This window comes from Ranitomeya imitator, chromosome 3 (genome assembly GCF_032444005.1).
Source record: "Ranitomeya imitator isolate aRanImi1 chromosome 3, aRanImi1.pri, whole genome shotgun sequence".
NCBI classification, from domain to species: domain Eukaryota; kingdom Metazoa; phylum Chordata; class Amphibia; order Anura; family Dendrobatidae; genus Ranitomeya; species Ranitomeya imitator.
Window position 1 is genome coordinate 285,662,105 of NC_091284.1, and position 218,928 is coordinate 285,881,032.

The following is a 218,928-nucleotide window of genomic DNA, read 5'->3' on the forward strand; positions in this document are numbered from 1 at the left end:
ACGATTAGTGCCGAATGTATTCACTCATCACTTTGGCATCAAAGACCTCGCCCTATCCTGGATCGCCTCGTACCTTTCCAACCGCACATTCAGCGTCTCCCACTCCCATACTACCTCCTCACCCCACCCGCTCTCTGTTGGAGTCCCCCAAGGCTCTGTTCTAGGACCCCTACTCTTCTCAATCTACACACTTGGCTTGGGACAACTCATAAAATCCCATGGATTCCAGTACCACCTCTATGCTGATGACACTCAGATCTACCTCTCTGGCCCTGACGTCACTGCTCTGCTGTCCAGAATCCCAGAGTGCCTATCAGCCATATCCTCCTTCTTCTCCTCTCGCTTCCTCAAACTCAATGTGGACAAATCTGAACTCATCATCTTTCCTCCATCCCACAAATCTTCCTTACCTGACCGATCTATCGCAGTCAATGACATCATGCTTTCCCCCGTACCTGAAGTCCGCTGCCTCGGAGTAACCTTCGACTCTGCCTTGTCCTTCAATCCACACATCCAAGCTCTTTCCACCTCCTGTCACCTCCAGCTCAAAAATATCTCCAGGATCCGTCCTTTCCTCAACCCCCAATCTAAAATGCTTGTGCACGCCCTCATTATCTCCCGCCTTGACTACTGCAACATCCTTTTCTGTGGCCTCCCTGCTAACACCCTTGCACCTCTCCAGTCCATCCTTAACTCTGCTGCCCGACTAATCCATCTCTCTCCTCGCTATTCCTCCGCTTCCCCCCTCTGCAAATCTCTTCACTGGCTCCCATTCCCTCAGCGTATCCAGTTCAAATTACTAATACTGACCTACAAAGCCATCCACAACCTGTCTCCTCCATATATCTCTGAACTAATCTCCCGATATCTTCCCTCACGTGATCTCCGGTCCTCCCAAGACCTCCTTCTCTCCTCCACACTTATTCGCTCCTCATCCAATCGCCTCCAAGACTTCTCCCGAATATCCCCCATCCTCTGGAACTCTCTGCCCCAACACATCCGACTATCAACCACAGTCGGATCCTTCAGACGGAACCTGAAAACTCATCTCTTCAGGAAAGCCTACAGCCTGCACTGACACCACTGCCGCCTCATCACTATCGAAGCTACCTCCTCACCAACACCGGAGCTCCTGCAACCCTCAACCTACTGTCTCCTCCCCCATAATCCTGTAGAATTTAAGCCAGCAAGGGCAGGGTCCTCGCCCCTCTGTATCAGTCCGTAATTGTTAGTTTGTTTACTGTATGTGATATCTGTAACTTTTATGTAACCCCTTCTCATGTACAGCACCATGGAATCAATGGTGCTATATAAATAAATAATAATAATAATGATAATAATCACTGCAGGTGATCTAATACAACCTATCACGTATGCCATTCTTCACCTTTTAAAAACTCTCATACAATGAGGTATCCATAATTAAAAATAAGAAACACAGAGCACAATACTATATTAATCAATATGAACTTTCCACAATCAAATTACATAAAGTTAAATCAATATATGCAAATTCATCAAACAAAGCAATATGTGAGATCTTGCTTAATGTTCATCCCAAAAGGGGCTCTTGTTTGTAAAAACATAGATACACCAAGATTCCCTACTTATTAATTTTCTATGGTTGTCACCACCTCTCAATGGTTTGGAGACTCTTTTGCAGCGCCCCAGGGTCCTGGTCATTGCAGTAATGTCATTTTCCTCTAGGGGAGAGTGGTGTTACTTTTGGAGGCAAAGAAGGATAACTGCATCCAGGTATCACAAACATGCAACACATTTCACACTCCAGGCCACCAGGGGGAGCTGTTGCTCCTATTTATTGGGTAATTCCCCACATTGGTAAAACTGGTGACCTGTAAGGAAAGTTAGTTAGTTGCTCGCTGAGCTCTGCTCAGTGAGTTGGTCCCTGACAGGGGTGGGATCCTGTCAGAGAATGAAGGAGAAGGACACTGAGCTGTGCATGCCCTCAGAGCTGCAGCTCCCAGAAAGAGACATTGAAGGCAGAACTGTATTGCAGCGAGTGTGCAAAGAAGTTGTAGCAAAGAAGTGGATATCAGAAGGGGACCAGCCCTACACAGGCTGCCTCCTCCTGAGGCACAGAATCCCGATAGCCGGAACACCGAGGAAGTAACGACCTTTATGCCTTGCTCCAGAGACCGGCAGGACAGCTAATTTCTCGTTACCTGTCCGCCCTACACCCAGGAGGCACGGTGGCACCCCTTAGACCCCGGGGGACAGAGAGAAAGAGACATAACATCTACAACAGTTGTGAGGACTTTATGTGAAACCTTAGGGCTTAAGGAACTAAAGCACTGCAGTGCAAGAGAAGGCTACTGATTTCCACCTGGACAAAGGGGACTCTGGACTTGCCTTCAAACCGGCCGGACTCTGCCTGCCTGGTGATCTGGTGCTCTGGACTGTGGATTCTGAAGTCTTCAGTAAAGGTAAAGAGACTGCAACCTTGTGTCCTCGCTCTTCACTTCGCCTCTCACCATCCACCATCTACATACTGGGAAGCCCTGGGGACATACTTCACCTGTGGGAAGGTATACCATCTATCTGCCAAAACATCACCCCAGCGGACCCCTTAAAGCAGCGTTGGTCACCCTGCCCGAATACCACAGGTGGCGTCATGAGCACAAAATTTATCCCTTTAAAGACCTTTCCCTTTTACACAGACATCCCAGGGTCATGGACCGGGTCAGCCACCGTGACATTCCCCTGTGAACTGCAGGACCCGGTACCGAGTACCCCGCTGCCCATGGGGGCGCTCCAAACTTTGGCGTCACGAACAGGATCTACTAAAGCCTGAAAATCGGGTCATGTGCGCCTAGAGACTGTACTAGAATTGTGCTTGAACTGTAATATATTGAAGGACTGTGTATTGCTAAAGACCGCTAAAATTCCTGCCAAAACCGCTGCCATTACAGCGCCACGTGTTGTGAATTCTGTGGCTGAGTTCATTTCTGTGGTCACAAGTGGTATTGCAGTCTCTGGGCTTCCTCCCTCAGGTGTTTTGGTGAGCTCGTTGGCTGCCTTGCTATTTAGCTCCACCTGAGTCTGTCTTCCTTGCTCCTTGTCAATGTTCCAGTGTTGGATCTGAGCTACTGCATCTTTCCTTGGGCCTGCTGCTCTGCTAGATAAGTGCTTCTAGTTTGTTTTCTGTTTTTTCTGTCCAGCTTGCTATTAACTTTTGCTGGAAGCTCTGAGAAGCAAAGGGGTGCACCGCCGTGCTGTTAGTTCGGCACGGTGGGTCTTTTTGCCCCTTTGCGTGGTTTTCGTTTTAGGGTTTTTTGTAGACTGCATAGTTCTCTTTGCTATCCTCGCTCTGTCTAGAATATCGGGCCTCACTTTGCTGAATCTATTTCATTCCTACGTTTGTCTTTTCATCTTGCTAACAGTCATTATATGTGGGGGGCTGCCTATTCCTTTGGGGTATTTCTCTGAGGTAAGTCAGGCTTGTATTTCTATCTTCAGGCTAGTCAGCTCCTCAGGCAGTGCCGAGTTGCATAGGTAGTTATAGGCGCAATCCACTGCTGCTTATAGTTGTGTGAGGATAGATCAGGTACTGCAGTCTACAGAGATTCCACGTCTCAGAGCTCGTCCTATTGTTTTTGGTTATTGCCAGATCTCTGTATGTGCACTGATTACTGCACGCTGTGTTGCCTGTTTGCCAGCCATAACAGTACAAGGAGACCCACCAATGATTCCCAATAGAGGGAAAAAAGAAATCCTGACATCATTTTTTTTTCTTAGCTCTGTCTTCAGTCTTTTTTTTCCCCTAGACATTAGAGTGCTTCAGGACACAGCTGTGGACATGGATATTCAGGCTCTGTGCTCCTCAATGGATAATCTCGTTGTAAATGTACAAAAGATTCAAGATACTATTGATCAGAAATCGATGCTAGAACCAAGAATTCCGATTCCTGATTTGTTTTTTGGTGATAGAACTAAGTTCCTGAGCTTCAGAAATAATTGTAAGCTATTTTTGGCCTTGAAACCTCATTCTTCTGGTAATCCTATTCAACAGGTTTTGATTATTATTTCTTTTTTGCGCGGCGACCCACAGGACTGGGCGTTTTCCCTTGCACCAGGAGATTCTGCATTGAGTAATGTTGATGCATTTTTCCAGGCGCTGGGATTGCTTTACGATGAGCCTAATTCAGTGGATCAGGCTGAGAAAAATCTGCTGGCTTTATGCCAGGGTCAGGATGATGTAGAAGTATATTGTCAGAAATTTAGGAAGTGGTCAGTACTCACTCTGTGGAATGAATCTGCACTAGCGGCTTTGTTCAGAAAGGGTCTCTCTGAAGCTCTTAAGGATGTAATGGTGGGATTTCCTATGCCTGCTGGTTTGAATGAGTCTATGTCCTTGGCCATTCAGATCGGTCGTCGCTTGCGCGAGCGTAAATCTGTGCACCATCTGGCGGTATTGTCTGAGAGTAAACCTGAGCCTATGCAGTGCAACAGGACTATGACTAAAGTAGAACGGCAAGAACACAGACGTCTGAACAGACTGTGTTTCTATTGTGGTGATTCTACTCATGCTATTTCTAATTGTCCTAAACGCACTAGGCGGTTCGATAGCTCTGCCGTTATTGGTACTGTACAGTCCAAATTCCTTTTGTCCATTACCTTAATGTGCTCTTTGTCATCGTATTCTGTCATGGCGTTTGTGGATTCAGGCGCTGCCCTGAATCTGATGGATTTGGATTATGCTAAACGTTGTGGATTTTTCTTGGAGCCTTTGCGGTGTCTTATTCCGTTGAGAGGAATTGATGCTACACCTTTGGCCAAGAATAAGCCTCAGTACTGGGCCCAGCTGACCATGTGCATGGCTCCTGCACATCAGGAAGTTATTCGCTTTCTGGTACTGCATAATTTGCATGATGTGGTCGTGTTGGGGTTGCCATGGCTACAAACCCATAATCCAGTATTGGATTGGAATTCCATGTCGGTATCCAGCTGGGGTTGTCAGGGGGTACATGGTGATGTTCCATTTTTGTCTATTTCGTCATCCATTCCTTCTGACATCCCAGAGTTCTTGTCGGACTTTCAGGATGTATTTGAAGAGTCCAAGTCTGATGCCCTACCTCCGCATAGGAATTGTGATTGTGCTATCGATTTGATTCCTGGTAGTAAATTCCCTAAGGGTCGTTTATTTAATTTGTCCGTACCTGAACACACCGCTATGCGCAGTTATGTGAAGGAGTCCCTGGAGAAGGGACATATTCGCCCATCGTCGTCACCATTGGGAGCAGGGTTCTTTTTTGTAGCCAAGAAGGATGGTTCGCTAAGACCGTGTATTGATTACCGCCTTCTTAATAAGATCACTGTTAAGTTTCAGTATCCCTTGCCATTGATTTCTGACTTGTTTGCTCGGATTAAGGGGGCTAGTTGGTTTACTAAGATTGATCTTCGTGGTGCGTATAATCTGGTGAGAATCAGGCAGGGAGATGAATGGAAAACGGCATTTAATACGCCCGAGGGTCATTTTGAGTATATGGTGATGCCGTTCGGACTTGCCAATGCTCCATCTGTTTTTCAGTCTTTTATGCATGACATTTTCCGTGAGTATCTGGATAAATTCTTGATTGTTTACTTGGATGACATTTTGATCTTCTCAGATGATTGGGAGTCTCATGTGAAGCAAGTCAGAATGGTTTTCCAGGTACTGCGTGCTAATTCCTTGTTCGTGAAGGGATCAAAGTGTCTCTTCGGTGTGCAGAAAGTTTCATTTTTGGGGTTCATCTTTTCCCCTTCTACTATCGAGATGGATCCGGTTAAGGTTCAGGCCATCCAGGATTGGACTCAGCCGACATCTCTAAAAAGTCTGCAGAAATTCCTGGGCTTTGCTAATTTTTATCGTCGCTTCATCTGTAATTTTTCTAGCATTGCCAGACCATTGACCGATTTGACCAAGAAGGGTGCTGATTTGGTTAATTGGTCTTCTGCTGCCGTGGAAGCTTTTCAGGAGTTGAAGCGTCGTTTTTGCTGTGCCCCTGTGTTGTGTCAACCTGATGTTTCTCTTCCGTTCCAGGTCGAGGTTGATGCTTCTGAGATTGGTGCAGGGGCGGTTTTGTCACAGAGAGGTTCTGGTTGCTCAGTGTTCAAACCATGTGCTTTCTTTTCCAGGAAATTTTCTGCTGCTGAGCGTAATTATGATGTGGGCAACCGAGAGTTGCTGGCCATGAAGTGGGCATTCGAGGAGTGGCGTCATTGGCTTGAGGGTGCTAAGCATCGCGTGGTGGTATTGACTGATCATAAGAACCTTACTTATCTTGAGTCTGCCAAGCGCTTGAATCCTAGACAGGCCCGTTGGTCGTTATTTTTTGCTCGTTTTGATTTTGTGATTTCATACCTTCCGGGCTCTAAAAATGTGAAGGCGGATGCTCTGTCTAGGAGTTTTGTGCCCGACTCTCCGGGGTTATCTGAGCTGGCGAGTATCCTCAAGGAAGGAGTCATTGTGTCTGCCATCTCCCCTGATTTGCGGAGAGTGTTGCAGAAATTTCAGGCTAATAAACCTGATCGTTGTCCGGCCGAGAAACTGTTCGTCCCTGATAGGTGGACTAGTAAAGTTATCTCTGAACTTCATTGTTCGGTGCTGGCCGGTCATCCAGGAATCTTTGGTACCAGGGAGTTGGTTGCTAGATCCTTCTGGTGGCCATCTCTGTCACGGGATGTGCGTGCTTTTGTGCAGTCCTGTGGAATTTGTGCTAGGGCTAAGCCCTGCTGTTCACGTGCCAGTGGGTTGCTTTTGCCCTTGCCGGTCCCGAAGAGGCCTTGGACACATATTTCGATGGATTTCATTTCTGACCTTCCCGTTTCTCAAAAAATGTCGGTCATTTGGGTGGTCTGTGATCGCTTTTCTAAAATGGTCCATCTGGTGCCCTTGGTTAAATTGCCTTCCTCCTCTGATTTGGTGCCTTTGTTCTTCCAGCATGTGGTTCGTTTACATGGCATTCCTGAGAATATTGTTTCTGACAGAGGTTCCCAGTTTGTCTCGAGGTTCTGGCGAGCCTTTTGTGGTAGGATGGGCATTGACCTATCTTTCTCCTCGGCCTTCCATCCTCAGACTAATGGCCAGACCGAACGAACCAATCAGACCTTGGAAACATATCTGAGATGTTTTGTTTCCGCTGACCAGGATGATTGGGTGTCATTTTTGCCGTTGGCTGAGTTCGCCCTTAATAATCGGGCCAGCTCGGCTACCTTGGTCTCTCCATTTTTCTGCAATTCTGGGTTCCATCCTCGTTTCTCTTCAGGACAGGTTGAGTCTTCGGACTGTCCTGGTGTGGATTCTGTGGTGGACAGGTTGCAGCAGATCTGGACTCAGGTAGTGGACAATTTGACCTTGTCCCAGGAGAAGGCTCAGCTTTTCGCTAATCGCAGACGCCGTGTGGGACCCCGACTTCGTGTTGGGGATCTGGTTTGGTTATCTTCTCGTCATATTCCTATGAAGGTTTCCTCTCCTAAATTTAAACCTCGTTTTATTGGTCCGTATAGGATTTCTGAGATTCTCAATCCGGTGTCTTTTCGTCTGACCCTCCCAGACTCCTTTTCCATACATAATGTATTCCATAGGTCGTTGTTGAGGAGATACGTGGCACCTATGGTTCCATCTGTGGAGCCTCCTGCCCCTGTTTTGGTGGAGGGGGAATTGGAGTATATTGTGGAGAAGATTTTGGATTCTCGTGTCTCTAGACGGAAACTCCAGTATCTGGTCAAATGGAAGGGTTATGCTCAGGAAGATAATTCCTGGGTTTTTGCCTCTGATGTCCATGCCCCAGATCTTGTTCGTGCCTTTCATGTGGCTCATCCTGGTCGGCCTGGGGGTTCTGGTGAGGGTTCGGTGACCCCTCCTCAAGGGGGGGGTACTGTTGTGAATTCTGTGGCTGAGTTCATTTCTGTGGTCACAAGTGGTATTGCAGTCTCTGGGCTTCCTCCCTCAGGTGTTTTGGTGAGCTCGTTGGCTGCCTTGCTATTTAGCTCCACCTGAGTCTGTCTTCCTTGCTCCTTGTCAATGTTCCAGTGTTGGATCTGAGCTACTGCATCTTTCCTTGGGCCTGCTGCTCTGCTAGATAAGTGCTTCTAGTTTGTTTTCTGTTTTTTCTGTCCAGCTTGCTATTAACTTTTGCTGGAAGCTCTGAGAAGCAAAGGGGTGCACCGCCGTGCTGTTAGTTCGGCACGGTGGGTCTTTTTGCCCCTTTGCGTGGTTTTCGTTTTAGGGTTTTTTGTAGACTGCATAGTTCTCTTTGCTATCCTCGCTCTGTCTAGAATATCGGGCCTCACTTTGCTGAATCTATTTCATTCCTACGTTTGTCTTTTCATCTTGCTAACAGTCATTATATGTGGGGGGCTGCCTATTCCTTTGGGGTATTTCTCTGAGGTAAGTCAGGCTTGTATTTCTATCTTCAGGCTAGTCAGCTCCTCAGGCAGTGCCGAGTTGCATAGGTAGTTATAGGCGCAATCCACTGCTGCTTATAGTTGTGTGAGGATAGATCAGGTACTGCAGTCTACAGAGATTCCACGTCTCAGAGCTCGTCCTATTGTTTTTGGTTATTGCCAGATCTCTGTATGTGCACTGATTACTGCACGCTGTGTTGCCTGTTTGCCAGCCATAACAGCCACGAGGAGCGCCGGAGAAGAAGGGCGTGCCATCGTGGGTGTGAACTAACCGAGAAGCGTGAAAGAAAATGGCTGCCCAGTCCAAATACTTCTGTACCTTGAGGACGTGTCCGTCAGCAGCCGGGATCCACCTCCTGATCCTAAATGGTGGGAGGAGACAAAGAAAAAAGAACCGCCCTCGGAGGAGAGAGCGGAATAGACCAGGAAGGAATAAGCCATGAGGAGGACGTCATGGTCAGCCACCTGGCACCAGAACGTGGGGTGGAAGCAGAGGACTCCCCAGCCACCTGGAAAGACACCACGGCCAGGCATCACCCGTGGGCCCTGACTTCCTGCAGGCCGGAGTGGAAGAGCTCATAGACCAGCTCCTGCGGATGCAGCTGGGCGCCAAGGCCACGTGTTGGGCGGCGCCCGCAGAAGACACACCAGCACAGCTTCCAGTACCGCTTCCAGAGCCGCTGCAGATTCCACCACGGACGGAACCGACTGGCACTGAAGACACCGCTGCAGCAGGTAAGAACACCAACCCTGCCTGACGAACTGTTAATAGGCCCCATAGCAGCGCCACCTCCCCGTGGGTCTAGCCGGCTCCAACATCAGGGATCATGGGACCAGGCCATGGGGATGGAACAGTTCATGAAGGCCCTGATTACACCAACCACCCTGCCGGGTGAAGTATACGCTGAAAAGACAGTGTACCGTTGGGTCAATCCTGAACCTGGTCTCATGGGATTCCCTGGTAGGAAGGAGAGCGAGAAAAAAAACATGGATGTCCTGAGTTGGGACGACTACCAGTGCCAGTTCACTCGTAAATGGGAGGAAAAAGAGGAGGAGCATCATGCCCAGCGCAGAGCCTTTTATAAGAGAGATCTGCAGGTAAAGGCCCGCAAGGACAGCACCGATAACCAGGCCCCGCGTAAGCAGGGCACCGTAGTAGTCTTCAAACTAAAAGGAGGCTGGGGCTTTATCAAGGAACAGGGACTGTACACGGAGATTTTCATAAACAGGAGGGACGTGGAGTCTCACTTGTGGGAAGGACACTCGGACAGGGACTTGTATCCAGGTGATAGCGTCAGTTACACCTGACACTTTGGCACAAAAGGGTGGTTTGATCTCAACGTCCATAAATACAGAGACACCATCACCAGAGTACCTAGCTCCAAGACATCAGCCATGCCTCCTCATGTAGTAAGAGCACCACCATGTGCCAAAGCAGCTATCACTACCACTACTTCTACAGTCACTCCTGCCTGCACCCTTATAAAGACCACAGTGTGCACTATTGCTACACCAGAAACTGCAGTAGCTACAGGACCATCTGTCACCTGCACCAAAGCTGCTATTGTGGAACAGAACTCAGTGGGCACTTAGACCCCCGTCTGGAGTGAGGGAGCCCCATATGTAGCACCTCGTAGCTGCCAGTACCCTATAAAGGGCTACCGCCACCAGTGCTACCTCCAGAACTGCAATAAGGAACTAAAACTTGAACCACGATTGTACATAGTTCATTTCCATCTTTTTTTGCTGCTAAAGTTTATTGTACCCGGCCAGGGTTATTTCTTAAAGGGGTCCTCAGTTCCAGGAGGATCCTATATTTGCACAAGTTTTGCACCTGTTTGCACAAGTAGCTTGAAAGGAACTGTGAATCATGTACTGTGCATGATCGGAACTTGCTTGTACATAGTTTGCACCTTCCTAAGGTTGCTTCCTACAGGTTTTACAACGGAAGTTTTTACAGAGACTGCTTCTAAAAGAGACTCTTTCTAATCTTATTATGAGTACTGCTTTGTTTCTCAGAGACCTAAAGAAAAACCCATTGGTGTGGCAGAATTCCGGGTCGGGATACACGCCTTGTTGCCCACCCAAGCTCAACGTTGGGGGTTAATGACGGGTCCCTCGCATCGTTCCTGCTGTTACTAAGTTGTTGATTGACTTGAATATTAATGTGATTGATACATTTGCACTACCTCGGTATTAAAATGAAAGGACTTAAATATTGTTGGAACCCTTAAAGGGGATGTTTAATCGTTGCACTTTTACAGAGTATATTAAAGAGTTAATATAGTAGTGAAAGCTAACATTTGAATCTAGTTAAAATGATGTTTCAATATAGCTGATAATGAGTATTGATATCTTGATACACTTTTGAATAAAATAAAGAGAGAATAAATTGAAGGGAAATGCAGTGAGCCCGTGGTGGTTGATAGACTGTTCTGCACTTGAAAAAAGGAAAATGCTTGATTTGTACTTTAAGGTTTAAAGATAGTATACCCGTGAGGGTCGTGGTATTTTATAGCTAGTTTATAGTTATATTGTTTAATTACCAAATAGTGTGCGCACAATGTAAATATGTTTTTGTTGTGCAACATTCAAGAGTCCTCACCTCCCATAAAGGGAAGAACCAGTTATATTAATTTGTTTCATGGCATTTCAAAAATTTGTATGTCTTTTGCTAATGTATTGTTGTTCTTCTTTTCCCAGTCCGGGAGTACTGGATTTAACGGGGGGAGTGCAGCTCCCCAGGGTCCTTGTCGTTGCAGTAATGTCATTTTCCTCTAGGGGAGGGTGGTGTTATGTTTGGGGGCAAAGAAGGATAGCTGCATCCAGGTATCACAAACTTGCAACACATTTCACACTCCAGGCCACCAGGGGGAGCTGTTGCTCCTATTTAATAGGTCACTCCCCACATTGGTAAAACTGGTGACCTGTAGGGAAAGTTAGTTAGTTGCTGGCTGAGCTCCGCTCAGTGAGTTGGTCCCTGACAGGGGTGGGATCCTGTCAGAGAACGAAGGAGAAGGACACTGAGCTGTGCATGCCCTCAGAGCTGCAGCTCCCGGAAAGAGACATTGAAGGCAGAACTGTATTGCAGCGAGCGTGCAAAGAAGTCATAGCAAAGAAGTGGATATCAGAAGGGGACCAGCCCTACACAGGCTGCCTCCTTCTGAGGCACAGAACCCTGGTAGCCGGAACACCGAGAGAGTAATGACCTTTATGCCTTGCTCCAGAGATGGGCAGGACTGCTAATTTCACTTTACCTGTCTGCCCTACACCCAGGAGGCACGGTGGCACACCTTAGAGCCTGGGGCATGATAGAGTCCCTATAAACCGCCTCAAGCCACCAGTCATACGTGTTCGTCCTATCTGGGGGACAGAGAGAGAGACATAACATCTACTACAGTTGTGAGGACCTTATGTGAAGCCTTAGGCCGTAAAGAACTACAACACTGCAGTGCAAGGGAAGGCTACAGATTTCCACCTGGACAATGGGGACTCTGGACTTGCCTCAAAACCGGCCGGACTCTGCCTGCCTGGTGATCTGGTGCTCTGGACTGTGGATGCTGAAGTCTTCAGTAAAGGTAAAGAGACTGCAACCTTGTGTCCTCGCTCTTCACTGCACCTTTCACCATCCACCATGTACATACTGGGAAGCCCTGGAGACATGCTTCACCTGTGGGAAGGTATACCATCTAGCTGCTATAACATCACCCCATCCCAGTGGACCCCTTAAAGCAGCGTTGGTCACCCTGCCCGAATACCACAGGTGGCATCACAAACACAAACTTTATCCCTTTAAAGACCTTTCCCTTTTACACGGACATCCCAGGGCCACGGAACGAGTCAGCCACGTTGACACCCCCTTGTGAACCGCAGGACCCAGTACCGAGTACCCCGCTGCCCATGGGGGCGCTCCACTTTCAATTCCAATAACCCTACACATAGAGGTATCTCCATTATGTTGTAATGAACAATGTCTCGAAGCTGCTTAACATTTAAAAACCTATTTGATTGTAGCATCTGATAGATGGTGTCCACGCTCAGATTGACCATCTATCAAGGCGAGCAGATACCCAGTGGAATGGCAGGTCTCCACCACAAAGTGGCCTGCCTGCCCTTTAAATCTTCTGTGTGAAGGCCTTGTCTGCACGTGCTATCTAGTTGCATGCATTGACAAGAGCTGTGGCCATAGACATGCTCGCGCACAGACGCGGGCCTCCACGGCCCTTGTCAGCACGTGCAACTTGACAGCGTGCGCACACAGAAGATTTAAAGGGCCAATGGCCCACTTTGTGGTGGAGACTTGCGTCATTGCGTGATCACGGCTGCGGCCGTGGCCCTCGTTCATGCGTGCGCACAGCTGCTGCCCTTGTCAGTGCGGGCAAGGAGGAGATCACGAGCGCCCACAGGGCAAAGTTAAAAATTTGAAAAGGCCGCGGTGCGTACTGGATGCCTCTATCTGTGTCTGACACTGGCCTGCCTGTACCAGTATCAGAGAATACTCACCAATTCCAGCACGATCCTCTCCTCTTCACCGCCAGCGCTGGTCAATGGACTCACCTCAGCTCTTCATCCTCCCCCCCATCTCAGGGACCTGGGTGAGTCCCAAGATGAAAACTTTTTTGATGTATATACAGCAATTATTATTATTTATTATTATAGCACCATTTATTCCATGCCGCTTTACATGTGAGGAGGGTTATACATAATAAAAACACAAATACAAGTCACGACTGGTACAGAAGGAGAGAGGGCCCTAACCGCAAGAGCTCACAATCTACAAGGGATGGGTGAGGATACAATAGGTGAAGTTGCACCTATATAATGTATATAGACTGCTGTATATAAATAATATGTGATACTGCTGTATATAATTGCAGTATCACCTATATAATGTATGTACAGCAGTCTATATACATTATATAGGCAATACTGCTACTGATGTGTCCCCGTTATATATAAGTGACACTACTGTGTATATATGTCTGTGTGTGTGTGTATATATATATATATGTATATATAAACACACACCACAGTGTCACCTATATATAAAACGTACATGGAGCGCCCCCATGGGGCCGTGGGGTACTCGGTACCGGGTCCTTCGGTTCACAGGGGGATGTCACGGTGGCTGACCTGGTCCGTGGCCCTGGGACGTCCGTTTTAAAAGGGAAAGGTCTTTAAAGGGGAAATGTTTGTGACGCCACCTGTGGTATTCGGTCAGGGTGACTGACGCTGCTTTAAGGGATCCGCTGGGGTGATGTTATGGCAGCTAGATGGTATACCTTCCCACAGGTGAAGTGTATCCCCAGGGCTTCCCAGTGTGTAGATGGTGGATGGCGAGAGGGGCAGTGAAGAATAAGGACACAAAGTTGCAGTCTTTTTACCTTTACTGGTGACTTCAGCATCCACAGTCCAGAGCACCAGATCACAGGGCAGGCAGAGTCTGGCCAGTTTAGAGGCAAGTCCAGAGTCCCCTTTGTCCAGGTGGAAATCAGTAGTCTTCCTCTAGCGCTGCAGTGTTGTAGTCCCTTACTGCTAAGCTTCTCATAAGGTCCTCACAGATGTTATAGATGTTATGTCTCTCTCTCTCTCTGACCCCCTGTTAGGAGAGGACAAACCCATATGATTACTACCAAACTTTCCTTCCTCGCCATCACCGAAACCTGGCTCACCCCTTCTGACACAGTCTCCCCTGCTGCACTCTCTTACGGTGGCTTCCACCTTTCCCACACACCCCGCCCCAGCAGCAAACATGGCGGAGGAGTTGGTTTTCTCCTGTCAGATAACTGCTCCTTCACCCCAATCCCACTGCCACCCTCTGTTACCCTCCCTTCCTTTGAGGTGCACTCTATGCGCATCTATTCCCCCACCAACCTCCAACTGGCTGTCATTTACCGCCCCCCAGGGCCAGCCACCACCTTCTTTGACCACTTCACCACCTGGCTACTTCATTTCCTTTCTGCGGACATCCCCACTATCATGGGCGACTTCAACATCCCCATTGACACTTCCCTCTCAGCTGCCACTAAACTTCTAACTCTCACTTCCTCCTTCGGCCTCACTCAATGGTCTTCTGCAGCCACTCACAAAGACGGTCACACACTGGACCTCATCTTCACCCGCCTCGGCTCTCTATCTAACCTCTCTAACTCACCTCTTCCACTCTCTGACCACAACTTTCTCACATTCTCATCTCTCTCCACTCCATGTCTACAATCCCCACCCCACAAACTTTCACACCCTCGCAGAAATCTTAAACATCTTGACCTACATTCATTCTCTGAATCCCTCCTCCCCCTCACAGGCATAAGTTCCAAACACAATGCGGATGACGCTGCCGCTCTATATAACACCACAATAGCTGTAGCCTTGGAATCTGCTGCCCCACTTACACATACCAAAGCTCGCAAAATCAACAGACAGCCCTGGCACACCAGCCTGACCAAAGAACTGAGGCGAGCTTCCAGGGCTGCTGAGCGCAGATGGAAAAGATCTCACTCTAACGAGCACTTCATCGCATTCAAACAGTCCCTCACTATTTTCAAGACCACACTCGCCACAGCTAAACAAACCTACTTCTCATCTCTCATATCCTCTCTCTCTCACAACCCTAAACAGTTATTCAACACCTTCAATTCTCTCCTCCGTCCCCCAGCACCTCCTCCCTCCCCACTTATCTCCGCTGAAGACTTTGCCTCATTTTTCAAGCAGAAGATTGATAGCATTAGAGACAGTTTTGGTCAACAACCCCCAGAGCCCTTCCTCCCAATTTCCCAGCCCTCCACCTCCACAACCAACTTCTCCACCATTACAGAAGATCAACTCTCCACTCTACTCTCAAGATCGCATCTCACCACCTGTGCACTTGACCTGCTCCCATCGCACCTCATCCCAAACCTCAACACAATCTTCATCCCAACCCTAACCCATCTCTTCAACCTATCACTAACAACTGGTGTTTTCCCCTCAAGCTTTAAACATGCCTCCATCACACCTATCCTCAAAAAGCCCTCTCTTGACCCATCCTCTGTATCTAGCTATCGCCCTATATCACTTCTCCCCTATGCCTCCAAACTACTGGAACAACACGTTTACCTTGAACTGTCCTCCCATCTCTCTTCTTGCTCCCTCTTTGACCGCCTACAATCTGGCTTCAGGTCACACCATTCCACCGAAACTGCCCTAACTAAAGTCACCAATGACCTCTTAACCGCCAAGAGCAAGCGACACTACTCTGTCCTCCTCCTCCTCGACCTGTCGGCTGCCTTTGACACAGTGGACCATTCCCTATTATTACAGACCCTCTCATCCCTTGGCATCGCAGACTTGGCCCTATCCTGGATCTCATCATACCTAACAGACCGGACATTCAGCGTCTCCCACTCACACACCACCTCCTCACCTCGCCCTCTATCTGTCGGAGTCCCACAAGGTTCAGTCCTTGGGCCCATGCTCTTCTCCATTTACACCTTTGGCCTGGGACAGCTCATAGAATCTCATGGCTTTCAGTATCACCTCTATGCTGACGACACACAGATCTACATCTCTGGACCAAATATCACCTCCCTTCTAACCAGAATCCCTCAATGTCTGTCCACTATTTCATCCTTCTTCTCCGCTAGATTTCTGAAACTTAACATGGACAAAACAGAATTCATCATCTTTCCCCCATCTCACGCGACCCCCCCCAACGAACCTATCCATTACAGTAAATGGCTGCCCACTCTCCCCAGTCCCACAAGCTCGCTGCCTCGGTGTAATCCTTGACGCTGATCTCTCCTTTAAACCACATATCCAAGCCCTTTCCACTTCCTGCCGACTTCAACTCAAAAATATTTCACGAATCCGTTCATTCCTCAACCATGAATCTGCAAAAACCCTAGTCCATGCCCTCATCATATCTCGCCTTGACTACTGCAAACTCCTGCTCTGTGGCCTCCCCTCTAACACTCTCGCACCCCTCCAATCTATTCTAAACTCTGCTGCCCGACTAATCCACCTGTCCCCACGCTATTCCCCGGCCTCTCCCCTCTGTCAATCCCTTCACTGGCTCCCCATTGCCCAGAGACTCCACTACAAAACCCTAACCATGACGTACAAAGCCATCCACAACCTGTCTCCTCCATACATCTGTGACCTCGTCTCCCGGTACTTACCGACCCGCAACCTCCGATCCTCACAAGATCTCCTACTCTACTCCCCGCTTATCTCCTCTTCCCACAATCGTATACAAGATTTCTCTCGCGTATCACCCCTACTCTGGAACCCTCTACCACAACACATCAGACTCTCACCTACCATCGAAACCTTCAAAAAGACCCTGAAGACCCACCTCTTCAGACAAGCCTACAACCTGCAGTAACCACCGATCGACCAAACCGCTGCATGACCATCTCTACCCTCACCTACTGTATTCTCACCCATCCCTTGTAGATTGTGAGCCTTCGCGGGCAGGGTCCTCATTCCTCCTGTACCAGTTATGACTTGTATTGTTTAAGATTATTGTACTTGTTTTTATTATGTATACCCCTCCTCACATGTAAAGCGCCATGGAATAAATGGCGCTATAACAATAAATAATAATAATAATATGACCGGTGGCTTGAGGTGGTTTATAGGGACTCTATCATGCCCCAGCCTCTGAGGGGTGCCACCTTGCCTCCTGGGTGTAGGGTGGGCAGGTAACGTGAAATTAGCTGTCCTGCCCATCTCTGGAGCAAAGTAAATAAGGCAGCACACTGCAGCGCTAGAACATACAAACTTGAAAAACAAAATTTGAACTGCCTTATTGCACTAGAAATATGAAAAATGAGAGTGTTTAGCGCATAAAAATGGCCAATTTTATGTGTACCTGGTAGCCCCTTTACCGCATCTCTCTTATACCAGGTCCTACACTTGCCTCACCTCGCTGAGAATAAACGTCTCCATCTGAATGGGTACGTGTGAAACCTCTTCCTAGACTAAAATTCTCTCTCTCTATGGAGGGGTATTGGACCTGCTGTAATTAAAACACCTGTGGCTAGGAGGCGAAGTGCACGATTAGAGGGCTAGAGAATACATTTCAAAAACCTGACCGGCACATCCAAACATAGACTCAGTGTGAACAGGTGCTGAACCTAGAGTCGCCAACTCTTATATAGTTAAGTAAATAAGGCAGCACACTGCAGCGCTAGATCATACAAACTTGAAAAACAAAATTTGAACTGCATTACTGCACTAGAAATATGAAAAATGAGAGCGTTTAGCACATAAAAATGGCCAATTTTATGTGTACCTGGTAGCCCATTTACGGCATCTCTCTTATACCAGGTCCTACACTTGCCTTACCTCGCTGAGAATAAACGTTTCCATCTGAATGGGTACATGTGAAACCTCTTCCTAGACTAAAATTCTCTCTCTCTATGGAGGGGTATTGGACCTGCTGTAATTAAAACACCCGTGGCTAGGAGGCGGAGTGCACGATCAGAAGGCTAGAGAATACATTTCAAAAACCTGACCGGCACATCCAAACATAGACTCAGTGTGAACAGGTGCTGAACCTAGAGTCGCCAACTCTTATATAGTTAAGTAAATAAGGCAGCACATTACAGCGCTAGAACATACAAACTTGAAAAACGAAATTTGAACTGCATTACTGCACTAGAAATATGAAAAATGAGAGCGTTTAGCGCATAAAAATGGCCAATTTTATGTGTACCTGGTAGCCCCTTTACGGCATCTCTCTTATACCAGGTCCTACACTTGCCTTACCTCATCAAAAATAACGGGCACAGCGACGATGATGTCATAATGGTTGCCATGGCGACGATGATGTCATAAAGGTTGCCTCGACCAATCAACGACGGGCACAGTCTGCCGCGAATTCTGGAATCATCATTGTCCATATATTACAGGGACATGCATATTCTAGAATACCCGATGCGTTAGAATCGGGCCACAATCTAGTAATATATATAATTTTTTTTGGGAGGGCGATGATGAGGGTCTACGCTGTTTGATGTCCAAATTGAATAACAACAACTTAAATATCAAACTTACCTTTGTCTCTGGTAGGCATATCGACTTTTTGGATATCAAGATTGACACTGACAGCAGTGGCAGGATTCAGACTGATATATACAGAAAACCGACTGCTATCAATTTACTTCTGATGGCTGACTCATCGCATCCCAAAACAACGATACGAGGAATTCCTATTGGACAATTTCTGAGAGCAAAAAGAATCTGCTCAAATGAACAAAATTTTGAGAAACAATCCATGGACTTAATAGAAAGATTCTCCCGAAGAGGCTATAGCAAAAAAATGATCAAGAGAGGATATATGAGAGCCAAAAGAACTCCTCGGGATCAGCTATTATATGGACCCCATAAGCAACGAGATATTGATGAGAAAAAAGATCAGGTACGTTTCATCTCCACATTCAATAATAGGTGGCATGAACTAACTCAAATCGTCCTGAAACACTGGGGAGTTCTAAAAAGTGATCCCACTTTGAAGGCTATTTTACCGGAGAAGCCTTCTTTTGTGGCAAAAAGGGCAGCCAATTTGAAAGACATCTTAGTGCATAGCCACTATGATCCCATTAAGAATACTGTGAGAATGAGGAAGGACAAAAGTAGATTTGGGTTCTTCCCATGTGGTTTATGCAAGGGATGTCTTAACCATGAAAAAACCACTACCTTTACTAACCACAATGGGACTCGTTGTTATGACATACGTAGCCATTTGGATTGTTCATCGAAAGGAGTGATATATCAGGGTAAATGTACCTGTGGTAAGATTTACGTGGGGTTAACAACGAGAGAACTTAAAATCAGGACCCGGGAACATGTAAGAGACATCCAAAAAGCCAGAACCACAGAGGACACCAGTACCCTTAAGTCTCTCCCCAGACATTTCAAGCAATATCATGGGTGCTCTAGCAATGATCTTTCAATTAGGGCTATAGATCAAATTGATTTGGGGATTAGAGGAGGAGATTTGGGTCGGTGTTTGGCTCAATTAGAGAGCAAGTGGATTTTTCGGCTGGGAGCCATGAGTCCACAGGGGCTAAATGAAAGCCTAGGCTTTGCAGCATTTCTGTAATTATGTTTTAATAAGGGCATCTTTTTAGTTTGGGGTGAGAGTACTAAGATTCTTATCTTTTAATGTATATTAACAAGTTAATTTTAATCATGTGTTTATTATGTTGTTACTAATATATTTTCCTTTCTTATTAGATGGTCTCTTATGGGTTACTGGAATGGGGGTCATATAGGAGATTGTGTTATAGCGGTGAAGTTTATTCCATCATCCTACTCCGTCATAAGCGTTCTACTATTATTGACAAGCAATATCTAATGGATGGAGAAGACAAACGGGAAGAAGACATAAGAATTCGAATCCATACGACAGGAGGAACCAAGAATTAGTTTCACCTACATGATATTGCATCATATTGATTATAGTCTTTCCATATCTCTCTTGTCTTCTCTTCTTCTCTTTACGAATCAATAATTAGAACTTATGGATATCTGTATGAGATAGTATTTTAGGGTTGCTTTAGTGGATAAAGGGGTTGTGCAATATTGGGGATTTTTGGGGCCCATTAGTGAACTTACTGGGATAGATGGATAGTATGAGGGGGTAGTATTTCCTTTGGGGGGTATTACTAGGTATTTAGTGTATTATAGAATGGCGTACAGATATTCTAGTGCAGTATATGTACTCAGTTTTAGGAATGAACGAGTGACAATAATTGTTGTATTAGAGCACCCTGTCACTTTTTTAATAATTTAAATGTAATGATAAAGAATATATGACTGAAGGCACTTTTAAATAATGCACATGCACTTTGGTATATATATATATATATATATTATATCAGGAATCATTAGTTCAGTACTGATATAATCACTTTTTTGACGCCTCTATTGGGGTATCAAAAATAAAAATAAGTTCACGGTTATCACTACTAAGTACTTATTTATATCACAGTAATGATGATGTATATCACAGTAATGATTATTTTAATAAATTTACACCTTGCACTTGTTTATTGTTTATTTATTTGTATATTTCTATCCTATTTTGAATATATGCCTATATTATATTAGGCATTGTACAGATCACTATTAATTAATTATTTATTATTAATATTTATTTTATTATTAGTCACTATTAACTTTTTATTTAGTTATATTTGGGCACAGTTTCGCATTTGGGATACTAGGTATAAAAGTTATGGTCCACATGGAGTCATTTTCCTTTACTCTATTGCGCCGTCCATGGGTGATATGGTTTTCAGTGTCCGCCTGGTAGTGCGCATGCGCGGTAAATCCCAAGTCCCAGCGCACTTAGATGCGCTCTGTTCTGGTTACGCTTGCGGTTCACGCAGCGTTCCAGTGAGCGCAGTCTCAGTAGCGCCTTTTGGCACAGGAATGGGATTGGAACGCTATGCGCCAAGACACCTGACGGACACGCACCATGGATCCGCCCCCTATGACGTACCGCTACTCCATTGGTGATGCCAGATATAAGAGGCCGTCTTCTCTCTCACTGGGTTACGCCCCCGGAAGAAGCTTGCGGGCGAAACGTGCGTCGGGGCGCACCTGGAGGGTTTGGTGGGCTCCTACCTTTTGGTCTCTATCTCCTTGGGAATACTCTCGGTATGTAAGTAAGCACCTTGCTATATTATGTTGTACTATAGCGGATGATGTTAATGCAGGACGGCTAGTCTGTAAACACTCTAGAGAAATAAGGTTTACTTATGTATCTTTGGTTTCCCGATATTAGTGGATTGATAGGTATGATGGACAGATAGGATTTACTCTAATAGGTGACTTGTCGCCATTGGGACTATGAATATTAGATCCACCACCTGTCGTCATGATATAGGCTGATAGAGTAATATATGATTATTGTGAACTACTAATATATGGGTATATTGGTTAGAGCTCCACAGTTTCTATTCCTGTAGACACTCTTTTGTTTATATATGTTTCATCTGTCGGTGTATATTTTTTATAGTTTGTGTTAATAAAGTATACTTTGGTTTTATATGTGCATATGGATCTCTTCTTGCGGCAGTTTTTTATATAAGTCCGCTTTCGTTAGAATTATTGTTGGAAGTGCCATAATTAATTTGATTAGTGGACTATTGAGGTAGTTTAATATATAAGTGACACTGGCTGCCACTGCTGAACATAATCAGATTGTCACCTATATAATGCAAGTATAACAGTCTATATACATTATATAGGTGATACTGCTACTGATGTGTATATACAATATGTATAGGTGATACTGCTGTATACCGTATTTTTCTGACTATAAGATGCATTTTTGTTCCCCCAAAATTTGGGGGAAAGTGGGGGGTGCGTCTTATAATCCGAATCTGTGTGCTGTGCTATAGAGCAGGGGTCCCCAACTCCAGTCCTCAAGGCCCACCAACAGGTCATGTTTTCAGGATTTCCTTTGCATTGCACAGGTGATGCAATTATTACGTGGGCAAGACTAAGGAAATCCTGAAAACATGACATGTTGGTGGGCCTTGAGGACTGGAGTTGGGGACCCCTGCTATAGAGGAAGGGGAGCAGCTCTGAAGTGGTGTCAGGGGGGCTGGAGGCTGCTGCAGAGACAGCAGGAAGTCCTGTGCTCCCGCTCATTAGCCTCATGTAATATTCACTGCACCTGCTGTCCATCACCTCGGTGCTGAACCTGTGCCCAGTTGATTCACAAGGGAGCAGGGAATATTACATGTGCCTGCATCTCCCCCCTCCCATCATGGATATGGCCCCCATCACTCTTATATGCCCCCACTGTACTGCTGGCAGGCACATGCCCCCCCCCCCCGTGCTCCTGGAAGACACATGCCCCCCTGTGCTGCTAGCAGACACATGCCCCTCCCCCCCCTGTGCTGCTAGCAGACACATGCCCCCCCCCTGTGCTGCTAGCAGACACATGCCCCCCCTGTGCTGCTAGCAGACACATGCCCCCCCCCCTGTGCTGCTAGCAGACACATGCCCCCCCCTGTGCTGCTGGCAGGCACATGATACAATAACAAACACTTAACTCGCCTTCTGATGATTGGATCCGTGCTCATAACTCCTCGGTTGCTTCCTGTGTCTGTGCTGTCATCTGATCGTGTGATTGGCACAGCACAGTGATGACATCACTGTGTGCCCAGGTCACATGATCCGATGCCTGAGAAACAGGAAGCACAACCGTGGATCGCCCCCAGACGCAGGACCACGCGTTTTGGTACCGGGCCTCTCTGGTTCGGTTCTTAGGCTGTCACGGTGGCTAGACCCGGTCCGCGACCCTGCTAAGGGGCGTCCAATGAAAGTAGTGGAACAGTCTGTCAGGGGTTCGTGACGCCACCTGTGGTGTTCGGTCAGGGTGACCGACGCTGCTATGGGGTCCACTGGGGTGATGGAATGGCAGCTGGATGGCATACCTTCCCACAGGTGAAGTATGTCCCCAGGGCTTCCCAGCTAAGTGGATGGTGATGGTGCGAGGTACAGACAATGAGGACACAAGGTTGCAGTCTCTTTACCTCTTTACTGAAGGCTCCAGGATCCTCTATCCAGAGTACGTTTAACAGGGCTCTCAGAGACCGGCCGGTCCGATGGGCACATCCAGAGTTTCCTTCACAGGTGGAAATCGTTGCCTACCAATAGCGCCTGTGTGTTGTAGTCCTATCCTGCTGAGCATTCGGAATAGTCCTCACAACTGCTGTTCTCGTTCGTTCGTTCTCTACAGCTCTCTCTCTCGTTCTTTGGTTCCAGATGTTACTAGTTTCTAACGTCCCCCAGGTATGTTATGGCTAGGACGCCACCCGTATGACGGGAAGGCTTGGAGGTCTTCTGGGACCCTAGAGACGCCCCTCTCCCAATGTTGCCCCCTATGTCTTCGTAGGTGTAGTAAGGTAGACAGCCAACCTATGACTAACTGTCCAGCGGAGTTTGAAGTAAGGCCTGAAGTCAGTTACTCCTACGGTGTTCCGGCCACCGACTACGCGCCTCAGTAAGATGTTGCCTCTCTCTCTCTCGGCACGACTCTTACTGGCTCTCCTTTGTGCTTGATCTCGTTTACACGGTTCCACAATATCCTTCCCTTCGTGTCTCTTTCTTAGGATACTGCCGCAGGGTGTGCAGGCGCGGTTCTGTTACGTTCTGCTCTGTTCGTTAGGCACCTGCCAGGTTCCTGCCTTCTCCCTGCAACACCCCCTGCCACGGGATGTTGCCTGGTTCCAACCCAGTCAGCTTCTGACTAACTTCCTCCCCAGCCCCTAGTTTTACCAGTGGGAGGAGTGGCCCAATAAATAAAGCTTTTTTCTCCCCCTAGTGGCCGGAGTGTGAAGTGTAATGTGTTCTGGTGATACCTGGTCAGGAGAACTCCTTAGTGCCATCAGACTTCCCTTAGCGGCAGAGTGCCATACTACAACGACCAGGTCTCTGGGGTGCTGCACATGTGTCTTCCAGCAGCACGGGGGGGCATGTGTCTGTCAGCAGCACAGGGGGGCATGTGTCTTCCAGCAGCACAGGGGGGCATGAGTCTTCCAGCAGCACAGGGGGGGGAGCATGTGCCTGCCAGCAGCACAGGGGAACATGTGTCTGCCAGCAGCACAGGGGGGCATGTGTCTGCAAGCAGCACAGGGGGCATGTGTCTGCCAGCAGCACAGGGGGGAATATGTCTTCCAGCAGCACGGGGGGTATGTGTCTTCCAGCAGCACAGGGGGGATGTGTCTGCCAGCAGCACAGGGGGGGCATGTGTCTGCCAGCAGCACAGGGGGGGCATGTGTCTTCCAGCAGCACAGGGGGGATGTGTCTTCCAGCAGCACGAGGGGCATGTGTCTGCCAGCAGCACAGGGGGGCATGTGGCTTCCAGCAGCACAGGGGGGGAGCATGTGCCTGCCAGCAGCACAGGGGGGCATGTGTCTGCCAGCAGCACAGGGGGGCGTGTGTCTGCCAGCAGCACAGGGGGGCGTGTGTCTGCCAGCAGCACAGGGGGGCATATGTCTGCCAGCAGCACTGGGGAACATGTGTCTGCCAGCAGCACAGGGGGGCATGTGTCTGCAAGCAGCACAGGGGGGCATGTGTCTGCCAGCAGCACAGGGGGGAATATGTCTTCCAGCAGCACGGGGGGTATGTGTCTTCCAGCAGCACGGGGAGGGGGGGGGGCATGTGTCTGCCAGCAGCACAGGGGGGCATGTGTCTTCCAGCAGCACAGGGGGGATGTGTCTTCCAGCAGCACGGGGGGCATGTGTCTGCCAGCAGCACAGGGGGGCATGTGGCTTCCAGCAGCACAGGGGGGAGCATGTCCCTGCCAGCAGCACAGGGGGGCATGTGTCTGCCAGCAGCACAGGGGGCATGTGTCTGCCAGCAGCACAGGGGGGCATGTCCCTGCCAGCAGCACAAGGGGACATATTGTGATCAGGGGGGCATGTGCCTGCCAGCACAGGGGAGCATATAGTGACCGGGGGGGCATGTGCCTGCCAGCAGCACAAGGGGACACATAGTGACCCGTGGGGGCCATCATCCGAAGGTTAGTTAAGTGTTTGTTATTTTATCATGTGTCTTCCAGCAGCACAGTGGGGCATGTGTCTTCCAGCAGCATGGGGGGGGGCATGTGTCTGCCAGATGCACGGGGGGGCATGTGTCTGCCAGATGCACGGGGGGCATGTGTCTGCCAGCAGCACAGGGGGGCATGTGTCTGCCAGCAGCACAGGGAAACATGTTTCTGCCAGCAGCACAGGGGGCATGTGTCTTCCAGCAGCACAGGGGGGGCATGTGTCTGCCAGATGCACGGGGGGCATGTGTCTGCCAGCAGCACAGGGGGGCATGTGTCTGCCAGCAGCACAGGAGAACATGTGTCTGCCAGCAGCACAGGGGGGCATGTGTCTGCCAGCAGCACAGTGGGGCATGTGTCTGCCAGCAGCACAGGGGGGCATGTGTCTTTGTTCTGTCTCCGCCATCTAATATTGTTACCCTGATTATCTGTTTGCGTAATTTCAGGTTTCTCAGTATGGATATTCATATCTTTATTTGTTTTTAGTGCTTTGGCTCCCTCTAGCGGTCAGAGTTATGTTGGCAGTTCAATCTTGTTTTTGTATTATCCATGTCTGATTCTCCTCCTCCTTTGCAATGCATTATGGTAGCTCAGCTGTTGTGAATTCTGTGGCAGAGCTCCCTCCTGTGGTCACAAGTGGTACTTCGGCTGATTCTCTCTATGAGCTTCCGTTGGTGGAGGAGAGTGGTACTGCGGCTTCTGAGTTTCCTTCCTCAGGTGATGTGGTGAAGTCGTTAGGTGCTGCTCTATTTAACTCCACCTAGTGCTTTGATCCTGGCCTCCAGTCAATGTTCTAGTATTGGACTTGTTTCCTCCTGGATCGTTCCTGTGGCCTGCTGCTCTGCATAGCTAAGTTCCGCTTGTTATTTTGTTTGCTGTTTTTTTCTGTCCAGCTTGCTCATTTGTTTTTTTTCTTGCTTGCTGGAAGCTCTGGGACGCAAAGGGTGTACCTCCGTGCCGTTAGTCGGTACGGAGGGTCTTTTTGCCCCCTTTGCGTGGTTGTTTGTAGGGTTTTGTGTTGACCGCAAAGTTACCTTTCCTATCCTCACTCTGTTCAGAAAGTCGGGCCTCACTTTGCTAAATCTATTTCATCTCTACGTTTGTCTTTTCATCTTATCTCACAGTCATTATATGTAGGGGCTGCCTTTTCCTTTGGGGTATTTCTCTGAGGCAAGGTAGGCTTATTTTCTATCTTCAGGCTAGCTAGTTTCTCAGGCTGTGCCGAGTTGCATAGGGAGCGTTAGGCGCAATCCACGGCTGCCTCTAGTGTGGTTGGAGAGGATTAGGGATTGCGGTCAGCAGAGTTTCCACGTCTCAGAGCTCGTTCTATGTCTTTGGGTTATTGTCAGGTCACTGTGTGTGCTCTGACTTCTATGTCCATTGTGGTACTGAATTACCTAAGCATAACACTCAGCCTCCATTTCCCTCCATTTTTCCTTTCACTTTCTTCGGTTTGCCTTCAAGGAAAGACGCTTCACTTCATCCCCCTTGCGATTGCATTGCCGGTATGTCTTTATGCTTCCTATAGATATTTCTGCTCTATATTAGCTTAGTTTAACCAGTTGTACTCCTAGTTTAGTCACTAGCTTTCTAAATGTTATGCATAATGTATATCATGTGTATTATGTATCTGTTCTATGCCATGCACTGATTCTATGTATATCATTGTTCACAGTTTCACCGCATCAATATACCACTACGTTTAATAAAGCACAGACTCAACCACAGTCTCCTTATTGGACCTCCGGTATAGCGGTTTAGCTGACTGTATAACTAAGTATGAGCCTGCCTCATTTAGTGAGGACAGAACAGTGAAACGGCAGCCATCCAACTAGTGGTATTCAAGTCACCGGCTACTCAGAGACTAAATACAGCTACAGCAATCTCTGCACAGCCAAGCACTTTCCCAAGACACCATGTCTCACAAATCGCATAGGACAAGATCTGTTACTTCCGTCTCCTCAAAGACAACATCCATCAGCAGCGCTGTCGCCATTGCCTGCGCAAATGCTGAAGCTGCCAAAATACGAGCGAGCTTTGCTGACCAAGAGATGCAACTTAAAGTAGAAAAAGCACGCCTAGACGACGAAGAGAGAAGGTCGCGCTTAGAGAGAGCCAATCAAGAGAGAAGGTTGTAATTAGAAAAAGCACGCATAGATGATGAGAGAGCCGATCAAGAGAGAAGGTCGCAGTTAGAGAAGGCACGTGTGGATGCCGCCTTAGAAAGCCTAGCAGCAAAAAAGGAAGCTGACGCAGCCCTCGCCGAAGCAGAATCGCTAGAAGCCGCGCAAAATCCCAAGCTGCATAGCCAAAGCAGTACGTCGAGTCTGGAGTTTCCACTGCAAGACTCACCACAACGCACATCTCAGTATGTTAATGACCTTCCTGATCCAAACTATAACCCTGAACCAGTACAAAAACCAGAATACGACACCTCTAGCGAAGTGAGCGAGAGTCGTCACGAGGCTCAGGACAGAAACAAACTCGAAAATGTGAGGCAAAACAACTCTGCTAATGACTACTTCACCCCTCATCAGGTAACCAACGTGGATCACCCTGCTGACGCACCGTACATCAGGTCAAAGCAATACGACACCGGCTGGCGCCACCATGAGGACACTAACAGGTACGAACGCACCTCACATCACTATCAGGGCGACCCATCACCAGTATACTCTGCTGACAACCGGTTCACGACAGAATATGCCAAGTTCTTCACACGACGTGAACTGGTTGCCAAGGGACTCATGAAATTCACTGACCGAGCTGAAGGTTACAGAGCTTGGAAAGCTTCCTTCCAAAATGTCATTAGAGACTTGGGGCTGCAACACAGGGAAGAGATAGACCTGTTAGTCAAATACCTGGGAGAAGAGTCAGTCAAACACGCAGTAAGAATCAGAGACATTAATATAAACCGCCCTGAGACTGGCCTCAAAGAGATCTGGAAAAGGCTGGATGAGTGTTACGGCTCAGCAGAAGTAATAGAAAGAGCCTTGTTCAAAAGAATCGATGACTTTCCTAAAATATCTAACAAAGGTCTCCAGAAACTTAGAGAGCTAAGCGACTTGCTAAAGGAAGTCCAAGTTGCCAAATACGAGGACGACCTACAGGGACTTGCATTTCTCGACACAGCCAGAGGTGTTAACCCTATAGTCCAGAAGTTGCCCTACAATCTACAGGAGAGGTGGCTCACACATGGTTCCACGTACAAATACAAACACAGCGTTCCATTCCCTCCCTTCTCCGTTTTTGTAGACTTCATACACCAACAAGCGAGAATTAGAAACGATCCCAGCTTTGACTTTGCAATACCATATGCCACACCGTCACCACCTGCAAATCCATGCAGAACATCTGTGGCAGTACACAAGACTTATGTTTCTTCTTCAGGTTCTAATTACAGGTCTGCTGGCTGCTCCCAATCAGAGACAAAGGTGCAGGACCCTGACAAGCAGTGCCCACTTCATCAGAAGCCTCATCCTCTCCTGAAATGCAAAGCCTTCAGAGGAAAATCTATGCCAGATCGCAGAAGCTTCCTGAAAGAAAACGGTATCTGCTACAAGTGCTGCTCGTCCACAGCTCATCTCGCCAAGGATTGCAAGGTCAGTGTAAAATGCACAGAATGTGGCACCACAGACCATAACACCGCTCTACACCCTGACCCAGCTCCATGGAGTACACAAAACACGCCTGCTGACAGTGAGCATGGAGGGGAGGAAAGGAACACTGATACAGCTACGCCAGAGATCACTTCACAATGCACCGAGGTCTGCAAAGGGACAATAGACAGTAGGTCCTGTTCAAAAATATGCCTCGTCAAAGTATACCCGAAGGGCCATAGAGACCAAGCTGTAAGACTGTATGCCATCTTGGATGATCAAGGTAATCGATCCTTGGCTAGATCAACGTTCTTTGACCTATTCAACATCAAAGGGCCAAGCACTCCCTACTCCTTAAAGACGTGTGCAGGTACTGTGACAACAGCAGGCAGGAAAGCTACTGACTACCAGATCGAGTCTTTAGACGGACAATTCTGCCTACCACTACCTACGATCATCGAATGTAACCAGATCCCAGACAATAGATCTGAAATCCCTACACCAGATGTAGCAATCCATCACGCTCACTTAAAACGAATAGCACACCTTATACCAGAACTCGACCATCAGGCCCAGATAATTCTGCTGTTGGGGAGAGATATCCTGCAGGTTCATAAAGTGAGACGTCATATCAATGAACTCCACAATGCTCCCTATGCCCAAAGGCTAGACCTAGGATGGGTCATAATTGGCAACGTATGCTTGGGACGCATGCACGCCCCATCTTCTGTGACAAGCATGCTGACAAATAAATTGGAGAAAGGACGTCCATCTCTGTTTCAACCTTGTAACAATGAGTTCCATGTCAGGGAACTGCCACACAGCATCCAACTGCCCAACCATTTAATAGACTTTACTCACGACAGCAGTATAGTGTCGGGAAGCTATGAGGATCAGTTAGGGTGCACAGTCTTCCAGAGAACTAAGCAGGACAACCAAGTGGCAATGTCGGTAGAGGACAAGTTGTTCTTAGAGGTAATGGACAAGGGACTCGTTAAAGATGAGACCAACAGCTGGGTCGCACCTCTTCCCTTCAAAACCCACAGACCACGTCTACCGAACAACAGAAATCAGGCATTACAACGTTTCTCCTCTCTCATTCGTAATCTGCAAAAGAAACCAGAGATGAAAGATCACTTTTTCTCCTTCATGTCAAAGATTTTTGAAAACCGTCACGCAGAACTAGCTCCCACTCTCAAAGACTCTGAAGAATGCTGGTTCCTACCCATGTTCGGAGTATACCACCCTAAGAAACCAGGCCAGATCAGAGTCGTGTTTGATTCCAGTGCTAAATTTAATGATGTCTCCCTGAATGACGTTCTGCTGACAGGACCAGACCTCAATAACAAACTACTGGGTGTACTTATGCGCTTCCGTAAGGATTCCATTGCCTTCATCGCTGACATCCAGCAAATGTTCCATTGTTTCCTTGTGAGAGAGAGAGACAGGAACTTCTTAAGATTCTTCTGGTACAGAGACAATGATCCTACTAAAGAAGTCACAGAGTATCGCATGAGAGTGCACATCTTTGGCAACAGTCCTTCACCTGCAGTCGCCATTTACGGACTCAAAAGGTCGGCTCAGGAAGGAGAAGCAGAATACGGAGCAGATGTCAGACAATTCATAGAAAAGGACTTTTATGTCGACGACTGTCTAAAAGCCATGCCTTCAAATGAGACTGCCATCAGTCTTCTCAGGAGAGCTCAGGACATGCTTGCCTGCTCGAACCTTAGGCTTCATAAAATAGCCTCAAATAGCCAAGAACTCATGGAAGCATTCCCTTCTCAGGACCTATGTAATGGTCTCAGAGACCTGGACCTGGGGTCAGACCCCGCACCAATGCAACGCAGCCTCGGGCTTCTCTGGAATCTACAATCAGACACTTTCACCTTTCAGGTCAGCCAGGAAGAAAGGCCTTTCACACGTAGAGGCGTCCTGTCTACCATCAACAGTCTGTACGACCCCTTGGGTTTCGCAGCTCCTGTTACTATACAAGGCAAGGCCCTACTAAGAGACTTAACTAGGGAAACATCTGACTGGGATGCACCTCTGCCACCTGATAAGAGGATCCAGTGGGAAGAGTGGAAGAACTCATTAGCGGCACTCTCCAACTTGCATATGCCAAGACCATACACCCCTGTGCCATCTACTGAGATACAGAGCCAAAGACTGTACGTATTTGCAGATGCTTCTGTCAAAGCAATTGCCGCTGTTGCCTACCTCAAAACTGTAGACTCCAAGTGTCAGTGCCACATTGGTTTCGTCATGGGAAAGGCCAAACTCGCACCACAACCAGAGCACACTACACCCAGGTTAGAGCTTTGTGCCGCAGTCTTAGCCGTTGAGTTAGCAGAGTTCATCGCATCCGAAATGGATATCGACCTGACACAGGCCAAGTTCTACTCAGACAGCAAAGTAGTCCTGGGATATATCCACAACGAAACCAGGCGATTCTACGTTTATGTCAATAACAGAGTGCTACGAATCAGGAGATCAGTTCATCCAAAGCAGTGGCATTACATACCCACAGACCAGAATCCCGCAGATCATGCAACTAGAGCAGTTGACGCAAGTCGACTAGGAAGCACAACGTGGCTCTCTGGACCAAAACTATTGTACATTGAGGAATGTTTTCCAGACACCTTTGAACTAGTAGCAGAGGACTCAGATGCTGAAATCCGCCCTCAGGTGTCTACACCACATACAATGACCTCTGTTATCCAGCTTGGATCTTGCAGGTTCGACAAATTATCAAGTTGGAAGTCACTTACTCGAGCCATTACCTGCCTGACTCATATAGCTCGCTCATTCAGGACCACCAGAACTTGTGGCACAGAAAAATGTAAAGGTTGGCATCTTTGTAAAAATACCTACGTTACCTCCGACTTAGAGTTCTCTAGAAATCACATCATCCTCACTGTTCAAAGAGAAACCTACTTTGCAGAAATCCAATGTCTTATTAACAAAGCTCCAATACCAGAGAGCAGCATATTGAGAAAACTCGACCCATTCATCGACAACAGCGGCCTGCTGAGAGTAGGAGGCCGACTCAAAGAAGCTGAGATGGAGTTTGTGGAGAAATTCCCTCTTATACTTCCTGGAAAATGTCATGTTGCCTACCCAATCGTACAACATTACCACAATCTGGTCAAGCACCAAGGAAGACTATTTACAGAAGGAGCAGCGAGGCTTACCCACGAAAGCCTAATCACCTTCATGGCTGAAGCTGCAGCTATAATCAACGCAAGACCCCTGGTTCCAGTTCCTAACGACCCTGAGGAACCTTTGTTATTGACTCCAGCTACTTTACTTACCCAGAAAACAGGACTGTCCAGTGCCCCTCCAGGAGGATTCGACGCAAAGGACCTCTACAAGCGCCAATGGAGACAGGTGCAGTCTTGCAAATACTTTCTGGGACAGGTGGCGCAAACAATATTTGTCTACCCTGCAGCCACGTACAAAGTGGCAATCTACTAAACCTAATCTGAACATAGGTGACCTTGTTCTTGTGAAAGACTGTCAAATTCATCGGAACCAGTGGCCACTTGGTCTAGTTACCGCAACGTTCCCGAGCAAGGATGGCAACGTCCGCAAAGTTGAGCTAAGGATGACCAAAGGGAATGAACCTAAGACATTTTCCAGACCGGTATCTGAACTGGTCCTATTGTTGCCTTCGGAAGAAAGGAGTAGTGACATCCGTTGATGCCAGACGGGGAGTGTTCTGTCTCCGCCATCTAATATTGTTACCCTGATTATCTGTTTGCGTAATTGCAGGTTTCTCAGTATGGATGTTCATATCTTTATTTGTTTTTAGTGCTTTGGCTCCCTCTAGCGGTCAGAGTTATGTTGGCAGTTCAATCTTGTTTTTGTATTATCCATGTCTGATTCTCCTCCTCCTTTGCAATGCATTATGGTAGCTCAGCCTCCATTTCCCTCCATTTTTCCTTTCACTTTCTTCGGTTTGCCTTCAAGGAAAGACGCTTCACTTCATCCCCCTTGCGATTGCATTGCCGGTATGTCTTTATGCTTCCTATAAATATTTCTGCTCTATATTAGCTTAGTTTAACCAGTTGTACTCCTAGTTTAGTCACTAGCTTTCTAAATGTTATGCATAATGTATATCATGTGTATTATGTATCTGTTCTATGCCATGCACTGATTCTATGTATATCATTGTTCACAGTTTCACCGCATCAATATACCACTACGTTTAATAAAGCACAGACTCAACCACAGTCTCCTTATTGGACCTCCGGTATAGCGGTTTGGCTGACTGTATAACTAAATATGAGCCTGCCTCATTTAGTGAGGACAGAACAGTCTTCTAGCAGCATTGGAGATGTCTTCCAGTAGCACGGGGGGGCAGGTGTCTGCCAGCAGCACAGGGGGGCATGTGTCTTCCAGCAGCACAGGGGGGGCATGTGTCTGCCAGCAGCATAGGAGGGGCATGTGTCTTCCAGTAGCACAGGGGGGCTTGTGTCTGCCAGCAGCACAGAGGGGCATGTGTCTGCCAGCAGCACAGGGGGGCATGTGTCTGCCAGCAGCACAGGGGGGCATGTGTCTGCCAGCAGCACAGGGGGGCATGTGTCTGCCAGCAGCACAGGGGGGCATGTGTCTGCCAGCAGCACAGGGGGGCATGTGTCTGCCAGCAGCACAGGGGGGCATGTGTCTGCCAGCAGCACAGGGGGGCATGTGTCTGCCAGCAGCACAGGGGGGCATGTGTCTGCCAGCAGCACAGGGGGGCATGTGTCTGCCAGCAGCACAGGGGGGCATGTGTCTGCCAGCAGCACAGGGGGGCATGTGTCTGCCAGCAGCACAGGGGGGCATGTGTCTGCCAGCAGCACAGGGGGGCATGTGTCTGCCAGCAGCACAGGGGGGCATGTGTCTGCCAGCAGCACAGGGGGGCATGTGTCTGCCAGCAGCACACGGGGGCATGTGTCTTCCAGCAGCACGGGAGGGGTATGTGTCTTCCAGCAGCACACGGGGGGCATGTGTCTTCCAGCAGCACGGGGGGGGGGGCATGTGTCTTCCAGCAGCACGGGGGGGGGGCATGTGTCTGCCAGCAGCACAGGGGGAATGTGTCTTCCAGCAGCACAGGGGGGAGCATGTGCCTGCCAGCAGCACAGGGGGGCATGTGTCTGCCAGCAGCACAGTGGGGCATGTGTCTGCCAGCAGCACAGGGGGGCATGTGTCTGCCAGCAGCACAGGGGGGCATGTGTCTGCCAGCAGCACAGGGGGGCATGTGTCTGCCAGCAGCACAGGGGGGCATGTGTCTGCCAGCAGCACAGGGGGGCATGTGTCTGCCAGCAGCACAGGGGGGCATGTGTCTGCCAGCAGCACCGGGGGGCATGAGTCTTCCAGCAGCACAGAGGGGGGCATGTGTCTGCCAGCAGCACAGGGGGGGCATGTGTCTTCCAGCAGCACGGGGGGCATGTGTCTGCCAGCAGCACAGGGGGGGGGGGGCCTGTGTCTTCCAGCAGCACAGGGGGAATGTGTCTTCCAGCAGCACAGGGGGATGTGCCTGCCAGAAGCACAGGGGGGGGCATGTGTCTTCCAGCAGCACAGGGGGGCATGTGTCTTCCAGCAGCACAGGGGGGCATGTGTCTTCCAGCAGCACAGGGGGGGCATGTGTCTTCCAGCAGCACAGGGGGGGGCATGTGTCTGCCAGCAGCACAGGGGGGCATGTGTCTTCCAGCAGCACAGGGGGACATGTGTCTTCCAGCAGCACGGGGGGGCATGTGTCTTCAAGCAGCACAGGGGGGGCATGTGTCTTCCAGCAGCACAGGGGGGCATATGTCTGCCAGCAGCCCAGGGGTGCATATAGTGACCGGGGGGCCTGTACCTGCCAGCAGCACTGGGGGGCATATTGTGACCGGGGGGCATGTCCCTGCCAGCAGCACAAGGGGACATATTGTGATCAGGGGGGCATGTGCCTGCCAGCACAGGGGAGCATATAGTGACCAGGGGGCATGTGCCTGCCAGCAGCACAAGGGGACATATAGTGACCCGTGGGGGCCATCATCCGAAGGTTAGTTAAGTGTTTGTTATTTTATCATGTGTCTTCCAGCAGCACAGGGGGGCATGTGTCTTCCAGCAGCATGGGGGGGGTATGTGACTGCCAGATGCACGGGGGGGCATGTGTCTGCCAGATGCTTGGGGGGCATGTGTCTGCCAGCAGCACAGTAGAACATGTGTCTGCCAGCAGCACAGTGGGGCATGTGTCTGCCAGCAGCACAGGGGGGCATGTGTCTTCCAGTAGCACGGGGGGGGGGGGCATGTGTCTGCCAGCAGCACGGGGGGGGCATGTGTCTGCCAGCAGCACGGGGGGGGCATGTGTCTGCCAGCAGCACGGGGGGGCATGTGTCTGCCAGCAGCACGGGGGGGCATGTGTCTGCCAGCAGCACGGGGGGGGCATGTGTCTGCCAGCAGCACGGGGGGGGGCATGTGTCTGCCAGCAGCACGGGGGGGGCATGTGTCTGCCAGCAGCACGGGGGGGGCATGTGTCTGCCAGCAGCACGGGGGGGGCATGTGTCTGCCAGCAGCACGGGGGGGGCATGTGTCTGCCAGCAGCACGGGGGGGGGGCATGTGTCTGCCAGCAGCACCGGGGGGGCATGTGTCTGCCAGCAGCACCGGGGGGGCATGTGTCTGCCAGCAGCTCAGGGGGGGCATGTGTCTGCCAGCAGCTCAGGGGGGGCATGTGTCTGCCAGCAGCACAGGGGGGGCATGTGTCTGCCAGCAGCACAGGGGGGGCATGTGTCTGCCAGCAGCACAGGGGGGGCATGTGTCTGCCAGCAGCACAGGGGGGGCATGTGTCTGCCAGCAGCACAGGGGGGGCATGTGTCTGCCAGCAGCACAGGGGGGGCATGTGTCTGCCAGCAGCACAGGGGGGGCATGTGTCTGCCAGCAGCACAGGGGGGGCATGTGTCTGCCAGCAGCACAGGGGGGGCATGTGTCTGCCAGCAGCACAGGGGGGGCATGTGTCTGCCAGCAGCACAGGGGGGGCATGTGTCTGCCAGCAGCACAGGGGGGGCATGTGTCTGCCAGCAGCACAGGGGGGGCATGTGTCTGCCAGCAGCACAGGGGGGGCATGTGTCTGCCAGCAGCACAGGGGGGGCATGTGTCTGCCAGCAGCACAGGGGGGGCATGTGTCTGCCAGCAGCACAGGGGGGGCATGTGTCTGCCAGCAGCACAGGGGGGGCATGTGTCTGCCAGCAGCACAGGGGGGGCATGTGTCTGCCAGCAGCACAGGGGGGGCATGTGTCTGCCAGCAGCACAGGGGGGGCATGTGTCTGCCAGCAGCACAGGGGGGGCATGTGTCTGCCAGCAGCACAGGGGGGGCATGTGTCTGCCAGCAGCACAGGGGGGGCATGTGTCTGCCAGCAGCACAGGGGGGGCATGTGTCTGCCAGCAGCACAGGGGGGGCATGTGTCTGCCAGCAGCACAGGGGGGGCATGTGTCTGCCAGCAGCACAGGGGGGGCATGTGTCTGCCAGCAGCACAGGGGGGGCATGTGTCTGCCAGCAGCACAGGGGGGGCATGTGTCTGCCAGCAGCACAGGGGGGGCATGTGTCTGCCAGCAGCACAGGGGGGGCATGTGTCTGCCAGCAGCACAGGGGGGGCATGTGTCTGCCAGCAGCACAGGGGGGGCATGTGTCTGCCAGCAGCACAGGGGGGGCATGTGTCTGCCAGCAGCACAGGGGGGGCATGTGTCTGCCAGCAGCACAGGGGGGGCATGTGTCTGCCAGCAGCACAGGGGGGGCATGTGTCTGCCAGCAGCACAGGGGGGGCATGTGTCTGCCAGCAGCACAGGGGGGGCATGTGTCTGCCAGCAGCACAGGGGGGGCATGTGTCTGCCAGCAGCACAGGGGGGGCATGTGTCTGCCAGCAGCACAGGGGGGGCATGTGTCTGCCAGCAGCACAGGGGGGGCATGTGTCTGCCAGCAGCACAGGGGGGGCATGTGTCTGCCAGCAGCACAGGGGGGGCATGTGTCTGCCAGCAGCACAGGGGGGGCATGTGTCTGCCAGCAGCACAGGGGGGGCATGTGTCTGCCAGCAGCACAGGGGGGGCATGTGTCTGCCAGCAGCACAGGGGGGGCATGTGTCTGCCAGCAGCACAGGGGGGGCATGTGTCTGCCAGCAGCACAGGGGGGGCATGTGTCTGCCAGCAGCACAGGGGGGGCATGTGTCTGCCAGCAGCACAGGGGGGGCATGTGTCTGCCAGCAGCACAGGGGGGGCATGTGTCTGCCAGCAGCACAGGGGGGGCATGTGTCTGCCAGCAGCACAGGGGGGGCATGTGTCTGCCAGCAGCACAGGGGGGGCATGTGTCTGCCAGCAGCACAGGGGGGGCATGTGTCTGCCAGCAGCACAGGGGGGGCATGTGTCTGCCAGCAGCACAGGGGGGGCATGTGTCTGCCAGCAGCACAGGGGGGGCATGTGTCTGCCAGCAGCACAGGGGGGGCATGTGTCTGCCAGCAGCACAGGGGGGGCATGTGTCTGCCAGCAGCACAGGGGGGGCATGTGTCTGCCAGCAGCACAGGGGGGGCATGTGTCTGCCAGCAGCACAGGGGGGGCATGTGTCTGCCAGCAGCACAGGGGGGGCATGTGTCTGCCAGCAGCACAGGGGGGGCATGTGTCTGCCAGCAGCACAGGGGGGGCATGTGTCTGCCAGCAGCACAGGGGGGGCATGTGTCTGCCAGCAGCACAGGGGGGGCATGTGTCTGCCAGCAGCACAGGGGGGGCATGTGTCTGCCAGCAGCACAGGGGGGGCATGTGTCTGCCAGCAGCACAGGGGGGGCATGTGTCTGCCAGCAGCACAGGGGGGGCATGTGTCTGCCAGCAGCACAGGGGGGGCATGTGTCTGCCAGCAGCACAGGGGGGGCATGTGTCTGCCAGCAGCACAGGGGGGGCATGTGTCTGCCAGCAGCACAGGGGGGGCATGTGTCTGCCAGCAGCACAGGGGGGGCATGTGTCTGCCAGCAGCACAGGGGGGCATGTGTCTGCCAGCAGCACAGGGGGGCATGTGTCTTCCAGCAGCACAGGGGGGCATATGTCTGCCAGCAGCACAGGGGTGCATATAGTGACCGGGGGGCCTGTACCTGCCAGCAGCACTGGGGGGCATATTGTGACCGGGGGGGCATGTGCCTGCCAGCAGCACAAGGGGACATATAGTGACCCGTGGGGGCCATCATCCATAGGTTAGTTAAGTGTTTGTTATTTTATCATGTGTCTTCCAGCAGCACAGGGGGGCATGTGTCTTCCAGCAGCATGGGGGGGTATGTGTCTGCCAGATGCACGGGGGGGGGGGGGGGGGAGCATGTGTCTGCCAGATGCTTGGGGGGCATGTGTCTGCCAGCAGCACAGGGGGGCATGTGTCTGCCGGCAGCACAGGGGAACATGTGTCTGCCAGCAGCACAGGGGGACATGTGTCTGCCAGCAGCACAGGGGGACATGTGTCTGCCAGCAGCACAGGGGGACATGTGTCTGCCAGCAGCACAGGGGGGGCATGTGTCTGCCAGATGCACGGGGGGCATGTGTCTGCCAGCAGCACAGGGGGTCATGTGTCTGCCAGCAGCACAGGAGAACATGTGCCTGCCAGCAGCACAGGGGGGCATGTGTCTTCCAGCAGCACGGGGGGCATGTGTCTGCCAGCAGCACGGGGGAATTTGTGTCTTCCAGCAGCACGGGGGGCATGTGTCTGCCAGCAGCACAGGGGGGCATGTGTCTTCCAGCAGCACAGGGGGGGCATGTGTCTTCCAGCAGCACAGGGGGGGCATGTGTCTTCCAGCAGCACAGGGGGGGCATGTGTCTTCCAGCAGCACAGGGGGGGGCATGTGTCTTCCAGCAGCACGGGGGGGCATGTGTCTGCCAGCAGCACAGGGGGGGCATGTGTCTTCCAGCAGCACGGGGGGCATGTGTCTGCCAGCAGTACAGGGGGGGGCATGTGTCTTCCAGCAGCACAGGCATACCTCCCAACTTTTGAAGACAGGAAAGAGGGACGAATTAGCGGCGCGTAAAGCGCGCCGCGGCAAATTTTAGGCCACGCCTCTGACCACACCCATTCATAATTAGTCACACCCATATCCACGTCCCAACCACACCCTTTTAGCACTGCTGATCACACTGTTTCATATACAATAATTATAAACAAAAAAATATGGCCACACAGTGCTCCATACTGTATAATGACCGCATATGATGCTCCATACTGTATAACGACCGCACATGATGCTCCATACTGTATAACGGCCACACATGATGCTCCATAGTGTATAACGACCGCACATGATGCTCCATACTGTATAACGACCGCACATGATGCTCCATACTGTATAACGGCCACACATGATGCTCAATACTGTATAACGACCGCACATGATGCTCCATACTGTATAACGGCCGCACATGATGCTCCATACTGTATAACGGCCACACATGATGCTCCATACTGTATAACGGCCACACATGATGCTCAATACTGTATAACGACCGCACATGATGCTCCATACTGTATAACGGCCACACATGATGCTCCATAGTGTATAACGACCGCACATGATGCTCCATACTGTATAACGGCCGCACATGATGCTCCATACTGTATAATGGCCACACATGATGCTCCATACTGTATAATGACTGCACATAATGCTCCATACTGTATAATGACCGCACATGATGCTCCATACTGTATATTGGCCGCACGATACTTCGTACCATATAATGGCCACACATAGCTACTCCTACACACGCGGCTGCGCTCCGTACACTTTGCACACGGCTCCGCTCCGTACACACGCGCTCTGCTCCATACACCTCGCACACACACTTTGCTCCGCTCCATACACCTCGCACACACACGTGGCTCCGCTCCATACACCTCGCACACACACGTGGCTCCGCTCCATACACCTCGCACACACACGTGGCTCCGCTCCATACACCTCGCACACACACGTGGCTCCGCTCCATACACCTCGCACACACACGTGGCTCCGCTCCATACACCTCGCACACACACGTGGCTCCGCTCCATACACCTTATACACACACGGCTCCGCTCCATACATCTCGTACACACACGGCTCTGCTACATGCACACTGTAAACACCTCCTGACCCCACACAAGGCATTACACGCCTTGTCAGCTCTACAGCACTGTATAGGGACCCCGCACATGTCACTGGCTGCAGTAATGTCGCAGCGATTGTTTCTCTCTAGTTGTGAATATCACCATTGATTTCGGTCTCTCTGTCCATTCCTGAGAGTTCAGGGCACACAGCCTGTCCATCCATCCACCACCTGCTCTGCTGCTCTGTGTTACCAGCACATAGGAATTACAGCAATGGAAAATGTCTCTGAACTTCACCTATTTGTTGCTGTGTACGGACAGTGCTTTCTAGATTATTCAGCAATAATAAAGTGATTGTATTGATCGGCAGCACATTACCTCCTGCAGGACCATGTGGAAAGGTGGCAGCAACCAGCACAGCGAGCTGAGCCTGCCTTCTGCGAGTGTGCACAGGACCTGTGATGAGGTCACAGGAGGGGAGGAGTCAGGGGTCACATGATCGGCAGATCGGGACCTCCGTGGATTGCAGGACTGAGGCAGCCATATGGAAGGGTAAGGGCCTGGGGCATGGCTTAACTACACAAGGGGGCGTGTCGGTCCTGCTGTCTGCGGGATCAGAGCGTCCCGTGCGGGAGTGCGGGGCAAAGGCTGAAAACCGGGACAATCCCGCACAATGAGGGACGGTTGGGAGCTATGGCACAGGGGGCATGTGTCTTCCAGCAGCACAGGGGGATGTGCCTGCCAGAAGCACAGGGATGGGCATGTGTCTTCCAGCAGCACAGGGGGGCATGTGTCTGCCAGCAGCACAGGGGGGGCATGTGTCTTCCAGCAGCACACGGGGGCATGTGTCTGCCAGCAGCACAGGGGGGGCATGTGTCTGCCAGCAGCACAGGGGGGGCATGTATCTTCCAGCAGCGCAGGGGGGCATGTGTCTGCCAGCAGCACAGGGGGGGCATGTGTCTGCCAGCAGCACAGGGGGGGCATGTATCTTCCAGCAGCGCAGGGGGGCATGTGTCTGCCAGCAGCACAGGGGGGGCATGTGTCTTCCAGCAGCACAGGGGGGGCATGTGTCTTCCAGCAGCACGGGGGGCATGTGTCTGCCAGCAGCACAGGGGGGGCATGTGTCTTCCAGCAGCACGGGGGGCATGTGTCTGCCAGCAGCACAGGGGGGAGCATGTGTCTTCCAGCAGCACAGGGGGATGTGCCTGCCAGAAGCACAGGGGGGGCATGTGTCTTCCAGCAGCACAGGGGGCATGTGTCTTCCAGCAGCACAGGGGACATGTGTCTTCCAGCAGCACAGGGGGGGGCATGTGTCTTCCAGCAGCACAGGGGGCATGTGTCTGCCAGCAGCACAGGGGGGGGGCATGTGTCTTCCAGCAGCACAGGGGGCATGTGTCTTCCAGCAGCACAAGGGGGCATGTGTCTGCCAGCAGCACAGGGGTGCATATAGTGACCGGGGGGCCTGTACCTGCCAGCAGCACTGGGGGGCATATTGTGACCGGGGGGGCATGTCCCTGCCAGCAGCACAAGGGGACATATTGTGATCAGGGGGGCATGTGCCTGCCAGCACAGGGGAGCATATAGTGACCGGGGGGGGGGCATGTGCCTGCCAGCAGCACAAGGGGACATATAGTGACCCGTGGGGGCCATCATCCGAAGGTTAGTTAAGTGTTTGTTATTTTATCATGCGTCTTCCAGCAGCACAGGGGGGCATGTGTCTTCCAGCAGCATGGGGGGGTATGTGTCTGCCTGATGCACGGGGGGGCATGTGTCTGCCAGCAGCACAGGGGGGCATGTGTCTGCCAGCAGCACAGGGGAACATGTGTCTGCCAGCAGCACAGGGGGGCATGTGTCTTCCAGCAGCACAGGGGGGGCATGTGTCTGCCAGATGCACGGGGGGCATGTGTCTGCCAGCAGCACAGGGGGGCATGTGTCTGCCCGCAGCACAGGAGAACATGTGTCTGCCAGCAGCACAGTGGGGCATGTGTCTGCCAGCAGCACAGTGGGGCATGTGCCTGCCAGCAGCACAGGGGGGCATGTGTCTTCCAGCAGCACAGGGGGGGCATGTCTCTTCCAGCAGCACAGGGGGGCATGTGTCTGCCAGCAGCACAGGGGGGGGGCATGTGTCTGCCAGCAGCACAGGGGGGCATGTGTCTGCCAGCAGCACAGGGGGGCATGTGTCTGCCAGCAGCACAGGGGGGGCATGTGTCTGCCAGCAGCACAGGGGGGGCATGTCTCTTCCAGCAGCACAGGGGGGCATGTGTCTGCCAGCAGCACAGGGGGGGGGGCATGTGTCTGCCAGCAGCACAGGGGGGCATGTGTCTGCCAGCAGCACAGGGGGGCATGTGTCTGCAAGCAGCACAGGGCGTATGTGTCTTCCAGCAGCACGGGAGGGGTATGTGTCTTCCAGCAGCACGGGGGGGGGGGGAGGGGGCATGTGTCTGCCAGCAGCACAGGGGGGCATGTGTCTTCCAGCAGCACAGGGGGGGCATGTGTCTTCCAGCAGCACAGGGGGGGCATGTGTCTGCCAGCAGCACAGGGGGGCATGTGTCTGCCAGCAGCACAGGGGGGCATGTGTCTTCCAGCAGCACGAGGGGCATGTGTCTTGCAGCAGCACAGGGGGGCAAGTGTCTTCCAGCAGCACAGGGGGACATGTGTCTTCCAGCAGCACAGGGGGGCATGTGTCTGCCAGCAGCACAGGGGGGCATGTGTCTGCCAGCAGCACAGGGGGGCATATAGTGACCGGGGGCCTGTACCTGCCAGCAGCACTGGGGGGCATATTGTGACCGGGGGGGCATGTCCCTGCCAGCAGCACAAGGGGACATATTGTGATCAGGGGGGCATGTGCCTGCCAGCACAGGGGAGCATATAGTGTAGTGACTTGGGGGGGGGGGGGGGCATGTGCCTGCCAGCAGCACAAGGGGACATATAGTGACCCGGGGGGCATGTGTCTGCCAGCAGCACAGGGGGGCATGTGCCAGCACAAGGATATAGATACGAGGATGAGGGACTTATGATTTGTAAGATGGACACTGGTATTATAAGACAGACCCCCATTTAACATAAAAAAATATTTTTTTCTCTTTTTCTTCACCAAATTTGTGGGTGCGTCTTATGGTCCGGTGCGTCTCATAGTCCGAAAAATACGGTATATCTATATATACACATATATAATGAGTATACAGCAGTTGCAGTTTCACCTATATAATGTATATAGACTGCTGCATATACAATGTATGTGATACTGTTATGGCAGCTGATTAGCCTGGCACCCACAGCATACACAGCAATGCAAGTCGTCCATGGTAACAGGCCTCAGATGTGGACAATCCTGTGCCCAGTGGTGCCGGAGGTGGATGTCCTGTGCCCGAAAGAGTCGGATGTGTACAATCTTGTGCCCGGAGGTGTATCAGAGGTGGATGTCCTGTGCCCGAAAGAGGACTGGCATGTGTAACGATTACAAACAGGTGGATATGGTGCCCGGCTGCTATCCGGAGGATATGCTGGGCTGTGTATGGCTTTGTGAGTAAAGAGTCTGTGATACAGTGGTGCAGGACACTCACGGGAACTAGTTAGAGGAGTACAACTGGCATTGTGTAGTGTCTGCAACATGTGAAGCTGTGTTTGGAGACTGTAATATGGCGTGCGGTCGCCCCATGGATACTGGACAAGGAGAGGTGCGGCGTGATTAAGGACTGTAATCTAAAAACCATATGATTATGTAGTGCTATGAAACAGGCCCTGAGACGAGATGCAACTGTGTGTATTGAACTTTGATGACGTGTACTATAAAATGATATGCGCCTTTATGTGTGAAGTATCACATTAAAGAGACTTTTGTGTTTGCACTTTGTGGGTCCCTGCCTCTTCACTGCATATGGTGCTGCCGCAGCATTACAATACATTATATAGGCAATACTGCTACTGATGTGTATATACGTTATATATGCGGCGCCCCAGGGTCCTGGTCATCGCAGTAGTATTGCTTTCCTCTCGGGGAGAGTGATGCTACGTTTGGAGGCAAAGAAGGATAACTGTATCCAGGTATCACAAACATGCAACACATTTCACACTCCAGGCCACCAGGGGGAGCTCTTGCTCTCTTGCTCCTATTTATTAGGTCACTCCCCACATAGGTAAAACTGGTCGCCTGTCGGGAAAGTTAGTTAGTTGCTGGCTGAGCTCAGCTCAGTTAGATGGTCCCTGATAGGGGTGGGATCCTGTCAGAGAATGAAGGAGAAGGACACGGAGCTGTGCATGCCCTCAGAACTGCAGCTCCCAGAAAGAGACACTCAGAAGGCAGAACTGTATTGCAGCGAGTGTGAAGGAAGTCATAGCAAAGGAGAGGATACCAGAATGGGACCAGCCCTGCACAGGCTGCCTCCTTCTGAGGCGCAGAATCCCGGTAGCCAGAACGCTGAGGGAGTAACACCCTTTATGCCTTGCTCCAGAGACTGGCAGGACAACTAATTTCACGTTACCTGTCCGCCCTACACCCAGGAGGCACGGTGGCACCCCTTAGAGGCTGGGGCATGATAGAGTCCCTATAAACTGCTTCAAGTCACCAGTCATGCGGGTTTGTCATATCCTATATGGGGGACAGAAAGAGAGACATTACATCTGTGAGGACCTTATGTGAAGCCTTAGGCAGTAAGGAACTACAACACTGCAGCGCAAGGGAAGGCTACTGATTTCCACCTGGACAAAGGGGACTCTGGACTTGCCTCCAAACCGGACGGATTCTGCCTGCCCTGTGATCTGGTGCCCTGGACTGTGGATGCTGAAGTTTTCAGTAAAGATAATGAGACTGCAACCTTGTGTTCTCGCTCTGCACTGCGCCTCTCACCATCCACCATCTACACACCGGGAAGCCCTGGGGACACACTTCACCTGTGGGAAGGTATACCATCTAGCTTCCATAACATCACCCCAGTGGACCTCTTAAAGCAGCGTCAGTCATCCTGACCGAATACCACAGGTGGCGTCACAAACGTTTTCCCTTTAAAGACCTTTCCCTTTCACAAGGACGTCCCAGGGCCACGGACCGGGTCAGCCACCGTGACATCCCCCTGTGAACCAAAGGATCCAGTACCGAGTATCCAACGGCCCCAAGGGGGCCCTCTATATATAGGTGATACTGCTGTGTATTTATATATGTATATACACACACAGCAGTAACAACTATATAACCTGTGTAAAGCATTTGCAGTATCACCTATTATAATCTATAGACTACTGTATATATGTTATATAGGTGATACAGCTGTGCATAGTCTGAGTATACACACCCTGTGTGTGGATATATATATATATATATATATATATATATATATATATATATTGTAAGGGTTTTACTTGCTCAGGTGCGATGGCTGACACTCAGGAGGCACGTTCCATTAAAAGTTCAGAGGGTTTATTGCTCCATAAACCACATAGCAGATAACAGAAATCAAATAGCCTTTAGCTCAAGAACAGAAAATGCAAGTGTCCAGTCCTTCAGGCTCAGTCCTGGAGCCTTAACACACTCTGGAGGATTTCACCTCCACACACATCTGCTGTGTTAAACATTAGCCTTTCCTTTATAGGACTAACCACACCCAGGAACCAATCACATGATTAGACATGTGGTTATGACATCACCACAGGTCCTGAAACACTCATAGATAGGCAGGGTTATGTTAAAGCGACAAGCCACCTATGTGACACATATCTCCCGTCGACTATACAACCTTTAGCAACGCTACAATATATATATATATATATATACACACTGCAACTATACACAGCAGTATCACCTATATAACGTTTATACACTCGCCTATACAACATACAGGTGATACTGCAAATGCTGTATACACAGTATATAGGCGAAACTTGTATATATATTTTATATATGTGTGTGTATATACAGTATATCCTACAATCATCTACAGTGTCTCCTACTTGGTACTATTTGAATGTACCCTACTGTGATTCTTCTACCCTGCTCTCCTAGGTCCTACACTACCCCATAATGTCTCCTTTGCCTAGCTTCATGTCTCCTCCATTTGTTCTCTTATTATGTTTATATGTATTGTATTTAGTCTGATTTTGTATATGATTTTCTAATAAAATGTTTTTGCTTATTCATTTTTCGGTGGTCTTTTACTGCTCCGTTTAGTCTTGAGTTTTGATATAACTGATGAGGTTGATTTATTCTTCGGGTCGGTGCGATTATAGCGATACCAGATTTATATACGGTAGTTATTTTTAGGTTTTGCTGCTATCACACATTAAAAATGCTTTTTTTATAAAAACTGTTTTTTTACGACATGTTCTGAGAGGTGTAACTTTTTTATTCTGTGCCTTACAGAGCTGTACGAGGGCTTAGTTTTTGAGGGAGGGGTTGCAGATTTTTTTGGTATTAGATTGGGGTATATAATATTTTTGATCGCTTTTTATTCATATTTTTCAGACACAGAATGACAAAAAAAAGCAATTCAGTTATTGTTTTCATTTTATTTTTTTGTGTCATTCACCGTGTGGTAAAAGTGATGACTGATTTGTTCGTTGGGTCGGTACAACTACAGCGATATTGGATTTATATAGTTTTTTTGATTTGCTATTTTTACACATTAAAAATAATATTTGCTTTTTCATTGTTCTATTCTGAGAGCTGTAACTTTTTTACTGAATGAGCCATATTAGTGACTGTTTTTGCGGGACAGTTTGGCATTTTCATTTCTTTCATATATTTTTTACATATGACTTTTTGATCGCTTTTTATTCACTTTTTTGTGAATGATGAAAAAACAACATTTATGTCATGTTTTTTATTATTTTTTTCATGGTGTTTGCTAAACAGAATAAATAAGAAGCCAGTTTTATAGAGCGGGTCATTATGGATGCAGCGATACCAAAATTTGTGTATTTTTGTTTATTATTGTTTTATTACAAATGCTGCGTTTTGAGTGGCAAAAACTGGTTTTAGTGATTTATGGGTACATGTGTGCTTATTTTTACTCTTTTACAATTTTTATTTAACCTTTTTACACTTTTTCACTGTGAAACATGTATAATTTTTACTTTGATCACTGGTCTCATACACTGCTGTACTCATGTCCTTGACTCTGTAAGGCTCAGCGTATTGCTTGCTCTCACAGGCTACTGTACCCTGTGGTTATCACATGACCTCAGGGTACCATGGAAACCACCGGGACCCGCGATTCTCTTCATGGGGGTCAGATGGTTACAAAGGTGGTCTTGTGACCCCCTTGTAACAACTTAAATGCCTCTGTCATGAATGACAGCGGTATTTTAGAGGTTAGTCAGCCCAGAATGGTAGCAAACCAGTTGGATCCGATACTGCAGGGTGACAGCTGTCACATGCAGCTGACACCCGCAGGAATCGCCGCTGTTCGGCAGTGCTATTCCCTTTTTTCGCAGCGCCATTAAAAAGCAGTTATGAGTCATAAGTACCTTTAATCACCACCGTTAAAAGGTGTATCGGCGGTAAGCAAGGGGATAAGGGCATACAAATTTAAACTTTGCAAAATGTAAACATTTTCAATTTTCTAATTTTTTATATAATTTGCATTTATTTATGAAACTATCGACCAAAATTTACCACTAATATAAAGTACAATGTACCACGGAAAAAACAGTCTCAGAATCACTGGTATATGTTAAAGCATTCTATGGTTATTACCAAATAAAATGACACTGGTCAGATTTGGAAAATGACGCTCGACGATTTAACTACAAAGTGGCTGGGTCCTTAAGGGGTTAAGCATAAAATATATAATAATATATATAATAATAATAATATAATATTAATATATATTAATATATATAATAATATATAAAAATAAGTTGCAGTGACATACATAACAATAACACAGATACAAACCTTTGCTTAAGTGCTTAGCCCACACAGGGTCACAGTGTGCTCATAGGAAATGTAGACTTTCCACATCACAGGCTTCTTGCTGCAGGGCCGCCCATGTATGCTTTATAAAGGTTCAGAGTTACTAGAGAAGCAAAGAAGCAGAAGTGGCTCCAGAAGAGACTGAAGAGGTCAGTGAATGCATAGTTACTGAGCATACATTCTATACCGAGGCATAAGAGGGTTTTACGTGAAGATGGTAACACAGTAATAACCTAGTGACATAAATTATAACCTAAACTTTACTAGCCAATATCTCTGCAACGGTGAGGAGGAATTAGAGATGGAAATTACACTTTATTCAGATCATCAGCAACTTTTTTATGATGCGGCCAGTCTAATCTGCTCCTCGGGACCCACATGATGCTCTTTTTTAAGTGGCTAAGGAGTTTAATTATTTTACTTCCTTATACAGCGCAATTAATTCCACAAACATTAGCAACATTGTCCCCATTGGGGCTCACAATCTACATTACCTATCAGTATGTGTTTGGCGTATGGTAGTAAACTGGAATAATCAGGCTTCAAAAATACAGAGTCTCCTCTAGCATTGCCAGAGGGCAAGAGCCGCAGTAACCGCATTACCCTGATTCCATATTCCTTATTCCAGGAGAATCCAGAATTATAGAAGTCTGTCCAATCAGCAGATATCAGATGTTGCCAGAAGAGTCATGCAATTTATCTTAATGGTTGGATTAATCAGGCCATTAGATTTATATTGCTCAAATCTCTTATTCTTCTACAGCCCACTCTAGCGTAGTGTCCACTGTTGAACCAATTCTGATCCCGCAGTAGCATATTTTCTGTACAGTTCGTGTTCACAAAATATTTATCAACAAGTATAGGCTGAAGTTGTATTTTCAGTAAAGATAGCTTTTTGTGGTCAATTTGAAGTTCCTGGATAGTGGTGTAATAATTATATTTATATAAAGAATTATAATTCAACATGATACCCTTGATGTAAAAAATGATGTCATTAGCTCCCGGACAATCTTACCATGGATGCCAATTGTCTGGGGGCAGCTTTATGGGTTTATTAGGAAGGTGCACATGTACCCTGTTGTGCTCTCTGCAGGGGATGAAATGGCGGAATTACAGGCGGGCCTTGAAACTCATCAAGGACTCGTCAACTGCAACATTTTGCTGTGTGGTATATGAATTTAGAAATTAATATTTTAGGAGGGAAACTACCGGTCTAAATTTGTTAAGGCGATCATAGTTGGGGTCATTTCTTGGGGAGGGTTTGGGAATTATCACAAAAATAAAGGAATCTCATTAGGGTTTCATAATGGGCGAGGGACATAACAGCGGCATATATAGGAGTACTGTGTACAGATTTTGTTTCCCAGTAGGAGCGTAGAGTGGGTTCACTACAGTGGACGGGGGACTGCGGAACTTGGCCTGCCTCAGATGTTTGACTAGTGACTACTGACTTCACTACCATGGGGATGTGAAATTCCATGGTGGAAGAGGAGTTATCAATGGCTGACCACTGTCATCCTTCAGAAGCAGATTCTGTATCAGCGCTGAAACTGCTGCAGCAGCTTGCTCTACAGTGAACATTCTGCAAGCCATTACTGTATTTTATCCCTTCCTAACAAAAAAGCCCCAAATCTAATCTAACACTAGTATTTTTTTATTTTATTGTATTTTTTTTTTACAACTCTTGAAAAAACCTAACCCTATCCCTAGCCCTTAATGGTAAAAAATGAAAGAAGTAAAATTTATAAAATAGCAAACACTTTTTTTCATCTGACTACAGGGATGACACGAGGAAGGAGGCAGATGATAATGGAGGTGATTATGAGATTGGGGAAGGATTTATTGGAAATGATCTACAAACTAGATTTTATTCTTCACTGACAAGACAGCACTTGAGTATAGTGTATCTCTCTTCTCTCCCAGAACAACTACATGGGGAGCAGAGAGAGGCCCAGCCCAAGTGCTGCCATATTTACCAAATATAGGGGGTTTTGCTCACTGTGATAGGGTCTATCACAGCTAAAAATTGTCAGGAACCATTGCCGGCTGGAAGATCTCGGATCACAGTGCATGCGCCCTATTTTGCTTCATGAAGAGGAGGAGGGGGACTTGAGGGACACAATTTTCCCCATATTAGATCATGGCAGAGGAAAGAAAAATTATTTTTAATTCTGATTGCACTATTTTATATGTGATCGCCAGTATTTTGTTGAATAATGGCAATAACGTGATCGGGGATCGTAAAAGCCAGATAAAATCATGTTCTCCAGGACCTCAGCTATCCCCTGTAACTCCAGAGATTTTCCAACTCTTGGGATCACTGGGTTTTCCATCTGGAAATTATCCCCTACTCAGTGAATAGGGAATAACTAAAAAAACTTGACACAACCACTTTAACCCCTTCACCACTCTGTAATTTTCAGGGTTTTTTGTTTTATTTTTTCCTCCCCTTCTTTCAAGAGCCATACCTTTTTATTTTCCCATTAATATAGCAGTATGAGGGCTTGGATTTTGTGGATGTGTTGTACTTTAAATTACACCATTCATTCTACTACAAAGTGTACTGGAAAACCGGAAAAATTAAAAGTGCTAGAGAATATGGTAAAATCGAATCATATATCCAGTTCAGTTTTACCATAAAACTGACCTGGATATATGATTTTCTATAGTTTTTTTCCTTTAAGTGGTGAAAAAAATTCGGAAGTTTGCAGGAAAATTTTTGTGTGGTTTCTAGTATGCATAGCAGTGATGATTTTCAGCTATGTATAGAACAAGTAATTGGTTGACCAGAGCTTCAAAGTTTAAAAAAGTAGGAAAGACACAAAAGTTAAAATCACTCCCCTTTTGCGCCATAAAACAATTAAAAAAAATACAGATATTTGTTGTCGCTAAGAAATGTTTGATTTATCAAAATATATAATAAATTTATCCGATTGGTAAACAGCGAAACAAAAAAAAAATCAAAATTCCAGAATTACGCTTATTTTGGCCACCGCAACATTGCAATAAAATGCAAAAAGAAGCTATCAAATATTGTATGTATCCCAGAATAATATCCATAAAAATGCCAGCTCAGGTAGCAAAAAATAATCCCACAGCAAGCTCCAGATCCCGAAAAATGAAAACGTATGGGTCTCGGAAAATGGTGACAAAATCCCAATCTCCTATAAATGTTTGGCCATGCAGGATCTTAAATGACAGGCATGGGGTCATCAGCAGAGCCCTTGCTGTCATGAAAACTCATTGGCACCCTGTAATCACATCATGGGCATGCCGGTGGGAGAGTGGAATTACGCCCTCCACTCGTGGCTTTTAAAGCCACATGATAACGAGCCCGCATCAAAGGCAGGGACATATCACACGACGTACATATACTTCATATGCCGAGAAGGGGTTAAATGGAACCTGTCAGCTGATTCATGCCGTCTAAACTGCAGGCAGCATGAATCAGGTCCTGAATGCGCGATTACAGCCTGGTATGGATTTTAGTGATGAGCGAACGTGCTCGCCACTGCTCGTTACTCGCCCAGTATAACTATGCTCGGTGTACTCGGCGAGCACCGAGCATTTCCGGGATTATTCGGCGGTAACTGGTGTCTCCACCCAGCGTTTTTGGCGGACTTTAGAGACCCAATCACGGTGCAGGGATTGTCTGCCAGGCCATGAAACGCCGCAGCCATCTTTGTTTTGGTTTGTGCAGTGATTGGCTTGGCCGCACAGCATCATCCTGAGTATAAGAGACCTGGCGCCGCCCTGCTCGCTGTATTCTGTTCCTGATTCAGCGAGAGTAGGCAGAGCTGCTGCCGAGAGAGGTTCAGAATTGTGGTTAGTTAGTTTAGGTCTGCAACTCTGACATCCACAACTCCTCAGAAACCAAAAGTCCTTTTTAGGGCAGTCTCACACGTCCAGATAATTCCGGTACCGGAATTATCCGTGTCCATGTGCCCGTGCGTTTCTGTGGCACACGTGCGGCACACGTGTACAACACATGTGCCCACTGGGTACCACACGCACCGTGCAGGAGACAGCGCTAGAGATAAGCGCTGTCCCCCCACGTGGTGCTGAAGCCACCATTCATATCTTCTCTGCAGCAGCGTTTGCTGTAGAGAAGATATGAATAATCCTGTTTAAAATAAAGATCCATGTAGCCACCCCCTCCCACCCCCTGTGCGCTGTTATTAAAATACTCACCCGGCTCCCTCGCAGTGCCCTGTCCTGGCCGCACCTTCTACTGTATGAGCGGTCACGTGGGGCCGCTCATTTACAGTAATGAATATGCAGCTCCACCCCTATGACTTTAATGGGTCCGTGTAATCCGTGCGCTCCCACGAACACTGACATGTCTCCGTGTTTGGCACACGGAGACACGGTCCGCAAAAAATCAATGACATCTGCACAGATGCATTGATTTCAATGTGTCTACGTGTGTCAGTGGCTCCGGTGCGTGAGGAAACTGTCACCTCACGTACCAGAGCCACTGACGTGTGAAACCAGCCTTAGGGCTAATTCGTGGGTCCCGATATTACTTCGCTAGGTAGACAGGACACAGCATATCCACATCAGTGCAAGGCCTGCAGGCACTGTATGTGCGTCCATTGCTCTCACTGTATCCTTCCCAAAGCTCCATAACTGTCTGCTGCTGCAGCTTATTTACTATATACCTAGTTCGATTTTTTTTCCCAAAAATTCACCCATAAAAAACAAAAATGTACAGTCTGTTCTGTCAGACTGAGGCCTGTTGAAAAATCATAGTTTATCAGGCATACGTAGAATAGTTGTATGTGCTAGCCTTGTGCCACTTTTTTTGTGTTTTAAATTAACAGAAAAAGGCCTCATATATCTGCGTGCTCCAAGTTTTTGCATTGTAGGCAGTTTTGCCACTGTTTTTACTGTCTGTTACTCTAATTATATACAGCACTATTTGGCATTTACAAAAAAAAACAGTCCACATATTTGCCAGTGTGGTATTTCTGTGACAGCCCTCATATATCTGCATGGTCCAAGCTTGGTCATTGTAGGCCAGTGTACCCCTTTTTTTACTGTCTGATACTCTAATTCTATACAGCACTATTTAGCTTCAAAAAATATAAAAAGGGCACATATTTGCCTGTGTGGTATTTCCGTGACAGCCCGCATATATCTGCGTCCTCCAAGTTTGGTCATTGTAGGCCGTGTACCCCTTTTTTTGCTGTCTGATACTCTAATTCTATGCAGCACTATTTTGCAAAAATTTACTTCACAAAAAAGCTCCCCAAAATTGAATACAGTCTGTTATGTCAGGCTGAGACCTGCCTGCTGTTTGGGTTTTAAAAATCGGAGATTTGCAGGCATACTGATCAGATATTATTTCGCTACTAATAAATATATTTGTGTTGAGCATTTGAAATAGTGCAGTAGTCCATTTAAAATGGGCAAAGCAAGAGACGGGGAATTGGACGTGATGATGATGGTGCATGCAGAGCACGAGACCCTGGCCAAGGTGAAAGTGGGCAACAACAAAGACCCACATCTTCTCTCTCGACTTTCCTGTCCCAGTTTCTAGGGGACCGCAGCACACCACTATTGAAGCCAGAGCAGTGTGAAACGGTTGTTCGTTGGATAGCGGATAATGCTTCCAGTCACTTAGCCACCACCACCACCATATCTTCCACATGGTCAAGTCTGAGTAGCCGTGAGTGTGGCCCGGATATTCCTCACTCTGATGCTCCTTCCTCCCACCATGCCGAGTGCCCTGAGATCCCACACTTGGACACTCTGAAGAACGGTTCTGTTTTCCATTTCAAGATTCTGAACTCTCGGCCGGTCAACTTGAAGTGGGGACAGATGAGATCGCATGTATAGATTCCCAAAGTTTTGACTAGCCCCGGTCACGCGAAGGCGATGGTAGGAAAGCGTCAGAGGTGGACGATGATGAGACACAATTGCCAGAAAGTCAGGAGGAGGAGCAAGGCGCGGATTTGGAAGATGAGGTGGTGGATGACACAGCGACTGACCCAACCTGGCAGGAGGACATGCAGAGAGAGGGCAGCAGCACACGTGGGGAAGGAGACATATCACCACAACAGGCAGGAAGAAGCAGTGTGGTGGCCACAAACAGAAGGCGTACAACCGTTTCCCATAACACCAATATGAGGGAAGTATCCATTCCAACTGTTAGATCTTCCCGAGTCTGGTTATTTTTTAAAAACTCTGCCGATAACCCCAAACAGGCCTTTTGCAGCACCTGCCATGCGCTGTTATGGTCTGGTGATTAAGGAGCGACATGCGACTAGCTCTGAGCAGGTGGTAACTATACTGACCGCAGTCCCTAAGCTCGACACAACACTAGAAGTAGCCGTGGAATGCTCCAACTCTGCCTAGGCATCTCGCCTAAGAGCTAACTACCCCTAAAGACAGAAGCAGGAAAACTATCTTGCCTCAGAGAAAATCCCCAAAGGATAGATTAGCCCCCCACAAGTAATGACTGTGAGAGGAGAAGGAAATGACATACGTAGTATGAAACAAGATTAAGCACAGGAGGCCACTTCTAGCTAGATAGAAATAAAGGACAGAACGCTGTGCGGTCAGTAATAAAAACTAGAAAAAATCCACCGCAGAGGAATGCAAAAAATCTCCACACCTGACTAAAGGTGTGGAGGGCAAACTCTGCTGCCCAGAGCTTCCAGCCTAGCTGAATAGATCCATACTGATAAGCTGGACAAATGAACAAAACATAGAAAGTGCTGAACAACAAAGTCCACAACAAGTGAACTGCAAAAGGACAAGCAAGGACTTAGCTTTTGCTGAACTGGTCAGAGTGTCAGGAAAATCCTAAGAGCAATGACTCCAGGCAGGAACAATTGACAACTGGCATTAAATGAGGGATAAGGCCAGACTAATATAGCTGAGCCAGAAAGACGATCAGTGAAAACAGCTGCTGAAGCTAAATCCAAGAAGCAGCCATACCACTCAAAACCACAGGAGGGAGCCCAAGAGCAGAACTCACAAAAATGCTACTTACAACCATCGGAGGGAGCCCAAGAGCGGAATTTACAACAGTACCCCCCCCTTGAGGAGGGGTCACCGAACCCTCACCAGAGCCCCCAGGCCGATCAGGACGAGCCAAATGAAAAGCACGAACCAAATCGGTGGCATGAACATCGGAGGCAACAACCCAAGAATTATCCTCCTGGCCATAACCCTTCCACTTGACAAGATACTGAAGCTTCCGCCTCGAAAAACGAGAATCCAAAATTTTCTCAACCACATATTCCAACTTCCCTCAACCAACACCGGGGCAGGAGGATCAACAGATGGAACAACGGGCACCACATATCTCCGCAACAAAGATCTATGGAAAACATTGTGGATGGCAAAAGAGGCTGGAAGGGCCAAACGAAAAGACACAGGATTGATAATCTCAGAAATCTTATAAGGACCAATAAACCGAGGCTTGAACTTAGGGGAAGAAACCTTCATAGGAACATGACAAGAGGACAACCAGACCAAATCCCCCACACGAAGCCGAGGACCAACACACCGACGGCGGTTAGCAAAACGCTGAGCCTTTTCCTGGGACAACGTCAAATTGTCCACCACATGAGTCCAAATCTGCTGCAACCTGTCCATCACAGAATCTACACCAGGACAATCAGAAGACTCAACCTGCCCTGAAGAAAAACGAGGATGGAAACCAAAATTACAAAAGAAAGGCGAAACCAAAGTAGCCGAACTGGCCCGATTATTAAGGGCAAACTCGGCCAACTGCAAGAAAGTAGCCCAATCATCCTGATCAGCAGACACAAAGCATCTCAAATAGGTCTCCAAGGTCTGATTAGTTCGCTCAGTTTGACTATTTGTCTGAGGATGGAACGCCGAAGAAAAAGACAAATCAATACCCATCCTAGCACAAAAGGTCCGCCAAAACCTGGAAACAAACTGGGAACCTCTGTCAGACACAATATTCTCCGGAATGCCATGCAAACGAACCACATGTTGAAAAAACAATGGAACCAAATCAGAGGAGGTAGGCAATTTAGGCAAAGGTACCAAATGGACCATTTTAGAGAACCGATCACAAACCTCCCAGATAACAGACATCCTCTTGGACACAGGAAGATCCGAAATAAAATCCATGGAAATATGCGTCCAAGGCCTCTCTGGGACGGGCAAAGGCAAAAGCAACCCACTAGCGCAGGAACAGCAAGGCTTAGCCCGGGCACAAGTCCCACAGGACTGCACAAAAGAACGCACATCCCGCGACAAGGAAGGCCACCAAAAGGACCTAGCAACCAAATCTCTGGTACCAAAAATCCCAGGATGACCGGCCAACACAGAACAATGGACCTCAGAAATTACCTTACTTGTCCATCTTTCAGGAACAAACAGCTTCCCCACAGGACAGGTTTATCAGCCTGAAACTCCCGAAGCGCCCGCCGCAAATCAGGGGAGATGACAGACAGAATCACCCCTTCCCTAAGAATGCCAACCGGCTCAAGAACTCCAGGAGAATCCGGCAAAAAACTCCTAGAGAGGTCATCCGCTTTAACATTCTTAGATCCTGGAAGATACGAGACCACAAAATCAAAACGGGAGAAAAACAGGGACCACCGAGCCTGTCTAGGGTTCAGCCGCTTGGCCGACTCAAGGTAAATCAGATTCTTATGATCGGTCAAGACCACAATGCGATGCTTGGCTCCCTCAAGCCAATGTCGCCACTCCTCAAATGCCCACTTCATAGCCAACAACTCCCGATTGCCAACATCATAATTGCGTTCCGCAGGCGAAAACTTTCGGGAAAAGAAGACACATGGCTTCATCAAGGAACCATCAGAATTCCTCTGTGACAAAACGGCCCCTGCCCCAATCTCAGAAGCGTCAACCTCAACCTGAAAGGGAAGAGAAATATCCGGCTGACGCAAGACAGGGGCAGAAGTAAATCGGCGTTTAAAGGGAATCTGTCACCTGAATTTGGAGGGACTGGTTTTGGGTCATATGGGCGGAGTTTTGGGGTGTTTGATTCACCCTTTCCTTACCCGCTGGCTGCATGCTGGCTGCAATATTGGATTGAAGTTCATTCTCTGTCCTCCATAGTACACGCCTGCACAAGGCAAAGAAAAACCACAGCGCCTAGCAAATTCTAAGTCCATTAAGTTCAGAGCAGCGCCCGAATCCACAAATGCCATGACAGAAAAAGATGACAATGAGCAAATCAGGGTCACAGACAGGAGAAACTTAGGATGCACAGTACTAATGGTAACAGATCTAGCGAACCACTTAATACGCTTAGGGCAATCAGAAATAGCATGAGCAGAATCACCACAGTAAAAACACAGCCCATTCCGACGTCTGTATCCCCTCTGTTCCGCTCTAGTCAAAATCCTATCACATTGCATGGCCTCAGGACTCTGCTCAGAGGACACTGCCATATGGTGCACCACTTTGCGTTCGCGCAGGCGCCGATCAATCTGAATGGCCAGAGACATAGATTCGCTCAAACCAACAGGTGTGGGAAAACCCACCATAACATCTTTAAGGGCTTCAGAAAGACCCTTTCTGAAAATTGCTGCCAGAGCGTCCTCATTCCATTTAGTGAGCACAGACCATTTTCTAAATTTCTGGCAGTATATTTCTGCCGCTTCCTGGCCCTGACACAGGGCCAATAGTGTTTTCTCAGCATGCTCTACAGAGTTAGGTTCGTCATACAATAATCCGAGCGATTGAAAGAATGCATCTACAGTTAGGGCCAGAAATATTTGGACAGTGACACAATTTTCGTAAGTTCGGCTCTGCATGCCACCACATTGGATTTGAAATGAAACCTCTACAACAGAATTCAAGTGCAGATTGTAATGTTTAATTTGAAGGGTTGAACAAAAATATCTGATAGAAAATGTAGGAATTGTACACATTTCTTTACAAACACTCCACATTTTAGGAGGTCAAAAGTAATTGGACAAATAAACATAACCCAAACAAAATATTTTTATTTTCAATATTTTGTTGCAAATCCTTTGGAGGCAATCACTGCCTTAAGTCTGGAACCCATGGACATCACCAAACGCTGGGTTTCCTCCTTCTTAATGCTTTGCCAGGCCTTTACAGCCGCAGCCTTCAGGTCTTGCTTGTTTGTGGGTCTTTCCGTCTTAAGTCTGGATTTGAGCAAGTGAAATGCATGCTCAATTGGGTTTAGATCTGGAGATTGACTTGGCCATTGCAGAATGTTCCACTTTTTGGCACTCATGAACTCCTGGGTAGCTTTGGCTGTATGCTTGGGGTCATTGTCCATCTGTACTATGAAGCGCCGTCCAATCAACTTTGCAGCATTTGGCTGAATCTGGGCTGAAAGTATATCCCGGTACACTTCAGAATTCATCCGGCTACTCTTGTCTGCTCTTATGTCATCAATAAACACAAGTGACCCAGTGCCATTGAAAGACATGCATGCCCATGCCATCACGTTGCCTCCACCATGTTTTACAGAGGATGTGGTGTGCCTTGGATCATGTGCCGTTCCCTTTCTTCTCCAAACTTTTTTCTTCCCATCATTCTGGTACAGGTTGATCTTTGTCTCATCTGTCCATAGAATACTTTTCCAGAACTGAGCTTGCTTCTTGAGGTGTTTTCCTGCAAATTTAACTCTGGCCTGTCTATTTTTGGTATTGATGAATGGTTTGCATCTAGATGTGAACCCTTTGTATTTACTGTCATGGAGTCTTCTCTTTACTGTTGACTTAGAGACAGATACACCTACTTCACTGAGAGTGTTCTGGACTTCAGTTGATGTTGTGAACGGGTTCTTCTTCACCAAATTAAGTATGCGGCGATCATCCACCACTGTTGTCATCCGTGGACGCCCAGGCCTTTTTGAGTTCCCAAGCTCACCAGTCAATTCCTTTTTTCTCAGAATGTACCCAACTGTTGATTTTGCTACTCCAAGCATGTCTGCTATCTCTCTGATGGTTTTTTTCTTTTTTTTCAGCCTCAGGATGTTCTGCTTCACCTCAATTGAGAGTTCCTTTGACCGCAAGGTGTCTGCTCACAGCAACAGCTTCCAAATGCAAAACCACACACCTGGAATCCACCCCTGACCTTTTAACTACTTCATTGATTACAGGTTAACGAGGGAGACGCCTTCAGAGTTACTTGCAGCCCTTAGAGTCCATTGTCCAATTACTTTTGGTCCCTTGAAAAAGAGGACGCTATGCATTACAGAGCTATGATTCCTAAACCCTTTCTCCGATTTGGATGTGGAAACTATAATATTGCAGCTGGGAGTGTGCACTTTCAGCCCATATTATATATATAATTGTATTTCTGAACATGTTTTTGTAAACAGCTAAAATAACAAAACTTGTGTCACTGTCCAAATATTTCTGGCCCTAACTGTATATTGAGCAATGCCGGATCCCCTGACTCAGGAGAGAATGCCCAGTCCTGAGGGTCGCCACGCAGCAGAGAAATTACTATCTTTACTTGCTGAGTGGGGTCACCAGAAGAACGGGGTTTCAGAGCAAAAAACAATTTGCAGTTATTTTTAAAGTTCAAATACTTAGATCTATCCCCGTAAAACAAATCCGGAGTGGGAATTCTAGGCTCTAAGGCCGGAGTCTGAACAACATAATCTTGAATACTCTGTACTCTTGCAGCAAGCTGATCCACACGAGAAAACAACCCCTGAACATCGATGCCTGCATCCAAATCCTGAATCACCCAGAGATAAGAGGAAGGAAAAAGACAAAGCAAACTAAAGAAAAAAAAATGGCTCAGAACTCTTTTTCTTTTCCTTCTTTTGAGATGTATTCAGCTCATTTTTGGCCAGTTGTACTGTTATGGTCTGGTGATTAAGGAGCGACATGCGACTAGCTCTGAGCAGGTGGTAACTATTCTGACCGCAGTCCCTAAGCTCGACACAACACTAGAAGTAGCCGTGGAATGCTCCTAACTCTGCCTAGGCATCTCGTCACAGCTTAAGAGCTAACTTCCCCTAAAGACAGAAGCAGGAAAACTATCTTGCCTCAGAGAAAATCCCCAAAGGATAGATTAGTCCCCCACAAGTAATGACTGTGAGAGGAGAAGGAAATGACATACGTAGTATGAAACAAGATTAAGCACAGGAGGCCACTTCTAGCTAAATAGAAATAGTACAGGACAGAACGCTGTGCGGTCAGTAATAAAAACTAGAAAAAATCCACCGCAGAGGAATGCAAAAAATCTCCACACCTGACTAAAGGTGTGGAGGGCAAACTCTGCTGCCCAGAGCTTCCAGCCTAGCTGAATAGATCCATACTGATAAGCTGGACAAATGAACAAAACATAGAAAGTGCTGAACAACAAAGTCCACAACAAGTGAACTGCAAAAGGACAAGCAAGGACTTAGCTTTTGCTGAACTGGTCAGAGTGTCAGGAAAATCCTAAGAGCAATGACTCCAGGCAGGAACAATTGACAACTGGCATTGAATGAGGGATAAGGCCAGACTAATATAGCTGAGCCAGAAAGACGATCAGTGAAAACAGCTGCTGAAGCTAACTCCAAGAAGCAGCCATACCACTCAAAACCACAGGAGGGAGCCCAACAGCAGAACTCACAAAAATGCTACTTACAACCACCGGAGGGAGCCCAAGAGCGGAATTCACAACAATGCGCGCACCTGACTTTGTGGGCCAAACCACAGGCTCCAGGACCACTGCCTGCTGGTCACACCACTGCTTCTTTGCCTGTTTTGCGGAGAAGCAAATCCCCAGTACACCGTGCATGTGAAGATGCCTCTAGCCGTGCACCTGTTGTGGCCCACAGTCAAGCAGCACCATCATCAAGTGTCACTGAGGATTAAGAACATGCTAGTTGTTCGAAATGCGTTCAGTGGGTGTTGGTTGTTCTCTTAATGAGACATTTCGGTCATCTTCTAGCAGCTTTTTAATATGTTTAAATAAAAGTTTTTTCATTTTATTGCGGAGCTGGAGCCCTTTTCCATTTTTACTACATGTCCACCTAACCACGGACATGTGGACAAGTGCTTGTGGGCAGGGATGGTACATCTCACTAACGGCACACTGGGTTAACATAGTGGAAGCCGGGACCCAGTCGGACCTTGGGATGGAACACATCCTCCCCAAGCCAAGGATTGCTGGCCCTACGTCAGTCAGAGTTGCCCCCACAGTATACAGCTCCTGCACCTCCTCCTCCTCTTCATCCTACATGTCTGAAATCAACACATCAGTCAGAAGCTGGAAGCACTGCAGCACTGCCTCAGCCAAGCAGCAACAGGCTGTGCTGAAGCTAATCTGCATAGGTGACAAACCGCACAATGCAGAAGAGTTGTAGACAGCGCTGAAAGAGCAGTCAGATGTTTGGATGACACCGCTGAACCTACAGCCAGGCATGGTCATGGTGACAATGGCCATAACCTGGTGGCTGCTCTGAGGCAAGATGAACTCACACACGTACCTTGCTTGGCCCATGTGCTTAACCTTGTGGTTCAACATTTTCTGAAAAGCTACCCGGAGCTGCCGGATCTGCTAGTGAAAGTACGCCGACTGTCTGCCCATTTTAGAAAGTCAGCTACAGCTTCAGCCGCCCTTGCCATGCTTCAGCAGCGTTTGCAGCTTCCAGCTCAGGTGTGTGATGTCCCCACGCGCTGGAACTCTATGCTGCTTATGTTGGAAAGGCTTTGTGAGCAGAAGAGGGCAGTTTTTGACTACCAACATTAAAAAGGCCATCGATATTCAGTTCAGATTCCACACATAAGACCTCAGGAGTGGACATGGATGTCCAACACATGTAACATCCTCCAAACCTTTGAGGAGTTCACCAAGATGGTGAGCGGTGATGACGCCATAATTAGCATCACCCACTTCTCAGCATTCTGAAAACCTCTCTGCTTACAATTAAAGAGGATGCATTGCAGGCAGAGCACGAGGACATGGAGTAAGGAACCATACAGAGGGATTACACTTAGCCCAGCTTCATGTCTTCTCATCGTGGATTGGCAGTCAATGAGGAGGAGGAGGAAGAACAGGAGCTACTTTCATGCACTATAGACGGTACTACATACACAGCTCTCATACCATCTGTTCAGCGGGGATGGCCTGAGGACAGGGAGAAGGAGGAGGATGAGGAGGAGGACAGCATGGTCAGTTGTCCTGTTGGTGAGGACATGGAAGTGTTGCCTGTTAGCAGTCTGGCACGCATGGCTGACTTTATGTTGCGCTGCGTTTCACGTGACCTTCGCATTATAAAAATTATGGGTGACACTCATTACTGGTTGGTGACACTTCAAGACCCACACTACAAGGAGGACTTTCAATCTCTTTTACCAGAGGCAGAGAGGTGTTCTAAAATGTTGTAGCGGAATTACTTAGAAATCTCCCATGTGAGAACGCTGGCAGCAGATGTCAGAGTTTGTTGAACAACCAAGGAGTCCAAGCGAGAGAGACAGAAGTTCAATCCAGCTCAGGCAGGGGAACAATGGCAAAGTTCTGGGACAGTTTTCTCAGACCCTCCCGTCGTGAAGGCACAGAGGCAAGGGGTGCTATCGCAAGAAGTACAATGTTTGTGAAGATGGTGAGGGAGTACCTTGCAGATCGTACAAACGTCCTCCGTGATTCCTCTGTGCCTTTTAAATACTGGGTATCCAAGCTGGACACGTGGCATGAACTGTCTCTCTACGACTTGGAGGTCCTGGTCTGCCCTGCTGCTAGCGTTCTGTCAGAGCAGGTTTTTTGTGCTACTGGTGCAATTATAACAGATAAGCGCATCCGCCTGTCAACTGAAAATGCTGTCAGGCTGACTCTTATAAAAATGAACAAGGGCTGGATTGGGAAAGACTTCTGTACACCACCAAGTGAAAACAGCAAAACATAACCTCAAATACATTCTCTCTTTTAGGGAAGTGTATTCTCATGCACCTCTTCATGACCACACATGGGTATACGCTTCCAGATTTGGTCTGTATGTTGTTATCCTCCTCTTTATCCCATTCCTCATCATCTAGAACCACTAGATGACCAGGGTGAACGTGCTCTGTACTGTTATAGGCAGGTGAATTTTGGGCACGGGGGCTGTGAAGGCACTATTTAATTTAGTAAAAACAGACCCCACATTGGGAATTGGGCATTACAATGCATTGGGTCTACATCTTAACTCTGTCTCCTGCAATGTGTCCGTTAACTGACATTAAATCACCAGAGTGAACGTGCTCTGTATGGTGAATTTTTTCCACAGGAGCTGTGATGACACTAGTTTAGTTAGCAAAAACAGGACCCCACATTGGGGAGTTGGGCATTACATTACATTGGGCCTACTTATTAAGTCTGTCTCCAGTAATGTGTCCTTTAACTGCCACTAGCTGACCAGGGTGAACGTGCTCAGTACTGTTATAGGCCGGTGAATTTTGGGCAAGGGGCCTGGGATGGCACTAGTCTATTTTTAAAAAAGGTACCCCCATTGGGGAATTGTTTGGCAGCTCATGCACTCCATTTTAAGTCTCAGTAACCCACAGCACTACATTGGGCTTACTTCTTAACTATGTCTCAGGGGTTCTCTGTCTTGGTGTTGCTTCTCTGATATTCCAGACGGATCATGTTTAAAAGCCTCTTAGTGATGATCTAAGTATACTGTATGTAGTTAATCTTCATATATACGTAATCACTATATTTATTTAATCCTTATATGTACTTATTAACCTTTGTATGTTAACATATACAAAAGTGTGCACACTCACACTATTCAATCATACTATTCCTTGAACTTTGCAGTTTGCAATAAAATTGTGTTGTATTTACAAGTATTATCCTTTTTTAAAGCAGTATCTGAACCTTAGTGTTAAAAACATGGCAAATAAAATTGCCAAATTTTCCTGTAAATAATTCTGCAAAGATGGAACCATCATACCATTAAAAAATACAAGTGAATTTTCATGGGCCCATCCAGTATGTGGGTTCCAAGGCCTAATGGGGTGCATATGACTGACTATGCAGCAGGGTTGGCCTTGCTGCCAATGTGTAAAACAAATGAGTACAGAATTGCAAAATGCATATTGTGAAGTGGATTTTCCTGGGCCCATCCAGTATGTGAGCTCAAAGGCGTAATGGGGTGCATATGAATTGCTAGCAGAGCAGGCCTTGAATTCAATACAACACTATTTCTGGAGTCCCCCAGGATATCTTATGAAAGGGGTATTGTGGTGCGTTGTAATTCTTGGTAGCCCATCCACTCACAGCATAGGCTACAACAGCTTAGGAGACCCACAGTTTAATAATGGCCCTTTAAGAAGATTAATGCAGCCTGATGCACCAGTAAAAATAGGCTCTGTGACTTTAAGAGTCCCTCCTACGTAAATGAAACCAGATGGGTCTGCTTATGTGTCACATACCACATGGCCAGCTAGGGGTGTTAAATGTTACAGTGACATTTCCCAGAGAATGCATTTGTAGTGGTTGAAAGCAATGTTAAAGTTGAAAAACGCTTCAAAAACACTGCGCCTGAACTAAGCCTAAGTGAGGGAGTACATTTTCGGTTTGGGGTGAAATATTTGGCCTTACAGGCAAGTCATTAACCTGCAAAGGATGCACCTTGACATATTTCCCAGCAAAACCCGCTTTGGTTACGTTTTAATGTGTTTTTTGTGGCACCGGGAGAAATGGCATGAATCTCTTAAAAAATTGACTAAAGCTGTGAACTAGGAGTCAGGAATGCTTCCAGTGTTTCCATCATTTTCAGACGTTTTTAGACATTAAAATGACCCCCGGGGGGAACGCGGTAAAAATACTCGGTTCTCGCATAGACTTACATTGGGCTCGTTGTTCTGGACGAGTACCCGTGTATTCCAATCAGCTCGACCCGAGAAATGAGCACCCGAGCATTTTAGTGCTCGCTCATCACTAATGTTTTTCCTTTACAGGCCGCCGTCACACATGTGAGTTTTACGGACGTAAGAGCGCAGAATCTACGTCCGTAAAACTCGCAAAAAATACGGCACAATTATTCTCTATGCCCCTGCTCCTATTTGCCGTATTTTACTGATCAGTATTATACGGCTTTCTACGGCCGTACAAAATCGCAGCATGCTGCGTTTGTCACCGTACTGCGCAAGAAATACGCCAATGAAAGTCTATGGAAGCGTGAAAAATACGGATTACACACGGACAAGCAGTGTGACTTGCGAGAAATACGCAGCGCTGTTAGAGAGAAAAGCCGGTAATTCAGTGCGGTGTACAGTAAAATCACACTGACAGCTTACAGTAGAATAGGTAGAATAAATGTGTACACATAGAATAGGTATATATATATATATATATGTCAGTGAGACACATATATGTATATATATTAATATTTATTCCAGCGCTAGACAGCTTGAAAGCCGGTAATTCAATTACCGGCTTTTTCCTTCTCCTTCCTAAAACCCGACATGATTTGAGACATGGTTTACATACAGTAAACCATGTCTTCTCTCCATTTTTTTTGCAGATTCCACACTACTAATGTCAGTAGTGTGTATCTGCAAAATTTGGCCGTTCTAGCTCTTAAAATAAAGGGTTAAATGGCGGAAAAAATTGGCGTGGGCTCCCGCGCAATTTTCTCCGCCAGAGTAGTAAAGCCAGTGACTGAGGGCAGATATTAATAGCCTGGAGAGGGTCCACGGTTATTGGCCCCCCCCTGGCTAAAAATATCTGCCCCCAGCCACCCCAGAAAAGGCACATCTGGAAGATGCGCCTATTCTGGCACTTGGCCACTCTCTTCCCATTCCCGTGTAGCGGTGGGATATGGGGTAATGAAGGGTTAATGCCACCTTGCTATTGTAAGGTGACATTAAGCCTAATTAATAATGGAGAGGCGTCAATTATGACACCTATCCATTATTAATCCAATACTAGTAAAGGGTTAAATAAAACACAAACACATTTTTTTAAATTATTTTAATGAAATAAAAACAATGGTTGTTGCAGTATTTTATTCAACGCCCAATCCAGTCACTGAAGACCCTCGTTCTGTGAGTAAAAAAACATAATAAACCAACAATATACTTACCCTCCGCAGATCTGTAACGTCCAACGATGTAAATCCTTCTGAAGGGGTTAAAACATTTTGCAGCAAGGAGCTGTGCTAATGCAGGCTGCTCCTCGCTGCAAAACCCCAGGGAATGAGGCTAAAAATAGATCAATGATCTATATTTAGCTTCATTTGCGGTGAGGCGCCCTCTGCTGGCTGTTCATAGATCGTGGGCTCCCTGGCTTTCTAGGTAATTTCCCACGATCTATGAACAGCCAGCAGAGGGCGCCTCACCGCAAATGAAGCTAAATATAGATCATTGATCTATTTTTAGCCTCATTCCCTGGGGTTTTGCAGCGAGGAGCAGCCTGCATTAGCACAGCTCCTTGCTGCAAAATGTTTTAACCCCTTCAGAAGGATTTACATCGTTGGACGTTACAGATCTGCGGAGGGTAAGTATATTGTTGGTTTATTATGTTTTTTTACTCACAGAACGAGGGTCTTCAGTGACTGGATTGGGCGTTGAATAAAATACTGCAACAACCATTGTTTTTATTTCATTAAAATAATTTAAAAAAATGTGTTTGTGTTTTATTTAACCCTTTACTAGTATTGGATTAATAATGGATAGGTGTCATAATTGACGCCTCTCCATTATTAATTAGGCTTAATGTCACCTTACAATAGCAAGGTGGCATTAACCCTTCATTACCCCATATCCCACCGCTACACGGGAATGGGAAGAGAGTGGCCAAGTGCCAGAATAGGCGCATCTTCCAGATGTGCCTTTTCTGGGGTGGCTGGGGGCAGATATTTTTAGCCAGGGGGGGGGCCAATAACCGTGGACCCTCTCCAGGCTATTAATATCTGCCCTCAGTCACTGGCTTTACTACTCTGGCGGAGAAAATTGCGCGGGAGCCCACGCCAATTTTTTCCGCCATTTAACCCTTTATTTTAAGAGCTAGAACGGCCAAATTTTGCAGATACACACTACTGACATTAGTAGTGTGGAATCTGCAAACAAAATGGAGAGAAGACATGGTTTACTGTATGTAAACCATGTCTCAAATCATGTCGGGTTTTAGGAAGGAGAAGGAAAAAGCCGGTAATTGAATTACCGGCTTTCAAGCTGTCTAGCGCTGGAATAAATATTAATATATATACATATATGTGTCTCACTGACATATATATATATATATATATATATATATATATATATATATATATATATATATATATATACAGTATATATATATTTTCTTTTCTTTTTGGGACACATGGATCACTTCTATAGCGGTATGTTGGTCTTGCTAGCCTGCGAGAAAACCACGCAGTACGGATGCCATACGGATTACATACGGAGGATGCCATGCGCAAAAAACGCTGACACACCCTGCCTACGGAGGAGCTACGGACCACTTTTTTCGGGACTTTTCAGCGTATTACGGCCGTAATATACGGACCGTATTGTTTTACGCTGTGTGTGACGCCGGCCACATAGTTAGAAGATCTGACTGAGACAACAGAGAGAGATGAGAATACATGGATATATAAGCTACTGCAATGCCCTGCACATGGGTTAAGTGACATAGGTAATCACAAGAACTATACTACTAAATGGAGGTATTTGCTAATATTACTATTAGAACACCTACTACATATTGGGATAGGATCTTGGAGACGGGAATACTCCTTTAAGCTTAAAATCCTAAAGTGGCTACTGCTTGCTCTGTCCTCATCTTTTATACTCCATGTAATAATCCCTTGATTAGTTATGCTAGTCCATGTCATATGATAGCTGCAAAGCATAAAAGGAAAGCCCACATGATGTTGCCTGAGGTCATGAGCCTTGTCTCTGGTTGATGCAATCTTCATTAGTATGGCAATGTGCATTTTTTTCTACTATCCTCGCAAATTGAATCGCAATTTCAAGAAGTTCAACTCAGTCAATTCACAGATGAGCAATTCACTCCTCTCTAGTTGAGAGCCTTTAAAATATCTTCTCAAGAGACCACAGAGGGTAAAAGGCAAAAGAAGCAACCAAGATTGTACATTTGTCTTAATTTCAGCAGCTTTCCTTCTCAAATTCTCTTTCCTTGTGAGCACTGAACTTTAGTGTTTCAAAGGGAACCTGTCACTTAAATAAAACGCTAATAACGTACAGATATGCGATTAATCTGCATGTTAAGGCCAGAGTCACATTAGCATATCACATCGGATGCGAGACCATCAGATGCAAAGACACTCGGCTCCAGTTCTGCTGTGAGTAGAAACCGAGTGTTGTGCTACCAATCTCGCTCATGAGAGGATCACAGCTCAGCTACAGAGGAGAAGGATAAAGTAATTTCTCCTCTGTTGCCAGCATCTGCAAGAATTGCACTGTAGGTTCAGGCCATTACATGAGCTTGATCAACAATATTGAAATCGTTTTGCTTTTTCACACAGGCTGACGAAGAATAATAAGCATAGAATGATCACTAGAAGATCAATCTGTCCCCATACAGTATCATATGATCAGCAGCACATCAGCAGTTTGCATTGGTCGATGTGCTGCTGAGAACAATGATTTAGAATCCGGTGTAACAGGCCAGATTACCCCCCCCCTGTCCAGAATATACCCGGGGTTAAAGTGGCCTAGGCCAGATTATACCCCGGGTATATTCTGGCCTAGCCGTAACTATACCCCGGGGTACAGCACCTGGGGCCCCAGGCAGCACACAGGGCACCAGGCAGCACACAGGGGTCCCTGGCAGCACACAGGGCACCAGGCAGCACACAGGGCACCAGGCAGCACACAGGGGTCCCTGGCAGCACACAGGGCACCAGGCAGCACACAGGGCACCAGGCAGCACACAGAGGCCCCAGGCAGCACACAGGGCACCAGGCAGCACACAGGGCACCAGGCAGCACACAGAGGCCCCAGGCAGCACGCAGAGTGGCAGAGACAGTGCACAAGGGAGGGGGAAGTGACAGTGTGCAAGGGGGGAAGAGCGCAGGGCCCCTGTGCGCTGTCTCTGCCCCCTGTGCGCTGTCTGGTATCCCATGTGCGCTGTTTGGGACCCCTGTGTGATGTCTGTGGCCCCGTTCTTGAGTATATTAAAGATTAAAGCATATTAAAGATCAGATTTTTCATGTTTATGAGCACCATTGAGTGATATACTCAAGAATTACATAATTTATCAACATTTTATTGTTTAAAACTCTAAACACACAGACTTTTTTTTTTACTTCAACCTGAAAACCTTGACTGTTCATAAAAAAACTGTTCAGGATACAATAAAAGTTATAACATTCTGAAACTTATAAAGGTACTTTTACATGGGGCGATTATTGGTTCCAGAGAGGCTTTCGGCTGATAATCGTACACATGGCTGGTGACAGGACACTACTAGGGTTGAGCGAAACGAATCGGACAAAAATCGCCGACTTTCACGAAACCCGACCCGATCCTAGTGTGGGATCGGCCATGAGGTCGGCGATCTTCGCGCCAAAATCGCATTTCGTATGACGCTTTCAGCGCCGTTTTTGAGCCAATGATGGAGGACGCAGGGTGTGGGCAGCGTGATGACATAGGTCTCGGTCTCCACCATCTTAGAGAAGGGCATGACAGTGATTGGCTTGCTTTCTGCGGCGTCACAGGGGCTATAAAGGGGCTTACACGCCGACCACCATCTTACTTCTGCCGATCGTAGCATAAGGAGAGGTTGCTGCAGCTGCATCAGAAGAAGGGATATAGTTAGGGAGGGAAGATTAAGCCCCGAAACTGCGTGTGCTGTAGCGATTTCCACTGTTCAACACCACCATTTCTTTGCAGGGACAGTGGAGGCTACAGTTAGGGCCAGAAATATTTGGACAGTGACACAAGTTTTGTTATTTTAGCTGTTTACAAAAACATGTTCAGAAATACAATTATATATATAATATGGGCTGAAAGTGCACACTCCCAGCTGCAATGTGATAGTTACCACATCCAAATCGGAGAAAGGGTTTAGGAATCATAGCTCTGTAATGCATAGCGTCCTCTTTTTCAAGGGACCAAAAGTAATTGGACAATGGACTCTAAGGGCTGCAATTAACTCTGAAGGCGTCTCCCTCGTTAACCTGTAATCAATGAAGTAGTTAAAAGGTCAGGGGTGGATTCCAGGTGTGTGGTTTTGCATTTGGAAGCTGTTGCTGTGAGCAGACAACATGCGGTCAAAGGAACTCTCAATTGAGGTGAAGCAGAACATCCTGAGGCTGAAAAAAAAGAAAAAAACCATCAGAGAGATAGCAGACATGCTTGGAGTAGCAAAATCAACAGTTGGGTACATTCTGAGAAAAAAGGAATTGACTGGTGAGCTTGGGAACTCAAAAAGGCCTGGGCGTCCACGGATGACAACAGTGGTGGATGATCACCGCATACTTAATTTGGTGAAGAAGAACCCGTTCACAACATCAACTGAAGTCCAGAACACTCTCAGTGAAGTAGGTGTATCTGTCTCTAAGTCAACAGTAAAGAGAAGACTCCATGACAGTAAATACAAAGGGTTCACATCTAGATGCAAACCATTCATCAATACCAAAAATAGACAGGCCAGAGTTAAATTTGCAGAAAAACACCTCAAGAAGCCAGCTCAGTTCTGGAAAAGTATTCTATGGACAGATGAGACAAAGATCAACCTGTACCAGAATGATGGGAAGAAAAAAGTTTGGAGAAGAAAGGGAACGGCACATGATCCAAGGCACACCACATCCTCTGTAAAACATGGTGGAGGCAACGTGATGGCATGGGCATGCATGTCTTTCAATGGCACTGGGTCACTTGTGTTTATTGATGACATAAGAGCAGGCAAGAGTAGCCGGATGAATTCTGAAGTGTACCGGGATATACTTTCAGCCCAGATTCAGCCAAATGCTGCAAAGTTGATTGGACGGCGCTTCATAGTACAGATGGACAATGACCCCAAGCATACAGCCAAAGCTACCCAGGAGTTCATGAGTGCCAAAAAGTGGAACATTCTGCAATGGCCAAGTCAATCTCCAGATCTAAACCCAATTGAGCATGCATTTCACTTGCTCAAATCCAGACTTAAGACGGAAAGACCCACAAACAAGCAAGACCTGAAGGCTGCGGCTGTAAAGGCCTGGCAAAGCATTAAGAAGGAGGAAACCCAGCGTTTGGTGATGTCCATGGGTTCCAGACTTAAGGCAGTGATTGCCTCCAAAGGATTTGCAACAAAATATTGAAAATAAAAATATTTAGTTTGGGTTATGTTTATTTGTCCAATTACTTTTGACCTCCTAAAATGTGGAGTGTTTGTAAAGAAATGTGTACAATTCCTACATTTTCTATCAGATATTTTTGTTCAACCCTTCAAATTAAACGTTACAATCTGCACTTGAATTCTGTTGTAGAGGTTTCATTTCAAATCCAATGTGGTGGCATGCAGAGCCCAACTCGCGAAAATTGTGTCACTGTCCAAATATTTCTGGCCCTAACTGTATATTTTTGTGCATCAGCTCTGTAGATTATTAGGCTGCCTCATAAGGCTCCCTGATAGCTGCATTGCTGTTTGCACGCCACTGTGCAAACCAACTGCTTTTTTAAAAGCAAAAATCCTGTTGCTCCTTTCTGCACAGTTATTTTGTTTATTTGTCCACACTTTTGTGTGCAGCAGTCCTTTTTATTACTGCCGTACTTGTCCTGAGATCATTGTAGGGAGATTGAAATTGTACTACAGTCCTTGTATTTTTTCATATATCTTCCTGCCACATTCTGCCACTTACATTGTTTAGTTTTATACACTGGGCCTGAGTTTTGGTGCAGTCTCCCCCCCAAAAAAGGGAGATTCAAATTGTCACAAAGTGGATCTACGTCAGTTCTGTTAGTTTGTCGTATATCAGCCAGCCACGTTCTGCCACTTACATTGCGTAGTGTTATACACTGGGCCTGAGTTTTGGTGCAGTCTCCCCCCCAAAAAAGGGATACTTAAATTGGCACTAAGTGGATCTACATCAGTTCTGTTAGATTGTCATACATCAGCCAGCCACGTTCTGCCACTTACATTGTGTAGTGTTATACACTGGGCCTGAGTTTTGGTGCAGTCTCCCCCCCAAAAAAGGGAGATTTAAATTGTCACAAAGTGGATCTCCGTCAGTTCTGTTAGTTTGTCGTACATCAGCCAGCCACCTTCTGCCACTTACATTGTGTAGTGTTATACACTGGGCCTGAGTTTTGGATCAGTCTCCCCCCCCAAAAAGGGAGATTTAAATTCTCAACAAGTTTATATACACCTTCTACCTTGCTTTACAGCACCATATAATGGTTGTTATTTTGCTTACATTTTCCCAAAAATGAGCAAGTCTGGTGGAAGAGGCCGTGGGCGGTCGTTGCCAGCTGGTAATGATGGTGGTGGTGGTGGTGGAGCATCTGGTGGTAGTGGGAAAAGCAAAATAGCACCTAAGGCTCGAGGTATTGGGCCAGCGTCATCGTCTGGCTACACAAGGCCTTGAAGGCTCCCTTATCTGGGAGTAGGAAAACCGCTTGTAAAGCCGGAGCAGCAGGAAAAAGTTTTGGCTTTCATTGCTGACTCAGCCTCTAGCTCTTTCGCCTCCTCTTCAGAAAGTTCCAAATATAAAAGCAGCGAGTCGTCAATGGATGCTCCCGGTCAGGAACAAGTCGCTTCCTTGTGTCCTTCACCCAAACCAAAAGTGAAGGATGCGTTAGGCGACACTACAGTTTACTCCATGGAGCTCTTTACACATACCGTGCCTGGGTTAGAAAGGGAAATTGTTAACTGCCCATTACAAGATGAATCGGACATGGAGTGCACTGATGCACAGCCACAGCTAGATTATTATGCTGTTCCATTGACTCAGATCACTATATTGCCCTCGCCGTGTACTGAGCCAGAATCTGACCCTGATGAGACTATGGTGCCCCATCCCGAACGCTATAGCACCTTACACGGTGACACAGAGGAAGGTGCACATGACATTGAAGAGGAGGTGATAGATGACCCAGTTGTTGACCCAGATTGGCAGCCATTGGGGGAAGAGGGTGCCGCTGCCAGTAGCTCAGAAGCGGAGGAGGATGGATGATCTGCAGCAGCCATCTACATCACAACAGCTTTCATCTGGCAGGCCCGTATCTAGCCAAAAATGTTTGCCAAAAACAAAAACAGTTTTAGGACAGCGTGGCCATCCGGTGAAAGTAGCACAGCATGCAATGCCTGAAAAGGTATTCCATAGTAGGAAGAGTGCAGTGCGGGAATTTTTTAACCAAGATCCGAATGATCAGTGCAAAGTTATCTGTGAGAAATGTTCAAAGACCTTTAGCAGAGGGAAGAATCTTCAAAATTTAAATACAACGTGCATGCGTAGACATTTAACCAGCATGCACTTGCAAGCCTGGACTAACTACCAAACATCCCGCACCGTTGGTGCACCTGCTCAGAATGAAGGTAGCCAGTAACGCTACATTGCTTTCCTCACTGTAAGCCCACCGGTTAGGACACCAACAGCAGCAAATGTGGAGGTATCGTCGCAAGGCCAAAGCAGTCAGGGAATCACAAGGTTCTTGTTAGGAAACACTGTATGTAGGCCAACATCAAGAATACCATCACCAGCCCTCTCTCAATCTGTCATGTCCACCACCACCCCCGCTAGTTCCACCATATGCAGCTCTCCAGTCCAGCTCACCCTACAAGAGAATCTCATTAGGAAAAGAAAGTACTCATCCTCTCATCCGTGTACACAGGGTTTGAACGCCCACACTGCTAGACTATTCTCGTTAGAGATGATGACCTACCGGTTGGTTGAAAGTGAAGCTTTCAAAGCCCTGACGGCCTATGCAGTACCACGCTATGACGTACCCAGTCAACACTTCTTTGCAAAAAAAGCCATCCCAGCCCTCCACCAGCATGTCAAAGACTGCATTGTCCATGCACTGAGGCAATCAGTCAGTAGAAAGGTGCACCTCACAACAGATGCATGGACCAGTAGGCATGGCCAGGGACGTTACGTGTCCATCACGGCACACTGGGTTAATGTGGTGGATGCAGGGTCCACAGGGGACAGCCATAGTCGGACAGTTCTGCCTAGCCCACGGTCTAGGAAACAGTTGGCTGTAGGCGTTCGCCACCCCTCCTCCTACTCCAGAAGCGAAAGCACGTCCACAGAGCGCAGTCGCACGACCACTCCATCCACAGCTGCCAGAGTTGCACATGAGGTGTCCCATTATGGAACAGCAGGCTGTGTTAAAAATGAAGTATTTGGGCGACAACAGACACACCGCGAAAGTACTGGCCAAGTACTTGCAGCAAGAAACTCAGTCATGGCTGGGCAGTGTACATCTTGAGGCAGGCAAGGTAGTCAGTGATAACGGAAGGAATTTTATGGCTGCCATAGCCCTTTCAGAACTGAAACACATACCTTGCCAGGCTCAAACCTTGAACTTGGTGGTGCAGTCTTCCTGAAAAATTATCCGGAGTTACCAGCCCTGCTCCTGAAGGTGCGAAGACTTTGCTCGCACATCCGCCGGTCGCCCGTACACTCCAGCCGTATGCTGAACCATCAGCGATCGCTGAATCTTCCCCAGCACCGCCTAATAATCGACATTGCAACAAGGTGGAACTCCACACTGCACATGCTTCAGAGGCTGTGCGAACAGAGGCGTGCTGTAATTTATTTGTGGGAGGATACACATACACAAGCAGGCAGTTCGATGGCAGACATGGAGTTGTCTGGTGTGCAGTTTTCGAAGCTTCAAGACCTCTGTCAAGTCCTTCAGTGTTTTGAGGAATGCACATGGCTGGTAAGTGCAGACGACGCCATCATAAGCATGAGCATCCAACTAATGCGTCTGCTGATGCAAAGTTTGATGCACATTAAGGAGCAGGCGTCTGCAGCCGAGGAGGAGGGAAGCCTTGATGACAGTCAGCCATTGTCTGCTCAGGGAGCTCTCCTGGCCAAGGTGGTGGAAGAAGAGGAGGAGGAGGAGGACGATGGGGATGAATATTTATGGGAGGAGGATAGTTCTCAGGGGGCAATAGAAACTGGTGGCGTTGCAAGGTCAGGTACAGGGTTTTTGCGGGACACAAGTGATGTTGATTTGCAAGAAAGTGCTCCTCAACCCAGCACAAGCAGTGAACTGACACCTGGAACATTGGCCCACATGGCAGAGTATGCCTTGTGTATCCTAAAAAGGGACCCCCGCATTATCAAAATGATGACCGATGATGATTACTGGTTGGCCTGCCTCCTGGATCCACGATATAAAGTAAAATGACAAAATATCATGCCACATGAGAACCTTGAGCATATGCTGCCTACCAAACAAGCAACTCTTGTAGACCGTTTTGTTCAGGCATTCCCAGCACACAGCGGCAGTGATGGTTCTCACACGAGCTGTAGGGGGCAACATGGCAGAGGTGTTAGAGGTGCACAAATGCGAAGTGGCGTTGGACAGAGGGGTATTATGACCAAGTTGTGGAGTGATTTTGCAATGACCGCAGACACGACAGGTACTGCTGCATCAATTCAAAGTGACAGGAGACAGCATTTGTCCAGTATGGCTACGAACTATTTTTCCTCCCTTATCGATGTTCTCCCTCACAAGTCATTCCCCTTTGATTATTGGGCATCTAAAATAGACACCTGGCCTGAATTGGCAGAATATGCATTGCAGGAGCTTGCTTGCCCAGCAGCTAGTGTGCTATCAGAAAGAGTCTTCAGTGCTGCTGGTTCAATACTGACCGAAAAAAGGACACGTCTGGCTACCCGAAATGTTGATGAACTAGCCTTCATTAAAATGAACCAATCATTAATGTCAAATTATTTTGCCCCACCTTCCCCTGCTGACACGTAGCTTGCCTGAAAAATGTCTTGCTTTTGGCTTCCTCTTACTGACTGCTCTAATTCCTCCATTTGAAGCTGCTGAATGTCCACCATAGGCCATTTTTATACCTCCCTAAATGGGCTGACTCCCCCCACAGGGCCGTGGTCACCACTTGGCGCAAGCACCCGTGTAAGTGCCATTTGCTTGGACAAGTGGGTGCGCCCACTCTTGGGCGACGGCACTGGCACAGGGTCCCTCATAGTACAATGAGGTGTCTCTGACGGTGGTGGTGCACAACCAACGTCAGACACACCGTCGTAATATGAGGAGCCCTGTGCCAGTACCGCCGCCCACGAGAGAGTGTTCCCCCCCAGCTCGAACAGTGCTCTACCACTTGCAATACTTACCTCAACCTGCTCCACCACTGTGTAGTCTGTGCTGTTAAATCCTTCAATGGCATTGCCAATGCAAATTTGTTGAAATGATAGGTGATAGTTAAAATATACAGGGGCCCTGGCCTCCATTTAGACCAGTTAATACTTTGCGCCAACTACCACTGTCTGCTACTCGGCAGAGAAGCCCACCCCTGTACCTAGCTATGCCACCTGTTTATTTATGAACAATTGTTTGGCAGACATTTAGCCCACTTTATTATTTGGTCAAACTAACTGTGTCAGCCACTCATTACAGTTGTCCTCCACTGATTAAATCAATGCCGCCTTTTTAGTCCTGTTACCAATTTTGAACTGCATTTAGCCTACTTACTTTTTTGGGCCTACTAACTATGTCAGCCTCTCATTACAGTTGTCCTCCACTGAACAAAGCAATGTTGCCTTTTTAGTCCTGTTACCAATTTTGAACTGCATTTAGCCTACTTACTTATTTGGGCCTAGTAACTGTGTCAGCCACTTCTTACAGCTGTCCTCCGCTGAACAAAGCAATGCCGCCAGTTTAGTCCTGTTACCAATTTTGAACTGCATTTAGCCTACTTACTTTTTTTGGCCTATTAACTGTGTCTGCCACTTCTTAGTTGTCCTCCGCTGAACAAAGCTATGCCGCCTGTGTACTCCTGTTACCAATTTTGAACTGCATTTAGCCTACTTTATCATTTGGGCCTACTACCTGTGTCTGGCTGTCAGCCACTCATTACAGTTGTCCTCCTCCACTGAACAAAGCATTGCCGCCTGTGTACTCCTGTTACCAATTTTGAACTGTATTTAGCTCACTTTTTTATTTTGGGCCTACTAAGTCTGTCTGCGCCACTCATTACAGTTGTCCTCCACTGAACAAAGCTATGCCGCCTGTGTACTCCTGTTACCAATTTTGAACTGCATTTAGCCTACTTTATCATTTGGTCCTACTACCTGTGTCTGGCTGTCAGCCACTCATTACAGTTGTCCTCCTCCAGTGAACAAAGCAATGCCGCCTGTGTACTCCTGTTACCAATTTTGAACTGCATTTAGCCTACTTTTTTATTTTGGGCCTACTAAGTCTGTCTGCGCCACTCATTACAGTTGTCCTCCACTGAACAATGCTATGCCGCCTGTGTACTCCTGTTATCAATTTTGAACTGCAGTTAGCCTACTTTATCATTTGGGCCTACTACCTGTGTCTGGCTGTCAGCCACTCAATACAGTTGTCCTCCTCCAGTGAACAAAGCAATGCCGCCTGTGTACTCCTGTTACCAATTTTGAACTGCATTTAGCCTACTTTTGTATTTTGGGCCTACTACCTGTGTCTGCGCCATTTATTACAATTGTCCTTCACTTAACAAAGCTATGCCGCCTGTTTAGTCCTGTTACCAGTTTTGAACTTCATTTAGCCTACTTTTTTATTTTGGGCCTACTAACTGTGTCTGCGCCACTTGTTACAATTGTCCTCCACTGAACAAAGCAATGCCGCCTGTTTAGTCCTGTTACCAATTTTGAACTGCTTTTAGCCTACTTTTTTATTTTGGGCCTATATCTGTGTTTCCTCCTCATCTTGCCCATTGGCCAGCCACTTCTAGATGAGTCTGCTGGTACATTGACCCAGACCACTACATTCCCCTTGCACTCTACACAGCCAGAATCTGACCCTGCTGAAAGTCAGGTTCCCCTTCCCGCTTACTATACCAACTTACACGGGGACAAAGAGGAAGGTGCAGATGAAAGTGCAGGTTCCTTCATCAGGTGGGGGAGCATTCTCGTTGGCACTGGCACAGGGCCCCTCATAGTACGCAAAAGTGTCTCTGGCAGTGGGAGTCGCCACCCGCCATCAAACACACCGCCGTACTATGAGGGGCCCTGTGCCAGTGCCAACTAGTGGGCCCCCCTGCTTGCTCAGGATCACAGTACTTGCAAAGTTGAAATACTTACCTCTCCCTGCTCCACCGCCGTGACGTATTCCGCGTTTCCTGGGCCCACGAAAATCTTGAGTCAGCCCTACCCCCCTCATCTTTAGCCAAAAGACCCCCTGTTTTCAATGCCTAACTATTATTATAAAGTAAATTAAGATTGATAAGCTTAAGAAATAAGAATTGAATTTTGGCATTAAAATGGGCATTAAAATGGGCACTGTAGGTGTTTTCCTGTCCTCCAGTCACTGCCGACTTTGATTCCCCATTGACTTGCATTGGGTTTCTGTTGGCCCCCGACTTTTCGCAATAATCGGCCGATTTCAACTGACTCAACATTTCACACAAAGTCGGGTTTCATGAAACCTGACTCGATCCTAAAAAAGTAAAAGTCGCTCAACTCTAGACACTACAATATAAACGTTCAAAGGTAATCACTGACAACAACATTAAAATGATTAGTAAATACTGATAACAACATTAAAATGATCATGATTGTTTTCAAGATAAAGTGCATGTTCTGTTGTTGACTGCAGATTGTAGCTTGCGGGATAGGTCAACCAATCGACGGTATCACCAACTTTGGTGTGGATGACTGTTGTGAATTCCGCTCTTGGGCTCCCTCCCTAGAATTCCTACTCCTGATTTGTTTTTTGGGGACAGATCCAAGTTTTTGAACTTTAAAAATAACTGCAAATTGTTTTTTGCTTTGAAACCCCGTTCTTCTGGTGATCCCATTCAGCAATCATCATATCCTTTTCTCTTGAAACAGGGGATCCGGCATTATTGAATGTAGATGCATTTTTTCAAGCGCTCGGATTATTGTATGACGAACCTAATTCTGTGGATCATGCAGAAAAAACCCTGTTGGTCTTGTGTCAAGGTCAGGAAGCGGCAGAATTATACTGCCAGAAATTTAGAAAATGGTCTGTGCTCACTAAATGGAGTGAGGAGGCTCTGGCTGCTATTTTCAGAAAAGGTCTTTCTGAAGCCCTTAAAGATGTTATGGTGGGCTTTCCTACGCCTGCCGGTTTGAGCGAATCTATGTCTCTAGCTATTCAGATTGATCGGCGTCTGCACGAGCGCAAAGCTGTGCACCATATGGCAGTGTCCTCTGAGCAGAGTCCTGAACCTATGCAATGTGATTTTGACTAGAAAAGAACGGCAGGAATTCAGACGTCAGAAGAGGCTGTGTTTTTACTGTGGTGATTCTGCTCATGTTATCTCTGATTGCCCTAAGCGTACTAAGAGAGTCGCTAGGTCTGTTACCATTAGTACTATACAGCCTAAATTTCTCTTATCTGTGACCCTGATTTGCTCATTGTCGTCCTTTTCTGTTATGGCATTTGTGGATTCAGGCGCTGCCCTGAACTTAATGGACTTAGAATTCGCCAGGAGCTGTGGTTTTTCCTTGCAGCCTTTGCAGAGCCCTATTCCTTTGAGGGGTATTGATGCTACACCCTTGGCCAAGGATAAACCTCAGTACTGGACGCAGATGACTGTGTACATGGCTCCTGCACATCAGGAAGATTGCCGTTTTCTGGTGTTGCATAACCTGCATGATGTTGTTGTACTGGGTTTTCCATGGTTACAGGAACATAATCCGGTGCTGGATTGGAAAACTATGTCGGTGACTAGTTGGGGTTGTCAAGGGGTACATAGTGACGTTCCTTTGATGTCAATTTCCTCTTCCCCCTCTTCTGAGGTCCCTGAGTTTTTGTCGGATTTCCAGGATGTATTTGATGAGCCCAAGTCCAGTTCCCTTCCACCGCACAGGGACTGTGATTGTGCTATTAACTTGATTCCTGGTTGCAAGTTCCCTAAGGGCCGACTTTTCAATCTGTCTGTGCCAGAGCATGCCGCCATGCGGAGTTATGTTAAGGAGTCTTTGGAGAAGGGGCATATTCGGCCCTCTTCGTCACCATTGGGAGCGGGTTTCTTTTTTGTTGCTAAGAAGGATGGCTCCTTGAGACCCTGTATTGATTATCGTCTTCTTAATAAGATCACGGTCAAATTCCAATACCCCTTGCCTTTGCTTACTGATTTGTTTGCTCAGATTAAGGGGGCTAGTTGGTTTACTAAGATTGACCTCCGAGGGGCATATAATCTTGTTTGTATTAAACAGGGTGACGAATGGAAAACTGCATTTAATACGCCCAAAGGCCATTTTGAATACCTTGTGATGCCATTTGGGCTCTCTAATGCTCCATCTGTGTTCCAGTCTTTCATGCATGATATTTTCCGCAATTATCTTGATAAATTCATGGTCGTATATTTGGATGATATTTTGATTTTTTCCGATGATTGGGAGTCTCATGTGAAGCAGGTCAGGATGGTGTTCCAGATCCTTCGTGATAATGCTTTGTTTGTGAAGGGCTCTAAGTGCCTATTCGGAGTTCAGAAGGTCTCTTTTTTGGGTTTTATTTTTTCCCCCTCGTCTATAGAAATGGATCCTGTTAAGGTCCAAGCTATTCATGACTGGATCCAACCCACATCTGTGAAGGGCCTTCAAAAATTTTTGGGGTTTGCTAATTTCTATCGCCGTTTCATTTCCAACTTTTCCAGTGTGGTTAAGCCCCTTACTGATTTGACGAAGAAAGGCGCTGTTGTGATGAATTGGTCCTCTGAGGCTGTTGAGGCCTTTCAGGAGCTTAAACGCCGATTTACTTCTGCCCCTGTGTTGCGTCAGCTGGATGTTTCTCTTCCTTTTCAGGTTGAGGTCGACGCTTCTGAGATTGGGGCAGGGGCCGTTTTGTCTCAGAGGGAGTCTGATGGTTCTTTGATGAAACCGTGTGCTTTTTTTTCCAGAAAGTTTTCGCCTGTGGAACGCAATTATGATGTCGGCAATCGGGAGTTGTTGGCTATGAAGTGGGCGTTTGAGGAGTGGCGACATTGGCTTGAGGGAGCTAAGCACAGCGTTGTGGTCCTGACCAATCATAAGAATCTGATTTACCTCGAGTCGGCCAAGCGGCTGAATCCTAGACATGCTAAATGGTCCCTGTTTTTCTCCCGTTTTGATTTTGTGGTCTCGTATCTTCCAGGATCTAAGAATGTTAAGGCTGATGCCCTCTCTAGGAGTTTTTCGCCTGATTCTCCTGGAGTCCTTGAGCCGGTTGGCATTCTTAAGGAAGGGGTGATTCTTTCTGCCATCTCCCCTGATTTGCGGCGGGTGCTTCAGGAATTTCAGGCTGATAGGCCTGACCGCTGTCCTGTGGGGAAGCTGTTTGTTCCTGATGGATGGACAAGTAAGGTGATTTCTGAGGTTCATTGTTCAGTGTTGGCTGGTCATCCTGGGATTTTTGGTACCAGAGATTTGTTGCTAAGTCCTTTTGGTGGCCTTGCTTGTCGCGTGATGTCCGTGCTTTTGTGCAGTCCTGTGGGACTTGCGCCCGAGTCAAGCCTTGCTGTTCCCGCGCTAGTGGGTTGCTTTTGCCTTTGCCGATCCCTGAGAGGCCCTGGACACATATTTCCATGGATTTTATTTCGGATCTTCCTGTTTCCCAGAAGATGTCTGTTATCTGGCTTGTTTGTGACCGGTTCTCTAAAATGGTCCATCTGGTACCTTTACCTAAGTTGCCTTCCTCCTCAGATCTGGTTCCATTGTTTTTTCAGCATGTGGTTCGTTTGCATGGCATTCCGGAGAATATTGTGTCTGACAGAGTTTCTCAGTTTGTCTCTAGATTTTGGCGGGCCTTTTGTGCTAGGATGGGCATTGATTTGTCTTTTTCTTCGGCGTTTCATCCTCAAACTAATGGCCAAACTGAGCGAACTAATCAGACCTTGGAGACCTATTTGAGATGCTTTGTGTCTGCTGATCAGGATGATTGGGTGGCTTTCTTGCCGTTGGCCGAGTTTGCCCTTAATAATCGGGCTAGTTCGGCTACTTTGGTTTCACCTTTCTTTTGTAATTTTGGTTTTCATCCTCGTTTTTCTTCCGGGCAGGTTGAGCCTTCTGATTGTCCTGGTGTTGATTCTGTGGTGGACAGGCTGCAGCAGATTTGGACTCATGTGGTGGACAATTTGACGTCTCAGGAAAGGGCTCAACGTTTTGCTAACCGCCGTCGGTGTGTTGGTCCCCGGCTTCGTGTGGGGGATTTGGTTTGGTTGTCTTCTCGTCATGTTCCTATGAAGGTTTCTTCCCCTAAGTTTAAGCCTCGGTTTATTGGTCCTTATAAAATTTCTGAAATTATTAATCCGGTGTCTTTTCGTTTGGCTCTTCCAGCCTCTTTTGCCATTCATAATGTTTTCCATAGATCTTTGTTGCGGAGATATGTGGTGCCCGTTGTTCCCTCTGTTGACCCTCCTGCCCCAGTGTTGGTTGAGGGAGAGTTGGAATATGAGGTTGAGAAGATTTTGGATTCTCGTTTTTAGAGGCGGAGGCTTCAGTATCTTGTCAAGTGGAAGGGTTATGGCCAGGAGGATAATTCTTGGGTTGTTGCCTCCGATGTCCATGCCACCGATTTGGTTCATGCTTTTCACTTGGCTTGTCCTGATTGGCCTGGGGGCTCTGGTGAGGGTTCGGTGACCCCTCCTCAAGGGGGTGGGTACTGTTGTGAATTCCGCTCTTGGGCTCCCTCTGGTGGTTGTAAGTGGCACTTTTGTGAGTTCTGCTCTTGGGTTCCCTCTTGTGGTTTCTAGTGGTATGGCTGCTCCTTGGATTTAGCTGTCTTCAGCTGCTTCCACTGATCGTCTTTTCTGCTTGGCTATTTATGCCTGGCTCTTTCCTTCAGCCAGTGCCACTTGTAAATGGTTTCTGGTTGGATTCGCATCTCTTTGGATTTCCCTGTTATCCTGACCAGTTCAGCAAAGCTAAGTTTTTGCTTGCTCTTTTCTGTCCATAGATTGTGGACTTATCCGTTCTGTGCTTTCTATGTTTGTCCAGCTTATCAGTATGAATTAATTCTGTCTTGCTGGAAGCTCTGGGAAGCAGATTTACCCTCCACACCTTTAGTCAGGTGTGGAGATTTTTTGTAAACTCTGCGTGGATTTATTGTAGTGTTTTATACTGACCGCACAGTATTCCATCATGTCCTATCTATTTAGCTAGACTGGCCTCCTGTGCTCATCCTGGTTTCATTCTGTGTATGTCTTTTCCCTCTCCACTCACAGTCATTATTTGTGGGGGGCTAATCTATCCTTTGGGGATTTTCTCTGAGGCAAGATAGTTTTCCTGCTTCTCTCTTTAGGGGTAGTTAGCTCTTAGGCTGTGACGAGATGCCTAGGGAGAGTTAGGAGCATTCCACGGCTACTTCTAGTGTTGTCTTGAGCTTAGGGACTGTGGTCAGTACAGTTACCACTTCCTTCAGAGCTCGTTCCATGTTGCTCCTAGACCACCGTATCATAACAGATGACGATGTCACAACTCAACAGATTTGCTGTGGCCATGATTTCAGCATCAGTTGCCCAGACTCCATCATGAGAGATGCCAGAGGTATTCACATATTCATTCACATCTTGATTACAGTAGCCCTGTAGATTTTTGGACAAGTCAGTTTTCATGTGGTGGATGACTTTAGCTCTGAGAAGGGAGTAGATGTCCTCTGTTCCTGTCAGGATATAGCTGATGGCCCGAAAATAGCAGTTCCCATCACCTTTGGTTTTATACTGTATGTATGCCGTGGTTGTCCAAGATCTTTTGTGCCTCCAAAGTACACAACCCTATTAAACGTAAGGTCAAGAGTGGTGGTAAGAAACTTCCTTCCTGAACTTGGTAGTGGGTTGAAAGTCTTGGTTTGCTGGTGTTTCTGTGTGGCAGAGTCACTGGGACAGTCATCAGGGGACTGGGGTGGTAGAAAAATCTCTTCATCCTGTAAATCTTAAGGTTGCTGGCATGGTAGGTGTTGCTTAGTATCTTGCCAGTCTTATTGTTCTGAAGTTTTACTCATCCCTTGGTTAAGGATTCCACAACTAAGTAGTGTCCAACCCAGCCTGATGCCATCTTTTAACCCATGCGATGAATACGACATTGATTCTTGATATAAACAATGGTGCCAGCAGTGATTTCTTTGTTGCTCTTGTGTCGGCGATCAAAGGCACTCTTTTGGTGTTCCTGAGCAGAATGGATGTTGGTACTTACAGTTGAGAGGATCCTGTTATGAATGGTTGTGAGTGTATTTAGCACATCAGGGTTGGCATCATCTGAAAGAGACATGACATCCACAGTGTCATTTGCTGATGGATTGAGGTCAATAGGAAGCTTAGCCTTTCCTCCATATATGACCTCAAATGGAGTGCACTTGGTTGGGGCATGCACAGATGTGTGATAGGCAAACAAAACACCAGGGATGAACTGGTCCTAGTTGGTTCCTTGGTCATTGACAAGCTTGCAAAGAGATTCTTTGAGTGTTCGATTGTCATGTTTCCGCTGGCCATTTGTTTGTGGGTGGTAGGCAGATGAAATGCGGTGATCTGTTTTAAAATGATCCATCAGGTTGTCGATGCTTGAGTTCACAAACTCTCTTCCCTGGTCGCTAATCAGAGTGTCCATACAGCCTAAGCGGCAAATAATGGTGTACAAAAATTTTGCTACTGACATGGCACTCTTGTCTGGAACAGCTGTTGCTTCAGTCCACTTCGAGAAATGATCAATGACAGCAACTATATATTTGTTGCCGCTTGATGTTTCCTGAAGAGGACCGATCATATCAATCCCAACTAAACTCCATACTTTTCCAGGCACTGGTATACTGCTGAGTGGTGGAGCTTCTTTGCTGATTTTGGAACATGTGACAAAACATTTTTGACAGGCTTTGACATGTTAGTAAACATAATTTTTCATTCCCTTCCAGTAATAATGGTCAGAAATTTTGGCGAATGTTTTATTTCTGCCAAAATGGCTACCAGAAGTTGGATTGTTGTGACAGGCCTTCAGGATATTTGGCAGTCGGCTTTTAGTGAGCACCTCCTTTTTTCCATAGTAAATTATCCCTTTCTCTGCTTGATATGGCTTAGATGTTTGTCTAAACTGGGACTTGGCATTTGAACGTTTCTCTGGAGGTAGATCGTAGATCCACTGGGGGTACATTTGTTCTGTTGCAGTGTAGAATCTCAAAAGCTGATCATATAGTTGGTCTTCCATTGTTGTCAAAATTGGAAAACTTTTTTTTTGTTTGTTGGAGGTGTTCCAAGTTCACTTTATATACCTTATCAGGAGAGAATAGGAACTCACACTGGAGAACTTAAGGTGCATATCATAGAGAGCAGGGAGAAACATACATAAGGCTACTTTCACACTTGCGCTGTGTGATGTACATCGCAATGCATCGTTTTGGGGAAATAACACATCCTGCAAAGTTGCCCGCAGGATGCGTTTTTTCTCCATAGACTTGAATTAGCGACGCATTGCGACTTAGATCCACACGTCGCATCCATCGTGCGACGGATGCGTCATGTTTTGGCAGACCGTCGGCACAAAAAAAATTACATGAAACTTTTTTTGTGCATCGCGTCCGCCATTTTCGATCGCGCATGTGCGGCCGAAACTCCGCCCCCTCCTCCCCGGACATTACAATGGGGCAGCGGATGCGTTGAAAAACTGCAACCGCTGGCTCCGTTGTTCATTTATTTCACAACGTGCGTCGGTACCTCGGCCTGACGGATAGCCATGGGCCCGTACCGACGCAAATGTGAATGTAGCCTAACAAGTTACAACACATAAAATTAACTATGCTGTGTACGGTCTTAGTGAAGCCCTGACCACTGCCGCGCCCACCAGTTAAACTCCGCCCGGGCACACATGCGGCCGCATGCGGCCTGCGTACCCTATCTTTATCATTGTGTACCCAGGCCCTGCGGATGTTTGCGTTTGCGTCCACATGCGTTGTTTTGACAATTCGGTGAACACAAGAAAATCCAACTTGTTGCCTTCACCGCGGGTTGCAGCACCATCAAAAGAACGTGGGCAGAGCTTAACCGGTGGAGCGCAGCAGTGGTCAAGGCTTCACTGAGAGCGTACGCATGCGCACGGCTGTACACAAATGTGAAACTAGCCTTACAGGATTGAGTGATATACTCAAGAGTAGGGCCCCAGACATTGCAAAGGGGGTCCCAGACAGCGTACAGTGGGTCCCAGGTAGCGCACAGGGGGTCCCAGACAGCGCACAGGGAACATGCGCTCTGTCTATTCCCCCCTTGTGCGCTATCTCTTACCCCCTTGCTCACTCTCTCTGCCCCCTGTGCGCTATCTAGGACCCCCTGTGGGCTGCCTGGGGCTCCTGTGGGCTGCCTGGAGCCCTGTGAACTGCCTGGGGTCCCTGTGGGCTGCCTGGGGTCCTGTGCTCTTCCTGGGGCCCCGTGCGCTTCCTGTGGCCCCTGTGCTCTTCCTGGGGCCCTGTGCACTGCCTGGGCCTCTCTATGCTGCCTGGTGCGCCTGTGTGCTGCTTGGGGCCCTGTGTTCTGCCAGCGCCCCCGTGTGCTGCCTGAGGCCCCTGTGTGCTGCCTGGAGCCCTGTGTGCTGCCTGGGGCCCTATGGGCTGCCTGGGGCTCCTGTGGGCTGCCTGGAGCCCTGTGTGCTGCCTGGGGCCCTATGGGCTGCCTGGGGTCCTTGTGGGCTGCCTGGGCTCCTGTGCGCTGCCTGGGGCCCCGTGCGCTTCCTGTGGCCCATGTGCTCTGCCTGGGGCCCCGTGCACTGCCTGGGGCCTCTCTGTGCTGCCTAGGGCCCTGTGCTCTGCCTGGGGCCCCTGTGCACTGCCTGGGGCCCCTGTGTGCTGCCTGGGGCCCTGTGCACTACCTGGGGCCCTGTGTTCTGCCTAGGGCCCTGTGTGCTACCTGGTGCCCATGTGTGCTGCCTGGGGCCCTGTGTGCTACCTGGGGCCCCTGTGCGCTGCCTGGGGCCCTGTGCGCTGCCTGGGGCCCTGTGTTCTGCCTGGGGCCCTGTATGCTACCTGGGGCCCCTGTGCGCTGCCTGGGGCCCTGCGGGCTGCCTGGGGCCCCTGTGTGCTGCCTGGGGCCCTGTGCGCTGCCTGGGGCCCTGTGTGCTACCTGGGGCCCCTGTGCACTGCCTGGGGCCCTGCGGGCTGCCTGGGGCCCCTGTGGGCTGCCTGAGGCCCCTGTACGCTGCCTGGAGCCCTGTGGGCTGCCTGGGGCCCCGTGCACTGCCTGGGGCCCTATGCACTCCCTGGGGCCCCTGTGTGCTGCCTGGGGCCCTGTACTCTGCCTGGGGCGACTGTGTGCTGCCTGGGGCCCTGTGCGCTGCCTGGGGCCCTGTGCGCTGCCTGGGGCCTTGGGCGCTGCCTTGGCCCTGTGCGCTGCCTGGGGCCCCGTTTGCTGCCTGGGGCTCCGTTATTGATTTATATCACTCAATGGTTCTCAAAAGGCTGAAAAATCTGATCTACAGCAGCTGGGGTATATTCTGACCTGGAGGGGTATAATCTGTACTAGTCCAATTTGTACCCCGGGGTTTAGTTTGGGCTAGGCCAGAATATACCTACAAACCGAACAACATCTAAATAGGACCATGGTATCTTCCAGTTGTTGGGGTAGGAGCTGTTCCACTTGTCGCAGTCGAGTCGCCTCCAAGGAGGAAACAGGAAGAAGAGATACATAGAGCTGCCTGAAGACCCTCTCTTCGCTTGTAGAGTCTGGTGAACACAATCACACATGAAATAGGACCACAGGAGGGAGTGAATATCCTGAACGCCCCTGTGAGGATCCTTGTACATGTCCCTCTGTGTATCTTAGATCACCAGAAAAAGTGAAACACCGTACTGGTAAAGGTCCTGCACACAGTGACATGGGGGGCCAGGTGAGGGCCGTGTACTGCAGCACAGGCAGTACTTCATTACATTACACAGGACAATAGCCTTACCCTCACAAGTGAGGCATCTGAGGCTCTAGAGACTGATGCATTGGGTAACCTTGGCCAAGCATTTGGAGCGCCCCCAGACGCAGGGCCGTGGGTTACTCGGTACCGGTCCTCTCTGTCTCAGTTTTGGGGTTGTCACGGTGGCTGTACCCGGTCCGTGACCCTGCTAAGGGGCGTCCAATAAAAGGGGTGATGAAAGTCGGCTAAGGTTTTGTGACGCCACCTGTGGTATTCGGTCAGGTCGACCAACGCTGCTCGGGGTCCACTCGGGCGATGTGATGGCAGCTAGATGGTATACCTTCCCACAGGTGAAGTGAGTCCCCAGGGCTTCCCAGTGGTGTAGGTGGCGATGGTGTGAGGTGCAGTCAATAACGAGGACACAGGGTTGCAATCTCTTTACCTCTTTACTGGTGACTTCAGAATCCTCAATCCAGAGCAACAGGGCTGTCTGAGACCGGCCGGTCTGAAGGCACAACCAGAGTTCCCTTTGCAGGTGGAAATTGTTGCCTACCACTAGCGCCTGTGTGTTGTAGTGCTTCCCTGCTGAGCATTCGGGATAGTCCTCACAACTTCTGTTCTCGTTCTTTATCGTTCTTTCTCGTTCTTTCTATTCTCCGTCCCCCAAGTTTATTATGGCTAGGACGCACCCGTTTGACGGGAAGGCTCAGAGCTATTCTGGGACCCTAGAGACGCCCCTCTCCACGCTTGCCCCTTATGTTTGCTTAGGTGATGTATGGTAGACAGCCAACCTATAATTAACTGTCCTGCGGTATTTGAAGTAAGGCATAGAGTCAGTTACTTCCTCGGTGTTCCGGTCACCGGCTATGCGCCTCAGTAGGATGTTGCCGTTCTCGGGGCACTACTCATACTGACTCTCCTTTGTGCTTGATCTCGTTTCTCACTGTCCACAATATCCTTCGCTTCGTGTCCTTTCTTTAGATGCCGCCGCAAGGTAGTGCAGGCGCGGCTCTGTAACGATCTGTCCTTGTCGCTAAGTCACTGCCAGGTTCCCACGCCAGGTTCACCCCTCTGAATCTTCCCCGCAACACCCCCTGCCACGGGATGTTGCCTGGGCAAAACCCAGCCAGCTTCTAACTAACTTCCTATCCAACCCCTAGTTTTACCAGTGTGAGGAGTTGCCTAATAAATAAAACCTTTTGCTCCCCCTAGTGGCCGGAGTGTGAAGTGTAATGTGTGCTGGTGATACCTGGTGTGGTGAACTCCTTTAGTGCCATCAGATGTACCAACACTCCCCTTAGTGGCAGAGTGACACTACTGCAACGACCAGGTCTCTGGGGCGCTGCACATTCCTACCAAGACTTGAGGGCTGCTCCTTTCTTCCCGAACCAGACTTAAGAACTTTGATAAAATTCAGCTGGATGTTGAAGCGGAATGGGCAGAGGAGGTAAGTTGCCAATCCCCAAAGAGCATGGCTTCCGACTTCCCACAGTTTATTGAACTTGCACCTCTCCTTTTTGCTGGTAGAGGATTGTGACAATTCCTACCCTCAATGATGGAGGCATTGTACCTTCCATCACCATCTCCTTGTACAGGTTTGGGAAGATGAGGTCTTCTATCGCTACATACAGCTCTGCTGTAAGGTCATCACTTCCTGGGGTCCTGCTGGTCCTAAAGGATTTAGCGGCAGAGAGCAATTCACCTACCATCAGAGGTTTGTTCATGGCTACCGCACCGGCTGGTTCAAGATGGTTATTGATAGCTGACAGTAACTTATCGGCGGCGTTGGGTCGGTAGTCTCGGGGTAGTAGAGATCGCTCTAAAAGTCTCTGACAACCCTCATCACGTCTTCCTCCCAAGTCGCATGTTTCTGCTCTCATCTCACAGTTCATTCAGGGCTGTGTGGTCAGTGTGGAGTTTTCTAAAAGAAGAAGGAGTTACATTTATCACCATTCTCAAGGTTCTGGATATATGAATTTCATGTCAGCCTGAGCAACGCTCCGATGGGTGTAGTTTTGGGCCTCTCCATCCCTCCTGCACACAGAAATTGCAGCACATGTCTATACACTATGCTTTGCCCTACTGAGGGCGCTTGCTCATTTATGTTTCGGGCTCTGCCCGCAGTAAGGCAAAGCATAGTGCAAAGGCATGGGCCGTGATTTCTGGATACCTAATCTGCTGCAATACCTGCACATGAGGTAAGTGACATAGCTAAGCAGAAGAACTATACTTCATTTCTAATTATAGGTATTTGCTAATATTACTACACCTACTGCATTTTGAGATAGGATCTTGGAGATGGGAATACACTATGTATGGCGACGTGCTTTACTTTGTAGCATCCTTTCTAGCTATGTATGTCTCCATCCTTTATTATGCAGCATCCTTTCTAGCTATGTATGGTGCCGTCTAGGGTTGAGCGACTTTTCCTTTTTTTGGGTTTCGCAAAACCCGACTATCTCAAAAGTCGAGTCGAGTGAAATCGGCCGATTTTCTCGAAAAGTCGGGGATCGACCGAAACACGAAACCCAATGCAAGTCAATGGGGAAGCATAGTCGGCAGTGAGTGGGGGCCAGGAAAACACCTACAGTGCCCATTTTAATGGCAAAAACATCCATTCTTGTTACTGAAGCTTGCCAATCTTAATTGACTTTATAATAATAGTAAGGCATTGGAAATTGGGGGTCATTTGGCTAAAGTTGTGGGGGGTAGGGCTGGTTCAAGTATTTAGTGGGCCCAGGAAATGTGGACCACGTCACGGCAGTGGAGCAGGGAGAGGTAATTATTTCAACTTTGCAAGTGCTGTGATCCTGAGCAAGCAGGGGGGGCCCACTCGTTGGCATTGGCACTGGCACAGGGCCCCTCAAACTACGGCAGTATGTTTGCACGGCGGGGCGCCTCCCACCGGCAGCGACACTTTTGCGTACTATGAGGGGCCCTGTGCCAGTGACGTCGCCAACGAGTATTGCCGCCCCACCTGATGAAGGAACCTGCACTTTCATCTGCACCTTACTCTTTGTCCCTGTGTAAGGTGGTATAGTATGAAGGAAGGGGAACCTGACTTTCAGCAGGGTCACATTCTGGCTGTGTAGCGTACAAGGGGAATGCAGCGTTTTGGGTCAATGTACCAGCAGACTCATCTATCACTGGCTGGGCAATTGGCAGGATGAGGAGGAAACACAGATATAGGCCCAAATGATAAAGTGGGCTAAATGCAGTTCAAAATTGGTAACAGGACTAACCAGGGGGCATTGCTTTGTTCAGTGGAGTACAACTGTAATGAGAGACTGACACAGTGAGTAGGCCCAAATCAGTAAGTAGGCTAAATGCAGTTCAAAATTGGTAACAGAAGTAAACAGGCGGCACTGGTTTGTTCAGTGGAGGAGAACAGCAAGGAGCGGCAGACACTGTTAGTAGGGCCAACAAAACAAGTAGGCCAAATGCAGTGTTATATTAAAAACAATTTAACAAGAGCCTGAAGATAGAAGGTACGGAAAGGCAACCTGGAGAACACCTTGAAGTGGAAGACACCGTTTGTAGAACCCAGACCCAACTTGTAGGCCTAATGCAGTGTTGTTTCAACAACTACTTAACAAGAGCATGAAGATAGAAGCAAGGGAGAGGCAACCTGGAGAACACCTTGGAGTGGCAGACACCGTCTCTGCAACCCAGACCCAACTTGTAGGCCTAATGCAGTGTTGTTTCAACAACTACTTAACAAGAGCATGAAGATAGAAGCCATGGAGAGGCAACCTGGAGAACACCTTGTAGCGGCAGACACCGTCTCTACAACCTAGACCCAACTTGTAGGCCTAATGCAGTGTTGTTTCAACAACTACTTAACAAGAGCATGAAGATAGAAGCTATGGAGAGGCAACCTGGAGAACACCTTGGAGAGGCAACCTGGAGAACACCTTGGAGCGGCAGACACCGTCTCTACAACCCAGACCCAACTTGTAGGCCTAATGCAGTGTTGTTTCAACAACTACTTAACAAGAGCATGAAGATAGAAGCTATGGAGAGGCAACCTGGAGAACACCTTGGAGAGGTAACCTGGAGAACACATTGGAGCAGCAGACACCATCTCTACAACCCAGAACCAACTTGTAGGCCTAATGCAGTGTTGTTTCAACAACTACTTAACAAGAGCATGAAGATAGAAGCAAGGGAGAGGCAACCTGGAGAACACCTTGGAGCGGCAGACACCGTCTCTACAACCCAGACCCAACTTGTAGGCCTAATGCAGTGTTGTTTCAACAACTACTTAACAAGAGCATGAAGATAGAAGCTATGGAGAAGCAACCTGGAGAACACCATGGAGCGGCAGACACCGTCTCTACAACCCAGACCCAACTTGTAGGCCTAATGCAGTGTTGTTTCAACAACTACTTAACAAGAGCATGAAGATAGAAGCTAGGGAGAGGCAACCTGGAGAACACCTTGGAGGTGCAGACACAGTTTGTAGAACCCAATGAAACTTGTGGCCCCAATGCAGTATTAAAATTCCGACAGGCTGAAAACCAGACAATTGCAGCTCATTTTTTTTTTAAAGAGGAGGACAGCTGTATTGAGTGGTGCAGCCAGACACACTGTTAGTAGGCCTTACACCACAAAGTTGGCTCGCTGCAGGTTTAAAAAAGGTTACATGGGTACACAGGCAGCATAGGTGTGGTCAGCGGAGGACAATTGGAAGGAGGGACCGCAGACAGACTTAGTAGGCCTAAAATAAATAAATTAGGCTCAATGCAGCTTTGATTATGTGGTAGGGGTACACAGGCAGCATTGGTGTGGTCAGCGCAGGACAATTTGAAGGAGGGACCGCAGACAGACTTATTAGGCCTAAAATAAATAAATTAGGCTCAATGCAGCTTCGATTATGTGGTAGGGGTACACAGGCAACATTGGTGTGGTCAGCGGAGGACAATTGGAAGGAGGGACCGCAGACAGACTTAGTAGGCCTAAAATAAATAAATTAGGCTCAATGCAGCTTCGATTATGTGGTAGGGGTACACAGGCAGCATTGGTGTGGTCAGCGGAGGACAGTTGGAAGGAGGGACCACAGACAGACTTAGTAGGCCTAAAAAAAATAAATTAGGCTAATTGCAGCTTCGATTATGTGGTAGGGGTACACAGGCAGCATTGGTGTGGTCAGCGGAGGACAATTGGAAGGAGGGACTGCAGACGGACTTAGTAGGCCTAAAATAAATAAATTAGGCTCAATGCAGCTTCGATTATGTGGTAGTGGTACACAGGCAGCATTGGTGTGGTCAGCGGAGGACAATTGGAAGGAGTGTCTGACACAGTTAGTACGCCCAAAAAATAAATAGATGTTAATGTCTCGCAAAACAACAAAACAAAGAAAAAAAGGTTGGCATACTTAGGTACAGGGGTGGGCTCCTCTGCTGACTTTCAGACATAGTAATTTGGCACAAAGTATTTACTGGTGTAAATATAGGACACGGCCCCCGACTATTTTAACTAGCATCATACATGTCAACAAATTGGTATTGTCAGTGCCAGGCATTGAAAGATTTCAGCACATAGACTAAACACTGGTGGAGCTGTGAGAGATAATTTTGCAAGTGGTAGAGCACTGTTTGAGCTGGGGGGGACACTCTCTTGTGGCCGGCGGTACAGGCCCAGGGCCCCTCATGTTACAATGGTGTGTCTGATGTTGGGTGCGCGCCACCACCGCCAGAGACACTTCATTGTACTATGAGCGACCCAGTGGCAGTGCCGTCGACCAAAAGTGGGCACATTCACCTCTTCAGACAAACGGCACTCTCACGTTTGCTTGCACCAAGTTGCGAGACCACGGCCCCGTGAGGGGAGTTAGCCCATTTAGGGAGGTGTAAACATGTCATATGCTGGACAAAAAGCAGCTGCTAATTAAGAGATTGGAGCAGTCAGTAAGACCAGTCCACAATCAAGACCTTTTTATAGGGAAGCTAGGTGTCAGCCGGGAAAGGTGGGGCAAAATAATTAGAAATCCATGAGTGGTTCGTTTTAATGAAGGTTAGATCATCAACATTTTGGGTAGCCAGACGAGTCCTTTTTTCGGTCAATATTGAACCAGCAGCACTGAATACTCTTTCTGATAGCACACTAGCTGCTGGGCAAGCAAGTTCCTGCAATGCATATTCTGCCAATTCAGGCCAGGTGTCTATTTTGGATGCCCAGTAATCAAATGGGAATGACGGTTGAGGGAGAACATCGATAAGGGATGAAAAATAGTTAGTAACCATACTGGACAAATGTTGTCTCCTGTCACTTTGAATTAATGCTGCAGTACCTGTCCTGTCTGCGGTCATTGTGAAATCACTCCACAACCTGGTCAGAAAACCCCTCTGTCCAATGCCACTTCTGATTTGTGCACCTCTAACACCTCTGCCCTGTTGCCCCCTGCAGCTCGTGTGAGAACCATCACCGGTGCTGTGTGCAGGAAATGCCTGAATCAAACGGTCTACAAGACTTGCTTGTTTGGTTGCCAATATTTGTTCGAGGTTCTCATGTGGCATGATATTTTGGAATTTGCCTTTATAGCGAGGATCAAGAAGCCAGGCCAACCAGTAATCATCATCGGTCATCATTTTTATAATGCATGGGTCCCTTTTGAGGATACGCAAGGCATAATCCGCCATGTGGGCCAATGTTCCAGTTGTCAAATCTGCGCTTGTGCTGGGTTGAGGGGCAGTTTCTGGCAAATCAATGTCACTTGTCTTCCTCAAAAACCCTGAATCCGGCCTTGCAACGCCACCAGTTTCTATTGCCCCCTGAGAAGCTTCCTCATCCAAAAAATACTCATCCCCATCATCCTCCTCGTCCTCCTCCTCTTCGCCCGCCACCTCGTCCTGTAGACTGCCCTGAACAGACAATGGCTGACTGTCATCAAGGCTTCCATCGTCCTCGGCTGCAGACGCCTGCTCCTTTATGTTCGTCAAACTTTGCATCAGCAGACGCATGAGGGGGATGCTCATGCTTATTATGGCGTTGTCTGCATTAACCAACCGTGTGCATTCCTCAAAACACTGAAGGACTTGACACAGGTCTTGTAGCTTCGACCACTGCACACCTGACAACTCCATGTCTGCCATCCAACTGCCTGCCCGTGTATGTGTATCCTCCCACAAATACATAACAGCATGCCTCTGTTCACACAGTCTCTGAAGCATGTGCAGTGTGAAGTTCCACCTTGTTGCAACGTTGATGATTATGCAATGTTGGGGAAGGTTCAAATACCGCTGATGGTTCTGCATACGGCTGGAGTGTATGGGCGAACGGCGGATATGCGAGCAAAATCTGCGCACTTTGACGAGCAGGTTGGGTAACCCCGGATAACTTTTCAGGAAGCACTGCAACACCAAGTTTAAGGTGTGAGTCAGGCAAGGAATGTGTTTCAGTTGTGAAAGGGCTATGGCAGCCATAAAATTCCTTCCGCTATCACTCACTACCTCGCCTGCCTCAAGATGTACAGTGCCCAGCCATGACTGAGTTTCTTTCTGCAAGAACTCGGACAGAACTTCCGCGGTGTGTCTGTTGTCGCCCAAACACTTCATTGCCAATACAGCCTGCTGACGCTTGCCACTAGCTGTTCCATAATGGGACACCTCGTGTGCAAAAGTGGCAGCTGCGGATGGAATGGTCGTGCGACTGCAGTCTGTGGACGAGCTCTCGCTTCTGCAGGAGGACGAGGAGGAGGGGGGGCGAACGCCTACAGCCAGCTGTTTCCTAGACCATGGGCCAGGCAGAACTGTCCCAATATTGCTGTCCCCTGTGGACCTGCATCCACCACATTAATCCAGTGTGCCGTGATGGAGATGTAACGTCTTGTGAAAGGCAATTCCGTATCACAATGGACCTGGAGGTCAGAGCACATACAGTGATCTGACAATAACCCAAAATAATAGAACGAGCTCTGAGACGTGGGAACTCTGCAGACCGCAATCCCTGATCCTCTCCAAACACAACTAGAGGCAGCCGTGGATTGCGCCTAACGCTACCTATGCAACTCGGCACAGCCTGAGAAACTAACTAGCCTGAAGATAGAAAAAATAAGCCTACCTTGCTTCAGAGAAATACCCCAAAGGAAAAGGCAGCCCTCCACATATAATGACTGTGAGTAAGATGAAAAGACAAACGTAGGGATGAAATAGATTCAGCAAAGTGAGGCCCGATATTCTAGACAGAACGAGGATAGGAAAGATAACTTTGCGGTCTACACAAAACCCTAAAGAAAACCACGCAAAGGGGCAAAAAGACCCTCCGTACCGAACTAACGGCATGGAGGTACACCCTTTGCGTCCCAGAGCTTCCAGCAAAACAAATAGACAAGCTGGACAGAAAAAATAGCAAAGAAGCACTTAGCTATGCAGAGCAACAGGCCACAGGAATGATCCAGAGAAACACAAGTCCAACACTGGAACATTGACAGGAAGCATGAATCAAAGCATTAGGTGGGGTTAAGTAGAGAAGCACCTAACGACCTCACCAGATCACCTGAGGGAGGAAACTCAGAAGCAGCAGTACCAGTTTCCTCCACAAACGGAAGCTCCCAGAGAGAATCAGCCGAAGTACCACTTGTGACCACAGGAGGGAGCTCTGCCACAGAATTCACAACAGTAACGGCCCTGGCCATGCCTACTGGTCCATGCATCTGTTGTCAGGTGCACCTTTGTACTCACAGATTGCCTGAGTGCATGGACGATGCGGTCTTTTACATGCTGGTGGAGGGCTGGGATGGCTTTTCTTGAAAAGAAGTGTCGACTGGGTAGCTCGTAGCGTGGTACAGCGTAGTCCATCAGGGCTTTGAAAGCTTTGCTTTCAACTAACCGGTAGGGCATCATCTCTAACGAGATTAGTCTAGCAATGTGGGCATTCAAACCCTGTGTACACGGATGCGAGGATGAGTACTTCCTTTTCCTAACGAGAGTCTCATGTAGGGTGAGCTGGACTGGAGAGCTGCAGATGGTGGAACTAGCAGGGGTGCCGGTGGACATGGCAGACTGAGAGAGGGTTGGAGATTTTATTCTTGCTGGTGCCCTACATACAGTGTTTCCTGCCACAAACCTGGTGATTCCCTGACGGCTTTGGCCTTGCGACAAAACCTCCACATTTACTGCAGGTGGTGCGGTAAACGGTGGGCTTACAGTGAGGGAAGGGATGTAGCGTTGCTGACTAGCTTCATTGTGAGAGGGTGCTACAACATTAAGGGACGTTTGGTAGTTAGTCCAGGCTTGCAAGTGCATGGTGGCTAAATGTCTACGCGTGCAATTTGTATTTAGATTTTTAACATTCTGACCTCTGCTGAAGCTCCTTGAACATTTTTACAGATGACTATGCGCTGATCATTTGGATCTTGTTTTAAAAAATGCCAGACTGCACTCTTCCTCCTCTCAGATACTTTTCAGGCATTGCACACTGAGTTTCTTTAACCGGGTGGCCACGCTGTCTTACAACTGGTTTTGGTTTTGCCACACGTTTTTGGCCAGATACGGGCCTTCCAGATGGAACCTGTTGCAATGTTGATGCCTGCTGCAGCTCCTCCTCCTCCTCCGCTTCACAGCTACTGCCACCTGCACCCTGTTCCCCCAATGGCTGCCAATCGGGGTCAACAACTTGGTCATCTATGACCTCCTCTTCTATGTCGTGTGCAACTTCCTCTGTGTCACCGTGTAAGCCGGTGCTATAGCGTTCGTGACGGGGCTCCATAGTTTCATCATGGTCAGATTCTAGATCAGTACACTGCGAGGGCAATGTTCTGATCTGAGTCAAAGGAACAGCATAGTAATCTGGCTGTGGCTGTGCATCTGTGCACTCCATGTCCGATTCATCTGGTAATGGGCATGGCCTGTTAACAATTTCCCTTTCTAACCCAGGAATGGTATGTGTAAAGATCTCCATGGAATAACCCATTGTGTCGCCTGACGCATCCTTCTCTGTTGTTCTTGGTGAAGAAGTCAAGGAAGCGACTTGTCCCTGACCGTGAACATCCACTGACAACGCGTTGCTCTTACATTTAGCAGTTTCCGAAGAGGAGGCGGAAGAGCTAGAGGCAGAGTCAGCAAGGAAAGCCAAAACTTGTTCCTGCTGCTCCGGCTTTAAAAGCGGTTTTCCTACTCCCAGAAAAGGGAGCGTTCGAGGCCTTGTGTAGCCAGACGATGACGCTGGCTCAACAACTCGAGACTTAGGTGCTATATTGCTTTTCCCATGACCACCTGATGCTCCACCACCACTACCATCATTACCAGCTGGCAATGACCGCCCACGGCCACGACCTCTTCCACCAGACTTCCTCATTGTTTGAAAAACGTAACCAAACAAACAAACAAACGGTATTTGTTACTGTAAAACCAGTTACAAGGTGTACTCAAACTTGTGGTGAATTTATATCTCCCTTTATAGGTGGGTGAGACTGCAGGGAAAATCAGGTCCACTGCATAACAGTACACAGCTTAGTGGCAGACAGATATGCCACTAACAGAAATGACAGAGATGCACACACTACCAATAAAATCTCCCCCTTTTTATTTTTTCTGGGAGAATATTGAAGAAATCAGGCCCACTGTAATACAGTATATTTTCGGTGGCAGAAAATGAAAGACAGATGCCACACACAGGACTGGCAGTGATGCAGATTTGCCAATCTTAATCTCCCACTTGTTTTTTTTTTCTGGGAGAATTGTGAAGAAATCAGGCCCACTGTAATACAGTATATTTTCTGTGGCAGAAAATGAAAGACAGATGCCACACACAGGACTGGCAGTGATGTAGATTTGCCAATCTTAATCTCCCACTTGTTTTATTTTTTCTGGGAAAATTGTGAAGAAATCAGGTCCACTGTAATACAGTATATTTTCTATGGCAGAAAATGAAAGACCGATGCCACACACAGGACTAGCAGTGATGCAGATTTGCCAATTTTAATCTCCCACTTGTTTTATTTTTTCTGGGAGAATTGTGATGAAATCAGGCCCACTGTAATACAGTATATTTTCTATGGCAGAAAATGAAAGACAGATGCCACACACAGGACTGGCAGTGATGCAGATTTGCCAATCTTAATCTCCCTTTTGTTTTATTTTTTTCTGCGAGAATTGTGAAGAAATCAGGCCCACTGTAATACAGTATACTTTCTATGGCTGAAAATGAAAGACAGATGCCACACACAGAACTGGCAGTGATGCAGATTTGCCAATCTTAATCTCCCTTTTGTTTTATTTTTTTCTGGGAGAATTGTGAAGAAATCAGGTCCACTGTAATACAGTATATTTTCTGTGGCAGAAAATGAAAGACAGATGCCCCACACAGGACTGCCAGGGATGCAGATTTGCCAATCTTAATCTCCCACTTGTTTTTTTTTCTGGGAGAATTGTGATGAAATCAGGCCCACTGTAATACAGTATATTTTCTATGGCAGAAAATGAAAGACAGATGCCACACACAGGACTGGAAGTGATGCAGATTTGCCAATCTTAATCTCCCATTTGTTTTATTTTTTTCTGGGAGAATTGTGAAGAAATCAGGCCCACTGTAATACAGTATATTTTCTGTGGCAGAAAATGAAAGACAGATGCCACACACAGGACTGGCAGTGATGTAGATTTGCTAATCTTAATCTCCCACTTGTCTTATTTTTTCTGGGAGAACTGTGAAGAAATCAGGCCCACTGTGTTAGGGGTCGAGTTCCCACCTCTGCACAGGGGGAATCTCGGGCCATTTCCACTGCAGTCTCCCATTCTTCTCCTGCCGCAGTGGAGTCTGCTCAGCGGAGAAGTCAGTCCCAGCCTCTTGCTCAGTCCCACTCTGTACAAAGAGTTACTGCTGCTTTTCCTGCTTCTGCCATTGAAGTCAGTGTTGGGCAGTGGCGAGCAGATGCTTTTGGGACTAAGTCCTACTTTTCTCTTTCTGAGCATGCCCAGGGCAAGATCTCCCGTTGGAGATCGAGGATCACATGCTCAGGTTCTGCAGCACATCCCATTGGTCCTCCAGGGAGGTCCTGAAAGTGCAAAACTTTGGTAGCAGCTTCCCATTGGTCCTTTATTGGAAGGTCCTGAATGTGCTGCAACTATATAAGCTGCGCATGACCGCACGGCCATGTGCTAGTATTGACTTGATATAATGTGTGTGTGTAGATGGATGTATGTCGATGGATGAAAGCTCCTAAATCATTCCCATTCCTAGAGTTGTTGACTGTTCGCGAATGATGGTAGCTATCTAGCGCCCGACTAAGCCATCAGCGTGAAACACACATTACAGCGTCTAGTTGCTGTGACCGCCAGTGCAGCGCCGTGCGCTTTCTCAGCACTTTCCTGACCCAAGTCTGGGTGGATAGTGGCGTCCGCTAGTGTGGCACAGCATACACTTCTGTGCATAATAGTTACCTCTGATACTCCAATTGTGGTGTCGATCGCAAGAGGTCTACACTAACTCTAATCCTGTGTCCTGGGATAGAGTTATGTGGTTCCTTGCTTGTGCTCTCTGTGCGGTACCGCGACCCTGTGACTTAACAGGGATCGCTTCCTTCACACAAGGTGAAGTTAACCCGTGTGTGTAATCACATTGTACCGCCATATAGTGCCGCCATTCACTTAGCAGCAGGTTTTCACCTGCACGGTGGACCTCGGACTGCGAACGCACCTAATACCATTACATCTTTAACTTGGTGCATTCCACCAGTCCTAACACACTGTAATAAAGTATATTTTCTATGGCAGAACATGAAAGACAGATGCCACACACAGGACTGGCAGTGTTGCAGATTTGCCAATCTTAATCTCCCACTTGTTTTATTTTTTCTGGGAGAATTGTGAAGAAATCAGGCCCACTGTAATACAGTATATTTTCTATGGCTGAAAATGAAAGACAGATGCCACACACAGGACTGGCAGTGATGCAGATTTGCCAATCTTAATCTCCCACTTGTTTTTTTTTCTGGGAGAATTGTGATGAAATCAGGCCCACTGTAATACAGTATATTTTCTGTGGCAAAAAATGAAAGACAGATGCCACACACAGGACTGGCAGTGATGTAGATTTGCCAATCTTAATCTCCCACTTGTTTTTTTTCTGGGAGAATTGTGAAGAAATCAGGCCCACTGTAATACAGTATATTTTCTATGGCAGAAAATGAAAGACAGATGCCATACACAGGACTGGCAGTGATGCAGATTTGCCAATCTTAATCTCCCACTTGTTTTTTTTTCTGGGAGAATTGTGATGAAATCAGGCCCACTGTAATACAGTATATTTTCTATGGCAGAAAATGAAAGACAGATGCCACACACAGGACTGGCAGTGATGCAGACTTGCCAATCTTAATCTCCCATTTGTTTTATTTTTTTCTGGGAGAATTGTGAAGAAATCAGGCCCACTGTAATACAGTATATTTTCTGTGGCAAAAAATGAAAGACAGATGCCACACACAGGACTGGCAGTGATGTAGATTTGCCAATCTTAATCTCCCACTTGTTTTTTTTCTGGGAGAATTGTGAAGAAATCAGGCCCACTGTAATACAGTATATTTTCTATGGCAGAAAATGAAAGACAGATGCCATACACAGGACTGGCAGTGATGCAGATTTGCCAATCTTAATCTCTCATTTCTTTTATTTTTTCTGGGAGAATTGTGAAGAAATCAGGCCCACTGTAATACAGTATACTTTCTATGGCTGAAAATGAAAGACAGATGCCACACACAGAACTGGCAGTGATGCAGATTTGCCAATCTTAATCTCCCACTTGTTTTATTTTTTCTGGGAGAATTGTGAAGAAATCAGGCCCACTGTAATACAGTATATTTTCTGTGGCAAAAAAATGAAAGACAGATGCCACACACAGGACTGGCAGTGATGCAGATTTGCCAATCCTAATCTCCCAATTGTTTTTTTTCTGGGAGAATTGTGATGAAATCAGGCCCACTGTAATACAGTATATTTTCTATGGCAGAAAATGAAAGACAGATGCCACACACAGGACTGGCAGTGATGCAGATTTGCCAATCTTAATCTCCCATTTGTTTTATTTTTTCTGGGAGAATTGTGAAGAAATCAGGCCCACTGTAATACAGTATATTTTCTGTGGCAAAAAATGAAAGACAGATGCCACACACAGGACTGGCAGTGATGTAGATTTGCCAATCTTAATCTCCCACTTGTTTTTTTTCTGGGAGAATTGTGATGAAATCAGGCCCACTGTAATACAGTATATTTTCTGTGGCAGAAAATGAAAGACAGATGCCATACACAGGACTGGCAGTGATGCAGATTTCCCAATCTTAATCTCTCATTTGTTTTATTTTTTTCTGGGAGAATTGTGAAGAAATCAGGCCCACTGTAATACAGTATATTTTCTATGGCTGAAAATGAAAGACAGATGCCACACGCAGAACTGGCAGTGATGCAGATTTGCCAATCTTAATCTCCCACTTCTTTTATTTTTTTCTGGGAGAATTGTGAAGAAATCAGGCCCACTGTAATACAGTATATTTTCTGTGGCAAAAAAATGAAAGACAGATGCCACACACAGGACTGGCAGTGATGCAGATTTGCCAATCTTAATCTCCCACTTGTTTTTTTTTCTGGGAGAATTGTGATGAAATCAGGCCCACTGTAATACAGTATATTTTCTATGGCAGAAAATGAAAGACAGATGCCACACACAGGACTGGCAGTGATGCAGATTTGCCAATCTTAATCTCCCACTTGTTTTTTTTTCTGGGAGAATTGTGATGAAATCAGGCCCACTGTAATACAGTATATTTTCGGTGGCAGAAAATGAAAGACAGATGCCACACACAGGACTGGCAGTGATGCAGATTTGCCAATCTTAATCTCCCATTTGTTTTATTTTTTTCTGGGAGAATTGTGAAGAAATCAGGCCCACTGTAATACAGTATATTTTCTGTGGCAAAAAATGAAAGACAGATGCCACACACAGGACTGACAGTGATGTAGATTTGCCAATCTTAATCTCCCACTTGTTTTATTTTTTCTGGGAGAATTGTGAAGAAATCAGGCCCACTGTGTTAGGGGTCGAGTTCCCGCCTCTGCACAGGGGGAATCTCGGGCCGTCTCCACTGCAGTCTCCCATTCTTCTCCTGCCGCAGTGGAGTCTGCTCAGCGTAGACGTCAGTCCCAGCCTCTTGCTCAGTCCCACTCTGTACAAGGAGTTACTGCTGCTTTTCCTGCTTCTGCCATTGAAGTCAGTGTTGGGCAGTGGCGAGCAGATGCTTTTGGGACTAAGTCCTACTTTTCTCTTTCTGAGCATGCCCAGGGCAAGATCTCCCGTTGGAGATCGAGGATCACATGCTCAGGTTCTGCAGCACATCCCATTGGTCCTCCAGGCAGGTCCTGAAAGTGCAAAACTTTGGTAGCAGCTTCCCATTGGTCCTTTATTGGAAGGTCCTGAATGTGCTGCAACTATATAAGCTGCGCATGACCGCACGGCCATGTGCTAGTATTGACTTGATATAATGTGTGTGTGTAGATGGATGTATGTCGATGGATGAAAGCTTCTAAATCATTCCCATTCCTAGTGTTGTTGACTGTTCGCGAATGATGGTAGCTATCTAGCGCCCGACTAAGCCATCAGCATGAAACACACATTACAGCGTCTAGTTGCTGTGACCGCCAGTGCAGCGCCGTGCGCTTTCTCAGCGCTTTCCTGACCCAAGTCTGGGTGGATAGTGGCGTCCGCTAGTGTGGCACAGCATACACTTCTGTGCATAATAGTTACCTCTGATACTCCAATTGTGGTGTCGATCGCAAGAGGTCTACACTAACTCTAATCCTGTGTCCTGGGATAGAGTTCTGTGGTTCCTTGCTTGTGCTCTCTGTGCGGTGCCGCGACCCTGTGACTTAACAGGGATCGCTTCCTTCACACAAGGTGAAGTTAACCCGTGTGTGTAATCACATTGTACCGCCATATAGTGCCGCCATTCACTTAGCAGCAGGTTTTCACCTGCACGGTGGACCTCGGACTGCGAACGCACCTAATACCATTACATCTTTAACTTGGTGCATTCCACCAGTCCTAACACACTGTAATAAAGTATATTTTCTATGGCAGAACATGAAAGACAGATGCCACACACAGGACTGGCAGTGTTGCAGATTTGCCAATCTTAATCTCCCACTTGTTTTATTTTTTCTGGGAGAATTGTGAAGAAATCAGGCCCACTGTAATACAGTATATTTTCTATGGCTGAAAATGAAAGACAGATGCCACACACAGAACTGGCAGTGATGCAGATTTGCCAATCTTAATCTCCCACTTGTTTTTTTTCTGGGAGAATTGTGAAGAAATCAGGCCCACTGTAATACAGTATATTTTCTGTGGCAGAAAATGAAAGACAGATGCCACACACAGGACTGGCAGTGTTGCAGATTTGCCAATCTTAATCTCCCACTTGTTTTTTTTTTTTCTGGGAGAATTGTGAAGAAATCAGGCCCACTGTAATACAGTATATTTTCTATGGCTGAAAATGAAAGACAGATGCCACACACAGAACTGGCAGTGATGCAGATTTGCCAATCTTAATCTCCCACTTGTTTTATTTTTTCTGGGAGAATTGTGAAGAAATCAGGCCCACTGTAATACAGTATATTTTCTGTGGCAAAAAAATGAAAGACAGATGCCACACACAGGACTGGCAGTGATGCAGATTTCCCAATCTTAATCTCCCACTTGTTTTTTTTCTGGGAGAATTGTGAAGAAATCAGGCCCACTGTAATACAGTATATTTTCTATGGCAGAAAATGAAAGACATATGCCACACACAGGACTGGCAGTGATGCAGATTTGTCAATCTTAATCTCCCACTTGTTTTTTTTTTCTGGGAGAATTGTGAAGAAATCAGGCCCACTGTAATACAGCATATTTTCTGCGGCAGAAAATGAAAGACAGATGCCACAGTCAGGACTGGCACTGATGCAGATTTGCCAATTTTAATCTGCCCCTTTTTTTTTTCAGGGAGACTAGTAAATAAATCTGGGCCACTGTATTAGATTATATTTTCTGTGGCAGAAAGTGGCTTGAAGAGATATAACAAAAAAAAAAAGGGACTGTACTACAATTACTATCTCCCTACAGCAATCTCAGAAAAGTATGCCAGGCAGCAATAAAAAGGACTGCTGCACACAAAAGTCAAAAGTGTGGACAAACAAACAAGATAGCTGTGCAGAAAGGAAGGAACAACAGGATTTGTGCTTTGAAAAAAGCAGTTGGTTTGCACAGCGGCGTACACACAGCAATGCAGCTATCAGGGAGCCTTCTAGGGCAGCCCAATGAGCTACAGCGCTGAGGAAAAAAAAATGTAGCCTCCACTGTCCCTGCCCTTCTCTAAGATGGTGGGGACTAAGACCTATGTCATCACGCTGCCCACACTCTGCGTCCTCCTTCATTGGCAGAGAAATGGCGCTGAACGCGTCATAGAAACGCGACTTTCACCGACCGTGTGGCCGACCCCACGCTGGGATCGGATCGGGTTTCATGAAACCCGACTTTGCCAAAAGTCGGCGACTTATGAAAATGACCGATCCGTTTCGCTCAACCCTAGTGCCGTCCCTTATTGTGTAGCATCTTCTCTAGCCATGTATGGGGCTGTCACTTTTGATGTAGCATCCTCTCTATTTACAGATGCTTCTCACAAAATTAGAATATCATCAGAAAGTTAATTTATTTCAGTTCTTCAATACAAGTGAAACTCATATATTATATAGTCATTACAAACAGACTGATCTATTCCAAGTGTTTATTTCTGGTAATGTTGATGATTATGGCTAAGGCTGGTTTCACACTTGTGTTTTCATCTGCAGCGTTTTTACCGTAAAAAAAACATGCGTTTTTTTCCCTATCTTTAACATTAAAAACGCATGCGTTTTTTTGTATACGCGTTTGGTCGCGTTTATAAACGCATGCGTTTTTTTTCTGAATGCGTTCATTTGCAGAAATGCAACATGTAGTAATTTTTGCGGCGTTTTTTTGCCGCAAAAAAACGCATGCGTTTTTTCGCGGCAAAAAAACCTATTGATGTCTATGTCAACGCATGCGTTTTTAAACACATGCGTTTGCGTTAAAAACGCATACGTTTTTATTAAAAAAAAACAGAAAACACACTAATATGCCACCCCCCACCATAAAGGTGATAAAGGGATCCTAACCCTAAAGGGATCCTAACCCTAACCCTAAAGGGATCCTAATCCTATCCCTAACCCTATCCCTAACCCTACCCCTAACCTTAACCCTACCCCTAACCCTAAAGGGATCCTAACCCTAACCCTATCCCTACCCCTAAGCCTAACCCTAATCCCTTTAGGGTTAGGGTTAGGGTCCCTTTAGGCTTAAGGCTAGGGGTAGGGTTAGGGTTAGGATCCCTTTAGGGTTAGGGTTAGGGTTATGATCCCTACCCCTAACCCTAACCCTAACTATTTCTGTTTATAGTGGGTTTTTTACTTTATTTTGATGATTGGCAGCTGTCACACATTTCTCAGCATGCGTTTAAAAAACGCAAACGCATGAAAAAACGCATGTAAACGCGTCAAAACGCCGCGTTTTTTTACCACATGCAAAAACACAGCGTTTGCACGCGTTTACATGCGTTTTTTCACCATGCGTTTTTTTTTAAAACGCATGCGTTTTGAAACGCAAGTGTGAAACCAGCCTTACAGCCAATAAAACCCAAAAGTCATTATCTCAGTAAATTGGAATGCTTTATAACACCAGCTTTAAAAATGATTTTAACCCCTTAATGACCAGAGCTTTTTTCGGTTTTGTGTTTCAGTTTTTCGCTCCCTTCCATCCCAGAGCCATAACTTTTTTATTTTTCCATCAATATGGCCGTGTGAGGGCTTATTTTTTGCGGGATGAGTTGCACTTTTGAACGACAACATTGGTTTTACCATGTCATGTACTAGGAAATGGCAAGTACGGTGAAATTGCAAAAGAAGTGCAATGCCAAACTTGCTAAAACTGACCTGGTATTATGATTCTCCAGGTCATTACGAGTTTATAGACACAAAACATGTCTAGGTCCTTTTTTATCTAAGTGTAAAAAAAATTCCAAACTTTGCTAAAGAAAAAAAAAAAATTTCCGTTACCCTTAGCGTCTCCATTTTTCGTGATCTGGGGTTGAGTGAAGGCTTATTTTTTGCGTGCTGAGATGACGTTTGTAATGATTTCAATATGGTGCAGATATGTTCTATTGATCACCCTTTATTGCATTTTAATGCAATATCACGGCGACAAAAAAAAAAGTAATTCTGCCGTTTTGATTTTTTTCTCGCTACACCGTTTGGCGATGAGGTTAATCCTTTTTTTTATTGATCGGGCGATTCTGAACACGGCGATATCAAACATGTGTATGTTTGATTTTTTTTAATTGTTTTATATTGAATGGAGCGAAAGGGGGGTGATTTAAACTTTTATATTTTTTTATCTTTTTCAAATTTTAAAAACATTTTTTTTGGCATGCTTCAGTAGCCTACATGGGAGGCTAGAAGCTGCCACAACTCGATCACCTCTGCTACTACTGTACATAGAGGCAATGCTCAGATTGCCCCTATGTAGTGGAATTGCAGCATTTCTATGAGCACCGACCACAGGGTGGCACTCATAGCAATCCAGCATCAACAACCATAGAGGTCTGCAGGAGACCTATGGTTTTTATGCCAAAGCATCAATGACCCCCGATCATGTGACGGGAGTCACCAGAGGACACATTTCCAGCCAGGCGGACTATTCCGTCCGATGGCAGAAAGGGGTTTAAATCTGAAATGTTATCCTACTGAAATTTATGTTCAGTAAATGTACTCAATACTTGGTCGGGGCTCCTTTTGCATCAATTACTACATCAATGTGGTATGGCATGGAGGTGATTAGCCTGTCCCACTGCTGAGATGTTATGGAAGCCCAGGTTGCTTTGATAGCAGCCTTCAGCTCATCTGCATTGTTGGGTCTGGTGTCTCTCATCTTCCTCTTGACAATACCCCATTGATTCTCTATGGGGTTAAATCAGGCGAGTTTGCTGGCAAATCAAACACAGTGATACTGTTGTTTTTAAACCAGGTATTGGTACTTTTGGCATTGTGGATTGGTGCCAAGTCCTGCTGCAGAATTAAATTTCCATCTCCAAAAAGCTTGTCAGCAGAGGGAAGCATGAAGTGCTCTAAAATTTCCTGGTAGACGGCTGCGCTGACTTTGGTCTTGATAAAACACAAAGGACCTGCACCACCAGATGACATGGATTGCCAAACCATCACTGATTGTGTAAACTTCACAACAGACCTCAAGCATCTTGGATTGTGTTTCTCCCCACTCTTCCTCCAGGCTCTGGGATAGTGCAAAATTTACTTTCATCTGAAAAAAAAACACCTTGGACCACTGAGCAACAGTCCAGTTCTTTTTCTTCTTGGCCCAGCAAAGACGTTTCTGGCATTGGCTATTGGTCATGAGTGGCTTGACACAAGGAATGCGACACTTGTAGCCCATGTCCTAGATACGTCTGTGTGTAGTGGCTCTTGAATCAATGACTCCAGCAGCAGTCCACTCCTTGTGAATGCATTTCAAAAAACTGACCGTCACATCCAAACATAGACTAAGTGTGAACAGGTGCTGAACCTAGAGTCACCAACTCGTATACAGTCAAGTAAATAAGGCAGCACACTGCAGCGCTGAAACATGCAAACATGAGACACGAAAATTGAACTGCATTACTGCACTAGAAATATGAAAAATGAGAGCGTTTAGCACATAAAAATGTATTCTTTAGCCTTCTGACAGGAAATTCGCATGCGCTTTTCTCGTTTTTTCCTCGCGTTTTTTGTGCGTTTTATGTGCGCATTTTTCACGTTTTTTTCTGGAGCTTCCCAATGCATTAAATAGCTGGAAATCCGCGAAAAATCCGCAAAATTAATGAACATGCTGCATTTTTTCCACAAGGCGTTTTATTTGTGGAAAAAAACGCAACATATGCACAAAAATTGCGAATTGCCTTCTATTTAATAGGATGCTTAATGGGTGCATTTTTTTTGTGGTTTTATCGCGTCTTTATAGCAAAAAAACGCGGAAAAAACGTGAAACATCTGGAACGTGTGCACACAGCCTTAGGAAGCTTTTGCAGGTGTGTTTTGTTAATTATTCTAATTTACTCAAATTGTGACTTTTCGGTTTTCATTGGCTGTAAGCATAATCATCAACATTACCAGAAATAAACATTTGAAATAGATCACTCTGTTTGTAATGACTATATAATGCATGAATTTCACTTTTTGTATTGAATAACTGAAATAACTTAACTTTTTGATGACCTACTAATTTTGTGAGAAGCACCTGTATATTAGCGTTGTGCCTTATTAGCTACAGATGGCACTGTCCCATGTTACATAGCATCCTCTCTAGCTATGTATGGCTCTGTCCAATATTATGCAGCATCCTCTCTAGCCATGTATGGTGCCATCCCTTTTTTTGTAGCATCATCTCTAGTTATGTACCGCATCGTGCCTTATTATGTAGTGTCCTTTCTAGCTACATATTGTCATGATTCATTTTTGAATTCTTGACAGCTTTGGTTCTGCTGTCATTTAAATGTAACTTTTTTACTTTCAGGCCAGCAAGAGTTAATGTCTGTTTCCTTGCAGGCAGCAGCTTTGTTGCTAGTCAGCTGATGTGGGTGGTGACCACTTCCACCTTCCTTTAAAAAGTCACATGACCCATCAGCTGACTGTTGGTGATAGAGTAATTTATGATGACCAGCCTGGAGTAAAGAGATCTCTGGTTTCAGTGGTGAATCTGTTGTTTCCGTGGAGTTCGTAGAACTGGTCTCTAATCCTCTGCTGTGTGGAGCTTTACAGCGGGGCCATTGTTAAATACTAATTCCCCTTTTTCTGTCTGTCTCCCTGTGTTGTTCACCATCTGCATTGGTGAGACTAGCATCCTCACTGGCCAGTGCAGTAGCCAGGGAATAGTGAGGTGACAATCAGGGACTAGACATATGACGGCGGTGAGGGGAAAGACCTGTTTAGGGCGTTAGGGGAGTTTAAGGAAAAGGCACAGGTTGGAGCTCAGGAAGTGCCCCATCCCTCACTCCCTATGGTTAGGGCCTTCCTCACTCCGTTCCATCCCATTGTTGGTATATATTGTGTCATCCACTGGACTTAATCGTGCCGATCGTGACAATTTCACTGACACGTTCTTTTTCCCGGTGAACTCATGGCTCAAGCTGAAGCTTTTGCTCACCTGATCCAGACCCTCACAGATGAAGTTACCGAGTTGCAGACTCAAGTGGTGCTGTAGCTTCAGCAGGTGACAGAGTTCTTGGTCTCGACTCAAGTCCTGGCTCGACCGGAACCCAAAATATCTCTCCCTGACAGATTTTCTGGAGGGAGAGATAAATTTATGGTCTTCAAAGAAGCCTGTAAATCGTATTTCAGGTTTTACCTTCGTTCTTCAGGGAGTGAGGAACAGTGTGGGGATTATAGTCTTCTTTCTCAAGGGTGATACCCAATCTTGGACATTCTCCCTGCCGACCGATTCACCAGATTTGCGGTCTGTGGACGAGTTTTTCATGGCATTGGCGCTGGTGTATGGTAATCCTGATGGCGTCTAACTGGCTGAGTCTAGACTCCATAAAATCAAGCAGGGGGCTGAGGAGTACTTATCAGAGTTTCAGAGATGGGCCACTGACGTGCAATGGAATGACCCTGCTCTTAGGAGCCATTTCTGTCAGGATCTGTCAGCTAGGCTTCAGAATACTCTGGTGCAGTATGCTACTCCTGGGTCATTAGATGCCACCATGGCTCTTGGTATCTGGGTGGATAGATGCCTCAGGGAGAGACATACACCAAATCTACCCCCTGTTGTGTTTTCTAGGGAGAAGGACACACTGGTGCAGATGGACGAACTCATGCAGGTGGGAGGAGCCTGTTCTCATACTAGGTTGCCTGAAGTTTGCCGTGGATGAGTTGAATAATAGTAGGTTGAGACATCATTTCCAGTGAAGTCCGGTGTTGAGGGTCCAGAGGCCCCTTCGTTGAAAAGGGGCACTGTCATGATTCATTTTTAGATTCCTGGCAGCTCTGGTTCTGCTTTAATTTAAATGTAGCTTTTCTTCTTTCAGGCCAGCAAGGGTTAATGTCAGGTTCCTTGCAGACAGCAGCTTTGTTGTTAGTCAGCTGATGTGGGTGGTGACCACTTCCACCATCCTTTAAAAAGTCACATGACCCATCAGCTGACTGTCGGTGATAGAGTAATCTATGATGACCAGCCTGGAATAAAGAGATCTCTGGTTTCAGTTGTGAATCTGCTGTTTTCATAGCGTTTGTGGTTCTGGTCCCTAATCCTCTGCTGTGTGGAGCTTTACAGCGGGGCCAGTGTTAAGTACTAATTCCCCTTTTTTTGTCTGTCTTGTTGTTGTCCCTCTCCCTGTGTTGTTCACCATCTGCAGTGGTAAGGCTAGCATCCCGGCGATCATGGACTTGGCACATGACAGCGGCGGGGAAGAACCCACTTAGGGCATTAGGGGAGTTTAGGTACAGACACAGGTTGGAGTTTAGGAGGTGCCCCATCCCTTATTCCTTACTTTTAGAGCCTTCCTCACCCAACTTCATCCCGTTTTTGGTATATGTTGTGTGGTCCGCTGGACTAAACCATGTCAATCGTGACACATACAGTGTATGACACTGTCCCTTATTACATAGCACCCTCTATATCTATGTATGGTGCAGTCCCTTATTATGTTGCATCCTCTCTAGGTATGTCAGACTGGCTGGCTTGTCTCAGTGCCGCTGCAGGTGATTGACAGGTCTCTCGCATAGCAAAATATCTCTCAATCAGCTCTAGCAGCACTGGGAAGATTCAGTCTGGAGTAACGCTGGACAATTCTGGTCTCTAACTGTGGTACCCAGCCAGAACTTTATGCATATCTAAGTGGAAAAAAATCAAAACCTACAGAGTCCTATGTGAAAAAGTGATTGCCCCCTTGCAATGAGTCTTTTAGAATGCTCAGGAGGAATTTTGGCCTACTCATCTTAGCAGAATTGTTGTAATTCATCCACATTGGAGGGTTTCTAAGCATAAACCGCCTTTTTAAAGTCATGCCACTGCATCGCAATCAGATTAAGGTCAGGACTTTGATGAGACCACTCCAAAGTCTTAATTTTGTTTTTCTTAAGTCATTCAGAGGTGGACTTGATGGTGTATTTTGGATCATTGTCCTGCTGCCTAGCCCAAATGTGCTTCAGCTTCATGTCACAAACAGATTTCATAAAATTCTCCTTCAGGATTTTTTGGTAGAGAGCAGAATTCATGGTTCCATTTACCACAGCAATTATTCCAGGTCCTGAAGCAGCAAAACAATCCCAGACCATATTTTACTGTTGGCATGATGTTCCTTTTCATAAATGCTGTGTTACTTTTAGGCCAGATGCAATGGGACATACACCTTCCAAAAAGTTCAACTTTTGCGTCGTCAGGCCACAGAATTTTTTCCCCAAAGTCTTGGGGATTATGAAGAGGTCTTCTGGCAAAACTGAGATGAGCCTTTATGTTTTTATTGCTCAGCAGTGGTTTTCATCTTGAAACTCTGTCATGCATGCCTTGACTTATAGGATTGCTACCTTCCAATAGGTGGCACTAGAGTTCTATCTCTCTTCCTCTCTGAAGAGACAATTTGAATAATTACCATATTACCCAGCGAGCATTGTGGCTTTAAGTCTCCTTATCAAGCGATACTTTTTGGATAACGGTCTGACGCATCTCACACAGCCAAACCAGATCTCTGCTTTGCACTGACGAGGGGCAGTACCCCGAAACACAGTGTCTGCAAATTGAGATTCTGGTTAGGCTATTATCCTAAGTCATGTGACAAGGCTCGTTAAAGGGTCAACATTGAGTTATAGGATTGCTACCTTCCAATAGGTGGCACTAGAGTTCTAGCTCTCTTCCTCTCTGAAGAGACAATTTGCATAATTAGCATATTACCCAGAGGAGCATTGCGGCTTTAAGTCTCCTCATCTCGGCATGCTTAGCATGTCGCTCTCCGCAAGGAGAAACATTACTTTTTAAATAACGGTCTGACGCCTCTCACACAGTCCAACCAGAACTCCGCTTTGCACTGATGAGTGGCAGTACCCCAAAACACAGTGTCTACAAATTGAGATTCTGGTTTGACTATTATCCTAAGTCATGTGACAAGGCTTGTTAAGAAGTCAACATTGATTTGTAGGATTGCTTCCTTCCAATAGGTGGCACTAGAGTTCTAGCTTTCTTCCTCTCTGAAGAGACAATTTGCATAATTAGCATTTTTTGCCCAGTCGCTTTCCTATGGTGAGTCATGATAACTAACCTTAACTGAGGCAAGTGAGGCCTGTAGTTGTTTAGAAGTTGTTGTGGAGTCTTTTGTGACCTCTTGGATGAGTCAAGACTGTACTCTTGGGGTATTTATTGGTCAGCAGGCCACTTTTAAGACTGTTCCATGTTTTCACCATTTGTGGATAATGGCTCTCACTATGGTTTGCTGGTGTCCAAAAGCTTGAAAAATGGCTTTATAACATTCCAGATTTATAGATCTCAATTGCTTTGTTTCTCAATTGTCCCAGAATTTCTTTGGATCACAACATGGTGTCTAGATTTTGAGGATCTTTTGGTCTACTTCACTTTGTCATTTAAATTATTTTTTGATTGAGAACCGGTGTAGCAGTAATCAGGCCTGTGTATTGCTAGAGAATTTGAAAGAAGCTTCCCTAAGATGTGATAAACCACAGTTAATTTATGTTCTTTAAGATTGAGAGGGGATCACTTTTTCACACAAGGCCCTGTAGGTTTTTATTTCTTTTTCCCTTAATAATAAAGACCTTAATTTAAAACATGCATTTTGTGTTTATTTGTGTTATCTTCCTTTAATATTTACATTTGTTTGATGATCTGAAACATTTAAAGGGACTCTGTCACCTGAATTTGGAGGGAACAATCTTCAGCCATAGGGGCGGGGTTTTCGGGTGTTTGATTCACCCTTTCCTTACCCGCTGGCTGCATGCTGGCTGCAATATTGGATTGAAGTTCATTCTCTGTCCTCCATAGTACATGCCTGCACAAGGCAAGATTGCACCTTGTACAGGCATGTACTACGGAGGACAGAGAATGAACTTCAATCCAATATTGCAGCCAGCATGCAGCCAGCGGGTAAGGAAAGGGTGAATCAAACACCCGAAAACCCCGCCCCTATGGCTGAAGATTGTTCCTTCCAAATTCAGGTGACAGAGTCCCTTTATGTGTGACAAACATGCAAAAGAATATAGGAAATCAGGAAGGAGGCAAACACTTTTTCACACAACTGTACAATGTGTACATGGCTGATTTATTCTCGCCATGGTTTGGGCATCAGGGATCAAATGAAAGGTTCCTTTAAATAGGGTTTTGCAATGAAATTGGTATTCTTCTGCTAAGATGTTCACCTATTAGGAAAAAGTATGTAACCCATTGCGTTTAGAAGACTACAAATGGAAGGAGAAGCATGTGCGAATTGACTTCACATATATGTGAGTCTCTTCATTACTGTCTGTTGGAGTCAAGTTAAGCCCTATTATTATTTAATATTATAGCGCCATTTATTCTATGGTGCTTAACATGCGAAAAAGGTATACATAATAAAAACAAGTACAATAATCTTAAACAATAGAAGTCACAACTGTTAGAGGAGGAAAGAGGACCTTGCTTGAGAGGCTCATTTTGAGAGGCTCAAAATCTATAAGCAATGGGTGTGGATACAGTGGGTGAGAGTAGAGCTGGTCTTGCAGCAGTTTGGTGGATCAAGGGCTATTGCAGGTTGTAGGCTTGTTGGAAGAGTTGGGTCTTCAGATTCCTTTTGAAGGTTTCGATGGTAGGCGAGATCTGATGTGTTGGGGTAGAGAGTTCCAGTGTAGGGGGGATGTGCAGGAGAAATCTTGTATGCGATTGTGGGAAGAGGAGATAAGAGGGGAGTAGAGAAGGAGATCTTCTGAGGATCGGAAGTTGTGTGCAGGTAAGTATCGGGAGACTAGGTCACAGATGTATGGAGGAGACAGGTTGTGGATGGCTTTGTACGCCATAGTTAGGGTTTTGAACTGGAGTCTCTGGGTAAAGGAGAGCCAGAGAAAGGATTGATAGAGAGGAGAGGCTTGGGAATAGCAGGGGGATAAGTGTATTAGTCGGGCAGCAGAGTTTAAAATAGATTGGAGGGGTGCAAGAGTTTTAGAAGGGAGGCCACAGAGCAGGAGGTTGCAGTAGTCAAGTAGTCAAGGCAGGAAATAATGAGTGCATGCACTAGGATTTTTGCAGATTCTTGGATGAGGAATGTATGGATCCGGGAAATATTTTTGTTTTGAATTTGGCAAGAAGTGGAAAGGGCTTGGATATGTAGTTTGAAGGAAAGATCAGAGTCAAGGATTACCCCAAAGCCACAAGCTTGTGGGACTGGGGAGAGTGAGCAGTCATTTACTTTAATGGATAGGACTGTTCGGGGGGGGGGGGGGAGATGCGGGAAATAGCAAACAGACATTGTGGGATTCTCGTAAGTAGTTAGGTGATATCGGGTCCAGAGAGGTAGATCTGTGTGTCATCAGCATAGAGGTGATACTGAAAGGTGTGAGATTCTATGAGCTGTCCCAAGCCGAAGGTGTAAATGGAGAAGAGCAGGGGACCTAGGATTGAACCTTATGGGACACCGACAGATAGAGGGCGAGGTGAGGAGGTGTTGTGTGAGTGGGAGACGCTGAATGTACGGTTTGTTAGGTATGACGAGATCCAAGATAGGGCCAAGTCTGTAATGCCAAGAGATTAGAGGGTCATTAGTAATAGGGAATGGTCCACTGTGTCAAAAGCACAGTGGTCAGTAGGTCATTGGTGACTTTAGTCAGGGCGGATTCAGTGGAGTGATGCGGTCAGAAGCCAGATTGTATGCAGTCCAAAAGGGAGCAAGAAGAGAAGTGGGAGGACAGTTTTAGATGGATGTGTTATTCCATTAATTTTGAGGAATAGGGGAAAAGTGAAATGATACAGATACAGAGGATGGGTCAAGAGAGGGCTTTTTGAGGATAAGTGTGATTGAGGCATGTTTGAAGCATGAGTCCAATTCAATCTCCTCTTTTTTCTTACTACGTGGTAGTATATTGGGTATGACAATTTTTTTTAAAGGTGTAGCACTTTAGAATCTTAAGCCAAAAAAGCCTATATTTAGAATCTCTCTTTGTGACATACAGTACAATCATTTTTATATAAAATGTATTACTATATAATTTTAGATTTAATGTCCTTGATTGTAGCCTTGAACTGTGTTTTTGTAATGGTTGACCTTGCATATTCAATATCACCCTACCTTTACCAGATTTTATAGTTTCAACATGTTTTCCAGTGTTTCCTATCCAATATCCAGGTGCATTTATTTTTATGCCAAAATTATGTTTTTATTTTTTATCACTGTATTCACTTGTACAGTTTTCACACTGATAGCTGGAATTCCTACTCTATAAACTGCTATCGCAATCGCTGGACATTACTGAGACAGACGGAGACATGAGGAAGATGCTGCTTTGGGCGGGTAAGAACCATAAATAATGTTAGTTGAATGTCCATTGATTGTTTACACATCAGGTTCGTAACATTAATGCATACCATACTTATTCTCCAGCATCTCTGCAATTATGCATAATATGAGTTTTGAGGATTTATGATTGATTTCATGGTGTAATTTGTTGCCATTATATGAAATGAAGTTTATGTGTTTTCTGTGATACAGGTCTATTCCTGCTGCTGCATGTTCAGCTGGGTAAGATATTAACTTATTTGCTCTACATATCAAATCGTAAAGAAAAAGGCCAAACCAAAAAGTAAATAAGCAACATAATATAGTGGAAGAACAAGAAAACAGGATTAGCAAGAAATTGTAGGAGGAAACAGGATTTTGATCTGTATTTTATATATATTACTGCTGATGAAGGAATTTGTAATTCAGCCATTCTTGACACATGACGAGCTGGTACATCATTTGTCCAGTCTTTATTTTTGATGCAGGCTCAGTAGTTGGTCCCAGCAGCTAGTGGCTGTGTCATACAGCCATAATCTGTCTCTAACATCAGTGAGAACAGTGGACTTCTGTCCACCTATAACTTTATTATTATAATTATTTATTGTTATAGCGCCATTTATTCCATGGCGCTTTACATGTAAGGAGGGGTATACATAATAAAAACAAGTACAATAATCTTAAACAATACAAGTCATAACTGGTACAGGTCGAGGAGAGAGGACCCTGCCCGTGAAGGCTCACAATCTACAATATTACTTGCAGATTATTAACATAGATTTGAATCACTTTCCTTTTTCCTGACTAGAAAAAAAATCAACATATTTAGTATGACCACATCCATAAATGTGTGATCTACCAAAACATAAAATAGATTAACCAAACCGGTTAATGCTGGAAGATAAAAAAAATCACATAGACAGAATTTCAGGGGTTTTATTCGGTCACTGGAACATTGCAATAAACAGTGATTAAAATTATATAAGTACCCCAAAATGGTATGAATTAAAACACAGCTCTCCACAGAAAAAGCCTTCACACACTTCCATCAAATGAAAAATCTAAAATTTAATGGGTCTCTGAACATGGCAACACATTCAACCTTTTTTCATTCATTTCTGTTTTTTTTTTCTCCATTTAGATAAAAAAAGCTATACTATTTTGGTGTTTCTGTAATTGTAGTGACCTGGAGAACCATATTGCCAGATCATTTTTACTGCAATGTAATGTATCCTGTAGACAAAAAAAACAACAAAAAAAAATATATGAATATTTTTTCCCATTTTTCAGTTGATTGTATGGTAAAATTAATTATGAAATTCAAAACTACATTGCATTCAATATAAAATTAATGTTTTTATACTTTTTCAGGTTCTACCTACAAACTGGTTTGTTACTTTACAAACTGGTCTCAATACCGGCCTGACCAGGGAAAGTTCATGCCAGGGGATGTTGACCCGCAGCTCTGCACTCATCTCATATATTCCTTTGCCACCATGAATGAGCATAAGATTGCACCTTATGAGTGGAATGATGATGTCCTATACACACAGTTTAACGACCTAAAGAAGATGTTAGTATTTACTCACAAGCTTTCATACTGTCCGTTGTTGAGAATAATTCACTCCTGGTTTTCTTTTAGTCTTACAATATAGGCTCTACAAGGTCCAGCTGACTCTTATATTCTGTGTAAATCAAACACATGTTTTATTTTCTTTCAGCAATACAAAACTTGTGACATTATTGGCAATTGGAGGTTGGAACTTTGGGACACAGAGGTAAGGAAATGCACATACATGTATATAGGTGCTAAAGTCATAGAACTTCTTTATAACTCTTTCATCTCTGGCATTTAGGTTTACTGATATGGTTGCTAATTCTGGGAACCGGTCAACTTTCATTAAATCAGTGATTGCATGTCTCCGCAAATATAACTTTGATGGAATTGACCTCGATATTGAGTACCCAGGATCTCGAGGCAGCCCTCCAGAGGATAAGCAGAGATTTACTATACTGATAAAGGTGGGGACTCTCTATCAGATCTGTTGATATAAATCTTTTGTCCGCTTGGTATGAAGCCTTCATTCATGGCTTTACGTGCTCCGTTAGACACCAGGCATATATATGGCATTTCATGAAGTATGCTGCATATAAAATGATAGACAGCATGATAGGTTTTATTTGAAATGGATCCCAGCAAATCCTAAAATAGGATCAGTCAGTTTTCACCTGGGTTCCATAAGGCTATGTGCACATGTAAGATATCAAGCAGGAGCGCGGGATGCAGTGACGGACGGAAGGCAGAGCAAGGGTTAACAGATTTATTTACAAGGGAGATACTCCACGCAGGGAGATAAAGAGTTAACGGTATTAAAGGCACGGTAAAATGCAACAGTTCAAACACAACAATTAGGAAGCAAGAGTATATGGAAGTTCTCACACTGCAGCTTCTGCTGCGCACTAAATAGCGCCGGCAATGGCGGGCGCAGCGCCTCCTCCTGAAGGGTACTATAGTCACTGGTTCCTTCTTCTGGCGGCAGTGGTCGGTCTCCGGTACCTTCCACTTGGCCTAGTCCATATACTAATGTGGCTATTAAAGGCACGGGCGACATTCTGGTGTGAGCCCAATATGGCTCATTAACCCCTTCTCACCGCGGCCCTTTTTCATTGTTGTGTTTTCGTTTTTCGCTCCCCTCCTTCCCAGAGCCATAACTTTTTTATTTTTCCGTCAATATGGTTGTACTTTTGAACAACACTATTGGTTTTACCATGTCTTGTACTAGAAAATGGGAAAAAAATTCCAAATGTGGTGAAAATGCAAAAAAAGTGCAATCCCACACTTGTTTTTGTTTGGCTTTTTTGCTAGCTTCACTAAATGCTAAAACTGACCTAATATTATGATTCTCCAGGTCATTATGAGTTCATAGACACCTAACATGACTAGGTTATTTTTTATCTAAGTGGTGAAAAAAAATTAAAAACTTTGCTAAAAAAAATGTGCCATTTTCCGATACCCATAGCGTCTCCATTTTTCGTGATCTGGGGTCGGATGAGGGCTTATTTTTTGTGTGCTGAGCTGTCGTTTTTAATGATACCACATTTGTGCAGATACGTTCTTTTGATCGCCCATTATTGCATTTTAATGCAATGTCATGGCGACCAAAAAAACGTAATTCTGGCGTTTCTAATTTTTTTTTCACTATGCTGTCTAGCGATCAGGTTAATGTTTTTTTTTATAGATCGGGTGATTCTGAATGTGGCGATACAAAAAATGTGTAGGTTTGATTTTTTTTTTTATTGTTTTATTTTGGATGGGGTGAAAGGGGGGTGATTTAAACTTTTATATTTTTTTTATTTTTTTCATAATAATAATAATCTTTATTTTTTATATAGCGCTAACATATTCCGCAGCGCTTTACAGTTTGGCACAGATCATCATCACTGTCCCCGATGGGGCTCACAATCTAAATTCCCTATCAGTATATCTTTGGAATGTGGGAGGAAACCGGAGTACCCGGAGGAAACCCACGCAAACACGAGAGAGAGAACATACAAACTCTTTGCAGATGTTGTCCTGGGTGGGATTAGAACCCAGGACTCCAGCGCTGCAAGGCGGCAGTGCTAACCACTGCGCCACCGTGCTGCCACTTTTTTTAACTTTTGCCATGCTTCAATAGCCTCCATGGGAGGCTACAAGCTGGCACCACTTGATCGGCTCAGCTACATAGCAACGATTATCAGATCGCTGCTATGTAGCTGAATTGCAGGCTTGCTATGAGCACTGTCTGCAGGGTGGCGCTCACAGCAGGCCTGCATCAGTCTCAAGGACCTCTATGGTTACCATCCTGATGCATGGCCGACCCCCGATCATGTGACGGGGTCGGCGATGCGCTCATTTCCAGCCGCATGGCATTTTACAGCGGCATTTAACAGGGCATTTAACAGGTTAATAGTGGCGGGTGAATCACAATTTTACCCGCCGCTATTGCGCACACATGTTGTTTGATGTGGGCTCACCGCCGGAGCCCACATCAAAGGGGGAGACACGACATGCGCAGTACTAGTACGGCGCATGTCGTGAAGGGGTTAACTATATCAAATGGAGGGTAGTCAGGTAACAGGACAACTATTCTCTCCCATGTCAGGGTGCAAGTCTCACTCCCTTGTGTGATCTCTCTTGGGGGCAACGCATGTGCAGTACTCACGGTCACGTCATGTACAGCACCTGGTACTCTCTGGCTATCACTAGGCACACACCACAAGTCCCGCTTTCCCTGGTCCCGCTGTTGGTGGCAGGCAATGCTGGTCTCTTTGGCGCTGGTTCGCCCGACCGGAGCACTCCTCTTTATGTGTGCTGCGCCACCCGGCTCGGCTCCGCTCTGTGTGCATGGCTTTGCACACCTCTGTTCTGCACGGCTCTGCTCCACTCTGCACGGCTCTGCAGCGGTCTCTCTCTCTGGCGTGCTACTGTACACGCTTGTCTCTGCAGGTGACAGGGCTCTTTCTATGTGACCTGCTACAGCGCCAGTACTCTCTGAGGGCAAAGGAGACCAAGCGCGCCACTCACTGCTCTTCGCGCTGCTCTGGCCCCAAACTACTCTGCTTTGCGCACTTTTTCCTTTTATCTACCTGTTGCTGAGCGCCCTTTTCTGGCTCCCTATGCCCCCTCCTGTCACCAGGAAGCCCAATCACTCTCCTGCTTCCCTCAAGCAGCAGCGGAAGGTCTGTCCCACTCAGGATTCCCCCCAGGAACAGAGGATGCAGCATTTCTAGTTTCGGAGCCGGCATGCAGGTACCCGAGGTCCGGTCTATCTCCTGAAATTGGTATTAGTCAATAGCTTAGTAGGACTTTCCCACCTTTAGCCCCAACCCCCCGAATTCCCACCAGATAAACCCCATCCCAAATAATGACAGGATTCTAAACTTGGATAATAATTGGCCACAACGGCCTTTATTATAAACATACAAACATAACAGTAAAGTAACGTGGGGAGGGTCCTTGAGGCTCCAAACTGGTGGTAAACCATAATAGAGAGTGGACAGAAAACAGACCATAATTTACAGCCGTTACCCCACTGGCTTGGGAGCACCAAAGTGCCCCGAAGGGTAACCAATGTCCACTTAAAATTTGGGAATCCGGCCCACCATTGCCAAGATCCCCCCGAACCACCAGATCCAAAACCAAACTTTACACCAACTGAAGAATCCGTATCCCGACGGATCCCCCAGGCCAATTTAGCACCAACTCCAAGGACCCCTCCCACCGCCACAACAACGGTAATTGAACACCTCAAATACCCGAGGCCCCCCAAACTTGACCGCTTTGGCCCTTTTAATGCTGCTCTGCAATCCAAGGGCCCACAAATTGATGCCCACCGCATTCAAATGAAAACCATCTCCCAGGAGAAATTCCCCCCCCCCCCTTTTCCAATTCAAAATGAAGGATGAACAAACCTCCGTTCCTGACAACAAAACTAGATAGTGCCCAATTTACCTTTATTCTAGCTTTATTAATATTGTCCACGGATCAGGCGTGTTGCCAGCATCTCCTCGGGATGATATCAGACCATGCCACGAGCAAATCCTGAAAAGACACCCATAACCTGAGAAGATTGTGCTTAATATCCCGTATTAACTCCCGACATGGGCGAACCCCTAAATCATTTCCCCTGACATGCAAAACCAAGATGTCAGGAGGTCTATCTAACCGAACACCATTATGTACCTCCTGCATAACCCCATTCAAACACAAACCCCGAAAACCCAACCACCTGACCACAGCCACGTCTTTAGAAAAACCGAGTTGACGTCCTTCCCGCCGAACATCTGCATGCCTCACGCCCCAATAAAGGTAGGAGTGGCCGACAATCCAAACCAACAGAAGATTTTGACCTAGAAAATACACACAACTTAGAGTCCACACTAATGAAATAGAAAATACAGACCTACAGGAAAATATCCAAGTCTTCAAGGTCTAACATAGCTCTTATAACGCCCAGACTCCCATCTCACTATCCTCTGAACCACTTCAGGGGCCAAACCTCCCAAAGCCGCCTCGGTCGCGGCCCCAATACGAAACGAGTGAGATGCAAAACGAGAAGCATCTACACCCAGCCCCGACAATGTTCGCCTAAAAATCGCAACAAACAGGAATTTGGAGAGGAAAGATCCATCCTCATGACACAACAAAGGTCCAGTCTTGGACGGCCGAAAACAATTAAAAACCTGCCAACAATAAACGGGATACATAAGCGAAGCAAGGACAGCACCCAAAACTACCCGTTTACCTTTTCCTTCCTGGTCCGTCTTTGACCTACGTATCCAGAAATGTAAACAACCCTCAATAAGCACCATGTCCCTAGCCCAAAGCCCCCCTTGTCTGTACGTGGCGGGAGACACAATCTCCCCCACCCTCAAAGTTCCAAAAAATGCAAGGGAAAAGGCTAAATGAAAAAGAGCCACCTCAAAGGTGGATAAACAAATCTCATCTAAACGCGTGGCCACCTTTTCCTACATGCCAAAAGAGACTGGGCGCCTGCGATCCCCTTGTCCCATCTTTCTTCTAAACCCTTTCACCGCCTGCCTTACCAGGAACAATTTTGTCAAATCCCGCAATCCTCAAAGCTGAAAACAAAAGGCCAAAGCCGACCTAACTCTATCCACCTTTGTTGCCGGCCACCCCTCATCAGCACCGCGTCTCAACCACAACAAGGCACCCACTTGATCGTCACCCGCGTTAGTAGCCCCGCATGACACCAGCCAGGACTCCCAATCACACCATACCGACCGATACGCCGACCACGTGCTGGGTGCCAAAGATGCGTAAATCAAAGGTCCTGCAGGCCGGATACCACGTTCCAAAGCTCCGGCGGGCAGTCCAGCCCCGCTCCTCCGCATCCAGGGCCAAAGACCGAAAACGCTCCCATTAAAATCGAGACAAAGAGTCAGCAATAGAATTCTCCATTCCAGGCACATGAGACGCCGTAATATACACATTGATAGACATGCAAAACAACACCAACTGATGAAGAACCGGGGGAGAAGATGCTGTCAACCTGTTGATGCATGTAGAAAAGCCGCGGAGACACCATCACGTGTTTCTCAACGCAAGCGATAAATAGCCAGGTCTTTCACCGGGAAGGAACAACCACGGTAAGGGCAGCATCCAAAAAGGAAAACCACCTGTTAGGACTGGCGGAACGCACCAAGAAAGATGTAATAGATGCGTTCGCAGTCCGGGGTCCACCGTGCAGGTGAAAACCTGCTGCTAGTAAATGGCAGCATAATATGGCGGTGGAAGTGAACCCGGTAAAGCCACAGGTCCGCAATACCGCACTAAAGAGTGCAAGCAAGGAGTCAGCGAACACAACCCCAAGACTCAGGATTGAAGTCCAATTAGACCACTTGCTGACACAACACCGCAACTGGGTGTGTTCGGCAACTCTTATAATTAGAGCACCGAAGTGCGAACTGTGCCGTGCTGGCAGACACCACTAAGCACCCAGACGTGGGTCAGGAAACGCACTACTGACGCGTGGCACCGCACTGGCGGTCACAGCAATAGACGCTGATACGTGTGTGACACGTTGAGTGGTTAGTCGGGCGCTAGATAGCAGCCATACTCCATACGCGAACAGTCATACAATAGGGTAGGGGTATTTAATGAACGACTTGCACTCACAACAAACACATGTATACAATTGTACACTAGCGCATGGCCGTGCGGTCATGCGAAGCTTATATAGCTGTAGTACTTTCAGGACCTTCCAATAAAGGACCAATGGGCAGCTGCCACAGAAGTTAGCCCTTTCAGGACCTGCCAGGAGGACCAATGGGAACCACTGCAGCATCTGAGCATGTGACCCTTGATCTCCAACGGGAGATCTAACCCTGGGCATGCTCAGAAGGGAAAAAGGAGGACTTAGTCCCAAAAGCGTCCGCTCGCTGCTGCCCAGCACTGGCTTTAATGGCAAAAGCTGGAGAAGCAACAGCAAGCCTAAGCACAGAGTGAGACTGAGCCAGACGCAAGGACCGACGTCTCTGCTGAGCAGGTTTACCTGCGGCAGGAGAGGAATGGGAGACCGCAGCAGAAGCGGCCCGAGATTCCTCCTGTGCAGAAGCGGGAACTCGACCCCTAACATTACCTATGCCAAAACATGGTATACATTCACAAACAGCTGTTTCGTGGGTATTTGTCCCTCATCAGTGTGTAGTAGGAAACTGGCTAGGAGCAGTGCCTAGTTAAAGGACTATAAACATAAGGATGAATCACCTCGGGGAGATCAAAACATCCAACACCGCAAAGACACCATCACGTGTTTCTCAGCTCAGTGATCCAGAACACTGCTCCCATCCCTTATGGGAAATATGCAAATGCATGTAGAAAAGCCGCGCAGACACCATCACGTGTTTCTCAACGCAAGCAAAAAATAGCCAGATCTTTCACCGGGAAGGAACAACCACGGGAAGGGCAGCATCCAAAAAGGAACTAAGCACTGCTCCTAATAGCCAGTTCCTACTCCACACTGATGAGGGGCAAATACCGAGAAACAGCTGTTTGTGAATGTATACCATGTTGTGGCATAGGTGGTTTTCCTTTTTGGATGCTGCCCTTCCCGTGGTTGTTCCTTCCCGGTGAAAGACCTGGCTATTTATTGCTTTAGTTGAGAAACAGGTGATGGTGTCTCCGCGGCTTTCCTTCATGCATTTGCATATTTCCCAATGTAAAACCCCCCATTCCAAAAACAACCCAACAGCCTCACACTATCCGGATGAACAGGTGGTAAACGAAAAGCCGACTCAATATCGGTCTTGTCCAACAGCGCACCCCTACCACAACTACGCACCCAGCGTGCCGCCTCGTCAAAAGACGTATAAACCACGGAACAAAGCTCCGGGTCTATCCCGTCGTTCACAGACCTCCCCCGAGGGCATGACAAATGCTGAATCAGGAACTTGTTTAGTTCCTTCTTCGGAACCACGCCCAACGGCGAAACTACCAAATCCTCTAGCAGCGGAACAGGGAAAGGTCCGGACATTCTCCCCAACAAAACCTCCTTATTCAACTTTTCCGAAACCACAGCAGCGTGTAACTCAGCTGATCTTAAATTCTTCAAAACTTGAGGGATACCAAAAGGAGGAGCAGGTATACGAAAAGCTTTTTCCCTATCCGGGAACCTATTTAGATAGGGGACCATTGCATCCAGTCTCACCGGCGTCACCCCCTTTGGAATTGCCCTGTGGCTTCCCTTTTTTCTTAAAGCACTTGGCAGCACCGTGGGAAGATCCACTGCAGTGCGAGCACACGTTCTTGAACTTACAAGTAGCTCCGAATTTGCACTGGCCATCGTTAAACTGCCAGCATAAACCATGTTTTTGACCCCCTGATCCCGAAGAACTTCCTTGCGAGGCGGTTTGGCCAGCAGTTCTGGCCCCACCTTGAAAGAAATGGCCAAATTTTGTCGGCACCATAACCCGCAACCACAAACCAATGTCCTTCTGATCCCATCTAATCGCCGGACGAACTGCCTTCCGCTGCCTAAACTGCTCGTCGTACCGGAGCCAGGCCTGACCCCCATATGCCCTATGTGCCTCACCTATCGAATCCATAGCAAGATAAGGCGGAACAGTTTTCAGGAGCCTTTTCGCCAACTACACTCGCCAGAATCGCGAATGCTTGTAGCCAGTTCACGGAAGTCTGAGGAATAAGACACCATCTTCGTTTCTCCTCCTCCTCCTTCTTACTGTCCTTCTTGCTCTTATCTAAATGAAATTTCTCCAAAGGAAGGAGGGAAAAGATCTCCACGTACTCATCCCTCCAAATCTTCTCCCTCACTTACTTCTTTAAATGAGCCCCCAACGGCCCCTCAAAACAAACATAAACCTCGCCCCGCGCTTTATCGTCTAAACGAATCCTACCTTCCTTCTCTTTTTCAGTCTGCACGGACACTGACATGGGCTCCAACGACCTGCTCGGTGCCAAAAAACCCCCACCCAACACACCTAGACCTAAGTCTGTAGGACCCACCCACGCAGCCAAAGGTGACGGCACCGACCTAACGGCTTCCAACCATGTGAGCAACTCACGGATGCTAGATAACAACGCGCCTACCCCTTCATTCCCCAAATCAGACCGAACCCTCGCATGCTCCCCCATAACCACTGCCCCACCCGCCTAACCCCAACTACCAGGGAAAACAATAGCGTCGGTAACAAAACAGACATAGAGTCATGCTCACCAGGCTACAGGAGAGCTGGGGTCCCTCCAGCCGCAGACATCCCGCAGAGGAAGAGGGCTGCCCGGCGGAAGCATCACCACGTCGACCCGCCGTGACATCACAGGAAGCACCTGACGGTCCGGCGCATGAAGGCCCAGCCCCCCTGGAGCGAGGGAGGAGAAGGCCAATCCACCGCTGCAGGCCCCAGCACGGCGGGCGGATTCCTCCTGGATCGGGCTCTGCTTGGATGCTTGAGGGTGGGCACTTGGTCTGAAGAGTCCCTGGAGGGGCTCCTGAGCCTGCGCTGAGGCTGAGGCACATCTAGGGATAAGTGCTCTGAAGGCCGGACCCGGCAGGAGCGCCGCTTGCTTCCAGCCACCGACGGAATGTCCCCGCTGCCTCCGCCCAGGATTCCAGCCACCTGGGACTCCAGCCAGCCGGGAGGCCGATTTGTGGCAGCCACCCGCAGCAATTGCAGCACCTGCTCCACCGATGCTATCTTGTAGGTATCTCCTGATTGCCTCCAGAGCGGGAACTGGCCAAACCCCACCCCCTCCTTGCCCTATAAACCCCCCCTAATGCATATTACCCCCCTCCTTTTAAACATAACCCCACCCTCTACCCTTCTGCTCCAAACCCCTGTCATGTCGGCCTGCACGTACGCCATCTGGGGGGAGGGGATGGCTCGCTCTGGCCTGCTCTTTACACACACCACATCTTTTTCAGGGGTATTCTGCTTGGAATCTGCTTGAAAAAGTGCCTCAGAAGTGCTGCAAAAAATAAACATTAACAATGTCAAAATAAACAAACATGCACATTCTTTGGGTGGCTATATTTAGAAGCCACCCTTTATACTGTATATACACTTGAAAGTATAAAGACTCAAAAGTATTAGTTACTGTATGATGCCCAACCGAGGTAGTCATGTGCGAACTTCAGTTCTCACTTGCTCTGGCACCTTACAGATAAGGGTGTCCCCGTCCCAATGTGCTGTTGTGTTTGTGATGCTTCCCACTTACTTCTGGCCCTTAGGTCTCTTCTAATTCCAGCAATCCCTCTCCTGGAACCAAGTCAGCAATCAAGCCAGGGGACATGAGATTCATAAAAACAAGTAAACTTTTACTTGATGACAAGCTACTGTATATGTACAGTCAACTCAGATGTAGAGTATAAGGCCCAACAAGGTGGCATCTTTCCCACAGGTACCGGACACAACTTCAGCCCTGGTTATTGGTATAGGTAGAGCATCCCTTTAACTATCTTCTCTTGCCCAAGGGAATCTTCTCCTTTTGTAGCAGTATAGTATATGGATTCTAACTCACTCTGACGAGGCTGAAGTTGGTTTCTTATTCGTTCAGTTTCTTATTCGGCAATTTTTCCTTTTCTGTTTTTTATAGGTTTAACAACAAAAAATAGTCATTACAATAATAAAAGACAACGCAGTGAGGTGCCCTGATGTGAATACACTTAACAAGAGCTACAAAAACAATAAAACTGGCACAAAAATGGGCATCAAAGTGGGCACAAAAGAGCTCTAAAGAAAGGGTTAAATGCCTTTTGGCCATTGAACTCACACTGCAGACATATAGAACACAGCGCCCCACATCAAAACCAGTTATCTCCAGCCTGGCCCAAAAGGGTTCTGTGCATCAGAACTGGCATCAAAGTGGGCAGACGGCCAATTTTGGCCATTTCAAAAAGTAACTGATGTTTTTAAGGAGTTAAATGACTTTGGGCCACTGATCTGATACATAAAATATACAGATAGTGATGCCCTGCAAAAAACCCAGGTCCCTCCAGCCTAGCCCAAATAGGTTCTGGGCACCAGAACAGGCATCAAAGTGGGCAAACAGCCCATTTTCACAGATTTAAATAAGTAACTGATGTTTTTAAGGGGTTAAATGCCTTTGGGCCACTAATCTGATACTTAAAATACACAGATAGTGATGCCCTGCATCAAAATCAGGTCCCTGCAGCCTGGCTAAAATGGGTTCTGGGCACCAGAACTAGCATCAAAGTGGGCAAACAGCCCATTTTGCCAGATTTGAATTAGTAACTGATGTTTTTAGGGGTTAAATGCTTTTGGGCCACTGATCTGACACTTAAAATACACAGATAGTGATGCCCTGCATGAAACCCAGATCCTTCCAGCATGACCCAAATGGGTTCTGGGCACCAGAGTTGGCATCAAAGTGGGCAAATAGCCCATTTTCACAGATTTGAATAAGTAAAGGATGTTTTTAAGGGGTTAAATGCCTTTGGGCCACTGATCTGACACTTAAAATACACAGATAGTGATGCCCTTCTACAAACCCAGGTCCCTCCAGCCTGGCTCTAATGGGTTCTGGGCACCAGAACTGGCATCAAAGTGGGCAAACAGCCCATTTTAACAGATTTGAATAATTATATTATTTATTTATTTATATAGCACCATTAATTCCATGGTGCTGTACATGAGAAAGGGGTTACATACAGGGTTATAGATATCGTTTACAGTAAACAGGTTTACAGTGGCAGACTGGTACAGAGGGGAGAGGACCCTGTCCTTTCGGACTTACATTCTATGGGATAGTGGGAAAGAGACAGAAGGTAGGGCTGAGGCAGCGGCTCTGGCGGTGGTTAGGCGGCGGCTCTGGCGATGGTGAGGCGGCAGCATGGTTATTATAGGCTGTAGGCTTTCCTGAAGAGATGGGTTTTCAGGTTCCGTCTGAAGGATCCGAGGGTGGTGGATAACCGGACGTGTTGAGGCATGGAATTCCAGAGGATGGGGGATATTCGGGAGAAGTCTTGGAGCAGGTTGTGTGAGGAAGGAATAAGTGTGGAGGAGATTAGGAGGTCTTGGGAGGATCGGAGATTACGTGAGGGAAGATATTGGGAGATTAGTTCAGAGATATTGAAAGGGGACAGGTTGTGGATGGCTTTGTAGATCAGTGTTAATAGTTTGAACTGGATTCGTTGGGGAATTGGGAGCCAGTGGAGGGATTTGCAGAGGGGAGAATCAGGGGAGTAGCGAGGAGAGAGGTGGATTAGCCGGGCATCAAAGTTGAGGACAGACTGGAGTGGTGCAAGAGAGTTAGTGGGGAGGCCACAGAGGAGGGTGTTGCTGTAATCGAGGCGGGAGATGATGAGAGCATGCACAAGAGTTTTGGTAGATTGTGGGCTGAGGAAGGAACGGATTCTGGCAATAAGTAACTGATGTTTTTAAGGGGTTAAATGACTTTGGGCCACTGATACCACAGTGCATACATATAGAACAGGGAGCCCCACATAAAAAACAGGTCCATTCAGCCTTGCCCAAATGGGTTCTGGGAACCAGAACTGCATCAAAGTGCAGCCCATTTTCACAGATTTGAATAAGTAACTGATGGTTTTAAGGGGTTAAATTCCTTTGGGCCACTGATCTGACACTTAAAATGCACAGAAAGTGATGCCCTGCATCAAACCCAGGTCCCTCCAGCATGGCCCAAATGGGTTCTGGGCACCAGAACTGGCATTAAAATGGGCAAACAGCCCATTTTCACACATTGAATAAGTAACTGATGTTTTTAAGGGGTTAAATGCCTTTGGGACACTGATCTAACACTTAAAATACACAGATATTGATGTCCTGCAACAAACGCAGGTCCCTCCAGCCTGGCTTATATGGGTTCTGAGCACCAGAACAGGCATCAAAGTGGGCAAACAGCCCATTTTCACAGATTTGAAGAAGTAACTGATGGTTTTTAAGGGGTTAAATGCCTTTGGGACACTGATCTGACACTTAAAATACACAGATATTGATGTCCTGCAACAAACTCAGGTCCCTCCAGCCTGGCTTAAATGGGTTCTGGGCACCAGAACAGGCATCAAAGTGGGCAAACAGCCCATTTTCACAGATTTAAATAAGTAACTGATGTTTTTAAGGGGTTAAATGCCTTTGGGCCACTAATCTGATACTTAAAATACACAGATAGTGATGCCCTGCATCAAAATCAGGTCCCTGCAGCCTGGCTAAAATGGGTTCTGGGCACCAGAACTAGCATCAAAGTGGGCAAACAGCCCATTTTGCCAGATTTGAATTAGTAACTGATGTTTTTAGGGGTTAAATGCTTTTGGGCCACTGATCTGACACTTAAAATACACAGATAGTGATGCCCTGCATGAAACCCAGATCCTTCCAGCATGACCCAAATGGGTTCTGGGCACCAGAGTTGGCATCAAAGTGGGCAAATAGCCCATTTTCACAGATTTGAATAAGTAAAGGGTGTTTTTAAGGGGTTAAATGCCTTTGGGCCACTGATCTGACACTTAAAATACACAGATAGTGATGCCCTTCTACAAACCCAGGTCCCTCCAGCCTGGCTCTAATGGGTTCTGGGCACCAGAACTGGCATCAAAGTGGGCAAACAGCCCATTTTAACAGATTTGAATAATTATATTATTTATTTATTTATATAGCACCATTAATTCCATGGTGCTGTACATGAGAAAGGGGTTACATACAGGGTTATAGATATCGTTTACAGTAAACAGGTTTACAGTGGCAGACTGGTACAGAGGGGAGAGGACCCTGTCCTTTCGGACTTACATTCTATGGGATAGTGGGAAAGAGACAGAAGGTAGGGCTGAGGCAGCGGCTCTGGCGCTGGTGAGGCGGCAGCTCTGGCGGTGGTGAGGCGGCAGCATGGTTATTATAGGCTGTAGGCTTTCCTGAAGAGATGGGTTTTCAGGTTCCGTCTGAAGGATCCGAGGGTGGTGGATAACCGGACGTGTTGAGGCATGGAATTCCAGAGGATGGGGGATATTCGGGAGAAGTCTTGGAGCAGGTTGTGTGAGGAAGGAATAAGTGTGGAGGAGATTAGGAGGTCTTGGGAGGATCGGAGATTACGTGAGGGAAGATATTGGGAGATTAGTTCAGAGATATTGAAAGGGGACAGGTTGTGGATGGCTTTGTAGATCAGTGTTAATAGTTTGAACTGGATTCGTTGGGGAATTGGGAGCCAGTGGAGGGATTTGCAGAGGGGAGAATCAGGGGAGTAGCGAGGAGAGAGGTGGATTAGCCGGGCATCAAAGTTGAGGACAGACTGGAGTGGTGCAAGAGAGTTAGTGGGGAGGCCACAGAGGAGGGTGTTGCTGTAATCGAGGCGGGAGATGATGAGAGCATGCACAAGAGTTTTGGTAGATTGTGGGCTGAGGAAGGAACGGATTCTGGCAATAAGTAACTGATGTTTTTAAGGGGTTAAATGACTTTGGGCCACTGATACCACAGTGCATACATATAGAACAGGGAGCCCCACATAAAAAACAGGTCCATTCAGCCTTGCCCAAATGGGTTCTGGGAACCAGAACTGCATCAAAGTGCAGCCCATTTTCACAGATTTGAATAAGTAACTGATGGTTTTAAGGGGTTAAATTCCTTTGGGCCACTGATCTGACACTTAAAATGCACAGAAAGTGATGCCCTGCATCAAACCCAGGTCCCTCCAGCATGGCCCAAATGGGTTCTGGGCACCAGAACTGGCATTAAAATGGGCAAACAGCCCATTTTCACACATTGAATAAGTAACTGATGTTTTTAAGGGGTTAAATGCCTTTGGGACACTGATCTAACACTTAAAATACACAGATATTGATGTCCTGCAACAAACGCAGGTCCCTCCAGCCTGGCTTATATGGGTTCTGAGCACCAGAACAGGCATCAAAGTGGGCAAACAGCCCATTTTCACAGATTTGAAGAAGTAACTGATGGTTTTAAAGGGTTAAATGCCATGGGGCAACTGATCTGAAATTTTAAATACACAGATACTGATGACTTGCATCAAACCCAGATCCCTCCATCCTGGCCCAAATGTGTTCTGGGCATCAGAACTGGTGTCAAAGTGGGCAGACAGTCAATTCTGGCCATTTGAATAAGTAACGGATGTTTTTAAGGATTTAAATGACTTTGGGCCACTGATCTGACACTTAAAATACACAGATACTGATGCATTGCATCAAACCCAGGTTCCTCCAGCCTGTCCCAAATGGGTTCTGGGCACCAGAACAGGCATCAAAGTGGGCAAACAGCCCATTTTCACCCATTTGAATAAGTAACTGATGTTTTCAAGGGGTTAAATGCCATTGGGCAACTGATCTGAAACTTAAAATACACAGATACTGATAACTTGCATCAAACCCAGATCCCTCCATCCTGGCCCAAATGTGTTCTGGGCATCAGAACTGGTGTCAAAGTGGGCAGACAGTCAATTCTGGCCATTTGAATAAGTAACGGATGTTTTTAAGGATTTAAATGACTTTGGGCCACTGATCTGACACTTAAAATACACAGATACTGATGCCCTGCATCAAACCCAAGTCTCTCCAGCCTGTCCCAAATGGGTTCTCGGCACCAGAACAGGCATCGAAGTGGGCAAACAGCCCATTTTCACACATTTGAATAAGTAACTGATGTTTTTAAGGGGTTAAATGCCTTTGGGCCACTGATCTGACACTTAAAATACACAGATACTGATGACTTGCATCAAACCCAGGTCCCTCCAGCCTGGTCCAAATGTGTTCTGGGCATCAGAACTGGCGTCAAAGTGGGCAGACAGTCAATTTTGGCCATTTGAATAAGTAACGGATGTTTTTAAGGATTTAAATGACTTTGGGCCACTGATCTGACACTTAAAATACACAGATACTGATGCCCTGCATCAAATTCAGGTCCCTCCAGCCTGGCCCAAATGGGTTCTGGGTATCAGAACTGGCATCAAAGTGGGCAAACGGCCCACTTTCACAGATTTGAATAAGTAACTGATGTTCTAAGTTGTTAAATGACTTTGGGCCACTGATACCACAGTGCATGCATATAGAAAAGGGAGACCTACATCAAAAACAGGTCCATCCAGCCTTGCCCAAATGGGTTCTTGGCACCAGAACTAGCATCAAAGTTGGCAAACAGACCATTTTCACACATTTGAATATGTAACTGATGTTTTTAAGGGGTTAAATGCCTTTGGGCCACTGATCTGACACTTAAAATACACAGATATTGATGCCCTTCATTAAACACAGGTCCCTACAGCCTGGCCCAAATAGGGTCTGGGCATCAGAACTGACTTCAAAGTGGGCAAATAGCCCATTTTCACAGATTTGAAAAAGTAACTGATGTTTTTAAGGGGTTAAATGCCTTTGGGCCACTGATCTGACACTTAAAATACACAGATAGTGATGCCCTGCATCAAACCCAGGTCCCTCCAGCCTGGCCTAAATGGGTTCTGGGCATCAGAACTGGCATCAAATTGGGCAAACAGCCCATTATCACATATTTGAATAAGTAACTGATGTTTTTAAGGGGTTAAATGCCATTGGGCCACTGATCTGACACTTAAAATACACAGATACTGATGACTTGCATCAAACCCAGGTCCCTCCAACCTGGCCCAAATGTGTTCTGGGCATCAGAACTGGCGTCAAAGTGGGCAGACAGTCAATTCCGGCCATTTGAATAAGTAACTGATGTTTTTAAGGGGTTAAATGCCATTGGGCCACTGATCTGACACTTAAAATACACAGACACTGATGACTTGCATCAAACCCAGGTCCCTCCAGCCTGGCCCAAATGGGTTCTGGGCATCAGAACTGGCATCAAATTGGGCAAACAGCCCATTTTCACATATTTGAATAAGTAACTGATGTTTTTAAAGGGAACCTGTCACCCCGTTTTTTCAGATTGAGATAAAAATACTGTTAAATATGGCCTGCGCTGTGCGTTACAATAGTGTATGTAGTGTACCCTGATTCACCACCTATGCTGCGAAATACATTACCAAAGTCGCCGTTTTCGCCTGTCAATCAGGCTGGTCAGGTCAGGTGGGCGTGGTGACATCGCTGTTTCTTCCCCAGCTTTCCGTTGGTGGCGTAAGTGGTGTGCGCATGTCCAAGTGCCGAATCCACTGCGCGCAGGTGAAGAAAAAGTGCGCGATCTGCGCTATTACCCTTGTCATCGGTGGGGGCGGCCATCTTCCTGAGGCCGCGCGTGCGCAGATGGAGTGCTCTGCTGCACGGGGCTTCAGGAAAATGGCCGCGGGATGCCGCGTGTGCGCAGATGGAGATCGCAGCGGCCATTTTCCCAAAGCCGAGTTTGCATCTCGGCTTCAGGAAAATGGCCGCCGCGATCTCCATCTGCGCACGTGCAGCATCCCGTGGCCATTTTCCTTGGAATCAACTGCCTTGCCAGTCTCTGAAGTAAAGCGTAGAGTCTACTACTCTACAAACCAGGGATTCAAGCTTGAGGAGGCTAATTTGCATATTCCAGGTGCCTTCTGGGAAAGCGAAGAGTCTCCCTAAGCTAGAAGATCGTTGGGTACAGCCGGGACCAGCTGCTTGGAAAGAATCACCAAACCAGGGATTCAAGCTTGAGGAGGCTAATTTGCATATTCCAGGTGCCTTCTGGGAAAGCGAAGAGTCTCCCTAAGCTAGAAGATCGTTGGGTACAGCCGGGACCAGCTGCTTGGAAAGAATCACCGAATTTTTGCCTGTAGGACATTATTGCAAGAGAGCTTGGCTGAGTAGATTACACAAGAAGGAAAACACACAGCAAGTCAGCAGGATCTAGGAGCAACATGGCAGATGTGACAACCTACATGGTGAGCTGCAGCATGTGCTACATGTTCACAGATCGACCAGAAGAAGAATTAAATTTCACCTGTCAGAAGTGTAGACTAGTGGCCCTTTTAGAAGAAAAGGTGCGGGGTCTGGAAGAAAGAATAGCAACCTTGAAACTCATCAAAGAGAATGAAGACTTTCTAGACAGAACAGAAGCATCTCTACTGGTCACAGAAGGTGAAAAAAGTGTCAGAGAACCTCCAAAAGCAGATGAGTGGAAGCATGTGACCAAAAGAAGCAAGAAGACCATGGAGAAATCACCAACCACACAACTGAAGAACCGATATCAAATCTTTGTAGAGGATGAAGATGGCACACCTAAGGATGAAGCAATACCAGCAAGCAAAAAAGAAAAGGGCACACAGCAACAAGTGACAGCAAAAAGTACAGCCAAGAAGCAACGAAGAGTGGTGGTGGTGGGAGACTCACTACTGAGAGGCACAGAAGCAGCCATCTGCAGACCGGACATAACTGCAAGAGAAGTATGCTGCCTTCCAGGTGCGATGATCAAGGATGTGACCGATAGGATACCAAAGCTCTTCAACTCCAAGGACGTCCACCCATTTCTTCTGATTCATGTTGGCACCAATGACACGGCAAGGAAGGACCTACCGACAATCTGCAAAGACTTTGAAGAGTTGGGGAAGAAAGTAAAGGAACTGGATGCACAGGTAGTTTTTTCTTCTATCCTTCCAGTAGACGGGCATGGCACCAGGAGATGGAACAGGATCCTTGATGCAAACAACTGGCTAAGACGATGGTGCAGACAACAAGGATTCGGATTCCTGGACCACGGTGTGAATTACTTGTACGATGGACTCCTCGCCAGAGACGGACTACACCTCAACAAACCTGGGAAACACACATTCGCCAGAAGACTCGCTACACTCATCAGGAGGGCGTTAAACTAGAAGAAGAGGGGACGGGAAGAAAAACATTAGACTTGAACAAAGAAGATCCAGGAAAACATACTCAGAAGGGAGGTAAGAACATTTCTAAAACAATCCACAGCGAGGAGATTGGAACAAAACAAAATCCTCTAAACTGCATGCTTGCAAACGCCAGAAGCCTGACAAACAAGATGGAAGAACTAGAAGCAGAAATATCTACAGGTAACTTTGACATAGTGGGAATAACCGAGACATGGTTAGATGAAAGCTATGACTGGGCAGTTAACTTACAGGGTTACAGTCTGTTTAGAAAGGATCGTAAAAATCGGAGAGGAGGAGGGGTTTGTCTCTATGTAAAGTCTTGTCTAAAGTCCACTTTAAGGGAGGATATTAGCGAAGGAAATGAGGATGTCAAGTCCATATGGGTCAAAATTCATGGAGGGAAAAATGGTAACAAAATTCTCATTGGGGTCTGTTACAAACCCCCAAATATAACAGAAAGCATGGAAAGTCTACTTCTAAAGCAGATAGATGAAGCTGCAACCCATAATGAGGTCCTGGTTATGGGGGACTTTAACTACCCGGATATTAACTGGGAAACAGAAACCTGTGAAACCCATAAAGGCAACAGGTTTCTGCTAATAACCAAGAAAAATTATCTTTCACAATTGGTGCAGAATCCAACCAGAGGAGCAGCACTTTTAGACCTAATACTATCTAATAGACCTGACAAAATAACAAATCTGCAGGTGGTCGGGCATCTAGGAAATAGCGACCACAATATTGTACAGTTTCACCTGTCTTTCATTAGGGGGACTTGTCAGGGAGTCACAAAAACACTGCACTTTAGGAAGGCAAAGTTTGACCAGCTTAGAGATGCCCTTAATCTGGTAGACTGGGACAATATCCTCAGAAATAAGAATACAGATAATAAATGGGAAATGTTTAAGAACATCCTAAATAGGCAGTGTAAGCGGTTTATACCTTGTGGGAATAAAAGGACTAGAAATAGGAAAAACCCAATGTGGCTAAACAAAGAAGTAAGACAGGCAATTAACAGTAAAAAGAAAGCATTTGCACTACTAAAGCAGGATGGCACCATTGAAGCTCTAAAAAACTATAGGGAGAAAAATACTTTATCTAAAAAACTAATTAAAGCTGCCAAAAAGGAAACAGAGAAGCACATTGCTAAGGAGAGTAAAACTAATCCCAAACTGTTCTTCAACTATATCAATAGTAAAAGAATAAAAACTGAAAATGTAGGCCCCTTAAAAAATAGTGAGGAAAGAATGGTTGTAGATGACGAGGAAAAAGCTAACATATTAAACACCTTCTTCTCCACGGTATTCACGGTGGAAAATGAAATGCTAGGTGAAATCCCAAGAAACAATGAAAACCCTATATTAAGGGTCACCAATCTAACCCAAGAAGAGGTGCGAAACCGGCTAAATAAGATTAAAATAGATAAATCTCCGGGTCCAGATGGCATACACCCACGAGTACTAAGAGAACTAAGTAATGTAATAGATAAACCATTATTTCTTATTTTTAGGGACTCTATAGCGACAGGGTCTGTTCCGCAGGATTGGCGCATAGCAAATGTGGTGCCAATATTCAAAAAGGGCTCTAAAAGTGAACCTGGAAATTATAGGCCAGTAAGTCTAACCTCTATTGTTGGTAAAATATTTGAAGGGTTTCTGAGGGATGTTATTCTGGATTATCTCAATGAGAATAACTGTTTAACTCCATATCAGCATGGGTTTATGAGAAATCGCTCCTGTCAAACCAATCTAATCAGTTTTTATGAAGAGGTAAGCTATAGGCTGGACCACGGTGAGTCATTGGACGTGGTATATCTCGATTTTTCCAAAGCGTTTGATACCGTGCCGCACAAGAGGTTGGTACACAAAATGAGAATGTTTGGTCTGGGGGAAATTGTGTGTAAATGGGTTAGTAACTGGCTTAGTGATAGAAAGCAGAGGGTGGTTATAAATGGTATAGTCTCTAACTGGGTCGCTGTGACCAGTGGGGTACCGCAGGGGTCAGTATTGGGACCTGTTCTCTTCAACATATTCATTAATGATCTGGTAGAAGGTTTACACAGTAAAATATCGATATTTGCAGATGATACAAAACTATGTAAAGCAGTTAATACAAGAGAAGATAGTATTCTGCTACAGATGGATCTGGATAAGTTGGAAACTTGGGTTGAAAGGTGGCAGATGAGGTTTAACAATGATAAATGTAAGGTTATACACATGGGAAGAAGGAATCAATGTCACCATTACACACTGAATGGGAAACCACTGGGTAAATCTGACAGGGAGAAGGACTTGGGGATCCTAGTTAATGATAAACTTACCTGGAGCAGCCAGTGCCAGGCAGCAGCTGCCAAGGCAAACAGGATCATGGGGTGCATTAAAAGAGGTCTGGATACACATGATGAGAGCATTATACTGCCTCTGTACAAATCCCTAGTTAGACCGCACATGGAGTACTGTGTCCAGTTTTGGGCACCGGTGCTCAGGAAGGATATAATGGAACTAGAGAGAGTACAAAGGAGGGCAACAAAATTAATAAAGGGGATGGGAGAACTACAATACCCAGATAGATTAGCGAAATTAGGATTATTTAGTCTAGAAAAAAGACGACTGAGGGGCGATCTAATAACCATGTATAAGTATATAAGGGGACAATACAAATATCTCGCTGAGGATCTGTTTATACCAAGGAAGGTGACGGGCACAAGGGGGCATTCTTTGCGTCTGGAGGAGAGAAGGTTTTTCCACCAACATAGAAGAGGATTCTTTACTGTTAGGGCAGTGAGAATCTGGAATTGCTTGCCTGAGGAGGTGGTGATGGCGAACTCAGTCGAGGGGTTCAAGAGAGGCCTGGATGTCTTCCTGGAGCAGAACAATATTGTATCATACAATTAGGTTCTGTAGAAGGACGTAGATCTGGGGATTTATTATGATGGAATATAGGCTGAACTGGATGGACAAATGTCTTTTTTCGGCCTTACTAACTATGTTACTATGTTACTATGTTACTCCCTCGGTGTTCCGGCCACCGGATCTGCGCTTCAGATGGAGGCAGCCTGCTTCTAGCTGGTCTCCCACTGATGTTTCACTCCTGTTGCTATGACTTCTGTGCTCACTCACTACGGCACACTTCCTTTCTTGTCCTCTCTTAGGAGGCTGCCGCTTGGGTTGCAGGCGCAGCTCCGTGTCCTTCTTTCCTACTGAGCCGCTGATGTTCTTTCCTTTTTCCTCTGTCTGCCTGACAGGAATTCCCTGGGCCGAGCCCAGTCTACTTCTCTCCCTCTTCCTTCTTCTCCAACTGACTATCCCTCTCCCTCTGTTTCTCCAACTGACTATCTCCTTCTCCTTCCAGTCAGCTTCTCCTGACTTCCTAACCAACCCACCAGTTTTACCCTTTGAGAGGAGTGGCCTAGTAGATAGAACCCTTAGCTCCCCCTGGTGGACCGGCGTGTGAAGTGTTGTGTGGCTGTGATACCTGGCAGGGTGAACTCCTTTGGTGCCATCAGACGTAACATCGCTCCACCTGGTGGAAGAACGACATTACTGCAACGACCAGGACTCTGGGACGCTGCATGTACGTGAACCACTCTATTCACAGAATGGAATGCGTACAGCACGCCCATTTGGGATGGGGAGAGGGGCCAGAACCAAAGCCCATCGGACCGGACCGAGGATATTTCCATACAGAGCAGGAGAAATATAAAAGGTTCTTATGGGGGATTCATGGGGAGTCAGGGGATTTCACAAATAGTTGGGGAATGTATAGCTCACACTCTATTAGATAATATTTTTAGTTGATAGGCAAAAAAACTGGTGACAGGTTCCCTTTAACCCCTTAAAAACAGAACCCATTTGGGCCATGCTGGATGGACCTGTTTTCGATGTGGGGCTCCCTGTTCTATATGTATACACTGTGGTATCATTGGCCCAAAGTCATTTAACCCCTTAAAAACATCAGTTACTTATTCAAAACTAACAAAATGGGCTGTTTGCCCACTTTGGTGCCAGTTATGATGCCCAGAGCCCTTTTGGGCATACTAGCGGGACCTGGGTTTGATGCAGGGCATCACTATCTGTGTATTTTAATTGTCAGATCAGTGGCCCAAAGGCATTTAACCTCTTATTCAAATCTGTTACTTATTCAAATCTGTGAAAATGGGCTCTTTGCCCACTTTGATGACGGTTCTGGTGCCCAAAACCCATTTGGGCCAGGCTGGAGATAACTGGTTTTGATGTGGGGCGCCCTGTTCTATATGTCTGTAGAGTGAGATCAGTGGCCCAAAGGCATTTAACCCCTTCTTCAGCGCCCTTTGGTGCCCACTTTGATGCCCATTTTTGTGCCAGTTTTATTGTTTTTGTAGCTCTTTTTAAGTGTATTCACAGCAGGGCACCTCACTGCATTGTCTTTTATTATTGTCATGCTTATTTTTTGTTGTTAAACGTATAAAAAACAGAAAATAAAAAATTTCCGAATATGAAACTGACGAATAAGAAACCAACTTCAGCTCCGAATAAGAAACTGAACGAATAGAAACCAATTTCAGCCTCGTCTCACTCTGCCTCTGAGAGTTTGAGTCCAATTATTCTTGCTGCTTCGCCAGCAGAACGTGCCCACAGGCCTCGACGTCTATTTAGAGATTCCGAGGCCAGCAAAAAGGGAACTCTTGGAGAAAGGATGTTAAGAATCCACTGCCACGAGGTTCTAGGCTCCCTTTATCCTTAGCAGCCCCTGACCTGAGCCTGCGGCTTGTCACTGCTCACAACTCACTGACTGTCACTTCCTGAGCATGTTACTAACACTCTTTCCCTCCTCCCTCTACTGGGCCGGCTGGTACAGTTAACCCTAGGCTAAACTGCTGCTCAGAGGATTTCACTTTCAGAAATACACCTTAAACCCCTTTTGAGTGTCAGGGAGCAGATCATTGCTTCCACCACTACTACACCACCACAGGAATGACTGAAAAGACTCCTTTGAAGGCGCATTATGAAAACAATGCATTTTCGCCTAACCCTTAGGCTCTGTTCACACATTATAATTGGAAGCCACAATACCATGCCAGATTCTGCACGTGATGGACACCAGTGGCACTACATGGTAGTGGTCTCCGAGGCTCCAGTTCTACTGACAATTGTGTACATGCTATCGCGATTACGTCATTGCGCTGGCGCCAACTGATGACATCATCACACTGAAACATCTCATTAGAAGCGATTGGATCTTCGCTGGAGCTGCATTCTATATTGTTGGCAGCGCAGCATCAGGAAAGCTCCCTGCCTAGATATGTGCGGCGCTAAAATATTATGATGAGGGCAACCTGGTGATTGCCCCCCCCGGAGCCTCGGGCTACAGGTGGTAGCTAAGATTGGCCTCCTTATAATCCACCTATGCAAACGACAGATGATTAGGTGTAAGGGTACCGTCACATAGTGGCATTTTGATCGCTACGACGGCACGATCCGTGACGCTCCAGCATCGTAACAATATCGCTCCAGCGTCGTAGACTGCTGTCACACTTTGCAATGTACGACGCTGGAGCGATAATTTCATGACGTATGTGCGATGTAGAAGCCGTTGGTTACTATGCGCACATCGTATACAATATCGTGCACACCTTTGTTACACCATGCGATCATGCCGCCACAGCGGGACACTAGACGACGAAAGAAAGTTTCAAACGATCTGCTACGACGTACGATTCTCAGCGGGGTCCCTGATCGCAGGAGCGTGTCAGACCCTGCGAGATCGTAACTATATCGCTGGAACGTCACGAATCGTGCCGTCGTAGCGATCAAAATTGCACTGTGTGACGGTACCCTTAGGTGTGCAAAGATAGAGATATAAAGATGGATAAATACATAGATATATCTCAGTGAGATATATAATCATTGCATTGTGTGCGTAGTTTTCTTTTCTTGTATTTAGCACAAAAATAAATATATGAATAACAAAAAATGTTTTTAAAAACCAGCTGAGGGAAAGCAGATAGCTGGGGGCTTGTGCTATTATTCTGGGAAAGGGCCAATATCCATGAAGCTTTCCAGCATATTAAGAAAAGCTCCCAGCTGTCTTCTTAGCTTTTGCTGGCTACTAAAATGGGGAGACCCTAAAAAAATGATGTGGGGTTCCCCCCTTTTTTTAATAAGCAGCAAAGGCTAAGCAAACAGCTGTGTGCTGAAATCGATATTGGCCCCTTCCCAGATGAAAAACACCAGCCATCAGCTGCCCCAGAAATGGCAATTCCATTAGATTCTGGTGCTTAACCTTGGCTCTTCCCGATTGCCGTGGTGCTGGTTTTGGGGTTAGTAAGTCTGGTGGTTAGGAATGGAGAGGTGTCAGTAAGACACCCCCATTACTAACCCCATAATGAAAAGAAATAAACACAGAGAAAAGCCACATACCCTGACAATTACCCTCCTTTACCCATATATTAGAAAAATGTAGTAACCATTTATTTTTAAGAAATCAAAGCTGTCATCAAATTCCTATATTACAAAACACTATCACCGGCGCTCTACACCTCAACCCACTATATAAATGGGGATAACCTGACACAATAACCCAGCTGCTGGTGGCCACAGAACATGTGCCACTTTCTGAAAGAACCAAAAAAATATTGTAAATAACGGCACCGCGCTCGGGTTATAAAAGAAATGTCATTACCCTAATACTCCTGGATATGCTGATGAACACATATGTCCTGCTGACAACAAGATATGGGCTGGTGTACTAAAGTCAGGGGCTGCACTGCTATGTGCTTACAATGAGCCCCTTCTAGAAAACAATACTAAGGGGCTAAATAGAAAAGAAGGAGGAAAGGAAGAGGTTCCTTACCATGAATGACAATACTGGGCACACTCCGCTGCTGATGGGCGTATGAACGGATGAGGCACAGTCATGGACGCTGGCAATGATCAGAGGGTGGGCACGCAGGAGCGTGTGCGGTCGGGCGGCACGGATGCAGCACAATCCGTGCCAGCTGGCGATGACCGGAGGGTGGGCACACAAGAGCGTGTGCGGACGAGCGGTATACAGTGCCGCTACTGAGTGCAGAGCCAGGGAACGTCCCGGCCGGAGGCGTCCCTGGTTGCACTAGGAAACCAACGCCTGATGAAGAAGGGCGCTCACCCTTTGAAACGCGTCGGTAATCCTTTTGGTCCTCGGGAGCCTCCATAGGCCTGTGACGTCACACGCTGCTTGTCAGCGTCGGCCATCTTGGTTTCCTAGTGCAACCAGGGACGCCTCCGGCCGGGACGTTCCCTGGCTCTGCACTCAGTAGCGGCACTGTATACCGCTCGTCCGCACACGCTCTTGTGTGCCCACCCTCCGGTCATCGCCAGCTGGCACGGATTGTGCTGCATCCGTGCCGCCCGACCGCACACGCTCCTGCGTGCCCACCCTCTGATCATTGCCAGCGTCCATGACTGTGCCTCATCCGTTCATACGCCCATCAGCAGCGGAGTGTGCCCAGTATTGTCATTCATGGTAAGGAACCTCTTCCTTTCCTCCTTCTTTTCTATTTAGCCCCTTAGTATTGTTTTCTAGAAGGGGCTCATTGTAAGCACATAGCAGTGCAGCCCCTGACTTTAGTACACCAGCCCATATTCTTGTTGTCAGCAGGACATATGTGTTCATCAGCATATCCAGGAGTATTAGGGTAATGACATTTCTTTTATAACCCGAGCGCGGTGCCGTTATTTACAATATTTTTTTAAATTCCTATATTACCCCGACTGTCACAGCACCAGGGCCCCTGGATGATTCGGGTAAAGAGACAAGATTGGCACATCTCATATGATGTGCCAGTTCCTGGGTGGCTGTGGGTTTCTATTTTTTGGCTCGGGGGACAGGCCAATAACTATAATCTTGCAGCTGTCTTCTTGTCTGCACTGTATTTAACATAAAAGGAGGCTCCACGCCATTTTTTTTTATTTCATTATTTATTTAATGCATGCTAATCCCAGGTGGCGGCTGCTGACTACAACTGTCATCCGTGTCGCCTAGTCTAAAGGTACCGTCACACTCAGCGACGCTGCAGCGATATAGGCAACGAGCCGATCGCTGCAGCGTCGCTGTTTAGGTCGCTAGGAGACGTCAAACACGGCAACAGCAGAACGATGCAGGAGCGATCCAGTGACGTACTTATCGTTCTCACTGGTTGTTCGCTCCATGAAACCAGGCATCGTTGCTTTTGCTGTCAAACATGACGATACATGCCGACCTGACGACCAAATAAAGTTCTGGACTTCTAGCTACGACCAGCGATGGCACAGCGAGATCCAGATCGCTGCTGCGTGTCAAACACAACGAGATCGCTATCCAGGACGCTGCAACGTCACGGATCGCTGTCGTTCTCGTTGTAAAGTTGCTCAGTGTGAAGGTACCTTTACTGACCGCAGTGATAGCAGGCGAGGATGATGACAGTTGTAATCAGCACCCAGCACCTGGGAAAAGCATCAATTATACTGCTCTTTCCAGCTGCCGGAGCTGTTTATTTCCAGTGTCATCTATGTGTTATCAGTGTGCACATGTGCAGTGCTCCGTAATGCTGAAAAAAAAAGGATGTCTGCGGGTTTTTCATACAGACACATGGTCCGTGTGAAAAACATGGCATGTGCTCACCACTCTTGAATACTATGGGTGTACGTGTGTCCGTATTTGCGGTACTTAAAAAATAGACCACATATGGACATAAAATGGACTTGGGAAGAGGGCCTTAAACTGTGTTTGTCCATTTCCTCTATTAGGAAATGCTTGATGCATTTAATGAAGAAGCGAGATCCTCAGGTCTTCCACGGCTCCTAATCACAGCAGCAGTGTCTGCAGGAAAAGGCACCATAGATGCTGGATATGAGATAGCAGAGATCGGACAGTGAGTATGGAGAAATACCCTAAGGCGCTACAGTGAAGTTCTTGAGGTTCTGTAATTTTTCGCAGTGTGACCAATCTGTCATATTTAGTGGTTTTCATTGCTTAAAAGAAGATCACAAGATGACTGTGACAGATACTGTACATGTTGTACAACATTGAGAAAGAAATTGGAAATGACTTTGCTTGTTTCTTCATAGATTACTGGATTTCATCAGTGTGATGACTTATGATTTCCATGGTGGGTGGGACCCTCAGTCTGGACACAACAGCCCCCTGTGTAAGGGTTCCACAGACTCTGGAGATTTAGTATACTTTAACACTGTAAGAAAATTGATTTATTTAATTTATTATTAATATTTCTGTAAAAGTTTCATACACCTATGTGTGTGTGTATAATAAACTATCCGTCCCCTGAGATGATCCTCTTCATCCTCTGGTCAATCACTAACTATAGCCAAGGATAATATACTGCAATCCTCGGCCTGCTGGGAACTAAATGTGTCCAATGCTTGACTTCTGCACAGAACAGACTGCCCTGTGTCCATGTTCTATATTACTTACATAATATACATTTTACAAATATTAGATACTTTGTTTTTACATTTATTGTTTCATGACTTTTATACTTTACAATATTTCAAAGAAAAAAGTTTGAGGTCAACTTATTAATTAGAATCTTTTTGCTATAATAACCTTTAGGATTTCTGCTGTACTTGGTCCCTGGCTCTGGAGTTCAGCTCCCTCACCACCACTGTCTATACACCTGTGCAGTGATGCGTTGCTCATATAGACGTCATGTGATCAGACCAACCAATTATAAGCTGCCGCAGAAGTATGTAATCAGTTGTGATGTCATCACAGGGGCTGTGACTAGTTGGCCACTAACGTGACATGTGATCCCTTTGCACAATTACACGAGTTGTAAGAGATAAATGCGGCAGATGTGTGCAAGGTAACAGCGAGGAATCCTAAGGGGAATTATATTGACAATTTTTTTAAATTTTTCTTAGTAAAATCAGATAGATTTCGCAAGCTAACACAGTACATCACTATTTTTTTGATGGACATCAATATACCTTAAAGCAATATAAAGGATATGGATTTAATTGACAGAATATTTCCTATAGGTAGGACATTATTGCAAGAGAGCTTGGCTGAGTAGATTACACAAGAAGTCAAACACACAGCAAGTCAGCAGGATCTAGGAGCAACATGGCAGATGTGACAACCTACATGGTGAGCTGCAGCATGTGCTACATGTTCACAGATCGACCAGAAGAAGAATCCAATTTCACCTGTCAGAAGTGTAGACTAGTGGCCCTTTTAGAAGAAAAGGTGCGGGGTCTGGAAGAAAGAATAGCAACTTTGAAACTCATCAAAGAGAATGAAGACTTTCTAGACAGAACAGAAGCATCTCTACTGGTCACAGAAGGTGCAAAAAGTGTCAGAGAACCTCCAAAAGCAGATGAGTGGAAGCATGTGACCAAAAGAAGCAAGAAGACCATGGAGAAATCACCAACCACACAACTGAAGAACCGATATCAAATCTTTGTAGAGGATGAAGATGGCACACCTAAGAATGAAGCAATACCAGCAAGCAAAAAAGAAAAGGGCACACAGCAACAAGTGACAGCAAAAAGTACAGCCAAGAAGCAACGAAGAGTGGTGGTGGTGGGAGACTCACTACTGAGAGGCACCGAAGCAGCCATCTGCAGACCGGACATAACTGCAAGAGAAGTATGCTGCCTTCCAGGTGCGATGATCAAGGATGTGACCGATAGGATACCAAAGCTCTTCAGCTCCAAGGACGTCCACCCATTTCTTCTGATACATGTTGGCACCAATGACACGGCAAGGAAGGACCTACCGACAATCTGCAAGGACTTTGAAGAGTTGGGGAAGAAAGTAAAGGAACTGGATGCACAGGTAGTTTTTTCTTCTATCCTTCCAGTAGACGGGCATGGCACCAGGAGATGGAACAGGATCCTTGATGCAAACAACTGGCTAAGACGATGGTGCAGACAACAAGGATTTGGATTCCTGGACCACGGTGTGAATTACTGGTATGATGGACTCCTCGCCAGAGACGGACTACACCTCAACAAACCTGGGAAACACACATTCGCCAGAAGACTCGCTACACTCATCAGGAGGGCGTTAAACTAGAAGAAGAGGGGACGGGAAGAAAAACATTAGACTCGAACAAAGACGACCCAGGAAAACATACTCAGAAGGGAGGTAAGAACATTTCTAAAACAATCCACAGTGAGGAGATTGGAACAAAACAAAATCCTCTAAACTGCATGCTCGCAAACGCCAGAAGCCTGACAAACAAGATGGAAGAACTAGAAGCAGAAATATCTACAGGTAACTTTGACATAGTGGGAATAACCGAGACATGGTTAGATGAAAGCTATGACTGGGCAGTTAACTTACAGGGTTACAGTCTGTTTAGAAAGGATCGTAAAAATCGGAGAGGAGGAGGGGTTTGTCTCTATGTAAAATCTTGTCTAAAGTCCACTTTAAGGGAGGATATTAGCGAAGGGAATGAGGATGTCGAGTCCATATGGGTTGAAATTCATGGAGGGAAAAATGGTAACAAAATTCTCATTGGGGTCTGTTACAAACCCCCAAATATAACAGAAAGCATGGAAAATCTACTTCTAAAGCAGATAGATGAAGCTGCAACCCATAATGAGGTCCTGGTTATGGGGGACTTTAACTACCCGGATATTAACTGGGAAACAGAAACCTGTGAAACCCATAAAGGCAACAGGTTTCTGCTAATAACCAAGAAAAATTATCTTTCACAATTGGTGCAGAATCCAACCAGAGGAGCAGCACTTTTAGACCTAATACTATCTAATAGACCTGACAGAATAACAAATCTGCAGGTGGTTGGGCATTTAGGAAATAGCGACCACAATATTGTGCAGTTTCACCTGTCTTTCACTAGGGGGACTTGTCAGGGAGTCACAAAAACATTGAACTTTAGGAAGGCAAAGTTTGAACAGCTTAGAGATGCCCTTAATCTGGTAGACTGGGACAATATCCTCAGAAATGAGAATACAGATAATAAATGGGAAATGTTTAAGAACATCCTAAATAGGCAGTGTAAGCGGTTTATACCTTGTGGGAATAAAAGGACTAGAAATAGGAAAAACCCAATGTGGCTAAACAAAGAAGTAAGACAGGCAATTAACAGTAAAAAGAAAGCATTTGCACTACTAAAGCAGGATGGCACCATTGAAGCTCTAAAAAACTATAGGGAGAAAAATACTTTATCTAAAAAACTAATTAAAGCTGCCAAAAAGGAAACAGAGAAGCACATTGCTAAGGAGAGTAAAACTAATCCCAAACTGTTCTTCAACTATATCAATAGTAAAAGAATAAAAACTGAAAATGTAGGCCCCTTAAAAAATAGTGAGGAAAGAATGGTTGTAGATGACGAGGAAAAAGCTAACATATTAAACACCTTCTTCTCCACGGTATTCACGGTGGAAAATGAAATGCTAGGTGAAATCCCAAGAAACAATGAAAACCCTATATTAAGGGTCACCAATCTAACCCAAGAAGAGGTGCGAAACCGGCTAAATAAGATTAAAATAGATAAATCTCCGGGTCCGGATGGCATACACCCACGAGTACTAAGAGAACTAAGTAATGTAATAGATAAACCATTATTTCTTATTTTTAGTGACTCTATAGCGACAGGGTCTGTTCCGCAGGACTGGCGCATAGCAAATGTGGTGCCAATATTCAAAAAGGGCTCTAAAAGTGAACCTGGAAATTATAGGCCAGTAAGTCTAACCTCTATTGTTGGTAAAATATTTGAAGGGTTTCTGAGGGATGCTATTCTGGATTATCTCAATGAGAATAACTGTTTAACTCCATATCAGCATGGGTTTATGAGAAATCGCTCCTGTCAAACCAATCTAATCAGTTTTTATGAAGAGGTAAGCTATAGACTGGACCACGGTGAGTCATTGGACGTGGTATATCTCGATTTTTCCAAAGCGTTTGATACCGTGCCGCACAAGAGGTTGGTACACAAAATGAGAATGCTTGGTCTGGGGGAAAATGTGTGTAAATGGGTTAGTAACTGGCTTAGTGATAGAAAGCAGAGGGTGGTTATAAATGGTATAGTCTCTAACTGGGTCGCTGTGACCAGTGGGGTACCGCAGGGGTCAGTATTGGGACCTGTTCTCTTCAACATATTCATTAATGATCTGGTAGAAGGTTTACACAGTAAAATATCGATATTTGCAGATGATACAAAACTATGTAAAGCAGTTAATACAAGAGAAGATAGTATTCTGCTACAGATGGATCTGGATAAGTTGGAAACTTGGGCTGAAAGGTGGCAGATGAGGTTTAACAATGATAAATGTAAGGTTATACACATGGGAAGAAGGAATCAATGTCACCATTACACACTGAATGGGAAACCACTGGGTAAATCTGACAGGGAGAAGGACTTGGGGATCCTAGTTAATGATAAACTTACCTGGAGCAGCCAGTGCCAGGCAGCAGCTGCCAAGGCAAACAGGATCATGGGGTGCATTAAAAGAGGTCTGGATACACATGATGAGAGCATTATACTGCCTCTGTACAAATCCCTAGTTAGACCGCACATGGAGTACTGTGTCCAGTTTTGGGCACCGGTGCTCAGGAAGGATATAATGGAACTAGAGAGAGTACAAAGGAGGGCAACAAAATTAATAAAGGGGATGGGAGAACTACAATACCCAGATAGATTAGCGAAATTAGGATTATTTAGTCTAGAAAAAAGACAACTGAGGGGCGATCTAATAACCATGTATAAGTATATAAGGGGACAATACAAATATCTCGCTGAGGATCTGTTTATACCAAGGAAGGTGACGGGCACAAGGGGGCATTCTTTGCGTCTGGAGGAGAGAAGGTTTTTCCACCAACATAGAAGAGGATTCTTTACTGTTAGGGCAGTGAGAATCTGGAATTGCTTGCCTGAGGAGGTGGTGATGGCAAACTCAGTCGAGGGGTTCAAGAGAGGCCTGGATGTCTTCCTGGAGCAGAACAATATTGTATCATACAATTATTAGGTTCTGTAGAAGGACGTAGATCTGGGTATTTATTATGATGGAATATAGGCTGAACTGGATGGACAAATGTCTTTTTTCGGCCTTACTAACTATGTTACTATGTTACTATGTTATGTTACTATTTATATTCATATATTTTTGGCTAAAATGCGCTTTTCAGTTGGAATTCATTACAAATAGTACACCTCAGTGTTTGTTGCACTGTCTATTACTGGCTGCAGATTGAGTGAATCACTCAGAGAGCCTGTTCCGACAGAAGAGCCTCTAAAGCTAATTTTTCTCTCTCTAATTACCTCTCGGCTGATTTATGACCACATGAAAGTTGAACTGCTGTATTTTATGATTATTCTTAGTTGTGACTCCTTTCCTAAACACTTTTCAGAACTGTGTACTAAGATGTAAGTTGTGTCTAAAACACTAAGAGGCCGATGACATAATATGCTCCAAAGTTTTTAAGAGGTGTGCCCTTCTCATTAAATTTGGCGCATCTTCCATTTGCTGTGCAACAAAGTAGTGCTGAGTAGTTGACGGGAGTACACTTCTGTCATCATATACATCACTTTGGGGAGCAATTATGATGAACTTGTCCATCTCCCTGTTAGGCTCTGCCTGTTTTCCAAAAACCTGGTGGAGCTTACATAAAGATTACAAAAACACTCTGAAAAGATCTGGTATGGCATGTACACCACTTTTTTGTCACATTGTGTGCCAGAATTCTGATACATTGTACTATGCTAAATCTCGCTTCTAATTTTGTTTTTAAGGCTTTACATAATTCTGTACGTCATACATGTCAAACTCAGGCCCAGGGGCCAAACCTAAACCATAGTGTAATTATATTTGGGCCATGAGAAAATACCAAATGTCTACTAGCTGGCGCTGGGTGGTAGACGGCGCATGCACTGCTAATACTACATATCCTGCATTTCTGAACTAGCACACTCTCTGGTTGACACAAGGCTATTTATAACACGCCCGTAGAAAAACGATCCCTAGTTATGATGCATTTCCTGACCAGGATTCCAATGAGCTGGAAGTTCCCTCCTCTTCCTACATCAGCTCTCAGTCCCTTTGTGCTCACTCACAAATCTCATTGCGCAAGGCGTTTACTACCCTCTATCTCCTCCACAATCAAGGCATAGGTATGCTACTGAGCTGATGCAATCATGCCATGAGTTATTTTGATATTCTATTTGGTCATGTATTCTCCATTTTGCTTTTTATACATTGCAATATTTTCCCATTGCACCTTAACATTTTGTTCACTTCCTATCATCTTGACTCTGCAAACTCTTTGTTTCAGTGTTCGCTACTTCCCTATATTTCCTTGTATTTGAGAGTCACCACATCTTTTGCATTCTCCTATTGCTGTTTACAACACCACAACCCTAACTTCTCCTGCAGTATTGGGGTTCTTCCTACCATAGGCATATTCCCCCAAACCCATTTTTTACCCCTCACCATAACTCCCCAACCTTTTTTTGTTGTGAATAATGTTATAAATATCAAGGTTGGCTCAAGACTTTGTCCAAGTTTTTAATTTTGTCCCACTGTGTGTAACAACCCTGCTGGCATCACTGCATGGCCTTCCATTCCCCACCTGCCTGTTACATCAACTCACTCACCCAGTGCCATGCTGTGAGGTCTGTCTGCTGCCGGCTCCATGCCATGTGCTTCATGGCGGCTTGCTCTGTGTACACTTCCTGGCTGTGTGCATAGGAGGGCGGCACCAGCCACTCCAGATTCTTATTGAGACTGTGTGCACCTCCCTAAGGTTCTTCTGACCAATAGCCTTGTGACCTCTGATACATAAGGCATCCTCACCCATTGGAGGATGCCTGAGCAAACTATTCCCCTCAGTTAGCATTTGCTACTGAGCTGCCAGGTTCTGTCTGTTTCCTGTCTCAGAGGGCTGCAATACTGCAGGCCTTCATCTGTATTTTGTTTGTGTATCCGTGTCCATTCCTGTCTGAACTCTGGTCTAAGTCCGTTCCTGTTCCTCCTTTGTCATTTGTCATTTCCTACTCTGCTGTGTGTACCTCCGCCTTATCTTTCTGCTCTGTTTGCCACTGTCTGTGGTTCTGCTTCTCTCTGCTCAGTTCTACCACAACCTGTGGTTCTGTGTCTCTCAGGTTTTCTCTCAGCTCTGCTCTCTGTAACTTTGCTCTGCACTCTGATCTTGCTTTACACTCTGTGGCTTTGCTCTCAGCTCTGCACTCTGACCTTGCTCTGCACTCTGTGGCTTTGCTCTGCGGCTCTGCTCTCGCTCTGCGGCTCCGCTCCTTGTGGTTCTACCTGGCTCTGCTCCTTGAGGTTCTACGTCTTTTGCTCTTGGCGTTATCTCCTGTGGTTCTGGCTCTTGGTTCTGCCTCCAGCCACTCCGCTCTTGGCTCCGCCTCCAGCGACTCCGCTCTTGGCTCCGCCTCCAGTATGTCTGCTCTTGGCTCCGCCTCCAGCATCTCTGCTCTTGGCTCCGCCTCCAGCATCTCTGCTCTTGGCTCCGCCTCCTGCATCTCTGCTCTTGGCTCCGCCTCCAGCGTCTTTGCTCTTGGCTCCGCCTCTAGCGTCTCCGCTCTTGGCTCCGCCCCTTGCGACTCCGTCCTTGGCTCTGCCTTCTCCTTCTCTGCTCATAGCTCTGCCTTCTCCTTCTCTTCTCTTAGCTCCACCTCCTACTCTTACTCCGCCTCCTGTGATTCAGCTTTGCTTCCACTCTTGCTCTATCTTCACTCTGCAACTTCCATACTGGTCTCTACCTATTTCTTTATATTCTTCAGTCTGAACAGGTTCTTACCTGTTTCCATACATCCATCTGAATACCAGTTCCTACCAGAGTATCAGTCCTGTCTGCCAGTGCCAGCCATGCCTGCCTGTCGGCCTGAGTGCCAGCCGCGCCCGTCAGCCTGCCTGTATCTCCGTCAAGCCAGTCCACCCGTCAGGGCCTCTGCCATACCCGTCTGTCAGCCAGTGTCACAGCTGTGCCTGCCTGCCCGTGTCTTGTCCCCGGTGGGATCAGCATCCACAGTCCGACTCCACCCTGGAGTGGTACCTGGTAGCTTCCTATTGCACAAGTCTGACCTCACCATCAGAGGCTCCAGCGAACACCTAGGAAGCTACTTAGTTACGCCCCTTCCAGGGAAGTTCGGTCTGTGGTCCAGTGGGGCCACACCCCCGCGCCAACCAGTCTCGGCGCGAGCGTTACACTGTGTATATGAGTTTGACATCTCTGTCCTATGTAATCCCAAACATCATATGGTTACTTTGTTCCTAGCATTATGCCATGAATTATTGGAAAAACAATGGAGCTCCTGCAGAGAAACTAATTCTTGGATTCCCAACATATGGCCGAACATTCAGAAACCCAAATCCTATCAAGTGTGATGTGGGCATCCCTGTGGCTGGAGCAGGATCAGCTGGACCATACACAAGGGAGGCTGGTTTCTGGGCCTACTATGAGGTAGAATTTAATAGTATTACTTTACTTTCGGCAGAGCATCACAATAGCACAAAACGTCACTATTATGGGATGTTGTGTGTGAATTTATAAATTAATGTGTACGGTATCTGTTTGGCTTCATTTGCTTGTTTTTGTTAATATTTTGCCCAAATTAGGCTGGTTTCACACTTGCGTTTAAAAACGCATGCGTTTTAAAAAAAAACCGCATGGTGAAAAAATGCATGTAAACGCGTTCAAACGCTGCGTTTTTTTGACGCATGCGTTTTTGCATGTGGTGAAAAAAATGCAGCGTTTTGACGCGTTTACATGCGTTTTTTCATGCGTTTGCGTTTTTTAAACGCATGCTGAGAAATGTGTGACAGCTGCCAATCATCAAAATAAAGTAAAAAACCCACTATAAACAGAAATAGTTAGGGTTAGGGATAGGGGTAGGGTTAGGGGTAGGGATCATAACCCTAACCGTAAAGGGATCCTAACCCTAACCCTACCCCTAACTCTAAGCCTAAAGGGATCCTAACACTAACCCTAAAGGGATTAGGGTTAGGGTTAGGGGTAGGGTTAGGGTTAGGATCCCTTTAGGGTTAGGGGTAGGGTTAGGGGTAGGGTTAGGGTTAGGATCCCTTTAGGGGTAGGGGTAGGGTTAGGGTTAGGATCCCTCTAGGGTTAGGGGTAGGGTTAGGGTTAGGATCCCTTTAGGGTAAGGGGTAGGGTTAGGGATAGGGTTAGGGATAGGGTTAGGATCCCTTTAGGGTTAGGGTTAGGATCCCTTTAGGGTTAGGGTTAGGATCCCTTTAGGGTCATGGTTAGGATCCCTTTATCACCTTTATGGTGGGGGGTGGCATATCAGTGTGTTTTCTGTTTTTTTTTAATAAAAACGCATGCGTTTTTGAAGCAAACAAACGCATGTACTTAAAAACGCATGCGTTTCCATTGACTCCAATGTATTTTTTGACACAAAAAAAACGCATGAAAACGCATGCGTTTTTATGTGTCAAAAAAACGCCTCTCAAAAATACTACAAGTTGCATTTCTGAAAAAGAACGCATGCAGCAAAAAAACGCATGCGTTTCAAAACGCGACCAAACGCGTACAACAAAAAACGCATGCGTTTTCAATGTTAAATATAGGGAAAAAAACGCATGCGGTTTTTTGTGCAAAAAACGCTGCAGACAAAAACGCAAGTGTGAAACCACCCTTACAGATTTCAGAAGAAGGAAGGGGAAAATTATTTTTCTCTACACTCTGTTGGTATTTATTCCTGCTTTTAGAAAAATAACACCTTGTCCTGACCTGGTGTTATATGCTGGCCTGTAGACAGCGTCGGACTGGAGCACATTGGGCCCTGGCCTGTAGACAGCGTTGGACTGGAGCACATTGGGCCCACCAGAGAAAATCATTATTTGGGCCCACTATGTAGCTACATAGAAATAAATACAAGACCACTAATTGTGCTAATATCTGGGTATAATATAAGGTAGTACATGTGTTACTTATGTAGCAGGAGTTGGGGTAGCCTCCCTTATAGAATATAATGTGGCCCCCTCATAGAAAATAATGTAGCCTCCTCATATAGTATAATGTAGCCCCATCATATAGTATATTGTAGCCCCCTCATAGAATATATATATTTAATAGATAATATAATATAATATATATATAGAATAGAATTTAGCTTGCCATAGAATAGAATGTCATAGGGTATAATGCAGCCTGCCTGATATAGTGTAATGCAGCCCCCACAGAAATAATGTAGCCCCCTCAGAGTATAATGCAACCCCTCATAAGGTAAAATGCAGCCCCCTCACAGGGTATAATGCAGCCCCCCATATAATATAATGTAGCCCCCTCATAGGTTATAATACTGCCTCTTCATAGGGTATAATGCTCCCCCTCATAGGGTATAATGCACCCCCTCATAAGTTATAATGCATCTCCCACATAGGGTATAATGCTTCCCTCTCATAGAGTATAATTCTGCCCTCTCATAGGGTATAATGCACCCTCTCATAGGGTATAATTCTGCCCCTCATAGGGTATAATGCACCCCCCTCATAGGGCATAATGCTACCCCATCATAGGGTATAATGCAGCCCCCCTCATAGGGTATATTGCTGCCCCCTCATAGAGTATAATGCTGCCCCCTCATAGAGTATAATGCTGCCCCCTCATAGAGTATAATGCTGCTCCTCATAGGGTATAAAGCTGCCCCTCATAGTGTATAATGCTGTCCCCCCAGTGTATAATGCAGCTTCCCCATAGGGTATAATGCTTCCCCCCTCATAGGGCATAATGCAACCCGGACACACTGATATATATACATGTATATAAAACAAACAAAATACTCACCTCTCCTCCTTGCTCCCACGGTTCTGCTCAGATGTCAGGAGGTGCACTGCCATCTGCCTGGCACACAGCAGGTATGCGATGAAGTGATGTCATCGCCCACCGGCTGTGTCAGAGGCAGAGGGGAATGATGGGAGAGGGAGCGTCATCTGATACTCTCTCCCCCATTATTGCTCTCGACTTTATCGGCATCTGTGATGCCTATACATTTTAATGCGTCGCGTACTGGGGTGGTGGTGCTGGAGCCGGGACCCCCAACTTACTGCTCCATAGAGGCTGCAGGGGCCCTGGTTTGCTGACCCTGATAGTGGGCAATGATAGCTACTGCCTGCAGCTAACACTGCCCGCTATTAAAGTGAAATGAATATTCAGATCCTCTCCAGACCCATGGGGAAGAGTGGATATTAATTTCTCTTTAGTAGTGGGGACAGGCTTTATCCGCAGCAGATGGCTTCTGTCTCCTGTCGCCCGCTGCTGCTCCGCTGGCACCATGGGCCCCCATCGCAGCTGTGTGGTATGCCGCTATTAGCGACACACCACTAGCTGGGGCCCCTGGAGCAGAGGGGGCCCTAGACATCTGCTGGCCCTGTATGCCAGCAGGTGTCAGTGCCTGGGCCCACTGAAGAATCCTCTGGTTCCCTGGTGGGCCAGTCCGACCCTGCCTGTAGAGGACTTATGGACTGAGCTTCAGGCCCTTCCAATGTCCGTGAAGTTGAAATTGGACATACTAAGTTATAAGGTCTTTGGACTGAAGCGGCCTGTACACAACTGTTTATATTGGGCCTAATTGCAGCCAAATTAATATTTAGGGTTTAGGCTTTTCATATCTTTCAACATTTTTATGTGTGGGGGTGCAGACGTTTCTACCAGCAGTCGTTTCTTCTCCGATTGTCTTCTACTGTATATATTCTACCCTGCATAGTGCTAAGAAGCATTAAATTCAAAAAAGGAGCCCAAATATTTCTAACTGTGCTTCATTAATGTATAACTTATTCATGTTCGGACAATATTTAATATTATCAATAAATTTAAGCAGTTTTTAGAAAATAATATGTTCATCATAATCAAATTCATAAATGATGCATTTTATTTTATACTAGATGGTGGCCCAATTCTAACGCATTGGGTATTCTAGAATATGTATGTAGTTTATTTATGAAGTTTTCAGAATAATGCAATTTATACACAGGCCCGGTCGGGCGCGACCAATTAGCGAAGCGTGGTTCAAATTCCGCGCCAATTCGTGACCGGACTGCGCCGGCCGCTAATTGTTCGCTGCCGGCTGGGCGTGACCAATCAGTGAAGCCAGGGCCGGCTACAGGTTTTTGAGGGCCCAGGCGAAAGAGTCTCAGTGGGCCGCCCACTTTAACACATCCCCCGATTCATGATGCACAGATACAGCAGAGAAATATTCCACAGCCATGTAGCATATAACTCAGCCCACGTAGCATATAACTCAGCCCACGTAGCATATAGCACAGCCACGTAGCATATAGCACAGGCCATGTAGTATATAGCACAGGCCACGTGGTATATAACACAGCCCACGTAGCATACAGCACAGCCTAGGTAGCATATAGCACAGCCACGTAGCATATAGCACAGCCACGTAGTATATAGCACAGCCCACGTAGTATATAGCACAGCCCACGTAGTATATAGCACAGCCCATGCAGTATATAGCACAGCCCATGCAGTATATAGCACAGCCCACGTAGCATACAGCACAGCCTAGGTAGCATATAGCACAGCCACATAGCATATAGCACAGCCACGTAGTATATAGCACAGCCCATGTAGTATATAGCACAGCCCATGCAGTATATAGCACAGCCCACATAGCATACAGCACAGCCTAGGTAGCATATAGCACAGCCACGTAGCATATAGCACAGCCACGTAGTATATAGCACAGCCCATGTAGTATATAGCACAGCCCACGTAGTATATAGCTCAGCCCACGCAGTATATAGCACAGCCCACGCAGTATATAGCACAGCCCACGCAGTGTATAGCACAGCCCACGTAGTATATAGCCCAGCCCACGTAGTATATAACACAGCCCACACAGTGTATAACAGCCCACGTAGTATATAGCCCAGCCCACGCAGTGTATAACACAGCCCACGCAGTATATAGCACAGCCCATGTAGTATATAACACAGCCCACGTAGTACATAACACAGGCCACGTAGTATATAACACAGCCCACATAGAATATAACACAGCCACGTAGTACATAGCACATCCACGTAGTATAAAGCACAGCCACGTAGTATATTGCATAGCTACATAGTATATAGCACAGCCCACGCAGTATATAACACAGTCACGTAATATATAGCACAGCTCACGTAGTACATAGCACAGCTCATGCAGTATATAACACAGCCACGTAGTATATTGCCCAGCCACATAATACATTGTACAGCTACATAGTATATATCACAGCTCACATAGTATATAGCACAGCTCACACAGTATTTAACACAGCCACATAGTACATTGCCCAGCCATGTAACATATTGCACAGCCCACGTAGTATATAGCACAGACGCAGTATATAACACAGCTCACGCAGTATATAACCCAGGCCACATAGTATATAGCACAGCGATGTAGTATATAGCACAGCCCATGTAGTATATAACACAGCCCACGCAGTGTATAACACAGCCCACACAGTATATAGCACAGCCCACATAGTATATAACACAGGCCACGTAGTATATAACACAGGCCACATAGTATATAACACAGCCATGTAGTATATAACACAGCCACGTAGTATATAGCACAGCCACGTAGTATATTACCCAGCCATTTATATTGCACAGCTACGTAGTATATAGCAAAGCCCATGTAGTATATAACACAGCCACGTAGTATATAGCACAGCTCACGTAGTATATACACAGCTCATGCAGTATATTACACAGCCACGTAGTATATTGCCCAGCCACGTAATATATTGCACAGCTACGTAGTATATATCACAGCTCACGTAGTATATAGCACAGCTCACGTAGTATATAGCACAGCTCACTCAGTATATAACATAGTCACGTAGTACATTGCCCAGCAACGTAACATATTGCACAGCCCACGTAGTATATAGCACAGAGACGCAGTATATAACACAGCTCACGCAGTATATAACACAGCCCACGTAGTATATAGCACAACGATGTAGTATATAGCACAGCCCACGTAGTATATAGCACAGAGACGAAGCATATATCACAGTCAACGCAGTATGTAAGACAGCCCACGTAGTATATAACACAGCCCACGTAGTATATAACACAGCCCACATAGTATATAGCAATGTGGGCACCATATCCCTGTTAGAAAAAAGAATTAAAATAAAAAATAATTATATACTCACCTTTTGGCAGCCCCCGGATCCAGGTGAGGCGTTTAGCGATGCTCCTCGCGACACTCTGGTCCCAAGAATGCATTGCAGTATCGCTAGATGATGACGTAGCGGTCTCATGACACCACTACGTCATCATCTCGCGAGACCGCAATGCATGGCCCGGAGCGTCGCGAGGAGCAGGAAAAGCGCCGGAAGGTGAGTATATAATTTTTTATTTTGTAATTATTTTTAACATTAGATCTTCTTACTATTGATGCTGCATAGGCAGCATCAATAGTAAAAAGTTGGTCACACAGGGTTAATAGCAGCATTAACGGACTGCATTACACCATGGCATAAAGCGGTGTAACGCAGCCATTAACCGTGTGTGAGCGCTGACTGGAGGCGAGTATGGAGGGGGCACTGACAGAGAATAGGAAGGGGCAAAATCGCGGCCGGACTGTGCCCGTCGCTGATTGGTCGTGGCCTGCCGGCCGCGACCAATCAGCGACGCGGGAATTCCGTGACAGACAGACAAACAGACAGACAGACAGACGGAAGTGACCCTTAGACGATTATATATATATATAGATAATTTTTATAGACGATTATATAGATAGATGATTTTTATTACTTGTATAAGCTACATAGCTTAACGTTAATGAAACGTGTTTATGGTTTTAATACTATCAGTGTAGCATTACATAAAACTTGTTTGTTGGCCATGGCTGACTGTCAGGGTCGGGTGTACAGTACAGTGACACACAAATGCATTAATCGCTGTGTAACATTCTGTTCTATATGTTCTTAGATCTGCACTTGGCTTAAAGGGACCACAGTGAGGTGGATTGCTGACCAGAGGGTGCCATACGCTTGTAAGGATAATGAGTGGGTTGGATTTGACAACCAACAAAGTTATGAATGCAAAGTAAGATGGAGCTTAGATAACTTGTTACAAATTCTTCTGTACAACTCTGTAGAACTACTGTTAAATCTGGAATTGTCTGTGTATAGAGCACATGATGAGGTGTTAAAAAATCTAATATTGAACACATACTGATTCATTTATTATATAATATAAATCTTTAGCAGAAATCTATATATTTTTTCTGATTCTGTGTTAGCTGGACACATCTAGCATTAGGTGGAAAATGTTTGTGCCACGCCATCCTTTTTATGTATATGTACAGTGCCTTGTGAAAGTATTTGGCCCCCTGGAACTTTTCCACCCTTTCCCACACATCATGCTTCAAACATAAAGATACCAAATGTAAATTTTTGGTGAAGAATCAACAACAAGTGGAGCACAATTGTGAAGTTGAACAATATTTATTGGTTATTTAAAATTTTTGTGTAAATTCAAAAACTGAAAAGTGGGGCGTGCAATATTATTCGGCCCCTTTACATTTAGTGCAGCAAACTCACTCCCAAAGTTCATTATGGATCTCTGAATGATCCAATGTTGTCCTAAATGCCTAATGATGATAATCCACCTGTGTGTAATCAAGTCTCCGTATAAATGCACTGCTCTGTGATAGTCTCAGGGTTCTGTTTGAAGCACAGAGCGCATGATGAAGACCAAGGAACACAACAGGCAGGTCCATGATACTGTTGTGGAGAAGTTTAAAGCCAGATTTGGATACAAAATGATTTCCAAAACTTTAAACATCCCAAGGAGCACTGTGCAAGCGATCATATTGAAATAGAAGGAGTATCATACCACTGCAAATCGACTAAGACCCGGTTGTCACTCTAAACTTTCATTTCAAGGAGAAGACTGATCAGAGTTGTAGCCAAGAGGCATATGATCACTCTGGATGAACTGCAGAGATCTACAGCTGAGGTGGGATAGTCTGTACACTGCACAAATCTGGCCTTTATGGAAGAGTGGCAAGAAGAAAGCCATTTCTCAAAGATATCCATAAAAAGTGTCATTTAAAGTTTGCAACAAGCCACCAGGGAGACACCGGAAGAAGGTGCTCTGGTCAGATGAAACCAAAATCAAACTTTTTTGGCAACAATGCCAAACAATATGTTTGGCATAAAGGCAACACAGCTCATCACCCTGAGCACACCATCCCCACTGTCAAACATGGTGGTGGCAGCATCATGGTTTGGGCCTGCTTTTCTTGAGCAGGGACAGGGAAGATGGTTAAAATTGATGGGAAGATGGATGGAGCCAAATACAGGACCATTCTTGAAGAAAACCTGTTGGAGTCTGCAAAAGACCTGAGACTGGGACAGAGATTTGTCTCCCAACAAGACAATGATCCCAAACATAAAGCAAAATATACAATGGAACGGTTCACAGATAAACATATCCAGGTGTTAGAATGGCCAAGTCAAAGTCCAGACCTCAATCCAATCGAGAATCTGTGGAAAGAGCTGAAAACTGCTGTTCACAAATGATCTCCGTCAAACCTCACTGAGCTCGAGATGTTTGCCAAGGAAGAATGGGCATGAATTTCAGTCTCTCGATGTACAAAACTGATAGAGACATACCTCAAGTGACTTGCAGCTGTAATCGCAGCAAAAGGTGGCGCAACAAAGTATTAAGTTAAAGAAGCCGAATAATATTGCACACCCCACTTTTCAGTTTTTGAATTTCCACAAAAATGTAAAATAAGCAATAAATTTAATTCAACTTCACAATTGTGTTCCACTTGTTGTTGATTCTTCACCAAAAAATTACATTTGGTATATTTATGTTTGAAGCATGATTTGTGGTAAAAGGTTGAAAAGTTCCAGGGAGCCGAATACTTTTGCAAGGCACTGTAGGTGCCTTAGTATCAGTTACAGTGGAAATCACCTTTAGGCTATGCCAAATTCTGTTTTTCTTTGCCATCACATTAAGAGAAAAATGGAATTCATAGCTATCAGTGAGCTGTGCCTGGCTCCATTGACTATAATAGTGTCCTTAAAATGCCACTCCAGCATTTTTTTTTTATTGCAGCTCTGGAGTGTTGCTACTAATCTACGATTGCTTCACTTAGTCTCATATTTACCATCCACTGTCTTCTGCTGTTTTGTTCGCCGATCCAGTTATTTTCCAGAAGTTTGTGACCTGCTGGATCGCTCTAGTGTTTGCTGCAGCAAGTCGGTGGTCACTTATCAATACAAGTCTAATGAGAGCCTCATTCTAGCTCCTAGACTTGCCAGAAGTTGGGGGCACAAGATGGTGGTGGGGGACCAGAGGGGGAGCTGGTAAGAGCTGAAACTGGAGTGGCTAGTGAGTATAATAGGTGCAGGGATCTTGATTTAGTAGCACCATTCCAGGTCTGAAATACAAAAAGACGCAGGAGTGTTTTTTGAAGTTTGTTATTTTACCAGAAAAAACAGCGCAATATCTTACCCAGAAATGAACAAAATCTTAGTGTTCCATTTGTCCAACAGAGATATGTTCTAGGTCTTGTTAGGCCCTGTTTCTGGTAGAGCCCTCTCTCTGGTAGACCCTGTCTCTGGTATGGCCCTCTCTCCGGTAAGTCACTGTCTCTAGTAGGGCCCTGTCTGTGATAGTCCATAAAAAACAAGAAAAAAGCTGAATGGCACTAAGAAACAGGTGAGTACTCACTGTTTGAGCAGTCTTAGCAGAGTCCAGTAGGATGAGCTGAGTCGACAACCCCACCAAATGGTAATCCACTGGAATAAGGCGTGCTTGCTTGAAAAAACATGAGTGGAAATCCAAAGAGGAAGAAAATAGCAGCACCACATAAGCCTTCTAGTAAAAAAAACCATTGTCCTTTATTTTAACAACGTGCTGTGGACATGGTGACAGAGGGCAGGATACATGCAAGACGTACTGGAAGACTTGTGTGGTGCTACTATTTTCTTCCTGTTTGGACTGTCTCTGATAGTGCCCTGCCTCTTGTAGGACCCTAACTCTGGTAGGACCTTGTCTTTGGTAAGGTCCTGTCTCTGGTTGGGTCCTGTCTCTCGTTAGGCCCTATCTGTCATGATCCCAATGGCAGGGGATCACAAAAGGACAAGCTCAAAAACAAAACAAGCTCTAGGGTGATGGAAACTGAGCTGACCGCGCTCCTGAACTTAACCACACAACTAACAGTAGCCGGGGAACGTGCCTACGATGATCCTAGACGTCTCGCTCCAGCCGAAGGACTAACTTCCCCTATAAGAAGAAACACAGACCTCACTTGCCTCCAGAGATACCCCCCACAGAAATAGCAGCCCCCCACATGTAATAACGGTGAAATGAGAGGAAATCACAAACGTAGAGATGAAAACAGAATCAGCAAAAATGAGGCCCGCTAAAGCTAGATAGCAGAGGATACAAAAGTGAACTGCGCGGTCAGCGAAAAACCCCTTCAAAAAAACATCCTGAAATTACTTGAACTCATGTGCCAACTCATGGAACATGAGGAGTAATTTCAGCCCACTAGAGCAACCAGCAGAAAAGAATCACATAACTGCAAGCTGGACTAAGACAAAATGAAAACAAAACATAGAACCGGAAAATCAAAACTTAGCTTGTCCAGAAGATCACAGACGCAGGGAGCAGAGGTAAACAGACATGCTGATTACATTGATAGCCGGCGAGGAAATGACAAAAAAGCCAGGTTAAATAGGAAACACCCATAACCTGATGGAACAGGTGGACACCAGAGACTGCAGAGAACACAAGTCACCCAGTACCATCAGTAACCACCAGAGGGAGCCCAAAAACAGAACTCACAACAGTACCCCCCCCTTGAGGAGGGGTCACCGAACCCTCACGAGAACCACCAGGGCGACCAGGATGAGCCCTATGAAAAGCACGGATCAAATCGGCAGCATGAACATCAGAGGCAATCACCCAAGAATTATCCTCCTGACCATAACCCTTCCACTTGACCAAATACTGGAGTTTCCGTCTGGAAACACGAGAATCCAAGATCTTCTCCACAACATACTCCAATTCACCCTCCACCAGCACCGGATCAGGAGGCTCAAGAGAAGGAACGACAGGTACCTCATACTTCCGCAACAACGACCGATGGAACACATTATGAATAGCAAACGATGCTGGGAGATCCAAACAAAACGACACAGGGTTAAGAATTTCCAAGATCTTATAGGGACCGATGAACCGAGGCTTGATCTTAGGAGAAGAGACCTTCATAGGAACAAAACGAGAAGACAACCACACCAAGTCCCCAACAAGAAGTCGAGGACCCACGCGGCGACGGCGATTAGCAAACTGCTGAGCCTTCTCCTGGGACAACTTCAAATTGTCCACCACATGACTCCAAATCCGATGCAACCTATCCACCACCATGTCCACTCCAGAACAATCAGAAGGCTCAACCTGACCAGAGGAAAAACGAGGATGAAACCCCGAATTACAAAAGAAAGGAGAAACCAAGGTAGCAGAACTAGCCCGATTATTAAGGGCAAACTCGGCAAGCGGCAAAAAGGAAACCCAGTCATCCTGATCAGCAGAAACAAAACACCTTAAATAAGTTTCTAAAGTCTGATTAGTTCGTTCCGTCTGGCCATTCGTCTGGGGATGAAGATGGACGGATATGCCCCTTTTCCAAGGACTCCTTAATATAATTCCGCATAGCAGCATGCTCTGGCACTGACAGATTGAACAAACGACCTTTAGGGAACTTACTGCCAGGAATCAAATCTATATCACAATCGCAATCCCTGTGAGGAGGAAGCGAACTGAGCTTAGGCTCCTCAAAAAGCTCCCGATAATCAGACAAAAATACCGGGACCTCAGAAGGAGTAGATGAAGCGATAGAAATCGGAGATGCATCATCATGAACCCCCTGACATCCCCAGCTTAACACAGACATTGTTTTCCAGTCCAGGACTGGGTTATGAGTTTGTAACCATGGCAGACCAAGCACTAAGACATCATGTAAATTATACAGTACCAGAAAGCGAATCACCTCCTGATGAGCGGGAGTCATACGCATGGTCACTTGTGTCCAGTACTGAGGTTTATTCATAGCCAAAGGTGTAGAATCAATTCCTTTCAAAGGAATAGGAACTTCCAGAGGTTCTAGACTAAACCCACAGCGTTTGGCGAATGACCAATCCATAAGACTCAGGGCAGCGCCTGAATCCACATAGGCATCGACGGAAATGGATGATAATGAACAAATCAGCGTCACAGACAGAATGAACTTAGACTGTAAAGTACCAATGGCAACAGACTTATCAACCTTTTTTGTGCGTTTAGAGCATGCTGATATAACATGAGCTGAATCACCACAATAAAAACACAATCCATTTTTCCGCCTATAATTTTGCCGTTCACTTCTGGACTGAATTCTATCACATTGCATTATCTCAGGTGCCTGTTCAAAAGACACCGCCAAATGGTGCACAGGTTTGGGCTCCCGTAAACACCGATCAATCTGAATAGCCATAGTCATGGACTCATTCAGACCTGTAGGCGCCGGGAACCCCACCATAACATCTTTAATGGCTTCAGAAAGACCATCTCTGAATTTTGCAGCCAGAGCGCACTCATTCCACTGAGTAAGCACCGACCATTTCCGAAATTTCTGACAATTTATTTCTGCTTCGTCTTGCCCCTGAGAGAGAGCTAATAAAGCTTTTTCAGCCTGAATCTCAAGGTTAGGTTCCTCATAGAGCAAACCCAATGCCAGAAAAAACGCATCCACATTGAGCAACGCAGGATCCCCTGGTGCCAATGCAAATGCCCAATTCTGAGGATCCCCCCGCAGGAAAGATATAACAATCTTGACCTGCTGAGCAGGGTCTCCAGAAGAGCGAGATTTCAAGGAAAGAAACAACTTGCAATTATTCCTAAAATTCAAAAAACTAGATCTATCTCCAGAAAAAAACTCTGGGACAGGAATTCTAGGTTCAGAGATAGGCGTATGTACAACAAAATCTTGTATATTTTGAACCTTAGCAGCAAGATTATTCAGGCTAGAAGCCAAACTCTGGACGTCCATGATAAACAGCTGAAGTCAGAGCCATTCAAAGATTAAGAGAAGGAGGAAAAAAAAAATAAAAAATATCCTCAGACTACTTTTCCTCCTACTTCAGCCAAAACGAAGACCAATTTATATTTTATGGCCGGCTATACTGTCATGATCCCAATGGCAGGGGATCACAAAAGGACAAGCTCAAAAACAAAACAAGCTCTAGGGTGATGGAAACTGAGCTGACCGCGCTCCTGAACTTAACCACACAACTAACAGTAGCCGGGGAACGTGCCTACGATGATCCTAGACGTCTTGCTCCAGCCGAAGGACTAACTTCCCCTATAAGAAGAAACACAGACCTCACTTGCCTCCAGAGATACCCCCCACAGAAATAGCAGCCCCCCACATGTAATAACGGTGAAATGAGAGGAAATCACAAACATAGAGATGAAAACAGAATCAGCAAAAATGAGGCCCGCTAAAGCTAGATAGCAGAGGATACAAAAGTGAACTGCGCGGTCAGCGAAAAACCCCTTCAAAAAACCATCCTGAAATTACTTGAACTCATGTGCCAACTCATGGAACATGAGGAGTAATTTCAGCCCACTAGAGCAACCAGCAGAAAAGAATCACATAACTGCAAGCTGGACTAAGACAAAATTAAAACAAAACATGGAACCGGAAAATCAAAACTTAGCTTGTCCAGAAGATCACAGACGCAGGGAGCAGAGGTAAACAGACACGCTGATTACATTGATAGCCGGCGAGGAAATGACAAAAAAGCCAGGTTAAATAGGAAACACCCATAACCTGATGGAACAGGTGGACACCAGAGACTGCAGAGAACACAAGTCACCCAGTACCATCAGTAACCACCAGAGGGAGCCCAAAATCAGAACTCACAACACCTATCTCTGGTAATGCAATGTCTCTGGTAAGGCCCTATCTCTGGTAATGCCTTGTCTCTGGTAGAGCCCTGTCTTTGGTATGACCTTGTCTTTGGTAAGGCCCTTTCTCTGGTTAGTCCCTGTCTCTGATATGGCATTGTCTCTGGTGAGTCCCTGTCTCTGGTAAAGCCCTGTCCTGGTAAGGCCCTGTCTCTGGTAAAACCCTGTGTCAGTTCTTTGGGCACCCAGTGATCACTTTATGAATAAAAGCTGATTACCTTATTCCCTTGTATATACTGTTGAGTAGGGTTGAGCGAAACGGATCGGACATTTTCCTAAATCGCCGACTTTTGGCAAAGTCGGGTTTTGTGAAACCTGACCCGATCCCACTGTGGGATCGGCCATGAGGTCGGCGATCTGCGCGCCAAAGTTGCGTTTCGTATGATGCTTTAAGCGCCATTTCTCATCCAATGAAGGTGCACGCAGAGTGTGAGCAGCGTGATGACATAGGTCTCGGTCCCCACCATCTTAGAGAAGGGCATGGCAGTGATTGGCTTGCTTTCTGCGGCGTCACAGGGGCTATAAAGGGGCGTGCACGCCGACCGCCATCTTACTTCTGCCGATCTAAGCATAGGGAGAGGTTGCTGCAGATTCATGAGAAGCAGGGATATATTTAGGGAGGAAAGATTAACCCCCAAACCGCTCGTGCTGTAGTGATTTCCACTGTCCAACACCACCTTTTCTTTGCACGGACAGTGTTTTTTTTGGGGGGTGCATCAGCTCTGTAGCTTCTTAGACTGCATTCTAAGGCTCCCTGATAGCTGCATTGCTGTGTGTACGCCGCTGTGCAAACCAACTGCTTTTTTCAAAGTAAAAATCCTGTTTCTTTCTGCACAGTTCTCTTGTTTCTTTGTCCACACTTGTGTGCAGCAGTCCTTTTTATTGCTTCCATACTTGTCCTTTGATCATTGTAGGGAGATTGAAATTCTACTACAGCCCTTGTATTTTTTTATATATCTGGCAGCCACATTCTGCCTTGTACATTGTGTGGTGTAATTTACAGGGCCTGTTTTGTCCTGCAGTCTCCCACAAAAAAAAATAAAAAAGGGAGCTTTAAATTGCCACTAAGTGGAGTAACGTGAGTTCTGTTTGGCGTATATCTGCCACTCACGTTCTGCTTTGTATATTGTGTGTAGTTTAACACACAGGGCCTATTTTTTCCTGCAGTCTCCCACCAAAAAATAAAAAATAAAAAAGGGTACTTTAAATTGCCACTAAGTGGCGTAACGTGAGTTCTGTTTGGCATATATCTCCCACCCACGTTCTGCTTTGTATATTGTGTGTAGTTTAACACACAGGGCCTGTTTTTTCCTGCGGTCTGCCACCAAAAAATAAAAAAGGGTACTTTAAATTGCCACTAAGTGGCGTAACGTGAGTTCTGTTTGGTGTATATCTGCCAGCCACGTTCTGCTTTGTACATTGTGTGTAGTTTAACACCCAGGGCCTGTTTTTTCCTGCAGTCTCACCCAAAATAAGGGAGATCTAAATTCTCCAAAAGTTTTTCTACACCTTCTACCTTGTGTAAAAGTAGCATATAACGGTTGTTCTTTTTCTAACATTTCCACAAAAATGAGGAAGTCTGGTGGAAGAGGCCGTGGGCGGTCGTTGCCAGCTGCTACTGATGGTGGTGGTGGTAGTGGAGCATCTGGTGGTACTGGGAAAAGCAAGATAGCACCAAAGGCTCGAGGTGTTGAGCCAGCATCATCGTCTGGCTACACAAGGCCTCGAAGGCTCGCTTATCTTGGAGTTGGAAGACAGCTTTTAAAGCTGGAGCAGCGGGAACAAGTTTTGGCTTTCCTTGCTGACTCAGCCTCTATCTCTTTCACCTCCTCTTCAGAAGATTCGAAAACTAAAACCAGCGAGTCATCAGTGGCTGCTCTAGGTCCGGAAAAAGTTGCTCCCTTGTGTCCTTCACCCAAACCAAAAGAGAAGGATGCGGCAGGCAACACTACACTTTACTCCATGGAGCTCTTTACACATACCGTGCCTGGGTTAGAGAGTGAAATTGTTAAAAGCCCATTACAGGATGAATCGGACATGGAGTACACAGATGCACAGCCACAGCTAGATTATTATCCTGTTTCATTGTCTCAGATCACTACTTTGCCCTCGCAGTGTACTGAACCCGAATCTGACCCTGATGAGACTATGGTGCCCAGTCCCGAACGATATAGCACCTTACACGGTGACACAGAGGACGGTGCACATGACATTGAAGAGGAGGTGATAGATGACCCAGTTGTTTACCCAGATTGGCAGCCATTGGGGGAAGAGGGTGCCGCTGGCTGTAGCTCACAATCGGAGGAGGGGGATGTGCAGCAACCATCTACATCGCAAAAGCTGTCATCTGGCAGGCCCGCATCAGGCCAAAAACGTGTCTCAAAAACCACAACAGGTGAAGGACAGGGTTGCAATCCGGTGACAGTAGCACGACGTGCAAAGCCTGAAAAGGGATTCCATAGTAGGATGAGTGAAGTGTGGCAATTTTTTAACCAAGATCCGAATGATCAGTCCAAAGTTATATGTAAGAAATGCTCCAAGACCTTTAGCAGAGGGAAGAATTTTAATACAATGTGCATGCATAGACATCTAACCAGCAGGCACTTGGAAGCATGGACTAACTACCAAACATCCTGTACCGTTGGTGCACCTGCTCATATTGAAGCTAGTAAGCAACGCAACATTGCTTCCCTCACTGGAAGCCCACCGGTTATGACACCACTAGTACTAAATGTGGAGGTATTGTCGCAAGGCCAAAGCAGTCAGGGAATCACAAGGTTCTTGGTTGGAAACACTTTAGGTAGGCCCACCTCAAGAATACCATCACCAAGACTCTCTCAATCTGCCATGTCCACCACCACCCCCGCTAGTTCCACCATATGCAGCTCTCCAGTCCAGCTCAGCCTACAAGAGACTCTTGATAGGAAAAGAAAGTACTCTTCCTCTCATCCGCGTACACAGGGTTTGAACGGCTACATTGCTCGACTAATCTCGTTAGAGATAATGCCCTACCGGTTGGTTGAAAGCGAAGCTTTCAAAGCCCTGATGGCCTACGCAGTACCACGCTATGACCTACCCAGTAGACACTTCTTTGCGAGAAAAGCCATCCCAGCCCTCCACCAGCATGTCAAAGACCGCATTGTCCATGCACTCAGGCAATCAGTCAGTAAAAAGGTGCACCTCACAACAGATGCATGGACAAGTAGGCATGGCCAGGGACGTTACCTGTCTATCACGGCGCACTGCATTAATGTGGTGGATGCAGGGTACACAGGGGACAGCCATAGTGGCACAGTTTTGCCTAGCCCACGGTCTAGGAAACAGTTGGCTGTAGGCCTTTGCCCCTCCTCCTCCTCCTCCTCCTCCAGAAGCGAAAGCTCATCCACAAAGCGCAGTCGCACGACCTCTCCATCCGCAGCTGCCAGTGTTGCACCTGTGGTGTCCCATTATGGAACAGCTAGTGGGAAGCGTCAGCAGGCTGTGCTGAAAATGAAGTGTTTGGGCGACAACAGACACACCGTAGAAGTACTGGCCGAGTACTTGCAGCAAGAAACTCAGTCGTGGCTGGGCAGTGTACATCTTGAGGCAGGCAAGGTAGTCAGTGATAACGGAAGTAATTTTATGGCTGCCACAGCCCTTTCCGAAATGAAACACACACCTTGCCTGGCTCACACCTTGAACCTGGTGGTGCAGTGCTTCATCAAAAATTACACTGATTTACCAGCCCTGCTCCTGAAGGTGCGCAAACTTTGCGCGCACATCCGCCGATCGCCCATACACTCCAGCCGCATGCTTAACCATCAGCGATCGCTGAATCTTCCCCAGCACCGCCTAATAATCGACGTTGCAACAAGGTGGAACTCTACACTGCACATGCTTCAGAGGCTGTGCGAACAGAGGCGCGCTGTCATGTATTTGTGGGAGGATACACATACCCGGGCAGGTAGTTGGATGGCAGACATGGAGTTGTCTGGTGTGCAGTGGTCGAAGCTCCAAGACCTCTGTCAAGTCCTTCAGTGTGTTGAGGAATGCACATGGCTGGTAAGTGCAGACGACGTCATCATAAGCATGAGCATCCCACTAATGCGTCTGCTGATGCAAAGTTTGACGCACATAAAGGAGCAGGCGTCTGCGTCCGAGGAGGAGGGAAGCCTTGATGACAGTCAGCCATTGTCTGGTCAAGGAAGTCTCCGGGACGAGGTGGCGGATGAAGAGGAGGAGGAGGAGGATGGGGCTGACTATTTATGAGAGGAGGATGCTTCTCAGCGGGCAATAGAAACTGGTGGCATTGCAAGGTCAGGTACAGGGTTTTTGCGGCCCACAAGTGATGTAGATTTTCAAGAAAGTTCTCCTCAACCCAGCACAACCAGTGAATTGACACCTGGAACTTTGGCCCACATGGCAGAGTATGCCTTGCGTATCCTAAAACGGGACCCCCGCATTATTAAAATGATGACCGATGACGATTACTGGTTGGCCTGCCTCCTGGATCCACGATACAAAGGCAAATTACAAAGTATCATGCCACATGAGAACCTAGAGCAAATATTGGCTACCAAACAAGCAGCTCTTGTAGACCGGATGGTTCAGGCATTCCCAGCACACAGCGGCGCTGATGGTTCTCACACGAGCTGTAGGGGGCAATATGGCAGAGGTGTTAGAGGTGCACAAATCAGAAGTGTCATTGGCCAGAGGGGATTTCTCACCAGGTTGTGGAGTGATTTCGCAATGACCGCTGACACGACAGGTACTGCAGCATCGATTCAAAGTGACAGGAGACAGCATTTGTCGATTATGGTTACCAACTATTTTTCATCCATTATCGAAGTTCTCCCTCACAGGTCATTCCCATTTGATTACTGGGCATATAAACTAGACACCTGGCCCGAATTGGCAGAATATGCATTACAGGAGCTCGCTTGCCCGGTTGCTAGTGTGCTCTCAGAAAGAGTCTTCAGTGCTGCTGGTTCAATACTGACCGAAAAAAGGACATGTCTAGCTCCCCGAAATGTTGAGGATCTAACCTTCATTAAAATGAACCAATCATGGATTTCGAATTATTTTGCCCCACCTTCCCCTGCTGACACGTAGCTTGCCAGAAAAATTTCATTTTTTTTCACCTCCTCTTACTGACTGCCCCTATTCCGCCTATTGCAGTTGCCGAATGCCCACCATAGGCCATTTGTATACCTCCCGAAATGGGCTGAGTCCCCCCACAGGGCCGTGATCATAACTTGGCGCAAGCACCCGTGCGAGTGCCGTTTGCCTGCACAGGTGTGTGTGTCCACTCTTGGTCGACGGCACTGGCACAGGGTCCCACATAGTACAATGAAGTGTCTTTGACGGTGGTGGTGCACAACCAACGTCAGACACACTGTCATAATATGAGGGGCCCTGTGCCAGTACCGCCGCCCATGAGAGAGTGTTCCCCCCCAGCTCGAACAGTGCTCTACCACTTGCAACACTTACCTCTCCCTGCTCCACCACTGTGTAGTCTGTGCTGTTAAATCCTTTAATGCCACTTCCATTACAAATTTGTGGCAATGATAGATGATAGTAAAAATATACAGGGGCCCTGGACTCCATTTACCCCCTTTAATACTTTGCGCCAAATACCACTGGCTGCAACTTAGCAGAGGAGCCCACCCCTGTACCTCGCTATGCCACCAGTTTATTTATGACCAATTCCTTGGCTGTCATTTAGCCCAATGTAGTTTTTTGCCCAACTAACTGTGTCAGCCACTTATAACTGTTGTCCTAGTCTGAGCAAAGCTATGCCACCTGTGTACTCCTGTTACCAATTGTGAAATGCATGTAGCCTACTTACTTATTTGTGCCTAGTAACTGTGTCAGCCTCTCATAACTGTTGTCCTCCCACGCAGAACCAAGCTAGGCTGCATGGTTAGTCCTGCTAGCAGTTTTGAACTGCAAGAAGCCACCTTTTTTTATTTTACACCTCTGTCTGTCTGGGCCACACATTGCAACTGTGCCCCCTGAAACAAGCTAGGCCGCCTGGTTAGTCCTGCTAGCAGTTTTGAACTGCATGAAGCCACCTTTTTTTATTTTACACCTCTGTCTGTCTGGGCCACACATTGCAACTGTCCCCCCTGAAACAAGCTAGGCCACCTGGTTAGTCCTGCTAGCAGTTTTGAACTGCATGAAGCCACCTTTTTTTTTAATTTAAGCCTCTGTCTGTCTGTCTGGGCCACACATTACAACAGTCCTCCGCTGAACAAACCTATGCCGCCTGTGTACTCCTCTTACCAATGTAGAACAGCATTTTGACAACGTACTTATTTTGTCCTAGTAACTGTGTCACACTCTCACAACAGTTGTCATCCACCGCTGAACCCAGCAATGCCACCTCTGTAGTCCTCTTACCAATTGTGAACTGAATATAGCCTTCATTTTTATTTTAGGCGTACTCAGTGTGTCAGAGCCACTAATTAAACTTCTTCTCCTCCGCTGAACCACGCTATGCCGCCTGTGTACTCCTCTTACCAATTTTGAAATGCAATTTGCCACCTTTTTTAATTGTGGGCCTACTCTGTCTGTCTGAGCCACTTATTACAGTTGTCCTCCGCTGAACAAAGCTATGCCGCCTGTGTACTCCACTTACCAATTTTGAACTGCATTTTGCACACTTACTTATTAAGGCTTACTAACTGTGTCTGCCTCCCATTACAGTTGTCCTCAACTCAACAAAGCTGAGCCTCAATTTTCATCCGGTGTCACATATTAAACTTCCCTTTAAACTACTTGTTTGGTTGGCCCTAATAAGGGTGTCGGACTCAGCTTGGTGTTCTCGACTTAACACATCTGAGCTTCAATCTTTAGGCTTTCGGCCTATAGGACATATTACACTGCATTACTACTGGTTTGGTTGGGCCTAATAAGTGTGTCTGACGCTGCTTGGTGTTCTCCACTGAACACATCTGAGCTTCAATCTTTAGGCTTTCGGCCTAGAGGACATATTACACTGCATTACTACTTGTTTGGTATGGATTAATAAGGGTGTCTGACGCTGCTTGGTCTTCTCCACTGAACACATCTTAGCTTCAATCTTTAGGCTTTCGGCCTATAGGACATATTACACTGCATTACTACTTGTTTGGTTGGGCATAATAAGGGTGTCTGACGCTGCTTGGTCTTCTCCACTGAACACATGTGAGCTTCAATCTTTAGGCGATTGGCCTATAGGACATATTACACTGCATTACTACTTGTTTGGTTTGGATTAATAAGGGTGTCTGACGCTGCTTGGTCTTCTCCACTGAACACATCTTAGCTTCAATCTTTAGGCTTTCGGCCTAAAGGACATATTACACTGCATTACTACTTGTTTGGTTTGGACTAATAAGGGTGTCTGACGCTGCTTGGTGTTCTCCACTGAACACATCTGAGCTTCAATCTTTAGGCTTTCGGCCTAGAGGACATATTACACTGCATTATTACGACTTGTTTGGTTGGGCCTAATAAGGGTGTCTGACGCTGCTTGGTGTTCTCCACCGAACACATTTGAGCTTCAATCTTTAAGCTTTCGGCCTAGAGGATATATTACACTGCATTACTACTTGTTTGGTTTGGACTAATAAAGGTTTCTGACGCTGCTTGGTGTTCTCGATCTGAGCTTCAATGTTTAGGCTTTCGGCCTAAAGGACATATTACACTGCATTACTACTTGTTGGGTTTGGACTAATAAAGGTTTCTGATGCTGCTTGGTGTTCTCGACTGAACACATCTGAGCTTCAATCTTCAGGCTTTCGGCCTATATCTGATATTAAACTGCATTTGGCCTACTTGTTTGGTTGGGCGGACTAACGGTGTCTGCCGCTGCTTGTTGTTCTCCTCTAGTGAACAAAGCAGTGCCGCCTGTTTACTCCAGTTACCAATTTTGAACTTCATTTGGCCCACTTTATTACTTGGGCCTACTAACTGTGTCTGCCACTCATTACAGTTTTCCTCCACTGAACAAAGCTATGCCGCCTGTTTAGTCCTGTTACCAATTTTGAACTGCATTTAGCTTACTTTATTCTTTGGGCCTATATCTGTGTTTCCTCCTCATCCTGCCCATTGGCCAGTCACTGCTACATGAGTCTGCTGGTACATTGACCCAGACCACTACATTCCCCTTTCACTCTACACAGCCAGAATCTGACCCTGCTGAAAGTCAGGTTCCCCTTCCCGCATACTATACCACCTAACACGGGGACAAAGAGGAATGTGCAGATGAAAGTGCAGGTTCCTTCATCAGGTGGGGGCATACTCGTTGGCGATGTCACTGGCACAGGGCACCACATAGTACGCAAAAGTGTCTCTGCCGGTGGGAGGCGCCCCCGCCGTCAAACACACCGCCGTACTTTGAGGGGCCCTGTGCCAGTGCCAATGCGAACAAGTGGGCCCCCCCTGCTTGCCCGGGATCACAGCACTTGCAAAGTTTTAATACTTACCTCTCCCTGCTCCACCGCCATGACATAGTCTGTGTTTCCTGGGCCCACAAAAAATTATACCAGCCCTACCCCCCTACAACTGTTGCCAAATGACCCCCAATTCTCAATGCCTAACTATTATTATAAGGTAAATTAAGATTGACAAGCTTATGTGACAAGAATTGATGTTTTTGACATTACAATGGGCACTGTAGGTGTTTTCCTGTCCTCCACTCACTGCCGACTTTGATTCCCTATTGAATTACATTGGGTTTCGTGTTTCGGTCGATCCCCGACTTTTCGCAATAATCGGCCGATTTCATCCGACCCGACTTTTGACAAAGTCTGGTTTCGCAAAACCCGACTCGATCCTAAAAAATGAAAGTCGCTCAACCCTACTGTTGAGATGGCAGTAGCAGAAAAGAACTGTTTATGTTATGTGATAAGGTTAGCACAGCAGCCTTGCAGCGCTGGAGTCCTGGGTTCTAATCCCACTCAGGACAACATCTGCAAAGAGTTTGTATGTTCTCTCCGTGTTTGTGTGGGTTTCCTCCGGGTTCTCCGGTTTCCTCCCACATTCCAAAGACATACTGATAGGGAATTTAGATTGTGAGCCCCATCGGGGACAGTGATCATAATGTGTGCAACCTGTAAAGCGCTGCGGAATATGTTAGCGCTATATAAAAATAAAGATTATTATTATTATTATTATTATAAGCTGTTATGAGTTCCAGTGCATGCTGGGTTTTAGCATTGAATGGCTTAGCTCTGTTTAATGTATAGCAGGCACTGCCTCCACAGTACTACACAGAGAATGGAGCAGTACTATACAGCTCCATTCATTGTTTACATCTGTCCACCACCGGACATGGTAACAACTCATGGGTGTGGGTGCTGGGTGACGGACCCCCACCGATCTGACATTGATTATCTTTCTAATTGATAGTTCTTCAATATTATATGTGCAGACAACCCCTTTTTACATCTGCTGTTTGAGTAGCCCCCATTGCAGATTCCATTGTTTTTAAGGGGAAACATTTGGCTACATGCAGTGCTATTTTTTTGTTAAAATGAAGAAAAACTATTTTAGCATGCATAAGATTACCATAAAGGGTTTTGAAGTGTTATTAATTTAAAAACAAGGAGAAAAACATAGCAATTAATCTAGCCCTATGTGATCTTATTCTTTTTTTCAAGGTGAGGTTCTTAAAAGAAAGTGGGTTTGGTGGTGCCATGGTTTGGGCCCTTGATTTGGATGATTTCCGAGGAAGCTTTTGCAATGAAAGGAAATTTCCACTGATCAATCACCTAAAGTCCCTGCTGGAAGGTAAGTGACCATTTTACAGAGAGGAGGCAGGTATTAGCATTAAGCAGTATTGTTATTATTTATTTCTATAGCACCATTGATTCCATGGTGCTGTACATGAGAAGGGGTTACATACAAGTTACAGATATCACTTACAGTAAACAAACAGTGACGGACTGATACAGAGGGGCGAGGACCCTGCCCTTGCGGGCTTACATTCTACAGGATGGTGGGGAAGGAGACAGTAGGTTGGGGGTTGCAGGAGCTCCGGCGTTGGTGAGGCGGTAGCTTTGGTAGTGATGAGGAGGCAGCGGGGTCAGTGCAGGCTGTAGGCTTCCCTGAAGAGATGAGTTTTCAGGTTCCGTCTGAAGGATCCGAATGTGGTTGATAGTCGGACGTGTTGGAGCAAAGAATTCCAGAGGATGGGGGAGATTCGGAAGAAGTCTTGGAGGCGGTTGGATGAGGAGCGAATAAGTGTGGAGGAGAGAAGGAGGTCTTGGGAGGACCGGAGATCACGTGAGGGAAGATATCGGGAGATTAGTTCAGAGATATATGGAGGAGACAGGTTGTGGATGGCTTTGAATGTCAGTATTAGTAATTTGAACTGGATACGCTGAGGGAATGGGAGCCAGTGAAGAGATTTGCAGAGGGGAGAAGCAGAGGAGTAGCGAGGAGAGAGATGAATCAGTCGGGCAGCAGAGTTAAGAATGGACTGGAGAGGTGAAAACTTGAAGGTCCCACCGAGATCATGAGTATCAAACCTACACAGCAAAAGATGGATGTGTATGTTGTGTTCTCAATGACATCTGCTAACATCTTAAATGGGAATTAACACTTTACATTTTTAACCCTGGAATATTCCCATTCTCTATTTTCTGCATATTACCTGCACTTAACAATTAGTTATTTCCAGGGGTTTTCAGAGTAGTGAACAACATCTTGAACGCATGGTTTCTGTTCAGCAAGTTTTCCTGTAGATAAGGAAACTTTTCATGGAATGTTTTATCTATAACTTATTTAGGTGCAACAGTGAACTGCCCTGGGGAGGTATGTGGTGACATCATTACTCCACCAACTCCAGGCACAACAACCGCCACCACCACTGCAACAACAACAACCACAACATCCAATCCTGGCGGAGGCAGCACACCAGTGCCTCCAGTCACTCCTCCACCTGATCCTCCTGTTGATGATGTTGACACAAACTTCTGTGTTGGTAGAGCTGATGGCCTTCATGTAAACCCACTAAACTCCAACAAATTTTACATGTGTGCAGGTGAAATAACGCATTCAATGAAATGTTCTGATGGCTTAGTATTTGACATGAGTTGCAAGTGCTGCGACTGGCTGTGAAGATCCATCTGTCTCCTTTAATCTGAGACCCTCAATGAATAATTTCTAATAAATGTTCTTGTCAGTCTGCTATTGTGTATGTGTTTTCCATTTTTCAGGTTAAATATATCTAGTTAAATCGTTGCTGCACTTCCACACTCTTATAAAGTGTTCACCTTCAATACCAAACTCTCCTGTTCTGAGTTCCTCTCGCAAATATGTCAGCGACAGATGGACCATAAAACATTGCAAGTCCAGACAGATTATGCAACAGTATTGGCTATAGATATCACGTAAACAGGGTTATCAACCTACTATTCAAGTTTTTTCTGGAAAACTGACCCCAAATTCACACACAATCTATATTGGACTTTTGTCAACCCCCTTAAAAAGACTATCTCCTTGATATAGACTTAAGATGCCTAGAATAAGACTCAATTGGTATTAAGGACTGGATAAGTGGTACTGCACAATTCAATTGGTACGGATAGAATTCAGACCCCCTTAAATGTTTCTTTCTTTGTTCCATTGCAGCCATTTGGTAAATTCAAAAAAAGTTCATTTTTTTTCTCATTAATGTGCACTCTGCACCTTATCTTGACTGGAAAAAAAACAGAAATGTAGAGATTTTTGCTAATTTATTAAAAAAGAAAAACTGAAATATCACATGGTCATAAGTGGTCATGGTCATAAGACCCTTAGCTCAGTATTGAGTAGCAGTACCCCTTTAAGCTAGTACAGCCAATTAGTCTTCTTGGGAATGATGCAACAAGTTCTTCACACTTGGATTTGGGGATCCTCTGCCATTCTTCTTTGCAGATCCTCTCCAGTTCCATCAGGTTGGATGGTGAACATTGGTGGACAGCCATTTTCTTGTCTCTCCAGAGATGCTCAATTGGGTTCAGGTCAGGGCTCTGGCTGGGCCAGTCAAGAATGGTCACAGAGTTGTTCTGAAGTCACTCCTTTGTTATTTTAGCTGTGTGCTTAGGGTCATTGTCTTGTTGGAATGTGAACCTTCGGCCAAGTCTGAGGTCCAGAGCACTCTGGAAGAGGTTTTCATCAAGGATATCTCTGCAATTTACCACATTCATGTTTCCTTGAATGGCAACCAGTCATCCTGTCCCTGCAGCTGAAAAACACCCCCATAGTATGATGCTGCCACCACCATGTTTCACTGTTGGGATTGCATTGAGCAGGTGATGAGCAGTGCCTGGTTTTCTCCACACATATCGCTTAGAATTATGACCAAAAAGGTCTATATTCATCTCATCAGACCAGAGAATTTTATTTCTTATAGTCTGGGAGTCCTTCATGTGTTTTTTAGCAAACTCTATGCAGGCTTTCATATGTCTTGCACAGAGGAAAGGCTTCCATTGGGCCACTCTTCCATAAAGGCCCCAATGGTGGAGGGCTGCAGTCATAGTTGACTTTGTGGAACTTTCTCCCATCTCCATACTGCATCTCTGGAGCTAAGCCACAGTGATCTTGTCCCACGATTGCTCAGTTTGGCTGTATGGCCAGGTGTAGGAAGACTTCTGGTGGTACCAAACTTCTTCCATTTAAGGATTATGGAGGCCACTGTGCTCTTAGCAACCTTGAGTACTGCAGAAATTATTTTGTAACCTTGGCCAGGTCTGTACCTTGTCACGATTCTGTCTCTGAGCTCCTTGGCCAGTTGATTTGACCTCATGATTCTCATTTTGTCTGACATGCACTCTTTGGGCCACTCTTCCATAAAGGCCCCAATGGTGGAGGGCTGCAGTGATAGTTGACTTTGTGGAACTTTCTCCCATCTCCATACTGCATCTCTGGAGCTAAACCACAGTGATCTTGTCCCACGATTGCTCAGTTTGGCTGTATGGCCAGGTGTAGGAAGACTTCTGGTGGTACCAAACTTCTTCCATTTAAGGATTATGGAGGCCACTGTGCTCTTAGCAACCTTGAGTACTGCAGAAATTATTTTGTAACCTTGGCCAGGTCTGTACCTTGTCACGATTCTGTCTCTGAGCTCCTTGGCCAGTTGATTTGACCTCATGATTCTCATTTTGTCTGACATGCACTGTGAGCTGTAAGGTCTTATATAGACAGGTGTGTGCCTTTCCAAATCAAGTCCTATCAGTTTAATTAAACACAGCTGGACATCAGTGAAGGAGTAGAACCATCTCAAGGAGGATCATAAGGAAATAGACAGCATGTTGCTTAACCCCTTCCCGACCTTTGACGCATACGCTGCGTCATGAAAGTCGGTGCCATTCCGACCCATGACGCAGCATATGCGTCATGGAAAGATCGCGTCCCTGCAGGCCGGGTGAAAGGGTTAACTCCCATTTCACCCGATCTGCAGGGACAGGGGGAGTGGTAGTTTAGCCCAGGGGGGGTGGCTTCACCCCCTCGTGGCTACGATCGCTCTGATTGGCTGTTGAAAGTGAAACTGCCAATCAGAGCGATTTGTAATATTTCACCTAAAAAACTGGTGAAATATTACAATCCAGCCATGGCCGATGCTGCAATATCATCGGCCATGGCTGGAAACACTTATGTGCACCCACCCCACTCCTCCGATCGCCCCCCCAGCCCCCCGATCTGTGGTCCGCTCCCCTCCGTCCTGTGCTCCGCTCCCCCGTCCTCCTGGCCGCTTCCCCGTGCACCAATCACACCCCCCGCGCTCCAGTCAAACCCCCCCGCACTCCGATCCCCCCCCCCCGCACACAGCGACCCCCCCGTGCTCCGATCCACCCCCCCGCACAGCGATCCCTCACCCCGTGCTCCAATCCTTCCCCGTGCTCCAATCCTCCCTCCCGTGTTCCGATCCACCCCCCCCATGATCCGATCCACCCCCCCGTGCTCCGACGCCCCCCCCGTGCCCTGATCTCCCCCCTCTTATACTTACCTGGCCGCCCGAGGTCCGTCCGTCTTCTTTCCTGGGCGCCGCCATCTTCCAAAATGGCGGGCGCATGTGCAGTGCGCCCGCCGAATCTGCCGGCCGGCAGATTCGTTCCAGAGTGAATTTTGATCACTGAGATATAACCTATCTCAGTGATCAAAATAAAAAAAATAGTAAATGACCCCTCCCCCCTTTGTCACCCCCATAGATAGGGACAATAAAAAAAATAAAGAATTTTTTTTTTTTTCACTAAGGTTGGGGTAAGAACTAGGGTTAGGGGTAGGGTTAGGGGTAGGGTAAGGGGTAGGGTTAGGGTTAGGGCTAGGGTTAGGGTTAGGGGTAGGGTTAGGGCTAGGGTTAGGGGTAGGGGTAGGGGTAGGGGTAGGGTTAGGGGTAGGGTTAGGGTTTCGGTATGTGCACACGTATTCTGGTCCTATGCGGATTTTTCCGCAGCGGATTTGAAAAATCCACAGTGCTAAACCGCTGCCGATTTATCGTGGATTTACCGCGGTTTTTCTGCGCATTTCACTGCGGTTTTACAACTGCGATTTTCTATTGGAGCAGTTGTAAAACCGCTGCGGAATCCGCAGAAAGAAGTGACATGCTGCGGAATGTAAACCGCTGCGTTTCCGTGCAGTTTTTCCGCAGCATGTGTACAGCGATTTTTGGTTCCCATAGGTTCACATTGAACTGTAAACTCATGGGAAACTGCTGCGGATCCGCAGCGTTTTCCGCAGCGTGTGCACATACCTTTAGAATTAGGCTATGTGCACACGGTGCGGATTGGCCGCTGCGGATCCGCAGCAGTGTTCCATCAGGTTTACAGTACCATGTAAACATATGGAAAACCAAATCCGCTGTGCCCATGGTGCAGAAAATACCGCGCGGGAACGCTGCGTTGTATTTTCCGCAGCATGCCAATTCTTTGTGCGGATTCCGCAGCGTTTTACACCTGTTCCTCAATAGGAATCCACAGGTGAAATCCGCACAAAAAACACTGGAAATCCACGGTAAATCCACAGGTAAAACGCAGTGCCTTTTACCCGCGGATTTTTCAAAAATGATGCTGAAAAATCTCATACGAATCCGCAACGTTGGCACATAGCCTTAGAGTTGGGTTGGAATTAGGGTTGTGGTTAGGGTTAGGGGTGTGTTGGGGTTAGGGTTGTGGTTAGGGGTGTGTTGGGGTTAGGGTTGTGATTAGGGTTACGGCTACAGTTGGGATAAGGTTTAGGGGTGTGTTGGAGGTAGAATTGAGGGGTTTCCACTGTTTAGGCACTTCAGGGGGTCTCCAAACGCAACATGGCGCCACCATTGATTCCAGCCAATCTTGTATTCAAAAATTCAAATGGTGCTCCCTCACTTCCGAACCCCGACGTGTGCCCAAACAGTGGTTTACCCCCACATATGGGGTACCAGCATACTCAGGACAAACTGCGCAACAATTACTGGGGTCCAATTTCTCCTGTTACCCTTGAGAAAATAAAAAATTGCTTGCTAAAACATCATTTTTGAGGAAAGAAAAATGATTTTTTATTTTCACGGCTCTGCGTTGTAAACGTCTGTGAAGCACTTGGGGGTTCAAAGTGCTCACCACATATCTAGATAAGTTCCTTGGGGGGTCTAGTTTCCAAAATGGGGTCACTTGTGGGGGGTTTCTACTGTTTAGGCACACCAGGGGCTCTGCAAACGCAACGTGACGCCCGCAGACCATTCCATCAAAGTCTGCATTTCAAAAGTCACTACTTCCCTTCTGAGCCCCCACGTGTGCCCAAACAGTGGTTTACCCCCACACATTGGGCATCAGCGTACTCAGGAGAAACTGGACAACAACTTTTGTGGTCCAATTTCTCCTGTAACCCTTGGGAAAATAAAAAATTCTGGGCTAAAATATTATTTTTGAGGAAAGAAAACGTATTTATTATTTTCACGGCTCTGCGTTATAAACTTCTGTAAAGCACTTGGGGGTTGAAAGTGCTCACCACACATCTAGATAAGTTCCTTTTGGGGTCTAGTTTCCAAAATGGGGTCACTTGTGGGGGGTTTCTACTGTTTAGGCACACCAGGGGCTCTGCAAACGCAATGTGACGCCCGCAGACCATTCCATCAAAGTCTGCATTTCAAAAGTCACTACTTCCCTTCTGAGCCCCCACGTGTGCCCAAACAGTGGTTTACCCCCACACATGGGGTATCAGCGTACTCAGGAGAAACTGGACAACAACTTTTGTGGTCCAATTTCTCCTGTAACCCTTGGGAAAATAAAAAATTCTGGGCTAAAAAATTATTTTTGAGGAAAGAAAACGTATTTATTATTTTCACTGCTCTGTGTTATGAACTTCTGTGAAGCACTTGGGGGTTCAAAGTGCTCACCTCACATCTAGATAAGTTCCTTTCGGGGTCTAGTTTCCAAAATGGGGTCACTTGTGGGGGTTTCTACTGTTTAGCCACATCAGGGGCTCTGCAAACGCAACGTGACACCCACAGAGCATTCCATCAAAGTCTGCATTTCAAAACGTCACTACTTCACTTCCGAGCCCCAGCATGTGTCTAAACAGTGGTTTACCCCCACATATGGGGTATCAGCGTACTCAGGAGAAACTGGACAACAACTTTTGGGGTCAAATTTCTCCTGTTACCCTTGGGAAAATAAAAAATTGCGGGCTAAAATTCATTTTTGAGAAAATATTTTTTTATTTTTATTTTCATGGCTCTGCGTTATAAACTTCTGTGAAGCACTTGAGGGTTCAAAGTGCTCACTACACATCTAGATTAGTTCCTTTGGGGGTCTAGTTTCCAAAATGGGGTAATTTTGGGGGATCTCCAATGTTTAGGCACACAGGGGCTCTCCAAACGCGACATGGTGTCCGCTAATGATTGGAGATAATTTTCCATTTAAAAAGCCAAATGGCGTGCCTTCCCTTCTGAGCCCTGCCGTGCGCCCAAACAGTGGTTTACCCCCACATATGGGGTATCTGCATACTCAGGACAAACTGGACAACAACATTTGTGGTCCAATTTCTCCTATTACCATTGGCAAAATAGGAAATTCCAGGCTAAAAAATCATTTTTGAGAAAAGAAAAATTATTTTTTATTTTCATGGCTCTGCATTATAAACTTCTGTGAAGCACCTGGGGGTTTAAAGTGCTCAGTATGCATCTAGATAAGTTCCTTGGGGGGTCTAGTTTCCAAAATGGGGTCACTTGTGGGGGAGCTCCATTGCATAGGCACACAGGGGCTCTCCAAATGCGACATGGTGTCCGCTAACAATTGGAGCTAATTTTCCATTCAAAAAGTTAAAAGGCGCGACTTCCCTTCCGAGCCCTGCCGTGTGCCCAAACAGTGGTTTACCCCCACATATGAGCTATCGGCGTACTCGGGAGAAATTGCTCAACAAATTTTAGGATCCATTTTATCCTATTGCCCATGTGAAAATGAAAAAATTGAGGCGAAAATAAATTTTTTGTGAAAAAAAAGTACTTTTTCATTTTTACGGATCAATTTGTGAAGCACCTGAGGGTTTAAAGTGCTCACTAGGCATCTAGATAAGTTCCTTGGGGGGTCCAGTTTCCAAAATGGGGTCACTTGTGGGGGAGCTCCAATGTTTAAGCACACAGGGTCTCTCCAAACGCGACATGGTGTCCGCTAACGATGGAGATAATTTTTCATTCAAAAAGTCAAATGGCGCTCCTTCCCTTCCGAGCCTTACCATGTGCCCAAACAGTGGTTTACCCCCACATGTGAAGTATCGGTGTACTCAGGAGAAATTGCCAAACAAATTTTAGGATCCATTTTATCCTGTTGTCCATGTGAAAATGAAAAAATTGAGGCTAAAAGAATTTTTTTGTGAAAAAAAAGTACTTTTTCATTTTTACGGATCAATTTGTGAAGCACCTGGGGGTTTAAAGGGCTCACTATGCATCTAGATAAGTTCCTTGGGGCGTCTAGTTTCCAAAATGGGGTCACTTGTGGGGGAGCTCCAATTTTTAGGCACACGGGGGCTCTCCAAATGTGACATGGTGTCCGCTAAAGAGTGCAGCCAATTTTTCATTCAAAAAGTCAAATGGCGCTCCTTCCCTTCCAAGCCCTGCCGTGCGCCCAAACAGTGGTTTACCCCCACATATGAGGTATCAGCGTACTCAGGACAAATTGGACAACAACGTACGTGGTTCAGTTTCTCCTTTTACCATTGGGAAAATAAAAAAATTGTTGCTGAAAAATCATTTTTGTGACTAAAAAGTTAAATGTTCATTTTTTCCTTCCATGTTGCTTCTGCTGCTGTGAAGCACCTGAAGGGTTAATAAACTTCTTGAATGTGGTTTTGTGCACCTTGAGGGGTGCAGTTTTTAGAATGGTGTCACTTTTGGGTATTTTCAGCCATATAGACCCCTCAAACTGACTTCAAATGTGAGGTGGTCCCTAAAAAAAATGGTTTTGTAAATTTCGTTGTAAAAATGAGAAATCGCTGGTCAAATTTTAACCCTTATAACTTCCTAGCAAAAAAAAATTTTGTTTCCAAAATTGTGCTGATGTAAAGTAGACGTGTGGGAAATGTTATTTATTAACTATTTTGTGTCACATAACTCTCTGGTTTAACAGAATAAAAATTCAAAATGTGAAAATTGCGAAATTTTCAAAATTTTCGCCAAATTTCCGTTTTTATCACAAATAAACACAGAATTTATTGACCTAAATTTACCACTAACATGAAGCCCAATATGTCACGAAAAAACAATCTCAGAACTGCTAGGATCCATTGAAGCGTTCCTGAGTTATTACCTCATGAAGGGACACTGGTCAGAATTGCAAAAAACGGCAAGGTCTTTAAGGTCAAAATAGGCTGGGTCATGAAGGGGTTAAATATGAATGTCTTAAAAAAGGGTCTGAATACTTATGACCATGTGATATATCATATTTCAGTTTTTTCTTTTTTAATAAATAGGCAAAAATTTCGACATTTCTGTTTTTTTTTAGTCAAGATGGGGTGCAGAGTTTACATTAATGAGAAAAAAAAGAACTTTGAATTTACCAAATGGCTACAATGAAGCAAAGAGTGAAAAATGTACAGGGGTCTGAATATTTTCTGTACCCACTGTATGCCTAATTGTGTAAATACAGTCATGGCCAAAAGTGTTGACATCCTTGAAATTGCTCTAGGAAATGTGTTTCTCCCAGAAATTATTGCAAGTGTGAGGTGATGGGGAATATGCTGCTGACAGTCACTTACCAGGCTACCATTAACCTTTTGCATGTAATTTGCAGCTGCTATTCTATTTTGTTAGTAATGTAGAATTGACAATATTATTGCCTGCAGTGCTAATCACAGCCACTGTCTGCCCTGCAACTGCTTGATGACTCTGGCTTAAACTGTTTTGTGCAGGATTTTTATTCTGAGGCGATGACTCCAGTTATGTGAGGAGAAATGAAAAAACAGACATTCTGTTGGCAAAGACTGGTGTTTTGTTAAATGGACTCTGTTCTGCTAGTTTTAACTGCAGTTTGAACAGAAAAAGACAGAGCCCCAGGTCAGGCTGCAGTACAAGCAATTGGGAAGAAGTGCCTGACTAGAAGGGATTTGTTTGGTGGCCATCTTTAGAAAGCTTGGTGCGATCTGGAAGGAGGAGGATGTGTGACTTGTGATAGGTTAACCCGAACAGTAAAGTGCGGCATCCGTACCAAACACCTATTGTTTGGGCACGGACACCGAACACAGACTTCATCAGGAAGTCTGTGATACTGTTTGGGTTCAACCCCCGAATATCAAGTGTTTGTAACGATGTTATGTGCATGAAAGCATGGCAAACACAGTGTCTGATCGGCAGTAAAATCATTACCGCTGGTCAGAAAGCTGCAGTTCCCACACTGCCAAATGACAGCGTCAGCCCACAGCTGTCATCGGAGGTAAAAAGTTTATCTTCTGTCACTGGCATCGGCTGATGGGACTACTGCTCCCATCAGTCTACGCCTGCTGCCGCTAATAACAGCGAGAGCAGGTGACGGCTATTGGGACTATTCATCAGCAGCTGCCTGCGCTATAAAGAAATAAATTTAAAAAAACATCTCTATTACTAACCTGTGGGCTTGATGTCACCGGGAAATACAAAGATGATGTCAATCCCACAAATATGAACCCCACATGCCACCGCTACAGGGCAAGTGGGAAGAGTCGGGCAAAGCGCCAAAATTGGCGCATCTAATAGATGGGCTTTTTCTAGGCAGCTGTGGGCTGCTATGCTATTTTTAGGCTGGGGTGGCCAATTTCCATGGCCCCTTTCCAGCCTGAAACTACCAGCCCCCAGCTGTCTGCTTTAGCAAGGGTGGTTGTCAAAAATGAGGAGGACCCCATATTCTTGATAATCAGCTTTGCTAAAGCTGACAGTTGAGGGTTGCAACCCCCAGCTGTCAGCTTCACCTAGCTGGTTATCAAAAATACAGGGGAACCCACACCATTTTTTTTAATATGATTTATTTAGAGTGCAGGTGACGGCTGATGAATACTCAGCTGCCGAATGCTCTTGCTGTTATTAGCGGCAGCAGGCATAGGCTGATCGGAGTCATAGTCACATCAGTCAACGCCAGTGACCAAAGGTAATCTTTTTACCTCTGATCACAGCTGCAGGCTCATACTGTCATTTGACTGCGTGGGGACTGTGGGTTCATTGTAATAGACCAGCTAAAACAAATCCAAAGAATATCATTTATGAAGTGAGGGTTTTTTTTTTTTTAAATTGGTGCTCTTCAGACATATGATTGGGGGTTATTTCACATCTGACTGTTGATGGTCTGATAGGGGCAGTGTGAACATTTTAGTGTTCATGTCTTGTGGGTATGTAGATATAATTTACTAATGATGAGTATGTATTTATTTTTCACACATATTTATTAAATATTATATTATGCACTCACCTTATTTCTTTGGTGTTTTGGTTTTTCATTCGGTGTTTCACTGCACATTTTATTATTCCGATCGCGCCGAGGGCGATGGTATCGACTGGGGACTTCATTCTGCAGGTGATCCCGCAGTCAGTCCTCGCTACTCGTTTGTGATCTTATATATCACTTCTTTATTCACCTCTTTCTTTCAATAATTTGATATTATACATGTCAGTCAGTTCTTACATTTATCACTATTTTTTCTTCTTTTGGATTTAGCGTCCATTTCTATTTATCTCACTATACCTAGCGGGGAGTTACGGTTTTGATTGGTTGCCCCATCCTGCAGGGAAGCTCCCAGTCATTCCCTACTATCCCTGCTATGGGATCAATAGATTAGTTTTTTATTCATGCGCATTTTAATATAGTTCATTGCATTTTGCACATGGGTGTTTCTTTGCACTTTTTTTCTCTTTTCTATCATACAATTATGGATTCATATTAATTGTGATTGATAATTTTATAAATTTAATTTTATATATTTATTTCGGCAGCCCGTGGTGCCGGCTTGTTTTGATGATCTGATGATATGACCTGAATCGTTATAGTATTCATATGGATGTAGACACATTTAGCCGTCACTGGTGATAGAGTTGCAATTACGGTATATAACCAAAAAGAAAAAGAAAAATGTAACCGGGACAGATATAATTGTTTCGAAATGTGAGCAGTTGTTCAGTGTAAGGTTAGCAGCAGTTGTGTGGCTGAGGTTGCACGCTGATAAGAAAACAAGGCAGCTTATTATCTGTGTAAGGCCGGCCTCACACTAGTGTGTTTTACGGACGTAAGAGAGGTGCTGAAAATACAGATTGCATACGGTACAATGCTTCTCTATGGCCAAGCTCCTATCTGCCGTATTTTCCTGATCCGTATTATACGGTCTTCTACGGCCGTAGAAAATTGCAGCATGCTGCGTTTGTCACCGTATTGCGCAAAAAATACACCAATGAAAGTCTATGGGGGCCAGAAAAATACGGATTACACACGGACCAGCAGTGTGACTTGCGAGAAATACGCCAGACATCTCCAGACATTGCCAGGTGCAAGGAATTGAGCATAACCCTCAATCAGGAAGCTCAGACATGCAAATTAGCTCAAAAAGCCACACAAACATCCCGGAAGTCTGGCACTCTCCTCCACAGAGTTGCAAGCATCATGGCCAGCATAATAAATGTGGATATGCTCCTCATCCTGGTCCAAGAAAGGCCAGAAATATGGGACCAGCGGGATCCTAATTATTCGAACCGTGCCAGGAAAGAGGCAGCTTGGAGGACCATCTGTGGGATCCTATTCCCAGATTATGGCCAACGGCCACGTGCGGAGCAGACAAGTCTATGTAAGTGCACTCATGTATTCACAATATTTTACTTTACAAGATGCTTTCCCTACATGATTACTTGAAGAATCATTTTTATCTTTCTATGTAATTTATGGGCATTTTTGATAATTACAAAAGCTGATTAACATGCTAAAGCGTTTATGTACATAGGTAATCTTGATGTTGCGCTGCTAAATATTTTTTTGGACTCATACCTCGTCCAGAGGGGTGTTGACCCTTGTCTTTTTTTGTCATAAATTGTCACATTAGGCTAATTATTGCACAAGGCATTTTCTTTTCCTATACAAAATCTTACCTAATGTATGTTTGCAAGAACAGGGTTCTCTCCCCTCTGTACCAGTCTGTGACTGTAAAGTTATTAACTGTGACCGATATCTAGACCTCTGCATGTAACCCCTTTATCATCTGCAGCACCATGGAAATAATGGTGCAAGAAAAATAAACAATAAGAATAAGAAGAATATATCACTGACAACTGTAATAAGCTATGTGCAGAATGATATTGAACAATATTTCTGACCATGTAATTGCAGTGGATGATGTAATGACACGATGGCGCAGCATCCGGGACCAATACCGGCGGGAAAGACAGCAGCGGGCAAGAAGTGGGTCAGCAGCCCCACTCAAGAAGTGGAAATATATACACTATGACCGTCTTTCATTTTTGGATGGTAGTATGGATCTTAGGCAGTAAGTAATAACCTCACAACACATTTTTCATGAAAATAAATCTTATTAAGATTATTTGTTAGGGTTATTACATTGCGAATTACATGTAAGGATGTGTCAATATAGAGCAAACAATCATGTAAACAAGCATAAATTCCAAAAGGGTCCTGGAGGAGAGAGGACCCTGTCCGCCAAGCATCCCAAGATTCAATAAGGGATGGGTGAGAATATAGTAGGCAAGGTTAGAAATGTTCATGCAGTGGTTTGTTCGATGGGTTGTTACTGCAGGTTATCTGATTGTTTGAAGAGGTGGGTCTTCATGGTTTTTGTGTAGCTTGAAATGGTATGCGACATTATGATGTGTTGTGATAGTGTTTTTCACAGTAGGGGTGATACCCAAGAAAAATCTTGTATATTATTGTGGGAATATGAGATAAGAGGGAAGTAGAGAAGGAGATCTTGTGCTTATCTGAGGTTGTGTGTAGGTAATTTTTGTGATTATAGTTCACAGATGTGTAATTAAACAATGGCCACAAAGAAATAACCTTTTCATTCTTTTTTCTTTTTTTTAATAACAGAACACAGTCTAACCTCACAGAGAGGGAGACGGGGTCGGAATCGGGGGCTGTGATCGATCCTGTAAGTGTGGATGAAGAGGTGGCAGGCCCATCTTTGGAATCTTCAATATCCATCCTTGAGGACCCATCAGCATCATCATCACTGCAGGCAGCAGCAAGTGAGGAAGATACAGCACCACCACCCTCAGCAGCACATGATGATGGAAGGCATGAGGAACATGGCCAGAGCAGCAGCTCTACAGGCCCACTGGTGTCATCCCCACAGGCAGCTGGGCCTTTACGAAGGAGAGAGCTGCAAGCCACAAGAAGTGATGTTGACGCTGGGGTCCTTAATTATTTGGCCAGGGCAGCCACGGATGATGGAGAGGAGGCCTTTGCCCGCAGCCTTGCCCGTTACCTTAGACCCCTTCCTCATGAGGTGAGGCTACGTGTGAGAGGGTGTATGCAAATCCTGATTGATTTAAGCACCCCTCCAAATAACCCCTATGAGGTGTTTGTTTCCCAAACAAACCTCTTGCGCCTTCAATTCCGTCAACAGGAGCAGGATCAATCAGGATTTGCAGCACCTACTACACGTATGCCTCCACCTCAACCCCTCCCACCCCAAAATCTACAAAGGCCATCAGTGTACCAAATGGCAGCCTACAACCCCCATTCCCAATATGGCCACTTTTCCAGACCCAGTGATGTAGGCTGGTCCCAACCTGGGTTTGGACAACATGGCCATTTTGGGGTTGGGTATGATGCGAGCCAATATGTCCGTAAGCATGAGGGCCAGAGACAATTTGCTTATGGACAACACACAACTGGCCAATATGGACAAGGCCAGTATTCCGTGCCACAAGCCACAGAATCCTCACAGGGTGAAGGACAATTTGTCCAACAAAGGCCCCCTGACCTGGACCCTGAGCTGCCGCCATCTCCCCCACCAACTTACAGGGATCTGTAATGTGTTTGTTTTTTTTGTTTATATTCTGTAGTTTTGTGAGCTGCCTACCATGTTTTCTATTTGTTTGGGCACTATTTCCACTTTGTTGTGGTTACTTGTTTCAAGAACCCAAAAAAACCATATGACAAAAATATGGTATCAAGTTAACGAAAAAAGGCTTGGGATGTTACTAAAATTTTTTGACAAAAGCCAATTGATGTTTGTGGACCAATCATTATTGCATCACACACATATTCTGTAAACATAAACATATGGTCATTAAGGAAACACAACACACACAGTACTGTTTCAGTGGATGAAAATAGTATATTTGACAAAGATATATAGAAAATAATGAAATCACAACTGAGAAACAGCATAATCTTGCCAGGGAGTAGAACCCTGAGGAGAAACAAAAAAAATTGTCAAAACATCCCTAACTTTTAGGCCAGAAAGGGGACAGCGCGGAGGAGGGCCATGTGGTGTTGGCCTAATTACACTACGCAACGTGTTCATCATTACCATCTGAGAAGCAATCATGTATGCGGGTATAGTTGTGCAAAATTACTGAGGCTTTGATAACTTCATTGACTGTAGCCTCATTGAGCTGTATGGCAGTCTGTAGGACACGCCATTTGGCCACCAGAATACCAAAGGCGCATTCCACCAGTCTCCGTGCCCTAGAAAGGCGCAAATTAAATATCCTCCGACAGTGGTCCAGGTTGCGCCAGGGATAAGGCCTCTTGACGTGTCTGGTGAGTTGGAACACCTCATCTCCAACAAAAAAAAAGGCAGTGCTTCTGCAGTGGAGCCTGGGAGTTGTTGTGGTGGTGGGAGGTCTAACTGGTTGTCACGTAACCGCCGACCCATCATGGACGAATTGAAGACCCTAGAGTCTCCAGTTCGGCCATAGGCCCCAATGTCTACAATTATAAACCTGTAGTTACTGTCAACTACAGCTAACAGAACTACAGAGAAAAACTATTTATAATTGTAGAATTGGGAGCCAGAGTTCGGCGGCTTACGTACCCTGATATGTTTCCCATCCACCGCTCCAATGCAGTTTGGGAATTCACAATTGTCCTGGAACCTATGGGCTATTTTGAGCCAATCAGCCTGTTTTGGCTTAGGCATCACAAGGTCCTTGAGTCTATCCCATATTTGCCGACAGGTTGACCGCACAATGCCAGAAATTGTTGATCGGCCAATCAAAAACTCCAGGTGGAGTCCTGCAAATGACAATCCAGTGGTCAGGAATCTGAAAGTGAAAAAAAAAAAAAAATTAGGTTTCAAGAGTGCACACAAAACATGAATAAGTACAATCATATTTGCTATTTTCATAAACCAGATTCACGCTGGAAAGGGAAAAATGTCCTTAGGGTGCTTAACTATAACATTTTTCTAACTTTGTCACATCTGCTTGTGACCTAATGTACACATATTCCTGAAAAAAAAACAGATAGAAACTAACACAAACTAAAAAAGATCATCAACATACAGTATGTGAGGATGGAGAATACATACCGTAAGGTAAGGAGAAGATGTTCCTCGGCGGATATGGCTTTGCGCATCCTTGTGTCCTGAAATGTGATTCCTGGCCATAATATCTCCAACAATCTGTCAAATGTTGAGATTGTCATGCGACAGTAGAGATAGAACTTTTCTGGATGTTCCCGCAGAGCTGTATACAGCCGATGAAAATGGCCTTTAGTGAGGCGTTTAGTCAAAAGAGGATGCACCCACATTCTTCTGCTCCTCCTTCACGGATCCACAATCACAGGGTATGGCTGGCCAAACTGACGCGGCAAGACCCAGTTAAACAAAACCCGCTGCGTTGGGGTGAACTGCAGGAGGTCAGACATGGTGCAAATGTTACCACAACACTCCAACAGATGCAAAACCACAAAATGGCCATATGGGAGTGAGCCACCTGTTGTATAGGCCTTAAATAGGGTTGATGATGGTGATTTAAATCAATTTCAGCCTCTAAAACCGTTAAATGTCCATTTTGTCAGGTTGCGTGAAAAATACGCATTACGGTGGGCATACGGATTACATACGCAACATTACATGCGCAAAATGCGCGACCACACCTTGCCTACGGAGTACTTATGGATCACCATATTTCGAATTTTGAGGCGTATTACGACTGTAGAATACGGACCGTATTTTTATACGCTGAGTGTGAGGCCAGCCTAAGAAGTCTGTATGTGCATATTGTGATGCAGCGCTAGTTTTTAATGTTACTATGGAGACTAATGGGCTGTATTATATGACGTATTGACAGCAAATCCCACCCCATTATATCTGTTTTAGTCGTGGCTGGTGATAGAGCGGTATTGAGTTGTAATTTTTACCCTTCGCCACGACAGCACCCACAATGAGAGAGGGACCCGACCATAGGAACAGAAGACCTACAGAGATAAAAAGGGCGGTCCCCCTCTCCTCCTCAGTTGGTTTCCTGTTCCTATCGGAGATCCTCGATAACCTATATGTCGAGGTGTTTGGAGCACCTCCATTGTACTTGACCCATGCACCCACCTGTTTGGTCTCCTAGTGAGCGGCAGGGGCTGCGGCGTCAATAGCAGCGTTGGGGGAGCCACTGTATCCAGCCTCCCCCCTTGTCTGGTTACGTTCCCGGCAGGTTCCGGGTGCTAACCCCGGCCTATGGTGAGGAGGACGCAGGAGCGGCGCTTATAGGGGCCGGCAGCAGCAGCGTCTCACGGGTAAGTGCGCTCTGTCCTGATTGAACCGGAAGTAGTGAAAGCACTTCCGGTTCGCGGCCTGGTGCGCGGCAAATCACTGCCCATTCAAATATGGAGCCGGGACACAGAGCGGTTGTGCTCGGAATGTCGTCCCCAATGCGTGAGGAGCATTCATCAGCGGTGGAGCAGGTGAGTGCTGGCAAAGACAGCAGCGCTAAGGCCTCAAAGTCCACAGCAGCAAAGAAGAGTGGTCACTCTGTTAATGAGTCTGACACTCATGTTAGAAGGAGTAGAGAGTCAGATCTACTTAGAAGCCGCACAGCGTCTCCTCCTCCACCAAGACCGGTACAATGAATGCTTCACTGGGTGAGTGTATTTAATCCCCTACCTATAAGCTGATCCCTTCCTTCTCTACCCTCTCCCCATAAGCTAAAAGGACCAGTAAAACGAAACATAATAATAAATAATAATAATAATAATAACATAAGGAGTGTGCCCTGTGTATACAACCCCTGCCTGATTCATATCCAAAGAGGTTGTGTCAAGATTGCATAAATCAAACCTTACAGGATGAGGCTGCAGTTACCACTGGGGTTGAGCGAAACGGGTCGTTCATTTTCAAAAGTCGCCGACTTTTGGCAAAGTCGGGTTTCATGAAACCCGATCCGACCCCTGTGCGGGGTCGGCCATGCGGTACGCGACTTTCGCACCAAAGTCGCGTTTCAATTACGCGAAAAGCGCCATTTCTCAGCCAATGAAGGTAAACGCAGAGTGTGGGCAGCGTGATGACATAGGTCCTGGTCCCCACCATCTTAGAGAAGGGCATTGCAGTGATTGGCTTGCTGTCTGCGGCGTCACAGGGGCTATAAAGAGGCGTTCCCGCCGACCGCCATGTTACTGCTGCTGATCTGAGCTTAGGGAGAGGTTGCTGCCGCTTCGTCAGAAGCAGGGATAGCGTTAGGCAGGGTCCATTAACCACCAAACCACTTGTGCTGTAGCGATTTCCACTGCCCAACACCACCTTCGGTGTGCAGGGACAGTGGAAGCTACATTTTTTTTTTTTTCCTCAGCACTGTAGCTCATTGGGCTGCCCTAGAAGGCTCCCTGATAGCTGCATTGCTGTGTGTACGCCGCTGTGCAAACCAACTGCTTTTTTCAAAACACAAATCCTCTTGTTCCTTCCTTTCTGCACAGCTATCTTGTTTGTTTGTCCACACTTTTTATTTAATTTGTGCATCAGTCCACTCCTTATTGCTGCCTGCCATACCTGGCTGAGATTACTGCAGGGAGATAGTAATTGAAGGACAGTTCCTTTTTTTTTTTTTTTTTTTTTTTTTTTGTGGGAGATTAAGATTGGCATTTCTGCTAGAGTGCCATCCCTGTCTGTGCCATCTCTCACTCAGTGGGCCATAGAACGCCTATTTATTTTTTTGCTTGATTTGGGTTCTAAAATCTACCTGAAAAAATCACTACATCAATCAGTGGGAGAAAAATATTGGCCTCAGGGCTTGTGTGCCACTCCTGACTCCTGTGTGTGCCATCTCTCAGTCAGTGGGCCATAGAAAGCCTATTTATTTTTTTGCTTGATTTGGGTTCCAAAATCTACCTGAAAAAATCACTACATCAATCAGTGGGAGAAAAATATTGGCCTCAGGGCTTGTGTGCCACTCCTGACTCCTGTGTGCATCATCACTCACTCAGTGGGCCATAGAAAGCCTATTTTTTTTTTTTTGCTTTATTTGGGTTCTAAATTCTACCTGAAAAAATCAATAAATCAATCAGTGGGAGATTAATATTGGCCTTTGGGCTTGTGTGCCAGTCCTAAGCGTGCCATCTCTCTCACAAATAGTGGGCCATAGAAAGCCTATTTATTTATTTTTTTTGGTTTTATAAATTCTCCCTGAAAAAAAAAGGGAGATTAATATTGGCCTTTGGGCTTGTGTGCCAGTCCTAAGCGTGCCATCTCTCTCTCTCAGATAGTGGGCCATAGAAAGCCTATTTATTATTTTTTTTATTGGGTTTATAAATTTTCCCTGGAAAAAAAAAAAGTGGGAGATTAATATTGGCCTCTGGGCTTGTGTGCCAGTCCTGAGCGTGCCATCTCTCTCACAAATAGTGGGCCATAGAAAACCTATTTTTTTTTTTTTTCTGGTTTTATAAATTCTCCCTGTAAAAAAAAAAGGGAGATTAATATTGGCCTTTGGGCTTGTGTGCCAGTCCTAAGCGTGCCATCTCTCTCTCCCAGATAGTGGGCCATAGAAAGCCTATTTATTTTTTTGGTTGATTTGGGCTCTAAATTCTACCTGGAAAAATCAATAAATCAAAAAAAAATCATTTTTTTTTATTATTTTTTTTTCTAAAGTTTCCCTGAAAAAAAAAAAAAATCAAATCAGTGGGAGATTAATATTGCCCTTTCTGCTTGTGTGCCAGTCTTGACTCCTGGGTGTGCCATCTCTCTCTCTCTCTCTCTCTCCAATTGTGGGCCATAGAAAGCCTATTTATTTTTTTGCTTGATTTGGGTTCCAAAATCTACCTGAAAAAATCACTACATCAATCAGTGGGAGAACAATATTGGCCTCTGGGCTTGTGTGCCACTCCTGACTCCTGTGTGCATCATCTCTCACTCGGTGGGCCATAGAAAGCCTATTTTTTGTTTTATTTGTTTTGTAAATTCTCCCTGAAAAAATCATTTTATTTTATTTGGTTTCTAAATTCTTCCTGAAAAAATCATTTTTTTTTATTATTTTTTTTTTCTAAAGTCTCCCTGAAAAAAAAAAAAAAAATCAAATCAGTGGGAGATTAATATTGCCCTTTCTGCTTGTGTTCCAGTCTTGACTCCTGGGTGTGCCATCTCTCTCTCTCTCTCTCTCTCTCTCTCCAATTGTGGGCCATAGAAAGCCTATTTATTTTTTTGCTTGATTTGGGTTCCAAAATCTACCTGAAAAAATCACTACATCAATCAGTGGGAGAACAATATTGGCCTCTGGGCTTGTGTGCCACTCCTGACTCCTGTGTGCGTCATCTCTCACTCAGTGGGCCATAGAAAGCCTATTTTTTGTTTTATTTGTTTTCTAAATTCTCCCTTAAAAAATCATTTTATTTTATTTGGTTTCTTAATTCTTCCTGAAAAAATCATTTTATTCTATTATTTTTTTTCCTAAAGTCTCCCTGAAAAAAAAAAAAAATCAAATCAGTGGGAGATTAATATTTACATTTGTGCTTCAGTGACAGTCCTGCGTGTGTGGCATCTCTCTCATTTGTTGCCACCAACAACAGAGTGTGTAACATTGTGCCTGATTTTCGTTGTGGTCTCACCCACCTGTAAAGGGGTAGCTAAATCATACTGAAGTTATAGCTCACCGTGTAAGTTGTGTGACAGCAACAAATACCGTTAGTTTGGTTATGTTTTTAAAACAATGAGGAAGTCTGGTGGAAGAGGTCGTGGCCGGGGGCGTTCATTGTCAGCTGGTAATGAGGGTAGTGGTAGTGGTGGAGCATCAGGTGGTCGTGGGAAAAAAAATATTGCACCTAAGTCTGGAGCTGTGGAGCCAGGTTCGTCGTCTGGCTACACAAGGCCTCGAACGCTCCCTTTTCTGGGAGTAGGAAAACCGCTTTTAAAGCCGGAGCAGCAAGAGCAAGTTTTGGCTTATCTTGCTGACTCAGCCTCTAGCTCTTTTGCCTCCTCTCGTGAAACTGGTAAATGTAAAAGCAGTGCGTCGTTAGTGGATGTTCACGGTCAGGGACAAGTCGCTTCCTTGTCCTCTTCAGCAAAAACAACAACAGAGAAGAATGCAGCAGGCGACACAACGGGTTACTCCATGGAGCTCTTTACACATACCGTCCCTGGCTTAGAAAGTGAAGAAGTTAACAGTCCATGCCCATTACAAGTTAAATCTGACATGGAGTGCACTGATGCACAGCCACAGCCAGACTACTATGCTGGTCCTTAGACTCAGACCACAACATTGCCCTCGCAGGGTAATGATCAAGAATCAGACCCTGATGAGACTATGTTGCCTCATCACGAACGCTATACCACCGACCGACACCGTGACACAGACGAAGTTGCACACGAGCTACAAGAAGAGGTAATAGATGACCCAGTTCTTGACCCCGATTGGCAGCCATTGGGGGAACAGGGTGCAGGCGGCAGCAGTTCTGAAGCGGAGGAGGAGGGGCCGCAGCAGGCATCAACATCGCAACAGGTTCCATCTGCCGGGCCCGTATCTTGCCCAAAACGCGTGGCAAAGCCAAAACCTGTTGGAGGACAGCGTGGCCATCCGGTTAAAGCTCAGTCTGCAATGCCTGAAAAGGTATCCGATGCTAGAAAGAGTGCAGTCTGGCATTTTTTTAAACAACATCCAATTGATCAGCGCAAAATCTGTCAAAAATGTTCAACTACCTTAAGCAGAGGGCAGAATCTGAAAAGTCTCAATACAAGCTGCATGCATAGACATTTAACCACCATGCATTTGCAAGCTTGGACTAACTACCAAACGTCCCTTAAGGTTGTAGCACCCTCGGCCAATGAAGCTAGTCATCAACGCAACATCCCTTCCGGCAGTGTAGGGCCACCATTTTCTGCACCACCTGCAGTATCTGTGCAGGTTTCTTTGCCAGGCCAAAGCAGTCAGGGTCAGGGAATCACCAGTTTCGTAGTAGGAAACACTGCATCTAGGGCACCGGCGGCAACAATACCATCTCCCACCATCTCTCAGTCTGCCATGTCCACCGGCACCCCCGCTAGTTCCACGATCTCCAGCTCTCCAGTCCAGCTCACCCTACATGAGACTATGGTTAGAAAAAGGAAGTACTTAGCCTCGCATCCGCGTACACAGGGTTTGAACGCCCACATAGCTAGACTAATCTCGTTAGAGATGATGCCCTACCGGTTAGTTGAAAGCGAAGCTTTCAAAGCCCTGATGGACTACGCTGTACCACGCTACGAGCTACCCAGTCGACACTTTTTTTCCAGAAAAGCCATCCCAGCCCTCCTCCAGCATGTTAAAGAGCGCATCGTCCATGCACTCAGGCAATCTGTGAGCACAAAGGTGCACCTGACAACAGATGCATGGACCAGTAGGCATGGCCAGGGACGTTACGTGTCCATCACGGCACACTGGGTGAATGTTGTGGATGCAGGGTCCACAGGGGACAGCAAGTTTGGGACAGTTCTTCCTAGCCCACGGTCTAGGAAACAGTTGGCTGTAGCCGTTCGCACCCCCTCCTGCTCGTCCTCCTGCAGAAGCGAGAGCTCGTCCACAGACCGCAGTCGCACAACCACTCCATCCGCAGCTTCCACTGTTGCACACCAGGTCTCCCATTATGGGGCAGCTACTGGCAAACGTCAGCAGGCTGTATTGGCTATGAAGTGTTTGGGCGACAACAGACACACCGCGGAAGTTCTGTCCGAGTTCTTGCAGAAAGAAACGCAGTCGTGGCTGGGCACTGTAGATCTTGAGGCAGGCAAGGTAGTGAGTGATAACGGAAGGAATTTCATGGCTGCCATCTCCCTTTCCCAACTGAAACACATTCCTTGCCTGGCTCACACCTTAAACCTGGTGGTGCAGTGCTTCCTGAAAAGTTATCCGGGGTTATCCGCCCTGCTCCTCAAAGTGCGTGGACTTTGCTCACATATCCGCCGTTCGCCCGTACACTCCAGCCGTATGCAGACCTATCAGCGTTCTTTGAACCTTCCCCAGCATCGCCTAATCATAGACGTTGCAACAAGGTGGAACTCAACACTGCACATGCTTGACATGTGTCAAGTCCTTCAGTGTTTTGAGGAATGCACACGGCTGGTTAGTGCAGACAACGCCATAATAAGCATGAGCATCCCCCTAATGCGTCTGCTGATGCAAAGTTTGACGCACATAAAGGATCAGGCGTCTGCAGCTGAGGAAGAGGAAAGCCTTGATGACAGTCAGCCATTGTCTGGCCAGGGCAGTGTACAGGACGAGGTAGCGGGTGAAGAGGAGGAGGAGGACGAGGAGGATGATGGGGATGATTATATTTTTAATGAGGAAGCTTTTCCGGGGCCACTGGAAATTGGTGGCGCGGCAAGGCCGGGTTCTGGTTTTTTGAGGGACACAAGTGACGTTGATTTGCCTGAAACTGCCCCTCAACCAAGCACAACCGCAGATTTGAGAACTGGAACTTTGGCCCACATGGCGGATTATGCCTTACGTATCCTCAAAAGGGACACACGCATGACTAAAATGATGAACGATGACGATTACTGGTTGGCCTGCCTCCTTGATCCTCGCTATAAAGGCAAATTGCAAAATATAATGCCACATGAGAACTTGGAACTAATATTAGCAACCAAACAATCAACTCTTGTTGACCGTTTGCTTCTGGCATTCCCTGCACACAGCGCCCGTGATCGTTCTCACACGAGCTGCAGGGGCCAGCAGACCAGAGGTGTTAGAGGGGCAGAAATCAGAAGTGGCGTTGGCCAGAGGCGTTTTCTGACCAGGTTGTGGAGTGATTTTGCTATGACCGCAGACAGGACAGGTACTGCAGCATCAATTCAAAGTGACAGGAGACAACATTTGTCCAGTATGGTTACAAACTATTTTTCATCCCTTATCGACGTTCTCCCTCAACCGTCATTCCCATTTGATTACTTGGCATCCAAATTAGACACCTGGCCAGAATTGGCAGAATATGCATTGCAGGAGCTTGCTTGCCCGGCAGCTAGTGTCCTATCAGAAAGAGTATTCAGTGCTGCAGGTTCAATACTAACAGAAAAAAGGACTCGTCTGGCTACCCAAAATGTAGATGATCTAACCTTCATTAAAATGAACCACAACTGGATTTCGAAATCTTTTGCCCCACCTTGCCCGGCTGACACCTAGCTTTCCTATGAAAAGGTCTTGCCTGTGGACTATTTTGAATGACTTTTCCAATCGTAATTTTCTGCACCTGATTGTCCAGCATACGACATGTTTACACCTCACTAAATGGCCAAACTCCCCACACGGGGCCGTGGTATCGCCACTTGGCGCCAGCACCCGTGAGAGTGCTGTTTGTCTGAAGAGGTGGGTGTGCCCGCTTTTGGTCGACGGCACTGCCACTGGGTCCCTCATAGTACAATAAAGTGTCTCTGGCGGTGGTGGTGCGCACCCAACGTCAGACACACCATTGTAATATGAGGGGCCCTGGGCCTGTACCGCCGGCCACAAGACAGTCCCCCCCCCCAGCTCAAACAGTGCTCTACCACTTGCAAAATTATCTCTCACAGCTCCACCAATGTTTAGTCTATGCGCTGACATCCTTCAATGCCTGGCACTCACAATACCATTGTATTGACATTTTTGTTATGTTAGGCCTTCGAAGCCTGTCTGCGGTCACTCCTTCCACTATGCCTCCACTGACCACACCACTGCTGCCCGTGTACCCCTGGAACAAATTTAAAATTGCCTACAGCCAGCCCAATTTTTTTATTTTAGGCCTTCGATGCCTGTCTGCGGTCCGTTCTTTCTACTACTACTACACTGACCAGGCCACTGCTGCCCGTGTTCCCCTGGAACCAATTTAAAATTGCCTACAGCCATGTGTTATTATTTTAGGCCTTCGATGCCTGTCTGCGGTCCGTTCTTTCTACTACTACAACACTGACCAGGCCACTGCTGCCCGTGTTCCCCTGGAACCAATTTAAAATTGACTACAGCCATGTGTTATTATTTTAGGCCTTCGATGCCTGTCTGCGGTCACTCCTTCCACTAGGCCTCCACTGACCACACCACTGCTGCCCGTGTTCCCCTTGAACCAATTTAAAATTGCCTACAGCCATGTGTTATTATGTTAGGCCTTCGAAGCGTGTCTGCGGTCCTTCCTTCCAATAGTTCTCCACTGACCAGACCAATGCTGGCCGTGTACCCCTGGAACCAAGCTGAAAGTGCATGTAGCCTCCTTTTTTTCTTTGTTTTATATTTAGAAAGCCCAGATGAACTACGCTGTGCAACGGTTCAAGCTACCCAGTCGACATTTCTTTTGCGAGAAAAGCCATCCCAGCCCTCCACCGGCATGAAAAAGTCTGAATTGTCATAGCACTCAGGCAATCAAACAGTATGCACCTGACAGGTGCACCTGACAAGAGACGCATGGACCAGTAGGCATGTCCACAAAAAGTTACGTGTCCATTACTGCGCACTGCGTTAATGTGTTGGATGCATGGTCCACAGGGGACAGCCTACAAAGTCTGTCTGCAGTCCCTAATTCAAATTGTCCTCCGCTGACCACACCACTGCTGCCCGTGTACCCCTGGAACCAATTTTACAGTGTCTACAGCCTAATTTTGTTATGTTAGGCCTACTACGCCTGTCTGCGGTCCCTCCTTCCAATACTCATCCACTGACCACACCACTGCTGCCCGTGGACCCCTGGAACCTATTTTTAATTGCATAGAGCATCCTTTTTGTAATAGTAGGCGTACAAAGTCTGTCTGCGGTCCACTATTGAAATTGTCCTCCACTGCCCAGAGCACTGCTGCTTGTGTACCCCTGTAACTTTTTTAAGCTGCAGTGAGCCACATTTTTGGTTTGAGTCCTACTACCTGTGTCTGTCTGCGCCACTCAATTCAGCTGTGTTCCTTTGAAAAAAGCAGAGCGTCAATAGTCTTGTTTTCAGCCTCTAGGAATTTTAAAACTGCATTGGGGGTACAACTTTGGTAGGGCCTACTAACGGTGTCTGCCTCCCCAAGGTGTGCACCAGGTTTCCTCTCCATTGCTTCGATCTTCATGCTCTCGTTTAGTAGTTGTTGGAAACTACGCTGCATTAGGCCTACAAATTGGGTATGGGGTGTAGAGAGATGGTGTGTTCCACTCCAAGGTGTTCTCCTGGTTGCCTTTCCTGAGCTTCGATCTTCATGCTCTCGTTTAGTATTTGTTGGAAACTACACTGCATTAGGCCTACAAATTGGGTATGGGGTGTAGAGAGATGGTGTGTTACACTCCAAGGTGTTCCCCAGGTTGCCTTTCCTGAGCTTCGATCTTCATGCTCTCGTTTAGTAGTTGTCGGAAACTACGCTGCATTAGGCCTACAAATTGGGTATGGGGTGTAGAGAGATGGTGTGTTACACTCCAAGGTGTTCCCCAGGTTGCCTTTCCTGAGCTTCGATCTTCATGCTCTCGTTTAGTAGTTGTTGGAAACAACACTGCATTAGGCCTACAAATTGGGTATGGGGTGTAGAGAGATGGTGTGTTCCACTCCAAGGTGTTCTCCTGGTTGCCTTTCCTGAGCTTCGATCTTCATGCTCTCGTTTAGTAGTTGTTGGAAACTACACTGCATTAGGCCTACAAATTGGGTATGGGGTGTAGAGAGATGGTGTGTTCCACTCCAAGGTGTTCTCCAGGTTTCCTCTCCATTGCTTCGATCTTCATGCTCTCATTTAGTAGTTGTTGGAAACTACGCTGCATTAGGCCTACAAATTGGGTATGGGGTGTAAAGAGATGGTGTGTTCCACTCCAAGGTGTTCTCCTGGTTGCCTTTCCTGAGCTTCGATCTTCATGCTCTCGTTTAGTATTTGTTGAAAACTACACTGCATTAAGGCCTACAAATTGGGTATGGGGTGTAGAGAGATGGTGTGTTCCACTCCAAGGTGTTCCCCTGGTTGCCTTTCCTGAGCTTCGATCTTCATGCTCTCGTTTAGTAGTTGTCGGAAACTGCACTGCATTAGGCCTACAAATTGGGTATGGGGTGTAGAGAGATGGTGTGTTACACTCCAAGGTGTTCTCCCGGTTTCCTCTCCATTGCTTCGATCTTCATGCTCTCGTTTAGTAGTTGTTGGAAACTACACTGCATTAGGCCTACAAATTGGGTATGGGGTGTAGAGAGATGGTGTGTTCCACTCCAAGGTGTTCTCCTGGTTACCTTTCCTGAGCTTCGATCTTCATGCTCTCGTTTAGTAGTTGTCGGAAACTACGCTGCATTAGGCCTACAAATTGGGTATGGGGTGTAGAGAGATGGTGTGTTACACTCCAAGGTGTTCCCCAGGTTGCCTTTCCTGAGCTTCGATCTTCATGCTCTCGTTTAGTAGTTGTCGGAAACTACGCTGCATTAGGCCTACAAATTGGGTATGGGGTGTAGAGAGATGGTGTGTTACACTCCAAGGTGTTCCCCAGGTTGCCTTTCCTGAGCATCGATCTTCATGCTCTCGTTTAGTAGTTGTTGGAAACTACACTGCATTAGGCCTACAAATTGGGTATGGGGTGTAGAGAGATGGTGTGTTACACTCCAAGGTGTTCCCCAGGTTGCCTTTCCTGAGCTTCGATCTTCATGCTCTCGTTTAGTAGTTTTCGGAAACTACACTGCATTAGGCCTACAAATTGGGTATGGGGTGTAGAGAGATGGTGTGTTACACTCCAAGGTGTTCCCCAGGTTGCCTTTCCTGAGCTTCGATCTTCATGCTCTCGTTTAGTAGTTGTCGGAAACTACGCTGCATTAGGCCTACAAATTGGGTATGGGGTGTAGAGAGATGGTGTGTTACACTCCAAGGTGTTCCCCAGGTTGCCTTTCCTGAGCTTCGATCTTCATGCTCTCGTTTAGTAGTTGTCGGAAACTACGTTGCATTAGGCCTACAAATTGGGTATGGGGTGTAGAGAGATGGTGTGTTCCACTCCAAGGTGTTCTCCAGGTTTCCTCTCCATTGCTTCGATCTTCATGCTCTCGTTTAGTAGTTGTTGGAAACTACACTGCATTAGGCCTACAAATTGGGTATGGGGTGTAGAGAGATGGTGTGTTCCACTCCAAGGTGTTCTCCTGGTTACCTTTCCTGAGCTTCGATCTTCATGCTCTCGTTTAGTAGTTGTCGGAAACTACGCTGCATTAGGCCTACAAATTGGGTATGGGGTGTAGAGAGATGGTGTGTTACACTCCAAGGTGTTCCCCAGGTTGCCTTTCCTGAGCTTCGATCTTCATGCTCTCGTTTAGTAGTTGTCGGAAACTACGCTGCATTAGGCCTACAAATTGGGTATGGGGTGTAGAGAGATGGTGTGTTACACTCCAAGGTGTTCCCCAGGTTGCCTTTCCTGAGCTTCGATCTTCATGCTCTCGTTTAGTCGTTGTTGGAAACTACACTGCATTAGGCCTACAAATTGGGTATGGGGTGTAGAGAGATGGTGTGTTACACTCCAAGGTGTTCCCCAGGTTGCCTTTCCTGAGCTTCGATCTTCATGCTCTCGTTTAGTAGTTGTCGGAAACTACGCTGCATTAGGCCTACAAATTGGGTATGGGGTGTAGAGAGATGGTGTGTTACACTCCAAGGTGTTCCCCAGGTTGCCTTTCCTGAGCTTCGATCTTCATGCTCTCGTTTAGTAGTTGTCGGAAACTACGCTGCATTAGGCCTACAAATTGGGTATGGGGTGTAGAGAGATGGTGTGTTACACTCCAAGGTGTTCCCCAGGTTGCCTTTCCTGAGCTTCGATCTTCATGCTCTCGTTTAGTAGTTGTTGGAAACTACACTGCATTAGGCCTACAAATTGGGTATGGGGTGTAGAGAGATGGTGTGTTACACTCCAAGGTGTTCCCCAGGTTGCCTTTCCTGAGCTTCGATCTTCATGCTCTCGTTTAGTAGTTTTCGGAAACTACACTGCATTAGGCCTACAAATTGGGTATGGGGTGTAGAGAGATGGTGTGTTACACTCCAAGGTGTTCCCCAGGTTGCCTTTCCTGAGCTTCGATCTTCATGCTCTCGTTTAGTAGTTGTCGGAAACTACGCTGCATTAGGCCTACAAATTGGGTATGGGGTGTAGAGAGATGGTGTGTTACACTCCAAGGTGTTCCCCAGGTTGCCTTTCCTGAGCTTCGATCTTCATGCTCTCGTTTAGTAGTTGTCGGAAACTACGTTGCATTAGGCCTACAAATTGGGTATGGGGTGTAGAGAGATGGTGTGTTCCACTCCAAGGTGTTCTCCAGGTTTCCTCTCCATTGCTTCGATCTTCATGCTCTCGTTTAGTAGTTGTTGGAAACTACACTGCATTAGGCCTACAAATTGGGTATGGGGTGTAGAGAGATGGTGTGTTCCACTCCAAGGTGTTCTCCTGGTTACCTTTCCTGAGCTTCGATCTTCATGCTCTCGTTTAGTAGTTGTCGGAAACTACGCTGCATTAGGCCTACAAATTGGGTATGGGGTGTAGAGAGATGGTGTGTTACACTCCAAGGTGTTCCCCAGGTTGCCTTTCCTGAGCTTCGATCTTCATGCTCTCGTTTAGTAGTTGTCGGAAACTACGCTGCATTAGGCCTACAAATTGGGTATGGGGTGTAGAGAGATGGTGTGTTACACTCCAAGGTGTTCCCCAGGTTGCCTTTCCTGAGCTTCGATCTTCATGCTCTCGTTTAGTCGTTGTTGGAAACTACACTGCATTAGGCCTACAAATTGGGTATGGGGTGTAGAGAGATGGTGTGTTACACTCCAAGGTGTTCCCCAGGTTGCCTTTCCTGAACTTCGATCTTCATGCTCTCGTTTAGTAGTTGTCGGAAACTACGCTGCAATAGGCCTACAAATTGGGTATGGGGTGTAGAGAGATGGTGTGTTACACTCCAAGGTGTCTCCCCAGGTTGCCTTTCCTGAGCTTCGATCTTCATGCTTTCGTTTAGTAGTTGTCGGAAACTACGCTGCATTAGGCCTACAAATTGGGTATGGGGTGTAGAGAGATGGTGTGTTACACTCCAAGGTGTTCCCCAGGTTGCCTTTCCTGAGCTTCGATCTTCATGCTCTCGTTTAGTAGTTGTCGGAAACTACGTTGCATTAGGCCTACAAATTGGGTATGGGGTGTAGAGAGATGGTGTGTTCCACTCCAAGGTGTTCTCCAGGTTTCCTCTCCATTGCTTCGATCTTCATGCTCTCGTTTAGTAGTTGTTGGAAACTACACTGCATTAGGCCTTCAAATTGGGTATGGGGTGTAGAGAGATGGTGTGTTCCACTCCAAGGTGTTCTCCTGGTTACCTTTCCTGAGCTTCGATCTTCATGCTCTCGTTTAGTAGTTGTCGGAAACTACGCTGCATTAGGCCTACAAATTGGGTATGGGGTGTAGAGAGATGGTGTGTTACACTCCAAGGTGTTCCCCAGGTTGCCTTTCCTGAGCTTCGATCTTCATGCTCTCGTTTAGTAGTTGTCGGAAACTACGCTGCATTAGGCCTACAAATTGGGTATGGGGTGTAGAGAGATGGTGTGTTACACTCCAAGGTGTTCCCCAGGTTGCCTTTCCTGAGCTTCGATCTTCATGCTCTCGTTTAGTAGTTGTTGGAAACTACACTGCATTAGGCCTACAAATTGGGTATGGGGTGTAGAGAGATGGTGTGTTACACTCCAAGGTGTTCCCCAGGTTGCCTTTCCTGAACTTCGATCTTCATGCTCTCGTTTAGTAGTTGTCGGAAACTACGCTGCAATAGGCCTACAAATTGGGTATGGGGTGTAGAGAGATGGTGTGTTACACTCCAAGGTGTCTCCCCAGGTTGCCTTTCCTGAGCTTCGATCTTCATGCTTTCATTTAGTAGTTGTCGGAAACTACGCTGCATTAGGCCTACAAATTGGGTATGGGGTGTAGAGAGATGGTGTGTTACACTCCAAGGTGATCCCCAGGTTGCCTTTCCTGAGCTTCGATCTTCATGCTCTCGTTTAGTAGTTGTCGGAAACTACGCTGCATTAGGCCTACAAATTGGGTATGGGGTGTAGAGAGATGGTGTGTTCCACTCCAAGGTGTTCTCCAGGTTTCCTCTCCATTGCTTCGATCTTCATGCTCTCGTTTAGTAATTGTTGGAAACTACGCTGCATTAGGCCTACAAATTGGGTATGGGGTGTAGAGAGATGGTGTGTTCCACTCCAAGGTGTTCTCCTGGTTGCCTTTCCTGAGCTTTGATCTTCATGCTCTCGTTTAGTATTTGTTGGAAACTACACTGCATTAGGCCTACAAATTGGGTATGGGGTGTAGAGAGATGGTGTGTTCCACTCCAAGGTGTTCTCCTGGTTGCCTTTCCTGAGCTTCGATCTTCATGCTCTCGTTTAGTAGTTGTTGGAAACTACACTGCATTAGGCCTACAAATTGGGTATGGGGTGTAGAGAGATGGTGTGTTCCACTCCAAGGTGTTCTCCAGGTTTCCTCTCCATTGCTTCGATCTTCATGCTCTCGTTTAGTAGTTGTTGGAAACTACACTGCATTAGGCCTACAAATTGGGTATGGGGTGTAGAGAGATGGTGTGTTCCACTCCAAGGTGTTCTCCTGGTTACCTTTCCTGAGCTTCGATCTTCATGCTCTCGTTTAGTAGTTGTCGGAAACTACGCTGCATTAGGCCTACAAATTGAGTATGGGGTGTAGAGAGATGGTGTGTTACACTCCAAGGTGTTCCCCAGGTTGCCTTTCCTGAGCTTCGATCTTCATGCTCTCGTTTAGTAGTTGTCGGAAACTACGCTGCATTAGGCCTACAAATTGGGTATGGGGTGTAGAGAGATGGTGTGTTACACTCCAAGGTGTTCCCCAGGTTGCCTTTCCTGAACTTCGATCTTCATGCTCTCGTTTAGTAGTTGTCGGAAACTACGCTGCATTAGGCCCACAAATTGGGTATGGGGTGTAGAGAGATGGTGTGTTACACTCCAAGGTGTTCCCCAGGTTGCCTTTCCTGAGCTTCGATCTTCATGCTCTCGTTTAGTAGTTGTCGGAAACTACGCTGCATTAGGCCTACAAATTGGGTATGGGGTGTAGAGAGATGGTGTGTTACACTCCAAGGTGTTCCCCAGGTTGCCTTTCCTGAGCTTCGATCTTCATGCTCTCGTTTAGTAGTTGTCGGAAACTACGCTGCATTAGGCCTACAAATTGGGTATGGGGTGTAGAGAGATGGTGTGTTACACTCCAAGGTGTTCCCCAGGTTGCCTTTCCTGAGCTTCGATCTTCATGCTCTCGTTTAGTAGTTGTTGGAAACTACACTGCATTAGGCCTACAAATTGGGTATGGGGTGTAGAGAGATGGTGTGTTCCACTCCAAGGTGTTCTCCTGGTTGCCTTTCCTGAGCTTCGATCTTCATGCTCTCGTTTAGTAGTTGTTGGAAGCTACACTGCATTAGGCCTACAAATTGGGTATGGGGTGTAGAGAGATGGTGTGTTCCACTCCAAGGTGTTCCCCAGGTTTCCTCTCCATTGCTTCGATCTTCATGCTCTCGTTTAGTAGTTGTTGGAAACTACACTGCATTAGGCCTACAAATTGGGTATGGGGTGTAGAGAGATGGTGTGTTCCACTCCAAGGTGTTCTCCAGGTTGCCTTTCCTGAGCTTCGATCTTCATGCTCTCGTTTAGTAGTTGTCGGAAACTACGCTGCATTAGGCCTACAAATTGGGTATGGGGTGTAGAGAGATGGTGTGTTACACTCCAAGGTGTTCCCCAGGTTGCCTTTCCTGAGCTTCGATCTTCATGCTCTCGTTTAGTAGTTGTTGGAAACTACACTGCATTAGGCCTACAAATTGGGTATGGGGTGTAGAGAGATGGTGTGTTCCACTCCAAGGTGTTCTCCTGGTTGCCTTTCCTGAGCTTCGATCTTCATGCTCTCGTTTAGTAGTTGTTGGAAGCTACACTGCATTAGGCCTACAAATTGGGTATGGGGTGTAGAGAGATGGTGTGTTCCACTCCAAGGTGTTCCCCAGGTTTCCTCTCCATTGCTTCGATCTTCATGCTCTCGTTTAGTAGTTGTTGGAAACTACACTGCATTAGGCCTACAAATTGGGTAATGGGTGTAGAGAGATGGTGTGTTCCACTCCAAGGTGTTCTCCAGGTTGCCTTTCCTGAGCTTCTATCTTCAGGCTCTCATTAAATTGTAGTTAACTGGAACAACTGCATTTGGCATACTAGTTGGTTTGGGGCCTACTATCGGTGTCTGCCACTCCTTGCTGTTCTCCTGGTTTCCTGTCCTGAAATTCCATTTTCAGGCTCCCGTTAAGTAGTTGTTAATGTTAGACTGCATTTGGCCTACTAGTTGGGTTGGGGCCTACTATTGGTGTCTGCCACTCCTTGCTGTTCTCCTCCACTGAACAAAGCTGTGCCGCCTGTTTACTACGGTTGCCAATTTTGAACTGCATTTAGACTACTTACTGATTTGGGCCTACTCTCTGTGTCAGCCTCTCATTCCAGTTGTCCTCCACTGCAATGCCCCCTGTTTAGTCCTGTGTTACCAATTTTGAACTGCATTTAGCCCACTTTATTCTTTGGGCCTATATCTGTGTTTCCTCCTCATCCTGCCCATTGCCCAGCCAGTGATAGATGAGTCTGCTGGTACATTGACCCATAACGCAAAATTCCCCGTGCACGCTACACAGCAAGATTGTGACCCTGCTGAAAGTCAGGTTCCTCTTCCCGCATACCATACCACCTTACACGGGGACAAAGAGGAAGGTGCAGATGAAAGTGCAGGTTCCTTCATCAGGTGGGGGGAGGAATACTAGTTGGCGACGTCACTGGCACAGGGCCTCTCATAGTACGCAAAAGTGTTGCTGCCGGTGGGAGGCGCCCCCGCCGTGCAAACACACCGCTGTACTTTGAGGGCCCCTGTGCCAGTGCCAATGCCAACGAGTGGGCCCCCCCTGCTTGCTCAGGATCACAGCACTTGCAAAGTTGAAATACTTACCTCTCCCTGCTCCACTGCCGTGACGTGGTCCAGATTTACTGGGCCCACTAATTACTTGAACCAGCCCTACCCCCCACAACTTTAGCCAAATGACCCCCAATTTGAAATGCCTTCCAATTATTATAAGGTAAATTACGATTGACAAGCTTCTGTAACAAGAATGGATGTTTTTGCCATTAAAATGGGCAGTGTAGGTGTTTTCCTGGCCTCCACTCACTGCCGACTATGCTCCCCCATTGACTTGCATTGGGTTTCGTGTTTCTGGCGATACCCGACTTTTCGCGATAATCGGCCGATTCCACTCGACTCGACTTCTAAGATAGTCGGGTTTCGCGAAACACGACTCGACTCTAAAAAGGTCAAGGTCGCTCAACCCTAGTTACCACCACTAACATCAGAGCCATAATTAGGCAGGAGATCCAATCTCTAGGATCAAAAAGCCAGAAGAAACAAGGGAGTAAAAGCCGTCCCCTTCCTTCTAGTTCAGAGTCAGAAGAGGGGTTAATTCGGTCCTCTAATACCTCGGAATCATCATCCGGTTCTTCTGAGGATGAGAGCGGAGTATGCTTTCCACTGGACAGCATAAATAACCTTATAAAATCAGTAAGGAATACCATGGGTTGTCCAGACACTAAGGGGGTCAGGTCAGCCCAGGACATTATGTTCGCAGACCTAGGTCACAAAAAACGGCGAACTTTCCCAGTGGTCTCCGCCGTGAAAGATCTTGTAAAGAAAGAATGGGACACACAGGGAAAAGGGTTCCTTCCCTCATCTTCAAAAAGGCGTTACCCCTTCAGTGACGAGGAGTTAGAAGTTTGGTCCAAGGTGCCAAAAGTGGATGCGGCGGTAGCATCCACCTTAAAACAATCGTCCCTCCCTGTGGAAGATGCAGGGATCTTACTAGACCCATTAGACCGCAAGACTGAAGCTCTTCTTAAAAGGTCATGGGAAACAAATACAGGGGCCTTTAAACCCGCCATATCGGGTACTTGCACAGCTAGGTCTCTATTGGTATGGATAGACCAGCTGGTGCAGCAGATTAAAGGTAGAGTGGCAAGAGAAAAAAATCTTGCAAGCAATTCCCTTAATTAGAAGCGCTACAGCATTCTTAACAGATGCTTCAGTGGACTCCTTGCGGCTGGCAGCAAGATCAGCGGGCCTTGTCAATGCAGCCCGACGTGCCCTTTGGTTGAAGGGATGGAAAGGCGATGCACAATCTAAATCTAGATTATGTACAATCCCGTGCCAGGGTGAGTTCCTGTTTGGGAAGGTTCTTGATGACCTACTTAATAAAGCAGGAGAAAGAAGGAAGGGATTCCATAAACAGTTTCTGCCTTATTATAGGAGAGCGTTTAGAAGGCGGCCATTTAACAGGAGAAGGCCGTATGAGCCACAAAGAGAGCGTTGGGAAACGAAGGAGAAACCGAAAGGTGCCTTAGGCCGGGGACACACACAACGTATAAAAAAACGGACCGTTTTTGACGGACGAGAATCGCAAAAATGTTACCAAAACATTGATCCGTGTGCAGTGCGAGGATGCGATTTTCTCGCATCAAATGATCCGTGTGACATCCGTGTGACATCCGTATGGCATCCGTACTGCGTGTTTTTATCGCAGGCTTGCAAAACCGACATACGGCTATACAAGGGATCCATGTGACAAAAAAACCAAAACATATATACTGTCTATATATATATTTATATATGTCAGTAGACACATATATGTATATATATTAATATTTCAGCCAGCGCGATGTAGCAGAAAGCCGGTAATTCAATTACCGGCTTTTTCTTTCTCCTTCCTAAACCCGACATGATATGAGACCTGGTTTACATACAGTAAACCATCTCATATCACCATTTTTTTTGCATATTCCACACTACTAATGTCAGTAGTGTGTATATGCAAAATTTGGCCGTTCTAGCTAGTAAAATAAGGGGTTAAATGGCGGAAAAAATTGGCGTGGGCTCCCGCACAATTTTCTCCGCCAGAGTAGTAAAGCCAGTGACTGAGGGCAGATATTAATAGCCTGGAGAGGGTCCACGGTTATTGCCCCCCCCCCCCCCTGGCTAAAAACACCTGCCCCCAGCCACCCCAGAAAAGGCACATCTGGAAGGTGCGCCTATTCTGGCACTTGGCCACTCTCTTCCCATTCCCGTGTAGCGGTGAGATATGGGGTAATGAAGGGTTAATGCCACCTTGCTATTGTAAGGTGACATTAAGCCAAATTAATAATGGAGAGGCGTCAATTATGACACCTATCCATTATTAATCCAATACTACTAAAGGGTTAAAAAATACACAAACACATTATTAAAAATTATTTTAATGAAATAAAAACAAAGGTTGTTGTAATATTTTATCGAACGCCCAATCCAATCACTGAAGACCCTCGTTCTGTAACAAAAAAAACATAATAAACCAACAATATCCTTACCTTCCGCAGATCTGGAAAGTCCAACGATGTAAATCCATCTGAAGGGGTTAAAATATTTTGCAGTCACGAGCTTTGCTAATGCAGCAGCTCATGTCTGCAAAACCCCGGGGAATGTAGGTAAAGTAGGTCATTGACCTATATTTACCTGCATTTGCGGTGAGGCGCCCTCTGCTGGCTGTTCCTAGATCGTGGGAACATTCCTAGAAAGCTCCCTGGCTCGAGCTCATAAGAGGGCACCCTCTGCTGGTTGTCCTCATATGAACTCGAGCCAGGGAGCTTTCTAGGAAAGTTCCCACGATCTAGGAACAACCAGCAGAGGGCGCCTCACCGCAAATGCAGGTAAATATAGGTCAATGACCTACTTTACCTACATTCCCCGGGGTTTTGCAGACATGAGCAATGTTGCATTAGCAAAGCTCGTGGCTGCAAAATATTTTAACCCCTTCAGATGGATTTACATCGTTGGACTTTACAGATCTGCGGAAGGTAAGGATATTGTTGGTTTATTATGTTTTTTTTGTTACAGAACGAGGGTCTTCAGTGATTGGATTGGGCGTTCAATAAAATATTACAACAACCTTTGTTTTTATTTCATTAAAATAATTTTTAATAATGTGTTTGTGTATTTTTTAACCCTTTAGTAGTATTGGACTAATAATGGATAGGTGTCATAATTGACGCCTCTCCATTATTAATTTGGCTTAATGTCACCTTACAATAGCAAGGTGGCATTAACCCTTCATTACCCCATATCCCACCGCTACACGGGAATGGGAAGAGAGTGGCCAAGTTCCAGAATAGGCGCATCTTTACAGATGTGCCTTTTCTGGGGTGGCTGGGGGCAGATGTTTTTAGCCGGGGGGGGGGGGGCCAATAACCATGGACCCTCTCCAGGCTATTAATATCTGCCCTCAGTCACTGGCTTTACTACTCTGGCGGAGAAAATTGTGCGGGAGCCCACGCCAATTTTTTCCACCATTTAACCCCTTAATTTACTAGCTAGAACGGCCAAATTTTGCATATACACACTACTGACATTAGTAGTGTGGAATATGCCAAAAAAATGGTGATATGAGATGGTTTACTGTATGTAAACCATGTCTCATATCATGTCGGGTTTAGGAAGGAGAAAGCAAAAGCCGGTAATTGAATTACCGGCTTTAAAGCTGTCTAGCGCTGGAAGAAATATTAATATATATATATATATATATATATATACATATATATATATATATATATATATATATATATATATATGTGTCTCACTGACATATATATATATATATATATATATATATATATATATATATATATATACCTATTCTATGTGTACACATTTATTCGACCTATTCTATTCTAAGCTGTCAGTGTGATTTTACTGTACACCGCACTGAATTACCGGCTTTTCTCTCTAACAGCGCTGCGTATTCCTCGCAAGTCACACTGCTGGTCCGTGTGTGATCCGTATTTTTGGGGCTTCCATAGACTTTCATTGGCGATTCTCGGCCGAGAAACGCTGACAATCGCAGCATGCTGCGATTTCACTCGGATCCTGAATACGGGCGAGAAAATATTGGATGATGGGAGCTGCCCCATTGATTAACATTGGGACGAGTGCTATGCGATTTTTTAGTGTGACCCCGGCCTTATTCGGTAATCCCGAAACATCTAAACGTGGCAGATACCATCAATGATGATATACCGGTGGGTGGAAGACTGAAGTTTTTTTACCATCAGTGGAAACATATAACTTCAAATCAGTGGATTCTCCGCCTAGTAAAACCTGGATTAAAATTAGAATTCTTTAAATTCCCACAGGATACTTTCGTTGTTACATCACTGAAAGCGCTGGAACAGCAAAAAGCGCTTCAGTTAGAAATTCTAAGCCTTTTGGCTAAGAATGTTCTCGTAGAAGTACCAAAAAATCAGGAAGGGAGGGGATTTTATTCCCCTTTATTTCTGGTTCCAAAGCCAGATGGTACTTTTCGTACTATAATTAATCTAAAAAGACTAAATTCCTTTCTGTGCGATCATACCTTTAAAATGGAATCAATAAGGTCTACGATTAAACTTTTGTTTCCTAGGTGCTTTATGACGGGTCTAGATTTGAAGGATGCGTACTATCATCTTCCCATTTATGCGGAGCACCAACAGTACCTCAGGGTGGCGGTAGACCTACAAGGCCGGATCCATCACTTTCAATTTACAGCCATGCCATTCGGCCTGTCTATGGCTCCTCGGGTTTTCACAAAAGTTATGCTCGAGGTGATGGCTTATTTGCGTCATCAGGAGACGCTAATTGTGCCTTATCTAGATGACTTTTTAATTATTGGAGATTCAGCCTCTCAATGTAAAGAACGATTTACTAATACTATTTCATCATTACAGGCTTTGGGTTGGATTGTGAACTTCAAAAAGTCCAGACTACATCCGGAAACCCGTCAGTCCTTCCTAGGACTAGTTTTGGATTCTGTAAGTCAAAAATGTTTCTTACCAGAATCCAAAAAATTAACAATAATTTCAAAAGTCACTATGGCAAGGGTAAAACCTCAAATGTCCCTTAGAGATGCCATGTCTCTTTTGGGTTCACTTTCCTCCTGCATTCCTGCGGTCCAATGGGCTCAGTACCATACCAGAGCCCTACAGCACCAGACACTTCATGCGCAATCTCGTTGCCATGGTCGTTTAAATACGAAAATTACCCTGTCTAAAGATGTACTTGATTCACTTCACTAGTGGTTAGATAGAACCCATTTGTCCAGAGGAGTCTCATGGACAATAACACCCTCTAAATTAGTCACTTCCGACGCAGGGCCAGAAGGGTGGGGGGCCCATCTGGATAAATATATAGCTCAAGGTCGCTGGAATTCGTCAGAGATCCAGCAGTCCTCCAACTGGAAAGAATTGAATGTGGTTTATTATGCCTTGAATTTTTTCCTTCCCCAGCTCCGAGGATCTCATATCAGAATCCTGTCAGACAACACAACGGTTGTCACATATTTAAATCGTCAAGGCGGAACGCGATCAGAAAGTCTGATGTCTTCAGCAGCAAACATCTTCAACTTAGCAGAACTCAATTTTCTATCACTCACAGCGCTCCACATCAGAGGTATAGAAAACTCAAAGGCCGACTTTCTAAGTCGCCACACGCTATGCCAGGGAGAATGGACACTCAATCCTCAAATATTCAGGAACATAGTGGACATGTGGGGTCTTCCGCAGATAGATTTATTTGCAACCAGGAACAACAAACAGGTATGGGCATTCGCTTCCTTGAATGTGGCAGACAATCCAGACATGATAGAATCGCTCCAGTATCCATGGGACTACGATCTGGCATATGCTTTCCCACCAATGATGCTAATCCCATTGGTCATCAAAAAGATAAGGGAGGAGAAAGCAAAAGTAATATTGATAGCACCATTTTGGCCAAAGAGGCCTTGGTTCTCCTGTCTTCAAGCGATGTCAGTCTGCGATCTCTGGATTCTGCCAATGACACCAGACCTACTGTTAGGTAGAGCTAATTGATACTTTACTGCTAAGTAGAAAAAAGTCCACAACCTTAATATACAGCAGAGTATGGAGAAAATTCCTTAATTTCTACATAAAACCCTTCTCTAATAAGATGCCTATTAAAGCTATCCTAGAATTTCTACAAAAAGGCCATGTGCTGGGCTTATCAGTCAATACCCTAAGAGTTCAGGTGTCTGCCTTAGGAGCCCTTTATAGTGCTAACAGAGCTGGTAACAGGTGGATAGCAAGATTTGTTAGAGCATGTGAAAGATGTACACCAGTGCATATTCCATGTTTACCACCCTGGGACTTGAATCTGGTCCTTGATGCGTTAACTGAACCTCCCTTTGAGCCCTTACATTCTATCTCTCTGAAGAATATTACATATAAGGTAGCCCTATCGATAGCCTTGACCTCTGCCAGAAGAGTGGGAGACATCCAGGCTCTCTCTATAGACCCTCCATTCTTAATGACATACCAGGACAGGGTAGTTCTCAAACCACATCCATCATATCTCCCCAAAGTAGCAACAAACTACCATAGATCTCAGGAGATTTTTCTGTCTTCTTTTTATAACAATCCGTCAAATCCAGAGGAAGAGAAACTACATATGTTGGATGTGAAAAGAGCAATCTTAAAATATATAGAGAGAACCCAGTCCTGCAGACAGAGTAGGGCTCTGTTTGTATCTTTTCAGGGTCACTGAAAAGGCCACGGGGTCACAAAAGCTCCCTTGTCCCGGTGGATCAGAGAGGCTATCCATCTTGCATACTTGTCAAAAGGCAAAGATCCTCCAGAGGGAGTAAAGGCGCATTCAGCTTGAGCCGTATCATCCTCGTGGGCGGAGAATAAGGATATCTCCATCGAGCTCATATGTAAGGCCGCAACCTGGTCGTCACCCTCGACTTTCTATAAACATTATAGACTTGATCTATCTTCTGCATCTGACTTGGCATTTGGGAGAGCCGTCCTTAGTACGGTAATCCCACCCAGGTGAAGGTTCTCTGAAAATCTCTCATTGTGGGTGCTGTCGTGGCGAAGGGTAAAAAGCCGGATTACTTACCGGTAATGCCCTTTTAATGAGCCACGACAGCACCCTGTCACTTCCCACCCTAATTAATTATGTGTACAGGCTATTCTCATGGGTGAATATAGATAACATACAAATTGCGGATATATATACTATATATATATATATATATACTAATTTAACAACGGCGGTTCCTCTCTTACTCTGAAAAACAACTGAGGAGGAGAGGGGGACCGCCCTTTTTATCTCTGTAGGTTTCCTGTTCCTATGGGCGGGTCCCTCTCTCATTGTGGGTGCTGTCGTGGCTCATTAAAAGGGCATTACCAGTAAGTAATCCAGCTTATTTGCCTTAAAATGTGAGCAGCGATTTATTATATGTCGCTGAGGTTGTATGCTTATAAGAAAACAAGACAGCTTATTACCAGTGTAAGAAATCTGTATCTGCATATCGTGACGCAGCGCTACTTTCTAGTGCTGCTATGGAGACCAATGGGCTGTACTAGATGATATATTGACAGCAAATCCTGCCCCACTATAATCTGATTGACTTAGGGGTGGTTAAAAACTCTATGATGCCTCACTATTGACATGCCCCCAGGAAGAAGCTTTTGCGAAACGCGCGTCGGGGTTTGGCAAGGTGTAGCTTGCCACGCGGCTATTAACAGGGAGCACCACGCATTTAGGTAATATGTATTGATTAGTTTCCGCAGCTTAATTAATGTGTTTGGCAATTTTTATTATTAACAATATTGTAGTGTATGAGTCTCGTTGAACAGACATACCTGCTACTCTGGTACTAAAACCTGCTTATTCTGATGCCGGTCTGGGTGAACAAACACTGCTGTGGTCTGACGATTTGTCCTTGGAGAAACATTTGTGTTTTATTAGCTTTCCAAATGTCATGTAGATGCATGTAGTATTATTATACACATATCGTTTAGTCAGCATAAATTGTTTTTTTGGATAAAGCTTATAAGACTGTTTAGATTGAGATACCGCCATAGCTTATACCTGTAGATTGAATGCAGTTTTTTGTACATTCTACGGATTACCAATAGCTATTAGCAATCTGTGACATTTTTTTTCTTGATAGTAATCAATAAATATAAATATTAATAATCAAGTGTTTTGCATGAAATCAAGGATAGCTAACTGGGTATAATAATTGAGGTATTTTCTTAGCATGCTCTATGATTTTTTGGTAGCAGTTTATAAATATTAACAAATGATGTGCAACTTTCTTTTATGCGTGTGTTGCTAGCGCTTACCTGCCACCATTGTGACTTTTGTGGTTCAGAGGCACTATTTTAATTGTATGTATTATGTTTGTGTTAATTTATAGCTTTTTAATCAAAAATGGAACAACACTTCTTTGATTCAGCACAGTTTAATAACTGCATTGTTGGTCAGTATGTTTATATATTTAGCAGAGTGTTACCCATCCCAAGTGTGAGGTAATGGGTCTGGGTTTTTATATGTTTACATCTTATGAAAGGGGTATTGTGGTGTGTTCTAATTCTTGGCAGCCCATCCACTCAC

At 46.3% G+C, this 218,928-nt stretch overlaps 1 protein-coding gene across 4 annotated transcripts; it reads left to right on the top strand.

Moving 5' to 3' along the window:
• Nucleotides 1-40,092: 40,092 nt before the first annotated feature.
• Nucleotides 40,093-177,852, top strand: LOC138669776 (acidic mammalian chitinase-like). 4 transcript variants are annotated; one of them, XM_069756505.1, is made up of 12 exons: nt 40,093-40,178; nt 115,889-115,976; nt 116,175-116,204; nt 117,333-117,534; nt 117,683-117,739; nt 117,818-117,983; nt 144,483-144,607; nt 144,804-144,927; nt 152,959-153,144; nt 159,657-159,773; nt 176,324-176,453; nt 177,454-177,852. In XM_069756505.1, the coding sequence occupies exons 1-12, from the start codon at nt 40,122-40,124 to the stop codon at nt 177,783-177,785; spliced, it is 1,614 nt and encodes a 537-aa protein (XP_069612606.1). In that variant the 5' UTR covers nt 40,093-40,121; the 3' UTR covers nt 177,786-177,852. The 4 variants fall into 4 exon arrangements, with proteins under 4 accessions (XP_069612606.1, XP_069612608.1, XP_069612607.1 ...); XM_069756507.1 differs by having other exon boundaries at nt 40,115-40,178; nt 115,874-115,976; XM_069756506.1 differs by lacking the exon at nt 40,093-40,178 and adding an exon at nt 47,645-47,681 and having other exon boundaries at nt 115,874-115,976.
• Nucleotides 177,853-218,928: the final 41,076 nt, after the last annotated feature.

What these genes read in the sequence shown, in the direction of transcription:
- LOC138669776 (XM_069756505.1), top strand. Translation starts at nt 40,122, where the DNA reads ATGATCGGCAGATCGGGACCTCCGTGGATTGCAGGACTGAGGCAGCCA. An exon ending in GCTGCTGCATGTTCAGCTGG is followed by an intron (nt 116,205 to 117,332) that starts GTAAGATATTAA and finishes ATACTTTTTCAG; the next exon opens with GTTCTACCTACAAACTGGTT. An exon ending in GAGATAGCAGAGATCGGACA is followed by an intron (nt 144,608 to 144,803) that starts GTGAGTATGGAG and finishes GTTTCTTCATAG; the next exon opens with ATTACTGGATTTCATCAGTG.